A 279,961-nucleotide genomic window follows, 5' to 3' on the forward strand; every position below is an offset into this window, starting at 1 on the left:
ATATATATTTTTAATGTAATATTATTACAAAGTCAATAAAAAATAAAAAAATTAAAAAAAATAAAAAATAAAAAAATAAAAATAAAAAAGAGTCTGGAGGTTGTCAGAAGGAATGCCCTTATGCACAACTGAGCAGAGTCTAAAAGACAGATAAAGTAGATACAACCCCAGGTATTGGTTCCTTTGGAGACTAAAGAGACCCACGGGTTCTATGGTCATGGCAGATGGGGTTCACTGCCATGTCAGATGGCCCTTCTTTGGAGCTGGTGTTTCTGCATGATGGAACTGGACTCAGATGGGATATCTTTTCACAAGACTTTCATGCTACTTTATTGGAATTGTAGTTGGTGTTGGGGTTTAAGATTTATTTAGGGGATTTGAATCTCTGGACTGACAATATGATAGCCAGGCCCTGAGCCTCAACAGGCATCAGCTCCTACACTCTGATTTATTGGACTCACCCCACTCAGCTAAGATGGAGTTGAAGAAGGACAACCACCACACCATGGAGCCTAGAGTGCCTACAACTGAAAGCAAGAGGATTGCATCCAGTATCCATGTGAAATCTGAGCCTCCTCTTGACATGGAGGTACAACGGACACAACCAATCCAAGGTCCACAGAGAAAAGGTGGCATTGGAGTGGGAAAAGTGGACATGGTGGCTGATGGGTATGGGGAATGGCAGGAAGAGATGAGATGTGGAGGCGTTTTCGGGACTTGGAGTTGCCCTGGATGGTGCTTCAGGGGCAATCACTGGACATTGTAAATCCTCCCAGGGCCCACTGGATGGAACATGGGAAAGTATGGGCTATGATGTGGACCATTGACCATGAGGTGCAGAGATGCGCAGAGATGTACTTACCAAATGCAGTGGATGTGTCATGATGATGGGAGTGAGTGTTGCTGGGGGGGGAGTGGTGGGGTGGGGGTGGTGGGGTTGAATGGGACCTCATATTTTTTGAATGTAATATTTTTACAAAATGAATAAAATTAAAAAAAAAAAAAGAAAGACAACAGGAAAAAAAAAAAAGAGAGAGAACCACGGGTTCTATGGTCATGGCAGATGGGGTTCACTGCCATGTCAGATGGCCCTTCTTTGGAGCTGGTGTTTCTGCGTGATGGAACTGGACTCAGAGGGGATCTCTTTTCACAAGACTTTCATGCTACTTTACTGGAATTGTAGTTGGTGCTGGGGTTTAAGATGTATTTAGGGGATTTGAATCTCTGGACTGACAATATGATAGCCAGGCCCAGAGCCTCAACAGACTTCAACTCCTACACTCTGATTTATTGGACTTACCCCACTCAGCTAACATGGAGTTGAAGAAGGTCAACCACCACACCATGGAGCCTAGAGTGTCTACAACTGAAAGCAGGAGGAGTGCATCCTGTATCCATGTGGAATCTAAGCCCCCACTTGACATAGATGACATAGATGTGCAATGGACACAACCAATCCAATGTCCACAGAGAAAATGTGGCACTGGTGTGGGAAGGGTGGCCATGGTGGCTGCTGGGTACAGGGAATGGGAGGAAGAGATGAGATGGGGAAGCGTTTTCGGGACGTGGAGTTGTCCTGAGTGGTGCTTCACAGACAATTATGGGACATTGTGGATCCTCCCAGGGCCCACTGGATGGAGCGTGGGAGAGTGTGGGCTATGATGTGGACCGTTGACTATAGAGTGCAGTGATGCTCAGAGATGTGCTTGCCAGGTGCAGTGGATGTGTCATGATGGTGGGAGAGAGTGTTGCTGTGGGGGGAGTAGGGGGTGGGGACGGTGGGGTTGAATGAGACCTCATATTTTTTTAATGTAATATTTTAAAAAATAATAAAATAAAATAAAAATAATTAAAAAAAAGAGTTGAGGTTGGAAATTGGAGAATTTCTTTGGCAAGAGATGACAGTTGGAGAGAGGGTTGGATCTTGAGGGTCAAGTTTTCCCCAAACTCATGCCTGGTCCAGAGAGTCTCAAGGACATCACAGGTGTGGGAGGTGAGATGGATTTGCCCACTGGGGCTTAGGGGTTATGTTTGCTGGTTCCGCCTCTCATTTGAAAAAAAACTATAGGCTGACGCTGGGAAGGAGAAGAAAGCGACAGTGGAGCAGCTGTTCTTCCCCCTTTGACGTGGTCACAGCTGCAAGTCATCAACCAGAGCCATAGATAAGTAAGGGGCTAACCCTCCAGAAATCTCGTTAAATAAACCACACCTGCCCAAAGATTGATTTTGTCATCATTGAGAATGGTGTGCACCTCCTTAGGTGTTTTTGAAGTTTACAGCACCACCTATGAAATATTCCTGCTAAAATAAGTCGATCCTGAATCTAATCAAGCGTTTTGTGCCATCTTCTAATTTGGTCGTTGAATGATACCATGAGCAAGCACCAGCAAGTCCAGAAGTTGGGGACATTTTTAAGATGTCTGACACGGTTTTTTAAACAAATCAATGGCCAGAGAAACAAAGGAGGGGGGGTGGTGGTTGGTTTATATGAAAAGATGCTTATGGATTATATGACCCATGTGACAATTTAAAAATCAACATTAATAAGACTGAACAAAGAGGGAGAAAGAGAGATTTAAGAAACACAAAAGCCAAGTGTCATATGAGATCCTGACTTGAACAGACTAACTGTAAAAAAGACATTTTTGAGACAAATGGGGAAATTTTACTCTAAATTCGTTATTATGTGTTATCAAGGGGTTATGACTAATTTTCTTGAGTGAGATGATAGCATTGTGGGTAGATGAGAAAATGCCCCAAATTTTTAGAGATTAATAGGGAAGTATAGTAGAGTATAATGATAAATTCTCTGGGATTTCCCTTGAAATGGAGGGGGCAGGAAGGAGGAAGAGAGTGAGAGCTAGAGCTAGAGCTAGAATGGAGGGAGAGAAGGAAAAGAGAAAGAGAGGGAAGAAGGGAGAGAATGAGAGAGAAAGGGAAGGACATAAGGAAGAGGGAAGGGAGAGAAGGAAAATAGAGAGGGAGGAAAGAAGGGGGAGGGAGGAAAGAGGTTAGAGAAAGGAAGGGATGGAAGAGGAGAGAGATAAAGACAAAGAAGAAGGGGAGAGGAGGCAAGAAGTGAGGAAAGGATATAGGAGGAGGTAGAGAAGGGAAAGAAAACTAGAGAGAAAGAAATAAGGGAGGGAAGGAGGAAGAGAAAGAGGGAAGGAGAGAGGGGGAGGGAAGAAGGACAGACAGAAGAAAGAAGGAAAATAGAAAAACAAGAGTTGCAAAATTTCGATGGTTATCTGGGGGTTGTTATGCTATTCTTTTTTTGAGAATGTTATAAAATTCATCATAATCATTTAAAAATAAATAATGAATGTCTTCATGAGTAAAGCCACTCCTGGCTGAGTTTTCCATTACTTGCAGCTAAAATATACACTAAAGTCGTCATGTAATTATTATTATCCCTTATCCCAGACAGCTGAATCACAGAGAAGGTAAGCAAGCCCAAGGCCACACAGCTTCTAAATTAGGCAATCCGACTTCATGTCCTGAGTTCTCGACTGCCGTGCTTTACTGCTCCCCCATGGATCTCTCAGAAGAACCCCCTCCCCTGTTTCACTCCCCTCCTCCCAAACCACCCAGTCACTAAGTGGTGTCCATTCTTCCACCAACCTTTCTTGGAACTGGACCACTTCTCCCCATCCCCAATACCATGGTTCAGGGCACCATCCTCTCCCTACTGATGACTGTGCCAGCCTTGCCACAGGTCTCCCCGTCCCCAGTTGAACCCTCTATAACCATTCCACACACCTCAACCAGACAAGACAACAAAAACGCAAGCCTGGCCCCATGACTCCTTAGCTTAAAATCCTTCCATGGCTCCCCAGCATTCATAGATAGTTAGAGCCCTCAACATGGGCTGCAAGACCCCATGTGATGTTGTCCCTGCCATCTTCTTCATCCTCATGTGGTACCACCAACCTCCCCATCTCTATGCTCCAGCAGCAACTAAATGCATTTTGTCTCTTTCACCTCTGAGCCCTTGCACATGCTGATCCTTCTGCCTGGAACACCTTTCTCCTGGTGTTGAGGACTGAATCAAATACCCCAGAAAAGACATGTTCTTCTTTTTGGTCCATATTCCTGTGGGTGTGAATCTGTTTGTAAACAGGACCTTTGGAAGATGTTAAGGTGTGGCCAAATTGAATCAGGGTGGATCTTAATTAAGAGAAGAAATCGGGTAAAGACAGAGAAGCCAGAAGTAAGAGAAAGCCACATAGAGAAGCCAGAAGTCCATGGAAATCTGGAAAGCAGACTCAAGAGGAGAGTCTGTGATAAGGTGGAAGGAGGTGATGGTGGTGCAGGGACATGAGTGAGGTTGATGGTGCTGGAATGTGAGGGTGAGCCAGCTGAGGGGGTTGAGTTGGACTAGCCATGGAACTGGGGGAGGGCTGGAGGAAGGCACAGAGGATCTGTAGGTCTGTGGTTGAAACTATAATGGTTGGAATGTTCTGTTGGCAAATATGGCAGGGAAGGGTCACTGGTGCAGGGTGTCAGCGATGGAGGGATATGCGGGAAAGGGGCACCTGGGCATGCTTCTTTGGAATATTAATGTGTTCTCCTTGTCATAGGGTGGTATCTCAGTGGGTGGAGACCCACACAATAACCAACGAAATATTAAACTCCCATTCTGGGGAGTCCTGCTACATTCTCAAATGGGGGCAAGACCTCTCAGGTACATAGGCAGCACCTAATAAAAGAAAACAGACCAGTATGTCAAGCCCTCAATATTAATGCATGAACTATGAACCCTATTCTTCGAAACTTGAAACTTAGTGGTTACTATAGGTTCCAAGAGGAGGGGGAGGGAAGACTAGGTGGAACATAGGGCATTGGAATTGTTCTGCCTGGTCTTGCAATGACAGATACAGGCCATTATACATTTTGTCAAAACCTATAAAAGTGTGTTTGCAAAATGTAAACCATTAACCATACTCAACAGCAGTATTTCAATATTTGTTCATCACTTTTAACAAATGTACCACACTCATGGTAAGATATTATCAATAGGGGAAAATGTGAGAGGTGGGGGGAGTGGGGTATATGGGAATCCCCTATATTTCCTTTTTTTTATTTATTTCTATCCCCTTGCCTGCCGCCCCCTCCCCCCCAATTGTCTGCTCTCTGTGTCCATTCACTTTGTGTTCTTCTGTGACCGCTTCTATCCTTACCAGTGGCACCGGGAACCTGTGTCTCTTTTCGTTGCATTATCTTGCTGCATCAGCTCTCGTGTGTGTGGTGCCACTCTTGGGTGGGTTGCACTTTTTTCTCATGCCTCTCCTTACAGGGCACACTCCTTGTGTGTGGGGCTCCCCTACGTGGGGGACACCCCTGAGTGGCATGGCACTGCTTGCGCACATCAGCACTGCACGTGGGCCACATGGGTCAGGAGGCCCTGTGAACTCTGGACCTCCCATGTGGTAGGCGGACACTCTATCAGTTGAGTCAAAAATGCTTCCCTCCCTTATATTTTCTATGTAACTTTTCTATAACCTAAAGCTTCTTGGAAAAGAAAGTGGGGCGGAAAAAAGACACTGGGGGAACATAAAGAAGAAGCTGTCAATATATATAAAAGATAATAGATCTTATGGTGATGAAAGGACAATGCAAAATATTATTTTTTTATTTTTATCATTTTTTGGTTTTGTTTGGGGAAAGGTTTTGGATTGCAGAAGGGTTTGCAGTTGTGGCAGTGGAAGATCATGGACTGCAGGATGTCAGTGGTGGGAGAATGTGAGGAGACGGGGTACACAATGCGGACATGCCTCTATGGAATATGAATGTGTTCATGGTGGTCATGGGTTATTGTCAGGGTGGGCGGAAGACCCCACACAATAACTGATGGAATATTGAATTCCCATCCTAAGGAGTGCTAGCTACACTCTCTAATAGAGTGGCAAGAATCTCTATAGTACCTGGGCAGTGCCTAGTGCCTAGTGAAGAAGGACAGACCAATATGCCAGGTCCTTGATAATCTGCTATTTGTGTTTATGAGCCTTGTTCTTGTGAAATTGAAATTTAGCCTAGTAATATATATTGTGTAAGAGAGTTGCCTTCTGAAAGCCTCCCTGTTGCTCAAATGTGGCCTCTCTCTAAAACCAAACTCAGCTTATAAACTCACTACCTTCCCCACAGTGTTGGGGCATGACTCCCAGGGATGAGCCTCCCTGGCACCAAGAGATTATTACCAAACTCTAATAAGTGATGCATTTGGAAAAAGATCTTGAGCAAAATGGAAACTTTTTTTTTTATTTTTTTTATTATTATTTGTAAAGAAACTTTAAATTACATAAATGTTCCATTGAAAAACATAAGGGATTCCTACATATCTCACCCCTGACCCCTCCCACTTTTTCTCATTAACATCTTTCATTAGTGTGGTACATTTGCTACAATTTTCTTAAAGATTTATTTATTTTATTTTATTTCTCTCCCCTCACCCCACCCCAGTTGTCTGTTCTCTGTATCTATTTGCTGTGTGTTCTTTGTCCACTTCTGTTGTTGTCAGCAGCACAGGAATCTGTGTTACTTTTTGTTGCATCATCTTGTTGTGTCAGCTCTCCATGTGTGTGGCGCCATTCTTGGGCAGGCTGCACTTGCTTTTTGCACTGGGCGGCTCTCCTTATGGGGTGCACTCCTTGTGCATGGAGTTCCCCTATGCGGGGGACACCCCTGCATGGCATGACACTCCTTGCATCAGTGCTACGTGTGGGCCAGCTCCACGCGGGTCAAGGAGGCCCTGGGTTTGAACAGCAGACCTCCCATGTGGTAGATGGACGCCCTAACCACTGAGCCCAAGTCCACTTCCCCATTTTGTTGCAATTGATGAGCATATATTGAAGCATTAACTACTAACCATGGTCTATAGTTTACATTAGGGTTTGTACATTGCCCCCACACAATTTTATAGGTTTTGACAAAAATGTATAATGGCCTGTATCTGTCATTGCAATGTCATGCAGAACAATTCCAATGTTCCAAAAATGCCCCATGTTACACCTATTCTTCCCTCTCTCTCCCCCCAAAACCTCTGGTGATCACTGTTTTTATGTCAATGTTACAAGTTCTTCTATTACTAGAACAATAATAAGTCTACTTTAGCCCCAGAGTTGCCATTCCATCATATGTTTGTTCATTCCTCAGTCTTGAGGATTTGGGGATAGTGATGTCCACTCTGCTTCTGATTGAGAAGGGGCTTTGATCCCATGGGGCAGATGAGTGGAACTGTCTTGTTTGTAGTTGTAGATACTCTGTTTTTGGGGATGGGCATTGTCCACCATCATCTTCCCTGCCTATAGTATGAGGAAGAAATATGAACTATAAATGAGTTTTTATGGCTAAGTGATGTCAAAGTGAGTGGATGGGGGTCATTCCAGAGGTTATGCTTAAGCACATCTCAGGAGGATTTCACTGACTACCACAGTAAAAAGTGCCTCAATCAGGGGAGCACCTGATGGCTCTAAAGCCATCTAGACATACCAGGTAGGGCAGACAACACCAGGAAATTGGCACCCACCAGTGGGCCTGACCATGGAATATATGATAACTTATCTCCCCAAAGTATCAGAGTTAGACTTGTAATTTTCCTACACATGTTTCTTCTGGCCTTTTGTTAAACCTATAATTAGCACTATACCCATTAAATATATCTTCCAGAGATTTAAATCTTCTGACTGTTCATGTGCCAGTTGAGCCCTGAATTTCAGCAAAGTTGCAACCACACCTACCCTCCAATTCATTGATCTTGAAGAAGAATAAGTAGGACATAGGGCATTTTGGGCAGATTGGAATTGTTCTGCATAACATTGTAAAGATACAGACCATTATATATTTTGTCAAAATCTATAAAATTATGCAGCACAAAGTGTAAACCATAATGTAAACTATAGACTATGCTTAGTAGCAATGCTTCAAAATGTGTTCATCAATTGTAACAAATATACCACAAAATGAAAGACATTGTTAATGGGGAAGAGTGTGGGAGGGGTAGAGAGGTATATGGGAATCCCCTATATTTTCAATGGAACATTTATGGAATACAAAGCTTCTTTAAAAATGAAGAAATAAAACCTTTTCTTGTTAAATTGAAAATTAGCCTAATATTATATATTGCCCTAAGAGTTATCTCCAGAAACCTCCTTTATGCTCAAATGTGGCCTCTTTTTAAGCCAAACTCAGTATATAAATGCACCACCCTCCACACAACATGGGACATGACTCCTGGGGATGAGCCTCCCTGGCACTGAGGGATTATTACCAAGCGCCAACTAACAGTGCATCTGGAAAAAGACCTTGACCAAAAAGGGGGGGGGGAGCGAGTATTAAATATAAATGAGTTTTTATGGCTAAGAGATTTCAAAGTGAGTCAGGAGGTCATTCCAGAGGTTTCCCTTATGCAAGTCTCAGCAGGGTCTCACTGACTGCCACAGTAAACAGTACCTCAAACAGCAGGGCTCCTTAGGGCTCTAGAGACATCTTTTTTTTTTTTTTTTTTTTTTTTTTTTTTTTTTTTTTTTTTTTTTTTTTAATTTTTTTATTTTTTATTGACTTTGTAATAATATTACATTAAAAATATATATGTGAGGTCCCATTCAACCCCACCCCCCCACCCCCCCCTCTCCCCCCCCCCCAACAACACTCGTTCCCATCATCATGACACATCCATTGGATTTGGTAAGTACATCTTTGGGCACCTCTGCACCTCATATACATTGGTTCACATCATGGCCCATACTCTCCTCTATTCCATCATGTAGGCCCTGTGAGGATTTACAATGTCCGGTGATTACCTCTGAAGCACCATCCAGGGCAGCTCCATGTCCCGAAGACGCCTCCACCTCTCATCTCTTCCTGCCTTTCCCCATACCCTTTGTCCATTATGTCCACTTTTCCCAATCCAATGCCACCTCTTCTATGTGGACACTGGATTGGTTGTGTCCATTGCACCTTTATGTCAAGAGGAGGCTCAGATTCCACCTGGATGCTGGATGCAATCCTCCCATTTTCAGTTGTAATCACTCTAGGCTCCATGGTGTGGTGGTTGTCCTTCTTCACCTCCATCTTAGCTGAGTGTGGTAAGTCCAATAAATCAGATTGTAGGTGCTGGAGTCTGTTGAGGCTCAGGATCTGGCTATCACATTGTCAGTCCAGAGATTCAAATCCCCTAAATATATCTTAAACCCCAACATTAACTGCACCTCCAGCACATTAGCATGAAAGTCTTATGAAGGGAGATCCCATCTGAGTCCAGATTCATCACACATAAACACCATTTCCAAAGAGGGGCCATCTGCCCTGGTAGTTAACCCCATCGGCCATGACCATAACTCCCATGGGTCTCTTTAGCCCTCAAAGGAACCAATATCTGGGGGTTGTATCTGCTTTATCTGTCTCTCTGACTCTGCTCAGTTGTGCATGAGGGCAAACCTTCTGCCAGCCTCCAGACTCTTTTTTAGAAACTCGTAGCCATATAAACTCATTTCTCCTTTCCATTTCCCCCTTACTTTAGGTCAAACAGCATTTTAAAGTCATGGTATTTTATGTAGACATGGATATTCTGCTGATCCGCATTGAACCTTCCGTATAAGGTCATTTTCCAGTTGCATCATCAGTTGGTAGTTGATAGTGGTCCCTCGTTGCCAGGGAGGCTCATCCCCGGGTGTCATGTCCCACGCTGGGGGGAAGGCATTGCATTTACATGCTGAGTTTGGCTTCGAGACTGGCCACATTTGAGTAACATGAAGGCTGACAGAAGGAAATTCCCAGGCACAAAGTTGCTCTAGGCCTTGTTATTATTTTGGGTTTATCAGCTCACAAGCATAGTCATTAGTATCAGGGGCTCACTGTTGAACCCTCACTCCCTCCCGGTCCCCACCACTGTACCTGGGAGACTGTCGCTGCTCCCCTAGGGACCACGACAGAGCACCACTGGCCAGGAACCCAGTACCCCCCCCTACTGTGGTTTTTAATTGTTGCCACTATGAGTATATCCAAACATTACCATGCACCCTGGACATATGTTCTGTACAGCTCCCTGTCAGTCATATATCATCTGTCATTGGTATCCCATACCAGTATCCCTCCATTGCCATTGTTGAAACACTCTGTGATCCAGAACTCCCCGAAATTTGAAGCCCAATATAATGTCATGGTCCCTTACTAGGGAATGGCATATAGCGATGAGTTTAAAGGATAGATAAAGAACTTGGATAAAGTTAGATAAAGAACTTAGATAAAGAATGTTGACTTGAAAAAATTCCACATCCTATTTCCCCCCCCCCCCCCCTAATTATTCAGCTTTTCTTCACAGGAGTCCTAGACCACAGCAATGTATATATATAATATACAGCACTCCCACACATCCACCAGAAAACCTTTTCCCTTCCACAGTGATACTCTTACGCCCTATTCATATCATATTTACTTAAAGTGATGTACAGAGTCTGAGACATTAGCTTTCTAACAAGGTGACATCTGTGTTTACATTATGGTGCATACTTTAGGATACACAGTTCTTTACATTTTTAGTTATCCTATGTTTTACATTATGGTTTACATTATCAGTCTGTCATCTCCTATATGTTATGGTGTAATATTACATGTTTTATATCCATCCTTGTGTACTCTCAAGAAACTCCTCTCTTACCCCCCATTTACTTTGGTTCCACACATTTAACGTCCATTTTCCCTTCCACCTTGGTGCCCTCAGTGATAGCCAACCTCCGTTTCCTGAGGAGCCACTTCCAGAGATAGATGGAATAGTGTTCAGGGCCTAACTTGCTCAACTGCCCCAATGCCCTGGGAGCCACCCTTTCTCTCGAGGGATACAGTTCCCTCTATTGGATGGCATTAGTCCTCCCCAGGATGTGGGTCCACCCCCACTCTCACTACTTGGGTTTCTACCCCATGGTGTCACCCACTCTGGCAGAATGAGCATTTAGACATTCCCCAGGAGCCCGTCCTGCATCAGACCCTCCCCTCCGAGCATTCTAAACAGGTAACCCTCTTTATTATATTTTGATATGATTTTCTAGGCATTTTACTCTCCACCAACACCTGACCCTCTCCTGGTTCGTATGCTACCCCTCCCTCCCCCCACTTTTGGGCAACGTTACCCACCCGTCCCTCCCCAGCCACCCTCAAACCCGCAAAGCCCCAAGCAAAGGCAACCCCTTGCCCCCCTTTTATCTCTTCTTTGTGTTCATACTTACCACCATCTCGTCTTAAATTCCACCCCTGCAGACATCGGCTCATATCCTTCCTCCACCCTCCGATTTCCTGCAAGCCTATCGTTCAGTCTCTTGCTATCTAGGGCAGCTTGTTTATTTCATATCATTGAGGTCATGTAGTATTTGTCCTTCAATGTCTGGGTTGCTTCACTCAACATAAGGTTCTCAAGATTCATCCATGTTATCACATGTGTTTGTAGTGTGTTTGTTCTTACAGCCGAGTAGTATTCCATTGTGTGTATATACCACATTTTATTGATCCACTCGTCTGTTGATGGGCATTTGGGTTGATTCCAACTTTTGGCAATAGTGAACAATGCTGCTATGAACATTGGTGTACATATATTGGTTTGTGTTCTTGTTTTCAGTTCTGCTGGGTATATTCCCAGCAGTGGTATTGCTGGGTCATATGGCAAATCTATGGCTAGTTTTTTGAGAAACCGCCATACTGTTCTCCAGAATGGTTGGATCCTTCTGCATTCCCACCAGCAGTGGATGAGTGTTCCCCTTCCTTCACATCCTCTCCAGCACTTGTATTCTTCTGTTTTTTTCATAGCTGCCAATCTTATGGGTGTAAGATGGTATCTCATTGTGGTTTTGATTTGCATTTCCCTGATAGCTAGAGATTTGGAACATTTTTTCATGTGCTTTCTTGCCATTTGTATTTCTTCTTCGGAGAAGTGTCTGTTTAAGTCTTTTTCCCATTTTTTAAATGGATTGTTTATCTTTTTATTTTCAAGATGTAGGAGTTCTTTATATATGCAAGTTATAAGTTTCTTATCAGATATATGATTGCCAAATATTTTCTCCCACTGTGTGGGCTCCCTTTTTACTTTCTTGACAAACTCCTTTGAGGTGCAGAAGGCTTTAATTTTGAGGAAGTCCCATTTATCTATTAGTTCTTTTGCTGCTCGTGCTTTTGGTGAGATATTCATAAATCCATTACCTATTACAAGGTCCTGTAGATGTTTCCCTACACTGCTTTCTAAGGTTTTTATGGTCTTGGCTCTTATATTTAGGTCTTTGATCCATCTTGAGTTGATCTTTGTATAAGGTGTGAGATGGTAATCCTCTTTCATTCTTCTACATATGGCTATCCAGTTCTCCAGACACCATTTGTTGAATAGGCCACTCTCTCCCAGTTGAGAGGGTTTGGTGGCTTTATCGAATATTATGTGGTTGTATATGTGAGGTTCTATATCAGAGCTTTCAATTCGATTCCATTGGTCTATATGTCTCTCCTTATGCCAATACCATGCTGTTTTCACCACCGTAGCTTTATAGTATGTTTTGAAGTCAGGTAGTGTGATTCCTCCAATTTCGTTTTTCTTTTTCAGTATGTCTTTGGCTATTCGGGGTCTCTTTCCTTTCCAAATAAATTTCATAGTTAGTTTTTCTAGTTCCTTAAAGAAGGCTGCATTGATTTTTATTGGGATTGCATTGAATGTGTAGATCAATTTTGGTAGGATAGACATCTTAATAATGTTCAGTCTTCCTATCCATGAACAAGGAATAGTCTTCCATTTATTTAGGTCTTCTTTGATTTCCTTGAACAATCTTGTATAGTTCTCAGTGTATAAGTTCTTTACCTCTTTAGTTAAATTTATTCCTAAGTATTTGATTTTTTTATTTACTATTGTGAATGGTATTTGTTTCTTGATTTCCTCCTGATCTTGCTCATTATTGGTGTACAGAAATGCTACTGATTTTTGCGCATTGATCTTATAACCTGCGACTTTACTAAACTCATTTATGAGTTCTAGAATCTTCGTTGTAGATCTCTCAGGGTTTTCTATGTATAGGATCATGTCATCTGCAAATAATGAAATTTTGACTTCTTCCTTTCCAATTTGAATGCCTTTTATTTCTGGTTCTTGCCTCAGTGCTCGAGCAAGTACTTCTAAGACAATGTTAAATAGGAGCGGCGACAGTGGGCATCCTTGTCTTGTTCCTGAGTTTAGAGGGAAGGAGTCTAGGATTTCTCCATTGTAAACAATATTGGCTTTAGGTTTTTCATATATACTCTTTATCATGTTCAAAAAATTTCCTTGTATTCCAATCATTTGGAGTGTTTTTATCAAGAAAGGGTGCTGTATTTTGTCAAATGCTTTTTCTGCATCAATAGATATAATCATGTGATTTTTTTCCTTCAATCTGTTTATATGGTGTATTACGTTGATTGATTTTCTTATGTTGAACCATCCTTGCATACCTGGGATGAATCCCACTTGGTCGTGGTGTATAATTCGTTTAATGTGTTGTTGAATACGATTAGCAAGTATTTTGTTAAGTATTTTTGCGTCTAGGTTCATTAGAGAAATTGGTCTGTAATTTTCCTTTCTTGTGATGTCTTTGTTTGGCTTTGGTACTAGGGTAATGTTGGCATCATAGAAGGAGTTGGGTAATGTTCTTTCTGTTTCGATGGTTTGGAATAGTTTCAGCAGGATTGGTGTCAGTTCTTTCCGGAATGTTTTATAGAATTCACCTGTGAAGCCATCCGGCCCTGGGCTCTTCTTAGTTGGGAGATTTTTAATAACTGATTCTATCTCTCTGCTTGTGATTGGTTTGTTAAGATCATCAATTTCTTCTTTTGTCAATATGGGCTGTTTATGTGTTTCTAGGAATTTGTCCATTTCCTCTAGATTGTCGTTTTTGTTGGAATATAGTTTTTCAAAATATCCTCTTATGATAGTCTTTATTTCTGTGGGGTCAGTGGTGATATCGCCTTTCTCATTTCTTATTTTGTGTATTTGCATCTTCTCTCTTTTTTTCTTTGTTAGTGTTGCTAAAGGTTTGTCAATTTTGTTAATCTTCTCAAAAAACCAGCTCTTGGTCTTGTTTATCTGTTCAAGTGCTTTCTTATTTTCTATTTCATTTAGTTCTGCTCTTATCTTTGTTATTTCCTTCCTTCTTCTTCCTGTTGGGTTACTTTGTTGTTGTTTTTCTAATTCCTTCAAATGTGCAGTTAGTTCTTCAATTTTTGCTCTTTCTTCTTTTTTGATATATGAATTTATGGCTATAAACTTCCCTCTCAGTACTGCTTTTGCTGCATCCCATAAATTTTGGTATGTTGTGTTATCATTATCATTTGTTTCAAGGTAGTCATTGATTTCTTTTGAGATTTCCTCTTTGACCCACTGTTTTTCTAAGAGTGTGTTGTTTAATTTCCAAATCGTGGTGTGAAATCTGGGCTTCTTTCCCTTGCAAATCTCCAGCTTGATTCCACTGTGGTCAGAGATAATGTTTTGTATGATTTCAATCTTTCTGAATTCGTTCAGCCTTTCTTTGTGGCCTAGCATATGATCTATCTTGGAGAATGATCCATGTGCGCTTGAGAAAAATGTATATCCTGCTGTGTTTGGGTGTAGCGATCTATATATGTCTATTAGATCGAGCTCCTCTAATATACTATTCAGATGTTTTGTTTCTTTGGTGATTCTCTTTTGAGATGTTCTGTCCAGAGTTGATAGTGGTGTATTAAAATCCCCCACTATAATTGTAGATGTATCTATTCTTTCACTTAGTTTTTCCAGCGTTTGCCTGATGTATTTAGAGGCACCCTTGTTAGGGGCATAGATATTTATGATTGTTCGATCTTCTTGACAGATTTTCCCTTTGACTAAAATGTAGTATCCTTCTTTGTCTCTCACAATTGTTTCACATTTAAAGTCTATTTTGTCTGATATTAATATAGCTACTCCTGCCTTTTTTTGGTTATTGTTAGCTTGTATGATTGTTTTCCAGCCTTTCACTTTCAATCTCCATGCGTCTCTGGGTCTAAGATGTGTCTCTTGTAGACAGCATATGGATGGGTCATATTTCCTTATCCAGTGTCCCAGTCTGAATCTTTTGATAGGTGAGTTTAATCCATTGACATTCAGTGTTATTACTATCAAGGAATTATTTGTGTTAGCCATATTTTGATTGGATTTGTGTTTGTCATATTTTGTTTGTATATTTTTTTTTGTCTTTTTTGTTGTTGTTGTTGGTCTTATACTCTCCTCCAACTTTGCCTTTCCTGTTTTTTCCTTTCTTCCTGCAGAACTCCCTTTAGAATTTCTTGGAGGGGAGGTTTCTTGTTGGTATACTCTTTCAGTTTCTGTTTGTCTGCGAATATTTTGAACTCTCCATCATGTTTGAATGCTAGTTTAGCTGGATAGAGTATTCTTGGTTGGAAATTTTTTTCCTTTAGTACCTTGACTATATCATACCACTGTCTTCTTGCCTCCATGGTTTCAGAAGAGAAATCAGCACTTAATCTAATTGAGCTTCCCTTGTATGTGATGGTTTTCTTTTCTCTTGCTGCTTTTAGGATTTTCTCTTTGTCTTGAGCATTGGATAATTTGACAAGTATATGTCTTGGGGTGGGCCTGTTGGGGTTTATGACTTGTGGAGTGCGCTGTGCTTCTTGGATATGTACATCTGTCTCTTTCAGTAGATTTGGGAAGTTTTCAGCCATTATTTCCTGCAACACTCTTTCTGACCCCTTTCCCTTCTCTTCACCTTCTGGAATGCCTATAATACGTATGTTTGAGCGTTTTGCATTGTCATTCAGGTCCCTAAATCCTAATTGGATTTTTTCTATCTTCTTATTGACCCCTTCTACTATCTGTTTGATTTCTGATGTACTGTCTTCCACATCACTAATTCTCTGCTCTGTCTCTTCTAGTCTGCTGATATTTGCTGCAAGTGTATTTTTGATTTCTTGAACTGTGGTGTTCATTCCCATCATATCTGTTATGTTTTTGCGTATGTCTGCAATTTCCCCTCCAAGTGATGTCTTCATGTTGTTAACCTCTTTCATTACTGCATCAAATTTGTCGGTGATAAATGTTCTGAGATCTTTCATTGCTTGTGCCAAGTTTTGCTCCCCTTCATGATTATTGGTTTGTTGATTGGATTCAGCCATGTTTTCCTGATTATTGGTTTGGTTCGTAGATTTTTGTTGCTTCCTGGTCATCTCTTTATTTTGACGAATTTAATCAGTTCCTTAGCTTCTTTGTCTGCTCTTGGAGGTTAATTAGTTGTTATTTTTGCACAGGTGTTATATCTTCTCTTTGTCACTTTTTTCTTCTTATTCTAGTTACTTGTTGTTGGTTAAGTTCACTTTAGAGGAAAGTATTAGTGTTGGGGAAAGGCAATTGTGTAAGCAAGGGAAAAGTGTAAAGTTGTATTGGTGATGTATGTTAATAAAGCAGGAATATGAGATCTGGAAGGATGGAGGTTAGATTCATGTAGATTGTATAGAGTTATAGCTGTAGGTAGAGTACCTTTTATGAAGTTGATGACTGAATTTGGGAGGAATATGGTATGAACTACACAGCTATTGTTTTCATGAGAGAGGGAAAAAGAAAAGAAAGGTAATAGTTTCAAGAGTGGATAATAGACAGAAAACAGAACAAAGGTATTAGAAATTAAGAGTTAGACACTTTGTGGATCAAAGAACGGGAGGTGGGGGGTGGAATATAGGAGAGACAGTAGATGATAGTGGATATCAAGATGCAGGGGAAGGGGGATAGTGTAGGTAGCCTAAATCAGTTCACACAGAACTGAGGCAGTGGAGGATGGGAAAACCCAGTAAATGTGAGGTGTTCCCTGTAGCACCTATTGTATACTTGAATTAAAGTAAAAATAAGTGGAAGATGAGGGACAAGAGGGAAAGAGAAAACCGAAAAAAAAAAAAAAACAAAAAAAAAACTAATTATAATAAAGAAAAAAGAAAGGCAAGAAGAAAGGAAGAAAGAAAAAGAGGATGGGCAAACGGTGGGGAACGGATAGGGAGAAGAGAGATACAGGTACACACGTGTCACAATTGCAACACTATCTAAAACAACAACTTCCCCCCGCTTTGCCCTAAAACCCCCCCGTCTGTCTGCCCAAATGGGTCTGCAAGCACCTCCCTTCCCACAAACCCCCAATAGGCCGCCCAGGGCCCACGAACTCCCCAGTACTGCAGATGCTCAAAAAAAAAAAAAAAAAAAAAAAAAAAAAAAACAGAAACCCCTCCGCAGGCCCGGCTCCGCCCGCCGCGGAGGCTTGGACCGGCTCTGCCCGGCTCCTCACGCCGCCTTGGCCTGGCCTGGCTCCGCCCAGCTCCGCTCGCTACAGCGGCCCAGCGGGCTCCGGCATCCACCTCCCGCCACCGCGGCCTGGACCGGCCCTGCCCGGCTCCGTACCCGCCGCGGCCTGACCCGGGCCCTCCCGGCTCCAAACGCTACCGCGGCCCGCAGCCGGGGCCTGCACCGGCCCCGCCCGGCTCCAAGCGCTACCGCGGCCCGCAGCCGGGGCCTGCACCGGCCCCGCCCGGCTCCAAGCGCTACCGCGGCCCGCAGCCGGGGCCTGCACCGGCCCCGCCCGGCTCCAAGCGCTACCGCGGCCCGCAGCCGGGGCCTGCACCGGCCCCGCCCGGCTCCAAGCGCTACCGCGGCCCGCAGCCGGGGCCTGCACCGGCCCCGCCCGGCTCCAAGCGCTACCGCGGCCCGCAGCCGGGGCCTGCACCGGCCCCGCCCGGCTCCAAGCGCTACCGCGGCCCGCAGCCGGGGCCTGCACCGGCCCCGCCCGGCTCCAAACGCTACCGCGGCCCGGCCCGGCCTGGCTCAGCCCCACCGAGCGGGGCTAGATGCCTCGTCTCCGCCTACCCAAGAAGGGAATCCTCTACAGGTAGGTGGGATCTCCGTGTATATTTCACAGACGAATCCTCTCTGTTACCTTCCCTCCAAATCGATGTCCAGACACCTCCGGACCAGCAAAAATCCCGAAACAATCCGGTCCCAAAGAGTCTCCAACGCCGCCCAGCCGATTCCCTGCAGAAGACTCTAACAGGGATGTTCACTCAGCCGCCATCTTGCCCCCTCTCTAGAGACATCTTGATACTATAAGCAGGTCAGACAAGCTCAGGAATTCAACATACTATCAGTGGGCCTTATTCTGGAATGTATGCTCCCCAGTGTAACACAGTTAATCTCACTTACACTTTCCCTACACATGGCTCTTCTGCCCCTTTTATTTGAGCTTATAATTAGCACTATACTTGTTAAATATATGTCCTAGAGACCTAATTCTTTTGTCTGTTCATGTGCCAGTTAAGTCTGGAATGTCAGCAGAGTTGCAACACCTACTCTCCAGTTCATTGAATTCACCCAAGGCAACTAACAAAGAGATGGACAGTGCCCATCCCAAGAATAGAGTGTCTGCAACTGCAAGCAAGATAGTTTCATCCATCAGTTCTATGGGATCTAACCCCCTCTCCATTATAAAAAGAGTGGGCAACACCATCCCAAAATCCTCAAGATTAGGGAAGGAACAATGGACTAAAGTAGACTTATTACTATTCTATTATAGACTTACTATTATTCTAGCAATGGAATAGCTTTTATCATTGATATAAATGCAGTGGCCACCAGAGGTTCTTGGGGGAGGAAGAGGGAAGAATAGGTGTAATATGGGGGCATTTTGGGGACATTGGAATTGTCTTGCATGACATTGCAATGATAGATACAGACTATTATATATTTCATCATAACCTACAAAAATTGCACAGGATAGAGTGTAAACTATAATGTAAACTATAGTTCACTGTTAGTAGCAATGCTTCAATATGTGCTCATCAATTGTAACAAATGTGCCACACTAATGAAGGATGTTGTTAATGTAGCAAAGTATGGGAGGGAGAGGGGATAGGGCATATGGGAATCCCCTATATTTTTTATGTAACATTTATGTAACCTAAAGCTTCTTTTAAAATTTAAAATTTAAAAAAAGAGGTGAGAGAAATCACCATGGGATGGAGGATTGCCGTAACCAGAGATTACCAACCCCAGGAAAAAGCCTTGCTGATATCTTGATTTTGGACTTCTAGCCTCCAAAGCCATGAGACAACCAATTCATATTGTTTAAGCTAAATCATTGTGTGGTATTTGTCATAGCAGCCCTGGCAAACTAAGACATCCAGCTAACTCCTCTTGGCTAAAATATCATCCTGTTTCCCATGAGATGGACACCAGCCTGACATCCTGAAGCTCACAGCCCTGATATAGCAGACAAAATAGGCAGATCACTGGGGGATTCAACCAACACAAAGTGATCAGTTTTATGATGGGGAAACCCGGGAACAGAGAAGCGTTGGTGCAGGAAGCAGGAATGGCTTCTTGGAGGAGGGGCTACCTAGGCTGATAACGATGACAGCAACTATAATCGCAATATATTGGCCCAGGCACAGTTCTGAGAACTTGGTATGTCTTTTCTCATTTAATCTTCACAATCTCATGGAGTGGATACTCTTATCCTTATTCCAAACAGGAAGGGACTATGCTTATGTCTGGAGGTAGTCGGGGTGAGGCTAAGATTTCGAGAAAGTGGGAGACATTCTGTGCAAATGGAACAACCTCTGCAAATGCTGTAGGTCAGGGAGAGCTGGGCACAGCCACAAAACCACAAATTGAGGTGGCTAGTGTAAGCAGGTGGGACAAGAATGAACCCTCTCCAAAAACCAGCAGCAGGACGAGGGAGAGAATGTTAAGCCACGTTTAGAAGTTTTGCCTTTATCCTGAGGACAATGGGGTGCTACAAATAATTTGTAAGCAAATGAATTAATATACCCAATATTCATTTTAGAAAGACTCCCATGACTAATGAGTAGAAGATGAATTGGAAGAAACAGAAGAGAGGCATAGATGAAAAAACCATTGAGGAGAGGGCTGGTCCAGAGAGGAATTCAAGAAAAATTTAGGAGGCAGAATGGGCAAGTCTTGATGAGTGTATACAGTGAGAGATAAGGGAAAGGAAAAGATAATGCCCTGGTCTCTAGCTTGCGTGACAGGGGCATTGGTGGTAGCATCATTCAAGTGGGATGAGTACATTTGGGGAGAACATGTTGACCACAGCATTCTGAAAACATTACGACTAAGATGCCAGCATGACATCCAGGGACTTTGTTTCAGTTAGCTCTTGCTACATAACAAACAACTCCAGAACTGAGTGGCTTAAAAAAAAATGAATTAGTGACTTCCAGCTGGATGCTCAACTAGGGCTGTGGTGTTGGTTTGAGTCTTTTGTGGGCTCCAGAAAATGATGTTCTTAAATTGAACCTATTGTGAGCATTTAATAGATTAGGACAGTTAAGGGCCATTTGATTAGATTTCTCCAGTGAGGCATAGCTCAGGGTGGGTTTTAATCCTCTTACTGGATTAAAAAAAGCCACAGTCACAGAAAAATCAGCAGAGACAGAGAGAAGCTTCCAGAAATCAACAAACCTGGAAGAGACAAAAGCCACAGGAAAAGCATCCCAAAGCAGAAAACAATAAAGTCTGGAGGAGAGGGTAAAGATGAGCGGACCCTGCCATGTGCTGGGTTAAGGGAGACAGTGAGCCCGGAGAAGTAGAGACTGACAGAGCTTCCATTGTGCCTTGCCATGTGGAGGAGTCCAAGTTTGCCAGCAGCTGACCTTCTGGGAGAGAGCTTCTCCTGATGCCTTGATATGGAAATTTTTCTCAGTCTCAGAAGTATAAGCTTTTAACTTAATAACTCCCATTGTAAAAGTCAACTCATTTCTGGTATATTACATTGGCAGCCTTTTAACAAACTAAAATGTCTGTCAACTGGAATGCCAACACATCACCTCTCCACGTGTCTTGGGCAAACTCATAATATGGCAGACTTGGAGTAGTCAGCCTTCTTCCAAGGAGACTCAGAGCTCCAAGGAGGCAGTTTCCCAACCCCTTCGAGTCTAGGCCTGCACTTTCTCTCTCTTCACCCACCACCATTGTGTGTCAGTTTGACTTCCAGCTTCATTATGTCTTTTCCTAAGACTTTTAGAATCAAGCACTTCCTGGACGAGGAACAAAAACAGAAGGATCCCATTCCTCAATGAATTCAAATGAACACTGACAAGAGGAGACAATGGAGAAGAACTAAGCTGGGCCTGGAAGGAATCATATATGTGGTGGTACATCTTTGCATTTGATGAATATATTTTGGAACACTGCTCCACAGCATGGACTATAGTTTACATATCCATTGCATTCAGTGGGTTATGGCAGGATACATGATGTTCTGCATCCATCCCCACTTTATTCATGCTAAAGCACAAAAACAAAGTAAAAACCAGGTGCCAATGAACTTGCATCTTGCAATATCAAGTCCAGCTGTTCAGAAAGGGTGATTTCTTCAACTTGATATGGCAAGATGCTAGTGAACTCAGTACAGCAAAAAAAAAAAAATATGTGCGCATCACATGTACAAAAATCTGCGTGCAGTAATTGAAGGAAAGCTAGAGAATAAACTAGGGACTGAATAACACAGTGAACCCAGAGGTGGATAATAATTGTGGTTGGCAGTACAGAAACAAAAGTATCCTTCTGTGAGCTGTGGTGGGGACTACAGGGTGGTGGGAATGTGGAGAATCATGGGAAAAATACAATTGGTGTGACCTCTGGACTGTGGTTAACAGCAATACTGTAATATTCTTGCATCAATGTCAAAGACATAGTGTACTAGGTCAACCACTACACCATGGAGCCAAGAGTGCCTACAACTGCAAGCAGGAGAATTGCATCCATCATCCATGTGGAATCTAAGCCCCCTCTCAATATAGAGGTAGAGTGGACATAATCATCCTAGGGTCCACAGGATGGAGGAATAGAGTAGAGACTAGAGTGAACTTACTGATAATCTACTATGTAACTATTGTGATTAGTAATGGAAGAAATTATAGCATTGATGTAGAGAAAGTGACCACAGTAGCTGCTGAGGGTAGGGAGAGGGAGGAAGAGATGTGATGTGGGAGCATTTTCAGGACTTGGAGTTGTTCTGGGTGGTACTGCAGGGACAGATGCTGGACATTGTATGTCCTGCCATGGGCCACTGGGTGGCCTGGGGGAGAGTGTAAACCACAATGTAAACCATTTTCCATGTGGTGCAGCAGTGCTCCAAAACGTATTCACCAAATGCAATGAATGTGCCACGATGATGAAAGAGGTTGTTGATGTGGGAGGAGTGGGGTGAAGGGGGTAGGGGGCATATGGGGACCTCATATTTTTTTAGTGTAATATTTTTTAAAAAATAAAGAGGGGGAAAAAAGATGTAGTGTACTGATCAAGGGGGTATGGAAAAAGTGTGCCCAATATATGCTGTGAACCATGGTTGGTGGTACTAGTCTGATGATACTATCTCAAAATCTGTTACAAATGTTCCACAACGGTATAGTGTGTTGGTGAAGGGGTGTTGTATGGGAATTCTGCACATGCATGACTGTTTTGTAAGTTCACAACTTCTGTAATAAAAAATATATTTTAAAAATAATAATAATAGCATGGGTTGAGGGGGAAATGCACCAAATGTGAGATATGGACTATAGTTAGTAGTAATATTTTGATGGTATTCTTTCATATTATGTGACAAATATTTCACAACAATGCAAGGTGTTGGTGGGAGGGGCTGATATATGGGGCCCTGTGCCTCAAAGCTGGACTATCTCTGGTGAATCCATGCTCCAGGGCTCCTCCTGGGATCAGGCTGAAGTAGACTTCAGCTGAAAGCGCATCCTGGCTGATGTCCCCTGCCCCATCCTACTTCCTGAGACCAGCGTGGCTGTGGCAGGAAGTGGCTACAGATTATATAAGATCTTGTATCAGTGCTTGCACTGGGTGGATTGGAAGGAGAGGAGAGGCAAGTGTGGTGATGATGACAACCTGAAATCAGCCGCAGTGGGAATTTTGACAAGTGCTATGCCAACACCTGCCAATTAGTTCACCCCACCCCATAGCTTCCCATCACTTAAAGCTAAAAGTTCAAATTTTTTACACCTGTGCTCTGGATGCCTGAGGATAAGCTTCACTCCAGGACACCTTCATAGTCCCCATGAGATGTGATGGAGGCATACAATAAAATCTGCCCTGTCCCTAACTGCATGGCCTGAAACTCCACCATTAGGGTACGATTTCTTTGTAACAAATTATCTGTCTTCATGAAAATGCAGAGTATTGGCTCAACAACCCAAGCCAAGGACCCTGGAAGGTACGAGAGATTAAAGAAATGGGAAGAGTCTTCAGGCTACAGCAAAGGACTCTAGATAGGAGACCCTTCATCTACAATATATTCCTCTGTCTTCTCAACATTATAAATACATACTTTTCTACCAAAGCCCCAGATCCAGCATTCTCTTTCAGAATGCGTCTAATCCCCCTAGGCTGTTCCAAATCTGTGTCCCCCTATCATGGCCACAGGGCATATCTGTATCTGGCAGGAATTGGAACGAGACCTCTATGAGTTTCTCTGGGCCCAGAGGAAGACATCGGGAACTATTTTTTGGACGAATGAATGGAGATAAGATTGGACAATGTGAAACCAAAAACATCAGAAGGTGTTTGTTTAGGAGGCACCTGGGATTCAATCTAGGATCTCGCACATGGGAAGCAGGCAATCAACCACTGAGCTATACCTGCTCCCCATAAGTTTTTTTTTTTAATGCACAAGCCTTGGCTCATGTAGACAAGCTTGTGAACACACACACACGCACACACACGCACACTTTTCTCCATTCTCTCTCCCTCTTCGCTGACCCAGCAGGACATTATTAGCAGAGGTCGGGTCACTACTGCCACCGTCCACCAGGGGGCAATCTTGGCTTTCATTTGGAATTATTAGGTAGGACGCTGAGGCTGTTTAAGTTTACAAATGTCCCTGTTTGTGTTTGAAGATGACTCCAAGTCTGAATCCCGCACTTTCACGTGTGAATGTCTTCATCCGCGTTTTATGTACCCAAGGCCGGGTGTACGAGTGAACCTGTTCAGAGCGTACGTCTGTCTGTCTCCAGGAAGTTAGGCACGCCACAGGCTGCCGGATGTGACTGACAGTCAGAGCGGAGGGCTTTGTGGGGCAGCCACATGTGCCTTTGAACTTCTCTTGCCAACATATTGGGGCCCAAGGCTGTTCTCTCCACCCCAACTCTTCAACCATAAGGCTCATCCTCACTTGTGCCTCCTCTTGAAAACACAGCCCCCTGTTTTTCCTAGACAACTCCAGCTCATCTTTCTGATGCCAGTTTAGACGTTTCCTCCTCTGGGAAACCTTCCCAGACCACTACCGCCAAGACTGAGTTAGATATGTCTTCTTTGCTCCCACAGTCTCCTTTGCTTTTGTCATCATGAAAATCATCACTCCACGTATTAATTGCTTTTTTGATTGTTAGGGTCCCCTGTTGAGTCTATGTACCTTGCAGGTCGGTGCTTGTTTCGCTCATCTGGCACAAATCTGCTTATTGCAAGCATGAGTGAATGAATCAATCAATGAGTGAATGATGTAAAGGGCTCTGGGGTAGTTTCTGTTATTATTCCAAATAGTCACTGCCTCTCCCTGTGTAAGGATTAAACACCCCTTCCCTACAGATAACACCTGTTGGGCCCCCAAAACTTCTTTTCCAGCAGAGCTGAAGCCAAATCACAAAGGACATGTAGATGGTGGACTTGGCCAGTGGTTAGGGCGTCCTTCTATCACACGGGAGGTCCGAGGTTCAAACCCCGGGACTCCTTGACCCGTGTGGAGCTGGCCCATGCGCAGTGCTGACACGTCCAAGGAGTGCCCTGCCACGCAGGGGTGTCCCCCACGTAGGGGAGCCCCACGCCCAAGAAGTGTGCCCCGGAAGGAGAGCCGCCCAGCGCGAAAGGAAGTTCAGCCTGCCCAAGAATGGCGCCGCACACACGGAGAGCTGACACAGCAAGATGACGCAACCAAAAGAAACAGATTCCCATGCCGCTGACAACAGCAGAAGCAGACAAAGAAGACGCAGCAAATAGATGCAGAGAACAGACAACCGGGGTGGGTGGGGAAGGGGAGAGAAATAAATAAATAAATAAATCTTTAAAAAAAAAAAAAGGACATGCAAAGGGAGCAAGAACTAAAGCTTCATGTTTATAAGCAGCTGAGATTTGGGTGTCATTTGTTACTGCAGCAAAACTTAGCCTTAGGTGACTGATACAAGCTTTCTCTGTGCTGGGGATTAAAGGCCTAGGCCTGGACCAGAATGAGAGCTCTGCACATGGCTGGAGTCAAGGTTCAGCCTGGTGCTGGAGGATGGCAATATTCAAGACCTCCAAAAGTGAGATCAGAACCCCAACCCTAGCCACACCACTGGACTACATGGTCCAGGCAATCACCTTTCCTAGGCCTTTGGGCAATTCATGGGTTAGGGGAAGTCAAGGGGGAAGTCACAGTTCCTGAACCCCCAAGGCTCCATGCCCACTCCCCTACCCCTTTCTAGTTATGTGACCCTTCAAATGAAAACACTTCCCGCCAGATTCCAGAGTCCTGAGCAGGCCCTTGGCCAGGTGTGAGCAGGTGTTCTCTGGGTACTGGCTTGCCTAGGGGTGGACAGAGGCATAAGAAAGCCACTTTGGTGGTGATTAAGAGTGTGGCTTTACAAAGGTTTAGAAAAAAGATGAGGGAAGCGGATGGGGCTCAAGCGACTGGGTTCTCATCTACCATATGGGAGGTCCAGGGTTCGATTCCAAGGGACTCCTGGTGAAGGCAAGCTGGCCTGCATGGAGAGCTGGCATGGCAAGATGACACAACAAGAAGAGACACAGAGGAGAGACAATAAGAGATGCAGCAGACCAGGGAGCTGAGGTGGCACAAGCCATTAAGCACCTTTCTCCCACTCCAGAAGGCCCCAGGATTGGTTCGGTGCCACCTAAAGAGAAAGACGAGAAGACAAGCAGACCCAGAAGAATGCGCAGCAAATGGACACAGAGCGCAGATAGTGAGTGCAAACAATGGGAGGCGGGTAAATAAATAAATAATTGCTGTAGCTTTGTGGTAAATTTTTTTAAAAAGAAAATAGATGAATAGCTAGATAGGTATGGATGGGAAGGTAAATAATGGAGATAGATAGATAGATAGATGATATAGATAGATGATAGATGACAGAGGGTATGGCTGATGATATAGCTAGATGATGAATAGATATAGATGATGAGCGATGATAGCTGTATAGGTAGATGTAAATGAAGATGATAGCTAATAGAAAATGAGATATAGAGGAAGAGATCAAAAGAACAATATGGCAAAAGTGGCAAAATGTTAAGTGTTGGTAAATCTGGGTGCCTGAGAGTGAGATCTGTTGAATCCTCTGGATAGGTTTTGCATCATTTTTTTTTCAACTGTCATGTCAATTGGAAATTATTTCAAATTTAAAAGTTTTGAACAAAAAAGAGTGAGGCTTCACGTTTAGACACATTCTAATTCTGTGCCTTTGAAAAAGTGGCTTCATTTTTTTCTGGGTTCAGAGAGGTGAAGTCATATCCCCCAAATTTACAGCTAATTTATGGGGGCAGAGACAGTCTCTGCTCCCTCCTGGAGCCCTGGTCCCTGTGCTTTGCTGCCTACAAAGCTGGCTATGAGATTAAATTAGATAATGTGAATGAAGCACGTATCATGGTGCTAGGCAACACTAAATGAATTTTCAACATACGCGGCTGTGTCCAACATTAGTGTGTATGGGGGGGTAATATTTGGGAGTATTAACTATTTTCTCCAAATTACTTATAGCGCACGCCCTTCCCCTGTCCCAGCTCCTTACAGAAATCCACCTTTTGCCACTCATAAGGGTTTTTTGAGCAATGCACTGGAGATTTACCAAAGAAGCAACTTCCTACCTTGTGAACTTCAGAAACCTATTGAAAGATTCTGAATCTTGGACTTTTGAGCTTCAAAAATCAAAGGAGAATTGCATCCATCAGCCATGTGGGATCTAAGCCCCCTCTCGATCTAGAGGTGGAGTGGACATAACTATCCCAGGGTCCACAGGATGGACGAATAAAATATGGATTACAGCAGACTCACTGGTATTCTACTATAGAACTATTGTGACTCTAGCAGTGGAAGAAATTGTAGCATTGATGTGGAGACAGTGGCTGTGGTAGTTGCTAAGGGCAGGGAGAGGGAAGAAGAGATGTGATGTGGGGCATTTTGGGGACTTGGAGCTGTCCTAAATGATATTGCAAGGACAGATGCTGGATGATATATATCCTGCCATAACTCACTGAATGAACTGGGGGAGTGTAAACCACAATGTAAACTATAATCCACGTGGTGCAGCAATGCTCCAAAATGTATTCACCAAATGCAATAACTGTGCCACACTGATGAAAGTTGTTGTTGATGAGGGAGGAGTGTAGGGGGGTGGGGTGTAGGGTATGTGGGAACCTCTTATATTTTTAATGTAACATTTTTTGTGATCTAGGTATCTTTTTTTAAAAAGACAATTTTAAAAAAAATTTTAAACCCTCCACTAAAAAAAAAAAAGAAGCCCAAAGGACTCCTGTTTTTAAAAATCTGGCCATAAATAATGATGTGGGAGCACTTTCATAGGTCCGAGCCAGCTTTTCCTGCAACAAAATATTAATAGAGCAGGGTACCCCAATGTGGAGAAGAGTTGGGTGGGAAAGAATAGAGTTAAATGCAGGTTCTAAAGAAGAACCCTGTGCCCTATTTAGCCCACTCCCAGCCCAGATTGCTTCAGAATATCTGAGGAAAAAAGAATTCCCTAGTGCCACCTGGAGTCCAGGAAACAGCAAGCTCTACCTAGTTCTCCCAACTGCGCATGGTGGCATCCGTTGAGTAGAGTTGGAGCTTGGGGATCTTTGTAGCTTCCCAGTACTTGGAGAGAAGGCAGCAGACCCTATCAGTGCCCCACTCGTATCTCCACAGCACTTACAACATCCACACATTTGGACAAATGGTTTCCAGACCCTTGTGGTCCTCTGGCACCAGAACATGCTGTTCCTGCATGGATAGAGTCCTCAAGCAGTGACTGATGATAGTTGATGGATAAAGAGCCCTCTTCTCTCAACTCGGAAGTGTTTTATTACATTGACTCCCAGAGATCCTCGGTGGAACTGAGCTCCAGTTGCCCGTGGTGGTAACAAACTCATGAGCACAATTTTTCTCTTTTGCGTCCCCATCTCTTCCTCACTTCTTTCTGCTGCTTCCAGGAATCAACTCCCAGATACACAACTCACCCCAAAGTCCTTATCTCAGAGTCTGCTTCTGGAGGAGCTGTGGTAGATTGAATTGCATACCCCAGTGTAGACACGTGCTTGATCTGAATCCATAATTCCTTGAGTGTGAACCCATTGTAAACAGGACCTCTCGAAGATGTTGTTTTTAGTTAAGGTATGGCTAAACTGTATGAGGTATAGATTAATCCATATTACTGGAAGCCTTAGATAGAGAAGAAACTGGAAGCTGGAAGTTGGAGAAGGCCACAGAGAGAAGCTGGAAATCAGTGGAAGCTGGAGGAGCAGAAAGAAAAGGTCTTGTCACATGACAGGAAGCAGAGAAACAAGCCAAAAAAATCCAAGGATTGTCAGCAGCCAGCACCAGAATGGTACAGATTTTGAGGAGAAAGCATGATCTTGCCCATCTCTTGATTTTGAACTTCTAGCTTCAAAACAGGGAGCCAATAAATTTCTGTTGTTTAAACCAACTCATCGTGAGGTATTTGTCATAGCAGCTCAGACAAACTAAGACAGGAGCCCAACCTAAGACAGTGGCCACATAACGTGTCCAAATCAGGACACTTTGGAGAATGGGACAATAATTAAGAATAACTACAGGAAAGAGGATGTGGCTCAAGTGATTAGGGCTTCTGCCTACCATATGGGAGGACCTGGCTTCGATCCCTGGGACCTCCTGGTAAAAAAAAAAAAAAGAAGGGTACCTGTGCAGTGCGCCAGTGCCTGTGCAGTGCGCCAAGTACCCTCACAAGTACCTGCGCGGTGAGCCGAGTGCCCACAAGCAAGCCAGTGCCCATGCAAGTGAGTCATGCAGCAAGATGATGACGCAACAAAAGAGAGATGAAGGGGAGAGTCAAGGTGAAGCACAGCAGAGACCGGGAACTAAGGTGGCACAAGGGACAGGGAACCTCCCTCCACATCAGAAGTCCCCAAGATTGAATCCCAGTGAATCCTAAAGAAGAAAAACATGAAGAGAAGACAACAGAGAAATGGATACAGACGATCACACAGCGAATGACCACAAAGAGCAAAGGGAATAAAAACAGCAGAGTGGGGGAAGGAGGAGGGGATGGGAAGGTAGAGGGGGGAGAGGAAAATAAAAATAATAATTACTGCAGCTAGGATCACCCCCAGGTAGGCCAGAATATAAATCACCCCACCCCAATGGGGTAGGTGGAGAAGTAGGTGGAGGTCTCATGAGTGCCACAAGGGAAGTGAAAAGTGCAGAGGGCTCGAAGTGAATCAGAAGCAATGACAGCTCAGCAGGTGGCAGAGGATCATGATCAAGGACCAGCTGTCCACAATCAAGGGCCAACATCCCAGTGAAAAGGCCCCTGGAATTCAAACATAACCTTTGGGAAACCAGACTGAGGAGACCCCAACTCAACTGGGATGAAAGTTCTACCATTCGGTGTAACGCATTGGGGGAGGGACTCAAAAGAATAATTAATATTGACATTAATTAATATTCTCTTTCAGTAATTAATAGTAACAGGAAAAAAAATAAAGAGAGTTAGGTTTTTGTAATCCTGAATCTAAGAGTGTAAAATTCTTCCCCGCTACAGGGGGATGCCATTCGCTCCTTCAGAGCTTACTACAAATGTCTGGAAAAGGTACTACAACTGGGAGGTAGGGGTTGGTGAGAGGGCCCCTTCCCCATCTTTTCCCTTACTGAGCCTCCTGAACAACATCCAACCTCTAATCATCATTTTATTGACAGCGGTTGCCTTCCTCTCCACCTTCTCAAGAGGACCCAAGAGGAAACCAATGTGTTATAAGTTAATGGTAGAATGGCCTCCCTGAAGCGCTGTCGGCCTGGCCCTGGCCTTCCACGGTCCATCCCAGACTCTCGGCCCGCCGGGGCCTGTCACAGCCCCTCGCCCCACTGCCAACTCATTCTGGGCTCAGAACCTGGAGTTTCCCATCTCTCTGCCAATGCACCAGGTCTCAGCAGTACTCAGAATAATCTTCCTCCACGTAGTTGGAGGGGAACCATCCAATCTGGAAGAGATGAGGAAAGAGTCAGGGCAGCCTCTGTAGGTCCTTCCACCGTTCTTCAACACACCAGGCAGGCTCCACCTCAGAACCTTTGCACCTGCCAGTCCTTCTACCCAGAAAGTACATTCTCCAGGTATATACATGACTAGCCTCCTCACCTCCTATAGGTTTCTTCTCATACAATACCTTAAGTCTTTATCAGTAAGGCCTTCCCAATCACATGATCTAAAATTGCAAAACCCAACCTACCCCAGTACTTTTTAATCCCCTTTTCCTGATGTATTCTTCTCCATAGCACCTGTCACCATATGGCTGATTACATTTTACTTATTTACATGTTTATTTTGTGGCTGATTACGTTTTACTTATTTACATGTTTATTTTCTGTCTGCCCCGCTATGACGTGAGTTTCAGAAGGTCAGGGAGTTTTGTCTTATTCACTGCAGAGTTCCAAGAGCCTAGAACATTACCTGGCACACAGTAAGAACTTAAACAATATTTGTTGAATGGATGGGTGGGTGGATGGATGGTCAGACAGAAGGATGGATGGATGGGTAGACAGACAGATGGGTGGACAGATGGACAGATGGATGGATGGACAGATGGTGAATGGACGGATGGATCAACAAAGGAATGGATGGATGGATGGATGGATGGATGGATGGATGGATGGATGGATGGATGGATGGATAGACGGACAAAGGGGTGGATGGATGATTGATGGATGGATGGATCAACAAAGGGATAGATGGGAGTTGGACTTGGCCTAGTGGTTAGGGTGTCCGCCTACCACATGGGAGGTCCACGGTTCAAACCCCGGGTCTCCTTGACCCGTGTGGAGCTGGCCCATGCGCAGTGCTGATGTGCGCAAGGAATGCCCTGCCATGCAGGGGTGTCCCCTGCATAGGGGAGCCCCATGCACAAGGAGTGTGCCCCATAAGGAGAGCCGCCCAGCATGAAAGAAAGCGCAGCCTGCCCAGGAATGGCACCACACACAGAGAGCTGACACAGCAAGATGATGCAACAAAAAGAGACACAGATTCCCGGGCCGCTGACAACAGAAGCAGACAAAGAAGAAAAGACGCAGCAAATGGACACAGAGAACAGACAACCAGGGCGAGGGTGGGGAGGAAGAGGAGAGAAATAAAAATAAAGACTTAAAAACAAAACAAAACAAAGGGATGGATGGATGGACAAAGGGATGGATGGATAGACAGGTGGATGGTGGATGGATGAATCTTTTACAGTCATACTTTTTTAAACACGCCATCCCAAAATGTTTCCTCAAACCCTAATTGTCCTCCGTAGTTCTTAACAAAACTGTTAACACAAGCAAATATCCAGGTCATTTTCTCATGTGCATTTCTCCAGTAGAATATAAGTCCCTAACAAGTGTTCTGTCTTCATTCAACAAATATTTTTGAAAAACCATTACAAGTAAGGCAGTATCCTGGAGACTGGGAATTCAGCAGTGGATGGAACAGAGACTGTTCTCTGCCTTTGTGAAGCAAAAAGTAAGAACTTGGCAGAAGCAGAAACCCCATTTTTAGGAACCTCAAGGTCCCGTCCATTCCCGACCATCCAAACTCAAGGAGACAAGAGAGCCTGGTGATTATCCCAGCTCTGCTTTTTTAGGCATTCAATATGCTATGTGCCAAGTACGTTTTCAGGCACTGGTGATAATGCAGTGAATAAAAGAGGCACAAATTCCTCCCTGCCTTTGTTCTCCAAATACGTCACCCACTCTCTCGCCACTGGGCCTTTGCACGTGCTAGCCTCCCGACTGGACCACTTTCCCCCAATTCGTCACGCACCCTTTTCATTCAGCTAACTTCACGGATCCCTCAGAAATAAATTGGGGGTCTCAGAAGACATCCTGACCCACTCACAGGGTGGGTGAGGGGTTCCCTCAAGACCCCCACACTGACTTGTGCTTCCCCATCCCAATTCTGACCACACTACATTATACCCTCTTGGGTACAGGTCTCTCCTCTTCCCTAGACTATGTGCTCCGTGAGGGCAATGACTGTGCTCATTTATGTCTCCTTGGCTGCCGACAGAATTCCTGGCACACAGTAGTTGCCCAATAAATGCAGCATGAATAAGTGAATGAAATACCTATGTCCCTTCCCCTCCCCTGAACAGGGAAGACGTCTATGAACCCAAAATCCCAGTGCAACCCCGCCACGGCGAGGTCAAGCCCCAGACCCCTGCCCGGCTGTCTCACCCGGCCATAAATCTCCCCTCGCCACCAGCCTTGCTGCCCTTTCTTGTTAAGGATCTTGATGATGTCACCCTCCTTGAGGGACAGCTCCGATCGGTCCCGGGCGCAGAAGTCATAGCGGGCCTTGGCTGTGCCAAAATACTTCATGCTTCCTACTGTGGAGGGGAAAGCAGAGGTGGGAGAAGAGCTGGGGACAGATGCCCACCCTCCATGGGCAAGGGGGAGGGGCATGCCTTCGGGAGGATAATTCTGGGAAGAAGGACCCTTCAGTGCTTTTTTTTTTTAATTTTTCTAGTATGGTTTTATTTCTTAGCAAATTAGGTTTTTAGATGTTTAGCAGGATACAATTTTAATTTCATATCTATGTGTATAAAAATCATTTACCTTAAATTCATTGTGCTCAGAAACTTCTATACTCTGTCTTCGTTAAATTTTTTTTTGTATTTCCAATTTTTTTAATTCACTTTTTCTTATTTTCATATAGTTTTCACAAATATATACCACAGGGTAATTACTAACAAAACTAAGATATAAAATAGTCTATCAACACCAATATTCCCCATGACATTGTTTTATTCTTTTTTTTTAAAGATATATAAATACCAATGCTTCTTTGTGCAAATTGTCAGGAGTCCTGTGTTCTGAGAAAACACAATTATGTTCCCAGCATCATCCTCCCAGCCCAGCCAACATCCAGATTTAGAAAATAAATCCATGTACTAATTTGTTAAATGGTTTCTGTATATTTATATGAAAAGGAACCAAAAAACGTGGAAAAATTCATTCTAGGCTATTAGTATTATCATCCTGGAAGGACCAAGGATCAAAAAAGAGAGAGTGGGAGAGAAAATAAAATAAAATAAAATAAAAGACATGGAGAATGTTTCAAAGTACAGTAATAAGTGAAATGGAAGATTATAAAATTAATTTATAGTATTTCTGAAAATATGCTAAAATGGGTGGTCTATATATTCACAAGAACAAACAATATTTATTTGTGATAAGAATAGGGACCATATAGGGAATTCTGCTGTTATTTTTATATTAGTTTGTCAATAATACAACATTTAACAATAAATAATTTTAAACCCCTCTTTAAAAATTTTTTGGACCTATAGGAATTCAGAAATTAGACCATGCATGTGACTCTTCTGATAAATTTACTCCAGAATGCACACCAGTAAACAATCTATGGGTCAAAGAAGAAATCACAAGGGAAGTTAAGAAATATCCTGAGGCAAATGAAAACAAAAATACAACACACCAGAACTTACAGAATGTAGCAAAGGCAGTGCTGAGAGAGAAATGAATAGCTCTAAATGCTTACGTAAAAAAGAAGAAAGATCTCACAAGAGAGACCTAACCTCACATCTGAAGGATCTAGAAAAGGAAGAGCAAACTAAACCCAAAGTGAGCAGAAGGAAGGAAATAAAATAGATTAGAGTGGAGATAAGTGAAATATAGAATTTAAAAAAAAAAAACAGAATCAACGAAACCAAAAGTTGGTTCTTTGAAAAGACCAATAGAATCAACAAACTTTAGCTATTCTGACAAGGAAAAAAAGAGAGAGCGAGAGAGGGAGGACAGCGGAAATGAAAGGGGGAACATTACCACTGACCCCAAGAAATTAAAGGGATTGTAAGAAGATACAAAGAATAAATTTATAGTAATAAATTAGACAACCTATTGAAATAGACATATTCCTAGAAAAAAACATAAACTACCTATGACTTCAAGAAGAAAGAGAAGACCTCAACAGACCAATAACAAAGAGATTGAATCAATAATCAAAACCTCTCAACAAAGCCCAGGACCAGATGGTTTCACCGGGGAATTTTACCAAACATTCCAAGAACAATTAATACCAATCCTGCTCAAACTTTTCCATAAAGTTGAAGAAGAGGAAACATTTCCTAACTCATTCTTAGAGGTCAAAATCATCCTCATAACGAGCCAGACAAAGATACCACAAAAAGGAAAATTACAAACCAATATCTCTTATGAATATAGATGCAAAAATCTTCAACAAAATAACAGAAAACCTAATCCAACAGCACATTAACAGAATTACACACCATGATCAAGTGGGATTTATCCCTGGTGTGCAAGGTAGTTCAACATAAGAAAACCAATTAATTTAATACCACATTAATAGAAAGAAAGGGAAAAAACACACATGATCATCTCAACTGACAAAGACAAGGCATTTGAGAAAATCCAGCATGCTTCTTGATAAAAACACTCAGAAAACTAAAAATAGAAAGAAACTTCCTCAGCATGATAAAGGGCATATATGAAAAATCCATCATTAACATCATACTCAATGGTGAAAAACTGAAAGTTTTCCCTCTAAGATAACGAAGAAGATAAGGATGCCCACTGCCACCACCGTTATTCAACATTGTAACTGGAAGTTCTTGCCAGGATGATTAAACAAGAAAAAGAAATAAAAGGCATCCAAACTGGGAAGGAAGAAGTAAAACTTTCCTTATTTGCAGATGACATGATCCTATACAGACAATCATGAAAATCTACAACAAAACTAGCAGAACTAGTAAAGTAATTCAGCAAAGTAACAAGGTACAAAATCAACAGGCAAAAATCAGTAGAAACCCTATATATTAGTAATGAACAATCTGAAGAAGAAATCAAGAAAAAAATCTTTTTACAATATTTTAAAATATCCATGAATAAATTTAACCAAGGATGAAAGGAAACTACAAAACATTACTAAGAGAAATCAAAAGATCTAAATAAATGGAGGGACAGTCTATATTAATGGATTAGATGACTGAATTTTGTTAGGATGCCAGTTCAGCCTAATGTGATTCACAGATTCAGCACAATCCCAATCAAAATTCCAACTCTCTTCTTTGAAGAAAGAGAAAAACTAATCATCCAATGTATGTGGAAGGGGAAAGGGTCCAAAATGGCCAAAACCAACTTGAAAAAGTACAAAGTTAGAGGACACACACGTCCTAATTTTAAAATTTTTATAAAACTTTGGTAGTCAAAACACCATGGTACTGGCCCAAGGACAGACATACAGACTAATGGAATTTAACTGAGAGTTCAGAAGTAAACCCTCACATCTATGACCAATTGTTATTTTTGACAAGGACTCAATAGGAAATAACAGTCTTTTCAACAAATGTTGCTGGAAAACTTGATATCTATTTACAAATGAAGGTGGACCATAATTCATACCATACACAAAAATCAATTCAAAATGGATCAAAGACCTAAATATAAGAACCAAAACTATAAAACTCCTAGAGGAAAACGTAGGAAGGCATCTTCAGGACCTTCTATTAGGCAACGGTTTCTTAGACTTTACACCAAAAGCATGAGCAACAGAAGGAAAAATAGATAAATGGGATTTCATCAAAACTGAAAGCTTTTGTATATCAATAGACTTCACCATAAAAGCAAAAAGACAATTTTAAGAATGGGAGAAAATATTTGGAAATTATATATCCAATAAGGGTTTAATATCCATAATATATTATTAAAAAATCCTACAACTCAACAACCCAAAGACAAAAAAAAAAAAAATTTAAAAATGGGCAGGACCTACTTTGGAGTTTGTGCTCCCAAGTGTGATGGAGCTGGACTCAGATGTGACTTCTCTGCACATGCCTCTTCTGTCCTTTTTATTGAACCTGTAGTTGGCGCTGGGGTGGGTGTATGCCCAGGAGACTTGAATCTTTGGGCTGTCCATGTGCCAGCTGGGGCCTGAGCCTCAGAGAGTTGCAACACCTACTCTCCAGCACATTGGATTTACCCAGGTCAGCTAACAAGGAGGTGAGGATCGACAATGACCACACCAAGGAACCCAGAGACTCTACAACTACAAGCAGGAGTCCCATCCATCAGCCATGTGGGATCAAAGCCCCCTCTCCGTTAAGAGATGGAGTGGGCAACACCATCCCAGAGTCTTCAGGATTGGGGAATAAAATATGGGCTAGAGTGTACTTACTGGTATTCTACTATAGAATTATTGTGACTCTAACAATGGAAGAAATTATATCATTGATGTGGAGACAGTGGCCCTGGAGTTACTGAAGGCAGGGAGAGGGAAAAAGAGGTGTAATACAGCGGCATTTTTGGGAGTTGGAGTTGTCCTGAATGATACTGCAAGGACAGATGCAGAACATTATATAACCTGCCATAACCCACTGAGTGGACTGGGAGAGAGTGTAAACTACAATGTAAACTATAACCCATGCTGTGTAGCAGTGCTCCAAAATGTATTCATCAATTGCAATGAATGTACCACACTAACGAAAGAAGTTGTTAATGTGGGAAAAGTAGGGGGTGTGGGGAGTGGGGCATATGAGAATCTCCTATACTTTTGTAATGTAACATTATGTGTGATCTATGTATCTTCTAAAAATAAATTAAAAAAATATATTTTTTAAATGGGCAGGAGACTTGAATAGACATTTCTCCAAAGAAGATATAAATGGCCAATAAGCACATGAAAAGATGTTCAACATCTTTAGCCATAAGGAAATGCAAATCAAAATCACAATGAGATACCGTTTCATGCCCACTAGAATGGCTACTATTTAAGAAATGGAAAATTACAAATTTTGGAGATGATGTGGAGAAATAAAAACAGTCATTCATCATTTCTGGGAATGCAAAATGGTGCAGCCGCTGTGGAAAACAGTTTGCAGTTCCTAAGAAAGTTAAGTGTAGAATTACAATATGATCCTAGTAATGGAAGAAACTGTAGCATTGATGTGGAGACCGTGGTCAAGGGAGTTGCTGAGGGTAGAAGAGGTGTGCTATGAGGGCATTTTCTGGACTTGGAGTTGTCCTCAATGATATTGCAGGGACAGATGCAGGACATTATATATCCTGCCATAACTCACTGAATGGACTGGGGAAGAGTGCAAACTACAATGTAAACTATAATCCATGCGATGTAGCAGGGCTCCAAAATGTACTCATCAAATGCAATGAATGTGCCTCATTGATGAAAGAGATTGTTGATGTGGGAGGAGTGGGGGGTGGTGAGGAGTGGGGTATATGGGAACCTCTGATATTTTTTAATGTAACATGTTGTGTGATCTATGTGTCTTTAAAAAAAAAGATAACAAAAGATTGAAAAAAAGATGCAATATGACCCAGCAATCCCACTTCTAGGTACACACACACACCAAAAAAAAAAAAAAAACTAAAAGGAGTGACTTGAAAAGACATTTCTGGCCAAAAGATGGAAGCAACCCAAGTGTCCATCAACAGATGAATGGATAACTAAAATGTAGTAGATATGTACAATGGGATATTATTCATCCATAAAAATGAATGAAGTTCTGATATAGACAAAAACTTGGATGAACCTGGAGGACATCATGTTGTATGAAATAAGCCAGACACAAAAGGGCAAATATTGTATGATCTCATTAATATGAAATAATTAGAAAAAGCAAATTCATGGAGTCAGAAACTAGAATACAGGTGGTCACGGGCTGGGTGGGGGAGGGAATGGGGAGTTAAACTTCATTAGCTCAGAGCCCCTGCTTAGGATGATGGGAAAGTTTTAAAAATGGACGGTGGAGGTGGCAGCACAAAATTGTGAATGTAATTAATCCCACTGAATTGTAATTTGAATACATTTGAAAGGGGACATTTTATGCTGTGTATATATTAATAGAACAAAATTTAAAGAAAACAGAACTGTACAACACAGACAGTGAACTCTAATGTAAACTATGGACTATAATTAGTAGCATAATTATAACATTTTTTCATCAAGTTTAACAAAGGTATCCTGCTAAAGCAAAGTGCTAATAATAGGGGAAACTATTTGTGTGAGGAGGGAACATGGGGACTAACTGTATTTTCAGCATGATTTTTCTGTAAACCTACACCTTCTCTGATTAAAAATAATAATAAAACTGAAAAATATTGCACTCCAGCAAAATAAAATATGAATTCCAATCAGGATTTTTAAAATCGAGAAATACATGGAAACAAGAAATAGAGTGGGAGTCTCAATAATTGCTGATACTGTATTTGCAGTTAAATGCGATTGTTACAAAAAGATCCCTAGAATATATATCATATTGTTTAATAACACACTGTATCCAACATTCTAGATAATTTCAACAAGCCACGTGGGTAAGACATGCAAAGGAGGGAGAAATTAAGAGGGTCCTAAAGGCGTTGCTTTATTGTGGGAGAAGGTTATAAATACTGATTAACCCTTGATATTGACACAAAAACATAGGCTTTAAATGTGCAGGTGGAGCCCCCTTTTGTTTCCTAGTGTCTTCATATTCTCAAATATTATAGAAAAGTAAACCTGCCTCACTTCCCATCTAAGGAAAGGAATATGCAAATCTCTCAAGGGCAGAAGGGCAGGAGTGGGAAGACTTTCCACTGTTGCACAGATAAGGTTTCCAGATGCCTGACTGGGGCATTCCCGAACTTCTCCTCCGTGACGGGAAGGGGTTGGGGCTGCAGCCCCCGTCTGGAGGCCTCTTACCTGGAGGTTTGCTGATGGCTCTCCGCTCAGGTTCCTTGAAGGGAAACTGCAAGGTGGTGTCCAGCGACTTGAAGCAATCCTTCAGAGAGTTCTGCTGGTAAAACTCCACCAGCTCCTAGCAAGAGGACGACACAGGAGATGCTGACACTGCCTGCCCAGTTTAACTCAGCAGGCCAGCCCATAAGGGGCCGGAGCTGGGAGACGACATACTCAGGCCCCCTCTGGCCTCCCAGGAAAGTGGCTCCTTGAATGTTCCCTGTGATGGAGAGCTCACTCCCTTCCTGGGTTGCCAGGACCACTTTATGGGGAAGATACCACACTGCTTAAAAACAGTTGTCCTAATAGCCAATTCACTTCATAACAAATTTATCAAATAGTCCATTTGCCTCATGACCATTTCACCACAATCAGTCCCAATGTGGGTGTCAAGTGTCTTATTTTTTTAATTAAGTAACAAATGCTGTTTATTAAGCACCTACTATGTTCTGGTCAGCACGCATATCACACATCACTAACTCTCCTAATAATCCTAAATGGTGATTATGTTTATGATCCTCCCATTTTATAAATGGAGAAATTGAGGCACAGAGAAACCAAGTCCCTTGTCCAGTGCCCCCATAGCCATAAAGGGGAAGATCTTAGATTCAGTCCCAGGAGAAACAGTACAGAGTACAGTGTGGTACTTAAGAGCCTCCTTCTGTAGTAATACTGACCCCAAATCTGATGCACATCTGAGTATTTCTTCCAGATATATTTACTCTGATTCTACAAGTGAGGAAACAATCAGGCAGGTCAAAATTAAAAGTCATTCTGTAAAACAAAATGTCTTGTGTTTTTAAGTTCTAAACAAAAAAAAAAAGCCAATATCATGAAAGACAAAAAAAAAAGTACTGTAAAACTATTGTAAATTTAAACTAAAGGAGGCTAAGGAGATCAAAACCAAATGTAATGCCTGATTACTGACTGGATCCTAGAGATAAAACGGCCATAAAGGATATAATGGGGTAATTGGGATTTGGGGATATGGGTTGTTGTACATTAAATAATGGTTTTGCATCAATGTTAAACTTCCTGAGTGTGCTAATGATATTGTGGAGAAGTAAGAATGCCTTTGCTCTTGGGATATCAATGTTGCAGTATATAGGGGTGATGGGTCTTAGCCCTCTCAAATAGTTCAGAATAAATGTGTAAGTTTGTGTGTGGGTATGTACCTAGAGAAAGAAAACAAATGAGGCAAATATGAATAATTAGTAAATCTAGGTGAAAGGTTCACAAATGTTCTTACACTATTCTGGTAACTTTTCTGAAATTTTTCAGAAATAAGATTTGGGGGAAATTTTTCAGGATAAAAATTTTAAGGGAGAAAATGATTTGTGGAATGAATTAACAGTCCTTAATGTTTTCAGGAGTCAAGAATCCCTTAGAAGATCAAGTAAAATATAAGGCACTCCTCCCCCACCCCAAAATTCAGATATGTGAAAAATTCAGGATTTTTCTTTCAGAGGACTCACAACCCCTCAAGGATCCACAAACCATGGGAAAGAAACCCTGCCTTAAACTAATAGGATCAAAATGTCTAGAAGCAGCTAAGGGGAGGGTGATGATGGACAATGCCCATTCCAAAAAGCAAAGAGTGTCCACAAATGCAAGCAAAGCAGTTCCTTCCTTATGTCCCATGAGGTCTGGGACCCTTCTCCGTCTAAAGCAGAGTGGGCATCACCATCCCAGGATCCTCAAGACTGAGGAATGAAAAAACATAAGGAGGGAATGAAACTACGGACTAAAGTAGACATTATTATTGCAGTAAAAGAAGAATTGATAACATTGATATACGGACAGTGGTCACCCTAGGTTCTGAGGGGAGGAGGAAGGAAGAATAGGTGGAACACAGGGCATTTTTAGGGCATCGGAATTGTCCTGCACGATTCTGCTATGACAGATACAGACCACTAAACATCTTGTTAAAACCAAAATTGTATGATGCAAAGTATAAACCATAATGGAACTACTGACCATGGTTAGTCACAATTCTCCAATATTTGTTCATCAATTGTAACAAATGTACCACACTCATGTAAGATGTTATTAATAGGGGGGAAATGTGGGGGGCGGGATTGAGAAGTCCTCTATATCTTTATATAACTTTTCTGTAAACTAAAACTTCTTTAAAAATAAAGTTTTTTTTTAATTTAAAAAATAAATAAATAAAATGTCTAGAAGACAGCCAAAAATTACAAGACACCAATAAGAAGCAAAATTATTCAAAAGCATTTGATTCTCAGTGTAATGGTCATCAGGCAAGTTACAAAGAGCTAAACCTTGAAGTATGACAGAATTTGGGGTCTGCTATTCTGTGACTCTAACTTCAGTTGCCCTCATCTGTGAAAGAGAACTCAGTGAAGGGATTAACTAGAGTCCAATCTATAACATATCTGGCACTCAACAAGTGCTATATAAATGATCACTGCTGTTATTCACTATCATTACTTTCATTGAGGGTCATCAGAGGAATGCATTTAAGACCAGTGGCCCCATAGTGACCTTGCAGAGGCTTCTCTGAGTGTGGGGATGTGGAGATCCCAAGACGGAGCTGCAGAGAGGATGCTGCATGGGCTCTAGGAGGCTGTGGTGGGGTGGGGGAAGATTGACCCTTACCATAAGCCCTCGGAAAGCCTTCTTCTCTGTGATTCGGTACAGCCCTTCTGCTGTCATGATTTTAATATGCTTGACCTCAACATTATACCTGGAACCAGAAAAAGAAGGCCAGATGGTCATTGGGCCCTGAGTCTGGGGTCTCATGCCCACACACTGCAAAGACTCAGCATCAGATCACACCCCCAGCCCTAAAAGAAGCATTCCTGGCTCCTACAGAGAAGAACTGACCACTGGATCCCAAAGTCTGAAAAGGCTGCCCACTACCCCAGTAGCATTTCCTCCCTGGGGCTTTTGCTGCTCTAAGTTTTAATTTCTACCTCTGAAAAATGGGGATCATCTTCTCTAACTCAAAGTGTTATTGAGAAGTTAGTAAGACCTTGCAAAGAAAGCAATATTCTAGAAGCGCTATGAAGAGATCTCCAAATCCAATATGGTGGTTCAGGACACAGAAGGAGACATTACTTCTGCTAATATGGTAGACTAGATAACCAAAAAACCCTCCTGTTACAAAATCCCTAGAAATGCTGAGAAAAAGACTGCTGAGTTGTCAAAAAAAAAGGTAAGGGAAAATCCCCAGAGGCCAAAAATGAAGATGACACTATAAAATCAAGCAGTAAGCAAGAACTGATGTTAGAGATATACTGAAAGGTTTGTTGATCTTGGTAACCAAGGCTCTTAGGTCTTTAAGAACATGTGGAAATATGAGATGAGTTACCAGGCCCCTGTGGAGCGCACCTATACCCCACAACATTGGATTGTCAAAGAGTTAGAAAAATCCCACCCACCAGCAGAAAGGGGTTTTTTAAAAGCTTGTCTTTGTCTAAACCAAAACAGAAAAGGTCACCCTCGAGAACTGATAACCTCAGGTATGTCCTCATTTAGATTTGGGGTTTGAATTTATACTACCAATGAAGTCTGGAAAGCTAAGAAATTAACCTAGAAAGTGGTCCTGACTTGGGTGAGTCCCTGGATTCCCCTGAGCTTCATTTCTCTGGATGGGTTATCCAGGAACCCAAGGTAGAAATGTCAGAGTAGAGAAAATAAATTTTAAAACATAGCATACAGAATGATCCTATTCATGTAGAAAGAACTCAATATAGAATGATAACTCTTTTCCTTTTGTGGCAATGTATACATGCATATCAAAATATTTTTTAAATAGACTGAAAGACAAAGTTTATTATAAAAGTTAATTTGGAGCAGTTAAAGAGGAAAAATCCAAATCGAGAGTCATGATAGAGTATGATTTAACCTTAAAAAAAAAAAAAAAAAAAAAAAAGGAGTGGTCCTGGGTAGGTAATAGCCTTAGCAATCCTAGAATAAGCAAATGCAGAATATCTCTGGAGGGACATACCCTTAACCCAGGCAGACTAAGATGCCCCTTCATGATCACTACACTAAATTATAAAAACCAATGAGGAAGTGATTCACCATGAGCACGAAGCAGCACACAATAAACAGGGCATGGGCAAAGTCTACAGTTTGATTCAAATTGTGTTTCTGCCTCTTCCTCGAGTACACTAAAAGTCCTTAGTAACATGGGAAATGGATGTAGCTCAACCAATTGGGCTCCCATCTACCATGTAGGAGGTCCAGGGTTCGATGCCCAGGGCCTCCTGGTGAGGGCGAGCCGGCCCATGCGGCGAGCTGGCCCATGCGGGAATGATGACCCATGCAGGAGTGCCACCCTGTGAGGGAATGCTGCCCATGCAGGAGAGCTGCCCCACACAGGAGTGCTGGCTGATGTGGAGAGCTGGAGCAGCAAGATGACGCAATGAGAGACACAGAGGAGAGAAAATAAGAAGGAGCAGAACAGGGAGATGAGATGGCGCAAGAGAGTAATCGCCTCTCTCCCACTCCGGAAGGTCCCAGGATTGGTTCCCAGGGCCGCCTAATGAGAATACAAGCTGACACAGAAGAACACACAGCGAATGAACACGGAGAGCAGACAACGGGGGAACGGCGGGGGGGAATAAATTTTTAAAATAAATAAATCTTAAAAAAAAAACTAATATCTCTTTCTCGTGCGTTTGTCAGGCCAATTAAATGAAACTAGGAAGGCAAAAGCACCCAGGACCCACTCAGTAAAAGGTGACTGTCACCACTGTCTACTCATAGAAAGTAAAACCTAGATGCTTCACCCTCAAGGCCCAGGGAATAGGGGAAAATGGGTCTGGGAAGGAAGAGTTACTTAATGCTGATGGCAAATTCTGCCGCGTCCTTCACCCTCTGCCGCACCAAGAATGTCCCATCGGAGCGGTTGGCGAGGATGTTCTCAGCCCCGGCGCGCTCCATGGGGCCAGCATACCTGCCAAGATACACCAAGGAGAGAGGTCTGCACAGCTCCAACACCTGGCCCCCAAATTGCCACCCTGAGGCTGCTTCATCCCCCACCCCGTGATTTTTCAAGTAACAGTTGAGACTCAACAGCCCTTAGACACCAAAATATGCCCTGGGAAGGCAGTGGCCAGAGTCCAGAAGTGAGCAGTGGCCATCAGACTTCTGTAAACCGAAGGATTAACATCTGGATTTCAGGGGAGCGCTCAGTCCTTTGGATCTGGTCGAGTCTGTGCTTCAACAGTCATTACTGAAAGTCCAGGGTATGTCTATCTCTGTGGTTCCCAGGATGGGACCAGGGTGAGGCAAGCGAGGCACTCACTGGGGGTGCAAACTTTAAGGGGGAGCCAAAGAACTCTGTCATCAGGATAAATAATATTTTAATGCAATAGTTTTAAAAATCATAATGAATGCAAAGTCAACCATAGAAAGAAATGAAGTACCGAAACATACTTTCATGTGGATGAACCTCCAAAACATTATGCTAAGTGAAAAAAACTGGACATAAAAGGGCATGAATTGTATGATTCCATTCATATGAAATACCGAGAATAGATAAATCCATAAACTTGCAAAGCAGATTAGTGATTACCAGGGGCTAAGAGAAGGGGAAATGGGGAGTGACTGTTTAATGGGTACATGACCTCCTTTTGGAGTGGTGAAAATATTCAGATGAATGTTTGGTGATAGTCACACAAGCACTGTAAGTGTACTACGTGCTGCTGAATTGTCCACTTTAAAATGGTGAATTTTAGGTTATACGAGTTTCTCCTCAATTAAAAAAAAAAAGAGGGAGAGGCTGTTGCTCAAGCAGTTGAGCTCCTGCCTCCCACATGGGAGGTTCCGGTTTCAGTTCCCAGTACCTCCTGAAAAAACAAAAACGTACAAGCAAAACAAAATGAAAAAAAAAAAAAAAACAACTCAGGGAAGCCAATGTGACTCAGTGGTTGAGTACCAGCTTCCCACATACAAGATCCCAGGTTCAATCCCCAGCCCCCAGTACCTAAAAAAAAAATTTTTTTAAGTAAAATTATCCATGTTGAACAAAATGTCAAAATTGGCAGCAGGGGAAAACGGGATCTAATCCATGTTGAACAAAATGTCAAAATTGGCAGTGGGGGGAAACGGGATCTGACCCTGCTCTTGCCAAGTTCAACTCCTCTCCTTTCAAATCCAGGTCCTGTTGGCGTCTGTCTTTAATTAGAATTTTGATATTTTGCTCCTCTTGGATTCTGTTTTGCCTTACTTATTTTTTTTTAATATTGCATTAAAATATAATTTATCTTGATAATTGTGTTTTTTTGCATCCCCTTACATTTTTGCACCTGAGGTGAGTGCCTCACTCTCCTCACCCTAGTACCAGCCCTGGAGACCACATCTTGGCATGAAAAGGTGGCACAAGCATAGCCTTAGAGACCATGGTTTGAGTCCTGGCTCTGCCACTTGCTTTCTTGTTGACCTTGGGATGTGAACCCCAATTTCTCCCCTGAAAAAAGTGTGGTTGGCACTCAGGAAATAGGAATGTTATTGTGGCCATTGTTACTATAATTACTATTAACAGTCAGTAAAATACAGGCTTTGGAGACAGATGGACTAGGGTTCGAATCCCACTCCCATCACTTCCTCACCATGTGACACAATAAATCACCTCTCTGAGCCTGGATTTCCTCCTCTGGAAAAGGGGAGTAAGAATAGCATCTACTTCAAAGTGTTGTTGTCAGAATTAATTGTGCTCACTAAAGCACTGATACACAGTCATAATAGCAATACCATATTGCCGTAGGTCTAATACTTCAACAATTGTGAAATGCACCATTCTTTTACATGCCACTTAGAAAGAAAGATGACTTCCCACAAACTTTGGCAGAGGGCTTAGACTCGATTGTAACACCAATCCCAATGCCAGAGATGTTAAACCGAAGAAAAATGTACATCTTAGAATTGATGAAATACAATAAAAGCAGGTAATGCCTTATGAAGTGTTTGCTTCATGCCAGGCACCAGTGTAAGCATTTAACAGGTAATATCTCACTCATTTAAGCCTCATAACAACCGGATGAAGTAGATACTGTTATTAATATTAACCTATTTTCTAGAGAGGAAAATTTAAGTACAGAGAGGTTAAGTTACTGGCCCAAGGTTACACAGCTGGGAAATGTTGGAAAGCAGGGTTTAAACCCAGGTGAGCTGGCTTCAGAAGTCACACTCTAAACCTCTACCATTCACTGCTCTGTACGCTCTGGGTGCTCAAAAAATGGGGGCTGCTATTACCATCACCACCATCACCATCATGACTATCATCATCCTCATTATCATCACCATCACCATCATCATTGTCACTACCACCGCCATCAGTATCACCATCACCATCATCACAATTATCACCATCACCATTATCACCATCACCATTATCATCACCATCATCATCACCATCACCATCATCATTACCATCACTGTCATCATCCCATCACCATCATCACCACTATCATCACTATTACCATCATCACATCGCCATCATCACCATCATCATCCTGATCATCACAGTCATCATCACCATTATCATCACCATCATCATCACCATCACCATCATCATCACCATCACCATCATCATTGTCACTACCACCGCCATCAGTATCACCATCACCATCATCACAATTATCACCATCACCATTATCATCACCATCACCATTATCATCACCATCATCATCACCATCACCATCATCATCACCATCACCATCATCATGATCATCATCACCATCATCTTCACCATCATCATCACCATTATCATCACCATCATCATCACCATCACCATCATCATTACCATCACTGTCATCATCCCATCACCATCATCACCACTATCATCACTATTACCATCATCACATCGCCATCATCACCATCATCATCCTGATCATCACAGTCATCATCACCATCATCATCACCATCATCATCACCATCATCACCATCACCGTCATCATGATCATCATCATCACCATCATCCCATCATCATCATCACTATCATCACCCCACCACTGTGACCATTTTTCTTCCAGTGAGACCATAATCAGAGACCCTCCTTTGTTTGCCATCTCCTCATCTGCCCCCACACAGGGCTCAACCCAGAAGTCAATGCTCAGGGTTCAAAGGATGAATAGCTGACTGGTCTGGAAATCCCTCTCATGGCCCACCCAGGCACCCATCCTAGAGAGCCCTGAGTTGATAAAAAAAAAAAAAAAAAGGACGTGGCTCTACTCACCAGAGATGAACAGACAGGTCCTGAGGGGGGCCCTGGGGATACAGACAGAGACTCAGACTCAGTGCACAGAGCCCAGCTGGGCTCCAAACTTCAGAGCACTTCATTCATTCATTCATTCATTCATTTCACTAGCATTTTTGAATGCCTACTATGTGCCAGGAACATGCTGTTCATTAAGTAAACAGTCCCAGAACCTAATGGAAGAGACTGGCCCAGTATATAAACCACTCTAAATCAGCAGTTGTCCAACGACATATTTTTGCACAGCCTTCAAGCTAAGAATTGTTTTTACATATTTTAATACTGACAAAATTCAAAAAAAAAGAATATTTTGTGGCACATTAAAACTATATGAAATTCACATTTTGGTGCCCATAAATTAAGTTTTAGTGAAATACATCCATGTCTATTCATTTCCATATTGTCTACAATTGCTTTTGTGTTACAACAGCAGAGTTAAACAGTCACGACAGGATCTGTCTGGCCCACAAAGCCAAAAATATTGAGTAACTGGCCCTTTTCAGACTTCTGATGACTTCTGATATGAGTCAATATAAAAGAGTTCATTCTCTCCATCGGGTCTTTGTTCAAAAGTTACCTTCCCTAATCATCCATTTAAATGTGCACACATATCTAACAACTGCTAATTCCCCTTCCCTGCTCTATTTTCTTCATGTGACTGCCACCATCAGACACATAAATATCTGTCTTATTTACTGTCTGATCAGGAATTTTGCTTGTTTCTTTTCACCTGTAATTCCATCACCTGGGATAGCATCCAGCATGTGGTAGGTGTTCAGTAATGGTTTGCTGAAGTAACGAGTAAATGTGTCATGAAAACCTATCACCAGGAGGTTGGGGGACAGGGGCTTCCATTGGGAAGGAAGTTACCTTGAGCCAAAACCTGTTAACTAAATAATGAGGGAGAGAGGACCCAGCCCACTATGGCCATGTGGGCAGGGACTTGGGGCTTAGACAGGATGGAGGGTAGAAAGAAAGATGAGAGATTGAGGGGGTCTTCAAGGCCATGGAAAGTGTAGGCAGTAGGAAATATCGGAAGATTTTCAATATAAGGCCAGTTGAAAATGGCAGTGGGTGGGGATATAATTTGGGGTCTTAAAATTTTTATTTTAGAGTAATTTTAGATTTACAGAAAAGTTGCAAAGACAGTACGGAGAGTCCTCAATACCCCTCACTCAGCTTCCCCTCATATTACCATCTTACATAATCATGGCATATTTGTCAAGACTAAGAATTTAACACTGACACATTACTCTTAACTACAAACTTCATTCGGATGTCACCAGTCCTTCCACTAATGTCCCTTGCCTATTCCAGGGTCCGATCTAGATGTCCCATTGCATTGAGACATGACCAGATTTTATTTTGGAAGGATCGCTCTTTCGAAGTGTGAGTGGAATGGAGGATGAGGGTAGGAGCATGAGCAGAACAGAGATACGGTAGACCAGTTAGCTGACTATAAGAGTGTGCCAGACAGGAAATTCTGATGCCTTGAATTTGGTGGTGGTGAAAGTAGTTAAAAGAGGTAGAGGGTGTAGAGAAATATTTAGGAACTTAAAATAAGAAGCATGGTGATCTATATCTGAGGAGTGAAGGTATGGTAGATTAAAGTTGACTGCAAACTCCGACTCTCCTCTCACCCAGAAATGGGGTCTATATCCCCTCTCCTCGTCATTCTCTAAGCTCAGGCCTTAAGACACTGGCAGCAATACAGCATTCTGGACTGGATCGAAGAATGGAGAAAAAAAGGCCCAAAAGGACATCATTGGCACATAGGAGAAATTGAAATATCGACTGTAAGCTGTATATCAATGTTAAATTTCTTGAACTTGACAACTGTACTTAAAGTGATTATATAAATGAATATCTTTGTTCTTAGAAAATACACACGGAACTATTAAATGTTCAAGGAGCATTATGTATACACCCTTCTCTCAAATGTTTAGAAAATAGACACAGAGACAGATGGCTGTATGGGTAGATGGATAGAAGGATGATTTGGCAAATGTGGCAAAATGCTAAAAGTCAGTGGATCTGGGTGTCTGGGTGGGGCAGGGTGGATGTTCGAGTCCTGTGTATGGGTTTTGTATTACTTTTGCAGCTATTGTGTAAGTTTGAAATTATTTCACAATAAAATGTTTTTAAAAATTAATTGGGGGTAAGCGGATGTGGCTCAAGTGATAGAGCTTGCGCCTACCATATGGGAGGACCTGGGTTCGATCCCTGGGGCCTCCTGGTGAAAAAGAGGAAGAGAAAGCATGCCTGCATGGCAAGCCAGTGCCCACACAAGTGTCCATGTGGTAATCCAGTGCCCGCACAAGTGTCCGTGCAAGTGCCCACATGGTGAGCCAGTGCCCCGTGCAAGTGAGTCACACAGCAAGATGATGACGCATCAAAAGAGAGACAAGGGGAGAGTCAAGGTGAAGCCAGCAGAAACCAGGAACTGAGATGGCACAGTTGACAGGGAACCTCTCTCCCCATCAGAGGTCTCCAGGATCGAATCCCGGTGAATCCTAGAGGAGAGAAAATGAGAAAAGAAGACAACACAGACAGCAAAAACAGCAGGGTAGGAGGAGGGGAAGGCGGGGTAAACAAATAAATAAATAAATTTTTAAAAATAATTAACTGGGGAGCAGATGTAGCTCACAAGTGGTTGAGCACCTGTTTCCCATGTTCAAGGTCCTGGGTTTGATCCCCAATACCTCCTAAAAACAAACAGAAAACCAACTCAGGGGGAGCAGGTATAGCTCAGTGGTTGAGCGCCAGCTTCCACATACAAGGTCCTGGGTTCAATCCCCAACCCCAGTACCTCAAAAAAAAAATTGACAACTTCTATTTCCTATCCCTTGGACTGGTCACTTTAGAGTCCTGGGCTGCCATATAAGAAGTCCAGCCATCCTGAGGTCACCACACTGGAGAGAACACATGGAGAGCATCTTTGAGGCTATATGGAAAGAGATGCCCAGCCAACCACCAGCTGTCCCACGTTTCAGTCATTCAAATAACCCCAGCCCAGGCATCATGGGACAAAGACAAATCATTTCCACCAAATCCTGTCCAAGTGGCAGATTCATGAGCAAAACAAATAATTCTGGTGTAGCATTATGGGTTTGATCATGTCCTCCACAAAGTTATATCCATGTCTTAACCTCTGGTCTTCCGGATATGAACCTATTTGTAAATAGGATCTCTGAAGATGTTTTTAGATAAGGTGAGGCCAAACTGAATCAAGATGGACCTTCATCCAAATAAATTTCTGTTCTTTAAGCCAACTAATCTCTGGTAATTTGTTATATCATCCCTCGCAAACTAAGATGGGTAGATGGATACAGAGCAATAGATCACCAAAACAGAAAGAAACATCTCTCCTTCATGAGTTAATGTTCACTTTCTTTCCTGGATAATTGGATGAATGGTGATCTCTAGAGAGAGATGTTTGAAAAGAAGACTGTGGGGTCAGTTCAGGTCATACTGAGTTTGAGATGCCTTGGAGACATCCAAGGGAACATACAAGTCTGGGGACAAAAGGTGAGCTCTAGGCTGGGGAAGGAAATTTGGTGTCATCTGCATTTAGGAGGCAATTAAAGCTATGGGTATACACAAAGTCACCAAAGGACAAACAAAGTTAGAAGAGATCACAGCTCATGAAATTGCAATATCTGAGAGCCAAGTGGAAAATGATGAGTCTTCAAAAGGTGTAAGATTGAATTATGTATCCCACTTAGATTTGTTCTTATTCTTAATCCACATTCCTGTAGCTGTGAACCCATTTGGAAATAGGACCTTCTGAAGATATTTTAGTTAAGATGTGACCCAATTGAATGAGAGTGGGTCTTAATCCATATTCCTGGCAGCCTTATAAAGAGACAAAACCAGAATCCAGAAGTTGGAGAATACCACAAGGGGAAGCTAGAAGTCACCACAATCTGGAAGAGTAGACAAAAGGAGAGGACATTGCCACATGATAAAAGGCAGAAATGCAAGACAAGAAACCCCAAGGATTGCCAGCAGTTAGTCCAGAACTCTATAGACTCTGAGAGAAAGCAAACCTTGCTGATTTCTTGATTTGGGACATCTTCTAGCCTCAAAACTGTGAGCTAATAAATTCCTGATGTTTAAGCAACCCATTGTTAGTATTTGTCATAGCAGCCTGGCAAACTAAGACGAAAGGAGACAGAGAAGCAGTCAGGGACAGAAGCAAAACCAAAAAGTGGTGCATCCCAAAAGCTGGAAGATATAAACATAGACAGAGTGGACAATGGCACTGAGAGGTCCAATGTCCATTTGGATCTGGTGATCTTAATGAGGAATATTCTGGTGGAACACTGGTGACACACATCACATGGGAGTGGGTTGAAAGTTAATGAATAGAGAAGGAATGCAAAAAGGAACAGAAACTAGCCAAAAGAGAAAGAAGAAAATGAAGAAGCTGATGAGGGTAAAGGCTCAAGATTGGTTGTTTTTAATAACAGAGACCAGTATACTTAAAAGTTACTGATATTTGTCTTCTAGCAGATTGGCAAAATTCAAAAGGTTTTATCAACCATGCTGTTGAAGAGGTTGTGGGAAAGCAGGGATGCTCACACATCAACAATGAAAATGTAAATTGATAAAAGCCTAATGGACAATCATTGGAGAATATTGCTCAGAGTTAAAAATGTATTTACCCCTTGACCCAGGATTCATGTTCCTGAGATATTTATCCTATAAGCACTGACATATGGAAATTGTTATTCATTGCAGTATTGTTTGAAATAGCAAATTTGGGAACTAGTCCAAAGTCCATCAATAAGGGACTGCTTGAGTCAACTAAGGGACAGCCACACAATGGACTATTTAAAAAGAATGCAGAATTCTTGAACTTAAGGGGGTTACAAAAGTGAATATACTTGTTCTTAGGAAATACACATGGAAATACTGTGTGTTCTAGAAGCATGTTATATACAACCTACTCTCAAATGTTCACAAAATTGATAGAAATAGATAATTATGATAGATGGATGGATAGATAAAAAGAGATGATGATGATGAAGAGATATACACATGCATAAATGCATACATAGAATGATATACAGCAAATGTTGCAAAATTTTAAAATTGGGTATCACAGTGGGCAAGATATATTGGAGTTCTCTGTAGGGTTGGGTTTTTTTTCCTTTGCAACTTCCCTGTAAGTTTGAATTTTTTTCAAAATTGGTTTAACAAAAAAGAATGCAGCTATTAAAGAAGAATGAGGGTGTTCTGTGTGTACTGATATGGAAAGATTCCAAGATGTATTACATTAAGTGCAAGAAAGCAAACTTCAGAATAGTGCATTTTGAACCTTTTGAGTAGACCATGGGGGAAATGAGAATCCACATTTTTATCTACTTGTATTTGCATTAAGAAACCCTAGAAGGACCTATAAGATATTAGTATCTCGGGAGGCAGGTGATACCAGGAGAATAGAGGTCTTGGGTGGAGGGATAATTGCAACTTTTTCTAATTTTTCCCAGATCCCTCATTGTAATGGGAGAGAACAGCATAGACTTAAGGAGGGAGCTACATTTGGAGGCAGAAATTGGAGTGACACTCAGATCTTGATTTCTGAATACCATGCCCCACTAAAAGACTAGAGCTCTTTGGATAAATGATTAATTCCAAGACTTCAGCAAGGAACATACAAAATAAACATGGTTTTGGGCCAGAAAGTAAGGAAGTGATCTAGAATAACGGGAAGATGTCAAAAAGACAGAGAATCCAGCCTGCTGGATTCATCCTGGTCACAGTTGAGGCAATTTTAAATGAAGGGTTCATGAGCTCTTCCTGATATAAATAAACGGAGTAGAAGGGTCTACTATCTCTTACAATAGAATACCAGCTAATAAATGTAGAAGGAACAATGGAGTTAGAAAGTCACAATGTAACTTTACAATGGAGAAATCTAGAAGACACTAGGACAAAAAAAAAAAACTCTAAAAAATATTTTGGGGAAAAATTGCCAAAATGAACTATGACTTAAATAATAGCACATCATGGAGTGGGTGTAGCTCAGTGGTTGAGCACCTGCTTTGCATGTATGAGGTCCCGGGTTCAGGCCCTGGTACATCATAAATAATAATAGTATAATATCAGTGTTGAATTTCATGTTTTGTATAACCATGCAGGGGCTATGTAAGATAGCAAACTTGTTCTTAGAAAATACACACTGAAGTATTTAAGGGTGAAGGGAAAACACATCTGTGAAGTTACTTTGTATTACTGTCACAAGTTCTCTGGGAGTCTGTAATTACATAAAAATAGAGTTGCAGCAAAAACTGAAGATAGTTCCCCTCTGTGGGCTCCTCTTTTGGGCTGTGAAGCAGGCAGCGGTTCGAGTGAAGGGGGGTGTTTGGGTTTGGGGGAGAGCAGGAAAGATTTGAAATCATCGTAAAGAGTGAGGGAGTAATTGGACCAGAGAAGAGTTTAAGAATGATAGAGGTCTGTGCTGGGCACAGGGATTCATCAGGAGTTGGTTAAGGAGAAAGGAGTGGACATGATGCCTTCACAGGTCTTGATTCTGTACCTTCTGGACCCCTGTTCCTTCCCCTACCACACTTCTGTATAAGGGAGAAAAGAGCAGGGAAAATTGAAGAGGAAATGACTTCCTTCCAGTGTGGCCCCCATTCTGGCTCAATCAGCAGGGTGGACAGAGTCTTATGTGTGGAAATGACCAGCCATGATGGGCAGCTCCCCGCCCATCCCTGGGGTGCCCACCCTCCCAGCACCCTCTCCGGACCCCTTTCTCTTGCTTCCTTCAGATTTGCGGCACTCACGTGGACGTAGGGCTTAACTCTGTTACAGGGAAACCAGCCAACTTCGTTGGTAGCCGTATTCCTGCCCTAAAACCCAAGAAAGAAAAACAGAGAAAGGTTACAGAAACCCACAATGTGTGTGTGTCCATCTCTCTGCCTGGTGGCCAGTCTGCCTGTCCATTTATCTCTCTATGGCCTGGGTAGCTCAAAGAGGTACCCACCAGTTTCTCCTTCCTGGGAAGATGGCCAGCTCAGAAGCCCAGATGTAGAAATCTTTGTCTACATCACCCATCCCCAGTTGTCTCCTCTAGAGTGGATTCTATACCCAGAGCCCAGTGGGGCCGGTACCCCACTCCCTGAGCCACCCGATCCCATGTCCCCATTCCCATGGCCCCCTCCTGTACCTCCCACCAGTTCTGCTCAGCCTCAGCTTTAGTGAGCTCCACGATGTCTCCAGGGCTAAGCCGTAGAAAAGGTCCAAAGGCCCCGGGGGGTGGTGGAAGACCGTAATACTCCTGAAATACCTCCATCTTGGGCAGGCCTGGGGACAGGGGATACTGGTTGACCGTGGTAATCAAGGATTCGCAAACCCGAGTTTTGCCACCCACCAGAAACAGCTGTTTTAAAAGACTGTCCACAAATGAGGACATAGAACAATTAGAACCCTCACCCATTGCTGGTTGGAAACCACTTTGGAAAACAGCATCTACTAAAGCTAAACGTGTGTCTACCCTGTGACTCAGCAACTCCACCCCAATATACACCCAAGAGAAATGAGAATAAATGCCCACCAAAAGTCATGGATAAGAATAACCATAGCCATTTTATCTGCAATCACCAAACCTGGAAATAAACCAAATGCCCTCAACAGAAGAACGGATAAACAAATTGTGATATAGTCATACTATTGAATACTGTGATGGTTTGAAGCTTTATGCACCCCCAGAAAAGTATAGCCTTAAAGTTAACCCATTCCTGTGGCTGTGGACCCATTTCTTTTGGTGAATAGGATCTTAAATTAAGATGTGAACCACCTCATTCAGGATAGATCTTAATCCTCTTACTGGAGTCCTTTATACGGAATGAAATTTAGATAAAGAGAGACAGTCACTGAAACAAGAAGCAGAAAGCAACGAAACCTAGGAGAGAAAAGGAAAGACCATCAGACACTGCCAAGTGCCTTGCCATGTAACAGAGGAGTCCAGAAGCTTCAAGAAGAGAGCATCACCTGTTGATGCCTTGATTTGAACATTTTTCTCAGCCTCAAAATTATAAGCTTGCAAGTTATAATAAATTCCCATTGTAAAAAGTTGACCTATTTCATGTATTTGCATTTTGGTAGCCTATCAAACTAAAACAAATACTATACAGCAACAGAAAAGAATAAGCTATTGGTACAAGCAACCTTACCATGAATCTCAAAGATATTATGTGGAATAAAAGAAGCCAGATGCAAATCAGGTACATACTGTAGGATTTTAGTTACATGAAGTTCAAGGACATAAAACTAATCTAAAGGGATAGAGGTCAGAGCATGCCTCCCTCTGGGAGGTAGATGAGGACTGACAAGCATGCTTCTGGAAGCACTCAGCCCAATAAAACTTTCTGTGATGAAGGAAATGTTTGATAATCATCTGCAGTATTCAGTATGGTAGCCACTAGTCAACAGGTGACTAATGAACACATGAAATGGGGCTCATGTGACCGAGTAAATGGATTTTTAAGGTTATTAAATTTTAATGAATTTTCATTTTAATTCATGTTGGGCAGTACAGTTCTAGATATGGAAATGTTCTATATTTTGATAACAGTGTTGGTTGCATGGATAAAAATGCATTAAGGGGGGTGTGGGGTATATGGGAACCTCTTATTTTTTAATGTAACATTTTTGTAATCTATGTATCTTTTTTAAAAAGACAATTAAAATAATAAAAAATGCATTAAGATGTATACTTAAGATTTATTTACTGTATTCACTGTACACATCTCAATAAAAAATATATAGACATATATGTATATATACACAGACTATACATTCAGTGTATGTACACCTAAATAAATGTCCTCCTATTATCAAGTACCTTGAGTTGTTTCTAGTTTTTTACTATTGTAAGAAAAGTTAGAATATATATACATACATCTATAAGTATACATGCATACATGTATACACACACAATTATATATAAAATATGAGTCTTTCAATAGACTCTGTGTGATTATGAGCTTAGTTCTTAGTTCTTATTTCTTCTTATTTCTTCCAGCCACTCCAAACTGCTCTCAGGTCCTTCATTACTCCTTGCCCTCCTTCCTACTCTTTAAACATGCTTTTCCCTCTCCCTTAAACACTCCTGCCCTCCTTCTCACCTGGTAAACTCCTACACATCCCTCAAGTCTTCCCTGAACTGTCACCTCCTCCGAGAAGCCTTCCCTGAATTCTCCAACTCATCAGGTACCTGTTTTATGTTCTGAAACATCTTCTACTCCCACCACTAAGTAAGGACTTAGCCAAAGTCTGTCGCTTCCTACTGGTCTAGAATCTCCAGAAGAGCAAGAAGTATGACTGGTTTAGCCACCTTTCACCCCAAACCATGTATCAATTAGGTGCCGAATAAAAAGTCACCCAACACAGTTGTGATTCCAGCCTTGTCCCTTTACCATTTGGCTAAAGAGGTGTCTTCCATTCCCCAGCCCTCCTGGTGGAGTAAAGCTTACTGAAACCGCTTCTGTGGGATTTAGTGGTAAAGAATCCATAGGAGCTGGGGATGGGGAGGGGTAAGGAGAACTCTCAGAAGTGTGTCTAGGTAGATAAGCATATACAAGGAATTTTTCAGAGAGGAAGAAAGGAGGCTGTGAATAAGAAGAATGGATGGAGGGGAAAGAACTTTAACACATATTGCTGTGCTCCAGGCATTCCCCATTACAGCGTTTGAGCAGAGCAAATAAAGAATTTGAATTAGTTATGTTTACATTCCTTTCAGGTCTCTGGGACAGGAACACATGGATGACAGCTTTATAAGCAGAACATTAAGTGGAAGTTAATGTGGAATGGAGATCTGGGTCAACATCAATAGGGCAGAGACGGGTTTTTCTCCAGCCCCGCGCGTTGTCCCCCCACTGACTTACCCAGTTCATTTCTCTTTCTGTCTTGAATCCTGCGGTGTGGTTTATCCTGGAAGGAGAGACCAAGAAAGAAAGCAGGCATGGCCACCCATGCCCGGCCTGGGTGCTCCCCGGCTGCTAATGAGCACCTAGCCCAGGGCCATGCCCACTACAGGGGTCTCCCCAGTCCCTTCCCTCATCACCTTCACGGTTCTCCATGCCCAGAAAGGAGCATGAGGATCTTACCTTCTTCATGGTTCCTGCAAAATCTAAGGGGGTGGGGGAAGGGAATAGTTAGGATGGGAAATCCCCCACGGAGATCCAAGCCCACCTCCCATGCTCTCTCCCGCTGGTACCTTGTCCATGTCGACCACACGGAGCGACCCTCCCCAGGCACTCCTTGTGTGCAGGGGCCCGGCACCGATGGCAGCGGTAGCCCTGATAGAAGGTACCTCTGGGATGCAGAGGAGAGATAAAGGGGAGTTGGCGATTTTGAACCGACCCAGCCCACCCATTGCGAATGAACCCCAGCGTTAGGAACCACCCGCCCTCTTGAATTCACTTCAGAGCAGGACAGCACTGCAGAAGCTGAGCACCAAACTAGTGCCCCCACCTCCCAACTCAGGGGGTCTTCTCTGGGGCCAGCCCATCATCCTCCTCAACCCCACCTCAGCAGCATCTGGCAAGCCTTGCAGGAAGTGGTCTCCTCAAAGGAGAACATCTGGAAGTCGTGCCCATTAGCAGTGGCATTCTCGGGGTAGATATTGGAGCTGGAGAGAGAACAAAGGAAAGAGGAGGAGGCTGGGGGCTGCAGCTTGCACAGATGGAAAGGCCTCTGTTGGGGGTCTCCCGGGTGCACCCCTTATGACTCCCGTGGTTTTCCACGCACAGAAAACAGCATGGGGTTCTTGGCATTCTGAGGACGCAGATAGCCTTGAGCCCTTTTCTCCAATTTCCCAGGTGGAGAAACTTAGAGACTCAGCGTGTTTCCCAAAGAATGTCAGGGCAGAGCTGGGACTAGAGGACAGAACTACCTCCTGGCACCCCCACGTGACAGGACCCTTGGAGGATAGAAAGATGGACGGGAGGGGCTCTCACATGGCCATCTCAAACTGCTCCATCCACTTCTTCTTCAGCTCTCGCGTCTTGAAGAACAGCTCATAGCCCTGGACACCTTGGTCCTCGATCAGGAGAAACATATGGGTCCACTGCAGGGAAGCAAGGGTCAGACTGAAGACACCCATCCCACAGAGGATGGGACCTGTAGCAGTTTGATATTATTGATGAATTCCAAAAAGAAATATTGGATTATGGTTGTAATCTGAGCTGTACCTGGGCAGGATTGAGTTATGATTAGGGCACAAATAAAAGGCATGGCAAAGAACAGAGTCGGGGGTTTCTGAGGTTGGAGTTTTGATGATGGAATTTGATGCTGAAGTCTTGAGCTGGAGCCCCAGGAAGTAAGCTCACAGAGGAAAGAGAAGCTAGCCCCAGGAAGAAAGTAAACTTGAACCCAGAGGAAAGCAAGCCCCAGGAATGTAGGCACCCAAGAAGCCTGAACTCTTGCAGACATCAGCAGCCATCTTGCTCTAAATAGACTTTGGTGAGGGAAGTGCTTATGCTTTATAGTCTGGTATCTATAAGCTCCTACCCCAAATAAATACCCTTTATAAAAACTAACCCATTTCTTCTATTTTACATCAGCACCCCTTTGACTGACTAATACAGAACCCCACCCCCACTGACCTCTACCCCTTTAGGAGGAAAAGGGTCAGACAAATAGCACCCATCCCACAGAAGGCGGGAACCCCCAGAACACCCCTGCCTCTAGGGGAGCCCTCCATGGGTACCCTTGTAAGGGCCACCAAAAAATCCAAGTACCCACCACAATCCCCAAATCACACAGACATTCACACCCAAGTCTCATTCCAACACACAGTCTTGCAGAAATGCACACCAGACACATCATGTCCTTCGCTCATCTGTTTATTCAACAAGCATTTGTCAAATGCCTGCTGGGTGACAGGCAGGGAACAGGATTCTGGTGAGAAGACAGACCCACAAACAGGCAATGACAGGAAGCAGATGTGGCTCAACTAATAGAGCATCCACCTACCACATGGGAGGTCCAGGGTTCAAACCCAGGGCCTCCTGACCCATGTGGTGAGCTGGCCCACACGCAATGCTGATGCGCTCAAGGAGTGCCGTGCCAAGCAGGGGTGTCCCCCGCATAGGGGAGCCCCACTAGCAAGGAGCACACCCCGCAAGGAGAGCCACCCTACGCAAAAAAAGAGCAGCCTGCCCAGGAGTGGCGCTGCACACACAGAGAGGTGACGCAACAAGATGATGCAACAAAAAGAGAAACAGATTCCTGGAGCTGCCAAGAATGCAAGTGGACACAGAAGAACACACAGCAAACTGAGCAGAGTCCCAGAGATGGATAAAGTAGATACAACACCAGGTATTGGTTCTTCTGAGGGCTACAGAGACCCACAGGTTCTATGGTCATGGCAGATAGAGTTCAGTCCCATGTTAGTTGGCCCTACTTTGGAGTTTGGGTTTCTGCGTGATGGAGCTGGACTCAGATGTGATCTTGGTCCACAAGTCTCTCCTGTTACTTTTACCGTATCTGTAGTTGGTGCTGGGGTTTAGTGTATACTCAGGGGACCTGAATCTCTGGACTGACCATGTGATAGCCAGGCCCTGAGCCTCAACGGACTTGCAACTCCTACACTCTGGTTTACTGGACTTACCCCACAGCTAACATGGAGGTGAAGAAGGTCAACCACCACACCAGGGAGCCAAGAGTGTCTACAACTGAAAGCAGGAGAATTGCATCCAGCATTCATCTGGAATCTAAGCCCCCTCTTGATGTAGATGTGGAGTGGACACAACCATTCTAAGGTCCACAGGATGGAGGAATAGAGTATGGATTAGAGTGGACTTACTGATATTTTATTCATGAACTATTGTGATTAGTAATCGAAGAAAATGTGGCATTGGTGTGGAGAAAGTGGCCATGGTGGCGGCTGGGGGTAGGGAGTGGGGTTGGAGTCATCCTGGGTGGTGCTGCAGGGACAGTTACTGGACATTGTATGTCCTCCCATGGCCCACTGGGTGGACTGTGGGAGAGTGTGGGCTATGATGTGGACTATTGACCATGAGGTGCAGCGGTGCTCAGAGATGTATTCACCAAATGCAATGAAAGTCTCATGATGATGGAGGAGGTTGTTGTTATGGGCGGAGGAGTGGGGTGAGGGAGTGGGGGGTATATGGGGACCTCATATTTTTTTAATGTAACATTAAAAAAATAAATACAAATAAAATAAAAACAAAACAAAAAGAAGAACACACAGCAAATGGACACAAGAGAGCAGATGGCAGGGCAAGGAAGGGTAGAGAAATAAATAAAATAAATCTTAAAAAAAAAAAAAAAGAACAGACAATGGCAAGAGAACAAATTAGCACCGTGACAGGGGAGAAATGGAGAAGTAGGGGGTTGAGAAACAGAGGAGCAGTACCCTGGGAGAGAGGGGCTTCCAGGAGGAGACCTAGAGGAAAAGGAAGCGTTAGCAAGGAGAAAGGGTGGGAGGAAGTGAGGAGAGAGGGGTGTCTACTCAAATGTCACCAGCACAGCCCCCACCCCGTCACTGTCACATCTCCCTACTTTATTTACTTTTAGACCACATCACCATCTTTTTCATATTTCCCATTAAGAATGTAAGCTCCATGTGAGAGAGGACCATGTCTGTTTGTTTGTTTCTTTCTCTGTCCTATTCCTAGTGCTCAGAAAAATATTCAGAACACAGCAGGTAGGCTAACTAACACACTCTTGCAATTACACACACACACACACGGTCAAGAGCCCCAAGCTGCCCCTGGCCTGGGGGCCCCAGTTCTGGACTTGGGGCCTCACCTTCTTGTTGTCTCTCTCTCCAGAGGAGTCATCCCGAACCTGGAAGCAGTGCAGTTTCACAAACTCCTTGAGCTCGTAAGAGTCCCCACGACGCTTACAGATGAGCAGAGCTTTGTCGAGCAGGAAGGCGTACCTGGGAGCAGATGGTCAGGTAATCCCGCCCGGCTCCTCCCAGCTGTCCCCACCAGCTCTCCGCCTGCTACTCTCCCCCTTCCTGACACCACTCCACTGTCCACCTAGGACTCGTGACCTTCTCTTCCAGGGTCAACCTGGCCTCACCCTCCTGTCCATCTTGACCCCACCTGCATGTCCATCCTGACCCTGCCCCTCCTGTCCTTCTAGGCTCCTCTCCCCGGTTCAGAGGACTCTGCCTACCCGTCTATCTAAAAATGTGCCCGCCCACCTGGCCAGAGGATCCTGGCCCTGCCCAGTCCCAGGTTGGCCCCACCTGTCCATTTTGGAGCGCCGCTCCACCGTGGTGATCTTGAGCTCGCCATCGATCTTGGGCCGGCCGTAGTTGGCCAGAGACTGGTCCTGCAGAGCAGGCAGGGGGCTTAGCAAGGGGGTGTCCAGGCACCTTCCCCACCGTGTCCGCGCCCCCGGCCCACCAAGTTGCACCCCCTCACCAGGTTCTCGATGGACAGCTGGAAGTTGGTGATCTGCCGCAGCGTCTCGTTGTCCCGCTTCACCTCGTTCACGCACTGCGCCAGGTCCTGGGGTTGGGCTAGGGGTGAGCATGGGCCCTCCCCCGCGTCCCAGCCCAATCCCCTTCCTGGCCCGGGACAGGTCAGCCCCCAGCAGGGGCGAGCGGGAGGCTTAGCGGGGAGCACATGCACAGGGGCGAAGGGGTGAAGGGCTTGTCGCCGCATGGTGGGAAGGGGGAGTTGCCTGTGGGTACGTGTGAGGGTCCCTCCGCCACTACGAGATGACTTCCCTGCGTCCTCAGCACTCCATCCCCCACTCACCCTCATTGCATCCAGAGCTAGCCGCAAGTTTTCCTTCTCCATCGCGTCCTGCGTGTGCTTCACCAGCTCCTGCACGACCCAGGGAGCCAGACTTCACCCGGCCTGGCCCCTCCAGGTCCACCAGCTCCTGCTCTTCCCAGAGGCTGGGGCTTGGCCGGAATGACCCATCCCAGGGTTGCTAGGAGCTCCAGCCCCCCCCCCCCCAGAAGCCAGCCCCGCCCTCACCCTGTAGACTCCGGTGGGCGCAAGAGAGGCCACGCCCATGCCCCACCCCTACCCAGCCCCGCACCTGGAGAAGGAGGTGGTACTTGAGCACACGCTGCATGGGCACCATCAGCAGGTCCCGCAAGGTGAACCTGCCATTGTTTGCTCGCTGAGAACATTCCTGGAGGGTCAGAAAACCTGGTGAGGTCCGCGATCCCGGAGTGGGGGCAGGGCGCAGGTGGACCAGGATCAACTCTCCAACCCCAGAATAGAGCCCCAGGGGAAATGAGAGAGAACGGGTAAGTGGGGTGAGGGACAGTTTAGGATGGGGGCTGGAAGCCCCTCAAACAAGGCTGCCCAGGACCCAGCCAGGTGGGGTTGGAGGGGGGTAAAGAACAATCTAGGGAAGCAGATTTGGCTCAACAGATAGAGTGTCTGCCTACCACATAGGAGGTCCAGGGTTCAAACCCAGGACCTCCTGACCCGTGCGAGGAGCTGGCCCGTGCGCAGTGTTGATGCTTGCAAGGAGTGCCATGCAGGGGTGTCCCCTGCATAGGGGATCCCACACACAAGGAGTGTACCCCAAAAGGAGAGCCACCCAGTGCAAAAAAAGCTCAGCCTGCCCAGGAGTGGCACTGCACACGGAGAGCTGTCGCAGCAAGATGACACAACAAAAAGAGACACAGATTCCTGGTGCCACTGACAAGAATGCAAGTGGACAAAGAAGAACAAACAGTGAGTGGACATGCAGAGCAGACAATGGGGGGGGGGGGCGGGAAGGGGAGAGAAATAAATAAATTGAAAAATCTTAAAAAAAAAAAAAAGAACAAGCTAGAGGTTTCCCACTACAGAGACCAGAGAAGCCAATATTATGGTTTGCACGGCGGGGGGAAATGGGGTGTTAGCTCCTCATCATCCCTGCCTTTCTAGGGCTTCAGGGTCACATTTCCACCAGACATACAGGTCAGGGCTCAGCCCAGGTTGGGATTCATCTGTGGTTGAGGTTCAGCCCAGAGTTGGGGTTCAGCTGGGGGTGGGGTTTGGCTGCAAATGGGACTCATCTCAGAATGGGGGTTCAGCTGGGGTTGGTGTTTGGCTGGGGTTGGGGCTCATCCCAAAGTCGGGGTTCAGCTGGGGTTAGGGCTCAGCCCGGGGCTGGGTTCCGTTTGGGGTAATGGCTCCCTTTGTGCCCAGGATCTCAGCTTAGGGTCAGGGGCTCAGCCTTCTCCCACTCCTGGGACACAGCCGGGGTTAGCACTTGGTGCTTCTGGGTGATCTCGGCACTGCTCCATTTGGGTGCTCAGTATCCCTCTCCCCAAACCTTCAGCAGATGCCTGGCTGGGCTGCAGCAGAAAGTGAAGCCATCCCCAGCTCAGCCTCCTTCCTGATGCCCCCAGTGGCTGGGGAGGAGTACAGAGGTATGGTAGGGCTCCCACCTCGAGCTTCATCTGCACGTCCTCCCGGGCTGTGGCTACGCGGTCCAGGTGCTTGCTGGCAGACTCCACCTGGCTGCAGTAGCGGCCATAGACGAGGAACCTGCGAGATGAGCAAAGGCCACCCAATGAAAGTGGCCCCTGCTGAGTCAGGGAGATATGGGCTTCAGCCTCATCCTGCCCTTCCTAGCTGGGTGACCCTGATCCTCAGTTTCCCCATCTATAAAATGGATATCACAATAGCCCTCCCCACCGTGGTTCTTGTCGCATGAAATGAGATCTGCACAAAAGGCTCTTAGCACTGCACCCTGCATATCCTCTCTGTTCAATGTCCATTTATTTAACAAACTTTTGTTGAGTAGATGCACTGCATGCATTCATTTATTTCATCCTCTCTACAATCCTAGGAGGCACATTCCTGTATCATACTGAGCTTTACTGATGAAAAAAAAGAGGTCAAGTGACTTCCCGGGCCACAGAGCTCACAAGAGCTGGGAATTGCAGCAGAGATGGGCAGCCCCTTGTGCATTTCCACACAAGAAAAGCTCTCCCTGTCAAGTGCCCACTCTGGCCAGCTGGGTCTCACCTCTCCTTGTACTTGATGAAGACCTGGAAGAGGGTGGGTGCATTGGGATTGGCCAGGGCTTCCTTCATCTCCTTCAGGAAGTGGGTGTGCACTCGAAGCAGGTCCTATAGGGAGGGAAGGGTGAGGGCTGGGGTCCAGTGGGCCAGGCAGGGGAACGGTCATCCTTCCATCCTGTACTACTGCACTCCCAGCTCTCATGCTTCAGGGCCGGGGAGCGGCTGGCGGGTCGTCTGGCTCACCTCAATGTTGACAAAGATAATCTCGATGTCTTGGGGTTTAAGGAACCGCTGCAGGGGCTTCATGAAGTGCTACAGAGAGAGAGAAGGATGAGGGAGGGTGAGGCCCCTCCCTCCAACCCAGCTACCAGGGGACAGGACCAAGAAGACAAAAAAGGAGATGAGCAGAAGCAAAGAGACAGAAATAATAATATTAGACCAAAAACATATAGGGGACGACAGACTAATAATGTAAACCATAATGCAAAACATAGGATAGCTAAAAATTTAGAAAACTGTATAGCCTAAAGTATAAACCACAATGTAAATACAAATGTTACCTTGTTTGAAAGCTATTGTCTCAATATCTGTACATCAGTTTCAGTAAATACGATATGAATAAGTTAAAAGATTATCGCTGTGGAAGGGAAAAGGTTTTATATTGGATATGTGGGAGTACTGTATATTGTATATATGAATTACTGTGATCTATGGCTCTTGTGAAGATAAGCTCAATAATTAGGAAAAAAGAAAAGAAAAAGATAGGATGTAGAATTTTTCCAAATCAATATGTATTCTATATCTAACCTTTAAACTCATCGCTGTATTCCTTTTACTATTAAGGGAACCTGGCATTATATTGGGCTTCACTTCTCAGAAAGTTTTGGATCACAGAGTGATTCAACAATGGCAACAGAGGACACTGGTATAGGATGTTATTGACAGGGGACATTTGGTTGACAGGGAGTTATACAGGGCATGTGTCCAGGGTACATGGAAATGTTTGGATATACTCATAGTGGAAACAATTAAAAACAACAGCTGGGGGGGTACTGGGTTCCTGGCCGGGGCGGGCTCTGTTGTGGTCCCTAGGGGAGCAGCGGCAGTTCCCTGGGTGCAATGGCAAGAACCAGGAAGGAATGAGGGTCCAACAGTGAGCCCCTGATACTAATGACTATGCTTGAGCCTATACACCTGAAATAAGAACAAGGCCTAAAGGAGCACTGTGCCTAAGAGTTCCCTCCTGACAGCCTCTGTGTTACTCAAATGTGGCCAGTCTCGAAGCCAAACTCAGCATGTAAATGCACTGCCTTCCCCCCAGCGTGGGACATGACACCCGGGGATGAGCCTCCCTGGCACCAAGGGATCACTACCAAGTACCAGCTGATGACGTAACTAGAAAATGACCTTGAATTAAAGGTTCAACGTGGACCAGCAGAATATCCCTGTCTATATATAATAATAGGAGTTTAAAATGCTGTTTGACCTAAATTGAGGGGGAAATGGAAAGGACAAATGAGTTTATATAGCTATGAGTCTCAAAAAAGAGTCTGCAGGTTGTCAGAAGGATTGCCCTTATGCACACCTGAGCAGAGTCTCAGAGACAGATAAAGTAGATACAACCCTAGGTATTGGTTCTTTTGAGGGCTAAAGAGACCCACAGGTTCTACGGTCATGGCAGATGGGGTTCACTGCCATGTCAGTTGGCCCTTCTTTGGAGTTGGTGTTTCTGCATGATGGAGCTGGACTCAGATGTGATCTCTTTCCACAAGCCTTTCCTGCTACTTTACTGGAATTGTAGTTGGTGCTGGGGCTTAAGATATATCTAGGGGATCTGAATCTCTGGACTGACAATATGATAGCCAGGCCCTGAGCCTCAACAGACTTCAGCTCCTACACTCTGATTTATTGGACTTACCCCACTCAGCTAACATGGAGTTGAAGAATGTCAACCACCACACCATGGAGCCTAGAGTGCCTACAACTGAAAGCAGGAGGATTGCATCCAGTATCCATGTGGAATCTAAGCCCCCTCTTGACATAGATGTGGAATGGGCACAACCAAGCCAAGGCCCACAGGAAGGAGGAATACAATAAGGATTAGAGTGGACTTAATGATACTCTATTCATGAACTGTTGTGGTTAGTAATCGAGAAAATGTGGCATTGGTGTGGAAAAAGTGGTCATGATGGCTGATGGGTGCGGGGAATGGGAGGAGGAGATGAGATGTGGAGGCATTTTCGGGACTTGGAGTTGTCCTGGGTGGTGCTGCAAGGACAACTACTGGACATTGTATGTCCTCCCATGGCCCACTGGATGGAACATGGGAGAGTGTGGGCTATGGTATGGACCATTGGCCATGGGGTGCAGCGATGCCCAGAGATGTACTCACCAATTGCAATGGATGTGTCATGATGATGGGGGAGAGTGTTACTGTGGGGGGAGTGGTGGGGTGGGGGTGTTGGGGGTGAATGGGGACCTCCTATTTTTTTAATGTAATTTATTTTTAAATGAATAAATAAAATTTAAAAAAAAAACAAGGTTAAGGTAACATTTAAAAAAAAGAGAGACAGAAATAGAGACAGATGTGGAGAGAGAAAAAGAGTGGTGGAGACAAAGAAATAAAGACAGAAAAGGAGACAGAGATGAAGAGAGATGGAGAATATTCACATAAAAACTTGTACCCGAAAATTCATAGCAACATTATTCGTAATAGCTAAAAAGTAGAAACAAGCCAAGCATCCACCAATTCATAAATGGGTGAAAAACAAATGTGGTTCATCTGTACAGTAGAATATCATTCAGCCACCCAAAGGAATGAAGTTCTGATACCTGCTACAGCATGAATGAACCTAGAAATTATGTTAAATGAAAGAAACCAGACCCTAAAGGTCCCATATTGGATGAGTCCAGTTATATGAAATGCCCAAAACAGGCAAATCCACAGAGATGGAAGGAATAGTGGTTGCCAGGGACTGGCAGATAGAGGAAATGGGGGGTGACTGTTCTACCCATGAGGGTTGGGGGGGTAGGAAAATTTTCTAAAGTTGATTATGGTGATGTTTGCACAACCTGTGAATATACTAAAATCCATTCAACTGTACACTGTAAGTGGGTGAATCCTATGGTATGGGAATTATATCTCAATAAAACTGTTCAAACGTGATGGAGAAAGGAAAGAGAGACAAGGGGGGAGTATAATAATAGTAAGACAGAGGACAAAGGCAAGGATACCAGAAGTGACAGGGATAAAGAGACACGTAGAGGGAAGCGGATGTGGCTCAACTGATAGAGCCTCTGCCTACCATATGGGAGGACCTGGGTTCAATCCCTGGGGTCTCCTGGTGAAAAGGAAAAGAAAGCATGCCCACATGGCAAGCCAGTGCCTACACGAGAGCCAGGGTGGTGAGCCAGTGCCCTGTGCAAGTGAGTCACACAGCAAGATGATGACGCATCAAAGAAAGACAAGGGGAGAGTCAAGGTGAAGTGCAGCAGAAACCAGGAACTGAGGTGGCGCAGCTGACAGGGAACCTCTCTTCTCATCAGAGGTCCAGAGGATGGAATACCGGTGAATCCTAGAGGAGAGAAAATGAGAAGAGAAGACAACACAGACAGCAAAAACAGCAGGGCAGGAGGAGGGGGAGGGGGGGAATAAATAAATAAATAAATCTTTTAAAAAAAAAGAGAGAGAGAGAGACATAGGAATAGAAAGACAAAAGTAAGGAGTCACACAGAGGGGAAAAGAGAGCAGAGACAGAGAAACCTAGAGATGGAGAGAGACGCAGAAACAAAAGCGGTAGAGAGAGGGAAGGGCTCCCTAGGAACAGGCGGTGCCTCCCAGCCTGGCCAAGAGGCAGACAGACCGATGGACGTGCAGAGATACAACGAGCTTCCCCTCATGCGTGGGGCAGGAGCTGAGTTCGAGTCTGTCACCTGCTGGATGGAGCCCAGCGTATCGGTGTACTTCTCCTCCGTCTGCTGGATCTCCCGCAGGCAGCAGCACCTCTTGTCATACTCGGTCATCCTGGGCTGGGAGCCGGGAGGAGAAGCCGGTGTCGGGGATGGGGGCGCCACCCCCTCCCGCCCGCGGCGCCAGCCCCGGGTCCCCCCACCGCACGCACTGGCATGGGCGCGGGCTCCGAGCGCATGAGGTCCTCGTAGATCTCGTCTCCCTCCGCCTCCTCGTTCTCCACACAGTCGTACAGGTCCTCATCCTCCTCCACCGTGTCGCTAAGGGATGCGGAGGCAGGTCCACCAGGCGTGCCCCCGGGCAGAGTCCCCTCAAGCCCCCAAGGCACGGCCATGTCCCCCTCAGGATGGGCGCGCTGGCGACCCCTCGCCCTCCCAAGTTCCAGGAACTCACTCGATCTGATCTGACAGGCCATTGTAGATGTCGTCGTCCCCCACGCCCTCCTCCTCGGTGGGGAAAGGCCTGGGAAGGGGAGGTGGTGTGAGTCTGGGGGCGGGGCGGGGGTGGGGTCTTCGAGGAGGGGCAGGATTGGCGCAGAATGGGCCACGCGCTGTTGGCTCAGCCGCGTACTCACATGATCCCCTTGTTCTGGGCAATCGGAGTCCAGGACAGAGCGGACAGCGTGTAGATGACCTGCGAAGAGCCGTGATGCTCAGGGAATCCCACTCCCGCCCACAAACCTGGGCCTCCAAGCGCCAACCCCCCAGGTTAGATCCTGCTGGGGGTTGAATTGTGTCCCCCCCAAAGGGCATGCTCAGGTCCCAGCCCCTGCTCCTGCAGGTGTGAATCCATTTCTACACAGGACTTTTGAAGATGGCATTAGTTAAGGTTGGCCCATCCCGAGTGTGGGCCTTCACCCAGTATGAAGTCCTTATAAGCAAAGGAAATTGGACATGGGAGAGAAATCAACAAATTTCCATAGTAAACGGGAGAGAAATCCATAAATTTCCATCGTTTAAGCCAATTCATATATGGTATTTGTAGCATTTTAGCAGCTGAGAAACTAGTACAGACCCCATGCCTCTCTGTGCTCATTCAGGATTTTTCCACCTTCCCATCCCCTGTGTCAGCATCTGCTTCACTGAGCCCCGCCTCTTGCTCCCATGGTTTCATTTAATGCTCACAGGCACTCAAAGAGAGCAGGAGTATTGTTACCACGCTAAACACCTGGAGCTCAAAAGACACAGCCGTGCATCTGAAGTCCCACAGCTAGTAGAGGAGCAGAGGCTCCAACCCAGAACACTTTCCACCTGGCTTGTTTGTCCTTCCTTCCTCAGCCCTTAGCATGCCCAGTGTAGACCTCAATAGAAGTGAATTGCAATCCAGTTCTTTGGGCTTCCCATGCCCAGCCCAAAGGCGGCTCAGTCCCAGCGCACCTTCCCGAAATCCTGCACATCGAAGAGGTCAAAGGCCTCGAAGAGCTCGCTCCGCTTGAGGCCAAACTTCTCGCAGCAGGTAGACAAGAAGGTGCGGATGTTCTTAAGGCACAGGAACTGTGGACAGAGAGAGAAACGAGGGTGAGGGAAGCAGGGAAGCCTGACTGCAGGCCAGCCACTCCAAGCCTGGCCCAGGTCCAGCACAGAAGAGAAAGAAGAGGGCACAGGCTCCCTGCTGGGTAACTACCTCTTCCTCTTCCTTTTTTAAAATTTTATGGAAGTATATCATTCAAACTTGAACATACATGAACAGGAAGTGTATAGTAAAAATTTTGACCTTACAAAACAGACATGCATAACATCACACAGGCTTCCATATATCACCCTGCCACCAATACCATGTACCACAATCAATCCCTTTTGATAAATATGAAGCTGCACCTGAAGCCTCTATCCTTCAATGCTTTTTTTTAAATTGAGGTAGGAAGCTACAGTAGTGAAAATGGCATGGTATTGGCACAAGGATAGACACACTGACCAATGAAACCGAATTGAGAGTTCTCATCTAGATCCTGATATATACAGCCATATGGTATTTGACAAGGCCACCAAACCCTCTCAACTGGGAGGGAATGGCCTCTTCAAAAAATGGTGCCTGGAGAACTGGATATCCATATGTAAAAGAATGAAGGAGGATTACCAACTCACACTTATACAAAAATCAACTCAAGATGGATCCAAGACCTAAATATAAGAGCCAAGACCACAAAGACCTTGGAAAGCAATGTAGGGAAGCATCTATAGGACCTTGTAATAGGAAATGGCTTCATGAACTTCACACCAAAGGCACAAGCAGCAAAAGAACAAATAGATAAATGGGACTTCCTCAAAATTAAAGCCTTCTGCACCTCAAAGGAGTTTGTCAAGAAAGTGAAAAGAGAGCCTACACAGTGGGAGAAAATATTTGGTAACCATATACCTGATAGGAGACTTATATCTTGCATATATAAAGAACTCCTATATCTTGAAAATAAAAAGACAAACAGCCCATTTTAAAAATGGGAAAAAGATTTGAACAGACACTTCTCCAAAGAAGAAATACAAACGGCTAAAAAAACATGAAAAAATGCTCAAAATCACTAGCTATTAGGGAAATGCAAATCAAAACAACAATGAGATACCACCTTACTCCCATAAGACTGGCAGCTGTTAAAAAATCAGAAGACTACAAATGCTGGAGAGGACGTGGAGGAATGGGAACACTCATCCACTGCTGGTGGGAATGCAGAAGGATCCAGCCATTCTGGAGAACAGTTTGGCAGTTTCTCAAAGACCTAGCTATAGATTTGCCATATGACCCAGCAATTCCACTGCTGGGTATATACCCAGAAGATCTGAAAACAAGGACACAGACTGATATATGCACACCAGTGTTCATAGCAGCATTATTCACTATTGCCAAAGTTGGAATCAACCCAAATGCCCATCAACAGATGAATGGATAAATAAAATGTGGTATATACAGACAATGGAATACTACTCAGCTATAAGAACAAATATAGTACAAACATATGTGATAACCTGGATGAATTTTGAGAACCTTACATTGAGTGAAGCAACCCAGGCATTGAAGGACAAATACTACATGACCTCACTGATATGAAATAAGTAAACCAAGCTGTCTCAGAGAGCTAGAGACTGGATGATAAACTTAAAAGAAGTTGGGGGGTAGAGGAAGGTTTCACCTACATGGGTGAAATCTATGATAAGCTGGAGGTAAGGGAAGAGATAAAATGAGGGCATAGGGATAACTTTGGGTGAGGCTTTGTGGGTTTGAGGGGGGCTAGGGATGGGAAGATGGGTCAGATGGCCCAAGAAATTGGGGGGAGAGGGGAACATTTGAACATAGGAGATTGTCAAGTATGTGGTTGAAATTATAATGCAGAGAAAACTCTTTAGAAAATATAATACAGAAGGTTACCTTTTTAAGATGCTTAAGGGGGGGGTGCATCTGACACAGGGCAAGCTTCTAGGGAGTGTGTGAGTGCTCATTTTGTCATAGTAGGTTATATCATTGGGTGGAGACCCATACAATGAGAGTGAAGGTATACCCACATCCTGGGGAGGACTGATGTTCTCAAACAGAAGGAATTGTATCTCTTGAGAGAAATGGTGCCTTCCAATGGGTTAGGGCAGTCAAGTATGTCAAGCCCTCAAGATTCTTGCAAGTATGTATGAATATGGTCCTTCAAGTAATGAAGATTGATTGTCATGGTGGGCCCTGAGGGGAGGGGGAAAGAGGTGTTGAATACATGGAATCAGGGTAACTGTGGGGCAACAGAAGTGTTCCACAGGATCATGCCATGGTGGATATAGGTCATGTTAAATTACACCAAAAATGTATAAAAGTCTATAGGCTAAGATGTAAACCATAATGTAAAACATAAGATAACTAAAAATTTAGAAAATTGTATAGTCTAAAATATAAACCATAATGTAAACCCAAATGGAACCATGTTTGAAAGCTATTTTTTCAATATCTGTGCATCAGCTGCAGCAAATATAATATACACATGTTGGGGAAGGGACAAAGGGTTTGATGTTGGATATGTGGGAATACCATATATTGTATATGTGAATTACTGTGACATAAAACTTATGTGAAGACAAACTTAATAATTAGAAGAAAGAAAAAAAAAGAAAGGAGGTAGACACTGAGGAAGAAATGGAAGAAATTGCCTTGCCACTGTACAAACAGGGCAACACCTATAGCAGTAATAAAAGGCAAAATGTCAAAAAAGCTTTTTCATTTTTTTTCATTTTTTTTGGTACTCCAATTTATTTTTCCTTCATTTAACTTTTCTAAACTATTATGTATTCTATATATAACCTTTAAATCCATCACTATATCCCATTTTACTAATAATGGAATCTGGCAATATATTGGGATTCCTTTTTGAAGAAGTTTTAGACTTCAGAGAGGTTCAGCTATGGTGGGGGAAGAACACTCATGTGGGGTGTTATTGGTGGGGGGTACATGGTTAGGAGGAGGTTCTCCAGGGCATGTATACAGAGTACATAGAAAGGTTTGGATATTTTCATAGTGCTTTCAGTTGGAAACGACAGATGAGAGAGTCCTGAGTTGCTGGCCAGGGGAGCTTTATCACATTCCCCAATGGAACAGCAACAATTCCCCAAGTGCAATGTCAAAGACCAACAAAGATGTATGGTCCAACAATGAGCCCTTGATACTGATGGCTCCGATTATGAGCCTGTGTGCCTGAAATATGAGCTAAGCCTAGAGCTGTGGGGTGCCTAAGAGTTACCTCCTGAGGGCCTCCATGTTGCTCAAATGTGGCCAATCTCTAAGCCAAACTCAGCATGTAGATGCATTGCCTTCCCCCCAGCCTGGGACATGACTCCCGGGGATGAGCCTCCCTGGTGCTGAGGGATTACTACCAAGCACCAGCTGATGATGTAACTAGAAAAAGACCTTGATTAAAGGGGTCAACCCAGACTGGCAGAATATCTCAGCCTACATGTAATATCAGGTGTTAAAAACTGCTTTTTGACTTTGGATAAAAGAGGGAAATGGAAAGGACAAGTGAGTTTATATGGCTAAGAGTCTCCAAAAAAGAGTTGGGAGGTCATCTGAGGGGTGATACTTATGCATGCCTCAGCAGGGTACCAGAGTCAGCCAACGTAGATGGAAACCCAGGTGCGGGTTCTCCTGAGGGCTGCAGAGATCCACAGGTTCTACGGTCATGGCAGATGGCTCTGGAGTTCAGGGCCATGTGAGTTGGCCCTACTTTGGAGTTTGTGTTCCTGAGTGTGATGGAATTGGGCTCAGATATGACCTTCCTACACATGCCTCTTCTGTTACTTTTACCAGACCTGTGGTTGGTGTTTGGGTTGGTGTATACTCAGCGGACCTGAATCTATGAACTGTCTGTGTGATGGTCAGGCCCTGGGTCTCAGCAGACTTGCAGCTCCTACCCTCTGGTTTCTTGGACTTATCCTGGCCAGTTGACCAGAAGGTGAAAAGGGTCAACCACCACACCAGGGAGCCAAGAGTACCTACAGCTGCAAGCAGGAGAATTGCATCCATCATCCATGTGGAATCTAAGCCCCCTCTTGCTGTAGAGGGGGACTGGACATAACCATCCCAGGGTCCACAGGGTTAGAGTGGACTTACTGGTGCTCTGCTGGGGAACTATTGTGATTAGTAAGGAAAGAAACTGTAGTAGTGTTGTGAAGAGGATGGCCACGGTGGCTGCTGATGGTAAGGAGATGGAAGAAAAGATATGGTGTGGGGGCATTTTCAGGATTTGGAGTTGTCCTAAGTGGTGCTGCAGGGACGGATGCTGGACGTTGTGTGTCCTGTCGTGGCCCACTGGGTGGACTGGGGGAGAGTGTGGACTACAATGTGGACCACTGTCCATGTGCTGCAGCAGTGCTCCAGAACGTATTCGCCAGGTGCAATGGCTGTGCCACGATGATGGAAGAGGTTGTTGATGTGGGAGGGGTAGGTGGTTGGGGTGGGGAATAGATAGGAACCTCATATTTTTTTAATGTAACATTTAAAAGAAAACAAAGAAGAAAAAAATAAAAAGAAATAAATTAATTAAAAATTTAAAAATAAATAAAATTGAGATAGGGGGAAACGGACTTGGCCCAGTGGTTAGGGCGTCTGTCTACCACATGGGAGGTTCGTGGTTCAAACCCCGGGCCTCCTGACCCGTGTGAAGCTGGCCCATGTGCAGTGCTGATGCGCACAAGGAGTGCCCTGCCACACAGGGTGTCCCCCGTGTAGGGGAGCCCCACGCGCAAGGAGTGCGCCCCGTAAGGAGAGCCGCCCAGCACAAAAGAAAGTGCAGACTGCCCAGGAATGGAGAGCTGACACAGCAAGATGAAGCAAAAAAAAGAAACACAGATTCCTGTTCCGCTGACAACAGAAGCAGACAAAGAAACAAGATGCAGCAAATAGACACAGAGAGCAGACAACCGGGGTGGGGGTGGGGGTGGAAGGGGAGAGAAATAAATAAATAATAGGGGAGCAGGTGTAGTTCGGTGGTTGAGCACTTGCTTCCCATGTATGAGTCCCAGGTTCGATTCCTGTAACTTCTAAAAATAATAATAATAATAGATATTTAAGACAAATATAACCAAAAGGGGGGGGGGCTAGATTTTAAGGGGGCATGGGCGTAGCTCAATGATTGAGCATCCGCTTCCCATGTACGAGGTCCCAGATTCAATCTTCAGTACCTCTTAAAAATATATATAAACAAATAAATATAAATAAATAAATTGAGGTAAAATTCACATAACGTGAAATGAACCATTAGCCCCTCTAAAGTGAACAATTCGGTGGCATTTTCTGTATTTGCAATATTGTACAGCCACCACCTCTGTGTGGTTCCAAAATAGTTTCCTTACCCCAAACTGAAACCCTGTGTCCATTAGCAATCCCTCTCCATGCCCCCCTCTCCTTAGCTCCTAGCAACCGCTAATCTGCTCACTGCCTCTACGAATTTGCCTGTGTCCATCAATGGATAAATGGATAAACAAACTGTGTCCATCCATCCAATGGAATGCTAGTCAGCCATAAAAAGGAATAAACTACTGATGCAGGTTACAACATAGATGGACCTTGAAAACATAGTGCTCAGTGGAAGAAACCAGACACAACCTATATGGTCTGATTCCATTGATGCAAAGTGTCCAGAATAGATAAATCCATAGGGACGGAAAGAAGATTAGAGGTTGGCCAGGGGTTGGCGGAGGCAAGGGGAATGGAGAGAGACTGCTAACGTGCATGGGTTTCTTTTTGGATAGAAAAATCTGGACGCTGTGCATTGGGTTCTGCGCAACCTTGTGAAGATAATAAAAACCATTGACTCATCCACTTTAGAAAGGTAAATTTATAATGTAATTTTTTTTTTAAATGTGTCTTCCAGATCCTTGCCTTCAAACCTACTCAGTCAAACTTTCCTTCTGAAAATGGAGCCAGGTCTGGTCCCTCCTCTGGCCCACAGCCCTCTGTAGCTCCCATCTCACTTTGGGGAGAAGACCAAGTCCTCCCCCACAACCCACCCAGCCCCGTACAACCTGCCCTGTCACCTCCCTGCCCTCACCTCCTCCAGCTCCCCCACCCCCACTCCACTCCAGCCACACAAGCCTCCTCGCTGGTCCTTCAACATGCCAGACCCAGCCCTGCCTCAGGGCCTTTGCACGGGCTGTGCCCTCTACCTGGAATGCCCTTTCCCCCAAAGTTCCTTGCTACCTTCTTCAAGTCATTGCTGAAAGGTCTCTTCCCACTGAGACTTGTCCTAACCACCATATTTAAAACAGCAACCCCCGACTCTAGCATTTTCTATCCTCTCCACTGTGCTTCATTCGTTTACTTTCCATCTCCTCCAAATAAAATGTAATCTATAGGAAGTCAGGGATATTGTTTCCTTCCTTGCTGGATGCCCGCTATCTAGAATAGAGTCTGCCATGTGGTAGATATTCAGTAAGTATGTATTCCATGGATGGGTGGTGATAGGTCCTGGAAATCTGCGTTTTTAAGAAGCTCCCAAGGTGATTCTGATGTTCTTGCTAACCCCTCCTCTGAAATTTAACAGTAAAATATTTGTCTTTCTTGGTGCCCACCATACACCGTCAGACACTCAGATTCACTCCATTCCCATGACAAGTCTGAAATTTTTGTTTGTTGTTTTATCAGTTTATTCAATTTCTTTCATATCAGCTTTTTAAAGTCTAGCAGTTTTCAAGCCCTAGATTCACCCTCATTTCCCTTGACTGGCAGCAAGCTGCTGCTTCTTCAGCCAGCACGACATTTCCAAGCTTGTCAATATGCATTTTAAAGTCACACCTGTTCTGACTATTCTGTGAAATGTCCCCTAGTATCATGCATCCTTTCCTTCTTTGAGAATCAAGGGAGAAGGGAAAAAAGAACAACAACAAAAAATAATAATAATAAAAGCCTATTTTGTTTCAAGTGTCAGAGACTCCTGGTGAAAAGTCTCCAAAGCTGTGAAGACAGCAAGGCGGTGAACTGTATCAGAAAGTGCAGCAGGTTTCTGAAGGCACTCCTTATGATGGAACTTAAGATTAGTATTACTTTGCCAAAGAGAGGATTTTCCATCTATTTCAGAATGTATTAATGGAGTTATTTAAGGGAAAAATGTATTTTTATACTAAACATTATGTTAGATCTTCTATTTCCTTCCTTCTTTTCACCCCTATGGAAGTAGGGAAAGGAGAACAAGAATAACTTTAAGTCCTGCCATTTCTAAGTAAAAGTCAGGATATATAATGTCCAGCATCTGTCCCTGCAATATCATTTAGGACAGCTCCAAAAATGGCCCCATATCACATCTCTTCTTCCCACTTCCAGCCCTCGGCAAGAGGCATTATATATCCTGCCATAACCCACTGAATGTACTGGGACAGAGTGTAAACTACAATGTAAACTATTATCCATGCTGTGCAGCAGTGCTCCAAAAGGTATTCACCAAATGCAATGAATGTGCCACAATGATGAAAGAGGTTGTTGATATGGGAGGAGTGGGAGTGGGGGTTGGGATGTGGGGTATATGGGAACCTCTTACATTTTTTAATGTAATATTTTTTGTGATCTATGTATCTTCAAAAAAATAAAAATATAAAATAAAAATAAATTACATGTGATAAACTGCAAAAAATCAAATAAAAGGGGGGAAGGGAATAAAGACACCAAGGAAATACAGGTGCATAGCATTTAAAACTTAGAAATAGGGAAGCAGACTTGGCCCGAAGGATAGGGCGTCCACCTACCACATAGGAGGTCCACGGTTCAAACCCCGGGCCTCCTTGACCCGTGTGGAGCTGGCCCATGCACAGTGCTGATGCGCGCAAGGAGTGCCCTGCCATGCAGTGGTGTCCCCCGCATAGGGGAGCCCCACGCGCAAGAAGCACGCCCCGTAAGGAGAGCCGCCCAGTGCAAAAGAAAGTGCAGCCTGCCCAGGAGTGGCGCTGCACATATGGAGAGCTAATGCGGCAAGATGACGCAACGAAAAGAGACACAGATTCCCATGCCGCTGACAACAGCAGAAGCGGACAAAAAGAACACGCAGCAGGTGGCAGACTTGGCCCAGTGGTTAGGGCGACCATCTACCACATGGGAGGTCCGCGGTTCAAACCCCGGGCCTCCTTGACCCGTGTGGAGCTGGCCCATACGCAGTGCTGATGCTCGCAAGGAGTGCCCTGCCACGGCAGGGATGTCCCCCGCATAGGGGATTCCCACACGCAAGGAGTGCGCCCCGTAAGGAGAGCTGCCTGCTCGAAGGAAAGCGCAGCCTGCCCAGGAATGGTGCCGCACACACGGAGAGCTGACACAACAAGATGACACAACAAAAAGAAACACAGATTCCCATGCCACTGACAACAACAGAAGCGGACAAAAAGAACAGACAGCAAATGGACACAGAGAACAGACAACCTGGATGGGTGGGGGGGTGGTGAGAGAAATAAATAAATCTTTAAAAAAAAAAAAGAACACGCAGCAAATGGACACAGAGAGCAGACAACTGGGGGGGGAGGGATGGGGAGATAAATAAATAAAAAATATTTTTAAAAATAATAAAACTTAGAAATAAGGGAAGTGGGTGTAGCTCAGTGGCTGAGCACCTGCTTTGCATGTATGAGGTCGTGGTTTCAATCCCTAGAACCTCCTGGGAAAAAAAATTTTAGAAATATTATCCCAGTCTCAAAAACTTGTCTGTTAAGCTTCTTGGGCTCATGCTGTTACTTTAATATATATGTCAATACTATAAAAATACTTTATTCACAATTTTAGGCTTTCCTCTCCTCTCTCCTAGATTTCTTGCCCACAGGAGTGGTATAACTATTGAAAACAAGAATATTCTGTTAAATACATGTAAGAGCAAAAAATGGAGGTTTAAAATAAAAGGAAGGAAGAAGTTCAAAATGTTCAAGCCTGTAATTTTTTTTTAAAGATTTATTTTTTTTATTTATTTCTCTCCCCTTCCCTGCCCCCCGCCTCAGTTGTCTGTTCTCTGTGTCCATTTGCTGAATGTTCTTCTTTTTTTTTTTTAAAGATTTATTTATCTGTTGTTGTCAGCGACACGGGAATCTGTGTTTCTTTTTGTTGCGTCATCTTGCTGTGTCAGCTCTCTGTGTGTGCGGTGCCATTCCTGGGCAGGCTGCACTTTCTTTTGCACTGGGCAGCTCTCCTTACAGGGCACACTCCTTGCACGTGGGGCTCCCCTACACGAAGGGACACCCCTGCTGGCAGGGCACTCCTTGCGCTCATCAGCACTGCGCATGGGCCAGCTCCACACGGGTCAAGGAGAACCGGGGTTTGAATCGCAGACCTCCCATGTGGTAGATGGACGCCCTAACCACTGGGCCAAGTCCGCTTCCCAAGTCTGTAACTTTTCAATGCCCATTTTACCTACAAGATAGTAGGCTCAGAGAGGGCAGAAAAGCTGCCCAAGATGAATGACCCTAAGAGTCAATGGCCAATGGTTGGAATCTAGAATCCATTTTCCTGATCAGCGGCTCCCTCACATTACCTTGCATGGTGCTAGAGCTACCATTTCCTCAACACTCTCCATGTGCTCAGTTCCTGGCATTCTATGATTATAGCACGGAATCCTCACAACAGCCCCGTGAAGTAAGTACCATCCTCATTTTACAACTTTACAGGTAAGGAAACTGAGGCAGGGACACACAGCCAGGATGCAAACCCAGGCAGCATGACTTCAAAGATTGTTCTTTTTTAAAAAATATATATATATATATATTAAACTTTGTTTTTAAAGAGATTTTACATTACAGAAAAGTTACATAAAAAAGATAAAGGATTCCCATATATGCCACTCCCTCTTCCTACCACATCTTATCCTATTAATAACATCTTACAATTGTGTAGTACATTTGCTACAACTGATGAATAAATATTGAAGCATTGTTACTAACCAAAGTCTGTAGTTTACATTGTGACTTACGCTTAATTCCAATAACCTAAAAAGGCCCTGTATTCCACCTATTATTCCCCAAACTTAGTAATATTGTAACAATGGAAGAACATGTAATATTGATATATAGTGGTTACCAAAGATTGTTCTAAACCACTATGCTGTAGCTGTGCATAAGAATGGATTCAGCCAAAAGCATTCTAAGAAAGAAGAGTGGCATGGGAAGAATTTCACTTCTGAGCTTGAAACATATTGCAAAGCTACAGTGGTCAAAACAGCACGGTACTGGCATAAAGACAGACCCATCAATCAGTGAAATAGAATCAAGAATCCAGATATAAACCCTCACCTATACCGTCAATTGGTTTTTGACAAACCTACCAAGTCGATGTTAATGAACAATCTCTTCAACAAATGGTGCTAGGATAACTGGATATCTATAACCAAAAGAATAAAAGAAGGGAAGCAGATTTGGCCCAACAGACAGGGCATCTGCCTACCACATAGGAGGTCCAAGGTTCAAACCTAGGGCCTCCTGACATGTGTGATAAGCTGGCCCACGCACAGTGCTGATATGCGCAAGGAGTGCCATGCCATGCAGGATCGTCCCCCGCCAAGGGGAGCCCCATGTGCAAGTAGTATGCCCCTTAAGGAGAGCTGCCCAGCACAAAAAAAAAGTGTAGCCTGGCCAGGAGTGGAGTCACATTGGAGAGGTGACGCAGCAAGATGACGCAACAAAAAGAGACACAGATTCCGGGTGCTGCTGACAAGAATACAAGCGGACACAGAAGATCACACAGCAAATGGACAGAGAGCAGACAACCGGCGGGGGAGGGAAGGAGAGAGAAATAAATAAAAAATAAAACAAAAATCTTAAAAAAAAAAAAAAAGAATGAAAGAGGACCCCTATCTCACTCCTTATACAAGAATCAAATCAAAATGGATCAAAGACCTAATATAAAAACCAGGACCATAAAACTACCAGAAGAAAATATGGGAAACATCTTAAAGACCTTATAGTAGATGGTGGTTTCTTGGACATTACACCCAAAGCACATGCAACAAAGGGAAAAATAGATAAATGGGACCTCCTCAAAATTATATACTTTTGCATCTCCCAGGACTTTGTCAAAAAGGTGAGAACTCAATGGGAGAAAATATTTGGAAATCACATGTCAGATAAGAGTTTACTATTCAGGATATATAAAGAGATGTTACAGCTCAACAATAAAAAGACAAACGGCCCAATTTATAAAATGGGCATATGACTTGAAGAGACATTTGCCCAAAGAAGAAATACAAATGAAAAAAAAAAAAAACACAATAAAAGATGCTCAACATCACTAATGATGAGGGAAATGCAAATCAAAACTACAATGAGTTATCATTTCACACCTATCAGAGTGGCCACTATTAAAAAGACAGAGAACTATAAGTGTTGGAGAGGATGTGGAAAGATAGGAACACTTATTCACTGTTGGTGGGAATGCAGAGTGGTACTGCCACTGTGGAGGACTGTTTGGCAGTTCCTAAAGAATTTGAATATAGATTTGCCACATGACCCTGCAGCACCACTACTGGGTATATACCCACAAGAACTGAGAGCAGTGACACAAACAGACATCTGCACACCCATGTTCATAGCGGTGTTATTCATGATTGCCAAAAGATGGAAACCCTGGTGTCCATCAACCAATGAATGGGTAAACAAATTGTAGTGTATACACATGATGGAATATTATGCAGATGTCAGAAGAAATGAACTCGTGAAGCATATGACAATGTGGATGAACCTGGAGGACATGATGTTGAGTGAAGCAAGCCAGACACAAAAGGACAAACACTGTATGATTGTGCTACTATGAACCAAATATATTGGGTAACATATTGTATGATTCAAAAAAAAATTATATGTATCCAGGACATTTAATTGAGAAATGTATGTTTAAAAAAAAAAGAATGGATTCAAAACACAGCGCTGATATTGTTATCCTTCATATCAGTGTTTCTCACATTTACTGGGTTGACTAGTGTCCCTCCAAAATTCACATCCACCCCAGAATGTGACCTTATTTGGAAATAAGATCTTTGCAGATGTTATTAGTCAAGTTAAAATGAAGCCATATTGAATTAAGGTGGATTGTAGGGGAGCAGATGTGGCTCAACTGATAGGGCATCCACCTACCACATGGGAGGTCCAGGGTTCAAACCCAGGGCCTCCTGGCCCGTGTGATGAGCTGGCCCATGCACAGTGCTGATGTGCACAAGGAGTGCCGTGCCACACAGGGGTGTCCCCTACATAGGGTAGCCCCACGTGCAAGGAGGGTGCTCCACATGGAGAGCCACCCAGCACAAAAAACGCGCAGCCTGCCCAGGAGTGGTGCTGCACACAAGGACATCTAACACAGCAAGATGACACAACAAAAAGAGACACAGATTCCCAGTGCTGCTGACAAGAATGCAAGCGGACACAAAAGAACACACAATGAATGGACACAGAGAGCAGCAATGGGGGAGGGGAGAAGGGAAAGAAATAAATAAAAAATAAATCTGTAAAAAAATATAAGGTGGATTGTAAATCCAATGACTGGTGTTCTTTTAAGCATAACATTGCAATGATGGATACAGAGCATTATCCATTTTGTTAATACCTATAAAATTGTGTGGGGCAAAGTGTAAATTATAATGTAAACTGTAGTCCATGGTTAGTAGCAATGCTTCAATATGTGTTCATCAATCGTAAAAAATGCAACACACTAATGAAAGATGTTGTTAATGAGTATAAGTGTGGGAGGGGGAGGGGTGAGGTATATGGAATCCCCTATATTTTTTTAAAAGATTTACTTTATTTATTTATTTCTCCCCTCCCCTCTCAGTGTTTGCACCTGCTGTCTGCTCTCTGTGTGCTTGTCTTCTTTTTAGGAGGCACCATAAACTGAATCCAGGACCTTCCATATGGGAAGGAGGCGTCCAATGGCTTGAGTTACCTGTGCTCCTGCTTGTTGTGTCTCTCATTGTGTTTCCTTGTTGTGTCTCTCTGTTGCATCATCTCATTGCATCGTCTTGCAATGTCAATTGTCTGTCTTGTTCATCTTCTTTAGGAGGCACTGGGAACCAAACCCAGGACCTCCTATGTGGTAGGCAGGCACCCAACTGCTTGAGCCACATCTGCTTCCCTCCTACATTTTGAAGTAACATTTATGTAATCTAAAGCTTCCTTTTAAAAAAATAATTTAAAAAAAAAAATAAAGAGACATAGAGAGATACACTCGAGAGCAAGGCCTTGTGAAGACAGAAGCAGAGGTAGCAGTGATATAGCTGCAAGCCAAGGGATGCCAAGAATTGCTGGCAACAACCAAAAGCTAGGAAAGAAGCATGGAGCAGTTTCTCCCTCGGCGCCTCCAGAAGGAGCCAGTTCTTCCGACACATTGATTCCAGATTTCTGGCCTCCAGAACTGTGAAAGAATGAATTCCTGTTATTGTAAGCCACCAAGTTTGTGGTGATTTGATGTGGCATCCCTAGGCACCTAACACACTTCCATCGTCAGATTATGTCTTTTCAGTTGTTGCCCCATCCACATTGGGCCTAAACCACTATATATAGAACATTAATGTTATTGATTTTTTTATTTAAATAAATTTATAAGAAGAGAGCTTTATAGTCTATAAAATGAAAACTAGGTTCATTTGCTACAAATAGATGACTCTAAAAGAAATACGATCTAAATAATGTTATCAAATTGTAGTGGGAAACTGTTGCCTACCTAGGCTCTGAGCCAGAAGCTTGTTCTCTCCTTGTCAAAAAGATAAATTAGTAACTTTTAGAGAAGCATAAAAGACACAGTAGCAATTCAACATCCATTGTGATAAAGAGCAAAAAGGAGAAGCAGATGTGGCTCAAGCGACTGAGCTCCTGCCTACCACATGGGAGGTCCTGGATTTGGTTCCCAGTGCCTCCTGGAGAAGACAAGCAAGACAGCAAGCTGGTGTGGTGAGCTGACACAACAAGATGATGCAACAAGAAGAGACAAAGAGGAAAGACAATGAGAGATACAACAAAGCAAGGAGCTGAGGTGGCTTGAGCAATAGGGCTCTCCTATCACATGGGAGATCCCTGGTTCAGTTCCGGGTGCCTCTTAAGGAAAAGAGTAGACATAGAGAGCAAGTGCAAAATGATGTGGGGGGAGGGATAAATAAAAATAAATCTTTAAAAAAGAAAAAAGGGGGAAATCTTGGCAAAGTAGGAATGGAAGAAACTTCTGTACTCTGATAAAGAGCATCTTCAAAAAACCAGGAGCAAAACATGACGCTTAACAGTGAAATGTTGGGAAACGGATTTGGCTCAATGGACAGAGTGTCCACCTACATGGGAGGTCCAGGGTTCAAACCTAGAACCTCCTGACCCGTGTGGTGAACTGGCCCACACGCAGTGCTGATGCTCACAAGGAGTGCCATGCCACACAGGGGTGTCCCTCGCATAGGGGAGCCCCACGTGCAAGTAGTGTACCCTGTAAGGAGAGCCGCCCAGTTGGAAAAAAGTGCAGCCTGCCCAGGAGTGGTGCTGCACACGCAGAGAGCTGACATAGCAAGATGACGCAACAAAAAGAGACACAGATTCCTGATGCCTCTGACAAGAACAAAAGCAGACACAGAAGAACACACAGCAAATGGACACAGAGAGCAGACACCTGGGGGAGGGGGAGAGAAATAAATTTTTTTTAAAATAGTGAAATATTGAAAAAATTCTCTTTGAAATCAGGACTAAAGCCCAGGTAACACTTCTATTCAATGTTTCATTGATAGTGTTAGCCCGTATTGCAAGAGGAGAAGAAGAAATAAACAGAAAGAAAGAAATGCAATGGCCACTATCAAAGAAGATATGATTGTTAACCTAGGAAGCTCAAAAGAATTTACAAATGAATTACTAGAATTAATAAAGTAGTTTAGCAATGTTGCTGAATACAAATCCAAAATACCAAGTCCGTTACATATCAGTGTAACAGCAACGATAAATCAGAAAATGTTATTTTTTTCCAAAAGATAACATTTGTGAAATGCTAGAATAAGCAACACTAACCTACAGTGATAGTAATCAGATCAGTGGTTGTTTCTGGGGTGGAGGGTGGCAGTGAGGATTGACTCAAAAAGGCCACAAGCGATGGAAATGTTCTATGTGTTGATAAGGACGTGGGTTGCACATGTATATACATTTGTCAGACCTGATTGGATGGTAAGCTTAAGAATTAAGCATTTCATCGTAACTGAATTTAAAAAGGATATCATTTACCATAGCCTAAAAAATATTTTTTAAAAAATCTGGAAATATCTAACAAACCTAACAAAAAAAAAATGCAACTCCTTTATGGAGAAAACGATAAAATTGTATTGAAAGGCATGAAACAGGACCTAAATAACTAGAGGGGGATATATATCAGTCCTTGGCCAGGAAGACTCAATATTACAAATATTTCAACCCTCTTCAAAATGGATCTATAGATTCAATGCCATTTCAATTAAAATCTCAAAATGGTTTTTCATGTAATTTGACATACCAATCCTAAAATACATATGGAAAAGCATAGAGTCACAAATGCTCTACATTTTGTCCTATGGAAGGGAAACTAAAGTTGGGGAGTAGTCCAGCCAGATATCAAGATTTATCATATAGCGATAGTAATTAAGACAATGTGGTTTTAGCAACCAGTCTTCAAGATGACCTTCAATGGTCCATGGTTTCCAGTATTCATGCCCCTTTTTATTATTTTTTAATATACTTTTTAATTTTTTAAACATTGCTTAGATTACGTAAATGTTACACTAAAAATGCAAGGGATTCCCATATGCCCCACTCCCTACCCCCCACACCTTCCCACATTAACATCCTTCATTAGTGTGATGCATTTGTGATAATTGATGAACACATATTGGAGCATTGCCACTAAGCGTGGATTACAGTTTACACTGCAGTTTACACTTTCACACAATTTTGTAAGTTATGACAAAATATATAATGGCCTGTATCTGTCATTGCAATGTCATTCAGGACAATTCCAATGTCCCGAGAATGCCCCTGTATTACATCTATTTTTCCCTCTCGTTCCCTTCAGAACCTCCAGTGGCCACTGCCTCCTCATCAATGCTAAAAGTTCTTCCAATACAAAAATAGTCAATTGATCTTTGAAAATTAGCAAAGATAGTTCAGGGGAACTAATGTCGCTAGAACAATTGGAGACCCATATGCCAAAAGAAGAGACTCTAGACACAGACTTTATAACTTTCACACAAATCAACTCAAAATGGGTCATAGGTCTAAATGTAAAATGCAAAACTTGAACACTTCTGAAATATACTATAAAATCTAGCTTACAAAGGTGGAGTTAGATTAGCGCATATGTACAGCAGGGGATGGATAGAGGGATTGAAAGGTAACTGCTAAAGGGTGTGAGTTTTTTTTTCTTTTTGGAGTAAAGAAAATGCTCTTCTATTGATTGTGGTGCACAATTCTGTGATTATACGAAAACCCGCTGAATATACACGCTTTGGATGGATTGTGTGATATTTGACTACATCTCAATAAAATCACTAAAAGAAAGAAAGAAAATCTAGGGCATGTTGGGTTCAGTGATGTCTTCCTTGATGCAATCCCAAAAGCACTATCCATGAAAGGAAAAATTGCTAAGTTGGACTTCATTAAAATTAAAGCTTCTCTTTATATCAATGTTAAATTTCTGGAGCTTAATAACTGTACTTAAGGTGGCTACATAAGTAAAAATTCTTATTCTTAGGAAATATACATGGACGATTTAGGTCTCCAAGGAGAATGATGTATACAACCTACTCTCAAATGTTTGGAAAATAGATAAATAAACCTATACTAGGTCGATGATAAATAGGTATAGATATATAGTTCATAAATAGAAAGAGAAAGGGAAGGAAGGAGGGAGGGAAGGAGGGAGGGAGAGAGGGAGGACAAATGTGGCAAAATGTTAAAAGTCAGTAGATCTGGGTGTGTAAGCAGGGAGTATGTTGGAGTTCTGTATAGAGGTTTTGTATTATTTTGTATGTTCGAAATTATTTCAAAATTCAAAATTCAAAAAATTCAAGTTTCCACTCTGCAAAGGACACTGTTTAGAGACTGGAAAGAAAAACAAAACTATAGAATGGGAGAAATATTTGCAAAACATGTGATAAAGGACCTATATCCAAAATACACAAAGAATTCCTAAAGGTCAAGAATAAATGATACAGCAAATGTGGCAAAATGTTAGTATCGGTGGATCTGGACATACGGGAACATATGGGGGTTTCTGTATGGGGTTTACATTATTTTTGTAATTATTCTGTAAGTTTGAAACTATTTCAAAATAAAATGTTTCTTTAATTACAAATAGGAAAAGAAAACCTCCACAATAAAAATAAATAAATAAATGTAGGCAAAAGACTTGAACAGACAACTCGCCAAAAAAGATATACAGATGGCAAATAAGCAAATTCAAAGATGCTTAACATCATTTGTCATCAGGAAATTGTTGACAAAAACAAGGAGATGCCATAAACACCTATTAGACAGGCTAAATCTAAAACACTGACACCACCAAATGCTCTTGAAGATGTTAAAGACAGGAACTCTTATTCATTCCTGGTGGAATACAAAATGGTATAGTCACTTTGGCAGACAGTTTGGCAGTTTCTTACAAAGCAAAACATTTTCTTACCACATGATCCAGCAATCACATGCCTCGGTATTAACCCAAAGGAGTTGAAAACATGTTCACACAAAAACTTGCATGTGGAAATTTTTAAAAAATAAAATAAAAACTTGCTTGCAAAAACTTTAGTCATAATTGCCAAACATTGGAAGCAACCAAGAGGCCGTTCAGTAGGCAAATGGATAAACAAACTGTGGTATATCCATACAATGGAATATTATTCAGTTATAAAAAGAAATGACACAGTGAACTCTTTTGTAAATGATGGACTATGGTTAATAGTACAATTATAAAAGTGTTCTTTCAAAAAAGGCTTTAAGGGAAAAGAAGTAATGAACTAGCAATCTACTAAAAGACATGGAGGAAACTTAAATGCATATTGCTAAGTGAAAGAAGCCAATCTGAAAAAGCTACATACTGTCTGATTCCAACTCTATGATGTTGCATAAAAGGCAAAACTATAAGGATAGTAAAATTACCAGTGGCTGCCGTGAGTTCAGGGGGAGAGAGGAAGGGATGAAAAGGTGGATCACAGGGCATTTAGGGCAGTAAAACTATTCTGTATGATACTGTAATGGTGAACACATTATGATTTGTAAAAACCCATAGACTGTATAACACAAAGAGCAAACCCTAAGGTAAACTATAGACTTTTTTTAAATTAAATTGTCTTTTTAAAAAAATACATAGATCACAAAAAAATATTACATTAAAAAATATGAGGTTTCCACATAGGCTTTAGTTAATAATCATGTATCCAAAAATTATACAGTGTTGGTTCTCCAGTTGTAACAAATGTACACCACACTAATGAGAGATATTAATAATGGGGGAAATTATGTGTGGGGTGTAGTATGGGAACTCTGTACTTCCGGTGCAATTTTTCTGTAAACTTCAAACTGCTCTAAAATAAAGTTTTTATCACAAGACACTATTTCCTACGCACCAGATATGCAAAATTTTCAACATCAGCCAAATACCAAGTATTGACAAGAATGTAGGGCCCCAGAGAGAAACAAAACTTGAAATAAAAGTGCTCTCAAGGGCTCTAGGGACATCTGGACACCCTAAGTAAGGCACACAGATGAATGAAACCAACACCCCTTTAGCAGGCCCTTTTTAAGAATAGATGATCATCTATTTCCCCAATAAAACAGATATTGACTCGTTTATAAATTTCCTACTCATGGTTCTTCTACCCCTTTTATTTGAATCTATAATTATCACTATACTCATTAAATACATCTCAGAGACTTAAATCTTTGAGCTATGCGCATGATGGTAGATCCCTGAATCCCAGCAGAGTTGTGTCCAAAACCTAACCTCCAATTCTTCAGACATGCCCAGGACCCTAACAAAGTGATAATGATGGACAAGCCCCATCCAAAAAGAAAAAAGAAACAGGGAGACTCTACAACTGCAAACAAAACAGTTCTTGCTTGTTTTGTTTTATTTCCTGTAGCAGAAGGTGAACTATGATTAACAGAATGAATATGAGAATGTTCTCTCATGAACTATGACAAATACGTAACACTAATACAGGGCACTAATAATTGCATAGGTTGGGGAGAAATATACTAAATGTAAGATATGGATTATAGCCGGTAGTAATATTTTGACGATGCTTTTTCATAGTTTGTAACAACTGTTCCACAATAATACAATGTGTTGGTGGTGGGGTGAGGTATGGGAGTCCTGCATAATGACATGCATGTTTGTTTTGTAAGTTCACAACTTTTACTATATACTTACTGTTTATGTATGTTCATGTGTAAATGATATACTTCAATTTAAAAATTTTTAAATTAAAAAAAAGTACGGCCCCAGGAACTTTCCTACGCAAAGTTCAAAAACTTTGGAAAATAGTTTAGCATTACCTTCCTTATGACCCTGAAATTCCTAGGTTTAAATCTTAGAGAAACACTTGCGTAGGCACATTTATAAGAATGTCCAGAGCAAGAACGTTTGTAATAGCTCCATGGTTGCCTCCTTTCGAGACGGCCCCAGTAATCCCCACCTCTTCGTACTCATGCCCATGAGTAATCCCCTCCAGCTGAGTATGGGCAGGACTTAGTAACTTGCTTCTAATGAACAGTACAAGACAGAAGTAATAGCGAGACTCAAAAGGTGGGTTCATAGGGCAGCATTCTGTCTCCTTTCTCACTCTGGGTAAAGCCATGTTACGGACAGTTCTCTGGAGAGGCCCATACCATGTGGAAATGAGGTCTCCTCTCAACAGGCCTGTGAATAAGACATTTAGAAATGAATCCTCATAATGAAATTGTCCTAAAATTTTTGAGATGTTGAATGCACAGCATTATGAATATAGTAAAAGTCGTTGATTATACATTCTGGATTGATCATATGGTATGTAAATAGATCTTGATAAAACTGCTTAATAAACAAATAAATAATCGTGCAAGAATAGCCAGAAACAGCAGCTAGGTACTAAGAGACTGATAAATGAGGAATTTTCTTGTTTGTCTGTTTTTTATTATTATTACTATTGAAATAATGAAAATGGTCTAATAATAGTTGAAATGATGAACACAAAACTTTGTGATTAGGCCAAATACTATGGATTGTTCATTTGGAATAGTTTTTATGCTTTATTAATATGTATCAATAAAATTGACTTGTTTAAAAAAGAAAAGGGAAATGGATGTGGTTCAACCAATTGGGCTCCGGTCTACCACATAGGAGGTCCAGGGTTTGATGCTCAGGGCCTCCTGATGAGGGCGAGCTGGCCCACGTGGCAAACTGGCCCACACAGAGTGCTGGCCCATGCAGAAATGCGGCTCTGCATAGAAGTGCCACCCCACGGGAAGGCTTTCCAGCACGGAGAAGCCACCCCGCTCAGGAGTGCCAGCTGACTCGGAGAGCTGGTGCAGCAAAATGACACAACAAGAGACACAGAGGAGAGAAAATAAGATGTAGCAGAACAGGGGAGCTGAGGTGGTGCAAGAGAGTAATCACCTCTCTTCCACTCCAAAAGGTCCCAGGATCAGTTCCCAGAGCTACCTAATAAGAATACAAGCAGACACAGAAGAACACACAGAGAATGGACACAGAGAGCAGACAACGGGGGCGGAGGGGGGTGGGGAGGAAGAAATAAATAAAAATACATCTTTTTAAAAAATGGAAAAAAAAAAGAAAAGAAATTAATCCTCCAGTCCAATCTAACCCCTGATTTTTAAGTTCCGAAAATGTGGGGCAATTTGTAACGTGGCAATAGATAACTAATATAAGCCCTAAACTTGAAACAACCCAAAGAGTCATCAAGGGTATAATGAAGAAATAGACTGTCATAATTTCACACCATGGGATATTATACAGCATTACAAAAGATCAGTGAGAGCCACATGCATCATACACATGAACAAATTTCAAGAACACAATGTTGAATTAAAAAAACCAAGTCTCGTACTCCTTTTGTATCAAGTATAGAAACGGGCAAAATTAAGGAATACATTTAGGAATACACAGAAAAAGTAACCAAGGAAATTATTACCAAACATTTTAGGATAGTGGCTTCCTCTGCAAAGTGGGGCAAAAGAGGCAAGTACAATCAAGGAGGGGAGTGCACTGGGGAGTTTTAAGGACATGTTTTCCAAACTGTGCAACATGATCCATTAATAGGACATGGAATCAGCTTAGCAGATCCCAAGCAGAATGGAATAAAGAATACTGCACTTCTAGGATTTAGAAAAGGTAAGAATATATTCATAAAACTTTCTTTTCAGTTGCCTGTGTCCATGTGCTCACATTGCAGTGAACTGGGGGACTATGTAAAAAATGTATTTCTTACTTTGGTCAAGGTTTTAAAAGTTAGAGAAACACTCTTCCAACGATTCCCAAGAAATGATTATGTAATGTAAGGTAAGGTAGAGTTCTGTTTCTTAGCCTGGGTGATGGACACATTGTTTATTTAATTATTATTCTATAAGCTGTTTGGCTATGCTTTAGACACCCTAGTCTATATGTGATGTATTTTATATCAGAAACAATTTTTAAGATGATAGAACCATCATCGCTCCATGCTGAAACCAGAAGGATTGGAAAAGAAACAAAGAAGGAATGACTTTTATCCTTGGGTGGGCTGGTTTCTTTATAGGGTAGCCATGTCCCATCTAAAGTCATCTCAGGGGCTATCTGTAGTAATGTGTGCCCCACAATAACTAAAATCATGTACATTATCCTTATGATTGTTCCATACATAAGCATAATTAACTGTATATGTTTTCATTGTCTGGAGATGTTTCCTAAGTTCCTTCTGAAAAGTGAGTATATTGAGGCTGGGTCCCTTTTAGTTTGAGTCTCCTGGAAGTAGTTCCAAAGACAAGATTTTGGATATACAGTAAGTAGTTTATCCGGGAGATGGTCCCAAAAAGTACCAGTAGGACAGCAGAGAAGTGGGACAAGGAAAGAAGGGTGTTAATACAGAGAGTGTTGGGAAGCGGACTTGGCCCAGTGGATAGAGCATCTGCCTACCACATGGGAGGTCCAAGGTCCAAACCCCGGGCCTCCTGATCCATGTGGAGCTGGCCCATGCTCAGCGCTGATGCACACAAGGAGTGCCCTGCCACGCAGGGGTGTCCCCCATGTAGGGGAGCTCCACGCACAAGGAGTGCGCCCCGTAAGGAGAGCCGCCCAGCGCAAAAGAAAGTGCAGCCTGCCTAAGAATGGCACTGCCCACACGGAGAGCTGACACAACAAGATGACACAACCAAAAGAAACACAGATTCTCATGCCACTGACAACAACAGAAGCAGACAAAGAAGATGCAACAAATAGACACAGAGAACAGACAACTGGGGGGGGAGGGGTAAGGGGAGAGAAATAAATAAATAAATCTTTAAAAAAAAATACAGAGAGTGTTGATAAGCAGGCACAGCCAAGGGAAATTGGGACTCAATCCACTTGGGACCTCTTGGAGATAGGTGTAGACATACCACGGAGTTAGATGATAAAGCTGATATGTTTGTCTACCAACTCCCATCCATCATTGTTTGTGGCTTCTTCCAAGAACATTAAATACCAGCCTGTTCCATACAGGCTTAGCATCTTCCTATAGCCAAAAGACGTCCTCAGTCAGAGGCTCAGGAAGTCACCTGGAAATCCTCTGTAGGTGACTCCAGGGTGGGTGGAGGGCTGATGGATGGGGCATCTGGAGCATCTGCTACAGCCCTAAACATCTCCTTCATATCCCTTAATTTGTAATCCTTCAGAAGTTCAGACTATGTTCACTGCAAGTATGTTGCTGGTCAAATGCTCAAAGGAATTGAGATTTCAGAAAGACTCCAGATGAGGAATCTAGAACCTGGAAAAACTTCTTAGAGGGGTTGGCAGACAGTACAGAAAGGCACTGAAGGTAGGAGACACAAAGACAGGTCTCTCATCAGCACATACACTCGTGACCAGGGTCACTGTCCCTTTGGCAAAGAAATCACTAAACTCCAGAGGTTCTCTTGAGCCAACTGTCCTCAGCCCCTGGAGTCAAGAGAGTGACCCCAGGATGGTAAGTCAGGAAGCAGGAAGGAAAATAAACCCCTAAAGGGTAACTGATCAAAAAGTAAACAAGGGAAACGGACTTGGCCCAGTGGTTAGGGCGTCCGTCTACCACATGGGAGGTCCGTGGTTCAAACCCCGGGCCTCCTTGACCCACGTGGAGCTGGCCCATGCGCAGTGCTGATGCGCACAAGGAGTGCGTGCCACGCAGGGGTGTCCCCCGCGTAGGGGAGCCCCACGCGCAAGGAGTGCACCCGGAAGGAGAGCCGCCCAGCGCAAAAGAAAGTGCAGCCTGCCCAGGAATGGCCCCGCCCACACTTCCCGTGCGGCTGAGGACAACAGAAGCAGACAAAGAAACAAGACGCAGCAAATGGACACAGAGAACAGACAACCAGGGGAGGGGGGGGGGGAATTAAATAAATAAATACATCTTTAAAAAAAAAGTAAACAAGAGAGTCCTCCTATCTGCTGTATGTCTTGGGGAAAATAGTCTCCCCGTCTGAATTTGTTTCCTTGCCTACAAAATGAAGATTATCGTAACACCTACTTTGCCATGTTTTTGTAATTCAGTGAAATAGTGCATAAGAAAGGCTTGGCAGGTTGTGAGGTCCCAATATCTGCAAATTATAGTAATCATCATCTTCATCACCAACATCACCAACACTAACACCATCTTCATCATCACCACGATCATCATCATCATCAATATAACCACCACCATTACCATTACGATCATCATCACCACCATCACCACCCCTATTATCATAGTACCGTCATCCTCATCACCATACTGACTATGCTTATCAACATTATCATCAACAACATCACCACCATCATCACCATCATCATCTTAACTCCAGCTGGAAAGCCCAAGGAAAGCCCAAGGAACATTGACTAACCAATAATCTGGAAACCATCTTAGATGTCAACTCTTCTCCAACCTTCATCACATCAAAAGGAAAAGAAGCCCAGATAGTGGAAGAAGAGCTTAATCAAGGCCCTGCCTACCAGAGCTTCCTCCCTAAGGCGGCTAACTATCCACAAAAATTAATTCTTTCTCCTCCGTAATATGGAATTGCTGCTGTAAAATGGCTGCCCAGACAAGAACTACATTTCCCAGACCCCTTTGCATGCGGGTGTGATCATGTGACTATCTCTGGCCAATGGGATATGAGCGTTCTGAATATGCATCCTTTTCAGGACAATGTATTTAAGAACTAGGAATACTTTTTCCATACTTTTCCCCCATTGTCTCCAGACTGGATAGAAATGATGCTGAGATTCTAAGGGATGACAGAACCACAAATGAAAGGAGCTTGAGTTCCTGAATCACTCTGCCCAAGACCAGGAATCATGCCCTGGACTTTTTAGTGGGTGAGAAAGAAATGTCTTTTTTTTTTTTATTTAATTTTCTACTGTGTTAAGCCACTGAAGCAGCTTATTTATTACAGAACCTAGTGTTATCCTAGTATTACAGGAACTAGTGTTAGCCTAGTGTTACCATTGGCCCCAATATCCATTCTTCCCTTTTTCTCTAGCAACAGGGCTTTCAATTTTTAGCCGAGTGTGTGGCCAGTTGGGATAAAGACTACCTTTCCCAACCTCCTTAGCATTCATCCATGATTAATTGCATTAATGGCCCTAATGTTTTGGTTTTCCCTGTATCCACACCCTTTCTCTTACAGTTTTGCATTGCCCTCCCAATGTGGGCAGAATTTACTTCTCTACCTCTTGCTTTGGCTAACAGAATGAGGCTGAAGTGCAAATGTGTTGTTTCTGAGCTTAGGTCTCAAAAAGCATTGCATGTTTCCATTTGCTCTCTTGCACCTCCACAGTCACCACAGAAAGGACAAAACCAGACATGTAAGCTGGTACCTGAAGGAGGTTGAACAACTTAGAGGCCAGAACTACACAGGCCAAACCCAGCTGAGATCAGCCAACACAATTAAGTTTCAGAGGTGTGCTAACTTACTGTTTTTACAACATTGAGGTTTTGTGGTTGTTCGTTACATAGCAGTTTTGTTGTAATAGCTGACTGATGCATTAGGTGTGGTTGCATGACCAAGTTCTGGTCAACAGGCTGTGATCTGAGTGAAGTATGCAATTTCCAGGTGGGGCCCTTCAAGGAGAGAGATAGGCTCTTCCTCTTTTCCTCTGACAAGGATGTGGGCATGATGGCAAGCACTCTTGGAGACTAGAGACAAAGGAAATGTTCCACATGCAATACAGCAATAAAATAGAAGAGGAGCTGGTCCTTGACACTGTGGAGGTGTCACATCAGTCTTAAACTGATTAAGCTCAGATTATTTTGGGAGAAAGAATGAATCTACTTTGTTTTAAACCATTGTTACTTTGGATCTCTGTTACATAAATTGACTATCTTCCAGATTGCCAAGGATAGTCCCAGTTTATAACTGTTGTCCTAGTGTACTTGTTTGCTAGGGGGAGGGGATTTTATTTGCTTTGTTTAACCTTTTAATTGAGGTATACATGCATACAATCAAGTGCAAAATCGAATGCACAAATCTAGATCAAGATATAGAACATTTTCAGTCTTCCAGTCCTCACCCTGGATTTCTGTTACCGCAGATCAGCATGGTCTGTTTTTAACCATTATAAAAACGGTATTCCACAGTGTGTCCTCTTTGTGTCTGGCTCTTTCATTCAACATTCTGTCTCTGAGATTCACATGTATTGTTGCAAGTATGACAGATTGAGTTATATACCCCAATTTAGACATGTTCTTAATCTTAATCTGCATTCCTGTGGATGTGAGCCCATTATAAGTAGGATCTCTTGAAGATGTTATTTTTAGTTAAGGTGTGGCCCAGCTGAACAAAGGCCAAACTTAACCTGGATTACTGGCATTCTTTTTGAGCGGAAGAAATTCAGACTTATTGAGAGAGAGCCATCAGGTGGAGCTGATGGCCAGAAGTCAATGGAATGCAGCAGAGAAAGGAGAGAACATTGCTACTTGATGGAAAAGCCAAGGAACCCCAAGAATTGCCAGCCAGCCAGAACCAGAATGCTATACATTTAGGGAAGAAAGCATCATCTTAGTGATGCCTTGATTTTAGACTTCTAGCCTATGTAGTCAAACAATAAATTTCCATTGTTTAAACCAACCCATTGTGTGGTATTTCTTAAAGACCTGCCTGGAATTTTAAGACAAAGAGTATCAGTAATTCATTACTTTTGACTACTGAGTAGTATTCCATTATATGAATATACCACCATTTCTTCATCCATTACTTGGGTGGATAAAGTAATGGATGGATTGGGTTGTTTCCAGAATGGGGCTATTATGAACAAAGCTTCTATGAACATACTTATCCATTTCTTTTGATGAGCACAGGTACTAATTTCTCTTGGATACATACCCAGGTGTGGAACTGCTAGGTTATGGTATGCATATGTTCAACTTCAGTAGATACTGCCAAATGGCATTCCAAAGTCCTAGCAACTTTCACTCTCCTACCAACAGCATGGGTTTCTCCACATCTTCCCCAGAGTAAATATAAATATTTAGCTGATGAATTATACCTCCACTAACATTTATTGCTACTAAGCCTCTGTCCTTATGAATATATAACATGGTTCACACCATGCTGTCATTTTCTGAATGGGTAATGGAATCCCAGTAGACTATGAGCATCATGAGGGCAGAAGCAAGTTTCATGAACCATCAAATCCCCCGCTCTGGGGAGTGGAAGTGGCTCAAGCAGTTGAGCACTCGCCTCCCACATGGGAGGTCCCAGGTTCGGTTCCCAGTGCCTCCTAAGGAAGATGAGCAGGCAATGAGCAGACAGATAAGGGAGCCATCTCGGGTGAGGGTGGGCAAATAAAAATAAACAACAACAACAGCAGCAAAAGAATATTTTTTTAAATCCCCTGCTCCTGAGACACAGTACACAAATCAATAAGTGAATCAGAAAGAATGAGCATATTCATTAACCAATTATAGAGATATTGAGTAGATAATAATGCCAATCCAACCGGTCCTTGCCTAGAGATGCATCAGTGAATTGCTGGGCTGAGGCTCAAAGGACTGAAATCAGATCCTCCAGCCACTCAGGACTACTCCTGACTCCCCCATAATTCTTGCCTTCATGGGCATTCATCACATGTCTCCATCCCCACCCCCAACAGGACCCTGATTTACCTATAGAAAAAAAGCACCCCTTCCCCTTTCTCTTTGATGAGATGGGACTAGGTGGGCTCCACTCCCAGTTCTGTTTTATATTTCACTAACTTATTTTGGTTTTATCTGTCTGTCATCCAGAGAGAGAGAGAGAGACTAGAACATCAGTTCTACAAGGGCAGGAATATCTGTGCATTTTGCTCACTGCTGTGACCTCGACTCTAACACAAGGCCTAGCACATAGTAGATGCTCAATTAAAGTTGGTGAATGAGTGCTCGCTTCAGCAGCACATGTACTAAAATTGGAGTGATACAGAGAAGATTAGCATAGCCCCTGTGCAAGGATGACATGTGAATTCACTAAGCAGTCCATATTTTTAGTTGATGGTAACATGTTATAGTGAATAGAACCAGCACTGCTGGCTTGTAAGTGGGATTGTGGCTGAAAGGGGTAGTTAGGGATGTAAATGTCAGTTGAAAGAAAACTAGAGGATAATATAGGGACTGAATAACACAGTGAACCCAGAGGTGGATGAGAATTGTGGTTGATGGTACAAATGCAAGAATGTTCTATGAACTAGAACAAAAGTACATCACTCTTACAAGGTGGTAAAACTATGGAGATCCATGGGAAAATACAGTTAATGTAACCTATGGACTATGGTTAACAGCAATATTGTACTCTTGCATGCATGCCAAAGAAGCACTGTGTAAATAATGGGGGGAGAGGGGGAGGGAAGCGGACTTGGCCCAGTGGTTAGGGCGTCCGTCTACCACATGGGAGGTCCGCGGTTCAAACCCCGGGCCTCCTTGACCCGTGTGGAGCTGGCCCACGCGCAGTGCTGATGCACGCAAAGAGTGCCCTGCCACGCAGGAGTGTCCCCCGTGTAGGGGAGCCCTACACATAAGGAGTGCACCCCATAAGGAGAGCCGCCCAGCAGGAAAGTGCAGCCTGCCCTAGAATGGCGCCACATACACCGAGAGCTGACGCAGCAAGATGACGCAACCAAAAGAAACACAGATTCCTGTGCTGCTGACAGCAACAGAAGCGGACAAAAAGAAGAACACACAGCAAATGGACACAGAGAACAGACAACTGGGGCAGGGGGGAAGGGGAGAGAAATAAATAAAATAAATCTCAAAAAAAAAATTGGGTATGGAAGAAAATACACCAGATGTATGCTATAGACTATAATTAACGGTAATAGTCTGATGATTTTATCTCATGATTTACAACATATGTCCCACAACAATGCAATGCATTGGTGAATGAGAATTCTGCACATTTGCATGACTGTTTTGTAAATTCACAACTTCTCTAATAAAAATAGATCTATATTTTTTTAAGTCAGTGAATGAATGAGTCCCCATTTGACAGATGGGGCAGTAAGGTTTAGAGAGAAGATCTTGCCTGCCCAGGATCACACAGGTAGAAACTGGAGTCAGATACCAGCTCCCTGAGCCCAGAGGCCATGCCCCTAACCTCTGCCCCACCCTGCCTCTTGACCCACCTCCCGGGGTCACCTAGAATGAAGAGTTGAATGCACGGCATTCATGCCAGGCATCCCATGTGGTGCTCCCTGGCCATGGATGGGTAAATGCCAGCAGCCTTTGCGGGTCGTGGGCTGACCCCAGACAGGGCTTGCAGGTCAGCAGGGTCAACAGAAGAGATGGCACTGTCTGGCCTGATGGAGGAAGTCCCCTCCCGACCTCCCGGAGATCAGCTGAGCCTTGAGACTGCTTCCCCCCAGTCATGTGACGACTCAGAGTGGGGAGGGGGATATGACTCATCACCCCTGCAGGTGGACCGGCCGAAGAAAGGGCTTCCATTGGACAGCAGGAGTGACTGCAGTTAAACCACCAGAAGGACTTCCCAGCCACCTGGAGCACGGGGGAAGGTGTCAAAGGACAGGAGGCCTTTAAACAACTGTAGGGGACCACGTGAGAACTTTTCCTGGGCATCTCGGGCACACCCCTCGGCTGTCCACCTCCATCCGCCGGAATCCCAAACAGGGTCAGGTACTGGGCTGGCATCTCGCCCACATGCAAATCAGCACCCGAGCACTGTGTGAGCTCTGAGGCTCTCTCTTCCCCTCTGACTGCTCATCCCCCATCAGCACAGCTCCCGCCCAAGCCAGAGAGAGAACTGCAGAGGTCAGTTCTTTCACCAGCCCCCTTCAGACGACGGCTGTGCAGGGACAGGGAGCCCCTGCTCTGGGCAGCAAGGGAGCAGAAGAGGGAGACTCAGAGCCCAGGGTGGCTGCTGCAACCAGCTACCCCACCCCCACCCCAGCCCCAGGGAGCAGACAGGAAACAGGAAATGCCTGCTGCCAGGGCTTGGTCGGGGAGACTGAGAAGGGGCGGGGGCTTAGCCCCTTCATCTCGGGGCCTCAGGCTCCCTGGAGGACCCAAACGCTGCCCAGAGAAGCTTCCTGAAGCTTCCAGGAAGAAGGCCAAAGTATAAACTCCTCTCCTAGCCTTCAAAGCACTCCCCAAACCAGAGAGTCTTTCCTCTGCCCTCTCCTTCACTCCCACCCAACACACATTCAGCATCTCCCTGGGAGAATCAGACCAGAACTGGTTCAACAACCAGCCACCACTCAGCGGAGCCACCTCGGACTGGTCCCTTCATCTCTGGTGCCTCAGTTGACTCAGCTCTCCCCTGGGAATGAAGATAATACCGACAGCACCTCTGTTCTAGCATCTGGCGCAATGCCTGGTCGTGTACTCACTCATAGAGCATGGGCAGTGTGTCTACTGTATACCAAAATCTAGGACTCAATGGCAGCCAAAGCATACAGCGCTGGTAGTCTCGAAGGGAGATAGACACGGAGTAGGTAATAACAGGAATAATTGATCGATTACTACTTTGGCGAGTGAATGAGAAAAGAGGTACAGAGAGCCCTGGGGATGTTAAACAGGGGAGGTGTCCAGTAAAGCTTTGGGGGGGTGGGCAAATGGGCAGCAACACTGTATGCTGAATGATGAGGAGGGGGTGAAGCAAAGAGGAAAAGTATCTCGGGCAGCTCTCATACAACACTGGTGGGAGCATCAGATGGTGCAACCACTTTGAAAAAGTTTGGCAGTTTCTTAAAGAGTCAAACGTGTACCTACCATACAACGCTGTTGGTTATTCCATTCAAAGGTATTTACCCAAGAGAAAGGAATGCTAATATGCATCCTAAGACTTGTACACAAATATTCATAGCAACTTTATTTGCAAAAGCCAAAAAGGTGGAAACAACCCAAATATCCATCGATAGGTGGATAAACAAACGGTGGTCCAGCCGTGCAACAGAATATGACTCAGCCCCAACAAAGGAGCAAATTGCTGATACACACAACATGATGAATCTCAGAATAATTATGCTGAGGGAAAAGAAGTCAGACTGAAAAAGAGGATGTGCTGTATCCTCTATATAAAGCCAGAAAATGCAAACTAATCTATAGTGAGTGACCAAAAGCTGATCGGTGGTTGCCTGTGGGCGGGAGGTGGCAGTGCCAGGAAAAGGATTACAAAAAGTCATGAGGAAATTTTGGGGGGTAATGGACTTTCACACTCTAAATTGTGGAGCTGCTGTCACAGATGTATACCTATATCAAAATTTATCAAATTATATTTTTAATATATCATTTACTGCAGGTCAATAATACTGTTTTTTAAAAAGGCTATTTTTTTAAAAGATTTATTTATTTATTTAATCCCACCACCACCACCACCACCGGTTGTCTGTTTCTCTGTGTCTATTTGCTGCATCTTGTTTCTTTGTCCGCTTCTGTTGTTGTCAGCGGCACGGGAAGTGTGGGCGACACCATTCCTGGGCAGGCTGCACTTTCTGTCGCTCTGGGCGGCTCTCCTTACGGGCGCACTCCTTGCACATGGGGCTCCCCTACACGGGGGACACCCCTGCGTGGCAGGGCACTCCTTGCGCGCATTAGCACTGCGCATGGGCCAGTTCCACACAGGTCAAGGAGGCCTGGGGTTTGAACTGCGGACCTCCCATGTGGTAGACGGACACCCTAACCACTGGGCCAAGTCCGTTTCCCTAAAGAGGCTATTTTTAAAGCACAGAGGATAGTGGCTCTTGCTACTTCTCTTCCCTAAAACTAGTATCTTGGGATGACTAACTGGTTTGAAGAGGATTGAAAAGAAGGAAATCAGGTAAATCACCAGGAGGGAAAAAGAAAAACATTGGTCAACCATGCAAAACTGCATCTGACACATTTTTTTTCCCATGCTTGATCCTAAATGACAGACAAATGGGAGCTCTTTCTATTCAAATAAGTCTTAATATAGAGTGTGAGGGAAAGAAACTGTTCCAGGCAGAGGGAACAGTATGTGGAAGGCTCTGAACCTTCAACCACCCCTTCATTCATTCACCAAAATTTTATCAAATGCTTACTGTGTACTAGGTACTAGACTAGGGACTGGGGAAACAGCATGAAAAAAGAGATTTAAAAAAGAACCATGGGGAAGCGAACGTGACTTAACTGATAGAGTGTCCACCTACCATATGGGAGGGTACAGGGTTCGATACCCAGGGCCTCCTGACCCCTGTGGTGAGCTAGCCCATGCACAGAGCTGCCACGTGCAAGGAGTGTCATGCCACATAGGGGTGCCCCCACGTGGGGATGCCCCGCAAGCAAGGAGTACGCCCTACAAGGAGAGCCGCCCCACGTGAAAAAAAGCACAGCCCTCCCAGGAGTGGAGCCACACACATGGAGAGCTGACACAGCAAGATAATGCAAGAAAAAAGAGACACAATTTCCTGGTGCCACCGAGCATGTAAGCAGGACACAGAGAATGCACAGCGAGTGGACACGGCAGACAACGGGTGGGGGAGGAAAATAAATAAAATAAATCTTTAAAAATAAATTAAAAATTAATTAATTTTAAAACCATGCCCTCCTGAGAGAAGGAGACACACAACAGATGCAATGCATGTATATAGTGTATACTTTGTTAGAAACTGGTAAATATGAAGAGAGAAAAATAGGAGGGGGTGCAACTTTCAAGAGGGCAGCCCAGGAAGCCTCATTGAGGCAGCAACATTTGAGAAAAGCCTTGAAGGAGGTTAAGGAACAAGCCAGGGGGATACCTGAGGGAAAAGTATTCCAGGCAAAGGAAAGCTTTGCCAGTGCAAAGGCCCTGAGGCAGGCCTGAGGCTGGTGTGTTGGAGGAAGAGCAAGGAGGCCCGTGGGGCTGGAGCAGAGGGGCAGAATGAGAAGGGAGGAAGCGAGAGTGGTATCAGGTGCTGGTCTACCAAAACTGGGGGCATCTAATGAAAATGGGGCCAGTGGTCGTGACCCAAAGCATCCCACCATCCATCCTGCCATATCTCCCAGAGTCCCTGAGGGAGAAGCACAGAGGGGTGCCTCGTTAATCCAGAAGCCCCCAGTTTTCCCTGCCCCCAGGCTCAAGAGCAAGTCAGACTGAAGGCAACCGTCTTGCATCCCTTGGGGTGCTCGGATGCTGCACCCACCCAGCGTCCAGTTCTGGGCCTCCCAGAAAGACAAGTACAAGACAGCCTCCCAGGGTGAAGTTCTAGAAACTCTGTGCACTGAGGAACCGAGAAGGAGCTGCAGGTCTTTGGCCTGGAGGAGAGGTGAATTGGGAAGCCGGGGGGTCATAATTGTAGTAGGCAGCTGCACCATCAGGAGGAAGGCAGATTAGCTGGGAGCTGGCGGCCCTGGCAGCCAGTCTTGAGCAAGGACATTTGGATTTGATCTGAGGAGTGTCTAAAACCCAAAGCCGGGGAAGTGGATGTGGCTCAAGCAATTGGGTTCCCACCTACCATATAGGAGTTCCAGGGTTTGATACCCAGGGCCTCCCGGTGAAGGCAAGCAGGCCCACGCAGCGAACTGGCCCACGTGGAATGCCGCCCCATGCAGGAGAGCTGCCCTGTGCAGGAGAACCAGCCAATGCAGAGAGCTGATGCAGCAAGACGAAGCAACAAAAAGAGACACAGAAGAGAGACAGTAAGAGACACAACAGACCGGGGACTGAGGTGGTACAAGAGAACGATCACCTCTCTCCCAGTCCGGAAGTCCCAGGATCAGTTCCCAGAGCCGCCTAATGAGAATTCAAGCAGACACAGGAGAACACACGGCGAATGGACACAGAGAGCAGACAATGGAGGGAGGGGCAAGAAGTAAATAATCTTTTTTAAAAATTGGCTTAAAAAATAATAATGAAATAAAATAAAACCCAAAGTCTACCGGGCCACGAGCGCTAAGGAGTGTCCTGTGCATTGTCGAGTCTCAAACAGCAATAAGTAGTCACTGCAATTAATTGAGCATTCACCATGTCCCAGGCCCTGGGTGAAGGGTTCATGTGCATTTTAACTGGTTTTCATTCAGCCCTCAAAAAGGCCCTGCAACGAGGCAGAGCTCCTTTCCCACAGGCGATTAACTGAGCCCAGAGGGGGCAGTCACGTCTTCAAAGTATATGCTCTGCCTGCGTGTTCTCATAGCCATTGCCAGCCCCTTCCTTTGCTGAGAACTACAATTCCCAGGCTCCTTTGCACACCAGCTTCTGGGTAGGTTCAGCCAATGAGAAGCCCTGGCAGGAGACTGGGGGGGTGGGGGAGGCAGGAAGAGGTGAGAAGCCAGGAGTTTTCCCATTTTTTTGCTCTGCCTCTCCAGCAGCAAAGCCACTTCTTTCATGGACACAGCTCCCTGGAGACAGCCTGGCCCCTGGACACCACCTCTTTTATTTGTTCCTCCAATGTAGAGGTGGTAGCAGCTTCCTTCTATGGCTACTCTCTGAGTTTCTGCACCGTCCCCCATCGCCTTCTCAGCTCCACGTAACCAAGTCCCAGAATTAAATTCTTTCTCAAGACTCAAGATGATTTCTTCTTTCCTGACTGGGAGAACCAGTCCTTTGAACCATCTTGAAAGGCTCATCTGCTCCCTAACCATCAATATTCATGTAGTGTTCAGGACCATGTGTTTTGGGAGCCTGGTGACTTGGATTCAAATCCTGGCTTAGCTCCTTATTCATTCTATAACCTTGGGCAATTTACTTAAACTTTCTGTGTTTCCATTTCCTCATCTGTGAAATGAGGATAACAATGTGTCACAGGTTGTACTTTCCAAACATGGTCACAAAAATATCACCCGCCCTCACAGCCTTCTGCAGTGTGACTTTATCACATCCTCATTGCGAGGCAGGGTTCAATTCTCCTTTCTTTGGATCTGGGCTGGCTTTAGTGGCTTGCTTGTCAACAAAAATGCAAGGGAAGTGACACTATGTGAGAGCTGCTCTCTCTCAATGCTTTTTATAAAGTTACCAGCAACTTCTGCAACTTCCCCAACAGCTTCTGACACCAACTGCAAATGCACAAGTAACTCAATTCAATTCTAACGATCTAGAGTGAGGAAAGAGCCACTGGGTGAATGACAATCCTGAACAAAATTGCCCTTCTGGCACCAAAATTGGGGGATTCAGGCCATCCACATTTTTTAACCAACTGGCTATAAAGTCTGGGGTTCCCCTACCCCCTCAGGTTCAATAATTCACTAGAATGACTCATGAAACTCATTGAAAGCGCTATATTTACAATCTTAGCTTTATTACAGTAAAAGAAATTTTTTAAAAGAAGCTATTTTTTTTTGTTTTAATAGAATAATTTTTAAAAAGCCATGCTGAAGATTTGGATTGGATAGATAAGAATAACCATTCACCCCATCATGGTCTCGACAAATGTGGGAACTAAATTAACTTTTTTTAAAAAACTAAAGACAGCTGATGTGGCTCAGTGGTTTGAGCACTGGCTTCCCACATACAAGTCCAGGTTCGATTCCCAGCCCCAGTACCTAAAAAAATAAAAAAGGGTATCATATGGGAAGCAGATGTGGATCAAGAAATTGGGCTTCTGCCTACCACACGGGAGGTTCCAGGCTTTTTTCCCGCTGTCTCCTAGAGGTGAGCTGGCACGGTGGGCAAGTGCAACGAGATGATGCAACAAGAGACACCAAGAGGAAAGACGAGAGAAACAACAAAGCAGGGAGATGAGGTGATCCAGGTGATTGAACATCTCTTCCACAGGGGAGGTCCCAGGTTCAGTTTCCCGGCACCTCCTAAAGAGAAGATGAGCAGACACAGAGAGCACACAGCAACCTCAAGCAATGGAGGGGCAAGTAAATAAATCTTTAAAAAAAAATTAAAGAGATGCAAAGGGGGAGGTCTGGGTGGATCTCAAATGCAAGCTTCCATGTTCTCGTCATATCAAGTCAGAGCACATCATCCTCCTGGCACAGAGGTACATCTTCTCAATTGTGGAAATGCTCCCAAGCTTTGGGCTTATATGGCATTTCAATGCATAGACAGATTGGTGGAATTAACATCCACCCAGTTGAACTCAATTTCGAGCCCCCTTCCCACCCAGGGGCCAGGGAAGTAGGTGGTATGGGCTAATATGATGTGACTTAAAGTCTCAACTCCCCTAACCACATGGTAACTCTTTCTAAGGCTTTGGGTGAGATCTTGGACCCATCAAGAACAAAAGACACTCAGATCACAGTAAATTCCAGAGATTCAGAAGTTGCTTCCTCCCCATCCCCAGGAATTGGGAACAAAAAACCAGTGAAGTTTTTTCATTATGTCACTTGCTATGAGGAAGCCCAGGCTCCATGGAGGAGCCACATGTAAATGCTCCGGATGGGAGTCCCCAGCAGAGCACAACCGTGGGTCATTCCAGGCCAGGCACCCAACATATCAGTGCGGAGCCCAGGATTTCTCATCGAGGGTCCAGCGAGCCATCGTGGTCACGCCCTGTTCAAATTCCTGACTCACAGAATCTGTAAGACTCATACAAAAGCTGTTGTTTTACATCTCCAAGTTCAAGTTCGGGGAGGTTTGTTTTGCAGCAGAAAGTAGGGTCATGATGGTGCCTACTTCATAGGTTTTGTTGTGAGAATTAAATGAGTTAATAAGGGTAAAGTAATTACAACAGCACCCTTACAAGTGCCTAATAAATGTGACATGGTGTTCTTGCGGTTGTGGTTTTTTTGTTATATTTTCTGAGTCTACTCCCACCTCATTAAAACTGCTCTTTTCAAAGAACCATGACCTCAATATTGATAAACTTCATCTTTGGGCCTCTTGACACAATTGCTTTCTTACTTTTCCTCCTAACTTCCTCTTCTTCCTTCTCTCCTCAACCCTCAGACCACTTTTCTTCTCTCTCTCCTCCACCTCCCTCCCCAAGTGTTATCATACACTCCCATGGACTCAATCCAAAACTTATAGGCATTGCTCGAATGACTGTGCAATGATTAACTCATTTAATTCTTACGTCAACCCTATAAGATAGGGACTAGCCTCATCCCCCATTTGAAAGATGGAGAAACTGAGTCACGGAGAGATTCAATAGCTTGCACAAGATCCCACGACTGGGATTGGAACCCGGATCCCCACCCCGGATAGATGGAGTCTACGCCCCTAAAAATAGGATTTCTCAGCCTCTGTACTATTGGCATGTGTGGGAGTGGGGAGAGGGGGAGAAGCTGTCCTGTACCCTGTTGGATGCCAGTAGCACCCTCCCTTCTCCCCAGGGCATGATGCCCAAAAAACATCTCCACAGATTGCCACATGTACCCTGGGGGGACAGAGTCACCCCTGGTTGAGAACCCACTGAGATAACCACTGTGCAGCACTGCCTTCAATCAGGGCTCCCCAAAATCTGTTCCTCCCCCAGTCTTCTCATCACAGCAAATGACAGCCTCATTCACGCAGGTCCCTAAACTGGAAACATACATGTCCTTTTTGCCTCCTCCTTTCATTCTCTCCCACCCCACTTCCATCCAATCCTTCAGTAGGACCTATCGGTACTATCCCCAAAATGTGAGCCCAATCCACTACCCCCGAATCCCAGTCCAGGCCACCAGCTCCTATCGCCAGAATGCCTTCAGCCACCTCCTCCCTGGTGCCCCTGCGGCTGTCCCTGTTGCCACGGCAGGATGTTCCCCACGGAGCACTCAAAGGGGCCTCTGTAACCACTCATCTGGTTATGCTTCCCCTGCTTAAACCCTCCAAGGACTTCCCATTGCATTTAAAGTCCATACAAGAAATTTAAGGGGAAGTGCCTTCATCCCAGGCCTCACCTCCCACCGCTTTCCAGTCACCCACTCCAGCCACCTTCAGCTTCCTTCAGATCCTGCCAACCACAGGGCCTTTGCCCAGCCTTGGTCCTCCCTGCCCCATTTGCCCCATTCTCCCCACCGCTAGCTCCTCAGCCTTCAGCTCTCAGCTTTTCTTGACCACCCTCCAGAAAGCACAGCCCATCTGATTTTCTCCATCTTGGCCCCCGGTTTGTTTCATCTGCAGCATTTATTACTACATGCCTGTGTTTCATTTATTTGCCTGTCTGCTTGTTTATTTACCAGGATGGGTTAAACGGTGGCAAAAAAAAAAATTAAAAAATGAAAAAAGATATGTCCACGTACAATCCCTGGAACCTCTGGGTGTGACCTTATTTGGAAAAAAGTCTTTGCAGATGGAGTTGTTAAAGATCTTGAGAGACGGGCAGCGGACTTGGCCCAGTGGTTAGGGCGTCCGTCTACCACATGGGAGGTCCATGGTTCAAACCCCAGGCCTCCTTGACCCGTGTGGAGCTGGCCCATGTGCAGTGCTGATGCGCGCAAGGAGTGCCCTGCCACGCAGGGGTGTCCCCCCGTAGGGGAGCCCCATGCGCAAAGAGTGCACCCTGTAAGGAGAGCCGCCCTGCGCGAAAGAAGAGCAGCCTGCCCAGGAATGGGGCCGCACACACAGAGAGCTGACACAACAAGATGACGCAACAAAAAGAAACACAGATTCCAGTGCCACTGACAACAGAAGCAGACAAAGAAGACACAGCAAATGGACACAGAGAACAGACAACCGGGGTGAGGGGGAAGGGGAGAGAAATAAATAAATAAATCTTAAAAAAAAAAATCTTGAGAGGAGATCATCCTGGATTAAACAGGTGGGCCCTAAATCAGACGACACAGCTTTATAAGACACGCACAGTATGTCTTATAAGACACAGAAGAGACATGAGAAGATGGAGGCAGATTGAAGCAACACAGCCACAAGCCAAAGCACTTCTAAGAGCCACCAGAAGCTGAAAGAAGCAAGGAAGGATTCCGCCCTAGAGCCTCTGGAGGGACCATGGCCCTGCCAACATCTTATTTCAGACCATGAGGAGATAAAATTTCTGTTGTTTCAAACCACTACGTTTGTGGTAATTTGTTAAAACAGCCACAGGAAATTTTGCTCTGCTCGTCTTCCCCTCTAAGCTGTGATCTCAGGAGGGTAGACACCATGTCTGCTGCCTTCTTTCTTATACTCCCAGCAACCAGCACAAAGCCTGTCCCTAATAAGAAAATAAGTGAATATTGTGATTCAAAGAGACTCTCCATCCTTCACCATCACCAGCCTGTAGTCTTTCAACTATCTTTTTTTGTGTGTTTTTTAAGGGATTTTTTAAAAAGATTTACTTCATTTATTTATTCCCCCTACCCCTCATTATTTGTGCTCACTGTCTGCTCTCTGTGTTCCTTCACTGTGTGCTGTGTCTGTTCATCTTCTCTTTAAGAGGCCCCAGGAACTGAAGTTGGGACCTCCCATGTGGGAGAAAGGCACTCAATTGCTTAAGCCACTTCAGTCCCTGCTTTGTTGAGTCTCTCATTTTCTTTTTTATCTGTGTCTCCTTGTTGCATCATCTTGGTGTGTCAGCTTGCCGTGCCTGCCTGTAGCAACAGCTTGCTGGCTTGCTCATCTTCTCCAGAAGGCACCAGGAACTGAACCCAGGACCTCCCATGAGGTAGGCTGGAGCTCAATCACTTGAGCCACATCTGCTTCCCTCAACTCTCTTTGGATCTCCCCCTGAGATGGGAAGCTCTATCTTACTGCTACAAGAGTGGTTCTCACATATAGCGAGTGTGTCCTGGGGGACATTCGGCAATGTTCAGAAACATTTTGTAGTCACAGCTAGGGGTGGAGGTTGCTCTTGGAATCTAGTGATAGAAGCCATGTTTACCACTAAATACACACACACCAAAGGATTATCCAGCCCCAAATGTCAATAGTGCCAGGCTGAGAATCCCTGGCCTAGATTTAATACCTAATGTCAATATCAACATTGACTGTCCCCTGACAGCTATCCCTCCTTTCTCTGGAGAGGGTCCCTCCATTTATCTGGTGGAATCACCCCTAACCCAGTTTTCCTCCTGTGAGTACAGCCAACTCTGCCTCCAATTTACAGAATGGGCATGTGACCCAAGCCTGGCCATTGGGAGCATGGCATTCCCCTGACCACAGTGATTGGTTCAGGAATAGACATGTGACTCAAGCCTGGCCAATCAGAGCATTGCATTCTCCTGACCAGTGATTGGTTCAGGAATAGACATGTGGCCCCAGAACATAACCTTGACCCAAGAAAGACAATGCTAGGAGGTTGACTTGAGTGTTCCCAAAAATCAACCCTCACACTTTTCACTGAATTCAGAGTAGTGGGAATATAAATTGGGAGTGTCTGAGGATCCTTTGCCTCCATGAGAGGAAAGAATAACTGAGAATGAAGGAAAACACCCAACAGAAAGCAGAGGCAAGAGATGGAGAGAAACTGGGGTGCTGAGATAAAAACTGAGCCCCTGGATCTAGCCATACCTGAAGGCATATTCTCTTCAGCTTTTCAGTTTTGTCAGCTAATAAACATTATTTTTTACTAAGCCAGTTTCAGCTGGGTTTTCTGTCATAAGATTCAAGACTCTTGATTGACACTTCTGCAGACTGAGCTCAAAATTTCCCCAAACTTTAAACTTCTCCAGCTGAACATCCTTAATTTCTTCTACTATTCAACAGGGGACCTGCCTCCCAAGTTCCACCTTAAAAGCCAGGGCTCAGAACACTCTCCTTAATCTCAAAGGGGGACAGTCCATCTCTACAATGCGATGAGACCTTTAGAAGCCCAGTGATGCCCATCTGTCACACCCTCGATCCTTTACCTTTAGGAAGAGAGGCAAACAGAACTCCTTTCAGCCCCTCAAATATGTCCCGGCCTCCCACATTCAGCATTTCACCTTCTCCAGGAAGCCTTCCGTGATGGCTTCTGGGGGCTCCATCCTCTCTGCTCCCACAGTGCTCTGGGCTCCACCCACCCATCACTGAATGTGTTACACAGTAATGTAATTGCCTATTTCCTCACCTATTTTCATGAGCGACATGAGGGCCTGTGTCTCTTTCATCGTGGCCTCTCCATCTCCCAGCACATAACCTGGTACCTAGAAATGCCCTGAAATGGGTGGCATCATCATCATCATCATCATTATCATCATCATCTCCATTTTACAGATGAGAAAACTAAACGTGAGAAGGCTAGACACTTGCCCAAAGTCACATAACTAGGAACTAGCAGAGGCAGGAAGGAACCCAGGCAATCTGCCCTCAGCCACTGCTAATATCTAATAATAGTAAGCACTCAACAATTGCTATTAAATCAGAGATCAGAAAAGTTTTTCTGTCAACGACTAGAGGATAAATAATTTCAGTATTGCAGGTCACACTCACTCTGTTGCAACTATTTAACTCTAGTGGCAGGAAAGCAGCCCCAGATAATACGTAAACAAATGGGCTGGGCCATGTCCCAATAAAACTTTATTTACAAAAAGAGGTGGCCAGCCCACAGGAGGTATTTATATTATATTATTATATTATATTATTATATTATATTATATTATATTATATTATATTATATTATATTATATGAATGAATGAATTTGACAAACGTTTGTTGAACACCTATTTGCCAGGCACTCTTCTAGGCAGTAGGGATACAGCTATGGCCAAAACAGACAAAAATCATTGCCCTCACATTCTAGTAGGGGAAGTCCCTGTTAAGCAAACATAGGGGAGCTGATGTAGCTCAAGTAGTTGATCACCTGCTTCCCATATACAAAGTCCCGGGTTTGATCCCCAGTACCTCCTAAAAAAAACCAAATATATAAAATCTATTATAGGGCAGAGAGTAGGGCATGCTACAGAGAAAAACAAAGCAATTTTACGTATGGAAACCAGAAAAAGATCTGTCTCATTTAAAAAACTGAAGGAGGTAAGAGAATCCTTGATGCGTATCTGGGAGAAGAGATCCATGGGGAAGCGACATCAAGTGCAAAGGCCCTGAGGCTGGACTGTGCCTGGGGGATTCTAGGAACAGCAAGGAGGCCAGGGTGACGACAGAAGAGTGAGCAAGCAGGGAGAAAGGAAGGAGATGAGAATGGAGAGCAGGGAAGGGGCCACATGCACAAACCTTTGGGGGCCACAGAGTAGACTAGGTCTTTTCTCCAATGGGCAATGGGAGCAAGAGAGTGACGGCACTTTCCTGCATCCTCTGTGAAAGCGCTGAAGGAAGGCCCTGAGCTCAGAGAGGAAATCAGGGAACAAGGCACAGCAATGAATATTGACCCTCCCAGGCTTCCATCCCTATGGGCTTTTCCTCATTGGTAGGTGTGAGGGTTAGGCTACTGTGTCACCTCCACCAGGTAATTGTGCCCAGTTTTTGGTCAAGCAAGCATTGGGGCAATTATAATATAAGGACATTTATGGGCTTTAGTCGTCAGTGAGTTTACTGCGTAGATGGCCGGTTATATCTACAATCAACCTGGGACATTGCCGTCCACAATAAGTGACGTTTTATCTAATCAGTTGAATGCCTTAAAAGGGGAAGTGATTTCTGCATTCAGAGAGAATTTCCCAACTCTGTCTTTGGACAGCCAAGGTCTCCCAGAAACTCACCCAGGACCTTCAATGGGCTTTCATCGGAGACCCTGGTTTGCAGCCTGCCTGAGGAACCTGAGTTCATGCAATCTGTTCTCATGCAATCCGTGGGACTTCGTAAAGTTAACCCAAACTGGACTGTGATGTGAGCGAGAAGTAAACTCTCATTGTCATGGAAGTGATGCTGTTTGTTACAGCAACTGACATCCCGTACCTTAACTGATACCACATCTTCCAGGCAACTCGGACTCCATGAAATCAAATGTATAAATCCAATAACTCCATTAACTTATCACCTGCTGTAGGCCAGTCACCACAATAGAAACTTAGTTCACCTTATCATGTTTAAATCTCACGGGACTCTGAGAGTGTTATCAACATCCCCATTTCATAGATAAGACAGCCAGGGCTCAGATAGGTTAAACAAAACTTTTTCTACAAGATTACAAATATAGTAAGTACCTGACTCCAAATTCCAACCAACGGAATATATAAGAGCCTAAAAGTCTGTATGAAAAAGGTCAACAATCCTAGAAGAAGAAAAAAAGAGTGGACAAATGATATGAACAGATACTATTTCACTGAGAAAAAAATCATAATAGCTGTTAAGCATAAAGAGGCTCAGCCTCACTCAGAATAAGATAAATATAAATTAAGTCATGGGCAGCTCCATCCATCACACATCCAGCTGGCAAAACTCCAAAGGTTTGACAACAGAACAGTCCGTTGATGAGGTGGGGGAGAAACAAATGTTTTCCTGCTTTGCTGGTGAAAATGTAATTGGAAAATCCATATTGGGACAGTCCCATAAAAGAACAATTTAGCAATCTATCAAAAAGTTGATCAAGAATATGCAAAGGCGGCGGACTTGGCCCAGTGGTTAGGGCATCCTTCTACCACATGGGAGGTTGGTGGTTCAAACCCTGGGCCTCCTTGACCCGTGTGCAGCTGGCCCATGCACAGTGCTGATGCGCACAAGGAGTGTCCTGACACGCAGGGGTGTCCCCCACATAGGGGAGCCCCACGTGCAAGGAGTGCGCCCCGTAGGGAGAGCCGCCCAGCGTGAAAGAAAGTGCAGCCTGACCAGAAATGGTGCCGCACACAAGGAGAGCTGACGCAGCAAGATGACACAACAAAAAGAAACACAGATTCCTGTGCCGCTGACAACAACAGAAGCAGACAAAGAAGAAGACACAACAAATAGACACAGAGAACAGACAGCTGGGGCGGGGAGGGGGGGGGGGAGAGAAATAAATAAATAAATCTTTTTTTAAAAAAAAGAATATGTAAAAAATTTAAAGAACCAGGACTATAAAACTCCTAGAAGAAAATGTGGGGAAGCATCTTTATGTTGTGCAATAGTTTCCCGGACTTTATACCCAGAGCACATGCAACAAAAGAAAAAGTAGACAAATGGGATCACCTCAAAATTAAGACCTTTTGTGCATCAGAAGACTGTCATCAAATGAAAAGACAACCTATTCAGTGGGAGAAAATATTTGGAAATCCCATATCCAATAAAGGTTTAATATCCAAAATATAGAAGAAAGTCCTACAGCTCAACAACAATAAGACAAACAACCCAATTAAAAAATGGGCAAAAGATATTTCATGCCCACTGGTCTATTATTTAAAAAAAAAAGAAAATTACAAATGTTGGAGAGGCTGTGGAGAAATAGGGACACTCCATCATTGCTGGTGGGCATTTAAAATGGGGCAGACTGTGGAAAACAGTTTGGCAGTTCTTCAAGAAGCTAAGTATAGAATTACCATAAGACCCATCAATCTTGCTGTTAGGTATATACCCAGAAGAATTGGATGCAGGGATTTTCAAATAGGTGTTTACAAACTGATGTTCACTGTGGCATTATTCACTATTGCCAAAAGATGGAAGCAACCCAAGTGTCCATGAATGGATAAATAAAATGTGGTATATCCATACGATGGAATATTATTCAGCCTAGAAAAGGAATAAAGTTCTGATGCATGTGACAATGTGGATGAACCTTGAAGACGTCATGATGAGTGAAATAAGCCAAACACAAAAGGACAAATATTGTATGATCTCACAGATAAGAGCTAATTATAATAAGCAAACTCAGAGAATTATTAGAATCTAGAACATCTGGGGGTAGAGAATGGGAAGCTGATGCTTAATGTGTGCAGAATTTCTATTTAAGTTGATTATAAAGGTTTGGTAATAAATGGTGGTGATGGTAGCACATTTTTGCAAGTGTAATTAGCAGGTCTGAATTATGTGTGTGAACGTGGTTGAGAGAGGAAGTTTTGGGTCGTATGTTTGCTAGAATGAAAGTTAGAAGATAAAACATGGGACTGTACAACCCAGTGAGCCCTGGTATAGACAATGGACTCAAGCTGGTAGTACAAGTATAAGAATATTCTTTCAGGGAGCGGATGTGGCTCAGTGGTTGAGTGCCGGCTTCTCACTTATGAGGTCCCAGGTGCAGCCCCCAGGAAAAAAAAAGAAAAGAAAAGAAAAAAAGAATGTTCTTTCATAAATTACAACAAATGTACGATAGTAATGTAAAGTATCAGTAATACGGAAGTAAATGGGAATGTTGCATTTGTACATGACTTTTCTGTAAACCTACAACTTCTCTAATTAAAATAATACTTTTTTAAAGTTACTTCAGCTAAAATTTAATGGCTTGGTATGAGTTTCTGCTTAGAACGATGAAAATATTCTGGATATAGATCACAGTGAAGGTTTTACAACATTGTCAGTGTACTTAATGTCACAGAATCGTAAGCTTAAAAATGGTTAAAATGATTTTTGTGCTATGTATATTCTATCATAATTTTTAAAATTTAAATTAAGAATCTATCAATCTATCAAAATCACAAATACACATACACTTTCACCCAGCAATCCCATTTCTGAGACTTTAATTTGCCCATGGGTATAATAATAATAATAAATACGGTGGCAATAATAACAGAAGTAGCCAGGCACTGTTCTAGGTTCTTCAAATTCACTCATTTATCCTTTACAACGTAGGTAGATAGAGATTTATTATCCCCAATTTACAGATAAGAAAACAGAAGCCACAGAGAGGTTAAGCAGTATGCACGAGGTCACAGTGGAGGAGCCATAAAAATGAAGCTGAAGCTCAGTGTATGAGCCCCTGCCTCTCAGGTACAAGGTCTCAGGTTCAATCCTGGTACCTCCTTTAAAAAATGATGTATGAACAACATTACTGGTTGTACCAAAAGCCTGGAGCAACCCAGTTCTATCAATGGGGAATGGTAAAATAAATGATGGCCCAGACAGACACTGGAATTGAGGCAGTTGAGAGCAATGGTTAAGAGTGTAGCCTCAACAGACTCCAGCACCTACAATCTGATCTATTGGACTTACCACACTCAGCTAAGATGGAGTTGAAGAAGGACAACCACCACACCATGGAGCCTAGAGTGATTACAACTGAAAATGGGAGGATTGCATCCAGCATCCATGTGGAATCTGAGCCTCCTCTTGACATAGAGGTGCAATGGACACAACCAATCCAATGTCCACATAGAAGAGGTGGCATTGGATTGGGAAAAGTGGACATGGTGGACGATGGGTATGGGGAAAGGCAGGAAGAGATGAGAGGTGGAGGCGTCTTTGGGACATGGAGCTGCCCTGGATGGTGCTTCAGAGGTAATCACCGGACATTGTAAATCCTCACAGGGCCCACTGGATGGAATGGAGGAGAGTATGGGCCATGGTGTGAACCACTGTCTATGAGGTGCAGAGGTGCCCAAAGATGTACTTACCAAATCCAATGGATGTGTCATGATGATGGGAACGAGTGTTGTTGGGGGGGGAGAGGGGGGGTGGGGGGTGGGGTTGAATGGGACCTCACATATATATTTTTAATGTAATATTATTACAAAGTCAATAAAAAAAAAAGAAATGCTAAAAAAAAAAAAAAAAAAAAAAAAAAAAAAAGAGTGTGGACTCTGATGGATGAAGATTGTGGCTGATAGTGTCAACATAAGAATGTTTTACAAAATGCTAAGAATATGGTGAGAAAAGGGAAAATTACAACTAATGTAACTTCTGGATGATAGTTAACAATACCATGGTAATACTTGTGCAGCAATGACAAAGAAGAAATTTTGTCAATTCCAAGGGACAACAATAGCAGGGTATGAGGGGGTGTGGGATTTTTCTTTTTGGAGTAATGAAAACGTTCTCAACTTGACTGAAATGATGACAGCACAACTTTGCAATAAAAATGAGAGCCAATGAGTACACACTTCGAATGGATTGTACAAGACTCGGGACCGGCTTTTACTGACCCTGTGGTTGGCGCTGGGGTTGGTGTATCCTCAGGAGACTTGAATCTCTGGACTGTCCATGTGCCAGCTGGGCCCTGAGCCTCAGCAGAGTTGCAACACCTACTGTCCAGTTCATTGGACTTACCCAGGTCAGCTAACAGGGAGGGGAAGATGGTCAACCACCACTCCAGGGAACCGAGAGTGCCTCCAACTGCAAGCAGGAGAATCCCATCCATCAGCCATGTGGGGTCTAAGCCCCCTGTCGAGTTAGAGGTGGAGTGGACATCACCATCCCAGGGCCCACAGGATGGAGGAATAAAATATGGATTAGAGTGGACTTACTGGTATTCTACTATAGAACTATTGTGACTAGTAGTGGAAGAAATTGTAGCATTGATGTGGAGAAAGTAGCCACGGTAGTTGCTGAGGGCAGGGAGAGAGAAGAAGAGATGTGATATAGGAGCATTTTCGGGACTCGGAGTTGTCCAAAACGATACTGCAGGGACAGATGCTGGACATTATAAATCCTGCCATAACCCACTGAATGTACTGGGGGAAAAGGTAAACTACAATGTAAACTATAACCCATGTGGTATAGCAGTGTTCCAAAATGTATTCACCAAATGCAATGAATGTGCCACAATGATGAAAGAGGTTGTTGATGTGGGAAGAGTGGGGGGTGGGGGTGGGGTATGTGGGAACCTCTTATATTTTTTATGTAATTTTTTTGTGATCTATTAATTAATTAATTAATTAAAAAGACACAGGACTGTATAATACAGGGAATCCTGTGGTGGAAGATGGACTGCGGTTAACAGAACAACTATGAGAACATTCTCTCATGAACTATAACAAATATATAGTAGAAGGTGTTAATAATTAAGTGGGTTGGGGGAAAAATGCACCAAATGTAAGACATGGGCTACAGTTAGTAGTAGTATTTTGATGATGCTCCTTCATAGTTTGTAGCAAATGTTCCATAACAATGCAAGGTGGTGGGGAGATTTATGGGAGCCCTGAACGACGATATGCATGTTTGTTTTGTAAGTTCACAACTTTCATATACACTTACTGTTTATGTATGCTCATGTACGAGTGATATGCTTCAAAATAAAATTTTTTAATTAAAAAAAAAGAGTGTGGACCCTGGGACCGAGCTACCTGGGTTCAATTCCCAACTCTGCCACTTAGGAGCGGGGTGATCTGGGGCAAGTTACTTAACTCCTCTGTTTCCCAATATCCCCGCATGAAAAATGGGAATAATGATGGTATCAACTTCATGGGGTTTTTTTCCCCCTGAGATGGCTCCCTCATCTGTTTGTTCGCTGTTTTTGCTCATTGTCTGCTCGTTGTTTGTCTTCTTTAGGAGATACCAGAAACCGAACCCAGGACCTCCCATGTGGGAGGTGGGCACTCAGCTGCTTGAGCCACATCCACTTCCCTTTGTGGGTTTTTGTAACGGGGATTAAATGAGTTGATGTGTAGAAAGCCTTTAGACCAAGGATCAGCAAACTTTTTCTGTAAAGGTCCAGGTAATAAACACTTTCAGCTTCTCGGGCAGATCAATCTCTGTCGCAACCACTCAACGCTGCAGGTGTAGCACAAAAGCAGCCAGAGGCGATACATAAATACATAATTACATAAATCGACAGCGTGCCAATCAAACTTTATGTACAGAAAAAGGCAGCGGCTGTATTTGACTCTCCAGCTGGAGTCTGCGGAGTCCTGGTTTAAACAGTTGGCACACAATATAAGTGCTTGTTAAATAAATGGACTATCGTGCCTCTATTTAAAGAGAGAGAGAGAGAAAAGAATGAGGATGGACTCTATACACTAGTTTGGACAGATTCCCCAGATGGCTATTAAGTGAGAAAGATGGGGTAGTGTGTGTCAGCTTTTGTGTTAAGACAAGGTGGAGTAAAGAAGAGCCTGTACTCCCATTTGCTTACGTTTGCATAAAGAAATTCGGGAAAGAGATACAGTGAACTTTTTTTTTAAAGGTAGCAAGCTCTCTTTAGGGGAAGGTAGAAACTGGGAAGCTGAGGGACAGAACTAGGAGTTAAATTTTCCCCTGGGTGCCTCTTTTTATGTTTTAATAATTGAGTCACAATGGCCCTATTTTAAAGATTCTGCAGAGTTCTCTGACCCCCGGCCCGGTTTCCCACTTCAGCACTAGTGACATTTGAGGCAGGATAACTCTCGGTGGTGGGGACTGCCTGCGCTTTGTGGGGTGTTTAGCAGCGTCCCTGGCCTCTACCCCCTAGAGCCAGTAGCACTAGTCCCCCCACGACCCCTGCCCCTGCGTGACAACCCAAAGCGCCTCCAGATATTGCCAAGTATCCCTTGGCCTGAGAATCGCCCCCAGTTGAGATCTGTCACCCTAATACAAACTCCAACCTGCTGTGCTATGCCTCCCGACCTCCCGCCACCCACATCCTTCCTAAAAAGACATTTTATGAGGGTTTATCCGGGGCCAGACGCTCGTGCTCGGCTGTATTGAAATAACACAACATCACCAAGGAAGGTGATGTTTCATCCACGGCTCACGACAGGGAAACTGAGGCTCTGAGAGAAGCGGTGAAGCCAGGATTTGGACCCAGGATAGCTCATCCAAGCCACTGCCCTAGGACCACCCCCTTGCTCTAACTATCCCACCATTTCTCTTCCCTGCCTCTGCCTCCTCCTGCCGCAGGACCTTGGAACTTGAAGTCAGCTCCTGCCAGGGGCACGGTTTCCCCAGATGCCTGCTGACTTCCCCCAGGTGTCTGCTCAAATATAACCTTATTAACCAAGGCTTCCCTGACCCCCTATTCCAAAGTGCTCCACCCCCCCTCCACTTCCAGATTCCCCTTTCCTGCTTTGTTTTCTCCAGAGCATAAACTACCTCCTGACGTTTTACGCAGCTTATTGCTCACCGTCGAGCTCCCCCCTAGAACGCGGGTGCTCGATAGCAGGGGTGTAGGTGTGATTGGTGGCACGGCCCCAGCACCAAGAGCAGGGCCCGGCGGGTGTTGCATTTGAATGAATGAATGTATGTGGCAGGAATGAATGGCTCGGCTCCTCCCACTTGCAGGACAGGGTCTACTACGAAGACGAAGACGGAAAGAGAGGAACTGGAAGCGTGCTAATCCAGCCTCCGCATCTTTAAAACATCGACGCCTTGTGCCCCCTCTTCCTCTCTCGACCCCTCCACACCCAGTGGGCGGTTCTCGGTGCAGCTTAACTCTGTTGACTGTTGGGAGCACAGAAGCTCAGAGAAGTCATTCCTGTGGCCCCTCCCTGCTGCCTGATTTGACGACCTTTCAGCTTCCTTCACACATCCCCTCCGTGGGTAGAGCACAAGACTTGAGCTTCAAAGGGAGAGAAAATGAGAAAATGAGCAGGGGCAGGAAGGCTCAGCGCTCTCAGATGGGGAGGGGGGTATACATCAAGAAACTAGGCTAGGCTCAGGAAACCAGAACAGTGAGAAACCTCCTATGTGTACGTCAAAACCCAGCACAAATGTCCCCTCTTGCATAAAGCTTGACTCTCCCTGGGGAACCTACCCACACCCAGAGGTTCCTCCCTCTGCCCCAGTCCTACCAGAGAGGCCCTGTCTGCTGTCCCCACCCTGGGAGCTCCTCGACAGCCAGCACAGGAGATCAGAATATATCTCTGTAGTACAGCTCGAGATTTCCCTAGAGGTTAAGCCGGCAGCCCCTTGCTCTCCATCAGAGAACGGGCTTTAGGCAAGGCTCACACAGGGTGGAAGTTCAACCTTAAGTCTACCCACTCTCCCTTTAGCGGTTGCTATCGAAGCATCCCCGGGACCCTGATCTCGCTCCTCTTCCAGGCCCCGGCCTGGTCAGGGGCTGACAGATCCAACAGCTACTTCCTCATGTCCTGGGAGCCAGAAGTTCAAGCAAATGTGGGTAAATGTAGGACAGTGCTGTGGTCAGCAAGACCGGCCAGCGGGGCGGAGGAGGGGCGTCTCCGGGCTCCCACCTCCTTTCGGGAAGTGCTGCCCTGGTTGAGGAGGGGGTGGGTCCCTGGGTGAAGGGAACGGAAGACGGGCACCCACCCACCTTTCCCACGGAAGGCCCCGCCATCTGGGAAACCGCCCCCCCCCACCCCAGAGAACCCCGATTCCCTGAACTGCCACAGCCCTTTTCTCCAGCCACGCGTGGCCACTCCGGGCTTGGGTCAGAGAGGAGGGGATGGCCAGCCGGCCCCACTCCCCACCAATCTCGGCTCCGGGGATCGGGGCGGGGGACAAGGCCATCCCGGGGCAGGGCCATGTCCCCTCGCACCCCCAGGACGGGCTGAGCACCAGCAGCCCAGCTGGGTCCTCTGTCCAGCCCAGCAGCTCCCACCGCTTCCACCCTGAGCACCCAGGCAGCTTCTGGGGAACCGGAGAAGGTGCAACAGGGAGAGGATCCAGTCACATTTCCTCCCCCACCCCAACCACATTCAAATGGGGATTTGAATATATTTCCTGAGCCGGGGGCGGCCACAGTCAAATCCACCGGCCCTTGGACCCAGGGCCCCTGCAGAAAAAGAGCAGCTATTTCGAGACTCCAAAACCCCAAGGGCCCCGTCTCGGGGGCCCAGGATTACGCCCTGCCTCGGTGGCCCCTCTGGATTGACGGATGGAGGTAGGAACCCCGAGTCCAGGGGGGGCTGCGGCCCCCCACCTGCCCCCTGCTGCGCCGGGCCCCCGGCAGGAAGCCAAGGGGAAGGAAGATGTGAGGGGAAGGAAGGGGCCCTGAGCTGGGAGGAGGAGACACATGTGGGGGAAGAAGTCGGTGGAGGCCCTTCCCCCAAAGCCGGAATCCGGGGGGCCACGGGAGTCAAAGAACTTGGGCAACCTCGGGGCTCCCTCTGGAGGGCTCCAGGGGCCCTCAGGAGCCATGAGGGAACCCATCGGGGGCCCTGAACCCCACCAGAGTCAGCCCAAGGCTTGGGAGACTTAACCCCTTGCCTTGCCAGTTCTCAGCCTAGGTGTAACTCAGAGCCCGTCAGGGGCCTGGACTGAGCTGGCTCAGGGCCTGTTAACTTGGGGTGGGCCAGGGCCGAAGCTCCCAGTGTCACCTGCCCGCCCGCCCCCGTGCGTTAATCCAGATTTGGAAGCATCTCGCCCCCCCACACACACACACACACACCCCTCTTCTTTGTCCGCCCAGAGGCCAAGAGCAGGAACCCCTCAGGAGCCAGCTCAGGGTGTCCCTCCCAGCCTCCACCTCCAACCCTTCACGGCCCGGCCAGCAGCGGCCTCACCTGGGACATCTGGGGACGCAGGTTGACCTCGCGCAGGTTGATGGCGTGGGGCAGCAGGTTGTTGAGCAGCTGGCAGAGGAGGACCCCGTCCCGGAGGGCCTGGGCCAGCTCGCACACCTGAGCCCCATCCCAGGTCACCCGGTGGCTGGGGGGCAGCACCCGGCACTGGATCAGCCAGTGGGTGCACTGTCGCCACAGCTCCATGGCTGCCGCTCCTCGGGGGCCGTCGCTGCCTCGCGGGCTCTAGTCCTACCACTTCCTCTTCTCTGCCTGTAACTGTCACCCCAAGGAGGGGGTGGAGGAGGAGGAGCCGTAGGGGGCGGGGAGAGCACCTGCAGCCCTGCCCCTTGCACCCGGGATCCCTCCTCTCTCTCCCCATCCATTGGGTGCAGGGCCCGGGCACCAGCTGGGCCCGAGGAGGGCGGGGGTGGGGCCGATTAGAGGCCCGCTGGCCTCCTCCACATCCAGCGCACTGGCCAACTGAGCTGGGCCACCTCCAAAATAGACCCAGAATCTGCCCGCTTTTCCCGGCTGCCCCCCAACCCTGGTCAGGCCCCCAGCATCTCCAGCCTAGAAGGTTGGCAGTGGCCTCCACCCTGGTCACCCTCCCACCTCCCAGTCTGTCCTCTCCTCAGAAGCCAGAGGGAACCCACGAGTTCCTGAGCCAGGTCCCGTTCCTCTCTGTCCAGAGCCCTCCATGGCTCCCACTGCACTCAAGCCCTCCCCGGGGCCCGCCAAGCCCTGCACAGCCTGCCCCGTCCCCTCCCTGGCCTCCCCTCGTCCTCCTAACCCCCTCACTGCCAGCCACAAGAGCCTCCTCGCTGTTCCTCCAACAATACAGACATGGTCCTGCCTCAGGGCCTTTGCACAGGCTATTTCCTCCTCCTGGAGCCACTTCACTCCTTCATAACAGGCGTATAAAAAGCTAGCTCTTGGGAAGCGGACTTGGCCCAGTGGTTAGGGCGTTCATCTATCACATGGGAGGTCCACAGTTCAAACCCCGGGCCTCCTTGACCCGTGTGGAGCTGGCCCAGGCACAGTGCTGATGCGCGCAAGGAGTGCCCTGCCACGCAGGGGTGTCCCCCACGTAGGGGAGCCCCATGTGCAAGGAGTGTGCCCCATAAGGAGAGCCGCCTAGCGTGAAAGAAAGTTCAGCCTGCCCAGGAATGGTGCCGCACACACGGAGAGCTGACACAGCAAGATGACGCAACAAAAAGAAACACAGATTGCCGGGCCGCTGACAACAACAGAAGCAGACAAAGAAGAAGACGTAGCAAATAGACACAGAGAACAGACAACCAGGGTGAGGGGGGTGGGGGTGGGGGGAAGGGGAGAGAAATAAATAAATAAATCTTTAAATAAATTTTTTTAAAAAGCTAGCTCTTTCACGGGGTTTTGCTTAAGACCATGAGATCTTCCCAAATCTCCCCATTCAAACGGAAGCCCTTTTTCCCGCCCCATCACACCCCATCCCGCCTCCTCACCTTACGCCCAGATCGCCACCTGCCAAACCAGATATTAATATTTTGCTATATTTATTTCTTTATATTTGCTATATTTATTTCATTTCCCACACCAGAATGTCAGCTCCCCAGAAATTTTAGTCTCTTGGCATGTGTGAAATGAATGAATAAATGGTTGAAAATTCTTTTGGCTCTTTGACATTTATCCCAAACTCATCCATTTTCCGCCATTGCCGTGACCTGCCCACCATGCAAATCTAAGCCACCATTTCTCCTGATAAACTACAATGGAGTCATTTGTTCATTCATTTGTTTAACAAACCTTTACTGTCTTCGGAGCTCTTATCACCAGCTGAAACCATCTTCATGTAGCCTCCCTTCACCCCACCTCCACCCCAATAAACTGTAAGGAGTGTCCCACTCCCACTTGACCCCCCACCTCATTCCGCGCCCCACCCCCGCCTTCGATTTTTTAACTCTTGTTACCACTAGAGGGCGCTAGACTACTACATTGGGCATGCCCCTGCCATCTGACTGTACCAAAACTAGTTGGGTCGGGGATGTCAAGGAAAAGGGGGCTCCTCTGCCCCCTCTTGAGCCTGGAAACGCTTCCACATTGGCAGGAGAGGGGTGAGGGGGAGAGTGATGGTGGTGGTGGTGGTGGAGGGGGCCCCAGTCTGGAAATCCCCAGCTTTGCCAACCTACAGACACCACCACGTTTCATCCATGAGCATCCTTGGGTCTCTACTCCTCAGCGTCCTCTTCTGGAGAGTAGGTGAGAATAAACTTCACTGCATCGAACTATCCCGGGGAGATGGCGGGACTGGGGAGATGAAAATCAGGCACACGGGACAGCGATCTAGGACTCCGGGTTTGCATCCCACCTGGACCACTCACGAGCCGGGTGAGCCTGGGCAAATGGCTCAGCTGCTCCGTGCCTCGGTTTCGGCCTCTGGAAGGAGTGATCGAAATAGTACATTCCCCATAGGGTAGCTATGGAAATGAAATATAATACGATGGCGTAAGTCAAGCAAACGCCAGCCCTGGCATACAGCAAGCGCTCAATAAATGTTAGCTGAGGTCACAGCTTTCATGGCTGTTCTCCTTAGCTCTTATTAAACGTGGCCGGAGCGTCCTCTCTCCTGCCTCAGTTTCCCCCACCTTCCTCATGCCACCTCCAGGCATCTTGATGGGAGCCCATCTCCTCCCCCCCTGGGAAACCACCGAAATGCTTCTTCCCCGGGCGACCCCCGAAGTCCAGCCCAATTCCGTCTTGCTGCACAAAACCCCACACCCAACCGGGGCTCCCTTCCCGGAAACAGAGGGGCGCGGTTTTGGGGGCAGGGCACCCCCTGACGTCACAGCGCCCGCCGGCCCCCCGCGAAGCAGGAGAGCCCGTCCGGGCCGCTCCGGCTCCACCCGGAATCCCGGGGGTGGGGGAGAGGGACCCGCGCCCCCTAAACCAGGGCCAGGGGTGCTGGCTTGGGGTCAACCTGGGCGGGGACCAAGGGGAGGGAGCGCGCCCTAAGAGGCGGGGCGGTGGAGTGGAGGTTCGCGCCCCTTTGCAAAGCTGCTGCCGGCGGGGGTGGGGCTAAGGGAAGGGCGCCGTGTGGGCGGGACCCCTGGAAGGAGGAGCGGAGCGGAGTTCCCCAAAGGGGCAGGGTCTACGGGGGAGGGCGTGGGGCGGAGCCAGGCCCCAGGGGGAGGAGAGGCGGCGAGGGGCGGGGTGAGAGCCTGCGGTTTTCGGGTGGGGGGCGGGGCCTTCGGGGGCGGGGCCAGGTGTCTGGGCGCGGTTCCCACCAGGTGTGGCCGCTGGAGCCCGGGACTGGCCGGGGAGGGACGGTCCCGGAACCGCACGGCCTCAGGCTTGGGCCTCGCGGGAGCCCAGCAGGGTCCCGTCCAGGTGAGTGGGGGGGGTGGGGGGGCGGCCCTGGAGGATCCAGGACCAGAGGGTATGGGGCACGGCAGTCCTCTCCTGCCAAGGGAGGGTGGGAGTATCTGTCCACGCGCGACCGTCGAGAGCGCGAGTGGGTTTCCTGGGCGCCACGCGTGGGCGCGGCCCTCCAAGTGCAGCAGGATGAACCTCCTTTTTGCCACTCTGGTCAGAGCGATCTTCTTAAACCACAAATCAGAGGGTGTCTCTTTCTCACTCGAAACCTTTCCGCGGCTGCCAACCCATGAGGTTAAGAAAAGTCGGGGTCTCGCCCCCCGCCCGCCTCCCTGCCCTCCTCCATTCTGTTCCTTGCTCACTGGGCTCCTGGATGATTTAAAATACAAGAGTCAAGGTCGGTCTCAGCTCCCGGCCTTTGCCCTTGCTGGACCCCCACCGCCACACCCGGACTTTCCTTAGTTCGCGTTTTTGCATAACTGCCTCCTTCTTGCTGAAAACTGAGCCCCAATGTCACCTGCGGGCGAGTGCCTCCTGACTTCCGATTTAAAGTGGCCCGTCCGCTCCCTCTTTCTCTGTGGCATCCCCCGGTTTCATCCCTCTCCTAGATGACTCTTGGGAATTATCGTTTCCATTCATTGCCTGCATCGTTTGTTGTCTCACTCTGCCCAGGGGGTGGTGAGCTCAGGGAGGGCAGGACTTTTGTCTTCTCTGTGTGTCACTGCCTCTCCACGGTCTAGAACCGGGCCTAGCAGACAGAAACCACTCAACTAATCAGTGTTTGCTCACTGCTGAGTGGGATCCCAGAGGGGGTATCTTTCCACGTTGTCTGGGCAGGTAGCTACCTCCTGCGTCTATGCGCACAGGTGCATTATCTAACGAGGACGGTAACAAACCACCCCCTCCTTCCCCTACCCCAGCCCCTTTCCTGAGTCTGCCGCCTTCCTCTCTTCCCTGCCCAAAGATCCAGAAATGATCCCAAAGGACTCGGCGGCAGGGGGGAGTGACATCGTCGGCCTTTGGCTGACCTGTGCCCACCCCAAACTCCCCGAGCCTCCCAGAGCCTCCTTGGTGACCCACCTCTGCCCCCAACTGAGAGGCACCTGGGGCTCGGGGACTCAGCTGACAAACAGGAAGTGCACAGGCACCCGGGAGACACACCTGGCATTCAGGTATGCAGCAGCCTGGAGCCTTCCCAGGTCTCCACCCCTGAAGCCCGCTGAGCTCCGGGCTGGGAACTTCCTGCCCCTTCCAGGCCCTCAGCTGGGCTGACTCAGGGGGCAGGAATCCAGCAGACCCTGCCAGACTGAGAAGACCCTTGGGGCAAGGGGGTGGTGGGAAGCAGACCCCTTCTTCTTGCCCTTTCAGTTTTCTCCACCAGATACTTTTTTCTTAAATATATTTTTTTAACGATACTTAGATTACATAAAATGTTGCATAAAAAATATAAGGGATTTCCATATGCCCCACACCCCATACCCCCCACATTAACAACTTCTTTCGTTAGTGTGGCACAGTCATTCCAATTGATGAACACATTTTGGAGCATTGCCACTAAGCATGAATTATAGTTAACATTGTTGTTTACACTCCCTCCCACACCATTCTGTAGGTTATGGCAGGAGATATAATGGCCTGTCTCTGTCATTGCAATGTCACTCAGAACAATTCCAAGTCCCGAAAATGCCCCCGTGTTACACCTCTTTGTCCCTCTCCCTGACTTCAGCACCTCCAGTGGCCACTGTCTCTACATCAATGATATAATTTCTTCCATTGCTAGAATCACAATAAGTCTATAGTACAATACCAGTAAGTCCACTCTAGCCCATACTTTGTTCCCCATTTCTGAGGATTCTGGGATGGTGATGCCCACTCCACCTCTAATGAAGAGGAGACTCCAGTCCCATATGTCTGATGGATGGGACTCTCTTGCTTGCAGTTGTCGACTCTCTCGGTTCCTTCTGTGGTGGTTGTCCATCCTCACTTCCTTGTTAGCTGTCTTGGGGAGTTCAGTGAACTAGAGAGTAGGTATTGCAGCTCTGCTGAGGCCCAGGGCCTAGCTGGCACGTGGGCAGCCCAGAGAGTCAAGCCTCTTGGACATACACCTACCAACTCCAGCACTAACTATAGGTTCAATTAAAAGGGACAAGAGGCATGTGTAGAGAAGTCTGCCAGATACTTTAGATACACAAGGCCCAAGGGAGATCATCAGGGCACTACCGAAATGCTCGAGACCTAAATTTGATCCTAATAATAATGCAACGTGTGGCTTCCAAAATATAAGAAGAACCTGCAGGTGCAAAAGTGCATTCTGCTGACATGTTAGTTCTAAAAAGTGCCCTTAAAAATGGTGTCACATTCGAAAGCAATGTATGGGTTAGATTGTCTCACACCCTAAGAACCCGCTGAGCGTGCACATGGATTGCTGAGAAACCATGCATATTTGTAAATTAAATTCTCACTGCCTGGAATGTGCTGTCACCTAGAGAGCCACTCCCTCCAGCTCTTTTTGGCCTTTTGTCCACGAGACTCTCTCTGGCTACCCCACCACCTGACCTTCCTCTCCCTATCCCTGCTTTAATTTTTCCATTTAGAATTTAACCCTCTTTGATCTTCTCTACCATTTTTTCTTTATTATTTTCCCTCTCTTTTTTTAAAGGAGTTTTATTGAGATATGTATTCATACACCATACAGTCCATCCAAAATGCACAATCACTGGCTCTCAGGATAATCACAGCATTGTGCATTCATCACCACAATCAATTTTAGAACATTTTCATTACTCCGAAATGAAAAACCGCATACCCCTTTCGCATCCCCTCTCCCTCCCTCTGTCCTTCCCCAGCCCTACATAACCACTCCTCTAATTCTATCTCTGTAGATTTATTTATATTTACATTTTATACAAATGGAATCATACTATACGTAGCACTTTTTGCCTGGTTTCCTTCACTTAGCATACGGTTGTTTAAAATTATTGTAATTATATATTTTTAATTAGAGAAGTTGTATGTTACATAAAAGGTATGTAAAAATTGCAGTGTTCCCTCAGACCCCCCTACTTTATTAAGTTTCCTCATTGTGGCCTCCCCCACTAGAAAGTCAGGTCCATAAGGACTCAGCTTCCTTCATTTTTTGTTTGTTGTTGCATCTCTAGTGACTGATTCAGCACCTGGCACATGGTGGTTGCCCCACAAATATTGGTGGAGGGAATGGGTTAGTTAAATCTCTACCAAAGATGATGTATGTCATCCTCATTCATTTTTTTCTGCTGCATAAAAATTGCACCTCATTTGAGAGCAGTACTTAGATTACACCTTCTGACTTCCCAAGAATCCCGGTGCTTGCACGAACGATGGCCAAAAAAGTGCAGCCATTTCTAAATGACACATCAGTCATACTCAGGCATAGAGGATTCCATTTTATTTTTATTTTTTAGGAGATACCGGGGAATAAACCCAGGACCTCCTACATGGGAAGCAGGTGCTCAACCACTGAGCTACATCCACTCCCCAACGAGAGTTGGCTTTTTCATTTCTTTGTTTTTAGGAGGTACCAGGGATTGATCCCAGGACCTGGTACATGGGAAGCAGGCGTTCAACCACTTGAGCTACATCAGCTCCCCCTGCAGTTGCATTTTAAGGTTTAATAGGAGGTGGGCCCCCAAACTAAGGAACATGGAAGGTCCAACCCAGGCACTCAGGAAAAAGGAATCATTATTCCCATGTTACAGATGTGGAAGACTGAGGCCTGTTGAAAACAGAGCTTGGCCCTGGCCCAGTCTGCACTCAGGAGCTCCATGCAGGTGCCACAGGATGGAGAGGACCTTGCCAGCCAACCCTGGTACCACGGCCCCCTGTCCCGCCAGGTACCACCTCCTGCTGGGCCTCAGCGCCACCAGACTCTCCCACCCTTGGCCTGGTGGGGGCTTCTGGGTCCTGAAGGAGGGGCTGAGGGCCAAAGTCTTTTGGAAGGGGTGGCTAGGGGACTGGGGACTGTCTTGAAGCTGGTTTGGCTTGGCACTGTCACTCCTTATATATATATTTTGTTTCTCTCCCCTTCCCCCCTGTTGTCTGCTCTCTGTGTCCATTCTCTGTGTGTTCTTCTGCGTCCTCTTGTACCCTCGGCGGTACCAGGAAGCTGCATCTCTTTTTTGTTGCATCATGTTGCTGCATCAGCTCTCCATGTGTGCAGCACCACTCCTGGGCGGGCGGGGACGCCCCTGCGTGGCACGGCACTCCTTGCGTGCAGCAGCTCTGCGCATGGTCCCCACAGCAGCTCCCCACACGGGTCAGGGGGCTCTGGGGGTCAAACCCTGGACCTCCCATGTGGTAGGCGGACGCTCTATCAGTTGAGCCACGTCCGCTTCCCACTCCTTATATTTAAAGTCTCACTTTCTTTGGGATAGTGCTGAGGATGGTGGTGAGAGAGAAAAGGGCTCCCATCCGCCCCCCCAAACCACCCCTCGGCCTTGCCCATTCCCTTCTCTGGGTCCCATCTCCCTCCTGACATCGCTGTCAATCGGAGGACTCCCAGCCCCGTCTCCAATTCAGATATCACCCTTGGGGAAGTGTTGGGGTCCTGGGCATTCAATCAAACCACAAGAGGCAGTGGTTAAAAATCCCAGACCTTGGAGCCAGGCTTCAGAGTTCAAATTTCTGCCCTAGAACTTACCTTCTCTGTGACCTACTCCCTGGGCCTCAGTTTCTCCATCTGTAAAATGGGGATAATAGTGCGTACCGCCTGACCTTGTTACAAGGGTTGCATGAGTTAATGCCTTTTACACTTCAGGCCATGCCTGGCACATTGTGAGTTACAGACATGTCCGCTACATTCATTATTCAGTCCCCAGTCCCCATCCCTCTCTCTCCCAGGCGTCCTGACCCACAGCTGGCATAAGAGTGCCCCCAAATGTTTATTAAGGAAGGGTTTAGGGGCCACTCTCTGATTGGAATGATCTAGCTAACAGCTTTTTTTTAAGGTTTATTTTATGTATTTCTCTCCCCTTCTCCCCTCCCCCGCCCCCTGTTGTCTGCTCTCTGTGTCCATTTGCTGTGTGTTCTTCTGTGTCCGCTTGTATTCTTGTCAGCGGCACGGGAATCTGTGTCTCTTTTTGTTACGTCATCTTGTTGTGTCAGCTCTCAGTGTGTGTGGCAAAACTCCTGGACAAGCTACACTTCTTTCATGCAAGGCGGCTTTCTTTACGGGTGTACTCCTTGTGGGGGGGGCTCCCCTACGTGGGGGACACCCCTGCGTGGCACGGCACTCCTTGCACGCATCAGCACTGCATGTGGGCCAGCTGACCACACGGGTCAGGAGGCTCTGGGTTTGAACCCTGGACCTCCCATGTGGTAGGCGGACGCTCTGTCAGTTGAGCCAAATCCACTTCCCCCATGATGACTCTTAACCGCAAAGAGAGGCAGAGAAATAAAATCTGTCTCTGTGCCCCTGAGAAAAAAGGACATGGGTTGGTGAAAAAAATCAACCCAGTCTCTGCCACAGATTAAGGGAGATGGTGTTTCTTGGGTGGTGGGTCCCCCTTAACTGCCAGTCATTCCTAAACGCCCTGGCCCCTGGCCCCCCACCTCAGAAGGCCGAGGCTCTTCTTCGGGAAGACGGCGACTTCTTGGTTCGTGCCTCCGGGTCCCGTGGGGGCCACCCCGTGCTCTCCTGCCGCTGGAGGGGCTCCGCCCTGCACTTCGAGGTGCTCCGCGTGGCCCTGCGCCCCCGGCCAGGCCGGCCCGCAGCTCTCTTTCAGCTGGAGGATGAGCGCTTTCCCAGCCTGCCCGCCCTAGTTCACAGCTACGTGGCCGGCCGTCGCCCACTGTCCCAGGCCACGGGAGCCGTGGCCTCCAGGCCCGTGTCCCGCCAGGGGGCTCTGCGGCGCAGTTTCAGCGAAGACACCCTCCTAGACAGCCCAGCACGGGTGGAGCCGCTCAGGTACCCACGGGCCTCCTATCTCCTCGACAGCACCCAGCCGTCCCCACGGGTTTTCAACTGGCATGCTTTGTGGCAGGGGGCTGCCCAGTTTTGCCGGGCCCGCAGTTCTCCCCCATCTCTGCCTCCCCAGGGTTAGGAAGTGGAGTGACAGCCAGCCTGCAGGACTGGAGCATTTGGGGCAGTCAAAAGAGGATGACTCTGGACCAGGTGACTAGTCCTGGCGATTCTGGCCCCTCTAACAACAACACATCCCCTCCTTGCTCTATTCGCACAGCCTTCCTTTCTGGAACCTTCCAACCCTGTTCCTGCCTCAGGGCCTTTGCACCTGCCTATCCCTCTATGGGAAATCCTGTCCCCCTAGTCTTTTTCTAAATGGTTCCTTCTTACCCAACATGAGTTCCTCACGTCCCCTCATGTCCATCTGCCCTCCAAAATGAGCCCTCAGGCACTGTACTAAGGGCTGGGAAACATCGATGAAAGGCACAGATCCCTGCCCAAGTGGAGCCAACATTCTGGTAGAGGAAAATAGACCATAAACTGCAAAAATAAGCAAATTACGTACTCAATGGGGTAAAAATTTAAAATCGAGTAAGGGAAATTTGGAATACAGGGGTGGGGGCAGGTATGGCAATTTTAAATAGAATGATCAGGAAGGTGCTAAGGGAGTAAGCAATGTGGGTAACTGGGAGAGAGAGCATTCTATGCAGCAGGGACAGCCAGTGCAAAGGCCCTGAGGCCAGAGCGAGAGATTGAGCTCTGCACTCAACCAACAGGAGGCAAGTGTAGCCGAAGCAGTGGGAGTGAGGGTTAAGTCAGAGGGCTGTCCTGGGACCCAGATTGCCAGGCCTTGAACCAGGCAGCTGGGAATGGGGGGAAGGTTTTGAACCCCTAGAAGACGGTCTGCCAAGGAACAGATGCTCGTTAAATAAAAAGGATCTCAAAAGGACTGGTTAAGCTTTAAGCTCTAACTTGGGAAGTAAATAGGCCAGAAACTTACAAAAGGCATCCACCAAAAGTTTAATAAGTTAAAGTTCTTTGGCATGTATGTAATTGTGTGAATTTTGAATAAGGCATTTTATGTATTATTTTTAGGAGAGAAGTTGTCAGTTTACAGGAAAATCATGCAGAAAAGACAGAGTGCCCATGAGCCCCTCCTCATTATTAACCCCAGTGCATTAGCATGGTACCTTTATTACAATTGATGAAAGAATATTATTATAATTGTACTATTAAGTATAGCCCATCATTTACATTAAGATTCACAGTTTGTGTTGTACAGTCCTGTGGGTTTTTTTTTAATTCTAGTAACATATATACAACCTAAAATGTCCCCTTTCAGCCACATTCAAATATATACTTAGGTGCTTTTAATTACATTCATAGTATTGTCCTCCCATCACTGCCCTCCATTACCAAAACTCTCCCATCAGCCCAAACAGGAAGTCGGTATAATTTAGGTAGTAACTCCCCATTCCCTACCCCCACCCCAGCCCCTGGTAACCTATATTCTAGTTTTTGACTCTGAATTTTCTTAGAATAATTTTTTTTAATTTTAATTGTTCTGTCACCGCTTGCCATTTTCAATCAATGGGTAAAAAATGAAGAATTCAAATTTATTATTCAGGATCACGCCACAACCTAAATTAAAGAAAGTTAAATCATTTGCAAACTCTCTGTAAGCATGTCGCATTTATACCAGGGAAGCTGTTTAAGTTCAAAGCTACTCCAAGACAGTTGGGAGACCAAAAATAAACGATATTAGTTTCCTAGGGCTGGCTGCAACAAAGTGCCACAAACTGGGGGAGGGGGAGGAGGGGCATCAAGCACCAGAAATTGTCTTGCAGTTCCAGAGGCTAGAAATCCAAAATTCAAGGTCTGAAACATGTAGGGAGAACGCCTCTTGCCTCTTCGAGCTTCTGGGGATGGCTGGCACCTCCGTGGCTGCGTCACCCCACTCTTTCCCTCTGTCTGAATGAATGATGCTGGAGGAGGGTGGAAACCGTGAATCCACCCACCCACCCTGCTATCTTCTCTGGGTATCCCCCTCGCTCCCACTCGTAGGGCCCTCAGAAGCAACGCCGGCGTCCGCCCTGCTCCGGGTTGGCAGTGACCCCACGTTGCTGAAGGCAGGGGCTTCTCTGCGGGCCACTGCTAACAGCCTCGGGGCCTCGGACGGCCAGCTCCATGCCAAGGCGCCAAACAAGCCTCCCCGGACACCCTCGTTGGCGCTGCCTGATGCCCCCGGACGACCCCCAACTTACTGTGAGCTGGTGCCCCGCATGCCCAAAGCCCAGAGAAGGCCCCCTGGCCCAGGCTGCTGCGAGCCCGAGACCCCCTGGTGGGAATTCCTTGAGGAGGAGGAGGAGGAGGAGGAAGACAGCAGCTTTTCCAGACCACAGGCCGAGGTCTCTTTTTGCCCCCCTTCCAACCCCTCCCGCCTGCTGGGGCCACAGAACAGGCCCCTAGAACCCGGGGTCTTGGGTATTCTCCGGGGCCTGTTCCTGGAGCACCATCCTGGGAGCACGGCTCTCCACCTGCTGCTGCTGGACTGTCAGGTGAGTCACCTGCTGGGCCTCTCCTCCCCAGGGCGAGACCCCATGTCACCTCCCACCCATATGCTCATCTGCTCACCTGACCCTCCCACCCAGGCCGCAGGTGTCCTGGGAGTGACCAGGACTCAGCGCAGAGCCATGGGGGTGGCCTCTGGCCTGGAGCTGCTCACACTTGCCCACGGCCACCGCTTGAGGTTGGAACTCCTGGAGAGGTGAGCCAGCGGCCTGGAGCCTTGGGGGTGGGGGCGCCGGGTCCCCCCACTCCCTAGCAAATCGCTTTCACCTGCAACCCAGGGAGGCAGGAGAACGGTAAGGTCCCCTTCTAACCTCCCCCCCCCCCCCCCCCCCACGTTACAAGCCGCCCCACACCCCCCAGACCCTTGCTCTCCGCCTCCGCAGGCACGAGGCGCTGGCGCTGGCAGGGGCCCTGGCTGTGCTGGGCTGCGCCGGGCCGCTGGAGGAGCGAGCGGCGGCGCTGAGGGGCCTGGTGGAGCTGGCGCTGGCGCTGGGGCCAGAAGGGGCGGGGGACCTGCCCGGGCTGGCCGCGGTCATGGGCGCCCTGCTCTCGCCCCAGGTGCGTGGGAAGCAGGGATGGAGAGGGGGGCCGGGGTGCAGGGGATGCTGGCGTGGGGAGAGGAGCCAAGCCCGGGTCTCCTCCCGCGTCGCCAGGTGTCCCGGTTGGAGCGCACGTGGCGCCAGTTCCGACGGAGCCACACGGAGGCAGCGCTGGCCTTCGAGCAGGAGCTGAAGCCGCTGATGCGGGCGCTGGACGAGGGCGCCAGTGAGTGAGGGTGGGGGGCGGGCTATCGCCTGGAGCCCCGCACCAACTCCAGTCGGGGGTCGGGATCTCCCACTCCTTCCGGCCCCAGGCCCCACCCTTGACCGGCGTCTGGCTGAGTACTAGGCCCCGCCCCCGCGCCCCCGCAGGACCCTGCGCCCCCGGCGAGGTGGCCCTGCCGCACGTGGCGCCCGCCGTGCGCCTGCTGGAGGGCGAGGACTCGCCGGGACCGCTGGACGAGAGCTGCGAGCGGCTGCTGCGCATCCTGCAAGGGGCGCGGCAGATGGCCCGGGACGCGGCCAAATTCCGCAAGGTGGCGGCCCGGCGCCTGAGGGGTGAGTGTCCCCCGTGCGTGGCCGCCGACTTCTGCTGGAACACCCCGCGTGCTCTCACCGAATGCCCCCACCCCAACCTGGCCAGGGGACAGCACCTCCCAGAGGCTCCCCCAAAACCGGGCCGGCCCCGCCCTCCTCACCCCCTCCCGGGAGAACTCTCCCGTCCTTTCCAGTCTTGACAGATACCAGGGCCCTCCATCCCCAAAAGAGCGGCCCCGCTCCCCCAAGGCTACATAATCTTACCCCCCCCCCCCCCATCGCGGACAGCCCGACCCCCTCCCCCCGCTGAGAACTCCTGGGTCCCTCCAAAGTGACTCAGTCCCTCACCCTGGTAGGAGACCAGGGCCCTCAACGCGCTCACAGCCACACCTCGCTTCCATGTTGGGGCAACCCCAGGCAGCAGAGGCAACTTGGCCATTCCCCTCCCTCCAGAGCCTGGCCCAACCTCCCCCAGCCGGACCCAGGAGTGGCCCGGCATCGCGCAGGGCCAGTTGGGGCCCCAAGTCCCGCCCCCAGGGCGGCCCCACCCCCAGGCACGGCCCCAAGGTGGGGCCCCCAGCCCCTCGCACCTGGAAAGGCCCGCCCCCCTGCACCCTGGCCGAGCCGGTCTCCATCGAGCCACCCCCACTCCTGCGGACACCCAGGAGCCCCTCTTCTCAGGAGCCCCGCCCAGCCGCCCCTCGTGGCTGGGGCAGGGTGCTTTGTGGGTCAAAGTCCCCAGGGGACCGGCAGGCGCGGAAGGGGCGAGGCGGCCGCCCGGGCCCCGTCCCCAACCCGCCCGGCCTCCTCCTAGGATTCCGACCGCACCCGGCGCTGCAGGAGGCGCTGAGCACCTGCTTCGTGCGGAGGCTGCTCTGGGGGAGCAGGGGCGCGGGGGCTCCGCGGGCCGAGCGGCTTGAGAAGTTCCGGTGCATCCTCAGCGCCCTGTCCCAGCGCCTGGAGCCAGAAGGCTGAAAGCACAACCCCTTTCTTCATACGTGGGACACCCGGGCTTCCAGGACGACCCCCAGCAGAGACGGAGGAAGTGGTTCCAGGCACCTCACACAGCCACACGACCTCTGCCTCCAAATGGGGGTCCCGTATTGTGTCCCTTAAAAATGTATGGGGATCCTGGGGGGTGGGGGTTATGTAGCCTCCTCTCCCATAGTAGAAGACTCAGGTACCTGGGGGCTCTAGTTACCCACCCCCCCACACACACACCTAAGAAAGCCTAGATGATGAACATGTGGCTTTTATGTGTAAGACGACTTGCAGATCTGGCATCAAAAGTCAGAATTCAGGCGGCGGACTTGGCCCAGTTGTTAGGGCGTCCGTCTACCACATGGGAGGTCCGCGGCGATTCAAACCCCGGGGCCTCCTTGACCCATGTGGAGCTGGCCCATGCGCAGTGCTGATGCGTGCGCAAGGAGTGCCTTGCCACCAAGGGGTGTCCCCCGCGTAGGGGAGCCCCACGTGCAAGGAATGCGCCACGTAAGGAGAGCCGCCCAGCGCGAAAGAAAGTGCAGCCTGCCCAGGAATGGTGCTGCACACACGGAGAGCTGACACGGCAAGATGACCCAACCAAAAGAAACACAGATTCCGGTGTCGCTGACAACAACAGAAGCGGACAAAGAAGACGCAGCAAATAGACACAGAGAACAGACATCCGGGGTGGGGGGGAGAGAGAAATAAATATTAAATAAATCTTAAAAAAAAAAGTCAGAATTCAGTATTATCCCATCCCTTGAGAGCTGTGTGATTTCCGGGACAGTGGTTGCCCTCTCTGTGCCTGCCTTCAACCCAAAAGTTCTAATCCTCAAAACAACCCCCAGGGGTAGTGAGGCACTTTGTAGGGATTAAAGCTTAATGTTTAAATGAGATCGTGAGAATGGAGAGTGCCACGCACACAGTAGGTACACAGTAGGTATTCAGTAAGCGCTATCTGTTCCGGCTTGTCATGGACAAGCCCCCGCTGACCTCAGGTCAACTCCCAGGAAGTTACCCAAGGACCCAGATCCGCCCCAAAGCGCCTCCGCTTCCTCGTTCCCTGTGGCTTAGAATTACGGAGCGTGGCCACTGGGGGACTCTAGTTCCAGGGTCTACATCCCATAATAAGGCACAGACTCCAAGGACTTTATATAATTTTCTTTTATATATATATATATATATATATATAAAACAAAATGGCCCAGGGCCGTTCTGGAAGCAGGAAGAAAAGATCTGAAACACGAGTATGTACATCAGTGTTGGAAGGCACAGCGGGCCATTTGGGGTGAGGGGTGGGGGGGGCAGCAGGTTACACAGGTCTCAGCCAAAGCCACGGGGGGCAGAAATAAAGTGCATAAGTCCTGGGGCCCCCCGTGGCCCAGAAGCAGCCGCCGGCAGCCTCCCCCTCCCCTTTCCTGCCTCTGCCAGGGTTCAGTTGAGGGTGACACGGAGATAGGACGTAGGGACGTAGCCTTCGCCTCCCTGTTTCCGCCTGACCCGGGTCCAGCCGTCGCCCTTGTCCTCCTCCATGAGGCTGAGGTTCTCGCCCTCGGCCATGGAGATGGTGCCCTCGCTGCACCCTGCCGTGGGGGTTAGGGGCGGGCTCAGGGCTGCTTGTGGTGGATTCCCAGCCAAAGACACTTCCCACGCAACTTGCACGCCGCACCTCCGCCCCCCTCCCCACCCCAACCGTTCTCACCTTCAAAGTGATAGATGGCCACACAGTGTCCTATGGGAGAGGTGGGCTCCTCCTCAAAATCCTCGTCGAACTCGGTGTAGATGGGGGCGTCGTGACCCTCTTCCGAGGGAGGCTCTTCCGAGCTGGTTGGGAAGCATGAGAGGCAGGTAAGCAGAGGCCTCCTGGGGCCCTGGGGACCCGTCCCCCCCCCCCCACTGGCCTCCCCGGTCACCTCTCTTTATTGTCCTGTGAGCCGTTGTTGTTGCTGCCGCTGTCCGGTGGTGGGGCGCTGGCTGGGGGGTCTGGGGGCCGGGTGTGCCGGCCCAAGCTGTCCCCCCGCCCCCGGTTGCTCAATACGCGGCTCTCGGCTTCGGCCAGCCAAGCCTGGGTGGAGGGGACGGAGCACACGGTCAGTTCCACGGGAGGGCTCTGGGGTCAGCCCACTGGGGGCTCGGAGGTTTCCTGAGGTCATTCATGTACACCCAAGGCCGTGATGGGAAACAGCTGGAGCCCCAACACCCTCCTGTCGTCGCCCCCCCCCCCACGCCCGCCTGTGACTCAGCCAAGGCCACCGCCCCTCCCCTGGGGCCCCCCACCGGGCCTCCCCTTACCTCATACTTCTGCACGTCCGATTTCAGCCGTTCAATGTTGTTCAGGGTTTCTGTGATCTGGGGCTCCAAGCTGGCGGGGTCCCCCATCTGGGGTGTCTTCTCATACACGTCCTTCATTTTCTTGAGGGCTTCCCTAAGGGCGACCACAAGAAAGAGCTGTCCCACGTGACTTAATGAGGCCAGAGCAATGGGCCCCACTTCGTCCCAGCAAGCTGCAAGCTAGTAGAGCGGTCAAGAGCCCAGATAAAAGTGCAACAGCTTGACGGCGCTGGGTTCCAGTTCCAGCTTGAGCTTTCTGAGCCGTGTGAGCTTGGCTTAAGTTAGTGAACCCCTACCCCTGCCTAATTCTGCTTCTCCAGGAAAATGGGAAACAGACACACGCGCACACAACTCCTTGCGTTCAAATCACACAAGCACAGGCCTTTGGAATACAGCAGACCTGATGGCTCAACTTCCTTCTAGTTCTAATGCCTGATTCTTGTTACAGATGGGGAAACTGAGGCACAGAGGCGCAGGGAGCTGCCCGAGACCACCGGGACAGAGCTGTGGTTAACCCTTACAACAAAACTACCTCGGGAACTTTACAAGTTCGAAATGGAACTTTACGCCAGTGAAAACTGTTGTCTGAGAGGTTATACGCAAACGGCAAAATATAACTTGGCTGCCTGTTGGCAAGTGGCAAGCTTCATTCCTATTATGTAACGGGACTGGGAAGAGGATCTTGCTTGGAAAGAATGAGGGAGAAAAGTTTTTGTTTTTTTTTTCAATCTGGTAGGGTTTTTTTGTTGTTACTATTTTAAGTGCTTTGTTTCAATAAACATATGCTTTTCCCCCTTTCTTTTAGCAAATAATGTGGTGAATCAGACATACACTTTTTGATACGGAACCATTTTTCGCATTACTGGGGTGACACCTGATTGATCATGGTACATTATTTTTCTTAAAACACCATTGGACTTGCTTGGCTACGATTTTGCACCTAAGATCATCAGTAAAATACAATGAGCCCGTAATTTTATTCTCTTGGTTAACTGATTTTGGAGTCCTCCATGAGCTGGGCAGCGTTCCCTCTTCGTTTGCTGGAAAACAGAATGTCCCAAATGGGAATTAACCGTTTCTTCCAAGTGCGGCAGGAATCACCCGTGAAACTCTCGCGGACTGGGGTCTGCTGGGGAGATCTCTGGGTGCCATGTAAATCTAACTGACTTACTATTCTATTTGTTCCTTGCCTGTCTCCCCCACTTTACCTCTGATCAACCTCCTTCTGTAGTTCCCGATTTCGTTCCTCCAGCTGCTGCTGAAGCCGCTTCCTCTGCTGCTCTGGGGGCAAGTGGCTGAAATCCTCGGTCACCACTGTCTGCAAGGAGGAAGCCAGCCTGAGCTTGGGAGCCTGGGGTCCACGCTTCCAGGCTGTGCGTACTCCTAAGACAGGTTTAGTCCACCTTCCTCCCCACTCCAGGAGGGCAAGGCCATGCACAGAGCAAAGCAGGGCCGGCTCGGAGTCGGGGGGCCTAGCTGGCAGCAGGAAGCGAGCCCGGGCTCCCCACAAGGGCTCACTTACCCCACGGCTGCCTCGAAGGCTGCGGAAGGACGCTAGCCGCGGTTTGACCGACTTACTGATCTCGCTCAGTATGGCCAAGGGGTCGAGGCCAGGGCGAGGGGACGGGGGTCCATTAGGCAAGGCCGAGGGCAGGGGGCCCCCCAGCGGGGAGAGGGATAGGGGGCGTGGCTACCGGCGGGGGCCAGGGAGGGGTCGGGGCATGGGGAGAGGTGGGAGGAGGTAGAGAACGTGGACGGGTGGATGGACACGCGAGAAAAGGGAGAGAAAAAAAATGGAGAAAGGAGAAAACGAAAAAACAGTAAGAAAACGACAACTCGAGGTGCACAATCGCACGCAGAGAATGCATGCAAGAAAAACACACACACAAGAAAAAAAAAATCTAGGAGGGGGTAGGGGAGGGCATTTTGACTGTGAGCCTGACGGAATCACCCACATCCCTTGAGTTCTCAGTCCAGAAACTAGAAGCGGGGATCTGCCAGGCAAGGAGGCTTTCTGGACTCCCAGTCTAGAAAGCGGAAGGAGATGACATGCAGGGAGTGGGGTCTCGCACAGGGAGGCGACCACGGAGGCCAAAGGGCAAGCCGAAGAGGGGTCAAAGGCAGTAAATGTGAGAGGTTACAGCTGGGGAGTCAAAGGTTTCAGCTAGGGGGTCAGCTGAGGAGGGGTATCAAAGCGTTAAGTCGAAAAGGATCAGAAGTTTAAACCCAGGTCCAAATTAAAAACTGAGGCTAGAGGGGCTTTGCTACAGAGTTGGCTCTGACATTGACAGCCAAGAAAAAGGGGCCTGGGATGGAGAGAGATTCAGCATAGACGGGGTTCCCAGAACCTTGTCTCTCACCCCCCAGCCCAGTCCCCAATTCCACAAGCAGGTCTTCTCCCAACATCCCGGGAAGCAGCAGTGACACCCCAGCCTCCCCACCCCATCCTAGCCCCCTCAGCCTCAGGGGACTCCCCAGCCAATCCGCCCGCCTGCCTTTCCTCCAGCCCGGGCCGGCAGCCAAGAGGAAAATTCCTGCCCGGGACTCAGGGTTCCAGTGGCTGAGGCTGACTCAGTAGGGGCCCCCACTGTCCCCGCTCACACACACCACCCCCCACCCAAGGGCCCCCGGCCCCCACCTTGTTCTTCTTGCCGAAGGGCCAGCGCTTGGCACGGCCGCTGCGCCCCTGGCCGCGGAGCTCAGGCCGGCCATCCGAGGGCGTGCCCAGGCTGCTGTCGGATGGCACGCGGTTCATGGGCTGGCTGAAGTCCTCAAATTCCACGTCGCCCGGGCGGGCGAAACCAGACTTGTGCAGCTCGATGAGGACCTGTGAGTCCTGAGGGGGCGGGGAGGGCAGCGTGGGGAGCAGTCAGGGGCGAGACTGGGCGCCCGGTCTTTAGGGGTGCCCACCCGCGCCCCTCCGCCCGTGGGCCGGGACCAGGCACACACGTTCTTGGCATCCACTGCTTCCGCCGCCACCTTCATGCCTTCCAAGCACTTGGCAATGATGGGTACCACCTGCAGCTCGGTTTCCGAGAGGAGCCCGTACCCGGCCCCCAGGTGGGTCGCCCGGCGTTCGTCCATGTCCTGCAGCTTCTGCCAGGCGGGGTGGAAGTGGCGAAAAGAAAGCTCAGGTTTGCAGGGTGTGCAAACCTGATGGGCAGCCACGGTGGACCTAGCCCCAAGCCCAGTCTCTAGGTGGGAAGGCAGAGGGGGCCACGAGACATTCCAGTCCAGTGCGGTCCAGGGAGAGATGCAGGGCCGGCAGAATCAGGGGGTCAGGAAAGGCTTTTTAAAGGAGGGGGAAATGGGATCTGGGACTTTGAAAAAGACATCGACCTAGAACAGTCAGTCCTGGGACTAGGATTGGGAGTACGAGGCTACTGAAACAGAGGAGGGAAACTTCGAGACTTTTCAGAGGCGAGGTTGTTGAAGCTGGGGCTTGGGAGAATGTGTAAGAGTTTCAAAAGGAAAGACAGGCCATCCCTGGCAGACAGAACAGTTTGAGCAAAGGCAGGCCTCACTGTGTCTATATGTTTCTCATTCCCTTGCAATCTAGGGATCAGGTCATGGCAGCTGGGGTTTTAATGAGTGTGTAGGAGTTGGTTGCATTTGGCTTTTTTTTGGAGGTAAAGGTGGGGCTGGGGACTTTGAGCACTCACATCAAGTATCTGGGGCATCTGGGAAAAATAGAAATGTGCCTGGTCCCGATTGAAGCGCTGTAGTTGGGCTGCATACTCATTTTTGCTTTCCTCTGCCATGTGGCTCCGAAGGTGGGCTTGCTGCTTGGCCTGAGGCGCGTCGATGGGGACAGGGGTGGCTGTCAGGCTCTAGTCCCGCCCCATCCTCACTCCCAGCTCTGTCCCAGACCCCCACACACACCTTCTCCACGTCAGCCTTGGTGGCGTTGATATCCTGGTCTAGCCTTTCAGCTGTCTGGGCCGCCTTCTCGGCCTCCCGACAGTCCCGTTCAAACTTCCGCTTGCTCTGCGTGGGGGACAGAGCCAGAGTAAAAGGGACCCCTCCGCCAGGCAGGGGACCTGGGAAGCCAAGGTTTCAGGAGCCTCCTGGGGAGTGAGAAGGCCCCAGGCAGACACAGGGGGCAGCTCTGTGGATCAACTGCTCCCTCGGTCTGCAGCCACCCTCCACTCCCGCCAACTCACATTCTCCAGCTGTTTGAAGCCATTTTCCAGCTGCTGCTGGGCCCGGCGTCCTTCTTGGAAGTGCTGGGGAGAGAGGGGTGAAAAGGCTCATGCTGGTTCCAGCAGGGGCCCACGGGAAGACCGGGCAGGGGCTCACTCACCGTCTTCCTCTCCTGCTTCATCTCCTGGGAGTACTTGGCCAGCTCAAGGCACACACGGACACCGAGGTTCTCGGCCACCAGCTCCCGCTGCCCTGCAAAGTCGTTCACCTCCTGGAGAATCTGTACGAAGGACCGCTGCTGGCTGAACCTGGGGTGGGGTGGGGGCAGGGAGTTGGGAGTCAGGCCTCCCTGGAGCCACCTCCAGGGGGGAAAGGCATTGGTCCCCAAGGAAATGATAACTCTGGCCCATAATCCCTCACCGATCAGCCACGTTTTGAAACTCCGTACTTTTTTTTTCTTGGATTTTAGAAAGGGGACACCATGCTTATGCCATCTTTTATGGGATAAATGTGGGTCGTATCCTCTAAGTGAGTGCCCTATGTGCATTTGCAGTAGAGGTACTAATAGGCACACAAGTGGGATCAAATCAAGATTATCGTGAGTACCGAGTTAATTGACATCAGACGGGGTTCTAACACGAGTTACCAAAAACGTTCAAGATCGTTTTTTGGACTCTGGAAACAGGGACTTGTAATAGTCAGATGCTTGCAGGACACACATTAAGGGCCAGGTAGCATTTAAACACATTAACTCATTTAATTTCCACGCCAGCCCTAGAAGGTGGAGAGCATCATACTCAACCCCATTTCATGGATGAGAAAGACCGAGGCATGAAACTCAAGCCACTTGCCCAAAGTGCCTCATTTACTAATTGCCTCTACCTTTAAAAAGTGAGCAAAATGGAAACAGAGCATGAATCATTTGCTGAAAGCCCCTCAAATGTTAAGCAGTGGACCTAGGAGTCCAAACCCAGGCCCTTGCCTCTAAGTGGGAATTACTGAAGTGAGAAGTGGAAGGATCCGCTGCGAGAAGGGAAGCGGACCCCATCCCCCCAAATCTAGCTTCACATCCCCTCCGTCGTCCTTACTTGGATTCAGGGTCATCCTTGGCCGGTCTCTTGGGCAGGTATTTTTTCACCAGGTTCCTAGAGCGAGAGAGGCGGGAAGGCTGAGCTTTCAGCTCGCTGCCCCCGGCCCCAGGGCTGATGGACCCCACAACTCACCGGAGCTGCTTCGCGTAAGCCTGTTCCACCTCGGTCCGCTCTTTCACGAACTTCACGTATCTGTCCAACAGGTCCAAGCCCCACTGCGTGTGCCGCTCCAGCACCTCAAACTGATCCTGGGGGTCGTGGGGGGGGGGGGGGATCACGATCTGGGGACCCGCGCGGCCGGCCGGCCGGCGCCCGGGGAGCCCGACAGCTCCGAGCTCGAGGAGGCGCGGCTTCCGGGCCCCGCCCCGGCCCCGCGCGGGGGAAGGCAGGAAACCGGCGGGAACCCCCTCCTTTTCCCGGGAAGGGCCGGGGAACAGGGGCGGGGCCCCAGCCGGACGACAGGGTCCCCGACTCCGGACTGCCAAGAGGGGCGTGGAAAGGGGCAGGCCCGCAACCCCTGCCCCGGCTCCCCTAATCCCCCCAGATTCCGGAAAATCCGGCCGGCCGGGCGTGAGTCAAGGCCAGCGGGGCAGGGCTCCCCGCAACTCGGGGGGCCCCGGAATAGCCAGGGGGCGGGCACCAGGTCCCATGGGTCGCCATGTTTCTGGAGTTCCCCCCCCTCCCCCCGTATTGGGTGACTCAGTTTCCCCCACGAACGCCACTTCTCCAAAAAAAAAAAAAAATCCTAGACTTGGGGGAAGTAGGGGTGGGCGAGCTGGCTACTCCGGTGCACCCAGGAACCCAGGAATGCCGCCGCCCCCAGAAAGGGGAGGGGTCAGAGGTCGGGGCCAGGATCGAGGGAAATTTCCGGGGCTTCCAGGGCCCGAGATTGGAGGCGGCCAGGGGGCGGCCCCGCCCAGTGCCTAAGGCGAGCTGGGGGAGGGGGCAGGGGCCAAGCCTCGCAGACCCCCTCCCCCCAAGCGCGTCCCAAAGCCCCTAGAGTGAATAAAGAGGAGGGAAAGGGCGGTTCGGATTTCTGGGTCCCACGTGGGGAAGAGGGCGGCCCGAGGGTCCCCTCCCCCGCCCCCAGCCAGACAGGCGGGCGACGGGCAAGGACCCAGGGCCCGTAAGATAAGCCGCCGGCAGGGCCAGGGTGCTCAAAATAGGTGACCTCGCCCGGCCGCCCCGGCCTTGTCCCAGGACTTCTAACCGCCTCGCTCTGAGTCCCAGTGCCTCAGTTTCCCCACGCGGCGGCTACAGGGTCTCCCGTGGCCCCCCAGACCCACCACCCCCCGCGACCTCCTGCAGCTAAACCCCGAGAGGGGGTGGAAGGCGGGGTCCCAGGGGGTCGGTGGAAGGGGACAGCGCGGGGGCAGAAGGTGGACCCTAGGAAGAGGGAACTTGGGGCCGGCCCGATCGGACTCACCCACAGCTCGGTGCCCCAATCCATGCTGCTCCCGCCTCTGCCCCAGCCGCCGCCACGCCCGGTCCCGGTCGCCCGCCGCCCGCCGCCTGGACGTCCACTCAGCCCAGGGCCGCTCGCCCGGCCCCTCCCCGCTCGGGCCCCGCCCACTCCCGGTCTGGCCCCGCCCCGCCCGTCTCGACCACGCCCCCGCCCGCGCGGAGTCGGCACAGACGCCCTAGGGGAGGGGCCTCGAGGAGGCGTGGTCCGGCTGACGCTCCGCCCCTTCTTCGGGCACGCTGCCGCCCGAAGCTGCTGGAGCGACCCCTTAAAGGACCCCTGTCCATTTTCCAAATCCCCGGGACCTCTCTCCTCCTTTCAGGTGCCCCCCGCCCCGAACTGTTCTTTTCCCCTCCTCCCTCAACCATTCCTTAAAGGGCGAGGAAACTAAAACTCCAACACCAAACCACCCCCCCAACACATACCCCTGTGCGGGGAGAACCTGAGATCACCCCACTCTTGCGGCCCGGCTCCAGGCGTCTACGCTCATCCCACTAATGGTCTGGTCTCTCCGGCCACAGGGCGGAAGGGAGGACTTCGATCCTGCCCGGGACGCGCCACTGGCAAGGCCGGGTCCATTAGTGCCCCCACCACATCCTGCCTTCCCACCCCCAGAGTCTCCGCTGGGAAACTGAGGACGGGCCGTCCTTGGGGCGCCGGGCCCAGCCCTTTCCCCGGCTCTCGGGCAGTCCACCCTTGTACCTGCCCATTTCCAGTCTCATCTATTAAGGCCCACTCGGTCTTAATTGCCAGTCGCAACCCAGGAATTCCGACTCCGCCCTTCCCCCAGATATCCGGGCCTTGGAGCTTCAAAGTCTGTCGCCTCCACCATAAAAGTCTGTTCACACCTAGTAAATCCCTTAGAGGCGCTGGGATGAAAGGGGGAGGCCCCAGCGGCTCCCGCCTCTATCCTCTCTTGCCTTTGGCGCTTTCTTTGTGGCTACAGAGGTGGCAGAGGCCCTATTGGGGTTCGGGGGCCCCCGGAGGGAACGCGGGGGGCTCCAAGGGGCAGGTACTCGGAGTTCGTGGCTTCAGATGCCTGGGAGCACAGGAGGATAGCTCTCGGGAGTCCACTTTGGGACAGATGGCTCTGCTGGGACCTAACCCCACCTGCTGGTGGCTCCTGCGCTCAGAAATCTCCGGTTGCAAACTCGTCTGTGCCCCCAGAGATTGGGAGATCAGATTGAGTCGGGGAGGTTGGGGGCAGAGGGTTCAACATGGAGTCTGGACTTAGTGGCTCAGTTCAGCAGAATTCTGGACTCAGCCCTGGCCAGAGACTCCAGGTAAAATTGGGGTTCAACCCCGGTCATCCACAGTTAGGGGCTGGGGTCTCAGACTGGGGAGAGGCTTAGCAGAGGGGCCCGCAGCCTAGCTGCAGGTAAGGGGCTCAGCCTGGGGTCATAGGTCACCCTAAGATCATGATTATCCTGGGACCCGCTTTAGATCTCTTTGTGGACCCGGGAGACTAGGAGAACAAGACAGGTCTCGGGAAATGCCTGTGTTTACCAAGAACCTGAACTCTGGCGGGGAGCCAAGTCCCACGGGTAAGAAGGGAAACTCCGTCCTTGGGGCTACTGGGAAATGTAGTTCATTTTAGTGCCTTGTTTCATTCTGGGAAATTTGGTCTCGGACAGATCTGTCAGTTAAGAGTGGGTGGAGGAATTCCGCTTCCCAGGGCCGAATAGCAGATTCGTTACAGTTGGTTAGATGACTTGCTTATCAAATTACATCCGGGACCATCTTTCTAATGATTGGAGAAAGAGGGGTCGTGATTAAGCGGTATTCGCACTCCCATTCGACGCTGGCGGAGTCCATCTGGCGTCCTACGAGGGCGGGTTTGCGAGGAGGCGATCGCTGATTGGCTAAGCGGGCTGGAGACGCCGGAGGATCGGGCCCCACCGGGCGGCGATTGGTTCACCGGTGGGCGGGTCTGAGCGCGCCAGAGGCGGAGCCAGGGGAGGCGGTGGCCCCAGAGATGGCAGTGAGCTATAGGAGGGGGCTCGGCTGCGGGAGCCCCGCGGAGTGGGGACCGCGGTTACTTTTGCTGGTGCTGTTGGGCGGCTGCTCCGGGCGCATCCACCGGCTGGCGTTGACGGTGAGGCCCGCCGCACGGCGGTCTGGGGCGGGGGTCGCAGCTTTGTCCCGGAGAAGCCCCGGGCCTGTTGTGGTCTCGTCCAGCCTCCCCCGTTCCTTGCGCGGGATGGAGTGGCCCGACGCCCCCCGCTTCCAGGCCCGGAGTGGTCTCGTCCCATACCCCTTCATCCTCGGGTTGGAATTGCCTGACTCGCCAGGCTGGGATCCTGGGCGGGGCTTCACCTCCAGGGTCCCTCTAAATTCTTGCAATCACTTTGACAGCGCCTAGGGATCCGTGGGGCCGCTCAGGAGGGCTGGAGGTTGTCCCTGGGAGTTCTGGGGTGGGGTCCTCTGGGCACTCATTGGGATCTTGGGTGCTTATTTGAAATCTCAGCACAGTCAGAGCTCAGCTGGTATCTAAAAATTTTCCGGGAGAGTAGGGCTAGACGCAATAAGATGAACAAATCAGCCTTCGGGATGGCGTCCCGAAGAAATAAGGCGATTTCCACGTGCTCCAGGACTTATCTCCCTGGACAGTGGCCCGAGGACCCGTGCGCCTCTTGCCTCTGCCTGGGACTGGTCAGGGGACACAGCCTCCAGGAAAGCCCCTTCCGCCTCCCCTGACACCCTTTGGGCCTGTCTTAAAGAAAGAGGGTACCAGGAGGACACTGAGGCCCTCGGAGTCGCCTCGTGCCAGAGCCTTGGGGCTTGGTTGGTGAAATGGAGAAGTCTGAGCGCCTCTGCCTCCTTGATCTCCGGCAGGGGGAGAAGCGAGCAGACATCCAGCTGAACAGCTTCGGTTTCTACACCAATGGCTCCTTAGAGGTGGAGTTGAGCCTCCTGCGGCTGGGCCTCCCAGAGACGGAAGAGAAACACCCACAGGTGAGGGCCTTTGAGGAGCTGGTTGGAGCAGGGGGCGATGGGCCAGCTTCAGAGGCTGCCAGTTCTGGGTTCACATCCCAGCTCAGACTCTCGCCCATGGAAGCTTCAGCAAGTCCCTTGGCCTCTCTGAGCCTCAGTTTCCTCATCCGTAACTTGGGGAGAAATCATATCTTGTGGAATATGTACTAGGTGTTCCTCTTAAGACCTGGGGGGGGCACCCTGGCGAACAAAACAGTCCCAGTTTCTGCAGTCAAAATGAACAGATAAGCATTTATTGGACGAAGTCTCAGGTACTGTGGAAAGCAGTTTCCATGGGTTCTTTCCCTAAGAGCCACCTCTTACGGTCGCCGTGAAAATTCACGGAGTCCAGTTTCGCAGAGGTCGTACAGACCTGGGGGTCTAGGACTTGCTCAGAGTCACACAACCTGGCAATGGCAGCACCTGAATTCAAATCCAGGTGTGCAAGTCAGGAAGGAGTCCCTCCACATTTTAAATCGGTGTTGGGGGTGGGGGGGCGGGGACAGGGTGGACTAGGTTAGGTCTACTTGAGGAAGTGACATCCAAATTGAGACATAGCAGGCGCTTCAGAAATGTGAGCTTTCAATTCTGTTGCTACTGGAAGGAGTGGCTTGGGGGGGGGGAAGGGCAGAAGGAGGGAGACCCTGCAGCTGTCCCTCAGGTCCTCCCCTTTCTTTCCACCCACCAGGTGGGCTTCAGTCTGAGCCGGGTTCGATCTGGCAGCATTCGATCCTACTCAGTAAGTGGAGAAGGTGGGGAGGGAAGGAGAAGGGGGTGGGGGATGTCAGTCCTCTGCATTGGGAACCTCAGGGCCACCGTTCTTTCCCAGAGGCCAGAGGCAGGAGGATGGGGAGGGAGGCAGGGCAAGGCTGGGCCCATGGGAGGGGCTAACCAGAGCTCCCTCTTGCTGCTCCCCCAGAACCGCGGTCCCCACGAGTGCCCTCTCGGGAAAAACAGTAGCAACTTCCTGGTCCTCTTTCTCATCAACACCAAAGATCTGCAGTGAGTTTGGAGGGGGGTCAGGGGCTCCCTAAAGACCCATCATCTCGGGACACTGGGACACTGTGCCCCTGAGACCACTGAAAAGACCCTCTGATTGGAGGAAGGAGGAAGAGGAAGGAGGGGATCCCAGGGAGTACTGGGGTCCCATGGCGATGGGGTGCAGAGGTTGCTGTGAGAGTCACAGTGGTTGATGCTCGTTGAATGCTCCCTCTGCTCCAGGCAGTGTCCTGGGAACCTTGGGGGAATTAACCCATCTACCCCTTAGGCTTTCATCATCCCCCTTCTTCAGATGGGAAAACTGAGGCCCGAGAATGGGGATGCGGACCCAAGCAGCCAACGATACCGTGCTGCCTCTCTGTAGGAGAAAACATTCCCTTTTTTGATAACGTACTTAAGTCGCCCAAGCGAGCCCGCGTAACAGGAAAGCATAAACGATGGCTAGCGCAGGTGCACGGCTGGGGCCACCATCCTGATGGCTGGTGGCCAGAGGAGGAAATTTGGCAACCACTAGCTGAGCCCAGCTCCGCCCTCCCTTGTGTATATGGGGTGTTGCATACCCATTCCCAGCCTTCAGCCTCTCAGCTGCATCCCCCATGCCCCCCACCCCTCAACCTCACCCCAGGGTCCAGGTGAGAAAATATGGGGAGCAGAAGAAGCTGTTCATCAGTCCTGGGCTCCTCCCCGAAGCACCCCCAAAGCCAGCGCACACAGCCACACCAAAGGGGGACGTCGGTGAGTCGGGCAGGAAGGGCTGGCCCTGCGCACCCTGTTTTTCTGCCGTCCCTCTGTCTGTCCATCTCTGAACTCATTCACTCGTCTCCACCCGGCCCTCGTCCCATCTCCCAGGGACGACAACAGCGAAGAAGGACGTGCAGCCGGGGACGTCTCCAGGAAGCCAGCAGGTCTGCGGGCGCCAGGGCAGGAGGGGATAGGGGAACTGGGTGTATGGGGACTGGGGCCCTGACAGAGGTGTCTGCTCCCCCCAGGGCACCAGCCAAGAGGACAAGGAGCTAGTGCTGGGGCCTGGGCCACCTCAACAACTCCTACAACTTCAGCGTGAGTGTCTGCAGTGCCCGCAGCCCCACTCGCCCTGCCCTTCCCGGGCGCGGGACCCCTGAAGCTGAGCCCCCCTCTCCCCGCCGCCCAGTTCCACGTGGTGATCGGCTCGAGGGCCGAGGAAGGCCAGTACAACCTCAACTTCCACAACTGCTACAACTCGATGCCGGGACGGGAGCAGCCGTTCGACATCACGGTGAGTGGAGGGGAGGGAAGCCTCCCACACCCAAGTTCAACTCCTTAAAATCCCCCCTAGCAGCACAGTGAAGTGGGAATTAGTATATGCCCATTGGCAGGGGGACAGGAAGAGCGAGGCGCTTAGAAGGTGGGAGACCCATGCTCACAGCTGTCCAGGGCAAAGATGACCCCCTCACATTGCCCACCACTGCCCCCCTCTCTAGGTGATGATCCGGGAGAAGAACCCGGAGGGCTTCCTGTCGGCGGCGGAAATTCCCCTTTTCAAGCTCTACCTGGTCATGTCCGCCTGCTTTCTGGCCGCCGGCATCTTCTGGGTGTCTGTTCTCTGCAGGAACACGTAAGGCCCTTGCCCCTGAGGGTCCCCCACCTCTCCCTGGTCCTACTCTCCCATCCCTGCCCATCCCCTGCCTGATACTCCCCCCACCCTGTCTCTCCCCAACCCACCCGCCAGGTACAACGTCTTCAAGATCCACTGGCTCATGGCGGCCCTGGCTTTCACCAAGAGCATCTCCCTCCTCTTCCACAGCGTGAGAGCCTTGGGCTGGCGGGGGAGCAGGCAGGGAGGGGGTGCCAGGGCCTCTGGGTCCAGAAGGCGAGACCATTGCCGCCCCCCACCAAATCTCTGGGCTTGGGAGTTCCATTTTCCCAACGGGCCACACGTCCATCCATCTTAGCGTCTGTCCCCGTCGCCTTGTGGCCGGCTGCCCATCCATTCATCTCCCTGTCTGGGCTCCCACCCAGCCGTGCCTTCCACCTGACTCACTGTCCATCCACCTGACTACAACTGCCCACCTTTGAGTCCAGCTGCCATCCTTCTGATTTTAACCGTCCGTCCACTCAATTCCCTAACTTCCCATCCTGCCGCGACTGTCCATGTCCCCATCCTTCCCCCACCCACCCATCCGTCTGTCTGACTCTCCGCCCATCCGTCCACCTCCAGATCAACTACTACTTCATCAACAGCCAGGGCCACCCCATCGAGGGCCTCGCTGTCATGCACTACATCACACACCTGTGAGTGCCCTTCTCTGCGGGCAGGTGACGGTGGGGGGTGGGGGTGGGATGGCGGGCTCCCCCTCTCCTCATGCGCCCCCCTTCCCCCCACCGGCCCCCTGCCCAGGCTGAAGGGCGCCCTCCTCTTCATCACCATCGCCCTGATCGGCTCCGGCTGGGCCTTCGTCAAGTACGTGCTGTCAGACAAGGAGAAGAAGATCTTCGGGATCGTGATCCCCCTGCAGGTGCAGATTGGGGCGCGGGCGGGGCGGGCGAGCGGGCAGCCGTGCCCCTCGAGCACTGCCCAGCACCCCCGCCCTGGCCCAACAGGTCCTGGCCAACGTGGCCTACATCGTTATCGAGTCCCGCGAGGAGGGAGCCAGCGACTATGGCCTCTGGAAGGAGATCCTCTTCCTGGTGGACCTCATCTGCTGTGGCGCCATCCTCTTCCCCGTCGTCTGGTGAGGGGCCCCCACGGGTCACGGGCGGAGCAGGCCCGGACGGCAGCTAGGCCGGTGCTGACTGTACCCCGTGTCCCCCCATTCTCCCACCCCAGGTCCATCCGGCATCTCCAGGACGCGTCTGGCACTGATGGGAAGGGTGAGAGGCCCTGCTCCCTGCTCCCGGAGGACCCTTGGTCCCCGGCCCCCTTCCTGCTCCAGGCCCTTCATTCTGCTCTCTGGATGCCACTCCTGGCCTGTGCCCCCTTGGACACTTCCATCTGGCCTTCCCACCCCCTCAGATTCCTCCACCTGGCCTCTCTTTCCCTTGGACACTTCTGGCCTCTTTGCCCCTTGGATGCCTCCATCCAGCCTCTGCCCCCTTGGATGCCTCCGTCCAGCCTCTGTGTCCCTTGGACCTCTCTACCGCCTGGATGTTTCCGTCCAGCCTCTGGCCCCTTGGATGCCTCCACCTGGCCTCTCTGTCCCTTGGACCTCTCTATCCCCTGGATGTTTCTGTCCAGTCTCTGGCCCCTTTGATGCCTCCGTCTGGCCTCTCTGTCCCCTGGATGCCTCCATCCAGCCTCTGCCCCCTTGGATGCCTCCATCTGGCCTCTCTGTCCCTTGGACCTCTCTATCCCCTGGATGTTTCCGTCCAGCCTCTGTCCCCTTGGATGCCTCCATCTGGCCTCTCTTTCTCTTGGACTCCTCTGGCCTCTCTGCCCTCGTGGATGCCTCCAACTGGCCTCTCTGCCCCCTGGATGCCTCCGTCCAGCCTCTGCCCCTTGCACACCTCCATCCAGCCTCTGTCCCCACCCCCTTCTCTGAGCTCCTCTCTAAGCCCCTGGCTGACCCTCTCACTGTCTCCTGGACACTGCCCCCAATGTCCTCTCTGTCCTCCTAGGGCCCTAATTCCCCCTCCCCACTATGCCCTCCGTCTTCTTCCCCTGACCCCCGCTCTCTGTGCCCACCCCTCAGTGGCAGTGAACCTGGCCAAGCTGAAGCTCTTTCGGCATTACTACGTCATGGTAGGAGCCCGGCTGGCACCTGGGGTGGGGCTGGCCTTGGCACCCCGGGGTTGGAGTAGGGAAAGACAGCCAGCTCCTGGCGCAGCCGTCCTCCGCGCCCCCTCCCCTCTGCCCTCTGCCCCCTGGGCCCCACCCCGGGGGCCTGCCGTCTCGTTGTCCCCAAGGTCCCCTTGGTCCCGCTGTCCGCGCCTACCCCGTGCTCCCACAGGTCATCTGTTACGTCTACTTCACGCGCATCATCGCCATCCTGCTGCGGGTAGCCGTGCCCTTCCAGTGGCAGTGGCTGTACCAGGTGAGCAGGAGGTGCCCCGCGGGCGGGAGGAGGCCCCAGCCAGGGGTGGCCCTGACACGCTGCCGTGTACCTTCGCCCCCCAGCTGCTGGTGGAGGGCTCCACTCTGGCCTTCTTTGTGCTCACCGGCTACAAGTTCCAGCCCGCAGGGGACAACCCGTACCTGCAGCTGCCTCAGGAGGACGAGGAGGACGTGCAGATGGAGCAAGTGTGAGCGCCCACGGGCTGGGGCGGGCTCTGGGCAGGATGGGCGGGGCCAGGGCGGCTCTGGGTGGAGTGGGCGGGGCCAGGGCGGAGTGGGCGGGGCCCGGTGGGTGGGCGGGGTCCGGGCACTTCTGGGCGGGGCCCGGGCGGCTCTGAGCACGGGGGTGGGAGGAGTCTGGGCAGAATGGGCAGGGTGAGGGCAATTTGGGCGCGGGGTGGGCAAGGTCAGGGTGGTTCTGGGGGTGGGGTGGGAGGAGTCAGGGCAGCTCTGGGCGCAGGGTGGGAGGAGTCTGGGCGGGGTGGGGGGGAGCCAGGGCTTCTCCGGGCGCCGGCTGGGAGGAGTCCAGGCAGTTGTGGGAGCGAGGACCCCGGGGTTCCAGGAGGCGGGGTCAGGACAGCTCTAGTGATCGGGCCCAGTTGCCCTCCTGCGGGGCGGGGTCAGGGCAGCCCTGCCTGCTGGACCGTGGCCCAGGCAGCTCTGGGGCGGAGCCTACCGCCCCCCAGTCCTTGGACCTCCCTCTTGTCTCCGCCCCGCAGAATGACAGACACTGGGTTCCGGGAAGGCCTATCCAAAGTCAACAAAACGACCAGCGGGCGGGAGCTGTTGTGATCATCTCCCCATCGGGGACTGACCTCCTTCACCCCACCCACCTCCCACACACCCCTCCCTCCTGCTGCTTTTCCAAGGTGGGGGATGGCAGGCGGGGGTGGGGGCAGGGAGGGCCGGTGGGAATGCAGCACCCAGCTGCCCGGGACCCCGGCTTCCTGGAGCCCTTTCAGAAGCAGACAGAGCCCGCTCTCCTTCTTACCGCCAAGTTTTGGGACCACCACCCACACACACACTTAGAAGCTGTACAATAATGACCAGTCTGTCTTGCTACCCAGATTTCTTGCCTTCTTGGACGTTGGGGATCTAACACCGAGGTTGCGTTCTACAATTCAGAAATGTGTCTTCACTGGCCGGGGTGGGTGTGCAGCACCCATCGCTTTTCACATTGAATAAACGTTCACTGAACACCTGCTGTGTGGTGGTCCCTATGCCAGGAGCTGGGGACAGCCCAGTGGCCAATACCGACCAGGTCTCAGTCTTCAAGGGGCTCACAGTCTCCAGGAGAGGAGGCAGGGAGCGGGACGTGTGCCAGGCAGTTCAACAGGGCCATCAGAACTGAGACGGGGACCACCCAGTGCCCTGACGCAGCCCGAAAGGTCAAGGGAAGCAAACGTGAGGGAAAGCACACTCAGGGAGGGAAAAGGCCAGAGGTGGGGTGGGAAATGATTTCAAGACCCACAACTGGCTCAGGCTGGAGGGTAGAAATAAGAATAATAGTCGCCACCCGTCAAGAAGTGGTTTCTGTGGACCACACCCCATTCTGAGATCCCTGTTGGGCCTTAACTCAAAAAGCCTTGAGGCACAGAGAGGCTAAGTAATCTTTTCTGGGTCACACCCCTAGGAAAATAGTGAGAGACTCAGCGCTTAACCCTGGGCGTTCTGTTTTCCTGGGTAACTTTTAACCTTTGGGTGCCCTTATCCCCCTGCAGCAAGGCTCCTCAGGATGGAACCACAACCTTGCCACCATTTACTGAGCGACCTTGAAGAACTGGCTTGACCTCTCTGTTTCCTGGCATGAAAAGTGGGCCTTCATAGCATTGATGAATGTCACATACTATAATGAGTGTTGGTTGCTCGGTACAATGCCCAGCCACACAGCCTGAGCTCTCAAGGACCTGCCCTGGCAGACAGGTGCAGCCCAAGTTAGGGACCCACGTGCACACACACCTGTGGGCAGGCAGGTCCCAAGACCACACTCCTCTGTCACTTAGGACCCCTTTTGGAGCCCTGAGAAACATTCCTCCGAGCCACCCCACCCTGCCCCCAGACCCTGTCTGGTGGAGGCCCCGGGGCAGGGGGCAGGGGCAGGGAGCTGGGCTTGGGGTAAGGCTTCCTGCAGGCGGAAGCAAGTGTGGCTGGGGCCCAAAGAATTAATAGCCCATTGAGACAAAGAAGGAAGTGAGGCGACATTGCAGACCAAGGAAGTTGTGCGAGCCAGACAAGGAGGCCGAGAATAGCCTGGACTGTGCAAACCCCACTGCGGGGCTGGCTGGGGGGAAGGGGGACAGTGGGAGGCCAGAGTAGCTGACAGGAGCCTAAAGATGAAGGGCAGATGCACTTGAACTCAATGCTGGGGCCCACAGGAGCCATGGAAGAGTTTAAGGCAGGGAGGGACATGGCCCTACGAGATTGAGGTTTTACTCCATATATGCTGTGGTTAGCTGCATAGCGGTCCCCCAAAGATGTCCACACCCTAGACTCCAAGACCTGCGCATGCGGAACCTTACACGGCAAAACTGTCTTCGCAGATGTGGTTAAGGCTCTTGGGGGTAGGGGGAAGTGTCCTGGATTTCGAAGTGGGAACCGCTGGTGTTCTTATAAGGTAAAGTCCATGGGTCAGAGAAGATGTGGCGAGAGAAGCAGGGGTCAGGGCGATGCAAGCCCAGGAATGCCGGTGGCCTCTAGGAGCTGCAAAGGGCAAGGAAGCAGATTCTCCCCCAAAGCCTCCAAAAGAGACCCAACCCTGCTGCCCCCCTGATTCCATAACTGCCAGATAATACATTTGTGTTGGCTGAAGTCACCGAGTTCACGGTCCACTTATTACAGTAGCCCCCAGAGACTGGCTTCACCCAGTTTCAGGAGTGCAAAACCTGGAGTCTCGTATCCTGGGTTCAAACCCCCGCTCTCACCAACTGGAGGACCTCGGGCGATTGACCTCCCCTTCTGTGACACGGGGAGAAGAGCAGCACCTACAGCATGTGGAATAAGTTAAAGCCTGAAAGATAGGTAAGAGGCAGGACCTGGGTCACTCAGCCGCGTTCACGTGCCTGCCAGGTACATCATGAAGGAACGCAAAGGTGCATTCCAGAAAGAGCCGCCAGCTGCAGTGGAGTCAAGGGACTGGAAGGGTGGGGACTGCTAGACGGAAGGCTGGGGGGGACGCAGGGTGGAGAGAAGGGATGAGCTGGGAGATTCAGGGGGCTTGGTGCATAGTTGAATGCAGGGGGGCGAGGGAGGGGGAAGATGAGAATGCTCTGGCTTGGAGGCTGGGTAGGGACAACACCCACAGTGGGGAAGGGAAGAGGGCAGGAGGAGAGACTGTTAAAATGCAAGTCTATACTTTGAGCCCATTGAGCGCTCACTATGTGTAAAGCATGGAGTCAAGTGTGCTGTTTGCACAGTGCACTGGGGCCTCACCTTGTGTGTCTCCAGTTCACAGATGAGGTACTGAGGCCAGCAGAAGGGAGCGGCCCAGGTCAGGAGCCTCAGCAAAGCTGGAATCAAAACTGTTTTGGAGGGGGAGCAGATGTGGCTTGAGCAGTTGAGTGCCCACCTCCCACATGGGAGGTCCTGGGTTTGGTTCCCAGTGCCTCCTAAAGAAGATAAACAACAAGGAGACATTGAGCAAAACAACGAGTAGACAATAAGCAAAAACAAACAAGGAGAGAGCAGATGTGGCTCAAGCAGTCGAGTGCCCACTTCCCACATGGGAGGTCCTGGGTTCGGTTCCCGGTGCCTCCTAAAAGAACAAAGAAATAAACAGACAACAAGCTAACAATGAGCAGAAAGCAATGAGCAGCCAAGCAAAAACAACGAGCACAATGAGCAAACACAACGATCAAAAAAACAAGCAAACAGATAAGGGAGCCATCTCAGGGGAGAGAAAATAAAAACTGTATTGGAGGGAGAAACTACACAAGAAAGACCCAAGGATGTGTATATCTCTGTCAAAGTGGTTGCAGTGACACCAGAGGAGGAGAGCATAATTTTTGAAGGACTGCGTTATCTTTTAGCATAAGGGGGATAAAAAGCGATCTGGATTCAGATAGGTCTGTACTGATGAGAGTAATTTGTCTATTAATGATTGCCACCAAGAACCAAAGTCCCAGGAGGAAGGGCAAAGAAAGTGGCTGTGGCAGTGACTTCCAAAATTTCGTATCACACACATTAAAAAAAAAGGCAGGGGGGGACTTGGAAGCGTTGTTTAAAAACATATCATCGACTACTGACATTAATATTTTTTCACTTAATTTACTTTCATAATTCCTTGAGGAAAACATTATGTTTTTTTCCACATGAACATTGCATTCTTATATCACAGAAGGACTTCTCTACCTCCCGTTCCCACGAAGCAACACATTTCTCGGCCAAATTCCTCCAGCATTCAGAAGTGCGCCTATCTTTTTTTGAAATGTGTCCACTCTGCATTCGGGGCTCTGGCCGCTTTGAATTTTGCTCATTGGGTCAAATCACCTTTAATAAGGAAATGGAATTTCAGATGTCAACGCCATGGGGCACGGGGACGCGCCTTGGCATGCTCTTCAGGAAGAATTTGGTGCCTTGAACGTTTAGGCTCCCACTGGCTTAGCAGAGGCCTCAGGCAGCCCAGGAGGGGGGGATGGGGCCATTGTCCTAGGGCCTGTCCATCGTCCATCTACTTGGCCAGGTCAAGGTTACCACTGGGTTAATGAGTAATGGGGGAAGGGGTTGGCCCATGCATGGGTCCTGGAGGGAAATTCTAGGAAAGGCATCCTGGACTGGGGGCGGGGAGGTGGTCCAGGCCTGACAGTGCCTCTGTGGAAAAAGGGTAGGAATGGGGCGTTCCCCCCCAAAAAAAAATTATTCCCACCTCCTTCCCCTCATTCTACTCCTTGCACCCCAGCTGGCGTCGTCAGACCAAATGCAGGATGACCAGTTGACTTGAAATTTCACATAAACCAGCTTTAGTATAAGTACACCCCAAACATCCCACTTGCCAGGTGCCCAGTGTGCCTTGTTCTCCCTCCTCCGTGCCCTCAACTCCACCTACACTTCCTTTCTCCCTTCCCCAAATAGGGCGTGGAATATACTTATCCTCAGAAATTATTCGCTGTTTATCGGAAATTCAAAAAAAATTTTTTTCTGGGCGTCTGGCATTTCTATTTGCTCAAACTCCGGGCAACCCAATCGCCTCCTAAAGAGCAAATCCCAGGAAAGATTCCTTGGCAGTCCTGGGGTTCCTACACCTCACAAGTCAAGGAACCATTTCACCCTCCCCACCCCTCGCACCCTCTTCCCTCTCCTGCACCCATCACAGCTGACCTTCCCGGCCTGGTGGAGATGGGGCTGAGAGCCCATGGCCCTCCCCCTCACAACGCCCCCCTCCGGCTGCAGCCCCTCCCTCCCTCCATGCCAGGAAAGCTGGGCTGGGTGAGCCTGCTAAGGGGAATTCCCCCCAAGCCTCCTTCTCCTGCCCCCGCTGGCTTATCTCAGCCACCACCCCCTCCCCAAGCTCTGCACACACCCCAGGACAAAGTCGGGAAGGCCTCCTCCCAGCCTTGCTCCAGGGTCACCTCCATCCCTCCAGCTTTCCTCGCAGTCCCCTCCCCTCTGCTCACTTCCTGGAGTTGAGGAACCCTCCCCAGACCTCGACCATCCTGGGCACGGAGGAGGACAACCTCTGCTTTAATCGATCCCTCCCTCTACGCCAAGGACTTTGAGCCATCGTCTTCAGGAATTGTGCTATTGCTCCCATTGCTCGGATGGGTGCACTGAGGCACCAGGGAAGGAGACAAGCTGCGCAAGAAGGCAGAGACAGGAATTCCTTCTCAAGGCTGTTCAATCCCAGAGCCCGAGTGCTCCAGGCTCGGAAGAAATGAGGAAATAGGCTGGTTAGGGGTGGGGGTTGGAAGAAAATTGAGGAAGGACTTGGGGAGTTGGGGGAGGGGGATGGCTAGCAGGCGCCCCCACCCATTTCAGCTTTCAGAAGCTGGAGCGCAGTTCCGTAGGGCAGGCAGGTGTTTGCACCCTCCCTCCCCTTTCCTCTTCCAAATAAAAGATGTTGCAACCCCAGCAGACAGAGCCAGGTTTGTTTTGCCACCCCCTCCCCAACCCCCCTGCTCTGGGCACAGCGTCATTTACAGGAAATCAGAGCAAGCTCCCCCTTTGACCCCTGCCGTGGAGTTCTGGAAGCCAGCCCCCAGGGACCAGGACCCTCACCCCACACCAATCCGTGGCCTTAACCATTCAAAAGACTTCACCCCCCCCCCCCCCCCATGCTCAACCTCATTCCGAATCAGACAAATGGAAATTAAAACGACACCCAGCGACCAGTTTTCACCCGTAGCGAAGATCCAAAAGTTTGCCAGCATGCTCTGGTGGGGAAATCATTTCACGCGGTGCCCATGGTTGTGTAAATTGATACAACTCCGTGGAGGGGAATTCAGCAATATGTAGCAAGATCACTGGTGCATGTAGACTCTGACCTGGTGGGTCTCCTTACATACTGGCACGTGTCCAAGAGTATGTTACTAATGCCGAAGGCAGCAATCAGCAACTATAGCCCACTCTGACCCCGGCACCATTTACCAAAATTAACTCCTTTAGTCCTCAGAGCAGCACTATGAAGTAGAGGAGCTGTTGCAACCCCCGTTTTGCAGATGAGGGAATGCACGCACAGAATGGCTTGTCAATGACTTGCCCAAAGGTGACAGCTCAAACAGGTCAGAGCTGGAAAACAGCAGGACAAAGTTACTCTCTGCAAGGTGCTAAGTTTGCAGTCACAAAAGACTGCCTGTCCACAGGTGGCTGGTGGCTTTCCCACAGCACGAGACTGGGCAATTGCCGGATATAATAAGGAAGTTGTCTGTGTACTGACATGGGAAATCTCCAAGATATATTGTTATCTGGGAGAGCAAGACACAAACTGGGAAACCGGAAGAATGGTGTGTGCAGTATGCTAACATGTGTATGTTCATAAATACCTTAGATATCTCTAGAAAGAAACACAAGTTTCTGTCTCACGGACCATCTGGGTGAGGTAAATGGCTGGCTGGCAACAGGGGGGGGGGGGAACGAGACTACCTTTTCCCAATATGCCCATTTGTACCTTTTAGATTTGGAACCATGTAAATAATTACCTATTCTCAGATAAAAAAAAAAATAAGTACAATTTAAAATAATAATAATAATGTCCTAGAAAGAAGTTGATGTGAAACAGAACTGAAGTGAAAAAGAGGGACTTTCTTCAATAAAAGCTTTTTAAAATGCCGTCACTACTCAGTCACCCTGACAAGGGTGGATGGGCAAAGGGAGCCCAGGGCCCCACTTCCCTTTCCAAAAGTCCTTTTTCCCTTTTCTAAAATAAAAAACATGTTCACCTGGATAATAAACTCCTACACATCCTTCAAAGCCCAACAGAAATGTCCTCTCCTTCAAGAAGCCTTTCCTGCCCATCCAAGAAACAAGAGTTCTTCTCTGCTATGCAAGACACTCCATGGGGCAGGAGTGTCACTGCTGGGCTCTATTCCTCACTCCCCCTTCACCCCAGCACACAAGTTTCTGGAAGTGGGGCCTGGGGTTCCTGTAGGTCTCCAAAAAAAAAAAAAAAAAAGACTCGTAGGAAATGGTTTGATTGAAAAATGCACAGCCCAAGGCAGAGCAGGCACGAGCCCAGATATCTCAGGGAAGCCCTCATTGAACCTCAGCGTTCCTCCACAAAACTGATCTTGACCCAGAGGGAGGCCAGACCAAAGGGGAGATGTGTTCATGACCTCGGGCAACTGGCCCCAGGAGGTGTTGGCACCAGGAATTGAAAATACTTAGGAAGTGTTGAGAAATCTGGGGCAGTGCCAGGGAGGGAAGAGGCCAGAGGAGGAGGGGGAGGCGGGAGCCAGATAAAAAGCAGCCTCCAGCGGCCTCTGCTCACTCCCCCTGTCCTCTCCCTCCGTCCCTCCATCCCTCCGTCCCTCCACGTTCCCTGCACCATGGGACCTACCGCAGGGTCCAGCCTGCTGCTGCTGCTGCTGACCAGCATGCCCCTGGCCCTGGCGGACCCTATGTGAGTCGTCACGACAATCGTCCCCCCAAAAAAGGCTGCCCCTGGGCTGGGAGCAGGCACCTGCGGGGACAGGCTCCTGCGGAATTCAGAGGGCGCTTGGGTGCCTGCGGGTTCAGGGGTCAGTGGGTTGGGATCTTTACAAATCTGGGCTGTCGGTGGAATTCAGGAATTGTGGGGTGGGGCTGTCCGGGTTGGATGTTCACAGAAGGGGGCTCCGGGTGTTTCCGGGTTGGGGTTTGGGGCAGGCGCGAGGTTGAGCTGAGTGTGTGGCTGGGGTGATTGTGGGTTTAGGGGTTTTTCGGTTTGGACTTCAAAGGATTTGGGAGTTTGCACTTCCAGGGTTTCCTGTTTGTAGGTTTGGGGTTTGGGGCTTCGGGTTTACGAGGGCTTGGGGTGTGTGGATGCGGATATGCAGAGGACCAGAGCGTTAGAGGCTTAGGCTTGGGGTGTTCAGAGATTTGGGGGTGCGTGTGGAAGTCTAGAGACTTTGGGGGGGTGCAGGTTCTGGCTTTGAGGTTGCGGGTCTGGCGAGATCCAGTTGTTCAGGGCCCAGGCAGGGCTGGGTGAGGGTGGGGGTCGGGGTGCCCTGCCCGTGGGGGCGAGGTGGCGGCGGTTCCCAGGGAGGAGCGCAGCCCTTGGGCTGGCGCTGGCGCCCCGGGCGGCCACTGGCGCCTCGCCAGGACCAGGCTGGGTCCAAGCGCCCCCGAGCAGGACTGGCCGCCGCTGACCCCGGAGAGCCTTGGCGCGTGGGCGCCCCGGGGTGACGGCGCCGCCCTGCGCCCCGCTCCGGCAGGTACTCCATGATCACCCCCAACGTCCTGCGGCTGGAGAACGAGGAGATGGTGGTGCTGGAGGCGCACGAGGTGCAGGGCAACGTTCCCGTCACCGTCACGGTGCACGACTTCCCCGGCAAGAGGCAGGTGCTGTCCAGCGAGAACACGGTGCTGACCGACGCCAACGGCCACCTGAGCACCGTCACCGTCAAGGTGGGCACAGAATGGCGCCGGCCTCCCACGCCCAGAGCCCCTCCCCCCGAGCCCCTCCCCCCGAGCCCCTCCCCCCTCCCCCTCCCCCCTGAGCCCCTCAGCTCTCTAAGTCCCCTCCCCCTTTCTGAGCCCCTCCCCCAAGCCCCTCACCTCTCTAAGTCCCCTCCCTGTTTGAGTCCCTAGCCCCCCTGAGCCCCTCACCTCTCTAAGTCCGCTCCCTGTTTCTTAGACCCTCCCCCTCCCCGCCCCTCAGCTCTCTAAGTCCCTTCCCCCTTTTAAGCCCCTCCCCCTGAGCCCCTCAGCTCTCTAAGTCCCTCCCCCTTTCTGAGCCCCTCTCCCTCTCCCCCCTTCTTCCCTGTGACCCCACTCTCCCTCTGAGACCCCCTCATCTGAGCCCCTTCCCCTCAAAGCCTCCTCCCCCCTCTCTGAGTTCTTCCTTCTTAGAAAACCCCTCCCCCTCCTGAGGGTCCTCACCCCCCCCCACCCCGTGACCCTCCCCGCTCGAGCCCCTGCCCCTCTGCCCCTCCCCCGCTATCCCCACCTTCGCGCTCAGGCGCGCTGGGCAGGCTCTGCAGGGATGAGGGGCAGGGGAGGGTCTGGAGGCTGGACCAAGGTGTGGAGCCCTGAGCAGACGCCAAAGGATGCCCTTGGCCTTGCCTAGATCCCGGCCAACAAAGAGTTCAGAACCGATAAGGGGAAGACGTACGTGGTGGTGCAGGCGGCCTTCGGCGGCACGCAGGTGCAGCAGGTGCAGCAGGTGGTGCTGGTGAGCCTTCAGACCGGCTACCTCTTCATCCAGACGGACAAGCCCATCTACACCCCCGGCTCCACAGGCAAGGGCCGCGGGGGCTGGGGCGGGCGGGGGCGTGGGAGGGGCGGGCCCGGCAGGGCCTCACTCGTCCTTCCACCCCCTCCCCTCCCTAGCCCGCTACCGGGTCTTCTCCGTGGACCAAAACCTGCTGCCCGTTGGCCGGACCGTCGTCATCACCATCGAGGTACCGGGCAGGTGGGGCCCCAGGGACCCCCGGGAAAGAGATCAGGCAGAGCAAAGAGGCAGAGGGAGACGGGGGGGGGGGGGGGCGCTGATCCCCAGGAGGAGACACGGGGCCAGGCTCGGCGGCCCCACGAGGTGGGCAGGGACAGAACCAGAGAGAGATACATCGAGGCGGTCCGAGCCCCGGGAGTCGTGGGCGGCGGGGCTGGCGCCTGGATTCCGGCTGCCGACAAGCTCCTGGTGACTGTGGGACTCTGGACAGGTCACTTGGCCCTCCTGAGCCGCCCTTTGCTCCCCTTAAGTTGGGGGTACGGCAGAAAATAACTCGAGGGGGGCGGTCCTCCTGGCAGCCGCCAGAGGGCGGGCTCGAGCCCCCGAGTCTGCTCGCAGCCCTCCAGGGCACACCTCCTGGGGGGAAAATCCTCCTGGCAGCCCACCCGGCCCTGCGTGACCTGCCTCTGTCCCTCCCCTGCCCTCCCCTCCTCCTGCTTTCCCCCCTCACTCACTTGGGCCCAGCCACACAGGCCTCCCTGCTGACCCGCCACCTCACCAGCCGCTGTCCTGCCTCAGGGCCTCTGCACTGCTTCTCTCTGTCTGCAACCCTCGTCCTCCAATTACTTCCACAGCTCACTCCCTCACCTCTTCAGTTCTCCGCTCCAAAGTCAGCAATATCCCCGCTTTATAGTGAGGGCCCCCCAGGCCACCCTGTAAAATATCACCCCTCCCTTCAGGCTCTCTCTCCACACACACACACACACACACACACACACACACTTCCCACTCTAACTCTCCCCCTTCAGCATCATGGGAATTGGATGCACGTTTGTTAAATGCCTCCCTTCCAACATAATTTCTGCAGAGGAAGGGATTTGCTGTATCTCCCAAACTCAGCACATAGTAGGGCTCAAGAAAAACTTACCCGAGGAAGGGAGGGAGGGAGGGAGAAGGAAAGGGAGCGTGGGTATTGCCTCCCATAGGACTGAACTTTTAGGGAGTTCGTGCCTGGTCACAGAGAGGAGACAAGTCACCACGTGAAGGCGGAGAGCTGCTGTAGGGAGAGGCCGGGTCTGCGGGGAAGGGAAGGCACCCACCTCCTCTAAGGCACAGCCGGCACCCTGCTGTGAGCCAAGACCCCTGCTTCACCCACAGAACTGCCCCATTTCCAACGACAACCAGCGTTTTTGTGTGATGTCTCCTGACACTTCACTGCTGGCAAATAATGAAATCATACGAAGTTGCCATTCTTGTAGGAAAGAAGAACAAGGCAATTACCTGTGGTTCATTCCAGTCAAACGCTTAGCGTAATAAATGCCAGTTAGTATTGTTAGCCGTGGAGGCACTGGTGATGCTGATCTCAGGCTTACACCTCTGTACTAAGCCAATGAGGTAGCTGCTGCTGTTATCTGCTTTTTATGGACAGGCGGATTGAGCACAGAGAGGTGAAGGAACTGGCTGGAGACCACACAGCTAGTGGGAGACACAGTGGGGATTTGAACCGGGGCAGTGAGGTGGCCTCCTGCTCTCCCCCTGCCCAGTGGGCGCAGGCACCCAGAGCCCCTTCATCTGACCCGCCTCCGTGTCTCCCACAGACCCCCGACGGCGTGGCCATCAAGCGGGACTCCCTGTCTTCTCAAAACCAGTTAGGCATCTTGCCCTTGTCCTGGAACATTCCGGAGCTGGTCAAGTACGTGAGGTCCCCCGAGAGGGGTTCGCCGGCCGCGCGATCCCCGCGGCGGGGGTGGGGGGCTGGGGGCCCGGCTGGGCGGCTCACCCGGCCTTCCCCGCAGTCTCGGGCAGTGGAAGATCCTAGCCCACTACGAAGATTCTCCGCAGCAGGTCTTCTCCTCCGAGTTTGAGGTGAAGGAGTACGGTAAGAGCGGAGGCGCCCGGGCGGGGGTCCCCGGAGCGCGGGCCCAGCGGCCGCCCCCAGCCGACGCCGTCCCTCCCCGCAGTGCTGCCCAGTTTCGAGGTCCAGGTGGAGCCTACGGAGAAATTCTACTACGTCGACGACCCGAAGGGCCTGGAGGTCATCATCACAGCCAGGTGAGGTCCGGGGGCGGGGCCAGGTGAGGTCTGGGGCGGAGCGGGGCCACACGAGGTCCCGGGGCCGGGCCAGGTGAGGTCCGGGACGGAGCGAGGCCAGGTGATGTCCTGGGGGCGGGGCCAGGTGAGGTCCTCGGGCGGGGCCAGGTGAGGTCTGGGGCGGGGCGGGGCCAGGTGAGGTCCGGGGGCGGGGCCAGGTGAGGTCCTGGGGGCGGGGCCAGGTGATGTCCGGGGCCAGGTCGGGGCCACGCGAGTTCCCGGGGCGGGGCCAGGCGAGGTCCGGGGCGGAGCGAGGCCAGGTGAGGCCCCAGGGCGGGGCCAGGTGAGGGCGGGGGCGGGGCCAGGTGAGGGCGGGGCGGGGCCACGCGAGGTCCCGGGGCTCTGGGTCCTCGCCCGGCTGGAGGCAGTGGGCAGCGCTCCAGGGGAGGAGCTGAGGCGCGTCCCCCGCAGGTTCCTCTACGGGAAGAACGTGGACGGGACGGCCTTCGTCATCTTCGGCGTGCAGGACGGCGACCAGCGGATCTCGCTGTCCCAGTCCCTCTCCCGCGTGGTGGTACGGGACGGGCCCCCAGAGCTCCTCCCGCGTCCGAGCGCCCCCCGCAGCGCCTCCCCCTCGGAGGCTCCTCCCCCTGGGGGCGCCTCTCCCCCGAATTCACTTCCCCCTCGGAGCCCCTACCCCTCTCTGATCCCCTCCCTCTCCCTGCGCTCCTCCCCGCCCAGCCCCTCCCCTTCCCGAGTCCCTCCCCTGCCTGGAGACCCCTCCCCTCTCCGGCTTCCCTGTCCCCCTCTGAGACCCTCTCCCGCTCTCGCTCTCGGGGCCCCACGCCCGAGCCCCTCTCCCGCCGAGCCCCGCCCCCTCCCTCTGATTTTTCCCCTCCTGCCTGAGCCCCTCCCCTGCCTAGCGACCCCTTCCGGCTGAGTTCACTTTCCCCCTCTAAGACGCTCTCCCTCTCTCTCAACCCCTCCCAAGCCCCTCTCCCGCTGGGCCCCTCCCTCTTCTGACCCCTCCTCTTCTCCCCCAGATTGAGGACGGCACCGGGGAGGCGGTGCTGCCCCGACAGGTCCTTCTCGAGGGCGTGCAGCCCTCCCGAGCCGACGCCCTGGTTGGGAAGTCGCTGTACGTGTCTGTCACCGTCATCCTGCACTCAGGTGAGCCCAAAGGAGGAGGCCCAGTCTGAGGTTGGAGGCCCAATGACACCTTGTGGTCCAGACTGAGAGGGGAGGTCCTGTGCAAAGAGAAAGCCTATTCTGAGTGGGCTGGTCTGGTCCGAGGGGGTGGCCCGGTGAAGGGGGGAGGAAGGGCCAGCCTGAGGGTGGAAGCCCAGGATAACTGTGGTCCAGCCTGACCCTCATGGCCGGCCCCTTCAGGCAGCGACATGGTGGAGGCGGAGCGCAGCGGGATCCCCATCGTGACCTCCCCCTACCAGATCCACTTCACCAAGACGCCCAAGTACTTCAAGCCAGGCATGCCCTTCGACCTCATGGTGAGACCCACGGCGGGGCTCCGGCGCCGCGCGCCCCCTACCCGAGTTCCCTGAGCCGCTGAACCCCTCCACCTGCCCTTCCCCCCCAGGTGTTGGTGACCAACCCCGACGGCTCTCCGGCCGGCCGGGTCCCCGTGGTGACCCAGGACTCCAACGTGGAGTCTTTAACCCAGGCTGACGGCGTGGCCAAGTTGAGTGTCAACACCCTCAACAGGAAGCAGCCTCTGAACATCAGGGTGAGTCAGGTCCAGCCCCGGGACCCACCCTCGCTCCACCAGGCAGAAAGATAGAGACTTTGCACAGCTGGGTCCTGACCTTCGCTTTGAGACGTCCTGCATTTGCATAAAGGGGTCCTAATATTTGCATACAGGTGTCCTTCCAAGTACATGAATGTACGGGTAGTGATGTGTTCGTTTGCACGGAAGGGTTCTTATTGGCATGGGGATGGGATCCTACCATTTGCGTAATGGGGTTCTACCACCTGTCTGCATTTATTTTTTTTTTATTTTATTTTTTTAAGATTTATTTTTATTTATTTAATTCCCCTCCCCTCCCCCCGTTGTCTGTTTTCTGTGTCTGTTTGCTGCGTCTTGTTTCTTTGTCCGCTTTGTTGTCGTCAGCGACACGGAAAGTGTGGGCGGCGCCATTCCTGGGCAGGCTGCTCCCTCCTTCGCGCTGGGCGGCTCTCCTTATAGGGTGCACTCCTTGTGCGTGGGGCTCCCCTACGAGGGGGACACCCCTGTGTGGCACGGCACTCCTTGCGCGCATCAGCACTGCGCATGGGCCAGCTCCACACGGGTCAAGGAGGCCCGGGGTTTGAACCGCGGACCTCCCATGTGGTAGACGGACGCCCTAACCACTGGGCCAAAGTCCGTTTCCCTGGGGGTTTACATTTAGATCACCAGGCCTCCTTCATTTGCATGTCACGGTGCTTTCATTGGCATGGAGACATGTTCTGGCCTGGCAGGCCTACCCTTCAGAGAGGGCCTGAGTCTTGCAAGGAGGGGTTTTGCAGTTTATGGAGAGGGGTCCATGATTTGCTTGACGGGCTCTTTCTCGGGACTTCCACGTTGCACTGCGAGGGAGGTATGGTCTATGCAACACTGCAGATGTCTGCAGATGTCTTCAGGAGTCCCTGTCCTACCCCTGGTCTGGGCAAACCCCTCCGTGCCGGAAGGCTGGAGCGACATGGGCACAGAAGGTTGGAGAGAAAGAGAAACAGGTCTGCGGATGAATTCGTCTCCTATTGCTGTTCTAACCAATTACCAACAACGTGGCAGCTCAAAACAATACAGACATACTGCACTGTCTCGCAGATGTTTAGAATTCCAAAATCCGTCTCCCTGGGCTAAAATCAAGGTGTCAGCAGGGCTACATTCCAGGCTGTAGAGGAGAATCTGTTTCTTTGCTTTTTCCAGCCTCTAGAGGCCACCCTGCATTCCTCGGCTCAGGGCCCCTTGGCCCATCTGCTAAGCCCTCAGCACAGCGTCTTCAAATCTCTCTGCTTCTCCTGCCTTCCTCCTCTAAGGACCCTGGTGATGATATTGGCCCTCCGGGATTATCCAGGATAATCTCCCCATCTCATGATGCTCCCTTTAATCGCATCTGCAAAGCCCCTTTTGCCATGGCAGCTTCCATATGCCCAGCTCCCGGGGATTAGGACGTGGGCATCGTTGGGGCCCCCCGGCAGCCCAGCTCAGCGGGCATCCCTCTCCCCTGCCCAGGTGCGCACAAAGAAGCAGGGCATCTTGGAGGCGCGGCAGGCCAGCAGCACCATGCAGGCGCTCCCCTACAGCACGCAGGGAAACTCCAACAACTACCTGCACCTCTCCATGTCCCGCACGGAGCTCAGGCCCGGGGACACCCTCAACGTCAACTTCCACCTGCGAGTCGACGCCGGTCTGGACGCCAGGATCCGCTACTACACCTACCTGGTCCGTGGCCCTCCACAGCCCCCGGCCCCTCCTCCCCGCTTCTCCAGCACCATCCAGACCCCTCCCGTCTTCTCTGTCCCCCCAGATCATGAACAAGGGGAAGCTGTTGAAGGTGGGGCGCCAGAATCGAGAGCCTGGTCAGGACCTGGTGGTTCTGCCCTTGACCATCACCCCGGATTTCATCCCTTCTTTCCGCCTGGTGGCCTATTACACAATGATGGGCAGCAACGGTCAGAGGGAGGTGGTGGCCGACTCCGTGTGGGTGGACGTCAAGGACTCGTGTGTGGGCACGGTGAGCTCCCTGGATCGCTCTGTGCCCGTCTCGGGCATCTCAGCCTCTTCCTTTCTCCCTCAGCCTCTGCCTCTCTCCAACCCGCTGAACTGGTGTATCACTCGCTCGCTCTTCCTTCTTTCTCTCTCTCCTTGCCTTTCTCTCTGACGCTGCTGCTCTTGTCGTCCCTGCCCATCTCTCTCTCTTGCATCTCCACTTTTCTCTTGCTTTCGGGCCAGTCCAGGACCTCCTCTGCCCTTGGCTGCCTGAGGCTGGGGCCTTATAGGGTTGACTCCTCCGTCGTCCCCACAGCTGGTGGTGAAAGGTGGTGGAAAGGAAGAGAAGCATCATTTGCCAGGGCAGCAGATGACCCTCAAGATAGAAGGTGACCGTGGGGCCCGCGTGGGGCTGGTGGCCGTGGACAAGGGCGTGTTTGTGCTGAACAAGAAGAACAGGATAACACAGAGCAAGGTGAGCACCCTGTTGGCTGAGGTTGGGGAGACCATGGGTGGCCATGGGATAGGGTTGAAGATGGGAATGCACGTGGACAAGGCTTAAAGTTGGGAGGTCATGGGAATGGGCGGTTTCCCTTATTGCACCATAGCAATATCAATAGCAGCATATCGTGGAGTTGTCCAGGGTGGGCAGCCTGAAGACGGGGATGGGGATGAGATGAGTTAGACTGGGATTGGAAATGAGGATAAGAATGCAGTGGGATCAGAGGGGGCATGGGCATAGGGTTAGGAATGGAATGGGAATGGAGATGGGAATGGGGTTGGGAGGGGGTTGAGAGTAGCGGTGGGAATGGGGTTGGGTACATTTGGGAATGCAGATGGAGTTGGGAATGGGGTTAGGATAGGATTGGGAGTGGATATGGGAATGGGGTTGTGCTAGGGATGGGAAGGATGATGGGTAGGGAGTGGAGATGGGAATGAAGGAGTGATGGGTTGGGAATGGGTATGAAATGGTGTTTGGGATAGAGTTGGATGTGCTTGTGAGTGATGATGTGTTAGAGTTGGGGTCACAATGAGTTGAGAATGAGACTGAAGTCAGGTTGGAGAGGGGCTGGAGAGTGGGGTGAGGTACAAGACTGAGAATGGGGTTGGAGTTGTGTGGAGATGGGGGTGAGGCTGGGGAAGGAATAGAGCAATGGGGTTGGTGCGGATGGGAGTGTCATGTGTGGGCGTAGGAATGGTGTGAAGAGGGGCGTGGAGATGGAGAAGGGCGCTGGGGTGTGGTTGGGGTAAGGGGGCTTTTGAGTTGAGATTCTGGGGGGGCATTGGTCGGGGGAGGCAGTGGGTTGGCAGCGGCCCCACTGGCTGGACTCGCCCAGCCTCGGCCCCCTCCTCCCGCAGATCTGGGACGTGGTGGAGAAGGCGGACATCGGCTGCACCCCGGGCAGTGGAAAGGACTACGCCGGTGTCTTCACGGATGCGGGCCTGTCCTTCAAGACCAGCAAGAACCTGCAGAGCGCCGAGAGGGCAGGTAAGGACGCAGCCCGCGCCCCGCCCAGGAGGGGCAGCGCCTCAGTGGTTAAGGGAAGGTCCCTGGAGTCAGAAGGACCCGGGTTCAGGTCCACCCCCCCACTAGCAAATCCCTTCTCCTCTCTGAGCCTCAGTTTCCTCGCCCGCCCAATGGGAGCACTGACACCCCTACCTCACGGCCCTTGTGAGGAGTAAACTAAGGACACGCAGCAGGTGCCTGATCACCTTGTCCCGCTGCCCCTGCCCCTCAGAGCTCGAGTGCCCAAAGCCAGCCGCCCGCCGACGTCGCTCTGTGCAGCTGATGGAGAAGAGGATGGGCAAAGGTGAGGGCCCTCCGCTGGCCCCTAACACCCCCCACTCCTGAGCCCCTACGGGATCCCATCCTGGCCTCTTAAGAGCAAATGAGGGAGGAGGGGAGCGCCCGGCCTTGGGGAAGTTCTCCCTGGTGTCTGTCCTGAGTTTGTCCTGCTTCGAGGTGCACTGGCTGAGGGTCTGATGTGGGGGACTCTGCTCCAACAGTGGGTCAGTACACGGACAAGAAGCTCCGCAAGTGCTGTGAGGGCGGCATGCGGGATAACCTGATGAAGTTCTCGTGCGAGCGCCGGGTCCGGTATGTTGAGGACGCGGACTGCAAGAAGGCTTTCCTTGACTGCTGCAAGTACATCACCGAAGAGCGGCTCAAACACGCCCGGGAGAGTACTCTGGGCTTGGCCAGGAGTGAGTCTGATGGTGGGGTGGAGGTCAGGCCTGGAGGAAGGTGGCTCTTTCTGAGGAGGGAGGGCATTCCTGTCTGAGAGGGGAGGACACCCTTGTCTGAGGGAGGAGGAGGAGGACTTAAAATGTCTTAGAGAAGGACATTCCTGTCAAGAAAGTCACCATCAAAACTGAATACAGAGAAAGCACAACCCAGCCGTTTGTGAGGATCAACTGGACAAATTCACAACTCATTTTAACCCATCCACACCTCACTGTCTAATAATCTTATATGGAGTGCTTATTCCACTGATGGTAGGTAGTTCTCATGAGCTACTGGAGATTTTATTTTGTACCACTTGTCATTTTCATGGGGAACTGGAATTCCATCGATCAATGGTGTTGAAAGAATAAAAGCAATTTTTACTCTTTTGACGCCATTAATCAATGGATTTCCAGTTGCCCAATGGATTCCCAGTGTGGGTGGCTCTGCAAATTGAGGGAAACTACTTTTTATCAATTCCATGATGCAAAGTAGTGAAAGAGAATAACTTTGGTTAAAACATAAGGAGAAAGGAAAGACAGGTTCTCGACGCTAATGAGCAAAGAGCTCTATCTTCAATCTCTTGCATGTTATAAAAATCTAGACGTGCTGGTCTTCAGTGTGGTACTTTAGAGAATGGTGACCAAGGAAAGGTTTTTTTTTGCAAAGAAGAGATAGTCTGAAAGCTATCGGGAGCTTAGACAAAACCCATGCTCAGGAAGTGGACTTGACCCAATGGATAGGGCGTCCGCCTACCACATGGGAGGTGCATGGTTCAAACTCCGGGCCTCTTTGACTCATGTGGAGCTGGCCCGTGCACAGTGCTGATGCACGCAAGAAGTGCCATGCCACGCAGGGGTGTCCCCCGCATAGGGGAGCCCCACGCGCAAGGAGTGCACCCCATAAGGAGAGCCACCCAGCATGAAAAAAAGTGTGGCCTGCACGCACAGAGAGCTGACACAGCAAGATGATGCAACAAAAAGAAACACAGATTCCTGGTGCCTCTGATAAGGATAGGAGTGGTCACAGAAGAACACACAGTGAATGGACACAGAGAGCAGACAACTGGGGAGGATGGGGGAAGGGGAGAGAAATAAATAAAAAATAAATCTTAAAAAAAATACAAACACAAGCTCAACCGGGAGCTTGTTTACTAGCACAGGGTTTTTTCACCTTCAGCATTATGTCATTTCTTTAGCCTGTCCGAATCGGAGAGAGGATTGCCTCATTTACTACCCCAAAGGCACTGAGATGGATTATTACACAGTATGGGTGGATGTTGGCATCTGTGGAATTCCACTTACTTTGCTGATAAGGGGCCTCAGAGACAAACTGAAATTTGGCCATCATTTTTGTTTCTTTTTTCTTTTTCTTTTTGAATTATTTCTTTTGTTGTTGTTGTTATTTCTTTTAGTACTCCAACAACACTTAATAAGTACTATCGGCATTTTTGAGGAAAGCCCAGCCAGGGATAATTTCTATTTCAGCCCAATTTTGTCTGTCTGCTATTGGTGTCAGGCTGATGTTTCGAGGCCACCACCTCTTCCGTGGCCTCCACTGGGCTGGGTGAGCCTCAGCTTACCTGGCTGTGTTCGGCACCATCGTGTCCATTAGGCAGAGGGGACAGGGCCCAGGACCCACGACAATTTCAGGGGCCCATGGAAGCGTTCATTTCTTTGAAAATCAGAGGGAACAAATGAATGTGGTCCAGCTTGCATTATATTCATTCCTTATACAAATGCAGTCATAAAATTTAAATTTTTAGAGATATTTTTATGAAAGACAGCAAAAGCGCGTTGCATCCTTCAAAGTCATAATGTGGCCCCAAGTGGGTTTTGCTGCTAGGAATCCCTCGGGGACCGCAGGGGCTGGGGGTGGAAAGGGGGCAGGGTGTGGGGGGTGGTCTGTTCTAACCCCAATGGCCCACCAGGTGACCTGGATGAGGACATAATCCCAGAAGAAGACATCATTTCCCGAAGCCAGTTCCCTGAGAGCTGGCTGTGGACCATAGAGGAGTTGAAAGAACCAGAGAAAAACGGGTATGGCTGGGAGCACCCACTTCAACCCACCCAGCTCAGCATCAGCCCCGGTTCCTCTTCCCTTCACATCAGACCCCTCCTCTTAATCTGCCTGCACCCCAGCCCTTCGACCCCCTTCCCTTCCTGGAACATCAGCGTTTGTTTCCCTGAGGGCCCTGCCCACCAGCCCTCCCCACTGAAGTCTTCTCCCCTCCCCGCCCCCCCCCAGAATCTCAACGAAGACCATGAATGTGTTTTTGAAGGACTCCATCACCACGTGGGAGATTCTGGCCGTGAGCTTGTCCGATAAGAAAGGTGAGGCAAGTGGTGGTGGGGAGGGTCCCGGGGCCCCGGGGATTTCCTCAGCCCGTCCTCGGTCTTGGCGGCTCACACCTGTCCCCTGGTCACTACAGAGGAGCCAGAGGCTGGTCTGTGGGGGATCAGTCTCTAAAGTGGGTGCTGTTGCAATAACTAAACCATTCCGGGGCAGTGTCAACCTGGGGAAGGCGACTAAGAAAAGCTAAACCAGAAGGCGGTGTGAAATGCCCGATTGAAACGCCAGGGCGGGGTGTGACAGGTGACAAGTGGACTGGGGGGGCTCTCGTGCCTGCGTCCCTGTTCCCCCACCAGCCAACAGCCCATGTGAGCACCTGGCCAGATGGGGAGGGCTCATGGCCGGGCTGAGACTGGGGAGAGGAGAGGCAGGCACTCGCCTGCAGCGCCAAACCTAAAGGGGCACCAAAAACCTCAGGCGTCGGGTAGATAACATTTAGTGCCATATTTCTAAAACTCAAAGTAGATGTGAGAAATCTATTCTGAGCCAAATATGAACAATTTAAGAAAGGACTTGCCTTGTGTAGAACCAAATTGGAACCTGAGGTCAGAGGAAAAGTGTGTGCCCCTTACACAGGTTATATATATTTTTAAATTAATTTTTGTCCAGAATATTAAAGTGGTTACAAAAGAGTGAAACATTTAAAAAGCTCACAGAATTAAGTGTAAATATTTCATTGATACCCAAACAAGAAATGATTATAATTTCACTTTCCTGGCCCTAAGGAAAGCTATCCCATCAAACTATTCTTAAATCTGCTTTTCTGCTTTTTTTGTTTTCAATTGAATTGCCATGTTTGCCAGTTTCTCTTGGATGAGGGCCGCGGTCAAACGGCGCGGACACTGGGTGCCCGTTTTCCCTTTTGCCTCAAGCTCCAGCATGGCTCCTCTTGGCGCTGGTTTCTGAGCCCCGTGCAGGTTTCCAATCAGGACATGTCTGTTTTACCTCTTGTACATTCTCATACACTGAGGTTCTTGGTAAGATTTCATTTTAGCATAAAGCTTCCTGCAGCTTGAAAAACACATGGAGAGCCACAGGCTCCTCAAAGCGGGCCCCTGAGCCAGTAGCATCGGCCTCATCCGGGATCTGTTAGGAAATCAGAATCTTGACCCCCACCCCCCCCAGACCTGCTGGGTGGGACCGTGCCCTTGAGCAGGACCCGCGGGGAGCGGGAAGGGCCTGAGCGCTGAGCTCTGCGCTAAGCCGCGCCTCTCGGCCTCAGCCCTGGGCATCCCGTGCTGGGCTCCTGGGGCCGCTCCGGGCTTCGCGCGGGGCTTCCCTGGGCTCCCCCACCCCCAGCGCTGACAAGCACCTGCCTCCAGGCTTTGCCAGTGTCCCCTGGAAGGCAGAGCCCCCCCCTCCCGCCCCAGCTGAGACCCCTGGGCCAGGCGAGGCCACGGACAACCAAGCACTTTTCCTTCCGTATTTTTCTGAACTGAAGTCTTGGGCTGCTGCACACATTTAAACAAACAAACCTGGGGGTGGGGGGGGAGGTGGTAAATCAGAGCCCCCGGGGGATGCCCTGGTTTGTACTGTGGAGCCCATCGGGGAGTTTTCTGGGGTACAGTGTGAGCTAGGGCTCAAACTCAGCTTTTTCCCAAATGATCGGTGCAGCTGACGGCGCAGCTGACACCTGGGGCAGCTCATCCTCTGCGCCGGGGGCTGTCCTGTGCCTCTGCTCAGTAGAAGCTTTCCCTGCCGGTGTGGGGGGGGGGGGTGAACACCAAAAATGTGACCGGTCGTGGCCAAGGGCCCCTGGGGCGGGGTCCACGTGTTCTGTGGTCTGTAGCGGTCACTCCTCACAGCCTCAACACCAGAAGTGGTTACCCCCACTATTTCCCACCATCTCTCTCACCCTGTCCCTGGCACTATTCTAAGCTCTCTCCCTATTATCTCTTTTTTTTTTTCCTTCAAGATTTATTTATTTATTTTATTATTTCGTTTTCTCCCCTCCGCCCAGTTGTCTGCTCTCTGTGTCCAGTCACTGCATGTTCTTCTGTGTCTGCTTGCATTCTTGTCAGCAGTCCTGGGAATCTGTGTCTCTTTTTGTTGCGTCATCTTGCTGCATCAGCTCTCCATGTGGGCGGTGCCACTCCTGGGCAGGCTGCACTTTCTTTGCACCGGTGGGCTCTCCTTATAAGGTGCACTCCCCTTGCGCGTGGGCTCCTGCACTCCCCTATTATCTCGTTTAATTCTCACAACAATGCTAGGAGGCTGGATCTATTATAATCCTACAATGAGGACCCTAAGGTCAGAGAAGGAAGCTGACTTGCCCAAGGTCACCTTTCAGGAATCCAATCTCAGTGCTTCAGGATAAATATTTTTGCATCATAATCAATGGGACTGGGGTATTTTAGACAGAGTTATTAGGAATTAAAATATCAGTTGGGTTAAGCTTCTCGAGGCTATGTGCCTGGGTTCAAATCCCAGGTCCCCTTCTCAGTAGCTGTGTGGCCTTAGATGAGTTACTTACCTGCTCTGTTTCTCCATGTTTTATCTAACCCAATATATTGAAAATATTATCATGTCTTTTTCCAAACTTTGCAAAACCACTATCACAGTAAGAATAGTGTTATGATAATAAATTTACAAGATTTAACAACATTAAGTTTTCTTGTCAAACTTATTGAGATAGTGCATACTTTTGTAATTAACCTTTGAAATCAGTGTATAGCTTACACTTACAGCACATCTCTATTGAGACGGTGAATTTTCACCAGGAATGCTTTGATTTGTGTTTCAGATTTCATAAAATTTACAAATAGAAAAGTAGATTTGCCAACCCAAGTTGTTCCAAACATGCTTGAAAGTGTTCCAGTTACTGAAGAGAACACTGGTATTTTTAAAACTCGAAATTATTCAGATTATCATAAAATTCACCCTCTAAAAGTCTATGATCCAGTGGTTTTTAAAAAACACTCACTAAAGGCACCCATTCTTAAGTTTCCATCTAATTTAACTAAAATTATCTGAGCGCAGATCCGGTTCCGGTCGTGCTGGCCCCAAACGAAGTGCCCGGTGGCCGCGTGGGGCTGGAGCGTGTCTTTTGGACAGGGCAGGCATGGACCCTTCTACCTTTCTCTTCTCCCTCTCTAACGTCTACGAGGAGAACTACAAAGAAAATGGAAGTCTTTAAATAAGGAGTAACTCCCCAAGGCCACCGCCATTGGCGATTTTATCTTCAGCAGCAGCGTTCAGTCCCTGGCCTTCTACAAAGCCAGGCGGAGTTGGGGGAAGCTGCTGGTGCTCGCGGTGACTGAGGCCGTGGGAGCGCGGGAGCTCAGGCGAGCCCCTGCCCCGCGTGCGCCCTGCCCCGCGCGCCCTGCCCCTGACGCTGGCCCTCTGTCCCCGCCGGGGCAGGGATCTGCGTGGCCGACCCCTACGAGGTCACGGTGATGCAGGACTTCTTCATCGACCTGCGGTTACCCTACTCCGTGGTGCGCAACGAGCAGGTGGAGATCCGAGCCGTCCTCTACAACTACCGCGAGCAGGAGAACCTCAAGGTGGGCCCCGGGGGGCGGCGGAGGCCTGCGTGGGTCCTTGGGCGCAGAGTCCGGCGCCCACGCCCCTGACCGCCGCCCGTGCTCCCGGGCAGGTGCGCGTGGAGCTGCTCTACAATCCGGCCTTCTGCAGCCTGGCCACGGCCAAGAAGCGCCACCAGCAGACCCTGACTGTCCCGGCCAAGTCCTCCCTGGCTGTGCCTTATGTCGTGGTGCCCCTAAAAGTGGGGCTGCAGGAGGTGGAGGTCAAGGCGGCCGTCTACAACCACTTCATCAGCGACGGCGTGAAGAAGCCCCTCAGGGTCGTGGTGAGTCCTCCTGCCCGTCAAGAAACCCCCTCCCCTGTCCTTCCCACTCATCAGGCTTTGAGACGCTAAGAATCCACAGTGTAAGCACGTTAGGATTACTCCACATTTCGGAGTTGTGCCAGGATTAGGGTGGAACAAGTGAGGCACTCACCTCGGGCACAAAATTTTAGGGGACACTGTCTAGTTTGGTTTGCCAGAGCTGCTATAGCAAATACCACAACAGGACTTTTATTGTCTCATCGTTTTGGAGGCTGGAAGTCCGAAATCAAGGCTTCCAGAGGCCCCTGCTTTCTCTGAAATTGAGCATTCTGAAGGTGGCTTGAGGGTTACCCACAACCCAGTCTTTACCTGGGTCATGTGGCCGACTGCCTCCGCCTCACTCCCACTCTGTGTCCAAATTTATTTTGTTTATAAGGACATCCATTACATCGGAGTAAAGCCTACCCTCATTCTGTATGGACTCATTTTAATAGGATTTTAGAAGATCCAATTTCCGAATGAGTTCATATCCACAGGACTTGGGGTTAGGTGATATGTCTTGGTACAGACATGATTCATTCCAATAAGCCCAGTTATGTAGATGAATCCTACTTTCATGCAATATTTTAAGAACTCCCAATTGATGCAACTCCAAATCCATAAGGGATAAAATATCCAAATTTTAAATAGAGACAGGATCCAACAGCATCAAGCCAAACCATATTTGAGCTTCAGGCAAAAAGAAAAACGAGCATCCCATTTACATGTTTTCATGCTTTTTTTAAAAAAAAAAAAAGCCTATATTTTTTAGAATATTAATATAGTTGAAAAAATTACTTAAATATTGAGAAGTGGGTGTAATAAAGCTGTCAATATTATTTGAACTTTAAATATTGTTATTTATACCAAAAGCATATATGATTATAATTTTACTTTCCTGCCCTCAATAGAAAGAAATCTGTGGGGAGAGAAACCCGTTTGGTGTGCTAGGGCCTGCTGGGGCCAGCAAGGAGAGCTCACCTCCTCCCAGTTCCATTCTTGCACATCTTGGTAGCTTGAAATTAATTATAGTGGGGATATTTATACCATGGAAATTCACAGTGTTACAAAAGAGCTGGTTGCACCCTTGGAGGAAACTCAGTCTTCAACTGAAAAAGTGGGGAGTTGGGAGAAAGGAGAATGGATTTTGGGAAAGCACGTGCAAATGCAGCAGTGGTCCACCAGGGGGCACTTTCCCATAAACACAGATAGGGTCTTGGGCCTTTAATAGGAATTTATTTATTGAGCACTTGCTATGAGCCAAGCATGTGTTAAGTCCTTTATACACGTTATTTTATTTGAGATGTTTAAAAGGCAATAGGTTAAAAACACAGACTCCAGCAGAAATAGATTAGAGGTTGAAATTACTTTTAAAAATTAAAAACACCCACAATTTATCCACCTATTTGCCTACTGAAGTGATTTCGTGGTCTTTTCAAACTTCTTGACATTAGGAACCATAGTAAAATAGTGATTCTTGTACACAAAACAGCACAGACTGTTCAAACCCCACTTCTACTGTACTAGCTGCATGATCTTGAGCAAGTGACTTGACCCTTTGTACCTCCATTTCTCCATCTGGAAAATGGGGGTCATAATAGCAGCACCCCCCTTCTTGGGTTGACATGGGATTAAATGGGTTAACCCAAGTAAAGTGTACAGGCACAAGTGATGATCCCTAGACGGTGTTTTATTATTTTGTTGTTAATTTCTATAATTTTAGCATTAATTTGCACAGCTACACCGGGAGGCAGGAGTTTGTGTTGCCTCTTCATAAGGGGGGAAGCTGAGGCACAGAGAGGTTAAGTCACTGGCTCCCTGTCACACAGCCAGGAAGTGGGAAAGCCAGGTTCCAATACCATTTTACTGGTGCTAGGACGGAGCCCAGAGCAGGGAGGGCCCACCTGACCACCTGTCTGGTGCCTGTCTGTCCTTTTATTCACCTGACTTCCCCTGCCCTCCCCGTCACTTCACAGCCGGAAGGAGTAAGAGTCAACAAAACTGTGGCCGTTCGCACGCTGGATCCAGAACATCTCGGCCACAGTGAGTGGGGCCACAGGCGAGGGGGTGGGGGCTGGCATGGGGGTCAGGGAGTGAGAGGGGCCAGTGCCATCCGGTCTCCCCTCACCCCACAGACGGCGTGCAGCGAGAGGAGGTCCATGCCCCGGACCTCAGCGACCAAGTCCCGGACACGGAGCTGGAGACCAGGATCCTCGTGCAAGGTGGAGCCCCCTTGGCCCAACCCCTTGAGACACAGGCAGGTGGGGGGGGACTGTGCTTCCCAAAGCGAGCTGAGTTCCACCGAATTCCGGGGCCTTTAACGGCTGCACCTCCCTCCTCCAGTGCTTTATAGAAGGCTCCAGGCAGTCTTTAGCCCAGCAAGTAGCTTTTACTGATGAAGAAGTTTAAGTGAGAAGCAATGCAGTAGGAGAGCAGAATTTCTGGAGCTCACTGCCCAGGCTTGGGTGGGAAGTAGCTTTGCAATCTGTGAGCTGTGAGGCTTTGTGCAAATTCTTCTTTTTTATGTTTTGGTTTCCTCTTCTGAGATATGGGGCAAATCACAGTGTCAACGCCCAAGGATTGTTGCAGGGATTAAATGAGATACTACACGCTGTTCTCGTAGCAAACAGCATTAATTACTGTATAAGTTTTAATGACCCTGTGACTTGAACGGTTTTACCACTGAGGTAAAACAAGAGAGTCCAGGTGCCCAGGATCCCCTGGGAAGCTCAAGCTCCCCACCCCCAAATGCAGACCCCCCCTCGCCATTCAGCCGCACTGGGGCTCCCCCTCAATCCCATCTCCAGTCCCCAGCTCCCTCTGAACCCCTTGGCCTGGCTGGCCCAAGGCTGAGAGGTCACGGGGGGCGGGGGCTGGCCCTCACCCCAGTGGCCTGAGCGCCATCCTCCTGCCGGGCACAGGGACCCCGGTGGCCCAGATGGCAGAGGACGCCATCAACGGGGAGCGCCTGAAGCACCTCATCGTGACGCCTTCGGGCTGCGGGGAGCAGAACATGATTGGCATGACGCCGACGGTCATCGCCGTGCACTATCTGGACCACACGGAGCAGTGGGACAAGTTGGGCCTGGAGAAGCGGCAGGAGGCCTTGGACCTCATCAAGAAGGGTGGGCGCCCTGCTCCCTCTGAGCCCTTCCTCTGAGCTCCCCTCCCTCCTGAGACCCCCCCACACACACCCCATGTCCCCCTTAGCAGCTCTCTGAGCTTCCTCCCCTCTTTAAGACCCCCATTCCCCTCTGTGAACCCCTCCCCATCTGAGACCCCTGCACCCCTCTGAGCCCTGCCGCTGAGCCCCCTCTCCTCTGCGCTGCCTTCTCCCCAACCTCCCCCCTTCTCTAAAAGCCCCTTCTTTTCTAAGACTTCCTCCCCCTTTCAACCTCGCCGTCACCAGTCACCCCCTCCGCCCCCCACTCAAGGGACACTGCCCCTTCTCTGCAGGCTACACCCAGCAGCTGACCTTCAGACAGCCCAGCTCCGCCTTCGCCGCCTTCCTGAGCCGCAAGCCCAGCACCTGGTGAGTCCCGAGGTAGCCCCAGGTAGCTCTGAGCAAGCACTGGCTCCAGCCCCGGGGTGGTCCAGGCCAGCCCTGTGGGCCACCAGCCTGGACCCGCCACGTGCAGTCAGGCACTGGCTGGCCCAGGGACCACACTGAGCACCAGCTGCATGCCCTGCTAGGTCCGGAGCCCGGAGCCCCGGGAGCTGATAAAGGAAAACTGCCCTGGGCTGCGGGCCTGGAGCCCGCCCCCTCGGGGCCCCGCCCCTCTCCGGCCATTGGCTGGCTCGAGTGGCACTCTCTGGGTGCCGGAGCCGATTGGCTCACCGGCGCCCCGCCTCGCTGTGCTCGCCCCTAGGCTAACCGCGTTCGTGGTCAAGGTCTTCGCTCTGGCCGCCAACCCTCATCGCCATAGACTCCAATGTCCTCTGTGGGGCTGTCAAGTGGCTGATCCTGGAGAGGCAGAACCCGGACGGGGTCTTCCGGGAGGATGCGCCCGTGGCACACCAAGAAATGATTGTAAGCAGCAGAGATTCAGGGAGAGCGCCCCCTGCGGGTCATAGGGTGCGCGAGGGAAAGACGCCCCCAACCCCTCCCTGCCCAGTCCTCCCTGTTGGCTGCGAGCCAAAAACCCTGCAGCACCCAGTGCGAAATGAAATGCAGAGCCCTTGCTCAGAAATTCAGCCTTTTATGAAACTAAGTGTAAGGGTCCCTCTGAGCGAGGGATCCTGCCTGGGAGGCCCCATCTCCATGCCCGGCCCCTTCTGCCTCCTGGATGTTTCTCCAAAACGGTCTCCTCTCCATTTCCAAGGTCAGCCTCCCTGGTCCAGGCACTCCCATCCCTTACCTGGAGTCCTCGCAGAAGCCTCCTGGTCAATCTCCCACTCTTGTTGGCTCTCGGGCCATGCATCAGCTGGGGCCATTCTTTTAATCCCATCAGGTCACTGCTTAGAACCTGCCATGGCTCCCCGTTGTTCTAAAACAGGCACGGGAACGCTTTAGGGTAGTGGTTCTCAAAGTGTGGTCCCGGGAGCAGCAGCAGTGCCTGGGAACTTAGAAATGCTTGTTCTCAGGCCAATCCTGAGACCCACCGAATGAGGAATTCTCAGGGCAGGACCCAGGGTCTGCCCTCCCACCGTCCCTTGTCAATGTCGTGTCCACTCTCCTTCACAGCACTTGCCATTTGGTAATCATATATTGATTGATAAACTGATTGGGCCATGTCAGTCTTTTCTACCAGACAGGAAGCTCCATGAGAGCTGGGACCAGTGTCTGTTTTTCTGTCCACCACTGTATCCAGGTGACAGCACAGTGGCCCTTCAAAAACATTTGAAGAATGAACACAGGAATGAATGAATATCAAAGGGTTTGGGCTTCTTGAGGGAGTCAGTGGGGAGAGACACATCTCCCGGTCCCACAGGGATTGGTGGGAATGTGGGAGAACACTGGTGACGCCGTCCTTGTTTCCTGTTCCACACCCCAGGGCGGATTCAAGGACACCAGAGAGAGTGAAATGGCCCTCACGGCCTTTGTCCTCATCGCGCTGCAGGAGGCTAAAGATATTTGTGAGGGGCAAGTCATTGTAAGTGTCCCCAATCTCCTCTCCCCATCCTCTCCCACCACCCTGGGCCCTGGGCATGTCCACCTTGGGAGATAAGGTGGCTCCTTGCATTCTGGCAACTTCCAGGCCTCTCCAGCACAATAGCAGTCACCATGGCAACTATAGAAATAACAGGCGTTTATTGAACACTTACTTGGGGACATCTGAGAGGTCACATGTATTTACGTCACATAATCCTTATAACAGATAATAAGAGGTAGTTTACTCTTATTACCCCAATTTACAGATGAGGAATTTAGGCACAAAAAAAAAAAAAAGGTCAAAGATAGGTCCTTTCTGCCTCCTTTACCATTTTTGGAGCATTTTAGCCAATTTCAACAAAAGACCCTTTAGCCTGATTTCTGCATCACTCTGGCTCATAGTGGGTCATGAGTATCTGTTTGGGAATCTGTTCCCAGCTTTGGGTTGAGTGACATCACATTGCCTTGACATGGGCTGTAGTAGGACTATTTATACCACAGAAATTGGCAAGTGCTATAAACCAGCACCAGTGACTCCCAGAGAGCCAGTTATTAAAGATTTACCAGAACACCACTGGGTATGTGGACTGTTTAGGCATGCAGTAGGTACTCAGCAACAAGGCAGCTCACAGTGGCGAAAATGTCTGGGAAACTCTCAAATATAGACAGAGCCAGGATAGGCAGATATGTCCCAAGGACAGAATCTGTTCTGGTGTCCAGAAAGTCGTGATTTGTGTCCTCCTTACCATCTGTCTGTGACTGACCCAAAGTACCTGAACTTCTCTCTCATAGAGCCTGGGGGGCAGTATCACTAAGGCAGGAAACTTCCTTGAAGACAATTACATCAACCTGAGGAGACCATACACTGTGGCCATTGCTGGCTATGCCCTGGCCCAAGCTGGCAAGCTGGAAGACGACCTCCTCAGAAAATTTTTGGACACAGCCACAGGTAAGGGGCAGCCTTGAAAGGTAAAGGGGGATGCACAATTGAGGTTTGAGGGAGATAACCCTAAGGTGGGGATGGATGACTCCAAACTGAGTGGGGATGGGTGTCTCCAAGCTGATTTGGGATGGAGGGTTCTAAGTCAAACTTGGATGCTTGGTCTAAGCGTGGTCTAAGCTGAGATTGAATGGACAGTTCTAAGTTGAGCTGTGATGGACAGCTCCAAGCTAGCAGGGTTGGATGACTCTAAGGTAAGTAAAGTCTTCATTGTAAGCCTCACATGAAGTTCCACTGCATCATTCATTCAACAAGTGTATAAAGCAATTGCTATGACCCAGTAATAAGGAGTAGCTAAGGACATCAGCTCTGGCATCAGACAGATCTGAGTTCAAACCCGCTCTGCCACATTTTCTCTGTGCGACCTTGTAGAAGTCATTTAACCTCTCTGGACCTTATTTTTCTCCTCTTAAAATGATACTTACATCATTGGTAGGTTGTGAAGATTAAAATGAATAATGCTTGTACAACAGAGTCTGGCATATCATCAGAACTATATATGTATATGTCCTTTTGCCTTTATCATTGTTAATCATATTATCATTACCTCAAAGGTAACTAAGGTTAGATAAAATAATGCCATAAAGAATGTAGCACAGTGCCTAGTACATAATGAGCATACAGTCAATGGTTCCAATGATGACACTATATCAGTTTGGTCTGGGCTGGCTTCTGTAACAAATCTCCCCCAAGACTGAAGTGGCATAATACAATAGAAGTTTATTTCTTGCCGTGTAACAGCATCCTGTGGGTTTTCCAAGTTGATGAACAGCTCTCCTCCATATGGTGAGGCAGGGATCCAGGCCTCTAGAGTTTTGCAGCTCTACCACCCTGGGGCTATGGTATCCACTGCATATAGGCAGAAGGGAAAACAGGCAGAATGATTGTGCAAAGGAGGCGGTCCAGGCATGGAAGGGGCTCCATCATTACCATGCACATTCCACTGGCCAGAGCTCTGCTACATGGCCATGCCCCCCTGGAGAGTTATCTGGGAAGTATAGTGAAAGTGTTTGCCCAGGAAGAGGCATAAGTGGTTCTTGGTGGGAGTCTCTGCCATAAGTACTTTCTTGGGTCTTTGGGGAGCATAACAGTGAATATGGCACAGACCCTGCCGTCGTCACACTCCATTTGAGAAAAGAGATGTGTTAACAGGAGATTGCTGTAGAGTGTCACAGTGCTGGGATGGGAGAAGCACAGGATGCTCTGCTAGACAGAAGGAGATGCCAGTGTCAGCCAGGGCCACCCATTGAGGCTGAATTGTGCAAGATGGGTAAGAATTAACTAGTAGTGGATCGAGAAAAGGTGTTCCAAGTAAAGGTACCATGCATATGCAAAGGTCCAGAGTGAGCAGCAACTTTTGGGAAACTCCCAGTAGTTCAGTGAGGGTGTCATTTAGAATTCAGAAATGGTGAGGGTTGATGGGGTAGGAGAGTGAGGCAAGCAGATAGAAGTCTAGAATGCCAATCCAAGACCCTGGAGTGCTGGGAAGTCTGGTATGGGTCTGGCAGCCTTTTGGGTAGCCTGGCAACAGCTTCCTCTGAGCCATCCCCAGGCTGAGCATAGCAGTGAGCACTGGGGGGATTCTCTTTACAGAAAAGAACCGCTGGGAGGAGCCTGACAAGAGGCTCTACAACCTGGAAGCCACGTCCTACGCCCTCCTCGCCCTGCTGCAGCTCAAAGACTTTGACTATGTGCCTCCTGTTGTGCGCTGGCTTAATGAGCAGAGATACTATGGAGGTGGCTATGGCTCTACCCAGGCAAGTGTGGCCACTACCTCTCCACCTGCATCCCACCTCCTCTGACCTCCCATTGGCCCCCTGGTGAAGATCCCAAGACCTAGAGAGGCAGTTCTTCTGTCCCACAAGCTAGAGTGTTGGAGGAGAGTTAAGAAATTCATTTTGTCTTAGTTGGGAACCTATCTGTGGTTTCTAAACTACACTCTGGATGCCTTTCTCCCTCCTGGTATCTGGATCATACTCTCAGGGCCCAGATTCATGTGTGAGCCTCCCTCCCTCCCAATGGTTTCTAGACCATGTTCTAGTTTTGTCAGGCTCCAGCCTCACCCTGTCTCACTGGGTTCTAGACCAGGTTCTTGATTACTCTGGGACCTTATCTGAGTCTGTCTTGCCCTAATGTATTCTAGACCATGTACCACTGGTATGCTCTAGATGATGTTTCCAGTTCTAGAAGGCTCCATTCTTACCCTGTCTCACTGGTAGTTTCTAGACCAAGAAGTTGGTTTCTCTAGAGACTCTTCTTAGCCTCTCTCCCCCCCTGGCAGGTTCTAGACAATGTTCTTAGTTCTACCAGGCATGACCCTGACTCATTGGTGGTTTGTAGACCATGTTCTCAGGTCCAACTGGCTCAAATCTCACCCTGTCTCACTGCTGTGTTCTAGACCAGGCTCTTGGTTACTTATCTGAGACTCTTTCCCATCCTGGTAGATTCTAGATCAGGTTCTCAGTTACTCTAGTGTTTTATCTGGGGCCATCTCCCCTGCCTCATGAATTTTGGACCATAATTCCAGTAACCTCAAGCTCTAGTTTGACCCTTTTTCTTTCTTGTTTTAATTTTAAAAACTTTTTATTAGAGAACTTATGGGTTTACAAAACAATCATACATAAAATACAGGAGTCCCATATACCACCCCACCTCCAACCCCTTGCATTGGTGTGGAACCTTCGCTACAATTGATGATGGCATTTTAAAAAATAGTTGTACTATTTTTTATCAGTATTACCTTTATTACAATCATGAAAAATTATTAAAACTCATACTATTACCTATCATCCATAATTTACATTAGGTATATTTTCCCCCATACCATCCTATTATTAACACCTTGAAGTATACTGTATATTTATTAACAATTCATGAAAGAGCTTTCTTATACTTGTACTATTAACTCTAGATTGTCTACAGTAGGGTTCACTATGTTGTACAGTCCTATGCTTTATCTTTTTTTTATCTTTTAATTTTTATTCTAGACTATATACATCCTAAAGTTTCCCCTTTTAGCAACATTCACTATACAGTTCACTGTTGTTGATTACTACCATCTCTGTTGATTTTTCGATCATGTTCAAAGTATCCCCAGGCCCTGGTCTGAGCTTCCCCCTTTTGGATTTTAGATCTTATGCTCCACTTTTAACCTTTCTTTCATGACTGTGTTCTAGAAACATTCATAATGTCCCCAAACCCTGGTCTGAAACTCGTTCCTTTGGATGGTTCTATAACACGTTCTCAGTGATGCTACACCCCAGTCCCACCCCTGTACTCTCTGGCACAGTTTTATCAGTGTCCCCAAGTTTTTATCTGAAAATCTCTCTCCTGAATAGTTCTAGAACACATCCACATCTGTCCTCAGAGACCAAATATTACACCTCTCAATTCTCAGATGTATTCCAGGTCAAAATCTCAGTGCCCCAGCTCTGATCCAACCCTCTTTATCTCCCAATGGGTTCTAACTATTTTCTCGGTCCCCCAGTCTCACACTTGCTCTCTCTGGTGGGTTCTAGGCCACCTTCATGGTGTTCCAGGCCTTGGCCCAGTATCAGAGGGACGTCCCTGACCACAAGGACTTGAACCTGGACGTGTCCATCAACCTGCCCAGCCGCAGTGCTGCAGTCAGGCACCGCATCAGTTGGGAATCTGCTAGCCTCCTGCGATCAGAAGAGGTACGGCCACTGGCCAGACTGTCCTCCTCTATTTTACACTCTGTGCTCACTGGGGTGTGCTGGGAGGAAGGATGGAGGGCAGACGGCCCTGGCAGCCAGCAGAAGGCTTGGTGCCCAAGACACTCTCTTCTTTCTCCGCAGACCAAGGAAAATGAGGATTTCACGTTAACAGCTGCAGGGAAAGGACAAGGCACCTTTTCGGTAAGGGGCAGAGGCCCACACCTGCCTGGTCTGCTGCCTTCTCACCACTCATCTGCCCCCAGGGACCCTCTCTTTCCTGTCCTCAGTCGTCCCAGTCATGCAGGCTGATGCCTCATCTCCTCTTCTCTCCCACCTCTCCAGGTGGTGACTGTATACTATGCCAAGGCCAAAGGCAGATCCACCTGCAAGAAATTCAACCTCAGGGTCAGCATCCGACCAGCCCCTGAAACAGGTAAAAGGAACAGAGACCCTGGTCTGTCACCCCAACTCTCCACCTCCTCCCCTATTCCAATACCTCTCTCTTTCCCTGAATGGGATGCTGGGAACCCCTCCCATTTTCTGTCTTCTGTGTTTCTAGTCAAGAGGCCTCAGGATGCCAAGAGCACAATGATCCTTGACATCTGCACCAGGTAAGAAGCTGGGCCACGGGTTCATCTTGGCCACCCCCCTTTCTCTAGCCTGGTTCCAACAAATAATATCTGTGGCACCTAATACTTTTTGATTTTACTGTGTGTCTAGTACGAATCTAAGTACCTTCTGTGAGGCTGGTAACACACGCAGTCTTCACTTTACCAGTCATGCAGGACCGTTTGCAACAACTGTGCAAGCCAAGTTGTGCAGATGAGTTTAATAATCAATAGGGAACATGGTGATTTCTCAAAAATATTAAAAACTATTTTAGTATGGGTTAAAACAGTGTAGGGAACTTAAAACACAGCAAAATGAGTAATTATTTATTGCAATGTAATTTTTTTCTCATTTATTTTTTGGTTTTTTTTTTTGTTTTTTTACAATGGAATTTTTTCAAAAAAATTTTTTAATGTGGGGAGTTATATAGTGTTGCATATTATGTTGTAATTTTTTAAAAAGATTTATTTATTTATTTATTTATTTCCCCCCCTTCCCCTCCTCCTGCCCTGCTGTTTTTGCGCTCTCTGTTGTCTTCTCTTCTCATTTTCTCTCCTCTAGGGTTTACCAGGATTCAATCCTGGAGACCTCTGATCAGGAGAGAGGTTCCCCTTCAATTGCACCACCTCAGTTCCTGGTTTCTGCTGTGCTTCACCTTGACTGTCCCCCTTTCTCTCTCTCTCTCTCTTTTTTTAAAAGATTTATCTTTTATTTATTTCTCTCCCCTTACCCACCCCCCAGTTGTCTGCTCTCTGTGTCCATTCACTGTGTGTTCTTCTGTGACCGCTTCTATCCTTATCAGCGGTACAGGGAATCTGTGTTTCTTTTTGCTGTGTCAGCTCTCCATGTGTGCAGCACCATTCTTGGGCAGGCTGCACTTTCTTTCGCACTGGGCGGCTCTCCTTACAGGGTGCACTCCTTGTGCGTGGGGCTCCCCTACACAGGGGACACCCCTGCATGGCATGGCACTCCTTGTGCACATCAGCACTGCGCATGGGCCAGCTCCACACGGGTCAAGGAGGCCCAGGGTTTGAACCTCGGACCTCCCATGTGGTAGGCGGACGCCCTATCCATTGGGTCAAGTCTGCTTCCCCCTCCCTTTCTCTCTTTTGATGCATCATCATCTTGCTGTGTGACTTACTTGTACGGGGCACTGGCTCACAACGTGGGCACTCCCACAGGCACTCACGTGGGCACTGGCGCACCATGTGGGCATTTGCGCAGGCACTAGCTTGCTGCATGGGCACGCTTTCTCTTCTTTTTCACCAGGAGGCCCCAGGGATCGAGCCCAGGTCCTCCCAGATGGTAGGCAGAAACTCTATCACTTGAGCCACATCCCTTCCCAACATTGTAACTTAAAAAACTAGAAACATTGACATTGAAATGTTATTTTTCTTTGCAAAATATGCATCAAGGGTACTGTGGTTTGAACACTGGTTGCCCTCCTAGTAAGTCATATACCTGATATACCTTAGATGTGGAGTCAGCCTCTTTTCTATGTCTTGGCAAATGTTCAAGGGCCTTTCTAACTTTGGATCAGCTTTCAACTTTTTATCCTTTGTGCCTTCAATGTTGTGAAATATCTCTGAGCATTCCTTTAATGTGAAGTCTTTGTCGGTTTCACTTTCTTTCGTATATGTTCATCCTTTTTGTCATAACACCTTTCCTTTTTTTAAAATATATTATTTATTTATTTTTAAAAGATACAACACCTTTCCTTTTATGTCGATCATTTTGCCTTCACCAGCCCCTCTGCCCGCATATCTGGAGTTTAAAATGGGGGCAGAGTCTATATCCTGACAGTCAGTTGTTTCTCCCAAAACACTGTTCTGCTCTATTTAAATTTCCCTTCTAGCATTATGGCTTTTCATTTCTTTGCTGCTCTTTCACCTTTGCTGGCTAACTTCATGTATTGATGAACTATTTTTGTAAAATGTCACATGAGTTTATTGCTTGGAGACAAGGAAGCAACACAACTTCATGCTTCGCTGTCCAAAAGTGCATGAACTGAATGACAGTTGCTAGTGACCAATCACAGACAGGCTCTGAAAGAAGTGATGCGATTGGTTACCATTCTTGATACATGATTGTTATTTCCGTAGGGATTGGTGGACTGAAGAGCAGGCAACGCCATGTGTACTTTATGTAGACACTCACACTCAGTATACCATGGTACTGAAATGCGAACCATGTTGGTGGGGTCTGCTGTTATTTTACTAAACCATGGTAACTGAATTGTGCAAAACAAGGACTGCCTGGGGGAGCCACATTTTATAGATGAACTCAGGCATAGAGCATTCAAGTAACTCATCAATCATTATGTGGAGCTGGGATTTGAATCCGTGTAGTTCGGATCAAGAGTCTGAGTTCTTAATCACCTTAACCATTGCTCCCTTCCTTTGGTCCCTTGAGGAAAAGTTTCCTAAGAGCTAAAATCCCTCTATGCTACTCTTGGGAACCAGAAGCCCCAGTTCTGACCAGACCCCCTTGTCCAGGCACTAGTTACCAGGGCTAACCCCACTTTGGGACCCAATGGTCTCTGTCCTTCCCCTATCTAGGTATCTAGGAAATGTGGATGCCACCATGTCCATCCTGGATATATCCATGATGACTGGCTTCTCTCCTGATATTGGTGACCTCGATCAGGTATGAGTTTCTTGGGCTTGGGGCTGGGATTGGCAGGAAGGGGCCTGGGGTCTGGAAGAGGCTGGAAGGAGGTAAGGTGGTCCAGGAGGGATTATCCCAATCCCCTTCCTTCCACAGCTGAGCAAAGGCATCGACAGATACATCTCTAAGTATGAGCTGAACAAGGCCTTCTCTAACAAGAACACCCTCATCATCTACCTGGACAGCGTAAGGCTGCATGCCCCCTGGGAGGCCCCCATTGGTACCTTCACCCTCCCTGTTGGCCTTTTCTTCTCCCCCTGCCGTTGTCTCCAGGCCAGGTTAGCCCTAGGCTAGGGGAGACAGGGTCTGCACTGCTGGGTGGTGGGAAGAGGAGATTGTCATTGTCAAAGATAGTGGCCAAACCAGGATCATCTCATGTCAGCTCCTCACTTCTGACTATTGCTGTTACAACTTCATATTTCACCTTCTTCTCATCAGAGTCTTAATGAACCACTGAAAAAGCAGCAGTGATAAAGAGCTTCCCTTGCTCCCCATCCCACCCCTAGCCTTGTTTCTGCTTCCTGTGCTTTTGTTTTTCTCTTCTCTAAGTTTCTCTCCATCTTTCTCTTGTTCTCTTCGTCTTATCGTGATTTGAGCTTTTCCATCCCTCTCCCTATTTTTCTCATTTACTGTCCCCATATCCTCCCTGCTTATTCCCAATACCCCTAGTGTCCTTCACCCCCACAATAGTAAGCATAAGTGACACTAGATGCTAAAACAAAATACCTGAGAATGGTGTCAACACACTAGATGTGGATTTCTCATGAAAAGTCATATAAAATCCAAGTGGCATAGGGTAAGGAAGTGGGTCTCTCCTCCATGCACTTACTCAGGGATACAAGTACTTATATCTTGTCCCTAGGATCTTGGATTATCCTGCTGTATCCTTTATTTCTCCGAAAAGAGAGATTGTGCATGGGACATTTTAATGGACATAGATAGCAACCTGTTGCCCAGAATTCAGTCTCATGGCCACAGCTTAGTGAAAGGGTGGTTGGGAAATAAAATCTAGCTGTGAGCTATGAGAAAAGTAAAATGGATTTATGAACACCTCATTAGTCTCTGCCATGTCCCCTCGCCCCCATTCCTCTTCTCGTTCCTTCAGTTTCTCCACCACCATCCCAACTCCCAGTACCCAAGCTGGACTCCCTCCAGTGTCTCTCCAGTGACCAGCCTCCTTCTTCCCCTCAGATCTCACATACTGAGGAGGAATGTCTGACCTTCAAAGTTCACCAGTACTTTGATGTTGGGCTTCTCCAGCCTGGGGCAGTCAAGGTCTATTCCTATTACAACCTGGGTGAGCAACCAAGCGGGGCGCTGGGACGGAGGGTCCCAGGGAATTATGGGTAGGGCCAGAGACTGGGGATTCAGGGATCCCAGAGATCTGCAATTCAGGGTGTGAGGGTCCCAGGGGCCTGAGAGTTGGGGATTACGAGTTCCAGTGATGTGAGGGTCCCAAGAAGAGTGGGGGAGTCTAGGGATCCCAGGGATCTGAGTTGGGTGTCTAAGGGGCCAAGGGTCTGAGGGTTGTCCCAGGGATCTGAGGACCCCATGGGTCTGAGAGTTTGGGGTGAAGTGTCCCTGGATGTGAGGTTTCCAGGGATCTGTGAAGGGGGTCTGTGAACCACTAAAACCACTGGGACAATCTCCTGAGTGTCCCAGGGATCTGAGGGATGGACACCTGGGTATTCCTGGTTGAGCATCTGAAAGTCGGGAATCTGGGCATCTCAGGCGTGCTCTCTGGGGTGGAGGCCCAAGTCTTCTGATCCCCCTCCCCATCACCTCTGCCCACAGATGAATCTTGCACCCAATTCTACCACCCAGAAAAGGAGGACGGAATGCTGAGCAAACTGTGCCATGGGGACCTGTGCCGCTGTGCTGAGGGTGTGTGCAGAGGAGCCAGGAGGGGTGGGCCTGAGAGAGCCACACTCACCCCATCCCTTGGCATGACCCAAGGGTCCCCAAATGCCAACCTCAGGAAGCAAGGGGAGAGGACTGGGGCTGGCCACACTCATGGGCAGGGAGACCCCCAGATGGGATGTGGGACTTAGTCACGTCTCTACCCCCTACCGCCCACCCTGCAGAGAACTGCTTCATGCACAGGGAAAATGACAAGGTCACGTCAAATGAAAGGATTGATAAGGCCTGTGAGCCGGGAGTGGACTATGGTGAGCAGACGCCTGGGGGAGCCTGGGGGGGTGCATGAGTGTATGACTGTGTGAGCCGCAGTGTGCATATGTATGAATCTGTGTGTGCAACTGTGTACATGTGTGTATGTGAGAGACAGTGTGCATTGGCGTGAGTGTGAGTACAATGTACCTGCGTATGAGCGTGTGTGCATGACAGTGTGCATGGGTGCATGTGTGATTGTGAGTGATGGGGTGCATGAGCATGTGTGTGAGTGTGTGAGAAAGAGCAACTGTGTGCATGACTGTGAGTGTGAGTGACAGTGTCCAGGGGTGTGTATATGAGAGAGCATGAACATGCATGGATATGTGTAATTCTGTGCGCAACAATGTGTGTGACTGTGTGAGAATGTCAATGCTAATGGGTCTGTGGGTGCTTTGTGTGCACCAGGGTGTGCATGTGTGTAAGAGAGAGGAACTGTGTGTGTGTGACTGTGTGCGTGCGGCAGTGGGCATGAGTGTTTGTGTGAGAGAGTGACAGTATGAATAGATGTAAGTGTGTGAGAGCGCAGCAGTGTGCACGGGTGTGAGCGTGACAGTGGGCATGGGCGTTTGTTGAGTGAGTGAGTGACACTGTGGGCAACAGTGTATGGGGCTGTGAGCGAGGCTGCGTGTGGCTCTATGTGTGACGGTGCGGCTGCATTTGTGTTTGTGTGAGATGGTGTTTGTGGATGACTGTGGCTTTGAGCAGAGGTAGTTGTGCAGTTGGCCGTGCTGTGGGTGGCTGTGTGATTGTGTCTGTGTGAGCGGCCTTGGCAGAGCATGGGAGCTGCCGGGGGAAGCCACACGGCCGCGTGAGCCTGCGGGCGAGCGTTCCCAGAGCCCACACAGCGGGACCCCCTGCGCCCACCCCGCAGTGTACAAGACCAAGCTCGTCGAGAAGAAGCTGTCCGAGGACTTCGACGACTACGTCATGGTCATCGAGCAGATCATCAAGTCAGGTCAGCGCAGCGGGCTCCGCCCCCACCCCGCCCCGGGGCGCGCGCCTCCCTCCCCGCGCTCAGCTCCCGCCTCCCCCCGCCCCAGGCTCCGATGAGGTGCGGGAGGGACAGCGGCGCAGGTTCATCAGCCACATCAAGTGCAGAGAAGCCCTGAAGTTGAAGCAGGGCAGTCACTACCTCATCTGGGGCGTCTCCTCCGACCTGTGGGGACAGAAGTCCAAGTGAGTGCCCGCCCCGTGCGCGCGCGCGCTCGCCCCTCCCGCCGCCCCCGCGCCCTGCTGACCCGGGTTCTCCCCTCCGCGCCCCCAGCACCGACTACATCGTCGGGAAGGACACGTGGGTGGAGCTGTGGCCAGAGGCTGAGGAGTGCCAGGACGAGGAGTACCAGAAGCTGTGTCAGGACTTGGGCACCTTCACAGAGAGCATGATCGTGTTTGGCTGCCCCAACTGAACCCCGTGAACCGCACCCCCCCCCCAATAAAGCTTCAGTTCCACTTCACCTGTCTGCAAAGTCCAGAGGTCTTTGATGGAGGGGAAGAGGCGGCCGCCATCCCCAGCTCCACGTGTCACCTGCAGCTCAGCGCCCTCCTACCTGAAACCTCACCTGTGTCACACTCCACCCCCACTGCAGTCCACCTGCCACTTCACCAGCCTCCTCGCCTGAAGAGGCCTGCCTGCTCCACCTGCACCTGGTCTGAAGGGCACCTGCATCTTCCCCTGCAGCTCCCCTGCATCCTCGCCTGAATCCTCATTTGCATCTTTCACCTTCACCCTCACCTGCATCCACACCTGCATCATTGCTTTCATTTTCTCTGCATTCTCATGTGAGGCTTCATCTGCATGTTTATCTGCAACCATCTCTCTCTCTCTCCTTGAGTTTTTACCAGCATCCTTACCAACATTCTCACCTGTGTTCTTATCTGCATTATTATTTGCTCCCTGCCTCACCTGCTCCTGGCTTGAAGTGCATCTGTATCATCCCCTGCAACCCACTTCCATCGTTACACTCAGTTCTCATTTGCATACTTCACCTCCATCCTCACCTGCTTCCTCACCAGCATCTCATTTGTCCCTTCATCTGAGTTTTCTCTACTCATTCACCTGCATCCTTACTGCATACTCACCTGTCTTCTTACTAATAGTTTCACTGAATCTTTTTATTTTATTTTATTTTTTAGTTTCACTGAATCTTTTTATTTTTTAGTTTCACTGAATCTTTACTTACAGTCTTGCCTGTGCCCTGAACTATATCCAACTGCAATTTTGCATCCTTGCCCCCAACATCTTTATTTGTAAACTTACATCTTTACCTTACCAGCATTCTTACATTCTCACCTCTTTTTCAACTTGCATCCTTTCCTGCCTCATTCGTTACCTTTATTTTATCTACATTCTCATCTGGGTCCTCACCTGCATCTTTCCCTGCCTCCTTCTTTATATCTCTTCCTGTGTTCTTACCAGAATCCTTATCTACAATCTCACTGTATTCTTTCTGCATTCTTATCTGCTTCTTTATCAGCCCCCTCATCTGTGTGTTCACCTGAATCCTCACCTGTCTCATTTTCACCCTATTTACCCTTCATCAGTTCACTTTCACTCCATTTCTGATCTCACCTGTATTCCATTTGCCCTCCTCTGGGCTCACCCCACCCTCCTAGTGCCAACTTTCTAGATGGGCCTGAACAGGTTAGTCAAGGCATCAGGTTGATTTGTGTCAGGTGGCTGTACCCGGGAGGGTTGATATGGGGCAGGCATGACAGTACTTCTGGCTGGAGCCTGTACAGGGGATGGCATGAATCAGAGGTTGGGCAGAAGGCATGGCGGCTCCTGCAGTGACAGCATCTCCTGGACTGGGGGGGAGGGGGAGCAGGGGCTGGTATGGCAGCTGGGACCCCCATGTGCTTCTTCTAATTGCACCTCTAGTCCATTGGGAATTGGGAAGGGGTTTTTGAGGGGTGGGATCCAGACTCCAGGCTTTGGGCCAGGTCATCATGAAGACTTCCTGAGCCTCTAAATCACCTTGTGCAGACCCCTTTCCTGTAGGATCCCCCGGTGTGGGAAACCCTTCCCTCCCAATGCCAGCAACACCATGGGAATAGATTCATAGCTCATTCCCATTCCCTCCAGCCTCCAATTGCCAGATACCCCCGTCAAGGGAAGACCCAAAATACCTTATTACTTGCTGGGAATCCCAGCAACCATCTGCCAGGCCCACAACCTTTCTTTTCCTGTCCATATTCTAATTTATTTTCTTGTTTACTTTCCCTTTCTCCTGTTTGGGTTTCATTTCTTCATTTCTCTTACACAAGGATACATGGATTTTTTTTTAGCATTTCTTCATTTCTCTAACAGGTGAATTTTTTTTTTAGCATTTCTTCATTTCTCTAAAACATGGATTTATTTTTTTGAGCACCTGGTGTTGTAGGTGCTGGGATTAGAGCTGTGAACAGTACAGGCAGGATCCTGTGACTCTTGCATTCTGAAAAGGGAAGCAGGGCCCACAGCTAACATTGTACTCATTGGTGAAAGTCTGCAAGACTTCCCCCTGAAGTTAGGAACAAGACAAGAATGCCCTCTGTCACCACTGCTATGTAACTGTACTGGAAGTTTTTGCCAGAACATTTAAGAAAATAAAAAGATAAAAGCATCCAAAATGTAAAGGATGAAGTAAAACTAACTCTAGTTGCAGATGATATGATCCTATATATATATAATCCCAGTGAATCCACAAGAAAACTGCTAGAGCTAATAAATGAATTCAGCAAAGTTGCAGGCTATAAAATTAACACCCCAAGATCAGTTGTATTTCCATACACCAGCAAAGAATATTCTGAAATGGAAATTTTAAAAAAAACAATTTCATTCACTATGGATTATTTTATTCTTTTGAATAAAAGACCTAGGAATAAATTTAGCTAAGGAGGTGAAGGACTCATGCACTGAAAACTATAAAAACATTGCTAAAAGAAGTTAAAGCCTAAATAAATGACAAGACAGCCAGGTTGGTGGATAACAAGACTTAATATTGTTAAGAATTCAATTCGACCCAAAGTGATCTACAGATTCAATACCTATCAAAATCCCAGCATTTTTTTTTGTAGAAATGGAAAAGCCAATTCTCAAATTCATATGGAATTTCCAAGGACCCTTAATAGCCAAATCAATACTGCAAAAGAAGAAAAAAGTTGGAGGTCTCACATTCTTCATTTCAAAACTTACTACAATAAAAAATAATGACTACAAATAAAAAGTAAAACAACCACAAAACCTTACAACAGGAAAGCAGATGTTGCTCCACCAGTTGGGTGCCCACCTGCCACATGGGAGGTCCAGGTTCGGGTTCCAGTGACTCCTAAAGAAGACGAACAGATACCACACCCACGCAAGGAGTTAGATGCAGTACCTGCCGCAATGCACAGACACCTAAAAGAGCAGACGCCACAAACCAGCAGATGCCATAGCCCATGGGGAGCAGATGTGGCTCAGGACATTGGGCACTTGCCTCCCACATGGGAGGTCCCAGGTTCGGTTCCCAGTGCCTCCTGGAGAAGGTGAGCAGACAGATGAAGAGAACTATCTGGGGGAGGGGGAAGGGAAGGAGAGAGGGTGAGGATTAAAAAAAAAACTTACTACAAAGCCACAGTAATCAAAACATTTTTGCTACAGGCATAAAGATAGATATACATATGAAAGAGATAGAATTCAGAGTTCAGAAATAAACCCATACTTCTATGACCAATGATTTTCAACAAGGGTGCCAAGGATATTAATTGGGGAAAGAATGGTCTCTTCAACAAATGGTGCTAGAAAAATTGAACATCCACATGCAAAAGAATGACATTTGACCCCTATCCCAAAATTAACTGTTAATGGATCAAGGACCTAAACCTAAGAGCTAAAGCCATAAATCTTCTAGAGGATGTCAGGGAGAAACCTACATAACCTTGGATTTGGAAGCCATTTCTTAGATTACACCAAAACCATGAGCAACAGAAGAAAAAAATAGATAAAATTAGTCAAAATTTTAAAACATTTGTATGTCAAAGGACACTATCAAGAAAGTGAAAAGACAGCCTACAAAAAAGGGGGAAAATAATTGCTAACTACATATTTGATAGGGGTTTAATATCCAGAATGTATAAAAACCACTACAAGGGCGTCCGTCTACCACATGGGAGGTCCGCGGTTCAAACCCAGGACCTCCCTGACCTGTGTGGAGCTGGCCCATGTGCAGTGCTGATGCGCGCAAGGAGTGCCCTGCCACGCAGGGGTGTCCCCCGCGTAGGGGAGCCCCACATGCAAGGAGTGCGCCCTGTAAGGAGAGCCGCCCAGCACAAAAGAAAGTGCAGCCTGCCCAGGAATGGCGCCGCCCACACTTCCCATGCAGCTGAGGACAACAGAAGTGGACAAAGAAACAAGATGCAGCAAATAGACACAGAGAACAGACAACCGGGGAAGGGGGGGATTAAATAAATAAATAAATCTTAAAAAAAAAAAAACCACTACAACTGAACAACAAAAACACAAAATAACCCAGTTTTAAAATGGGCAAAGGACTCCAATACCATTTCTCCAAAGAAGACATATGAATGGCCAATACATGTACAAAAAGCTGCTCAACATCCTTGGTCAGAAATGCAAGTCAAAACCACAATAAGATACCACTTCACACCCGCTAGGATGGCTATTAGTAAGAAAAAACAAAAATGGAAAATAATGTGTTGGTAAGGATGTAGTGAAATTGGCATGCTTATGCACTGTTGGTGTGATTGTTAGATGGTGCAGCCACTGTAGCAATCAGTTAGGCAGTTCCTCAGAAAGTTGAACAAAGTGTTATTTATCAATTCCACCTGTGGGCATATGCCCAAACAAATTGAAATCGAGGACTCAAACAGATATTTGTACACCAGTTTTCATAAAGCATTATTCACAGTAGCCAAAAGGGGCAAGCAATCTGTGTCATCAATAGATGACTAGATAAACAAAATGTAGTATATACACACAGTAGAATATTATCAGCCATAAAAAGGAATGAAGTTCTAATACAGGCAACAACATGGATGAAACATGAAGACATCATGTTGAGTGAAATAAGCCAGAAACAAAAAGATAGACTGTGTGTGTCAGGAATACATAAATTCATGCAGACAGTAGATCACAGGTTATTAGGCCCCAGGAGGTGAGGGAAAGGGTTATTTTCTAATGGGTTCAGGCCTTCTGTCTGAGTCAATGAAGAAGTTGGGGTAACAGATGTTGGTGAAGGTAGAAAAATATTGTGAGTGCAATTAGTACCAGTGGAATTCACCACTTGGAAGTGGTTAAAATGGGAAATTTTGAGTTGTATATATTTTAGTACAATAACAAATTTTTAAAAGAGGAGGAGAAGGAAAGTCACTTAAAAAATGGTCAAGTTGATTTCAGAAGTGAGGACATCTAACAAAGAAAATAAAATGGGTGAATTAAGAGAACCATTCAGTGTAGGTCCAACAGGAGAGAGAATTTAGGTCAAGCATTTAGCAAAGGCTCATTGGAGAAAGTGATTTTCTAGTGGAGATGGAGGCAAGAAGGAAGATCCAGCCATTGGCCATCTGGGAAAACATGTTCCAGGCAGAGCGAATAGAATATGCCAGGTGTCTCAAGCTTCAGGACAAGATGAAGAAAACAGGTGAAGATCATTTGGCATTGATTCCAAGCTTAGGGGTTGGCAAATGTTTTCTGTTAAGGCCAGATGGTATTTTAGGCTTTTTGAGTTAAGAGGCAAAATTGAAAATGTTCCAAAGATACTTTAAAAAGAAGAGAAAAGTCTGCACTGGCTTGTTTTTTGGGGTAACCCATCCAAAGTAGTGGGTATGCTTTCACCCAGCTTCTGGAGACACTCTTGGGACAAAAAGTAATGGGCCCTAAGGAAGGGGCCAGGAGGTCCCAGAAGGTGGTTGCCCAGGTCAGTTTCCCTCTCTACCGGGTGATACCCAGACTCCAACAAACATTTCTTTCAGGAGAACTCAGCTATGACATTGTGAGCAGTTGGTCAGAGATGAGGCAACTTGCTGAGAATCTCAACTACAGATTCCACTGCTTGGTGCCCAGAAGTTGCCAATGGCAGCAGCTCCAACGGGTGGTGGTGACAGGTACAGGGTCTGGACAGTGGTGAGGCTTTGGCCGTTGTCCATGGAGGTGGGCACTGAGAGCAGAATGGGAAACAGAGCCAGAAGGGGATACCCATGCTCCGATTCTCAGCTCACCATATCAACCCAGTGGAACTGTGTTTTGTAGGCTGTAAAGAAACAGGTGACTGACAGGCTTGGACCCACAGGCCATAAGCTGCAACCCCTGTTTGTTCAATAGAAAGATATTGGAAGATTTTAGGCAGGGAAATGATGAAAGTGGATATATGTCATGAAAAGTTCATGCTAGATCCCATCCCAATGAAGTCAGTGAGAGAAGTTTCAGCGTTCTGACCCCACGTACACACACACATGCTTTGAACAACCAGTAAGATCTAGCAGAAACATCTTTCACAAAGCTCCAGAAAACAGATCAAGGAATTCCGAAACAGGGAGATTGTTGAACAAAGAAAAAGGCAACTTGCAAGTAGTAGGATCTCATGATGCTCTTCCTAGCTCTTTCCCCATCCTTTCACCAGCTTCTCATGAGCTGACCAGTGCTCCCAGTGTGGGTCTTTGGTCCTGGTTGCAGAGGGAGCAGAGCAACTCTGATGTGCATACTGGGAGCATGTGTGTCTGGCCCATTCTCTCTGGTTGATACTGATCAATGCAGGGCTTCTCTGCCAGGTGCACACAAATGACCAATTCCTGAGACACCAGGGTTTCAAAGGGAGAAAAAGTTTATTGCCAAGCATGAACCAAGGAGAGTAGATGGTCTATAGGCCTAAAATCTGTCTTCCTGAACTGTAGTAATTCTGATAGTTTTATAGTATCTGAAGTCAGGTGGGTTTTAGGATAATAAGTATAATGGCTTCAGATTAAATTAGAGATGACCTAATTATTAAGCATGTGCAGACTGATTACATGCCTAGTCACAAAATATATATAAGAAAACGGTGGCCTCACCATGATGATGGACATGATTTTTAGTAATATAATGAGGTATAGGTCACCTATAGGTTAAGGGTTTAAGCTACTGCACATGTCGGGTGGGCCAATTTTGGTTAGATCTAGCTTTGTCTTAGTAAGATATCTTAGGAATTGGGGTGGGTTAGTTCTGGGCTGACACGAGTTCCTTCATTAATAAACATTAAAGGGCTGTCTAGTGATCACAAGAGTTCTAAGTTGTAAAACAGGGTAAGGGGGTACAAGCAGGGCCAGTCATGAGTTAACCTTTCACAAGGTAAAGATTATATAGTTGTACAATCATTTCCAAAGATCAAGGCATCTAGGTTACAGTTCAGTGAGTTTCAGTAGCTTCCGGTATTTACTTCTGGCTATTCTACGATATACTAGAAAGTAAAAAGGCATCTATATAAATATTCATTAACTCTTAACTCTCCACGGCCTGAGGGTCTGAACCAAGACATTGGTCACAGGCAGACCCTCCCAGAATTGGCCCCACGATTAGAAGGCAGCTCACGGAACACTATGGAACGCCTGCAAAGCGGGGCGGAAGGTCGAGTGCGCAGCCAGCGGAAGGGGCGGGGATTTCCGGGCCAGGACTTCCCCTCTCCGGGCGCCATCTTGGCCTTGGTCTCACAGTCTTGGAGCGGGTCGCAGCGGCCACCTGTTCTGTGTGAGGGGCGTCACTGCTGCTCCCTCCACTTACGGAGACCTCTTCACCCCGCCACCACCCAGGAGCCCCCCACGTTTGGCAGCCCGCCGCTGCCCATTGGGCGAGCTCAATGTTCTAGTCTCTGGTACAGGTGCAGGCTCGGCCCCGCCATTGCCGCCACCGGAAGATGGTTCTAGCCCAGTGGAGCAGGGATTGGAGGGCTTGCATTTCTTCTGGCCCTAAGAATCATTCAGTCGGAACAGCAGCACATTTCAAATGCAAAGCTAACAGTGCAAGGGTTTAAGAGTTCGTGGCCCAGCGTTTTCTGGTCCTTTTTGTGGAGACAGAAAAATCTAGCCTGGCATGTGATGTGCCATTGATTAACAGGTATACAGGTGAAACATGAAGGAAGGGTGAAATTTTAACACTGACAGCAGAAAGTGTTCCTAAGAAGCATGTTGTTGATTGTGTTGTTTTGGTTCCTTGTTTCTATACTGATGCAGAAAGATGATCAGTGATGGATGCAATACAGATTGCTGGTCTCAACAGACAGGGATTAATCAATGAAACTACTGCAGTTGCTCTTCCATATGGAATCCGTAAACAAGATCGTCCTGCCTTAGAAGAGAAATCAAGAAATGTAGATTTTGTAGACATGGGACATTCTGCTTATCAAGTTTCTGTATGTACATTTAAAAGAGGAAAACTGAAAGTTATGGCCACCACATTTGACACAATACTGGGAGGGAGGAAATTTGAAAAGGTGTTAGTACATCACTTCTGTGAAAAATTTGGGAAGAAATACAAACTAGATATAAAATTTTAAATCCATGTGTCACTTAAGACTATCTTAAAGAGTGTGAGAAACTCAAGAAATTGATGAGTGCAAATGGTTTAGACTGCTCTTGGAACATTATATGTTTTACGAATGATGTCGCTGTATCTGGAACTATAAATAGAGGCAAATTTCTGGAGATGTGTAATGATCTTTTTTTATGGTACTCTTGTATGTGGGAAGCTGGCACTTAACCACTTGAGCCACATCCCCTCCCTGATCTCTTATAGTCACCACTTCAAAGTATTTTGGAACAAGCCTAGTTAAAGAAAGAAGATATTTATGTAGTAGAGATAGTTGGTGGTACTACATGAATCCCTGCAATAAAAGAGATTAGCAAATTTTTTGGTTAGGAACTTAGTATAACATTAAATGCTGTTGAAGCAGTCACTCAAAGCTCTGCATTGCAATGTGCAATCTTTTTTTTTCCAAATTCTACTCAATTTATTCAGTTTTAAAAATATATTACATTCAAAAAATATGAGGTCCCCATTCACCCCCACCGCCCCCACCCCACCACTCCCCCCACAGTAACATTCTCCCCCATCATCATGACACATCCATTGCATCTGGTGAGTACATCTCTGGGCATCACTGCACCCCATGGCCTGTGGTCCACACAATAGCCCACACTCTCCCACGTTCCATCCAGTGGGCCATGGGAGGACATACAATGTCCGGCAATTGTCCTTGCAGCACCACCCAGGACAACTCCAAGTCCCGAAAATGCCTCCACATCTCATCTCTTCCTCCCATTCCCCGCACCCAGCAGCCACCATGGCCACTTTTTCCACATCAATGCCACATTTTCTCGATTATTAACCACAATAGTTCATGAATAGGATATCATTAAGTCCACTCTAGTCCTTACTGTATTCCTCCTTCCTGTGGACCTTGGCTTGGTTGTGTCCATTCCACATCTATGTCAAGAGGGGGTTTAGATTCCACATGGATACTGGATGCAATCCTCCTGCTTTCAGTTGTAGGCACTCTAGGTTCCATGGTGTGGTGGTTGACATTCTTCAACTCCATGTTAGCTGAGTGGGGTAAGTCCAATAAATCAGAGTGTAGGAGCTGAAGTCTGTTGAGGCTCAGGGCCTGGCTATCATATTGTCAGTCCAGAGATTCAAATCCCCTAGATATATCTTAAACCCCAGCACCAACTACAATTCCAGTAAAGTAGCATGAAAGGCTTGTGAAAAGAGATCACATCTGAGTCCAGCTCCATCACGCAGAAACACCAACTCCAAAGAAGGGCCAACTGACATGGCAGTGAACCCCATCTGCCATGACCATGGAACCTGTGGGTCTCTTTAGCCCTCAAAAGGACCAATACCTGGGGTTGTATCTACTTTATCTGTCTCTGAGACTCTGCTCAGGTGTGCATAAGGGCAATCCTTCTGACAACCTGCAGACTCTTTTTTAGAGACTCAGCCATATAAACTCATTTGTCCTTTCCATTTCCCCTTACTTTAGGTCAAACAGCATTTTTAACTCCTGTTATTATATGTAGACAGGGATATTCTGCTGGTCCGTGTTGAACCTTTAATTCAAGGTCATTTTCTAGTTACGTCATCAGCTGGTACTTGGTAGTGATCCCTCAGTTCCAGGGAGGCTCATCCCCAGGTGTCATGGCCCATGCTGGGGGGAAGGCATGCAGTGTGCAAGCTTGTTGCCTGGTTTCAAAGAGAGAATTTTCTATCCCTGATACAGTACCATATTCAATATCTCTGAGATGGAATTCTCCAGCTGAAGAAGGGTCAAGTGATTCTGAAGTCTTTCCAAAATTTCATTTTTTAGAGGCCTATTACATTCTTCATATAATTTTGGTATTTCTTCAGATTTCTGGAACCATATCTTAATAGGTTAACATATTTTAAGTTCAGCCAATTTGTTTACATAAAGAATTACAGCTCTCCTCAAGATTTTCCCTGCCCTGATCCTGTTATAACTCAGTTTTCAGTTTAGAAAGTCATCCCCCAAGTGTGATGGCTCAAGTTCAAAAGTAAAAACCAAGGTTCAAGTAAGTGTACATGGCATTTTCAGTGTGTCCAGTGCATCCCTAGGGGAAGTGCACAGTTTTGAGGAAAATGAGGAACCAATTGAAATAAAATGCAAAGGAGGAAGAGAAGATGCAAGTGGACTAGGAGGAACCCCTGTTGAGGAGTAACAGCAAAAGACACTAGCAGAAAATAAGGCAGAGTCTGAAGAAATGGAGACCTCTCAAGCAGCATCAAAGACAGAAAGATGGACAAACCACCTCAAGCCAAGAAGGCAGAAATGGAAATTACCATGGATCTGCCAACTGAGAATCAACTATTATGGCATGTAGAGAGATGCTCAAATTGTACCTTGAAATTGAGGGTGAGGTGATCATGCAGGATAAACTGGAGAAGGAGTGGAATGAGGCTAAAAATGCAGCGGAGGAATATGTTTATGAAATGAGAGACGAGCTTAGTGGAGAATATAGGTTTGTGAATGAAGATGATCATAATAGTTTTACCTCAAAACTAGAGGCTCCTGGAAATTGGTTATATGAAGATGGAGAAGACCAGCCAAAGCAAGTTTATGTCAACAAATTGGCTAAATTTTAAAATCTAAGACAACCTATTAGGATATGGTTCCAGGAATCTGAAGAAAGACCAAAATTATATGAAGATCAGGGAAGCAAATCCAACAGTATATGAAAGTAATCAGCTCTTTCAAAAACAAGGAGGACCAGTATGACAATTTGGATCCTGATGACATTATGAAAGTGGAGGAAAGCATAATTGAGGCCATGGAGTGGATAAATAGCAAACTGAGGGTGCAGAACAAATGGAATCTGATCATGGATCCAGTTGTCAAGGCAAAAGGGATTGAAGCTAAAATTCAGGAGCTGACAAATATCTGTAGCACTGTAATTTCAAAGCCCAAACCCAAAGTGGAGCCTCTATAAGAAGAGAAAAAAAAATGCAGAGTAAAATGGACCAGTGGATGGACAAGAAGGTGACCCAGGGCCTCAGGCTGCTCAGCAGGGTACAGATACAGCTGTGCCTTCAGATTCAGGCAAGAAACTTCCTGAAATGGACATTGATTGATCCCAACATTTGTTTATATTAAAACAGACTATTATAAAGCTTTCAGTTGTCACCTTTATTCTAAATATCAGAGCAAGCAAATACTGGAGATTTCTTAGCAGTTTTTAGGGGACTTTGGAGGAAGGGATATAGGTAACATATGGAGCATTTTGACTTCTAAATAGCTAAATAAATAAACCAAGTGCATTGTATCTCTTTTCATAAGTTACTATTTAGAAACCTAGTTAGTCTTACTGAGCTTAAACATCACTTCTTTTATGTTTAATCATGCTTTTACAAAGAAGAAGCACAATTTGCTTTGGAAAGTTGAGCTGTAGCAAAAGCTCTAACAAGCTATCAAGCAGACTTTCATTATGGCATATGTGGCAAGAGCTTGTGCCTCAAAAATCTGTTGTAAAGGTTACCACAAAGGCTCCCTGCCTGGTATGAGGATGGGGTAGGTCTTCCTTTATTTCTAAGAACTAAGAGCTAATCCATGATGTGACATGGATTAAAATAGTGGAGCCACAAAGGTATGCTCTGAGCGTCTTCAAACGTTGCCTCCCCTTCCACTCTCACTCATTCTCCCCAGTTAAAAAGCGTTCATTTACAGATGCCATGGCCTCATTTTGGAAAATAAAACCCCTTATCTGGAGCAACTCATTACCTGAGGTTTTTCGAAGGCCTGGAAGCTTTTCCTGAATTGTGTTCACTAATACCCCAAGCGTCAAAGTCTAAGTAATTTTCTCTTCAAAGGATTAGAATTGGGTAGATGTATTGTCAGTTAGAGGCACGGTAAATTTAATGGGGCAATTGTTCCTTGCTAATTATAGCATAAAGCTGTTTAGCGGGGGCCTGCTTATTCAGGTGGGTTTGAGTTAGACCTTCAACTCCTAGGACAAGAGCTAAAAGTCGTTTTTAGCTTGTATGCAATCACTTGTGTGTTAAGTGCTAATATCTGTCATCAACCTGACTTTACACATGTTAAACAGCTGACAGATAATTCAGAAAAACCAAGATATACTGGATTGTACTAGATGAGTCTGAAGTTAGTGTTAATGAAACATGGTGCCTGATGTTATCAACAACTCGTTCTTATTGTGCACCAATGTCAGGAGCACCAAAGCATTCCCTGGGTCTTCTCTTCATGGGGCAGTGTTGACATGAAGGAGCCATGCTGGGCATTTTGGAAACGCTAAGGAAGGACTAACACTCATATTAGAGGCCAGAACTGGTATCTGTGTAGAAACTGCTAAAAGCTTTGTTGGTTATTTTGGATCTCTGTAATAATTGATTTTCTGTATTACAGAGTGCCTTTCTGTTAGTTTTGACCGATGTTGTTAGAAAAAAATATACCTTGAATATTTAGAATAAGATTCTGTCCATCTCCACAACTAAAAAATTTTAGGATGTTTTAAATTCTGAAGTGCTATTAAGAAGGACTTGGGAGTATATTTATATTGGCATGAAAACGTGCATGAAAGTCTCATAGCACCAGGACGTTGTCCCTGTCCTTAGGACGTCCTCATTTAGTCTCTACCTGTCATCCCTCAAGAGTTCAGGCTGGCCTCCTGTGAGGCCAGTGGCTACTTTGGAGTGCTGGCTGCAGGATAAAGCTAACTCGTATGCACCTCCCTCAATTCTTAGTGGCCACTTCTTAAAAATAATTTGTGTATTTGTGTATGGGAAGAGAAAATATGGATGCTGAGATGGGGAGAATTTGAAGTTTAGAGTTAAAGCTAGAAATAAGATGATGTGGTCTGCTTGCTGTTTTTTTCCCCCCAAATCTGATACTTTTATCAAAATAACAAGAATAAAATGAGCAGTGAAAAAATCGCAAAAATCATTACCAAAAAAATAGTTTCTATTTAAATTCCTTTGTTGGGGAGTGGCATTGGCTCAAGCAGTTGAGCACCTGCCTCCCACATGGGTGATCCTGGGTTTGGTTCCAGAACCTCCTGGGGAAAAACAAAACAAAAATAAGCAATAAGCAAAATAAACAATAATCTAACTCAGGGAAGCCAATGTGGCTCAGTGGTTGAGTGCCAGCTTCTCAGATATGAGGTCTCGGTTTCAAGCCCTGGCCCCTGGTACCTCAAAAAAAACTCCTGCATTTACACAGATTAAAAATGTTTATCAACTAATTATATCACACAGGTCATAGCATACTTTCAGCTATAATATAGGAAGGTGACATGAGAAATTTGAAATTCAAGCTGCACTTATCAAAAGTTTTAACTTGAGACTTTGACTTCTTCAGAAATGCATCTCACAATGATGTATGATAATGTATATTTAGTAAATTCAAGGATATTTTATTTTGAACTCTTCCTACTACTTTCTTATAAATATTTCTTTAAAGTTATTAATATTTATTAACATTTCTTGGGTTCCCTGAAGACAACGAGAGTGTTAAAATTGAAAGCCTGGTACTTTTATCTGCTAAACAAGCATAGGAAATATATCTTTCTTCTTAGTTCAAAATGCCTTGAATTTAATCTTATTTTCATATTTCAAGTTATTTTAGAGCAAATGTAAAAAAAAATCAAAAGATTATCATAGATCATTTAATATTCCTATGAAATATATCACACCCACAGGGGAATTTAGTACAAATTTATTAAAGAATATCGTGTTAACCATTTTCTCCTGTAAATATTTTCTTTTTATTTATTTTGTGTTTAAAAGTTGCACTTTTAAGTACTAATAACAGAAAATACATAACAGAAACTTCCTAACAAGTGAAAAAAATAATTATAAATGCTGGAAAATTTGGCCTCATTAATATATTTACAGACTTTTACTTAATACATACTCCTTTGGGAATTAATTATATGACACTTATATGTTCATTAACAATTCCCAAATCACTCTGAACAGTGAACACTGATTTATTTTTTAGGAGGTACCAGAAATTGAACCTAGAATCTTGTACATGTGAAACAGGTGCTCAGCCACTGAACTACACCCACTCCTGCTTGCTCTCTGTTTATACAGGCTTTGAAACAAATTGGATTTACATGATGCCAGGCCAGAGTGAGCGATTATTGGTGACTTATGTGTACACAAGCACTCATCCAGGCTGCATTTTCCAAATTGGTTTGTCAAAGTTCCAGGTCATGTTCTTACATTAGGAAAAAATTAAGTAAACATGAGACAAGTTTAGGAAAAACTAATAAAGAAACCTATCTTACCCTTATAAAAAAAAAAATACTGTGAGGGAGCAGTCAAGTGGTGCTGCTTGGGGCAAGGGATTACTTGCTGTAAGCCATACAGTGCAGTGCCCAGGACCTGTTCCAAGGGAAGAGGGAACATTTTTAAACCCTGTAAAGAGGAGAATTCCTAGGGGTATATGCATATGCCCAAGATGCATGCTCAGAAAGAACCAGGGAAACTGCTGTGCTTTGACTTGGAGCTATTCTTTAAACTCATTGTGTAGATAAACTCTGAAGGAGAGCACTGCACAGGTCAATCTGCAAAAACTGGGGAAGGAGTTTTCTTTTTTTTTCTTTGATTTTGTTTATTTTTTTGTTAACTTCTGACACTCAGGGAAAGCTCTGTCATATTACTAGCTGGAAATAGCTAAAGGAACAGGCACCTCAGTGTCTAAATTCCACTAACACATCAAAATATCAAAATGTCAAGGTTCCAACAAAAGATTAGTAAACACACAAAGAAACAGGAAGCAATGGCCCAGGCAAAGGAGAAGATTAAAGTCTTAGAAATCATCAGTGAGGAAGAGCAGAACTGAGACATACCAAACAATGACTTTTTATAAAATGGCCTTAAGTGTGCTCAAATAGCTAAAGGAAAACATGGACTAAAAACTAAAGGAAATCAGTAAAATGATACATGAACATAAAGAGAATATTAATAGAGGGATGGAAATTGTGAAAAGGTACCAAACAAAAACTGAAGAACACGGTAGCAGAAATTAAAAATTCCCTAGAGGAGTTCAACAGCAGACTGGAGGCAGCAGAAGAAACAATCAGTGAGCTTGAAGATAAGACAATTGAATTCATCCAGGCTGAGCAGCAGAAAGAAGAAATAAAAGTGAACAGAGTCTGAGGAACCTGTGGGACTCCATCAAGCATACCAATATATACATTTTGGGAATCCCAGGAGGAGAAAATAAAAGGGAGAAAGGGGCAGAAAAATTACTCAAAGAAATAATGGCTGGAAACGTGAAAATTTTACCAAAAGACATAAATATACACATCCAAGATGCTCAATGAAATCCAAACAGTATAAATCCAAATAGATACACACCACAGCACATTACAATCAAACTGCCACAGATAAAAAGAGAAATTGGGAAGACACAAGAGAGAAGCAACATGTCACATACAAGGGAGCCTTAATAAAATTAAGTGCTGATTTCTCATTGGAAATCATGAAGGCAAGAAGGTAGTGGGATGACATATTTCAAATTTTCCAACCAATAATTCTATATCTGGCAAAATGATCTTTCAAAAAAGTAGGAAGAGATTAAGATATTCCCAGATACACAAAACCTGAGGGAATTCATCACCACCAGACCAGCCCTAGAAGATATGCTAAAGGAAATTCTACAGGTTAAAAAAAAATGACAATAGATCAAAGCCTCATGAAGAAATAAAGACCTCTGGTTAAGGTGGTGATTTGAATCTGTATGTACCCCAGAAAAACATGTTCTTAATTTTAATCCATTCCTGTGGGTATGAATCCATTGCAAGTAGGGATTTTTGATGAGGTTACTTCAGTTAAGCTGTGGCTCAGCCCAATTAGGATGGGTCTTAGTCCTATTGCTGGAGTCTTTTACAAGCAGAATGAAATTCAGAAAGAGACATAATGCCACAGAGGGAGCAACCAGAAGCTGGACATCAGTGGAACCCAGAATAGAAGGGTGAGGATAGGAGACACCCACATATGCCTCATCATGTGACAAATTAAGGACCAAGGATCTCCAACAGCCAGCCCCAGGATGCCACATTCTTTGGGAAGAAAGCATAACCTTGATGATGCCTTGATTTGGACATTTTTCCTAACCTCAAAACTGTAAGAAAATAAATTTTCATTGTTTAATCAGACCCATTTCTTGGTATTCACTTCAGCAACCCAGGAAACTAAAACAGAAAACAACATGGGTACATATAAATGCCAGTACTATTGTATTTTTGGTTCATAAATCCATTTTTACTTCCTACCAGATCTAAAAGACAAATGTATAAAAAGTAATGATAAATCAGTGATTTTGGACTAATAATATATAAACATGTAGTCCATGACAAGAGCTACATAAAGGTAGGGGTACAGAAGGATATAGGAATATAGTTTGTGTATACTGTTAATGTTAAGTTGGTATCACAGCAAACAAGATTGTTATCGATTTAGGATGATAAATTTAAGTCCTAAGGTTACTATAAAGAAAATATTGGAGAATATGCAAGTTCATAAAAACAGAAGTTAAAGGACAGGTTACCAGGGGCAGGGGAAAAAAAAAGAATGGGGAGTTAGTGCATATGGATGTAGGGTTTCTATTTGGGAGTTGGGGAAATTTTAGTAATGGAAGATGGAGAGAGCACTGCAACATTGTGAATGTGATTAGTCCCACTGAATGGTATGCTTGGGAGTGATTGAAATGGGAAATTTTATGTTGTATATATATTCCCACAATTAAAAGGAAAGAAAGAAAAAGCAACTAAAGAGACATTGACAATTAAATGCAATATACAATTCTCAAAAGCATATAACAAAGGAAAAAAGGCTCAAAAGAACATTATTGGGGGAAGCAGTTGTGGCTCAACTGATAGAGTGTCCACTTACCATATGGAGGGTCCAGAGTTTGATACCCAGGGCCTCCTAATCCATGTAGTGAGCTGGCCCATGTGCAGTGCTGCTGCATGCAAGGAGTGCCCTGCCATGCAGAGATGTCCCCCACATAGGGGTACCTCACGTGCAAGGAGAGCACAGCCTGTGTGAAAAAAGCACAGCCTGCCCAGGAGTGGTCCTGCACACACAGAGCTGACATAGCAAGATGACACAACAGAAAAAAAGGGACACAGTTTCCCAGTGCCACGTGATAAGAATGCAAGTGGACACAGAAGAACACAGAGCAAATGTACACAGAGAGCAGACAATGGCGGGAAAGGGGAATTAAAAAAAAGAACACTATTTGGACAAAAGAAAAATTATAAGCTATAAGCTTTATAGAAAAAATTAAATTTCTTGAACTTGTTACAAGGAGATATCATCTCACACCATACAGAATGGCCATTGTTTTTTAAAAACCAAAAAAACAGAAAACTAAAAGTGCTGGAGAGGATGTGGAGAAATAGGAACACTCCGTTGTCAGTGGGAGTGTAAAATGATGCAGCCTCTGTGAAAGACAATTTGGCAGTTCTTCGGGAAACTATCAAACTGCCATATGATCCAGCAATTCCTCTACTAGGAATATATTCAGAAGAACTGAAAGCAAGGCTGTGAACAGATAATTGCACACCAATGTTCATAGCAGCATTATTCACAATTGTTAAAGGATGGAAACATCCTAAGTGTGTGTCAACTGATGAATGGATAAACAAGATGTGGTATATACATATGATGGAATACTTATCAGCTGTAAGAAGAAATCAATTGGGGAAGTAAATGACAACCTTGAGGACATTATGTTGAATAAAATAAGTCAGTCATAAAAAGGCGAATATTGTATGGTCTCACTGATATGAACTAAACACAATGAGTAGACTTAAAGTATTGGACTGTGACGTATAGGATGGTGGAGACAGAATGAGGGATGAGAAGGGGGAGATGATACTAGATGTATGTAGAATGTTTAATAAGGTCAGTTGTAAATGTGTGGCAATGGTTGGACTTGATGGTAATGCATTATAATGTTGGCTGCCGACTTCAGCTATTGTTTAGTAAATAGAGCTGGCTGACGTATACACCAAAGAACAGCTAAAGTCTGAACCTGTCCAAGTGGGAAAAAGGCCAATAGTTGCCATTTTGACTTCTCCCCCAGCATGAGGGGAAGCCAGGCTGATTGAAAATCACAGTGATGATAGGTACTGGCTTCTTTCCACTCAGATAGGACTGCAGCCCTAGCCTAGGTTTCATCTCCACCTCTGACAGAGAGGAAGTGGACCTGCAACAGCCTTTCTGGGTAACTGCAGGTACATTAGGCCGGCACAGACTGCATAGTAGTAGTTTACTGTGGTAACTGCAGTCATTTCAGACCCATATGGCATAGATTGCTGCCCACACCTGCAGCTCCATCCCCACCCCAGGAAGGGACATGAAGCTTCATCAGGCTCTCTGGGCAACTACAGACAATCTTGGGCTGCACAACTTGGATTATTCCACATATTTGTGACTCTACCCCTAACCCTGGCAAACAAGAAAGGTGGGAGAGGCTTCAACAGTCTCTGGGGCAATTGGGCAGCTTGAACCTCCACAGCTTATAGCACCAACTACATCCTTGGCTCCTATTACAGAATCAGTAAGAGAGAAAGGGCAAGAAAGCCCTAAACTAAAGAGAGAAACTGCACCAAGAATAAATGCCAAGTAAGCCAAATGCCAAGACACCAACAAAAAACTACAACCCATACAAAGAAACAGGATGATATGGCCCACTTAAAGGAAGATGAAAAGCCTCCAAATGACATAAAAGCATTGTGATAACTAATCATAGATGTTCAAACAAATCTCCTTAATAAATTCAGTGAAATGGCTAAAGAGATTAAGGATATTAAGAAGACATTGGATGAGCAAAAAGAAGAATTTGAAGGCATACATAGGAAAATAGAAAATCTTATGGGAATGAAAGCCCGAAAAGAAAAGACAGGAAAGAGAGGCTTGGAAGAGAGTCTAGAAATGAAAATTGTATCAGCAAAAGTAATAAAAATCTCAAAAGAGTGATGAAAATAAAATATGACAGATAAAACCCAAAGTTCAAAATGGATGAAGTAAGAACTGCCTTTACAGTAATGGCATTGAATATTAATAGATTAAACTCCCCAATTGAAGGACACAGAGTGACAGAATGGATAAGAATGTATGAGCCATATATATGCTGTCTGCAAGAGACTCACCTTGGACCCAAGGATACCAATAGATTGAAAATGAAAGGCTGGAAAAAGATATTCCAGCAAAGCAGTAACAACAACAACAACAACAACAAAAAACCCAGAGTAGCTATACTTATATCAGATGAAATAGATTTTAGAAGACACTAGCAATGCACAATCTGAGGAGGAAGTCAAGAAAAAAATTCCAACAAAAAGAAAAAAATATTTAGGAATAAACTTAAGCAAGGATGTAAAACTCTTGTATTCAGAAAGCCACAATGCATTGTTAAAGGAAGTTTTAAAAGACCTAAATAATTGCTCATAGACTGGAAGACTAAATATCATTAAGACATCAATTCTACCCAACTTGATATACAGATTCTATAAAATCCCAATAAAACTGTCACCAGCATTTTTTAACTTAAGGGAAAACACAATTATCAAGTTTATTAGGAAAAGAAAAGTTTCCCAAATAGCCAAAAACAACTTAAAAAGGAAAAGCAAAGTTGGAGGACTCTCACTTCTGGACTTTAAATTGTATTAGCTAGCTACAATGGTAAAAACAGCACGGTATTAGCAAAAAAGACAGTCACATAGGCAATGGAACCAAACTGATGGTTCAGAAACAGGCCTCACATCTATGGTCAAGTGATTTTGGAGAAACCTGTCAAACCCACCCAGTACAGGCAGAGGTCTATTCAACAAATAGTGCTGGGAAAACTGTATATCCATAGCCAAAAGAAAGAAAGGGGATCCTTATGTATCAGTTTGATATTATTGATGAATTTCAAAAATAAATATTGGATTATGTTTGTAAAGTAATCTTTTCCTCTGGGCATATTAGGTTACATTGGACTCCTCAGTGTACTCCTACTATGCAGTGCCAGTACTGAAGTCTTTTTTTTTAAGATTTATTTATTTTATTTATTTCTCTCCCCTTCCCTCTCCTTCCCTCCCCCCACCCCACTTGTCTGTTCTCTGTGTCTATTTGCTGCGTGTTCTTTTTTTTTTTTTTTTTTTTTTTTTTTTTTTTTTTTTTAAAGATTTATTTATTTATTTAATTTCCCCCCCTCCCCTGGTTGTCTGTTCTTGGTGTCTATTTGCTGCGTCTTGTTTCTTTGTCCGCTTCTGTTGTCGTCAGCGGCACGGGAAGTGTGGGCGGCGCCATTCCTGGGCAGGCTGCACTTTCTTTTCACGCTGGGCGGCGTTCCTCACGGGCGCACTCCTTGCGCGTGGGGCTCCCCCACGCGGGGGACACCCTTGCGTGGCACGGCACTCCTTGCGCGCATCAGCACTGCGCATGGCCAGCTCCACACGGGTCAAGGAGGCCCGGGGTTTGAACCGCGGGCCTCCCATGTGGTAGACGGACGCCCTAACCACTGGGCCAAAGTCCGTTTCCCGCTGCTGCGTGTTCTTCTTTGCCCACTTCTGTTGTTGTCAGCAGCACTGGAATCTGTGTTTCTTTTTGTTGCGCCATCTTGCCGTGTCAGCTCTCCGTGTGTGTGATGCCATTCTTGGGCAGGCTGCACTTTCTTTTGCACTGGGTGGCTCTCCTTACGGGGTGCACTCCTTGCACCTGGGGCTCCCCTATGCAGTGACACCCCTGTGTGGCAGGGCACTCCTTGCGTGCATCAGTGCTGAGCATGGGCCAGCTCCACATGGGTCAAGGAAGCCCAGGGTTTGAACTGCAGACCTCCCATGTGGTAGATGGATGCCCTAGTCACTGAGCTAAGTCCACTTCCTGATACTGAAGTCTTGAGCTGGAGCCCCGGGAAGTAAGCACACAGAGGAAAGAGAAGCAAGCCCCAGGAGGAGAGGAATCCAGGAAGCCTGAACCCTGGCAGATGTTGGCAACCATCTTGCTCTAGCAGTGGAAATAGACTTTGGTGAGAGAAGTAACATGCTTTATGGCCTGGCATCTGTAAGCTCCTACTCCAAATAAATACCATATATAAAAACCAACTGATTTCTTGTATTTTGCATCAGTACCCCTTTGGCTGACTAACACACCCTATCTCACACCTTATACAAAAATTAATTCAAAATGGATCAAAAACCTAAATATAAATGCAAGAGCCATAAAGCTTCTAGAAGAAAATGTAGGAAAACCTCTTCAAGATGTGGTAGCTGATGGATTCTTTTTTAAAAATTATTATTATTTTTAATTGTCTTTTTTTAAAAGATACATAGATCACAAAAAAATGTTACATTAAAAAATACAAGAGGTTCCCTTACACTCCACACCCCAACCCACACTCCTCCCACATCAACAACCACTTTCATCATTGTGGCACATTCATTGTTTGGTGACTACATTTTGGAGCACTGCTAAACTTCATGGAGTATAGTTTATACTGTAGGTTACACTCTCTCCCAGTCCATTCAGTGGGTTATGGCAGGATATAAAATGTCCTGCATCTGTCCCTGCAATATTATTCAGAACAACTCCAAGTCCCCAAAATGCTCCCACATCACCTCTTCTTCCCTCTCCCTGCCCTCAGCAACTCCCATGGCCACTGTCTCCACACCAATGATACAATTTCTTCCATTGCTAGAATCACAATAGTTCTATAGTAGAACACTAGTAAGTCCACTCTAATCCATATTTTCTCCCTCCATCCTATGGACCCTGGGATTGTGATGTCCACTCCACCTCTAAATTGAGAAGGGGCTTAGATTCCACATGGCTGATGGATGCAATTCTCCTGCTTGCAGGTGTAGACACTCTCGGTTCCCTTGTGTGGTGGTTGACCATCTTCACCTCCCTGTTAGTTGAACTGGGTAAGTCCAATGAGCTGGAGAGTATGTGATGTAACTCTGCTGAGACCCAGCTGGCACAGGGACAGTCCAGAGATTTAAGTCTCCTGAGTATACACCAACCCCAGTGCCAACCACAGGTTCAGTAAAAGTGACAGAAGAGGCATGTGTACAAAGGTTACATCTGAGTCAAACTCCATCACACTCAGGAGCACAAATTCCAAAGTGGGGCCCACTGGCAAAGCACTGAACTCTGGAGCCATCTGCCATGACTGTAGAACCAGCATGTCCTTGTAGCCCTTAGGAGCACTAGTACTCAGGATTGTGTCTACTTTGGCTATCTCTGGGATTCTGCTGAGATGTGTGTAAGCACGACCCCTCTGATGACCTCCCAATACATTTTGAAGTCTCTTAGCCATATAAACTCATTTATCTTTACCATTTCCCCCTTTTATTCAAGGTCTTTTCCTAGTTGCATCACCAGCTGGTGCTTGGTAGTAATCCCTCAGTACCAGAGAGGCTCATCTCCAGGAGTCATGTCCCATGCTGGGGGGAAGATAATGCATTTACATGCTGAGTTTGGCTTAGAGTGGCCACATTTGAGCAACATGGAGGCACAGGAGGAAACTCTTAGGCACCCTGCAGTTCTAAGCCTAGTTGAAATTTCAAGCACACAGACTCATAAAGTATAGTCATAAGTATCAAGAGACCATCATTGGACCATGCTTCTTCACTGGTCTTTGCCCTTGCACTTGGGGTATTGTTGCTGTTCCATTGGGGAATATGATAGAGGTCCCCTGGCTAGGAACTCAGCACTCCCTCAGTTGTTATGTGTAACTCTACCTACTATGACAATACCCAATGAATATCCAAACATTTTTATATACCCTATATACATGCCCTAGAGAACTCCCTCCCAAACATATGTCCACCATCACTAACACCCCACACCAGTGCTCCTCCCCTGCCATAGCTGAATCCCTCTGTGATCCAAAACTCCTTCAAAAGTGAAGCCCAATATATTGGCAAATTCAATCAGTAGGAAAATGAAAGAGTAATGATAGGATTAATGATCAGAAATAGAACACATACTAATTTAGAAAAACTAAAATAAAGTAAATTGGGGTATTAAAAATGAAAACTGCCATAAAACTTTATTTTTGACATTTTGCCTTTCATCACTGTAATGGGTGTTGCCCTGTATGTACAGTGGCAAGACAATCTCTTCCATTGCTTCCTCAGTGTCTACATTTTTTTTTTTTAATTTTGTCTTCAAAAAAGTTTTGATCACAGCAAAGTTACATGTACAATATAGGGGACTCGTACATACCCAACTCAAATCCTTTTTCCCCTTTCCCAGTAATGATCTTCTTACATGTGGATGTTATATTTGCTACAGCTGATGTACAGATATTGAAACATAGCTACTAACCATGGTTCCATTTTGGTTTACATTATGGTTTGTACTTTAGACTGTACACTTTTCTAAATTTTTAGTTACATGATGGTTTACATTATGATTTACATTTCAGATTATACACTTTTATAAATTTTTGGTGAAATTTAACATGGCCTATATCCATCATTGCACGATCTTGTGGAATACTTCCATTGCCCCCAGTTACCTCTTCTTCCAGCTATTCTATTCCTCTCTCCCCCTCCTCTCAGGGGCCACAGTGACAACCAAACTTCACTGCTTGAAGGACCAGATTCATAGATACTTGCAACAATGCTGAGTGCTTGACACACTAGACTGTCCTCCCCGATTGGGAGCCACCAATGCTCTTGAGAGACACCCTTCCCTCTGTCTGAGAACATCAGGCCTCCCCAGGATGGGGATACAACTTCTCACTCATTGTATGCATCTCCATCCAATGATATAACACACTATAACAAGATGAGCACTTACACACTCCCTAGAAGCCTGCCCCAGGTACACCCTGTGCCAGGTGCCCCCCCCCCCATCAAACACCTTACACAAGTAACCCTTCCTTATTAAATGTTCTAAAGAGTTTTCTCAACATTGGCTTTAACTACGTACCTGACAATCTCCCATGTTCCCCTGCTCCCCCATCTGACCATCTGACCCATCCTCCCAACCCTAGCCCCTCTCAAGCCTGCAAAGCCCCACCCAATAGTATCCCTATGCCCCATTTTATCCCTTCCCTGCACAACTACTTACCTCCATGTTATCATAGATTTTGCCCATGTGGGCATTATCTCACAACCTTCCTCTCCCCCCTATTTCCTGTAAGCCTATCATCCAGTCTCTAGCTCTCTGAGACACCTTGATTTGCTTAATTCATATCAGAGAGGTCATGTAGTATTTGTCCTTCAATTCCTGGCTTGTTTCACTCAACATAAGGTCAAGATTCATCCATGTTATCACATGTGTTTGTGCTGTATTCCTTCTTACAGCTGAGTAGTATTCCGTTGTACCTATATACCACATTTTGTTTATCCATTCATCTGTTGATGGGCATTTAGGTTGATTCCAACTTTTGGCAACAGTGAATAATGCCACTATGAACATCCGTGTGCATATATTGGTTTGTGTTCTCATTTGCAGTTCTAGTTATATACCCAGCAGTGGAATTGCTGGGTCATATGGCAAATATATAGCTAGTCTTTTGAGGAACTGCCAAACTGTCCTCCACAATGGCCAGATCCTTCTGCACTCCCACCAGCAGGGGATGCGGGTTCCCATTCTTCCACACCCTCCCCAACACTTGTAGTCTTCTTTTTTTTTTAATAGCCACCAGTCTAATGGGTGTAAGATGGTATCTCATTGTAGTATTGATTTCCATTTCACTAATAGCTAGTGATGTTGAGCATCTTTTCATGTGCTTTATAGCCATTTCTATTTCTTTAGAGAAGTATCTGTTCAAATCTCTTGCCTGTTTTTAAAATGTATTGTTTTTTCTTTTTCTTTTTGAGATAAAGGATTTCTTTATATATGCTGGATATTAGGCTCCTTTCAGATATATGGTTACCAAATATTTTCTCCCATTGGATAAGCTAGTCTTTTCACTTTCTTGATAAACTCCTTTGAGGTGCAAATGGCTTTAATTTTGAGGAGGTCCCATTTATCCATTTTTTCTTTTTCTACTCATGCTTTGGGTGTGAACTTCATGAAGCCATTTCCTATTACAAGATCCTGTAGATGCTTCCCTACATTGTTTTCCAAGGTTTTTATGGTCTTGGCTCTTATATTAGGTCTTTGATTCATCTTGAGTTGATTTTTGTATAAGGTGTGAGATGGCAATCCTCTTTCATTATTTTGCATATGGCTATCCAGTTCTCCAAGCACCATTTGTTGAAGAGGCCATTCTCTCCCAGTTGAGTAGGTTTGGTGACTTGTCAAATATCAGATGACTGGATATGCAAGGATCTATATCAGAACTCTCAGTTCAATTCCATTGGTCAGTGTGTCTATCCTTGTGCCAATACCATGCTGTTTTGACCACTGTAGCTTTGCAGCATGTTTTAAAGTCAGGTACTGTGATTCTTCCAATTTATTTTTCTTTTTCAATAAGTCTTTGGCTATTTGTGACCTCTTTCCTTTCTGAGTAAATTTCATAGTTAGTTTTTCTAGTTCATTTTTAAATGCTGTGTTGATTTTTATTGGGATTGCATTAAATCTGTAGATCAGTTTGAATAGGATAAACATCTTAATGATATTTAGTCTTCCTATCCATGAACAAGGAATATTCCTCCATTTTTTTAAAGTCTTGTTTGATTTCCTTTAACAGTGTTGTGTAGTTTTCTGTGTATAAGTCTTTTACATCTTTAATTAAATTTATTCCTAGGTATTTTGTTTTTTTTATTTACTATTTTAAATGGTATTTGTTTTTGATTTCCTCCTCAGATTGCTCATTAGTGGTGTACAGAAATGCTACTGATTTTTGTGCATTTGTCTTATAGTCTGTGACTTTACTGAACTCATTTATAAGTTCTAGAAGTTTTGTTTCAGAATTCTCAGGGCTTTCTATGTATAGGATCATGTCATCGGCAAATAGTGAATTTTGACTTCTTCCTTCCCAATTTGGATGCCTTTTAAGTCTGGTTCTTGCCCCAGTCTCAAGCAAATACTTTTTTCTTTCTTTCTTTTTCTTTGGGGGGAGGGGTAGTACAAATAAATTTTACTGAGAAAGAGAATTCACAAATATGGAATGTACAAATAATACTAATTGTCTGTATAAGGATTCTGTGGTCTTGTGGAATGAGTGGTGGCTTTGTGTGGTCACCCCTCGGGCTGAAGTGTGGTTTGCTGGCCTGGCCAGGGCAGTGGCCGCGGTAGGCCTAATTCCGCTGCCCCCATAATATGGTGGTTGGTCGGGCCCACCGCCACCCCTGAAGGAAGCTCGGCATGGGCGCAGAGTGCCCTCGGGTCTCCCCTTCTCGGCAGCCATGCTTCCGCGGCCACCCCTCCTCCCGGATGGCGCCACACGATGCCTTGTGGGGCGGCACCCTTCTTCTTTCTCCCTGTGCAGGCGCAGGGTGGAAAATTCCAGTCTGCCCTTTTCCCCTCCCCCTGACAGCAGCAACAGCCAGGCGTGGGCGGGAAACTCAAGTCTGCCCTCTACCCCAGCAACAGCAGCCACCAATCACTAAGCCCTGCCACTTCCCCCAGCAACAGCAACAGCCAATCACTAATCACCACCCCTCCCCCGTCCAGTACCTCCCACTGACCTTTTGCCGGCAACCAATCAGAACAGGGCATGACTTCGACCAATCAGCCTTCCCCAGCCCCTATAAAACTGTTGCCTCTCCCTCAATAAAGTGGACTTGCGTGTTTACCTTGTCTCCGCGGAAGTTCTTCTGCCGTGCGCCCTCCAGTCCTGAGAGCCCCCAACAAGAGCCTGGCCTCCCTTGTCCCCAGTTCGTCGCCTGCTTCTCCGGGCGACCCCCTCATCGTCGGCTTTGCCGGGCGACCCCGTCAGCCGAACCGCGCAACCCCTTGTGAGACCGATCCCTCGTCTGCTGCTGGACCGACCCCTCGTCCCAAGTGGGACCGACCCCTCGTCCCAAGCGGGACCGACCCCTCATCCAGAGCTGGACCGACCCCTCATCCGCAGCCAGACCCCACCTCTACCGACCGAGCAAACCGTCGCAGCTGGTGCCCAACATGGGGCAAGGCAACTCCACCACAGCCTCACTCCATAACCTGGCGGCCCCCCACCTCCTCTCTTCTCACCGTGGGACTTCTCTTGTGCAACATTGCTGCTACCTGAGCCTTGGCTACCTCATATGATCCACGGCGGTCTGGGAGAATCGCTGGATGGCTTTCTCCTTCCATGTCGGGGGCTTATACCGACCCGCTATGATTAAGAGGAGCCTTGGATTTCTCGGGAGCGCATGATTGCACGTCTGAAGTAACCCTACCACAGCCCTACACCCTCCTCTCTTCTCACCCCTATCTTTTCGCTCTGCATTGCTGCTCCTGAACCTTGGTGACCTCATATGATCCACGGCGGTCTGGGAGAATCGCTGGATGACTTTCTCCTTCCATGTCAGGGGCTTATACCGACCCGCTATGATTAAGAGGTGCCAATAAAACTCTTAGGAGCGCGTGCCTGAGCACCTCCACCCCTGCCTTCACCTCTGCCTCCTCCCCTCCATGCTTGCTCCCCTTTGCCTTGCTCCACTGCTCGTCATTCCGCCCTCCCCTCGTCGGGGCCTTCTCTTGGCCCGCGACCACCATCGGAGCCCCACCGGCTCCGACCCCTCGTCTCACCACGCACCTCGGCTCCCATCGCCGCGCTCTCAAGGTAAGGGCCCCTTTTCTTATCAGCTCCAAAAGGCCATTAGCAATGGGTAACATCCTATCTGCTAAGCAAGCCCCGCAAGTTCGGGCTCTCGCCGGTCTCCTAGACACTCACCGGCGTAAGATCTCTTTGAAACAGCCCCAAGTCTTCTGTAACCGTGGCCCCCCATGCCGCCATCGCTCTCAAGCAGCTCCAGCCCCACTAAACAGCCCGCAACCCGCTTTCCCCAGCCCATGGCCTGCTTTCTAGCATCTAATGTTTCTGTTTTTGCCTCCCCATACTTCTGCGGAGCTTCCTCCTGTCTCGACCTCACTCCTCTTCTCAGCCATCCAAAGCGTCCTTTCTCATCCCCCGCCCCCCTCCTTTTTTGTTTGAACCCCCATTGCGTTGCAGATTGGGCCGCCCCATGTCGGCCCGCCCCGTTAACATCGGCCTCTCTTGCGCCCATGGAGACCTTGGCCTTCTTGTCCTCGCCTACGTCTCCACCACTCCTGACGCTGCCGCCACCACCGTCGCTGGTGCCCTGACGCGACTTGTCCTCACCACTGTGATCCTCCAGACCATCACACAGTCTGCCTCTACCGCTCTTCGCCGCCAAGAAGAGATCAACTACCTGTAACGTGCTGTCATTCGGGACTTTTAACAGCAGATGGATCTTATAGCCGCCGCAGCTTTGGAGTTAATTAGGTCTGGATTTGAAGCCCAATTTTCCTACTCAAAAGTCAAGCAATGGGGAGATCCAGGGGTTTAGCACCTGCTTCCCATATACAAGGTCCTGGGTTCAATCCTCAGTACCTCCTTAAAAAAAAAAGCCAGGCAATATTGGGCAAGTTACATAATTACATTGAATTGTACTTTCTTCATATATGTAATGTCAGTGACCATAATACTTATCTCATACAATTGTTAGGGTTAGATGAGATAATGGACATATCCCCAAAATAGTTTAGTATATCAGTAAATATTAATCCTTTTTGGAGAATTCCTCGTAGTATTACATAATTTTCTGATATACTTTTTTGTTTGTTTGTTCTGGTTTTTATTTTTTTTTACACTTTTTAAATTAAAGTTAATAGATCACAAAGAATGTTGCATTAAAAAACATTTAAAAAAACATAAAAAACATAAGAGGTTCCCATTACCCTGCTCCCCACCCCCACCACATTTTTGTAAATTATATATTTTTCAAGATATATACATCACAAAAAAATGTTACATTAAAAAATATCAGATGTTCCCGTATACCACCCACCATCCACCCCACTCCTCCCACACCAGCAACCTCCTCCATCATTGTGGCACACTCATTGCACTCAGTGAGCACATTTTGGAGCACTGCTGCAATCACATACATAATAGTTTACACTATAGTTCACACTCTCCCCCAGTATACTCAGTAGGTTAAGGCAGGATATATAAAGTCCAGCATCTGACCCTTCAATATCATTTAAGACAACTCAAAGTCCCAAAAATGCCCCACATCACATCTTTTCTTCCCTCTCCCTGCCCCCAGCAACTACTGTGGTCACTTTCTCCACCTCAATGTTACGATTTCTTCTATTACTAGTCACAATAGTTTTATAGTAGAATATCAGAAAGTCCGCTCTAATCCAAATGTATTCTTCCATTCTGTGGACCCTGGGATAATGATGTCCATTCCACCTCTAGATCAAGACAGGGCTTAGATTCCACATGGATGATGGATGCAATTCCTCTGCTTGCAGTTGTTGGCACTCTTGATTCCCTGGTGTGGTGTTTGACCATCTTCTTCTCCCTGTTAGCTGACCTGGGTAAGTCCAATGAACCAGAGAGTAGGAGTTGCAACTCTGCTGAGGCTCAGGACCCAGCTGGCACATGGGCAGTCCAGAGATTCAAGTCCCCTGAGTATGCACCATCCCTAGCACCAACCACAAGTTCAGTAAAAGTGACAAGAGGCATGTGTAGGAAGGCCACATCTGAGTCCAGCCCCATCACACTCAGGAGCACAAATTCCCAAGTCTGACATGGCACAGAACTCCAAATCCATCTGCCATTACTATATACCCTGTGGATTTCCATAGCCTTCAGGAGAACCAGCACCTAGGGCTGTATCTACTTTGGCTCTCTCTGGGGTCCTGCTGAGGTGTGCATAAGTGTAACCCCTCTGATGACCTCCTGGCTCTTTTTGGAAGACTCCTAGCCATATAAACTCATTTGTCTTTGCCATCTCCCCCTTTTGTTCAAGGCCAAAAAGCAGTTTTTAACACTTGACCAATATGTAGGCTGAGATATTCTGTCGAGCAAGTACTTCTAGCACAATGTTAAATACGAGGGCAGCAGACTTGGCCCAGTAGTTAGGGTGTCTGTCTACCACATGGGAGGTCCACAGTTCAAACCGCAGGCCTCCTTGACCTGTGTGCAGCTGGTCCATGCTCAGTGGTGATGTGCGCAAGGAGTGCCATGCCATGCAGGGGTGTCCCCTGCATAGGGGAGCTCCACGCACAAGGAGTGCGCCTCATAAGGAGAGCTACCCAGTGCAAAAGAAAGTGCAGCCTGCCCAGGAATGGTGCCGCACACACGAAGAGCTGACACAGCAAGATGACGCAACAAAAAAAGAAATACAGATTCCCATGCTGCTGACAACAACAGAAGTGGACAAAGAAGACACAGCAAATAGACACAGAGACCAGACAATGGGGGGAGGGGGAGAAGGGAAGAGAAATAAATAAATAAGAAATAAATCTTAAAAAAAAAAGTCAAATACGAGGGGTCATTATGGGCATCCTTGTCTTGTTCCTGATCTTAGAGGGAAAGGTTTTAGGATTTCACCATTGTAAGTGATATTAGCTGTGGGTTTTTCATATATACCCTTGATCATATTCACCAAGTTTGCTTCTATTCTTATCTTTTGTAGTTTTTATCAAGAAAGGGTGCTGTATTTTGTCAAATGCTTTTTCTGTGTCTATAGATACAATCATGTGATTTTTTTCCTTTGATCTGTTTTTGTGGTGTGTTACATTGACTGACTTTCTTATGTTGAACCATCCTTGCATACCAGGGATGAAATCCAGTTGGTCACTGTGTATAATTCACTTGATGTATTGTTAAACATGATTACCAAGTATTTTGTTGAGGATTTTAACATTTAGGTTCATTAGAGTGATTGGTCTGTAATTTTCTTTTCTTGTGGTGTCTTTGTTTGGCTTTGGTATTATGCTAATGTTGGCATCATAGAGTGAGTTAGGCAATGTTCCTTCTATTTCAACTTTTTGAAAGAGTTTAAGCAAGACTAGTGTTAGTTCTCTCTGGAATGTTTGGTAGAATTCACCTGTGAAGCTGTCTGGCCCAGGGCTCTTCTTAGTTGGGAGGTTTTTAATATCTGATTCTAACTTTTTACTTGTGATTGGTTTGTTGAGATCATCAGTTTCTTCTTTCATCAATGTAGGCTGCTTATGTGTTTCTAAGAATTGGTCTATTTCTTCTAAATTGTCCTTCTTGTTGGCATACAGTTTTTCAATGTATCCTCTTATGATACTCCTATTTCTGTAGGGTCAGTGGTGATATCCCCTTTCTCACTCCTTGTTTTGTGTATTTGCATCTTCTCTTTTCTTCTTTGTTGGTCTAGCTAAGGGTTTGTCAATTTTATAGATCTTTTCAGAGAACCAGATTTTTGTTTTGTGTATTTTTTCTAGTGCTTTCTTATTTTCTAGTTCATTTAGTTCTGCTCTGATCTTTTTTTGTTCTTTCTTCTTCCTTTGGGGTTAGTGTGTTGTTGTTGTTTTACTAATTCCTCCAAGTCTTCAATTTTAGCTCTGTCTTCTTTTTTGACGTATGGATTTATGGCTATGAATTTCCTTCTCAGTACAGTTTTTGCTGCATCCCATAAGTTTTGATAGGTTTTGTTGTCATTTTCATTGGTTTAAAGATAGTTACTGATTTCTTTTGAGAGTTCCTCCTTGACCCACTGTTTGTCTAGGAGTATGTTGCTTAGCTTCCATATCTTTGTGGCTAAATCTGGTTCTCTGGCCCTTACAGATTTCCAGCTTCATTACACTGTGGTCAGAAAAACTATTTTATAAGATTTCGATCTTTCTGAATTCATTCAGACTTTCTCTGTGGCCTAGAATGTGGTCTATCTCAGAGAATGATCTATGTGCACTTGAGAAGAATGTATATCCTGCTGTATTTGGGTGTAATGTTCTGTATATGTCTATTAGGTCCAGATCCTCTAATATATTGTTTAAAGTATTTGCTTCTTTATTGGTTCTCTGTTGAGATGTTCTGTCCAATGGTGATAATTAAAATCCCCACTATAATTGTAAGGGCATCTATTCCTGCACTTAGTTTTTCCAGTGTTTGCCTCACATATTTGGAGGTGCCCTGGTTAGGAGCATAAATGTTTATGATCGTTCTTTCTTCTTGAAAGATTAGTCCTTTTATGAATATGTAGTGTCCATCTTTGTCTCTCACAATAGTTTTGCATTTAAAGTCTATTTTGTCTGATATTAATATAGCTACTCCTGCCCTTTTATGTTTTTTGTTTGTTTATAAGGTATTTTTCCAGCTGTTCACTTTCAACCTTCCTGAATCCCTGGGTCTAATATGGGTTTCTTGTAGACAACATTTCTTTATCCATTCTGCCAGTCTGTGTCCCTTGACAGGTGAATTTAATCCATTAACATTCAGTGTTATTACTCTCAAGGAATTACTTACATTAGCCATATTTTCTTTGGATTTGTGTATGACATATGTTGTTTTTGTTTCTCTTTTTTCTTTTTAGTTGTTCTTACACTCTCCTCCATCTCTGTCTCTTCTGGTTTTTTTCCTTTCCTCCTGCAGAATTCCCATTAGTATTTCTTGAAGGGTAGATTTCTTGTCAGCATACTCTCTTAGTTTCTGTTTATCTGTGAACATTTTGAGCTCTCTGTCATTTTTGAATGCCAGCTTTGCTGGGTAGAGTATTCTTGGCTGGAAATTTTTTCCTTGTAGTACCTTGATGATGTCATACCACTGCCTTCTAGCCTCCATGGTTTCAGATGAGAAATCAGCACTTAATCTTATGAAGCCTCCCTTGTATGTGATGGTTTTTTCTCTTCCTGCCTTCAGTATTTTCTCTTTGTCCTGAGCATTGGATAATTTGACAAATATATGTCTTGGGGTAGGCCTGTTGGGATTTATGCTGTTTGGGGTGTGTTTCACTTCCTGGTCATGTACCTCCATCTCCCTCAATAGGTTTGGAAAATTTTCAGCCATTATTTCCTCCAACACCCCTTCTGTCCCCTTTCCCTTCTCTTCTCCTTCTGGGATGCCTATAATGCATATGTTTGTGCATTTTGTGTTGTCATTCATATCCCTGGGTCCCTGCTGGGCTTTTTAAAATCTTTTTATCGATCAGTTCTACTATCTGTTTGATTTCAGATGTCTGTCTTCCACATCACTAATTCTTTCCTCTGCCTCTTCTAATCTGCTGTTATTTTTTAAGCACCTATTTTTAATTTTTTGGATTGTGCCATTCGTTGCCATCATAGCCATTATTGTTATGTGTATGTTTACTATTTCTTCTGCATGCTCTCCAAGTGTGTTTTTTTTAATATCCTTAATCTCTTCCTTCACTTCATTAAGTTTGCCCATGATATTAGTTTGGAGAGCTTTGATTTGTTCAATGTTTTGCTTCTCTTCATGGCTTTTAGTTTGTTTATTGGATTGGACCATGTCTTCCTGATTATTGTTATGGTTTGTAATTTTTTTGTTGTTGTCTGGTCATCATCATTTTATCTTGATGGGTTTGTTCAGTTCATTACCTTCTCTGTCTCATCTTGGGGTTTATTTAGGTGCTGTTTGTGTGTGTGTGTTAAGTCTCCTCTTTGACACTTTGTTCTTCTTTACTATTTCCTTGTTGTTGTCTAAGTTCACTTAAAGGAAAAAGATTAGGGCCAGGGAAAGCAAAAGAAGAAAAGAAAAAATATAATAGTAGTATTGATAGTAAATGTCAGCAGAAGAACCATGTAATACCTAGGAGAATGAATATTAAACTCATGTAAGCTGTGTGGAGTAACAGCAATAAAAAAAGTGGAGTGCTTACAATGAGATGGGAAACTGAATTTGGAGAATATAGTATGAATTAAAAGGCCAGTGTGATCTTAAGAGAGGGAAAGAAAAAAGAAAGGACAGTAACATAAAAAAGTGAATAAAAGATAGAAAACAGAAGAGGGGTGTTAAAAATAAAAAGCCAGAATAATTTCGGGCTAAACAAACAGAGGTGGAGTGTGAAAGCAACAACAGAAAATGGAATATAGAAAGATGTAAAGGAAAGGAGATAGCATTTGTAGCCAAAATCAGTACACACAGAAAAGAGGAAATCAAAGATGAGGAAGCACAGCAAACAAAAAACACCACCAGCAGCACCTTGAGCAATCACTCTTTTTGTCACACTCTCTACAGATCGATGTCCAGAAACCTCCTGCTTTGTGGGTTCCCAAACAGCTCACTTTGGCAGGATTCTATCCCCACTCAGTCGGTTTTTTGCAGGAGAGATGATGAGGGTGCACTCACTCAGATGCCATCTTGCCCTGCTTCCCAGGTGATGGATCCTTAAAGGAGATAAGAGAAGGACTGAGATGGACTACTGATGCTTAATGTATGTAGAAGTTTTAATTAACTTTACTGTAAAAGTGTGGAAATGTATAGCATTGATAGTAACACATTTCAGTAATAGCTGGCTTGGAATGTGGTTAGAAAGGGTAGTCTAGGGATGTAAATGTCAATTGAAAGAAAACTAGAGAATAATTTAGAGGCTGAATAAGAAAGTAAACCCAGAGGTGGATGAGAATTATGGTTAATGGTACAGATGCTAGAGTGCTTTTGTGAGCTAGAGCAGATGTACATCACCAATGCAGGGTGGTGGGAGAAGCATGGGAAAAATACAAATGGAGTGACCTATGGACTGTGATTAATAGTAATAATGTATTATTCATGCATCTATGCCAAAGGTGTATTGCACTGGTAATGGGAGAGTATGGAAAATGTATGCCAAATATACACTATGGACCTGATAATAATCTATGATATTATCTCATAATCTGTAACAAATGTTCCACCACAGTGTGGTGTGTTGACAGAGGGGTGTTGTATGGGAACTCTGCATATGTTATTAAAAAAATAATAATAGGGAGGGTTGGTGGGAAAATACACCAAATGTAAAATATGGACTATAATTAGTAGCAAGATTTAGATGACATTCTTTCATAATTTATAACAAATGTCTCACAACAATGCCAGGTGTTTTGTTTTGCTTTTTAAGATTAATTTTATTTATTTCTCTCCCCTTTCTCCCTTTCCCCCATTGTCTGCTCTCTGTGTCCATTCACTGTGTGTTCTTCTGTGTCCACTTGCATTCTTGTCATGCGGCACCGGGAAACTGTCACTTTTTTTGTTGCATCATCTTGCTGTGTCAGCTCTCCATGTGTGTGGTGCTGTTCGTGGGTGGGCTGTGCTTTTTTCACATGGGACAGTTCTCCTTGTGGGGTGCACTCGTTGCACATGGGGCTCCCCTACACAGGGGACACCCCTGCGTGGCACGGCACTCCTTGCGCGCAGCAGCACTGTGTGTGAGCCAGCTTACCACACGTGTCAGGAGGCCCTGGGTACCGAACCCTGGATGTCCTATATGATGGATACTCTTTCAGTTGAGACACATCCACTTCTCACAATGCCAACTGTCATTGGTGGGTTGATATATGGGACCCCTATATGATGTTATGCATGTTTGCTTTGTAAGTTCACAACTTTTACTATACACTTGTTTATGTATGTTCATGTATAAATGATACAATAATAATACTAATAGTGTGGGTTGGGGGAAAATACATTAAATGTAAGATTTTTAAAAATTGAATAAACTAAAAAAAAACTTACAAGGGGATTGGATGTGGCTCAAGTGTTGAGCACCTGCTTCCCACATGGGAGGTCCTGGATTCGGTCCCTGGTGCCTCCTAAAAACAAAAAACAAAAGCAACAAACAAACAAATGAAAACACAAACTCAGGGGTTGTGACTCAGTGGTTGAGCAACAGCTTTCCACATATGAGATCTCGGCTTCAATTTCCGGCCATGGTACCACACACACACACAAAACAACTTATTACAAGGCTACGGTAATCAATATAGTATAGTATTGGCACAGGATAGATAGGCCAATGGAACAGAATTAAGTATTCAAAAGTAAACCCACATATCTATGGCCAACTGATTTTTGAAAATGGTGCAAATTCTACCCAATGGGGAAAATAATCTTTTAGCATTCACACACCTGTCCACACACATACGCATGCACAGGTGCCACTCCTTTACTCCACTCTTGCATATTCCACTGTCCCATTACCTTCCAAAACACTGTATATTACTTTCTTGTTAATCCTATTCATTGTTTTTCTCACCCCACCTGATTGTGAGCTTCACGACTGCAATTATTTCACCTTGACCACATGTCCTGAGCTCTGAAGCCTCCAGGCACCCAGGTGACTGAAGGAATGAAGCAGTCAGAAGAGCTGGGACTTCCCCTCTCTGTTACATGCAGAGTCATATTTTCAGATGCCTCTGGAAAGTGTGAGCAGCAGCATGACTGAGAGTAAGATGAAGCCACGGCCAGACATGGGGGGGAATAGGAGGGTTGGCTGGGGCCTCATAATGGAAATTCCCCAGCGTCTCCCTCTCTCCCACCCCTGCTGGCTTATCTCACCCACCACACCCCTTCCAAGCTCTGAGTAGGAAAAAGTCAAGACAGCTGAAGAGTCCCTCTTGTGACATCTTCCCAGCCCAGGTCCACCTGCACTCCAGTCTCGTCTCCATCCCTACAGCTTACCTTGCAGTGCTCTCCCTTCTGGTCACTTGGCGTTCAGGGCCCAAATGACCCTTCCAAGATCTTGACCATCACAGGCAGGGATGACAACAAGCCCTGGTTTATTGATCCATCAAAGCAGTGTTTCCTTTCATTGTCACAGCAACCCATTGCTCAGATGGGTGAACTGAGGCTCTGAGAAAGGAGGAAACCAGAGCCTGAATACTTAAGGGTGTAATAAAACCAGATGTCTTAGTTTTCCAGGGCTGCTAAATCACACGATGATTTGGCCTAACAAAAATCTATTGTCCTCCAAAATGTATTCACCAAATGCAATGAATTTACCACACTAGTGAAAGAAGTTGTTGATGTGGGGAAAGTAGGGGGTGTGGGGAGTGGAATAAATGGGAACTCCTATATTTTTTAATTTAACATTTTATATGATCTATATATCCTTTAAAAATAATTAAAATTATATTTTAAAAGAATCTATTGTCTTATGATTTTCACTGTCGGGAGATTGCTTTGCTAAGATTATAAAGAAAGACATGATTGCTATGGGGTGGAATAAAAAAAGAAATTCCCAAAGCTAAACATGCTGTTTGGAAGAAATTCTAACAATGCACAAGAATATAAACTATTCCTGCCTAGCCACCTCTCTGAAAAGCCACTGGATCTTCATTAAATAATATGTCTTTCTAGACATTTCCTGTTGCAGCTGAGTTGTAACAGAGACAGCTTAGCTAAGTGGTAAAAGAAAAAAAACCCACATTGAAAAGAGCATGACCTTGTTTTTTTAGCATTTATTTTTTATTGTTTTTTTTGAAGATACATAGGTCACCAAAAATGTCACATTAAAAAATACAAGAGGTTCCCACATACCCCATACCCCATCCCCTCCCACTCCTCCCACATCAACAACCTCTTTCATCACTGTGACACATTCATTGCATTTGGTGAATACATTTTGGAGTACTGCTGCACCACTTGGATCATAGTTTACATTGTAGTTTATACTTTCCCCCAGTCCATTCAGTGGGTTATGGCAGGATATAAAATGTTCAGCATCTGTCCTGGCAATATCACGTAGGACAACTCCAAGTCCCAAAAATGCCCCCACATCACATCTCTTCTTCCCTCAGCAACTACTAAGGCTACTTTCTCCAGATCAATGCTACCGTTTCTTCCATTACTAGTCACAACAGTTCTGTAGTAGAATATCTGTGAGTCCACTCTAATCCATATTTTATTCCTCAATCCTGTGGGCCCTGGGATAGTGATGTCCAGTCCACCTCTATACGGAGAGGGGGCTTAGATCCCACATAGCATGACCTTTCTATAAATGCCATCAGTTGAGGCCGAATCAATTTGAATTTAACTCTTCATGTGGGTGGAGAAATTGGTGGCCGTTTCCCACCACAGTTTTGGTTTGAGAGAACGGATGTAGGTGAAAAAGTCTGAAACATGGGCCTCCTTGCTGAACCAAAGAGACTGTGACAAAATGCTTTCAACAAACCAGTTTTCTTTCTGCTTTCCCAGGAGATGCAAATGCTAATGTCAAACAAGCTGGACTTTCTGAAAAAAAATACACCAAGCAGGATGTTATAATTTGGTAGGCTGCTGAAATGCAGATACTGTGAAATGGGTCGTCTTTTAGCAATGGGAATTTATTAACTTACAAGCTTACAGCTTCAAGGCTGAGAAAAATGTCTAAATCAAGGCATCATCAGGTGATGCTTTCTTCCCTAAGACCAGCAGCTGGTGATCCTGGACTCCTCTGAAACGTTACAAGGTTTGTGGCAGCGTCTGCTTGTCTTTCCTTTCTCTTCTGTGTTTTATTTTTTTTCCTTCTTTATTTTCTTTTAAATGTTACATTCAAAAAATATGAGGTCCCCATATACCCCCACCCCACCCACGCCACCCCTCACACATCAACAAACTCTTCCATCATTGAGGCACATCTACTGCCCCCCGCGAATACATTCCGGAGCACCGCTGCAGCACATGGACGGTGGTCCACATTGTAGTCCACACTCTCCCCCAGGCCACCCAGTGGGCCGTTGCTTTCAACTTCTTGCTTCCGTGGCTTTTTCTCTCTCTCTGTATTCATCCCATTTACAAAGGACTCCAGTAAGAGGATTAAGACCCATCCTGATGAGGTGGATCACATCTTAACATAAATTGAGATCCTTCTTACAGTGGGTCTACACCGACAGGAATAGATTAACTTTAAGAACACACTTTTCTGCATACATTCAGTTTCAAACCATCCCACAGGATAAAGGGGGACACAATGAGAATGAACAGATGTGAGTGTTATAAATATGAATGCTTCAAAAATCTGGTAGTTTCAACCATAAAGGAAAAACTATTATAAATGAAGATGAACTTGATCAAAATACCGTTATAGTAGGAGATGTTGGTAAACTTTTCTCAGACTTGGAGAGATCTAATAAATAAAAATTAATTAGACCACAGTTTGTGGTAATAGTCTGATGACATTATCTCCTAATCTGTAACAACAGTGTGGTGTGTTGATGCAGGGGTGCTGTATGGGAATCCTACACATATGTATGATTGTTTTGTAAGTTCACAACTTGTGTAATAAAAATATGTATTTTTTTAAATGAAAGGATTGTGAAGAAAAAAATTAATTACAACAAAGAGGTCTTAAATAGCAAAATCAATACACTTAAAACCTTAACAAGCAAATATAAAAGTTTTCATAAGTCTGTGGAATATTTACAAAATATATATTAAGAAGACCTAAATTAAATTTATTTGGAAAATATTTACAAATCAAATAATCTTCTGAATGCATATTTTCATTTGAAAAATATGTACAAATTAAATGATCATCTGAATAAATAAACTTTAAAAGGAAAGATTTTGTGGACTAATGTCCCTGATCATTATCTCATACAATTATTAAAAAATAGAAAGAACTGTCCATAAAATTTAGCCACTAGGATAAAAGGAAATATTGCAAGATAATCACTGGACCAAGAAAAATTACAGATGCTCCAAAATGTAATGAAAGATGATTACTATATACCAAAATCCAAGGAACACAAAAGAGGCCATTCTCAGTGTAAAAGTATAAGCCTTAAATGCTTTCACTGATAAAGAAGACAAATGAAAAGTAAAATGATTTACTACTTAAGAATTTAGAGACAGAACAACAGGAGAAACCAAAAGAAATATAAAAGATGATATTAATAAACACAAGAATGTTAATAAAGTACAAAGTAAAAGCAGTAGAAAGGATAAAGCAAAAATTTGTTTTTTTTTTAATTAGAGGAGATAATGATTTTACAAACCAATCATATATAAAGCACAGCATTGCTCTTTCAGCCATCTTTCTGTGCCACCAAATGGTGTACATGAACATCCTGGCTGATGCTCTCAGAGCATCAACAATGCCAAGAAGAGAGGCAAACGCAAGGTTCTTATAAGGCCATGCTCCAAAGTCATCATCAGGTTTCTAACTGTGATGGTGAAGCATGGTTACGTAGGTGAATTTGAAATCACTGATGATCACAAAGCCGGGAAAATTGTGAACCTCACAGAGAGGTTAAATAAGTGTGGAATGACCAGTCCCAGATTTGATGTGCAACTTAAAGATCTTGAAAACATGGCAGAATAATCTGCTCCCATCCTGTAAGTTTGGTTTCATTGTATTGATGACCTCGTTTGGAATGTAAAACATACATGCAAATAAAATGCCTCCACGGACAAAAATAAAGAAAAAAATAAAACACAGAATTTCCATACACCGACTTACCACCAACACTTTGCATTGGTGTGGAACATTTGTTACTACTAATGACAGCACTTTTAAAAAATTGTACTATTTCATTGTTGTTGGGGTTTTTTTCCTTTATTTTTAAAGGCATTTTAGTGTACATAAAAGTTACATCAAAAATCAAGGCCTTTTTCCAAATGCATCACATCGCTAATAGGTGCTTGGTAATAATCCCTCAGTGCCTGAGAGGCTCATCCCTGGAAGTCATGTCCCACACCAGGGAAAAAGCAGTGAGTTCATATACTGAGTTTGGCTTAGAGTGAGGCCACATTTGAGTAACAAGGGGGTTTTCAGGAGGTAGTAGGTATTATATATAACATGGCTAAGATTCAGTTTTACAAGAATAGGGTCCATAAGTACAAGCATTAAAATCGAGGGCCTGACATACTGGCCTGTCCTCTTTTGCTAGGCCCTGTCTATGTGCTCAAGTGATTCTTACCACACTTAGAGAAAGTAGCAGGACTCCCCAGGATGGGAATTTAATATTGTATTGGTTATTGTGAGGGGTTCCACCCTCTGAGATAACATCCCATGACCACATGAACACACTCATATTCCACAGAGACATGCCCCCCACACATCCCCCATTACTGAAACCCTGCATAAGTGATCCTCCCCTGCCACAGTTGTAATTTTCCTATAATCCAAAACCTCCCCGAAAACAAAGATTAAATTTTTTTGGTATTGTGACTTTTATCACCATAAGATCTGTTATCTTCTATGTATATTTACAATTTCTATGTTCCCCCAATGTCTTATTTATTTTTCACTTTATTGTCAAAGAAGCTTTAGATTACAGAAAAGCCATATAGAAAATATTGGGGATTCCCATATACCCCACCCCCTCCCTGTCTCACATTTTCCCCTATAAAAAGCATCTTGCATGAGTATGGTACATTTGTTACAACATGTAAAAAAGATTGAAGCATTGCTACTAACCATGGTCAATGGTTTACATTTTGGTTTACACTTTGCATCGTACAATTGTGTAGGTTTTGACAAAATGTATAATGGCCTGCATCTGTCATTACAAAATCATTTAGAATAATTCATTTAGAAAAATCATTTAGAATAATGCCCTAAAAATGCCCTGTGTTCCACCTATTCTTCCCCTTCTACATTGAAACCTATGGTAACCACTAAGTTTCAGGTTTTCAAGAAAAACGTTCATAGTTACATACATTAATATTGAGATATTGACACACTGGTCTGTTCTCTTTTATTAGTCACTGCCTGTGTACCTGAGAGGTTCTTGTTCCTCTATTTGAGAATGTAGCTGTTCTCCCCAGGATGGGTGTTTAATACTTTCTTGTTTAATGTGTGGGTCTCCACCCACTGAGATAACACGCTATGACAAGATGAACACATTCATATTCCACAGAGGCATGTCCCAGGTGCACAATTTCCCACATATTCCCACACCACTGACACCCTACACCAGTAACCCTCCCCTGCCATATGTGCCACAAGAACAGTCACAGAATTGTATTTTCAATTACAGACCTCTACCTCCTGAGAGATCACCTCTTCCTTCCTCCAGTCCTACTTCCATTTCCATGGATAGTCTGACCTATCCCCAACCCTGCTCACCCTCACATTCCCAGCACCATTGACCCCATCCACATCCCTGCACTGCCATCACCCCAATCCATCGCCAAACCATCCCCTTCCACCACATCATAGGTTCTGCCCATATTGAGCATTGACTCACCACTCTCTACTACTTTTCTGTCTCCTAATAGCCTATCTTCTAGACGCTTATCTCTGTGAGCCTGCTCAATATGCTTATATCATATCAGCGAGGTCATGCAGTATTTGTCCTTTAATGACTGGCTTACTTCACTCAACATAAGGTCTTCAAGATTCATCTAGGGAAGTAGATGTGCCTCAAGAAGTTGGGTGCCCACCTACAACATGGGAGGTCCTGGGTTCGGGTTCTGGTGACTCCTAAAGAAGACGAGCTAGACAGCAAGCTGGTGCAATGAGATGATGCAATGAAGAGACACAATGAGGAAACACAATGAGAGACACAACAAGCAGGGAACAGAAGTGGCTCAAGCAATTGGGCACCTCTGTCCCATATGGGATGTCCCAGGTTTGCTTCCTGGTGCCTCCTAAAAAAATTGGCAGACAGTGAGTGCAAACAATGAAGGTGGGGGTAGAAACACATAAAATAAATCTTACAAAAATAAAAAGAGTCATCCATGTTGTTCCATGTGTCAATACCTCATTCCTTCTTACAGCTGAGTAATATTCCATCATATATATATATGCCAAAGTTTGTTTATCCAATCATCTGTTGATTGACATTGGGGTTGCTTCTCACTTTTGGCAAAAGTGAATAATGCTACTATGAACATTGGTGTGCATATATTTGTTCATGTCCCTGTTTTCAATTCCTCAGGGTACATGCCCAGCAGTGGAGTTACTGGATTATATGGCAATTCTATACTTAGCTCCCTGAGGAAATTCCAAAACATCCCCCATGATGGGTACACCATTCTTCATTCCCACCAGCAGAGGATGAGGGTTCCCATTCCATCACATCTTCTCCAACACTTGTTGTTCTCTGTTTTTTTAATAGCTGCTAGTCTAACAGGTATAAGATGGCATCTCATTGCAGCTTTAATTTGTATTTCCCCAATAGCTAGGTATATTGACCATCTTTTCATATACTTTTTAGCCATTTGTATATTTTCTTTGGGAAAGTGTCCATTCAAGTCTCTTGTCCATTTTTAATTTTTTTATTTTAAAAGATGCTTTAGATTACATAAATGTTACATCAAAGATAAGAGGATGCCCATATGCCACACACACCTCTTCCCACACTTTCTCACATTAACAACATCTTTCATTAATGTGGCACACTTGTTACAATTGATGAAACCATATTGAAGCATTGCTACTAACCATGATCTATAGTTTACATTATAGTTTACATTCTGCCCTGCACAATTTTATAGGTTATGACAAAATGTATAATCACCTGTATCCATCATTGCAATGTCATGCAGGACAATTCCAATGTCCCAAAAATGTATAATGTTATTCCTATCCTTCCTTCTTCCTCCCCTCAGAACCTCAGAATGAGTTGTTTGTCTTTTTATTTTCAAGAAGTAAGGTTTTTTTAATATGTGCTGGATAATAGACCCTTATTGGATAAGTAGTTCCCAAATATTTTCTCCTATTGAGTAGGCTGCCTTTTCACTTTCTTGACAAACATCTTTGAAGCACAGACGTTTTTAATTTTGAGGAGGTACCATTTATCTATTTTTTCTTTCATTGTTCCTTCTTTGGGTATCAAGTTTATGAAGCCATTTCCTACTACAATATCTTGTAGATGCTTCCCTACATTCTCCTCTAGGAGCTTTATGGTCTGGGCTCTTATATTTAGATCTTTGATCCATCTTGAGTTAATTTTTGTCCAGGGCATGAGATGGTGATCCTCTCTCATTCTTTTGGTTGTGGGTATCAAGGTCTCCCAGCACTATTTGTTGAAGGAGCCTTTCTGTCCCAGTTGAGTGGGCTTGGTGGCCTTGTCAAGTATCAATTGACTGTATATGCAAGGATCTATACATATCAGAACTCTCAATTTTGTTCCATTAGTCAGTATGTCTATCCTTGTTCCAATGCCATGCAGTTTTTTAAAAAAGATTTATTTATTTATTTATTTCTCTCCCTATCTCCCCTCCCCCACCCCGGTTGTCTGTTCTCTGTGTCTATTTGCTGCATCTTCTTCTTTGTCCGCTTCTCTTGTTGTCAGCGGCACGGGCATTGGTGTTTCTTTTTGTTGCGTCATCTTGTTGTGTCAGCTCTCCGTGTGTGTGGCACCATTCCTGGGCAGGCTGCACTTTCTTTCGTGCTGGGCAGCTCTCCTTATGGGGCACACTCCTTGCATGTGGGGCTCCCCTATGCGGGGGACACCCCTGTGTGGCACAGGCACTCCTTGTGTGCATCAGCACTGCGCATGGGCCAGCTCCACACGGGTCAAGGAGGCCCGGGGTTTGAACCACAGACCTCCCATGTAGATGGACACCTTAACCACTGGGCCAAGTTCACTGCCACCATGCAGTTTTGACCACTATAGGTTTGTAGTGTACTTTAAAATAAAGTAATAAGATTCCTCCAATATTGTTTTTCTTTTTCCATATGTTTTTGACTTTTCAAAGCCTCTTGCCCTTCCAAATAAATTTCATCATTGATTTTTCCAGTTCAAATTATATTATTTAGAAGTAGTTACTGTTGTTACAATTGATGAATATTATTAAAATAGTTCTATCTATTGTACATTATTTACATTAGGTGCATTTTTTCCATACACCATCCTATTATTATCACCTTGTGTTAGGATCATACATTTGTCATAATTCATGAAAGAGCTTTATTATAATTATACTATTAACTATAGTTCACCATCTATAAATTGGGTCCACTGTGTTGTACAGTCCTGTATTAGTCAGCCAAAGGGTTGCTGATTCAAAATACCACAACTCTATTGGCTTTTATAAAGGGTATTTATTTGGGGCAGAAGTTTACAATTACCAGGCCATAAAGCATAAGTTACTTCCCTTACCAAGATCTGTTGCCACATGTTGGAGCAAGATGGCAGCTGACATCTGCCAGGGTTCAGCCTTCCACTTCCTCCTAAGGTTCCATGGTTCCAGCTTCTTCTGGTCTTAGCAGTAGACAGGGATAAGTCTCCTTTCTCTCCCAGGATTTGTTTCTCTCTGGGCTCAGCTGCTCTGGTCTCTCCACAAGTCAACTGTTGACTATCAGGCTCTCTCTCTTCCTGGGGCCTCTGCTTTCTATGGGGCCATCTCTATTCCTCTGTGTTTTTGTCCTGTGTGTTTACTTCCTGGGGCTCCAGCATCAAAACTCCAACTTTCTCCTCTGCCATGTTGTTTTCCTACTGATGTGACCCAACCAAAGCCCTAATCAAAATTTAATTAAATAAAAGTGAAACCTCTGAAGTTAATATGCTCCAATATGCCCAAAGGAACAGACCAGTTTACAAACATAATCCACTACCAATTTTTGGAATTTATAAACAATACCAAACTGCTACAAGTCTTATGCATTATCTTTTAGTTTTTATTCTGGTAATATAAACATACAAAAATATCCTTGTTTAACCATATTCACCTATACAGTTCAGTGCTACTGACAATGTGCTACCATCACCACCACTCATTTCCAGATCTTTTCCATCAGCCCAAGTATAAAATCTGTATGAGTTTAGCATCAACTTCCCATTCTCTAACCCCAATCTATCTCCTTGTAACCTATATTCTAGATTCTAACTCAGTGAGCTTGCTTATTATAACTAGTTCATAATGGTGAGATTATACAATATTTGTCCTTTGATGTCTGACTTATTTCACTCAAACAAAATGTCCTCAACTTTCATCCATGTTGTTGCATGCCTCAGGGCTTCATTCCTTCTTACAGCTGCATAATATTTCATTGTATGTACATACTACACTTTGTTTATCCATTCATTTATTAATGGATACTTGGGTTGCTTCCATCTTTTGGCAATTGTGAATAATGCCACTGTGAACATTGGTGCTCAAATGCATGTTCACATCTCTGCTTCCAACTCTTCTGGGTATATACCTATCAGCAGGATTGACTGATCACATGGCAGTTCTTCCTGAGGAAATGCCAGACTGTCTTCCACAGTGGCTGTACTATTTTTCATTCCCAGAAGCAGTGAATAAGTGTTCCTATTTCTCTATGTCCTCTCCAACACTTGTAGTTTTCTGTTTTTGTCTAAAATAGTGGCCCTTCTAGTGTTTGTGCAATGATATCTCATTATGATTTTGATTTGCATTTCCCTACTAGCTACTTATTTCATCATCTTTTCATGGTCTTTTTACCCATTTGTAATTTCTCCTTCAAAAATTGCCTATTCAAGACTTTTGCACATTTTTAAATTGGGTCGTTTGTCTTTTTATTGTTGAGTTGTAAGATTTCTTTATATATTCTGGATATTAAACACTGTGGAAGTCTGAAACTTTTCGTGAATCCCAAAAGAGATCATGTCCTTAGAGCTCACCCATTCCTGTGCATGTCACTTTATTGTTGGTGGAAACTTCTGATTAAATTCTTCTGTTAATGGCCTTTGATGAGAGTGCGTGACCCAGTGTAGGTCTTAATCCTCTTACTGGAGCACTTTATAAATGGAGGACTAAAAGCAGCAGACACAGAAAGAAAGTCATTGAGATGGAGAGAAGGAACAGAGGAGAACAGAGAGGAACCCAAAAGAGAGAAAAGCCACAGACCAAGCAGCCCAAATCAGAACTATCACTGAGGCCCAGAGGAGAGGAGAGAGATGAGCAGACCCACATTGTGACCTGCCATGTTCCTGATTGCTCACAACTGCCACTTAGTAAACATCTCTTGATGATGCCTTGATTTGGACACTTTGATGGCCTCAGAACTATAAGTTTTTAACCTAATACATTCCCTTTATAAAAGCCAAATCATCTATTCTAACTATTCTATTCCTCCCTATATGGAAAAGATGGAAGAAAGGGTATTTAGGGGGCAATGGAAGTGTCTTCATGATCTTGCAATGATGGATATGGGCCATGTTAAATTTCATAAAAAATTTATAAAAGTGTATGGTCTAAAATGTAAACCATAATGTAAACCATTGACCATGGTTAGTGGCTATGTTTCAATATCTGTATATCAGTTGTAACAAATGAGTCATCCACATGTAAAAAGTCATTAATAGGGAAGGGGAGAAGGAGGGAGGATGTTGGGTATATGGGAGTCCCCTATATTCTGTATGTGACTTTACTGTGACCTAAAACTTCTTTAAAGGTAAAATGAAAAAAGGTAAGACACTGGGGAGGAAATAGAAGAAATTGCCCCAGTACATACAGGACAACAGATATTACAGGGATGAAAGGGTACATATCAACAAAAAAAATTTTTTTAATATTTTTCATTTTTTAAAATACCCCAATTTTTAAACTTTATTTTAGTTTTCTTAAATTATTATGTACTTTATTTCTTATGTTTAAACCTATCATTATTTCATTTTCCTATTAATTGAATTTTGTGATATTCTTGGCCTCATTTTTGAAGAAATTTTAGATCACAGAAAGGTTACAACTATGGCAGGAGAGGATCATTGGTGTGAGGTGTCAGTGATGGGGGATACATGGGAGGAAGTTCACCTGGACATACACGTAAGATATATAACTATGTTCAAATGTTCATGGGGCAGTGCCACACTGGGTAGTTTCATACAATGGAAAGAATATTGAATTCCCATCCTGGGGAGCTCTGCCACATTCTCTAATGGAACAGCAACAATCCCCCAAGTACAGGGGCAATGACTAGTGAAGAAGGATGGTCTGTTGATGGGCCCTTGATATTGATGACTATGCTTATGAGCCTTTGCTCTTGAAATTGCAAATTAACCTAGTGTTGTTGGGTGTCTAAGAGTTACCTCCTGAGAGTCTCCATGTTGCATAAATGTGGCCTCTATCTAAGCCAAACTCAGCATATAAATGCATTACTTTCCCCCCAGCCTGGGACACGACTCCTGGGGATGAGCCTCCCAGGCACCAAGGATTTCTACCATGCACTGCCTGGTGATGCAACTGAAAAAAGACCTTGAATTAAAGGGGGAGATGCTAAAGACAAATGAGTTTATTAGGCTAAGAGATTTCAAAGTGAGCCTGGAGTCATCAGAGAGGTAATGCTTAAGCACATCTCAGCATGACCTCATAGACAGCTAAAGTAGATACTACCCCAAATAGTGGGGCTCCTGAGGGTTCTGGAGAAAGCCAGGTCCTAAATTTTGTGCATTGCCAGTGGGCCCTACTTTGGAGTTTGTGCTCCAGAGTATGACAAAATTAGACTCATATGTGACTTCTCTACATACGCCTCTTCTGTCCCTTTTACCTGAACCTATATTTGGTGATGGAGTTGGTAGATGTATGTCCAAGAGACTTGAATCTCTGAGCTGTCAATGTGTCAGATGGGCCCTGAGCTTCAGTGAACTTGCAACACCTACTCTCCAGTTCATTGGACTCCCCCAGGACAGCTAACAAGGAGGTAAAAATGAACAACCACAACACAAATGAATTGAGAGAGTCTACAGCTGCAAGAAAGAGAGTCCCATCCATCAGGTGTATGGGAATGAAGCCCCCTCTCAATTAGAGGTGGAGTGGGCATCACCATCCTAGAATCCTCAGGACCAGGAATAAGAGTGGACTTATTGGTATTCTACTATAGACTTATTGTGATTTTAACAATGGGAGGAATTATATCATTGATGTGGAAACAGTGGCCACTGGAGGTGGTGAAGTCAGGGAGAGGGACAAAGTGGTGTGATATGGGGGCATTTTTGGGACTTGGAATTATCCTGAGTGACATTGCAATTACAGATGTGAGTCATTATATATGCTGCTATAACCTACAGAATGGAGTGGGAGAGAGTGTAAATAACAGTGTAAACTACAATTCATGCTGAGTGGCAATGCTCCAAAATGTGTTCATCAGTTGCAATAAATATACCACGCTATTGAAAGACATTGGGGAAAGTAGGAGGTGTGGGGAGTGGAGCATATGGAAATCCCTTATATTTTTTATGTAATATTTTATGTAATCTAAGTATCTTTTAAAAGGATTTTTTAAAAAGATATTTTTAAAGCCAATTCATTTCTGGTATATTGCTCCTTGCAACTTTCTGCAAACTAAAACAAACTCTTATTGGCTATGTGGTTTCCAAGCATTTTTTTCTCCCATTGCATAGACTGCCTTTTCACTTTTTGACAAAGTCCTCTGATGCACAAAAGTTTTAAATTTGAGGAGCTCCCACTTATCTACATATCCTTTCATTGTTTGTGCTTTGGGTGTAAAGCCTAAGAAACCATTGCCTACCACAAGATCTTGAAGATGCTTCCCTACATGTTCTCCTAGGAATTTTATGGTCCTGGCTCTTATATTTAGGTCTTTGATCCATTTTGAGTTCATTTTTTTATAAGGTATAAGATAGAGGTCTTTCTTCATTCTTCTGGATTTGGATAACCAGTTTTCCCAGTGCCATTTGTTGAAGAGACTGTTTTATGCCAATAAAGTGGGCTTGGCAGTCTTGCAAAAAATCATTTGACCATAGATACGAGGATCTATTTCTGAATTGTCAATTTCATCCCACTGGTTAGTATATCTATCTTTAAGCCAGCACCATGCTGTTTTGATCACTGTAGCTTTGTAATGTGCTTTAAAGTCAGGAAGTGTGAATTCTCCAACTTTGTTCTTCTTTTTCAAGGTTGTTTTTTTTTTTGCTATAAATGGTCCTTTACCCTTCTAAATAAATTTGATAATTGGATTTTCCATTTCTGCAAAATAAACTGTTGGAATTTTGATTGGACTTGCACAGAATCTGTAAATCAATTTGGGTGGAATTGACATCTCAACAAAACTTAGCCTTCCAATCCATGTACACTGATTGTCCTCCCATTTATTTAGGTCTTCTTTATTTCTTTAGCAGTGTTTTACAGTTTTCTGTGTAGAAGGCTTTTACATCCTTAGTTAAACTTATTCCTACATATTTGATTCTTTTAGTTGCTATTATAAATAGAATTTTTTTCTTGATTTCTTCCTTGGATTGCTCATTACTAGGGTACAGAAGCACTACTGATTTTTGCATGTTGATCTTGTATCCCACCACTTTGCTAAACTTATCTATCAGCTCTCATAGGTTTATTGTAGATTTTTCAGGATTTTCTATATATAGGATCATGTCACCTGCAAATAGTGAAAGTTTTACTTCTAACTTTCTAATTCAGATGTATTTTTTTTTCTTGCTTTACTGCTCTGGTTAGAACTTCTAGGACAATGTCGAATAACAGTGGTGATCCTGTGCATCCTTGTCTTGTTCCAGATCTTAGGGAGAAAGCTTTCAGTCTTTGAACATCGAGTATGATGTCAGATGTGGGTTTTTCATATATGCCCCTAATCCTTTTGAAGAAGTTTCTTTCTGAAACTTCTGAAGTGTTTTCATCAAGGAAGGATACTGGAAATGCCATTTCTTCATCAATCAAAATGAACATGTACTTTTCCCCCTTTGATTTGTTGATGTGTTGGGTGTATTTACATTAATTGATTTTCTTGTATTGAGCCACTTTTGCATAGCTGGGGTAAAACCCACTTGGTCATGGTGCATAATTCTTTTGATGTGTCATTGGATTTGATTTTCAATTCTTAAAATATATTTTTATTGAAGTGCATCATATATGAACATGCATAAACAATAAATATATAGTTTAGTTTGTGAACTTACAAAATAAACCTGCATAATATTATACAAGGGTGCCATACATCACCTCTCTGACAACACCTTGCATTGTTGTGAAACATTTGTTATAAACTATGAAGAAGCATCAGCAAAATATTACTAGTAACTATAGGCCCTATCTTACATTTGGTGTATTTTCCCCCAAACCCACTCTATTTTTTAAAAAATATACTTTATTACAGAGGTTGTGAACTTACAAAACAATCATACACATGTATACAATTCCTCTGCAACACCCTTTCACCAACACACCATATCATGGTGGAATATTTGTTAGAGATTGTGAGATAATATCATCAGACTATTACCACCAAACATGGTCCATAGCATATTTTGTTGCAGATTTTTGCATCTATATTCATTAGAGAAATGGGACTATGATTTCTTCATTTCAGTATCTTTATCTGGCTTTGGTATGAGGATGATGTTAGCTTCATAGAAGAGCTAAGTAGTGTTCCCTCCTCTTCAATTTCTTGGAAGAGTTTTAGTAGGTCTGTATTCATTCTTGGAATAATTGGTTAGAATTAACTTTCAAAGCCATCTGGTTCTGGGCTTTTCTTTGTTGGAAGGTTTTTTGATGGCTGATTCAATCTCTTCACTTATATTTGGTCTTTGAGCTCTTTTATGTCTTCTAGAGTCAGTGTAGGTTGTTCATGCATTTCTAAGAATTTGTCCATTTCATCTCAGTTGTTTTTAGTTGCTCATAATGTCCTCTTGTGATCCTTTTTATTTCTCCAAGGTCAATAGTAATGCCCCCTCTCATTTCTGTTCTTATTTATTTGCATTTTCCCTCTTTGTTTCTTTGTCAATCTAGCTAAGGGTTTGTGACAGTTTGAGATTATTTTTGTGAACCCCAAAAGGAATATGATTATGTTTGTAAACTAATCTATTCTTCTGGGTGTGATGTCCTTTGATTATATTGAATTCAGTTGAGTGACCCTTGATTAAATTACCTGTTAAGATTAGGGCTTTGATTCGATTGCAACAGTAAGGCATGACTCAAGTTGTGCCCCCACCCCCTTGGTGGGCCGATATAAATGGACACTTACTCAATAAGACATACAGAGGAGAGAACTTTATTATCTTGATGCTGCCATGTGAGAGAAAGAGGCTCAAACAACTAAAGCCTCGAGGAGAGAGGGTCCGTTTGCCTCATCGTTTACAGCTGAACGTGGGAAGAAAGCTGAGACTGATAGAAGAAGCTCAAAGGGGAAGGTTGAAACCCAGCAGAGATCACCCACCATCCTGTTTCATCATGGCAGCTGACTTTGGAGAAAGTACCTCTTAAGTTGTATTTTCCACAGCCTTGGGGCTTAAAGCTTTTACCCCCAAAAAATGCCTTTTATAAAAGCCAATAGATTTCTGGTATTTTGCGTTGGCATCCTTTGGCAGACTAATAGAGGGTTTGTCAATTTTATTGATCTTCTCAAAGAACCAATTTTTAGTTTTGTTAGTTCTCTATTTTTTTTCTTCTTAATTTCATTTATTTCTGCTCTGTTCTTTGTTACTTCTTTCCTTCTGCTTGCTTTGGGTTAGTTTGCTGTTCCTTCTCTAGTTCCTCCAGGTGTACAGTTAGGTCTTTTGATTTTAGGTCTTTCTTTAATGTAAGCATTTTGGGCCATAAATTTCCCTCTCAGCCCTGTCTTTACTGCATCCCATAAGTTTTGATATGTTGTGTTCTCATTTTCATTAGTCTCAAGATATGTACTGATTTCCCTTGTAATTTCTTCTTTGGCCCACTGATTACATAAGAGCATGTTGTTATATTTGTGAAATTTCCAGTCTCCCCACTTCCTCCCATTGTTGATTTCCAGTTTCATTCCATTACAGTCAGAGAAAGTGCTTTGTATCATTTTAATGTTTTTAAATTTCTTGAGACTTTTTGTGAAGCAACATGTGGTCTATTCTGGAGAATGATCCATGTGCACTTGAGAAGAATGTATATCCTGTTGTTTTGGGTGCAGTGTTCTGTGTATGTCTGTTATATCTAATTCATTTATCATATTATTCAAGTTTCTGTTTCCTTATTGGTCCTCTGTCTAGATTTTCTATCTGTTGATTGGAGTTGTGTATTGAAATCTCCAACAATTAATGTAGAGTTATCTATACCTCCCTTCAGTTTTGCCAATGTTTGCCTCATGTATTTTGTGGCACCCAGCTTAGGTGCATAAATATTTATGATTATTTCTTCTTGGTGTATTACCCCCTTTATTAATTTGTCCCTTACAAGAGTTTTGTATTTAAAAGTTATTTTGTCCAATATTAGTATCACTACCTCTGCTCTTTTTTGGTTACTGTTTACATGGAATATCTTTCTCCAACCTTTCAATTTTAACCTATTTGTGTCTCTTGTTCTGAGGAGTCTCTTGTAAACAGCATATGGTTGGATCATACTTTTTTATCCTTTCTGCCAATCTTGTGTCTCTTGATAGGAGAGTTTAATTCTTTAACATTCAATGTTATTATTGTCAAGTCAATATTTACCTCAGTCATTTTATCCTTTGGTTTTTATATGTCATATATTTTTCTCTCTTTTTACCCTTTTAGTTACCCTTTCTGTTAACCTTCATTTCTTCACTCTACTCTAAACCTCTCTCTCCTGTCTTTTCCTTTGCCTGCAGAACTCCATTCAATATGTATTATAGGGTAGGATTCTTGTTGATGAGTTCTCTCAGCTTCTGTTTATCTGTGAACATTTTAAACTGTCCCTCCTTATTTTCAGAGGATAATTTTGCCAGATAAAGGATATTGGGCTAATATTTTTTCTCTTTCATTACCTTAAATATATCATACCACTGCCTTCTTGCTTCCATGGTTTCTATGAGAAATCAGTACTTAGCTTTATTGAAGAAGTCTTGTGATTAATCACTTTTCTCTTGCTTCTTTCAGAGTTCTCTCTTTACTTTTGGCAGTTGACAATCTGATTAGTACATGTATCAGATTAGGTCTTGTATTAGTCAGCCAAAAGGGTGATGATGCAAATATCAGAAATCTGTTGGCTTTTATAAAGGGTATTTATTTGGGGGTAGAAGCTTACAGTTACCAGGCCATAAAGCATAAGTTACTTCCCTCACCAAAGTCTGTTGCCACGTGTTGGAGCAAGATGACTGCCAACGTCTGCCAAGACTTCAGGTTTCCTGGGCTCCTCCCTTCCCAGGGCTTGTTTCTCTTCAGGTTCAGCTGCCCTGCTCTCTCCACAAGGCCAGATGGAAACTCTCAGGCAACCAGCTCTGTCTTTCTCTCTGGGGCTCAATTCTTTCTGTGCTCAGCTGCTCTGTTCCTCTGTGTACTTACTTCCCAGACTCCAGCTCAAAACTACCAATTCTGTCCTTTGCTACGTCTTTTCTCTGTTAGTCCCTACCCACCAAGGGGGTGGAGGTGCAACATCCTACTGCCATGGCCCAATCAAAGCCTTAATCATTATTTTTTTAATTTATTTTTATTTTTAAATAAATAAATATTTTTAAATAATTCTTAATCATTATTTAATCAAGTAAACTTCTGAATCCAATATAGTCTAATATGCCCAAAGGGACATACCTGTTTACAAATGTAATCCAATATCTATTTTTGAAATTCATAAACAATATCAAACTGCTACAGGTCTATTAGGATTTATTCTGTTTGGAGTACATTGCACTTCTTGGGCATATGCATTTATGTCTTCCGTAAGTCTTCTTAATATCCTTTATCTCTTTATCCACATTTTCCCTTATCTCCTTGAAATGATTCAGGATATTTGTTTGGACATCTTTGATTAGTTGTTCCAAATTCTGTGTTTTCTCTGTAATTTTAATTTGTTCCCTTGACTGGGCCATATCTTTGTTTCTCAGTATAGCTAGTAATTTTTGGTGATATCTAGGCATCTGAATATGTTGATGAGTTTACCCTGACGGAGTTTCACACTCTTGCCTCTGGTTTGTTGTTGATTGGTTTTGTGTTCAGGCTTACCTCATATATTCTTTTTTTAGAAGGTACAGGAATTGAACTCAGGACCTTATACATGGGAAGCAAGTGTTCAAACACTGAACTACATCCATTTCCCCAGGCTCAATTTTGACACTTTGTTCAATTTATTCTAGACCTTTAGAATAATGTTTGTTTAACTTATCAGATATTTTCAGCTCTTTTTCATCTAATTCTTGCCTTGAATATGCAGTACAATTTTCAAGATTGTACTTTATGGGCCATTATTTCACCTCCAGGAGAAAGTTTCCTTTCCTCTGTTCCTTCTCCAGAGGAGAGGTTTGTTTTGGTTTTGGTTTTGGTTTGGCCTCTATATTTCCTTGTCTCTTCCTGCTTTTTCTTGGGAGGCAAATTCTGGGAGGAGGGTCATCCCAGAAAGGACTTTCTCAAGTCAGTATTTCCCAGTCAAAATAGAGCCAGGGACCCATGAAGGGGCATAGCCTGGTTCCAAAGTGCCCTGGGGAGGGGTTCAAGAAGGACACCAAAAGTTCTTGAAAACTGTGCTTTCATGGCCTGCCCAATAGATGCCACCCTTCAGCAAACTGTTCCTGAAGCCTGAAGAGGCACTGCATCTTTAAATCCCCACTCCTGTCCAGGATGGGGTTGAAATATTGGCTGCTACCATCTCTGTCTGGAGCAGGTTGAGACAGTAGCTCAGAGGCAGGGCTCAGCAACCCAAACTCACTAATCAAAATCCTTGATAAGTGCTTGACTCTGCCCACCCCACTCTTGGGGAAGAAGTTTTTTATGGTCCTTTCTGTAAGCAGCATTTAACCAGGGATTGGACCCCAAGGCAGCCTGCTGCAAAAGTGGGGGTTGGCACTGGTAGACACAACAAGGAAAGAACTATTCACTGTTCTTCACTGCAGTTCACCAACCTTTTCCTCTTGCTCTTCCCTGGATGCTGTACAGCATTTTTCTGGATTCTGGAGTTTCAAAATAGTTGTTTCAGTCAGTTCCTATCTGTTTAATAGTTGTTTTGGAGGACGGGATGAATCCAGGGTCTCCCTACAGCACCACCTTCCCTGGAAGTCTAAAATCTAAAACCTCTGTTTTTGAAAATATAAATAGGGGTCTTGAGAGGAAAGAAGGATGAATGGGGTCAGAGATGAAGAGGGCAGATGAAGTCCACTCTGAGAGGCAGGAAGGGGGATAGGATGGAGAGGAGAAGGGATGAGGAGCCTCTGTCAGCAGGTGCAAACCTGTCAGTGCACTTCCTATGCCACATGTCAGTGACTGGGGTTGTACATTATTTGACTCTCTCAAATACAGTGCCTGGTGCATAGAAGGTGTTCACTTAAGTATTTGTTGAATGAAAGATAGGGCCATGGCTAACACTGAGCACATTCATGGCTATCAAGCCTGCTGGGGTTCAACAGGGCCTTGTGGGAGAGATCATCAAGTGCTTTGAGCAAGAGGAATACTGCCATGTTGATCTGAACTTCTTGCAGGCTTCTGCAGACCTTCTCAAGGAACACTACATCACCCTGAAGTACTGTCCATTCTATGCCAGCTGTGAAATACGTGCACTCAAGACCAGTGGTTGCCATGGTCTGGGAGGGGCTGAATGTGGCGAAGACAGGCTGAGTAATGTTTGGGGAGACCAACCCTGCTGACTCCAAGCCTGGGACCTTGTGTGGGGACGTTTGCATCCAATTTGACAGGAACATCATTCATGGCAGTGATTCCATGGAGAGTGCAGAGGAGATTAACTTGTGGTTTCATCCTGAGGAACTGGTAGATTGCAAGAGCTGTGCTCAGGACTGGATCTCTGACTGACACAAAGGTAGGCTACAGAGCTTCTCCCACCTCACTTGCCCTCCCTCCCACAGCAGGGGACCAGGCTGCGGGACATTTAATTACTTCCAGGAACTTCTTATTATCTGGAAGGAAGCTCTTTTCCAGCTGTGACTGTTCCCTGACAATGTTATAGGCTGCTATAACATTAAAGTGTTTCAACCCCCTCCCTATATATATATATATATAGATAAGCTTTTTGTAATCTTATTTAAGGAAAAGAGAGTGGGCAAAAACTGTATCAATTAGGAGTGAGAAAGAAGATGCAACAACCAAAGAACATCAAAATTAGAAGAATCATGTCACTTTATGGCAACTTATTGGAAAATACACATTACCTTAAACCATACTTAGTATCTAAGTAAAAACAATAACAGACATGCATATATATATGTATATATATATATATTTCTGCCTAACAATATTCAACTCTCCCGCATACAACCAGAAATGCATTGATTCCATACAGAATAGGTGTAAGTTTGTAAGTTCTTGGGTAATATTCACTCTCAAACTTGACATCCTCAAATAGTATGACATGAAACAGATAGAATTTGTTATATGACAAGGGAAAATGTTGAGGAAGAAGACAAAGAAATTTGTTTTGTGTACATATACAATCATCACCATAATGAAACAAGGAAGAAAGATTCATGACCATTATAGGCCTTGTTTCTGTCCTTGGTCATATGGTCAAAGTTCAAATTTATCACTACCTTCTTCCTCTACCCACTCCATGTTTCCATTACCCTCAGCAAGCACTGCAGCTGGCCATGGCCCTTTCCTTGTTGGGATGACCTGAAGATTCTGAGCCATTTGTTAGTCCTGCTTGGATTGGGTTGTTGCCATTTTCCATTGACTTTAGTCATAGGACATGGCAGTACTAGAAAATGTCCTAGAGGATCTCCTGTATTCCAGGCAAACTCTTCCTTTACCCCCATTATGTAGATGCAGTCCTATTGCCCCTTGATAGTCAGGATCAACCACCCCAGAGAGTACAGTAATTCCCTTCTTTGACTGTTGATTCAGAGGTAAAACTAGCCCAAAGTGGCCAGATGGCAGTTTTAACATCCAGTTCAATGGAATCATTGTTGTGTTTTCTGGTGCTGGTGTCAGCATTCCTCCTTTTTTGACTAAAACCTGCAGACCAGCAGAGTTTGAGGTTGCAGGGACGGGAAGCAAAAATTTTCCTAGTCGGTCACTAGGGGTTATAGTGAGCGGTGCCACTCCTATTTCCATCCCTTGCTTCCTGGACCCACAGAACCTGGTTATGGGAGAAACAGCACTATAGAGTGGACACTGATTTAGAGTATACACAGCCTCCTGGAGAATGTTGCCCTAGCCCTGCAAGGTATTACCACCCAGTTGGTGCCATAATTGAGTCTTCAAAAGGCCATTCCATAATTCTATCAATCGGCTGCTTCAGGGTGATGGGAAACATGGTAAGACCAGTGAATTCCATGGTCATGTGCCCATTCCCACACATCATTTGCTGTGAAATGGGTTCCTTGATTGGAAGCAATGCTGTGGGAATGCCAGAATTCCCATTAGTTACTCTCCATTCTTTGACGGGAACAACTGAAAATTTCTAAACCTCAGGTAAGAGATTTGCACTTGTAATGTCAAGGCCACCTTGCACCAAGATTGCTCTCCCTAAACCTTCTTAAGTAGAAATTCTGATGCCAACGCTGACTGGGATGGTTGGGGAGGGAAGGGGAGGTGATCCAAAGAGAATTAAACTTTATCTAAAGTTTTAACATTTTTGGAATAAAGTATTCACGTATTGCTTGTGCAAGTAAAATGAATTCATTAAAAGGAAAAGGAAGAGATGTTATGTTTCACATGGATATTTGTACCTTCTTGATGTTTCATGCACTGCCCACCCTCCACCCCTAACTAAAGGGTAGAGGGATGATATTTGCGGTAAATAAAAACTAGTGAAAATGTTTATACAAAAATTGTAATTGTTCTATCTATCTTTCTATCTATCTATCTGTCTATCTATATCTTTGTTTTAGTGAGCTATAGCTGTGATAATGGTGTGTAACAAGTCACCCCTAAACTCAGTGGCACACTTCAACAAGTAATTCTCATTCAAGGCTAGGATTGCCTGGGTTTTAACTGGTCTTGACATTGAATTAGCTGGGCTTCACTCCAGGCAAAGTTTGGATTTAGTTTTTCTGCACATCTCATTTTAGGCCCCCAGCTGGATGGCAGCAGCAACCCTGGAGAAGCCTTCCCACAATGTTCCTAAGCCCACACCAAACTGCACAAATATATTTAAGGCTGCCTGTATAATGTCCACTGACATTCCATTGGCCAAAGCAAGACACTGACCTAGTACAATATCACTGGGATGGTGAAAATCCATTCTGCTCATGTTGGGTGGGGAGTAAATATTTTGATGAACAATAATTCAAGTTATTACAGTTCTTGGTCCATTCTCACCATTTATTGAGTGCTGAGGGAGATAAAAGTTGACATTAAATTGCCTTAGATATGAATAATAAGTAAATCACCAGTATGTTTTCTGTAGTTTAAGGTTGATCTTGAACAGTTCATCTTGACACCATCAAGATAAACTAAACTGAAAATTAATGCTTAATTGTTACAGAGTTTCTGTTTGGGGTGATGGAAAATTTTGGCAATTGAAGATGGTGATAGCAGCACAATATTTTGAATGTGATTAACATTGTATGCTTGAAAGTGGTTAAAATGGGAAATTTTTATGGTGTATATGTTAACACAGAAATTTTTTTGAAAAGATACACTAGGTTTTTATATGTTAAGATGAAATGTACCTTTAAGAACACCTTAATAAGCTTCCTATTGATTGGTTACATCTGTTTCCACCTCACCATTATTTTGCAGTTTTTTAAATTACCTGCACAATATTTCAAAGCATTTGTGTGGGAAACAAAGGCATGTAGTTTCCATAATAGCAAGTTACCTCCTTAACCACTGAGTCATGCTGTCCTTGGAGATATATATGCAGGTCACAAAGCAATCAGGGAAATGTAACATTCTGGTGGAACAAGGACTTGTTGAATGGAACAACTTGAGCAACAAGATTAATGAGTATATTTGTTTCAATAATATAATAGAACATTATGAGCTTTGGTAACTATCTAATTCACTGTGTTAGTAAGAATGAGGTAATGGTAATAGTTATCTAGGATAGTTCCTGCTTTTCATGACCTATTGGGGTATATAAGCAAGACCCTGAGACTAATAAATTTATCTGATGAGCTTGACAAATCAATGCTCTCTGATCCCCTGATCCCATCTTTCTTTATCTTTCATTCCTGATACCCTTCGGGTCCATGACTCTGACATCTGGTGCCCATTGTGGGGCCCGAAGTGTGACTGCAGCAGAGATTCTTCCACTACAGTATCAGGAACATGGAAACTGAAAACCTTCCTGAAAGGTTGAGGTGTCTATCAAAAGGGTGACTCGAGTCTGACCATACAATGGTAAGAATCTTAAGTAATTTTGTTTCCCCTAGCATCAGGGTATGGGTAATCAACCAGGATGTCTGGAAGAATATTCACAGGTACTAAAAAATCTCTTAAATACTGTCAGAGTCTCAGTAAAAACTGCTGATTTACTTGAACTTTTTGCTCTAGTACAAAAACACTGTTATTGGTTTCAGCCGCAAGGGAAAAATCTTTTAAATCTTAAACAGTGGAAACAAATAATGAAGGCGCCACTTAGAGAATACCAAAAAGAAAAACTATACCCCTGTTGGTGTGGGCTTTAGGACAACAAACTGCAGCAGCCTTAGATCCTTTACAGTCTAAAGGAGAGAAAGATGAAATTACTATATTTTCTAAGCCCATAAGTAAATTTGAAATGAAAGAAAGTAAATTGGAACAAGAACAGGAGCTTGAGGTGAATGGGGAGCCATCAGGTTTTTTTCCCTCATCCTGATAGTATCCCTTTCATCAATAAAAGCTCAATAAAGTGTCCTAATGAAATATCTTCTGTGTATCCAGTACAACCCCCTGCACCTACTGAATTGCTTTCTGTTACTAAGCCTAAATTAGAAATGTTTTCAGATGCTGCCGATGCTTTGCCTTATGTTAAACAAGTATTATCTGCTTTCCCCATAACATTACATGCAATACCACCAGATACAAATAATTTGCAAGGAGGTGTTGAGTTTCATCCTGAACCAATACCTTTTAAACTATTAAAAGATTTAAAACAGGTAAAAATACTAAACAAAGTCCTTGTTAGTAAAATCAGGCTTGTAAGAAAACTCTCTGTTAAAGTGTTAACTAAGATAAAGAAACTATTCTGGCAGCAACTCTGCAAACCCCCTGCCATCTACATGACAATGCAGCTGTGGGCTAGTGGGGGTTAATAGAGTTAAGCCACTGAAAAAAGAGAAAAACATGGCAACATTGGTGTTCTGTTTTGTTTCTATGCTAATTCTGATTGGGCCTAGTTAAACAAGATAATAAAATTAGTACAAAATTTTTATCAAGGTTTAAAAAGGAATTTTCAGTTTGAAATCAATAGTTTACTCCTGAACTTCAGGTCTCAATATAGTCTTACAGAGTAGTAATTCAAAAATGTGTGTTGGGGGGCAGACTTGGCCCAGTGGTTAGGGCGTCCATCTACCACATGGGAGGTCCATGGTTCAGACCCTGGGCCTCCTTGACCCATGTGGAGCTGGCCCATGAGCAGTGCTGATGCTCATGGGGAGTGCCCTGCCATGCAGCAGTGTCCCCCGCGTGGGGGAGCCCTATGCGCAGGGAGTGCACCCCATAGGGAGAGCCACCCAGCGTGAAAGAGGGTGCAGCCTGCCCAGGAGTGGCACCACACATGTGGAGAGCTGACACAACAGGATAACACAACAAAAGGAAACACAGATTCCCGGTGCTGCTGATAGGGATAGAAGCAGTCAGAGAAGAACACACAGCAAATGGACACAGAGATCAGACAATTTGGGGGGGGTGGGGAAATGTGTGTTAACAATCTGTCTAAACTGCTAAATAAGAGCTTAGCTACATTTCTGCTGCTCAAGTTATCTTAACTGATTGCTAATAACTAATAAAAATGTTTCCAAGTACAAGCTTGCATGTTACAGGCAACATGGATTCCAGAAGAAATCTTAAAAAGTAAAATTTAAAATGTGATATAATGGAGAACTTAAAAACAGCTATACCAAGAAAGTAAGAATTATAAGTTAATTGCAACCTGTATGTTTCTGTTAATGTGTTGTAATTGTTCTGTGTTTGTCTGTTCATTCAATGTCAGTGTATATTTTGATACCTCCAGATGGTAATATAAATTAATAAAAATTTTAAAAAGAGCTCTATCCAAATGGCCAAAAATTAAATAAGTGCTTATATTAATACATAAGTTTAAATGTTAATAATATCTCTACAATGATAAAAATTGTAAGTCTTGGGAAACGGACTTGGCCCAGTGGTTAGGGTGTCCGTCTACCACATGGGAGGTCCGCAGCTCAAACCCCGGGCCTCCTTGACCCGTGTGGAGCTGGCCCATGAGCAGAGCTGATGTGCGCAAGGAGTGCCCTGCCACGCAGGGGTGTCCCCTGCGTAGGGGAGCCCCACGCGCAAGGAGTGCGCCACATAAGGAGAGCTGCCCAATGTGAAAGAAAGTGCAGCCTGCCCAGGAATGGCACCGCCCACACTTCCCGTGCCACTGATGACAACAGAAGTGGACAAAGAAACAAGATGCAGCAAATAGACACAGAGAACCGACAACCAGGGGAGGGGGGAATTAAATAAATAAAAATAAATAAATCTTTTAAAAAAATTGTAAGTCTTGATTAACAAAATTACTGTAAGTCTTTTCATAAAAAGTTGTTCTTGCCTAAATTGAAATGAATAGTTTATTTTTCTTCACAAGATAAAATGAAAGATGTAAAACTTAAATGAATATTAAAGAACGTTAAAAGTTTGTGGAAATATTGACTAAAATTTAATAAGATTTTTCTAAAAAGTGTGTTTTGTCCTAAAGTAGGATGGCTAATTTTCATAAACTCTTGGAACTTAAATGCATGTAGCAAGTTGTAAAAGGTATTATGGTAACTTTAAGTAAGGAAATGTGTTCTGTGAAGGTAAAATTTGTCTTAAAATAATATCATTATAGTCTATATGGTTATAAATAACTATAAAAGGTTTAATGGAGCATTGTTTAAATTAAAGTGTTTAAATGGCTAATTCCAAAAGATCATTATTAAACAAACCTGAATTAATAATAATAATAATAAAAGGTAATTTTATAACAGGAAAACTTGTTGGCAGCCAGCCTCCCTTGCCAACTTGCTTCTAGGGAACTGTTTCTAATATTGCATGCTACTAAATATTTGAAGTAAAGAAAAGTTCATTATTTTAACAAGCTTGTTTAGTGTTGATGTTATTATATGTTGTAAGAAGTTTGCTTGATAACTTTGTATGTGGGCTATATAGAATGTGTTTTTATTATTAAGGAAATAGGAGGTGATTTTGTCCTAAGATAAAATAATTGATTATTGGGAAAGAGTAGAGTGTGGACCAAAACCTAAATGAATACTAAAAATGTAAAAGTTTCATGAAAAAGCAATTCTTATGATTAAAGTTAAATAAAATTTGATGGGTGTATGTATAAAATTTTAAAAGGTTTAGTATCAAGTAATACAATAATGCTAAGTTAAAATTTTGTTCTTTCTCAAAGTCTCTCAAGTCATTAATCTGTTTTGGTAAAAGTTTCCCTAATAATCAGTATACAAAGAAAGTCTGTTTTATCAAAATAGCTTCTTGTGCTTTAACCTTATTATTTCCTCAGTGTTCAAAAAAGAGAAGGTCTTATCTCTTTTAAAGGAACATAATGTTCAAAACTGCTTTCTCAAAACCAAATCCTGAAAAGTAGTCTTTTATTCCAAACTAATTATAAGAGATTTGTTCTTTCACCTTGAAAGAAAAATTAAAGTACTAGTTAAGTTCATTTAATATGTTATAAGTCGATTAGAAGGTGTTTAAAAGTGTTATAAAATTAACAAGTTTTTTCTTTAACCCTCTGTTAATTAAAGTTGTATGAGTAAAAGTTTTCTATAAATGCTTAAGAGTGTATAAAGTTACCAATATTTCAGCATAATATTAAAGAGAAGTACAATGTGGTTAATTATGGTTTTAATAATTATAAAAGAGTATGTGTCACAGAAACAACCTCGTATCATAGATTAAAGTAACAACACTGTAGTATGCAGCTATCCCAAACACTGCTAGTTTGTTGCAAGAAGTTAGTGTCCAGCTGTGTGGCTATCACTTTGTTTTAAAACTTGCTAAAACTTTCTTTAGTATCTTCTTAAACAAGTCAAGTCAGCTGCATTCCTCTATCTGTAAAAAACCCAACAATGAGCTTTTATGGTGCTTTTCAGGGCTATGTGCATAGCCCAGCCATCTTGTACAGTATTTACTGATAGTAGTAGTAATGGAAAAACAGCATACATTACTTCTCAAAAAGAACAGGTTTGGCAAACTCCGTATTTGTCTGCTCAACAAACAGAGCTTTCAGCCGTCATTAAGGTTTTACAAACGTTTCAAAAACCCTTGAATATTGTCTCTGACTCTGAATATGTGTGTTTAACTGTAGCCCATATTGAAACAGCTCATATTTTTATTAGTGATGAATTGTCTCAACTTTTTGCTGACCTTTAAGCCCTCATTTGGCAAAGAAATCAGCCCATATATATTACTCATATCTGGTCTCCTTCTTCCCTTCCTGGTCCTCTAGCTACTCAACATGCAAGAGCTGATTTATTAGTAGGATGTTTGCAAGATGCCAGTAAATATCATGCATTAACTCATATTAACACTAAGGGACTTAGACATAAATTTCCTCAGTTAACAAAACATCAAGCTCAAGAGATTATTCGCACCTGTCCCACCTGTGGACCCTTAACTACAGTGCCTTTTCAGGCTGGGACTAATCCCAGAGGCCTAGCTCCTAATCAACTGTGGCAGATGAATGTTACTCATATACCATCATTTGGTAAATTACAATATGTCCATGTCTGCATTGATACTTACTCTCATTTTTTGTGGGCTACTGGACAAAGTGGTGAACATTTTCATCATGTTCATTCACATTTATGGTCTGCTTTTGCTGTGGTGGATGCCCCTTGAAAATTAAAACTGATAATGGTCCTTCTTACATCAGTAAGTCTTTTGCTTCTTTTTGCTCTATGTACACTATTGAGCATGTCACTGGTATTTCTTATAATCTTACAGGTCAAGCCATAGTTGGACGCAGCCATCATACCCTCAAAACTATGCTTTTAAAACAAAAAGGGGGAGATGATGGTATTATAACACCAAAAGATCAATTGGCAAAAGCTTTGTTTACTTTAAATTTTCTTTTTTTTTTAATAACTAACATTTTTTTTGTTTTAAAGATTTATTTATTTAATTCCCCTCTCCCCCAGTTGTCTGTTCTCTGCGTCTATTTACTGTGTCTTGTTTCTTTGTCCACTTCTGTTGTCATCAGCGGCACGGGAAGTGTGGATGGTGCCATTCCTGGGCAGGCTGCACTTTCTTTTGCGCTGGGCGGCTCTCCTTTTGGGATGCACTCTTTGCACGTGGGGCTCCCCTACGCGGGGGACAACCCTGCATGGCACAGCACTCCTTGCGCGCATCAGCGCTGCGCATGGGCCAGCTCCACACGGGTCAAGGAGGCCCGGGGTTTGAGCCGTGGACCTCCCATGTGGTAGACGGATGCCCTAACCACTGGGCCAAGTCCATTTCCCTAAATTTTCTTAATGTTTATAATTCATTGACACCTGCAGAATGTCACTTTGGAAAATGTCAAACATCTACAGTGGACATTAGAAACAAAGACCAACCAATATTCTGGAAAGATATTTTAAGTAATGAATGGAAAAAAGGCAGGATTAAAGTATGGGGACGAGGTTATGCTCTTGTTGTTTCAGAAAATGGAGAACAAATTTGGTTACCTGTGAAGAGGATTAAACGTCGGAATGAAGAGATGGGGTCTCCTACAACTTCTGATGATGGTGATCATAAGCAATGAGGAAGCTGCCGGTAATTACACTTATTGGGCCTATATACTTAACCCCCCGTTACTTAGAATGTTAACCTGGAAAGACCATTCTTTCCTATTTATCTGAATAAAACCCATATATTCCCTGGACCAACTGATGATCGGTTACCAATCAAACCCCATGAAGGACAAAGAATCTAGAATCTTGTATTACCATTTGATCATCGACCCTTATTGGTAACCATCCTTTCTGATTTATTTATTTATTTATTTATTTATTTTTCTCCTGCCCTGCCCCAAGCTCCACATGGGTCAAGGAAGTCCAGGGTTTGAACTGCGGACCTCCCATGTGGTAGACGGACACCCTAACCACTGGGCCAAGTCTGCTTCCCTATCCTTTCTGAATGTATGTTAAAAATCAGGCCATAGTTATCTTCAAAAATAATAATACTCAGTTTATTGTGACTTTATTTCCCTCTTACAATTTTATCTTGACCAAAAATCCTTCTTATGATTGTCCACAAAAAGAAAGTAGGGATAAAGAAGGATAGCAAGAGTGCCATATGGGAAGAGGATCTGTCATTTTTAATGATTCCTATGGAATAGTGTGAGAAAGTGCCCCAATGGGGAGTCCCTCTCCATATAATGGCAGATTTATCTGGTATGGTCTAAATAGTAAAGGACAACAAAAAAATAATTTTTACTAAAAATAATAGTGTTTGGAAATATAAAGGGAAATGGATCCCTTCTCCATGGTGTAACATTACATCTATACATAAACAGAAGAATTTGTGGAAAATTTTTCTAGGAATAGCTCCTACTATCGAATGGATTGGGAATAATAGTAAGAATGGTCAATATCTGCATTTAGATCAAATTCATCATTTTCAATCATGTGTAAGAGAGCCTTATGTGTTTGTGGTGGGAAAATTAGCCATAACTGAGAATGCTCTATTTTATAAAAGTAGGGCCTTGCATACTTGTTTGTCTGAGAACACTTTACAGAATGGAGATTTCATTACAATGGCTCGAAGGTGGCGGGGAGTGTGGATCCCAGTGCAACTGAACTGAATTTGGCAATCGTCACCTGAAAGTCAACTGCTGTTCCATATGGCTCAAGAAATCCTGAAGCGCTCAAAGCAATTGTGGGACTGATAATAGCTGGCATATTAGGACTGATTGGTGTCATTGCAGCTGCTACTACAGCTACAGTGGCCTTGCATGAGATGGGGCAGACTCAACAATATGTGCATGATTGGCATAAGAATGCTAGTGACTTATGGCATAGTCAAGAATATATTGATGGAGAATTAAACAGTAGGGTTAACAATTTAGAATCAGCAGTTTTTCATCTTGGAGTTCAAGTTTATAACTTAAATCTACTTCAGGGGTTGAAATGTGATTGGAATGAAAGTAACTTTTGTATTACTCCATTTGCTTATAATAATTCTATGTTTGATTGGGAAAAGATTAAAAATCATTTGATAGGTCATAAAGGTAATATGTCATTAGAAATAGAAGAATTACAGGAAAAGATATTAGAAATGTCTCATAATCAGATTTATGTAGCTGAAGATAAGGATATCTTTAATGATTTGATTTCTCATTTCAATAAATTTAATCCAGTAAATTGGTGGAAGTCTCAACATTTTTTATCAGCATTAGGAATAGGACTTTGTGTGTTGATCTTGTTGCTCATTGTTGTTGCTTGCCTAGGATGAGAAGTATGCCAAAGACTGCACCATGTTAATGCAATGGGACAAGCTAATAATTTGGTACTTGCAAAAAATCTGATAGAGTTCCCCAGGGTCAGAGTGCTTGGCTGGTAGTCAATGATGGGTAAGACTCTAAGAGGAGGGCAACCTAAGACAGGCACAGTCACACTAACTAAAACAAAAAGGGGGAAATGTGGGAAACAAAGGCATGTTGTTTCCATAATAGGAAGTTACCTCCTTAACCACTGAGTCATGCTGTCCTTGGAGCTATATGTGCAGGTCACAAAGCAATCAGGGAAATGTAACATTCTGGTGGAACAAGGACTTGCTAGAACGGAACAACCTGAGCAACAAGATTAATGAGTATATTTGTTTCAATAATATAATAGAACATTATGAGCTTTGGTAACTATCTAATTCACTGTGTTAGTAAGAATGAGGTAATGGTAATAGTTATCTAGAATAGTTCCTGCTTCTCACGACCTATTGGGTATATAAGCAAGACACTGAGACTAATAAATTTGTCTGATGAGCTTGACAAATCAATACTCTCAGATCCCCTGATCCCAATATTTCTTTATCTTTCATTCCTGATACCCTTCGGGTCTGCAACTCTGACAGATTTGGAAACTCCAAAAGATAAAAAGCCTTGTATGACCCTTATGGAAAATTATTTTCTTAAATTTATGAGTGTAAGTAATATAACCTGTGCATGAATTCAAACTTATCTAATTCTGGATCCAAATTTACCTAGTTTCTAGAAAGCCAATTAAGTGATATAGACCATAGAGGCTTTGAATATTTAGAAAAGATGTAGACTGAATGTGTATTCAAACTTACATCCAGATAGAATGTGGGTGATATGTTAATTCAAGCTTACCTGGAATGTGGGCAATAAACCCCTAAATACTAAAAAAAAAACTAAAAAAGAAAGTCTTTTTGATCCCTAAACCTCTCCTGAACCCACCCCGTATGTCTCTTGTATAAAAATAACTTAAAGGCCCTATCTGGGCTCGTTTTTTTGGACAGAAGTCTGCTGGATCTGGCCAGTCATAATAAATCTTCCTTCTCAGAGAATTCCTGTATCCTGGCCTTCAATACGCAATCACCAATTTTCTCTGTTGCCACAACATTCTAGGGGCTCATCCAGGATCACTGTGAAGGCCAGAGATGGCAGCATTTCATTGCCCTTCTCAAACTCTTCAAAGGAAGCTGGGAGGGCCCATGTGAACCCCAGTCCAGGACAGCCCTGGACCCCTTTTAGTCCAGAAAGAGGTTGTGGACTCTGCCAGAGCCCTCTGGGAAAAAACCAGAGACACCAAAGGGTTTAAAGGAAATCCTGAGAATGAAAAAGGAGCTCCACATGCCAGACGGGTAAGACCCCAAGGGGCATAGGGTAAGAAAAGCCTAACTGTGAACGTTAGAATGGGGGATGGTCAACTCCAGAGAGGACACTTGTGCCTCCAAAAGTTTGAGGGGAAGCCATCTTCTCCAGGTCTAAAAAGATTTTCTTTTAAAGTCTGATGTTTGGTTTTAGCTGACTAGGGGTTGGCATCAGGTTGACCTTCAATAAGATAGTAAAGGTTTGGTTACAATGGGAGAGGCATTGATGGGTTTAAGTCCTGATCCCTTGCTCCCTTTAAGAAAAAGGTCTGTTGCCTCTTGTGCCTTTATTTTGGCTGCTCTCTCTCTCCCCCTTTCTGCCACCATAGGAAATGATCAGTATCTCAGTGCTTTCCACTGGGATGCATCCTAAAGAATTAGCCTAAACTTGAAAGATCTTGGTTACAGAAAAATGAATTGGTTTTTGTGATAAAGCTTAGTCTGAATATGAATTCAGTGACAGAGAAGTTTAGCAAGAAATGTCTTTAATTTTTTTTTGTTTTGTTTTTGTTGTTAGGATTGTTCTTTATTGTCCTTATGAGATAGGTAAATTATTTCAACATGGGAAATCTCTTTTACTAACTTTGTATATGAAAATAACTAATGAAAAAGACTTATCTTCATTGCATATTCCATATTAAATTAGCAATCTACAATGGTTTATTTTGCTTTTTTTAAAAATTTATTGAAATATATCACTCATACCTAAACATACATAAACAATAAATGTTTAATTGTAGTTGGTATTGGGGTTTAAGATATATTTAGGGGATTGAATCTTTTTACTGACAATATGATAGCCAGGCCCTGAGCCTCAACAGACTCCAGCTCCTACAATCTGAATTATTGGACTCACCTCACTCAGCTAAGATGGAGTTGAAAAAGGACAACCACCACACCATGGAGCCTGGAGTGCCTACAGCTGAAAGCAAGAGGATTGCATCCAGTAACCATGTGGAATCTGAGCCTCCTCTTGACATAGAGGTGCAACGGACACAACCAATCCAAGGACCTCAGAGAAAAGGTGGCAATGGAGTGGGAAAAGTGAACATGGTGGCTGATGGGTATGGGGAATGGCAGGAAGAGATGAGATGTGGAGGCGCCTTTGGGACTTGGAGTTGCCCTGGATGGTGCTTCAGGGGCAATCACCAGACATTGTAAATCCTCCCAGGACTCACTGGATGGAATGGGGGAGAGTGTGGGCCATGATGTGGACCAATGACCATGAGGTGCAGAGATACCCAGAGATGTGCTTGCCAAATGCAATGGATGTGTCATGATGATGGGAGTGAGTGTTGCTGGGGGGGGGGAAGGGTGTGGTGGGGGTGGTAGGGTCGAATGGGACCTCATTTTTTTTAATGTAATATTTTTACAAAATCAATTAAAAAAATAAAAATAAGTAGTTGTGAACTTACAAAACAGACATAACATCAAACAAACATACGTAACATCTCACCTTACCACCAATAACTTGCATTGTTTTAAACCTTTTTAACTAATGATTAAAGAGCATTGTCAAAATATTACTATTAACCAAAGTATTTCCCCCAACTAACCCTGTTATTATTATCTTTATATCATTTATATAAGAACATACATAAACAATTAAGTGTATAGTAAAAGTTGTGAACTTACAAAGCAAACATGCATAACATCATACAGGGGTCCCACACATCAACCCTCCACCAACACCTTGAATTGTCATTAGACGTTTGTTACAAACTATGAAAGAACACTGTCAAAATCTTACTACTAATCATAGTTCTTATCTTACATTTGGTGTGTTTTTCCCCCAACCCACCCTATTATTTTTTAAACATTTTTTTATGACAGAAGTTGTAAACTTGTAAAACAATCATGCACATATGCAGAATTCTCAAACAACACCCCTACAGATAAAATAGTATCATCTGATTATTGCTATGTCCATAGTGTACATTTGGCTCACATTTTCCACACTGCCTCAGTATCAACACAGTACATCTTTCACATACATGCAAGAATATCATATTATTACTACTAACCACAGTCCATAGGTCACTCCAGCTGTATTTTTCCCATGCTTCTCCACATTCCCAACACCCTAAAATAGTGATATACATTTGCTCTAGCTAATAAAGGATACTCTTGCATCTGTACCACCAACCATAATTCTCACCCACCTCTTGGTTTACTGTGCTATCCAGTTCCCACATTATTCTCTAGCATTCTGTCAATTGGCATTTACATAACTAGACTACCATTTTCAGTCACATCTCCATTTATAAACTAGCTGTTATGCATTACCATCCACTCTATACATTTCCACAGTTTTACGATAAAGCTAATTAAAACTTCTACATACATTAAACATCAGTAGCCCACTCACTCCTTCTCTTATGTCCTTTAAGAATCCACCACCTACCACCAGGTCTTGCAGATATTTTCCAATAATTTCTTCTAGAAATTTTATGGTTCTTGCTTTTATTTTTCATTTTTTGATCCATTTTGAGTTAGTTTTTGGATAAGGTATGAGATAGGGGTCTTCTTTCCTTCTTTCAGCTATGGATATCCAATTCTTTCAACACCATTTGTTGAATGGATTGTTCTACCTGAGCTGTGTGACTTTGAGAGGCTAGTCAAAAATCACTTGGTCATACCTGTGAGGGTCTATTTCTGAACCATAACTTTGGTTCCATTGGTCTATTGTGTCTCTTTAAGCCAATACCATGTTGTTACTATACGTAGGTATTATGATTTAAAGTCTGGAGATGAGGTTCACTTTTCCTTTTTATGATGTTTCTGGCTATCCAGGACTCCTTACCCTTCCAAATAAATGTAATGATTGTGTTTTAAATTTTTTCTTTAATGTTGGTGGAATTTTTTGTCAGGATTGCATTAAATCTGTATATCAATTTGAGTAGAATTGACATCTTAATGATATTTAATCTTCCAATCCATGAGCACAGAATATTCTTCCAGTTATTTAGGGCTTTTTAAATTTGTTTAACATTGAGTTGCAGTTTTCTGTACACAAGTGCCTTACATCATTGGTTAAGTTTATTCCTGACTAGTTGAGTTTTATCTGTCATATTTTATTTTCACCACTCTTTTGACACTTTTAGCTACTTTTATTGATATAATCTTCATTTCTAGACTCTCTTCCAGGCCCCTCTTTCCTGTCTTTTCTTTTCAGGCTTCTAGCACACCCTTTAGTATTTCCTGAAAATCTGGTCTCTTGCTTAGAAATTCTCTCAGTTTCTGTTTATCTGTGGATATTCTAATTTCATCCACATTTTTGAAAGACAGTCTTGCTGAATGTAAGATTCTTGGCTGGAAGTTTTCCTCTTGCAGTATCTTAAATACATACCACTGTCTTCCTGTCTCCATGGTTTCTAGTGAGAAATCAGCACTTAATCTTATTGGATATTCCTTATATGTTATGCATTGCTTTTCTCTTGCTGCTATCAGAATTTTCTCTTTGTCTTTGGCCTTTGACATTCTGATGAGTATATGTCTTGGAGTTGGTCTATTTGGATTTTTTTAGAATGGGAGTACATTGTGCTTCCTGGACAGGGATATCTATGTCCTTCAATAGGGTTGGGAAATTTTCTACCATTATTTCTTTAAATATTCCTTCTGCCCCTTTTCCCTTTTCTTCTCCTTCTGGGGCACCCATGACACATATGTTTGCACACCTTTTGCTGTCATTTAGTTCCCTGAGACCTTGTTCAATTTTTTCCATTCTTTTCTTCATCTCTTCTTTTGTATGTTCACTTCCAGAGGCCATTTCTTCAAGCTCACCGATCCTTACTTCTGCTTCCTTATATCTGCTATTATATGATTCCAATGTTTTTTTAAAAATTTCATTGATTGCACCTTTCATTCTCATAAGATCTGCTATTTTTCTATGTATGCTTTCAAATTATTCTTTGTGCTCATCCAATGTCTTCTTAATGTCCTTAATCTCTTTAGTCATCTCATTGAATTTATTAAGGAGATTTGTTTGAACATCTATGAATAGTTGTCTCAGCTCCTTTATGTCATCTGGAGGCTTATCTTGTTCCTTAACAGCCATAGCTTCCTGTTTCTTGGTATGTAATTTTGTATTGTAATTGGTATTGTAATTTTTTGTTGGTGTCTTCGCATCTGGCTTACTAGAGTATTTTTTCTGAGTGCAGTTTTTCTCTCCAGTTTAGGGCTTCCTATCCTTTCTCCCTTGCTGGTTATGCAGTAGGAGCCAAGCATGTAGTTGGTTCTGTAAGCTGTGGAGGCCCAAGCTGCTGTCATTGCATCAGGGACCAATGAAGCTTCTTCCAACTTTCTCCTTTGCCAGGGGTAGGGACAGAGTCACAGCTGTGTGGAATAATCTACGTGCAGACCTAGACTGTAGTTGCCCAGAGAGACTGATGAAGCTTCACATTCCTTTCTCCCCTACCTGGGGCAGGGATGGAGCTGCAGGTGTGGGCAGCTATCTATGCAATGCTGGTCCTGAGATGACTGCAGTTGCCCTGGTAGACTTCTGATTTTCAGTCTATGCCAGCCAAAGTTCCCTGCAGTTACCTGTATAGGCTGGTGCAGGGCTCCTCAGCCTCTTCCCTGCCACAGGCAGGGCTAAAGCATAGGTGGGCTGCAGGCTGATCTGCGTGAAAGATACTGTCATCCTGGCTTCCCCTCAGGCTGGGAGCAGAGTCAGAATGGTGGCTACTGGTCTCTTTCTGACTTGGACTGGTTCTCACTGCAGCTGTTCCCAGGGTTATCTCTTAGCCAGCCAGGTCTCCCAATCAGGAAATTGGCAGCCAATCATCTCTTCCACCCCTATTTCTGAGAAATGGAGCTTCCAATTCCCATCACAGAGCAGCTCCTGGGGCAGCTTGCACCACCAAAGTAGGATAATCACTGGCCTCCGTGGCTTGGCCAGTAATTTCCCAGAGAGGCTGGTGCAGGTCCCAGCAGCTTCCTCCCTGCTGGAAGTGGCACTGGGGCCTAGGCTAGACCTGCAATATGATCTGAATGGGAAGAAGCCAGTCCCCACCAGCACTGGGATTTTCAGTCCACCCCACTTTCCCTCATGCCAGGCATGGAGTTAAGATGGCAGCTCCCAGCCTCTTTCTGACCTGGACAGCTTCAAACCTTAGCTGTTCTCAGGATCATACTATAACCCACTGAATTTTCTCATCATAGCTGAATTTGGTGCCCAACTGTCTCTTCCTCCCGCATTTTGGGGAAGTGGAGCTTTCAATTCCAGCCATGGAACAGCTCCTGAGGTGGCTTGTGCCTCCAGTGGAGGATGGGCACCAGCCTCCATGGTATGGAGCACTCTACTTATGAGTCTTCTCTGCAGACAGGCAATCTCCTCCTTCCAATCCCCCAAGGACATTGCAGGATGCTCTTCTGGCCTCCTGGAGCCTCCAAGCAGGTGCTTCAGCTAGCGCCAGAGAGGTCTGGGTGATTGCTAACTGCCCTGTAGCAGGAGCTGACTCTAGGAGCACCTTACTCAGCTGCCATCTTGCTGGTTCTCAATGTCTTTTTTTTTCTCTCCCCCCCCCCACCCCGGTTGCCAGTTGTCTGATCTCTGTGTCTATTTGCTGTGTGTTCTTTGTCTGCTTCTGTTGTTGTCAGTGGAACGGGAATATGTTTCTTTTTGTTGCGTCATCTTGCTGCGCCAGCTCTCCGTGTGGGTGGCACCATTCTGAGGCAGACTGCATGTTCTTTCATGCTGGGTGGCTCTCCTTACGGGGTGCACTCCTTGCGTGTGGGGCTCCCCTATGCGGGGGACACCCCTGCGTGACACGGCACTCCTTGTGGGCATTAGCACTGTGCATGAGCCAGCTCCACATGGGTCAAGGAGGCCTGGGGTTTGAACCACAGACCTCCCATGTGGTAGACGGATGCCCTAACCACTGGGCCAAGTCCACTGCCTCAATGTCTTTTGATTTTAATGCTGGATTGCAATTGAGCTTGTTTTGTGAACAACAAGCATAGGCAAAGAGTCCTGTTAGAAGTTCCCCCTCACTAAGGTTGCAATAACTAACTAGCTGTAACTCAGTTCCCCCTGATATGCATTAAAGAAAGATAAGACCCCTCCCCCCATAGCCTACAATGGCACTTCCCAAAAATTAAACAAAGAAACCTCCTAAAAATAAAAGTAAAAAGTAGAAAGCTTGGAAATGGCCATACCAGAGAAACAGAAATTAGAAGTCAAATTGATGTGCTTTGTGTTTCTGTCGTCTGCCATGACTCCTTAGTGTTTGTCTATTTATTTGATGCCAGTGTATGTTTTCAATCCTCCAGATGGTAGTATTGAATTGGGTGAAATGGTGAACTTTGATTAGGCTGGAACTCTGGAACGCCAGGTCAGTTGACTAAAAGGGTGTCTCTTCATTCTTCCTAGTATCATAAGCATGGCTTCTGGCATGCCAGTGGGCTCCCCAAGGGAGTTTCTTCTGAGGAATCAGGAAGTCCTACCTGCTGCTAGTCCCCATGGCCCCAGAGCAGCCTCTGTGTGGACCACTGAACTCCACTTAAACCAGTGTAAAAAAAAAAGGGAACTGGGAAGCAGATTTGGCTCAACTGATAGAGCACCTGCCTACCATATGGAAGGTCCAGGGTTCAAACCCAGGGCCTCTTGGCCCATGTGCTGAGCTGGCCCATGTGCAGTGCTGATGTGTGCAAGGAGTGCCGTGCCACGCAGGGGTGTCCCCCACATAGGGAAGCCCCATGCACAAGGAGTGTGCCTTGTAAGGAGAGCTGCTCCATGTGAAAAAAGTGCAGCCTGTCCAGGAGTGGTGCCACACTCACAGAGAGCTGACACAGCAAGGTGACTCAACAAAAAGAGATGCAGATCCCCAGTGTCACTGACAAGAATGCAAGTGGACACAGAAGAACACACAGCGAATGGACACAAAGAACAGACAGTGGGGGGAGGGGGAGAGGGAGAGAAATAAATAAAAATAAATCTTTTTAAAAAGTGTGTGTGGGGGGAACAGATAGATCTGAGACCTAGAAACCTTATGTCATGTCTCCTTAAAGAAATGAGGAAATAAACCTCAAACTTCTCAGTTTAAACTCGGTTGTGCCCATAAAAGGTGTGAATAGTGATCAAAATAAAGAAACCTCATGTGCCATCAATTAAGGTAAAAAATTCCTAGAAATGCTAAATATACAAAATTCATTTTTAATCTGTGCATAATCTAGTGTTCAACTTTGAAATCTGTATTTACCTTTGTCAGTTTGCTTCTTCCTAGGAAATCAGATTTGGAGTTCACCTGTTATAAGTTGGATAATGGTGAAAGGTAACCTAAAAATGAATCTTTAAATGCCAGTACTGTCTTGCTAGTTGATTTAATGCATAAATCCCAAGTAAAATTTATTTAATTGCTGGAAAAGCAAAAAAACTATACAAAGTTGTTACTAATAAAATCATTTTAATTGCTTAGTTAATAAATAAAGGTGCCCAAATTGATTTTAAGTAAAAACTTTCTAGAAACTAAAAGTTGAAATCATTGTATAAGTGCCTTTATATATAAAACAGTGAAGAAAAGTAATAACTGAAATTATTAAAGCAGAGTAGATGTAGCCTAGATTTCAGCTATTGTAATGGTAATCTTAAACTAATTTACCTTTATTTATGGCTACTTCAAGTCTATCTAGTGCTTACTATAGTAATGGTAATTATAACTTAAACTTACATTTAATTATGGTTATTTTACAACTAACTTCATCTAGCCCAAAGACTTTAACTATTGTGATGGGAATTATAAACTGAGTTTGCCTTTGTTTATGGTTACTGCAAGTCTGGCCCCACCCCTTGCCTCTGCTTACAGTTCTGAAGCAAAGAAAAATTGTATCATAGCATTGGAAATGTTTTTCTTATAAGCCATTAATTAAGAAAGCCACAAAGGGGGGATACAGCAAACCCCTAGTCTGGAGAAGCCTGCAAAGGAAAGCCTTCAGGGAGATCTTTCAAATATTATTTTACAGTTGAACTTGTTTTGTAAAAAAAAGGAAACACAATAAAATGAAAGTCTTAAGTAACTAAGTTGTGTTTTCATGTCAAACTATTCATGTCTGCCTATTTTCTCAGTGCATATCTTCCTACATAAGGATAATAATATCAAATTAAAAAATAATTCCTAAAAGAGCTCTATTCAAATTGTTGAAAGTTAAATATACAGTTATATACAATAAATATTTCTAGAGCCCAAATTAAGCTAAAGAAAGACTAGAAGTAACAAAATTCTTTTAAGCAGAAAAACTTAAGAATCAGTCTATATTAAAAAGGGGGTTAGCCCCCTTTAAAAAAATGAAAGAAAAATTCTTTGTATAAACTAAAACAGTTTCAATTTATCTAGCTTGGGTGTTATCTCTTTGGTTTATAAAATACCAAGTTAATAAATTAACATTATGTGTATTAAGTCTTTAATATGATAAAATTCTAAGTTCATATCTAATGAAATTAATTTGAAGAAATGTAGATCTGCCCTCTCCTAAATGTGAAGTAAAATCCATCAGTTGTTAATTATAATCTAAGGTAAATTAAGCAGTCTATATAGTTGTGGTTAATTATAAAGCGTTTGTTAAAGCATCTTCTAAACTGAAGCATTTAAATAGCTAGTTCTAAAATGCCGTTATTAACTAAAAACCTAAAGTGATGTTAATGGCAAAAAGTAATTTCAGACCAAAAAAAAAAAAAAACCTGTCTGGAAGTCACCCGAATGTGCATATTCAAGTGGTGGTGATAAAAAGTTACCTTAATTCCATTAGAAATCTTCAGTTTTCATTTAAAAATAGAAAAAGTAGTTTTTCCTCTACTGCTAAAGTAAAATACGTGGGTAATTAACATCTTCATGGTAAAAGTATACAAGTAAAAAGCAAAATACTAAAAGTTCATTTAATATATACTACATTGCATTAAAAATGTTTAAAAGATACATAAAAATCAAGAGATAAACTACAGCATTGTCAAACTGTCTTGTGCATTCAAACCAGGCATCCAATACATTGCAGAGTACTTCTCCATATAAGTTATTGGCTAGGTTGGTCATTTACCACTAAAACAATAAAAGTACCTACTACAACTCTGGTCATGTTCCTGAAGTAGATGGGAATGATTTTGCAGTTTCAAACTCCTGCAGCAGCCAACAATAATCTTGGTACAGCCAAATGTATAATGGATATACTTTTTTAAAGATTTATTTTATTTCTTTCCCCATCCCCCCCTGCCCCAGTTGTCTGTTCTCTATGTCCATTTGCTGTGTGTTCTTCTTTTTTCTGCTTCTGTTGTTGTCAGCGGCATGGGAATCTGTGTTTCTTTTGTTGTTGTTGTTGTTCTTGTTGCATCATCTTGCTGCATCAACTCTCTGTGTGTGTGGCACCATTCCTGGGCAGGCTGCACTTTCTTTCATGCTGGGTGGCTCTCTTTATGGAGCACACTCCTTGTGCATGGGGCTCCCCTACACGGGGGACACCCCTGTGTGGCAGGGCACTCCTTGTGTGCATCAGCACTGAGCATGGGCCAGCTCCACATGGGTCAAGGAGGCCCAGGGTCTGAACCACAGACCTCCCATGTGGTAGACGCATGCCCTATCCACTGGGCCAAGTCTGCTTCCCTGTACAATGGATATTGCCTTCAGACTGGCACTGTTTCATAGTGCCAAAGACTGCTATGCACTAGGCCAGTGAAATACTTGAACCTACTTTCCTAGTTTCTCTCTAGAGTCAATGATGCTGCAGCTTCTGTGAAGAATATACAAAGTGGAGCAATGAATACCAGAGTACTGTGAGTAGAACTTAAACACAATTGGCACTATTGCTTGCTCCCATGGAGGGATAACCTGTATGGTATTGCAAACTTGAAACGTAAACCTATTAATTGCAGCTCAAGGAGAAACTTGTGCATTGAGTAGTACATTAATTAATTGTAAATACTGTACCTATATCCTATTCTAAATATATGTCTGATGATTATGATAATATTGCTAGTAAATCATATGCAGAAATATATTGAACATGTTAAAACTCCTTGTCCACTTCATTTTCTGGGTAATTAATGGATAGGTCTGTGAAATAAAAAGGTGGTCTCCTTGCCTGGGGACAGTGGGGCCAGCAGCCCTTTTAGTTGAAAGGCCACCAAATTAACTTGTGGGCAACCTCTCACAATCTTCACCCCACACCAAGTGAAGGATGTGCTTGAGCCCAGGGCCACCAGTGGTTTATACGTAGCCGATTAATTAATACCAGGCTCAATTACTAAAAACCCCCAAAGTTAAATAAGGGTGTGTCTAACTCTCAACCCAGTCACCCTACCACCAGTAGAGAGCCCAAAATCAGATCCTGAAAAACCCCTTCTCCACTCCTGCCTTAAAACTGTTTTTGTTTTTTTGTTTTTTGTTTTTGGCTTGAGCAATAGGAATTTATTGGCTTATGGTTAGGGTCCAGGAAAGTGTCCAAATCAAGGCATCATCAAGACAATACTTTATGGCGGTGGACTTGGCCCAGTGGTTAGGGCATCTGTCTACTACATGGGAGGTCTGCGGTTCAAACCCTGGGCCTCCTTGACCCGTGTGGAACTGGCCCATGTGCAGTGTTGATGCATACAAGGAGTGCCCTGCCACGCAGTGGTGTCTCTTGCATAGGGAAGCCCCACGCACAAGGAGTGCGCCCCGTAAGGAGAGCCGCCCAGTGCGAAAGAAAGTGCAGCCTGCCCAGGAATGGCAATGCCCACACGGAGAACTGACTCGGCAAGATGACGCAACTAGAAGAGACACAGATTTCCCCTGCCACTGACAATAACAGAAGCGGACAAAGAAGGCACAGCAAATAGACACAGAGACCAGACAACCGGGGGGGGGGGGGCAGGAAGGGGAGAGAAATAAATAAATAAATAAATCTTTAAATTTAAAAAAAAGACAATACTTTATTCCTGAAGACCAGCTGCCAGCAATCCTTAGCTCCTCTGTCACATGCCAAGGCAAATGGCATATCAGCTGGTCTCTCATTCTCTTCTGGGTTTCACTGGTGTCAGCTACTTGTTCTGTGGCTTTCTTTCTCTCTTGATATTCATTTCATTTAGAAAGAACTCCAGCAGTAGGATTAAGAACCATCCTGAATGGGGTTAGTCACACCTTAACTGAAGTAGCCTCATCAACCAGCTACTACACCCACAGGAATGGATTAACTGTTAAGAACATGGTTTTCTGGGGTACATACAGCTCCAAACCACCACAGGTCCTTAAAGGACAACAAGGGCATAGCCTGAGGGCTTCTGGAGGATTCTTGTCTTGTCTTTCCCCCTTGTAGACCCACTTGGGGTGATTCCTCTGGCAAATCACAACATTTCCACCAACAGTTAGATAAAATGTTAAATGATGAGAAAAATCAAGACAAAAAAAAAAAAGGCATGAAATTTCTTACTAAGGGTGTGAGTTAAGTTGCCTACTAAGAGTAAGATCATTTGGTTCTTTCTTTCCTTCTTTCTTTCTTTTTCTTTTTTTTAATGTTACATTAAAAAATATAAGGTCCCCATATACCCTCCCCTCACCCCACTCCTCCCATCATAATAATGACCTCCTCCATCATCATGGGACATTCATTGCACTTGGTGAATACAACTCTAAGCACCACTGCACCACACGGATAATGGTCCACATTATAGTTTATACTCTCCCCAGTCCACCCAGTGGGCCATGGGAGGACATACAATGTCTGGTAACTCCCTGCAGTACCACCCAGGACAACTCCAAGTCTTGAAAATGCCCCCACATCACATCTCTTCTTCCCTCTCCCCACCCTTAGCAGCTACCATGGCCACTTTCTCCATCTCAATGCCACATTTACTTCCATTACTAATCACATTAGTTCCAGAATAGAGTATCAGCAAGTCCACCCTAATCCATATTCTGTTCCTCCATTCTGTGGACCCTGGGATGGTGATGTCCTCTCCACCTCTGTATTGAGAGGGTGCTTAGACCCCACATGGCTGATGGATGCGATTCTCCTGCATGCAGTTGTAGGCACTCTTGGCTCCCTGGTGTAGTGGTTGACCTTCACCTTCCTGTTAGCTGGCCGGAGTAAGTCCAATAAACCAGAGGGTAAGAATTGCAAGTCTGTTGAGGCTCAGGGCCTGGCTATCACATGGACAGAACGGAGATTCAGAACCCCTGAGTATACACTAAACCCCAGTGCCAACCACAGGTCCAGTAAAAGTGACAGGAGAGGTTTATGAACAAAGATCATATCTGAGTCCAATTCCATCACACTCAGGAACACAAACTCCAAAGTGGGGCCAATGAGCCTCTTGTGAACCCAAACATTGAATAGTTCACAGATAAAAAGCAGTTTTATTAAGGTAGGAATTAAAAGAGCAGACTATGCAGTGTTATCTCAATTTGAAACCATAGAGGCCAAAGCTCTTCCCCCTGAAACTTCAGCAGAGAAAGAAGAGCTAATTGCCGTTACTGGAAGTTTAAAGTCAGCAGCTGGGAAACGGGCTAATATTTACACAGACTCTAAGTATGCTTTCCTTGTCCTTCACACTCACTCTACTGTGTAATGAGAACAAGGCTTGCTTACTAACAGTGGGTCACCTATTAAACACAAGCTAAAATCCTAGATTTACTTAGAAGCCATACTGTTACCTCAGTAAATAACCATTATGCATTATCCAGGCGATTAGAAAACAAACACTGCTATAGCAAAAAGAAATGCTCAAGCTAATGCAGCTGCTAAAGCAGCAGCACAAACCCAGGTTTCCCTCCTACCCCTTATTCCAGCACCTGTGCCAGTTCTTGAAGTTCCATAGTATACCCAGGGTAAACAAACCAGGGCAGCTAGGCTGGAAGTCACCCTGGAAACTGATGGGTGGCTTGTTAAAAATACTCAAGTCTACCTTCCAGGAGCAGTGCAGTGGAAAGTCCTTCAGGAAGTTCACCAAGGCACTCATCTAGGGAGGGATGCCCTAATCAACTTAGCCAAAATGTGTTTTCAAAAGATAAAGCCTGGTAAAAACAGCCAAAGAAATTACCAGGAGCTGCTCAATTAGAGCCAAATCATATTATTAAAAAAAAACTTGACTCTGTAGTTCTGATCACTCGCACAGCTATTAAAGTCAAAGAAATGCCCAGCTTGGTGCACTAATCCTGAATAAATCCAGCTGCCCAAGAGTGTCAGTTCACCAGAAGCGCCTGACGAAACACACGCGTGCCAGTCATTGGACAGCCTGAGAGGCAAAGCTAAGTAGTGTCTATGTCAAAATCAACTGTTCCCTCTAACTCTAGCCCAAATGCCTATTGCTAGGAGAAAGATGAACCAGACTTCCCTTTAAAACAAAAAAACCTTGCCTCTTTTCATCTCCTTTAGCTTAACTGAAAAGAGAAATGACTGTTCTCATTCCTCTCCTCTGCCACAGGAACTGGTAGTGACAATTTATACCTAACTCCATTGTCTTTTGCAGTTTCTCTCTGAAGTTAACCAACAGCCTAAAATAACTCAAAGAAAAATACTGTTTCTCACCACCTTTAGGAAAATGCAGGCTTTGCAGGCACCTGACCTTTTCTACTTCTGTGGCCCAGTGTCCTTTTAGTGGAACCATATAGTCCCAAAATTCTAATTAAGTTTATTTCTTCCAGAATCAACATCTTTTTAGCCATATGAAAACTTCACTCACATTTGCCCAGGATGCCAGGCCCATCTTCCTCCAACCAAGATAAAATAGCAAGAGAGTTTCACACCTTGTCAGGGAGGGCCAACTCTCCCTGACCAGCAGGAAGTTGCTACAGAAAAAAGATCATCTCTCTTCAGTACCCCCTTTAAGATTAAAGGTGTAAACTCTCTAAAGGAAAAAACAGGGCAGGCTAGTAAGACAGGAAATCAGTAGATGGATCTGGAGCCTGACAAACAAATTTCCCCAAGATTCCACCACTTGGAAGAAGACTTCCTCCAGATGCCAAGAGAAGCCCTGGATGTTCCCATAAACTTTATCATTAGGCCCTCCTGAAAAATTAATGGAAAAAATAAGCAGTCCAGTTGGTGAAAGGCTGAAACTCCTCCCATGCTGTCATATACTTCCCTGCTTCCTCCCCTTAATAATAATGAGAGTAAGCACTTTAATCAATAATGCAGTGTATTAGTCAGCCAAAGGGGTGCTGATACAAAATACCAGGAATTGGTTGGTTTTTATAAAGGGTATTTATTTTGGGTGGGAGCTTACAGATACCAGGCCAGAAAGCATAAGTTACTTCCCTCACCAAAGTCTATTTTAATGTGTTAGAGCAAAATGGCTGCCAAGGGTTCAGGCTTCCTGGGTTCCTCTGGGTTTAGCGCCTCTGTTTTCTCCACAAGGTCAGCTGTAGAATATCAAGTGAATGACTCTGTCTCTCTCCCTGGGGCTCCAGCTTCAGCATCAAACTCCAAAATCAAAACTCCAACATTAAAAGCCCTTAACTCTGTCTTTTGCCATGCCTTTTATACCCTTTGGTGGGTGGGGACTCAACACCCTCCTGACACAAGAGGTTTATATAATTACTTAATCAAGTAAACCTATGAATCCAATATAATCTAGCATGCCCAGAGGAAAAGATCAGTTTACAAACATAATCCAATATTTCTTTTTGGAATTCATCAATAATATCAAACTGCTACATGTGGTAAGAACACAGACAGCCACCCACCCCATAACTCCAAAAATAATGATGCCAAAGCTTAACAAACTTAAGCAGGCATCAAAGGGGGGAGATAATATAGTCTGTGCATGAATTCAAACTTATCTAATTCTATATCCAAGTTTGCCTAGTTTCTGGAAAGCCAATTAAATGATATAGACCATATAGGCTTTGAATATTCAGAAAGGATGTAGACTAATGTGTATTCAAACTTTCATTCAGATGGGATGTGGGTGATATGTTAATTCAAGCTTACCTGGAGTGTGAGTGATATGTTAATTCAAGGTTACCTGGAATGTGGGTGATATGTTAACTCAAGCTTAGCTGGAATCTAAACAAACCTCTAAACCCTAAAAAAAAAAACTAACAAAGTCTTTTTGACCCCTAAACTTCTACTGGCCCCACCCCATGTGTCTCTTGTATAAAAATAACCTAAAGGTCCTACTCTGAGCTTGACTTTTTGGACAGGAGTCTGCCAGGCCCAGCCAGTCATAATAAATCTTCCTTCTCAGAGAATTCCTGCATGCTAGCCTTCAATACATGATCTCTGTTGCCACAACACAAGAAGGATTCTTATCATCAATAATAAAATAAATTATCATCTCTATGCAAAATGATGCCTGATTTAAAATTCTTGGAAATTTGTGGTAGATTGAATTATGTACCCCTGCAAAGAGATGGGCTCTTAATCTGCATTCCCATGGGTGCAGAATCATTTGTAAATAGGAGCCTTCAAAGATGTATTATCTGTTAAGGTTTAGACTCACCTGTGAATAGGACTGCCTGAGCTCCTATTTAGGTGTAGCCCATCTGAATCAGGGTGGGTCTTAATTCATATGACTAGAGGCTTTATAAAGAGAATGTCACAGAAGGAGCCAGAAGCCAATGGAAATGAGAAGAATAGACATAAGGAGAGACATGTCACCATGTGGAGGGGGCAGAGATGCAAGCCAGGGAGCCCAAGGATTGTGGCAAGCCAGCACCAGAATGCTACAGACTTTGGGGAGAAAGCAAGTCCCTGCTACACTTTACTTTTGGATTTCTAGCCTCTGAAACCATGAGATGATAAATTCCTATGCTTTAGTTAGCCAGTATTTGATATTGGTCATAGTAGCCCTGGTAGACTAAGACAGAAACTGTTTTTACTATTAAACACACATTTTTTCTGTTCTTTAGCTTGATATATGCTGTCAAGCATTATACAGTTTAGAAGCTGCTTACTGTCCTTAAAGAAGAAATTCATTTTTTATTATTACATTTTCCCTGAGTTAAGGAGTATGCCCACTTGCATGTGTGTGAGACACTTCCATTTTCTACAGAGGTCACTCTTTTTTTAAAGATTTATTTTATTTATTTCTCTCCCCTTCCTCCCCATTGTCTGCTGTCTGTGTTCATTCACTGTGTGTTCTTCTGTGTTTGTTTGTATTCTTGTTATGCAGCACTGGGAAACAGTGTCACTTTTTTGTTGCATCATCTTGCTGCATCAGCTCTCCATGTGTGCCGCACCACTCCTGGGGCAGGCTGCACTTTTTTCATGCAAGGAGGCTCTCCTTGTGGGGTGCACTCCTTGCCCATGGGGCACCCCTACACGGGGCACACCCCTGAGTGGCACAGTACTCTTTGGACACCACAGCACTGTACTTGGGCCAGCTCACCACATGGGTCAGGAGGCCATGGGTATCAAACACTTGGACCCTCCATATGGTAGGTGGATGCTCTATCAGTTGAGTCACAGCCACTTCCCTCTCTAGAGGCCACTTTGTTCACTCTGTATCAGGCTTTAAGAACATCCATGCATTATCTCCATGGTGATTTTTAAAATATGTCCACAAATGCTTTTGTTACCATATTTTATTTAGGTTCTTGGCCACACTGCAGAAATGAATTTCCAGAGCATGCCAGGTGAGTTAGGCCAGTAATTTATTCAGACAGGGAAGGAAAAGAAATGGGAGAAAATAACAGAGCAGGGGTTCCACATAGAGAGGAAGGGGTTGAAAAGGGATAAAGCAGGCTGATTTATAAGCTACAATTCCCCATTGTAAGTTATAAATCCTTAGGCTTACTTGCATGGCCACGTGGCAGAGAAAAATGGCGAGAGCTGTGCACAGAGGGCAGGAACGGGTCCAGAGGCAACAGAGCAGAGCACAAGAGCCTGCTTAGGCTCTGTGCCTGCCTTTTTAAACTGCTAATTATTCCACCCCTTTGCTAATAGCAGGGGAGGAGTTCCAGCTGCTTGCTCTTTTGATTGATTACCCCACCCATCAATTCACAGTGAGGGCCCAGTGATAAAGCCCTTGGGGAACATCCAGGGCTTCTCCTGGCTTCCAGCAGAAGTCTTTGTTCTGATTAGCAGAATCTTGGGGGTGGAGGTCTTCCAGCAGCCATCTTGGGGGTTGCTGATGTCCATGTGGACTTCTTACCAGGTTCCAGATCCATCCACTGATTCCCTGTCTTACTGGCCTGGTTCCCTTTGATATTCTCCCTTTCAAGAGGTGAAACTCATTTCCCCTCTGCTTGATGTGGGTTAGGCTTAGTGTCTCACTTCTTTTTTTTTCTTCTTTGTTGTCTTTATTTTTATTTGTTGTTCTTTTTAGTGACTCACTTCTAACCAACAGAATATGGCAGAAATGATGTTAGATCCTTCCTGAGATTAGGCTTAAAAGACTATTTTGGTTTCATTTTGTCTCTCACATCACTCACACTCAAGAAAACCAGCTGCCCCGTAGTGAGAACACTCAAGCCTTTCTATGGCAAATGGGGTAAGGAACAGAGGTTCTCAGCTGACAATCACGTGAATGAGCCTGGAAGAGGATCCTCCAGCTCCAGCCAAGCTTCAGATGGCGCGGTCCCAACTGAGAGTTTAACTGCAACCTCCCGAGAGACCCTGAGCTGAAAGCAGCCAGTTGAGCTACTCATGGATTCCTGACCCTTAGAAACTGAGGTAATAAATGGTTGTTGTTTTCAGTCACTACATTTTGGGCTAATTTGTTTGAACATATTTATTTCCTGTCTCAGGGTCTCTGCACTTCTGGTTTCTTCTGCCACCTCTCTTCTCTGACTCTTTGCACATGTGACTCATTTTCAGAAATATTACCTCATTCAAAAATATGTTCTTGGTGCCCTCCCTGACTAATTTAGGCTCTGCAAATATTCTCTTTCACAGCTCTCTTTCTCACTCATTTTTTTTTTTGCCCATCTCTCCTATAAATTGCACAAGGGAAAAATCTATGTCTTTATCATTTACCAAGGTATTTCCATTGCCTATCATTTAGCAGATGCTCAGTAAGTATTGTTTGAATGACTGTATAGATACATGCATAAGATTCCTGTGAGTTCAAAGAAGTGAAGTGATTTGCCCAAGATCACATAACCTGTGAAAGGCGAAGCTGGTATTTGAAACCCAGTTGCCTGGCTCCCAAACCCTTCTCTTTAAAGGCATCGAATTCTGCCTTGAAATCAATAGAAGATTTTGCAAAGTGTTGAGGGAGCTCAGAAGTGGGAATCACTGGACCTGCCAGCAGGGTAAGAGGTCCTAGAGGGCACCATTTTTGTGATGTGGGCTATGGGTGGAAGGCTGTCCATCCCTTCATAGATAACCTAAGTGCTCTGTGACTTGTTAGTGTGGGACGGTAAGAGGCTGCAGTCCTGCCCTTGGTGACCATGGCAATGACTCCAGTCCCAGGAAATAGTTTAGCAATGCAAACTCTATAAACTTTAAATATTCAGGGAAAATGCAAACCAAATGTGCTACAAGCTTATCTAGAATGTATAACATCCATGCTAAAAGCTTACCTAGGATGTGGAAGATATATGCTAATTCAAGCCTATTGAGCACTGAA

The 279,961-nt window shown here is 46.0% G+C and overlaps 5 protein-coding genes, 1 non-coding gene and 1 pseudogene across 15 annotated transcripts; 5 read left to right on the plus strand and 2 right to left on the minus strand.

Moving 5' to 3' along the window:
* Positions 1–29,938: 29,938 nt before the first annotated feature.
* VAV1 (vav guanine nucleotide exchange factor 1) lies at positions 29,939–121,470 on the minus strand. 2 transcript variants are annotated; one of them, XM_004447623.5, is made up of 27 exons: positions 121,197–121,470; positions 69,552–69,668; positions 68,750–68,808; positions 68,569–68,637; positions 68,327–68,435; positions 68,139–68,234; positions 64,449–64,517; positions 64,210–64,313; positions 63,627–63,726; positions 62,276–62,371; positions 61,987–62,055; positions 61,648–61,734; positions 61,470–61,555; positions 61,022–61,154; positions 58,204–58,313; positions 57,774–57,875; positions 57,462–57,559; positions 57,352–57,374; positions 57,130–57,175; positions 54,411–54,547; positions 54,028–54,093; positions 47,213–47,244; positions 43,814–43,930; positions 41,623–41,710; positions 38,968–39,082; positions 32,472–32,620; positions 29,939–30,247 (listed from the first exon to the last, which is right to left on the minus strand). In XM_004447623.5, the coding sequence occupies exons 1-27, from the start codon at positions 121,398–121,400 to the stop codon at positions 30,194–30,196; spliced, it is 2,535 nt and encodes an 844-aa protein (XP_004447680.1). In that variant the 5' UTR covers positions 121,401–121,470; the 3' UTR covers positions 29,939–30,193. The 2 variants fall into 2 exon arrangements, with proteins under 2 accessions (XP_004447680.1, XP_004447679.1); XM_004447622.4 differs by having other exon boundaries at positions 32,472–32,623; positions 121,197–121,461.
* On the plus strand, positions 97,168–97,274 carry LOC111764464 (U6 spliceosomal RNA). The gene has a single exon (XR_002797060.1). It is a non-coding gene; the product is annotated as a U6 spliceosomal RNA (small nuclear RNA).
* A 2,973-nt stretch (positions 121,471–124,443) lies between the features above and the next one.
* Positions 124,444–135,262, plus strand: SH2D3A (SH2 domain containing 3A). Of its 5 annotated transcripts, XM_012525545.3 has the most exons (10): positions 124,444–124,562; positions 128,282–128,416; positions 130,139–130,488; positions 130,619–130,695; positions 132,550–133,043; positions 133,137–133,252; positions 133,440–133,614; positions 133,710–133,821; positions 133,968–134,153; positions 134,947–135,262. In XM_012525545.3, exons 2-10 carry the CDS (start codon positions 128,348–128,350, stop codon positions 135,105–135,107), a joined length of 1,740 nt encoding a protein of 579 aa, XP_012380999.2. In that variant the 5' UTR covers positions 124,444–124,562; positions 128,282–128,347; the 3' UTR covers positions 135,108–135,262. The 5 variants fall into 5 exon arrangements, with proteins under 5 accessions (XP_012380999.2, XP_058137961.1, XP_058137962.1 ...); XM_058281978.2 differs by having other exon boundaries at positions 132,550–133,252; XM_058281979.2 differs by having other exon boundaries at positions 130,142–130,488; positions 132,550–133,252.
* Positions 135,263–135,366: 104 nt separating this feature from the next.
* TRIP10 (thyroid hormone receptor interactor 10) lies at positions 135,367–144,219 on the minus strand. Of its 2 annotated transcripts, XM_004447617.5 has the most exons (15): positions 144,108–144,219; positions 142,814–142,929; positions 142,679–142,735; positions 141,751–141,898; positions 141,611–141,673; positions 141,330–141,434; positions 141,110–141,238; positions 140,397–140,543; positions 140,086–140,283; positions 138,970–139,137; positions 138,656–138,765; positions 137,409–137,541; positions 137,030–137,181; positions 136,819–136,940; positions 135,367–136,699 (listed from the first exon to the last, which is right to left on the minus strand). In XM_004447617.5, the coding sequence occupies exons 1-15, from the start codon at positions 144,129–144,131 to the stop codon at positions 136,551–136,553; spliced, it is 1,821 nt and encodes a 606-aa protein (XP_004447674.1). In that variant the 5' UTR covers positions 144,132–144,219; the 3' UTR covers positions 135,367–136,550. The 2 variants fall into 2 exon arrangements, with proteins under 2 accessions (XP_004447674.1, XP_004447675.1); XM_004447618.5 differs by lacking the exon at positions 138,970–139,137.
* A 1,861-nt stretch (positions 144,220–146,080) lies between these two features.
* GPR108 (G protein-coupled receptor 108) lies at positions 146,081–153,344 on the plus strand. 4 transcript variants are annotated; one of them, XM_004447614.5, is made up of 18 exons: positions 146,085–146,238; positions 146,979–147,098; positions 147,805–147,855; positions 148,036–148,118; positions 148,741–148,850; positions 148,965–149,020; positions 149,105–149,174; positions 149,266–149,370; positions 149,576–149,709; positions 149,824–149,899; positions 150,313–150,386; positions 150,493–150,610; positions 150,696–150,826; positions 150,922–150,965; positions 151,784–151,833; positions 152,042–152,125; positions 152,209–152,333; positions 152,865–153,344. In XM_004447614.5, the coding sequence occupies exons 8-18, from the start codon at positions 149,338–149,340 to the stop codon at positions 152,935–152,937; spliced, it is 942 nt and encodes a 313-aa protein (XP_004447671.2). In that variant the 5' UTR covers positions 146,085–146,238; positions 146,979–147,098; positions 147,805–147,855; positions 148,036–148,118; positions 148,741–148,850; positions 148,965–149,020; positions 149,105–149,174; positions 149,266–149,337; the 3' UTR covers positions 152,938–153,344. The 4 variants fall into 4 exon arrangements, 3 of the variants coding, with proteins under 3 accessions (XP_071066090.1, XP_004447671.2, XP_071066089.1); XM_071209988.1 differs by having other exon boundaries at positions 146,097–146,238; positions 151,784–152,125; XR_011646560.1 differs by lacking the exons at positions 152,209–152,333; positions 152,865–153,344 and having other exon boundaries at positions 146,081–146,238.
* A 6,699-nt stretch (positions 153,345–160,043) lies between these two features.
* On the plus strand, positions 160,044–192,976 carry C3 (complement C3). Its single transcript, XM_058281980.2, is given in 42 exon segments — positions 160,044–160,195; positions 160,989–161,181; positions 161,843–162,014; positions 162,106–162,176; positions 163,765–163,859; positions 163,963–164,045; positions 164,128–164,218; positions 164,669–164,771; positions 165,241–165,367; positions 165,587–165,702; positions 165,792–165,938; positions 167,427–167,636; positions 167,722–167,928; positions 168,220–168,378; positions 169,263–169,392; positions 169,643–169,714; positions 169,911–170,108; positions 172,058–172,166; positions 172,375–172,460; positions 175,840–175,982; positions 176,075–176,287; positions 178,282–178,348; positions 178,441–178,527; positions 179,227–179,430; positions 179,762–179,837; positions 180,175–180,217; positions 180,219–180,335; positions 181,300–181,398; positions 182,190–182,346; positions 183,991–184,154; positions 185,916–186,074; positions 186,216–186,275; positions 186,417–186,507; positions 186,634–186,685; positions 189,242–189,329; positions 189,447–189,536; positions 190,542–190,647; positions 191,145–191,234; positions 191,435–191,518; positions 192,394–192,477; positions 192,563–192,698; positions 192,787–192,976. Coding segments are annotated over 42 exon segments (4,995 nt in total). The 5' UTR covers positions 160,044–160,121; the 3' UTR covers positions 192,929–192,976.
* A 7,315-nt stretch (positions 192,977–200,291) lies between these two features.
* LOC101412368 (heat shock 70 kDa protein 4-like) lies at positions 200,292–204,114 on the plus strand (annotated as a pseudogene).
* Positions 204,115–279,961: the final 75,847 nt, after the last annotated feature.

Source organism: Dasypus novemcinctus, chromosome 19 (genome assembly GCF_030445035.2).
Source record: "Dasypus novemcinctus isolate mDasNov1 chromosome 19, mDasNov1.1.hap2, whole genome shotgun sequence".
Taxonomy (NCBI): domain Eukaryota; kingdom Metazoa; phylum Chordata; class Mammalia; order Cingulata; family Dasypodidae; genus Dasypus; species Dasypus novemcinctus.

Coding starts and splice junctions, on each gene's coding strand:
- VAV1 (XM_004447622.4), bottom strand. CDS start 121,400: ATGGAGCTGTGGCGACAGTGCACCCACTGGCTGATCCAGTGCCGGGTG. Junction 57,560..57,773: donor GCTTGCCAGATGCTGCTGAG/GTGGGGTTGAGG, acceptor TCTGCATCCCAG/AGGTACCTTCTATCAGGGCT. Junction 57,176..57,351: donor TTGCAGGAACCATGAAGAAG/GTAAGATCCTCA, acceptor CTCTCCTTCCAG/GATAAACCACACCGCAGGAT.
- SH2D3A (XM_004447619.3), top strand. CDS start 130,061: ATGGTGTTTCTTGGGTGGTGGGTCCCCCTTAACTGCCAGTCATTCCTA. Junction 133,615..133,709: donor GCGCCCTGCTCTCGCCCCAG/GTGCGTGGGAAG, acceptor CCGCGTCGCCAG/GTGTCCCGGTTGGAGCGCAC. Junction 134,154..134,946: donor GGCGGCCCGGCGCCTGAGGG/GTGAGTGTCCCC, acceptor GCCTCCTCCTAG/GATTCCGACCGCACCCGGCG.
- TRIP10 (XM_004447617.5), bottom strand. CDS start 144,131: ATGGATTGGGGCACCGAGCTGTGG. Junction 142,736..142,813: donor GCTTACGCGAAGCAGCTCCG/GTGAGTTGTGGG, acceptor CTCTCGCTCTAG/GAACCTGGTGAAAAAATACC. Junction 140,284..140,396: donor AAGCAGTGGATGCCAAGAAC/GTGTGTGCCTGG, acceptor CCGCCCCCTCAG/GACTCACAGGTCCTCATCGA.
- GPR108 (XM_071209988.1), top strand. CDS start 149,338: ATGCCGGGACGGGAGCAGCCGTTCGACATCACG. Junction 150,387..150,492: donor ATGCACTACATCACACACCT/GTGAGTGCCCTT, acceptor CCCCCTGCCCAG/GCTGAAGGGCGCCCTCCTCT. Junction 152,126..152,208: donor AGTGGCAGTGGCTGTACCAG/GTGAGCAGGAGG, acceptor TTCGCCCCCCAG/CTGCTGGTGGAGGGCTCCAC.